Here is a 288,358-nt window from a genome sequence, read left to right on the forward strand (position 1 = left end):
GAATAATACTCGTCTCTGATAAAATGTGTTTCATTATAAGATCTCAGAACTTTTCTGTGGAAGTCAATGACACTGTTTTACAGGTAAGACATAAAGTGAATTAGACAGCGGTAAGGTGAATAAACTGAAAATAAAAACAAACCCTAAGTCATTAGATACTCAGCAGTTGGATGGACAATCTGCCCAGCTCAGCCTCATATATATTTGGAAAACAGCTAGTTTCAGTTCTGAATATTTTTTCATCCAGTGAAGTTTTGTTATTGAGGTATGAGCTTTACCATTCCAAAGCTTGAGACTTCCTCTCTGCTTCTTTACTTCTTGCTTTGTTCCTTCCATGAGTATACGACGAAGGTACCCAGGTGATCCACAGCATTACTAATGTGTTGTCCAAGTGGATATGGTACCACAATGTACATTTAGAGAGATGAACATGAACCACTTGGGTAGGCTTTTAAATAAAATTCATAAATAACCTCTCTAGAATACTCCATAGGTTTCATATAAAGAACTCAAAACATTCTTTAAGCCCAGTTCCTTGGTCGTACCATAGCAGTAAAGAAAAAGCTTGTGAGGTGAAGCACAAAGCAAGCCTATATGAAACCAGCATGTCATTAGGTAAAAATACAGAGTTATCTTGAAATAGAAAACATAATTCAGTATTCTTTACCTCTTCCCATATCTTTTCTGCTGCCTGCCTCGTTTTCTTCCCCCCAGCCTCTCCACAAACTCAGTCTTTTTTGCTGGGTATATTGGAAAATAAATTAGTTGGATTTGTGCTATCAGGGAGTCTGTCATTAGGGGGATATTTGTCTTTTTCTGCTTCCCTTGTGGTTTCTATCAAAGGTTCAAGCATGTGGGTTATATCTCTCTTTATCTCTATTGTGTTCTAACTTAGAAGGGAAAGAAAACAGGAAAGATATTTTATCTTCTTATGTACCATATAAGGATCAGTTGCATTGAGGTAGCACCCATATCTCTCTCCTGTTTCACTCGTCCACAAATTGTTTGAGCCAACTGACCAAACTGAAACAGAAAGCGAGAATGTGATTTAGATAAGATTTCTTCTGGGTTAGTAAATTATCGAAAGTCTCAGAAACATTGCTGGTTTGTTCAGTTTCTATTCTTCTTTGAGCTTATTTTAGGTATGATTTTCTGTAATTTTTAGAAAAGTAAAAAAAAAAACACACAAGAGGAAAAAAGAGTCATTTTAGCAATGCAACATTTAATGTAGTTGTTTCTTCTATTTGAAGTATAATTGTATTTCCTTGTTACTAGTATGAGTATAGAATTACCTTGAAACCTCAAATTAGTTCTATTAAACTTGAATGGTCAACCAAACATATACATTTCTTGCCATGAATATATCTTCCCCCTGTAAAATGCAGGGAATAGTTTCACAGTATAAAGTTTTTGCCTCAGATCTCAAAGACTTTCTGGGCTTAGTCAGATTGTGACTTTTCTGAATGGAGTACGTTAGTATTTCTTATTATCCCTTTCCAAATCCAGAGTGCTACAGAAAGAAAAAAAACACAGTAACAACAAATCATCCAGAAACAAATACATCAGTTCAAATTACTCAAGCCTTGTAAATTTGATCAGAGTGCAAAACATATTTTAGAGAGCAAGTCTAGTGTGGTTTGAGAGTCTTTTTTTTCTCCCCCCAGATGACCGGCACTGTGCTTTGCATTACATCTATGTCGTACTGAAGTACTTACCTAGCTGTGTACCCATGGAGAGCCCCATGTCCTCTGATTTCACCAAATACTTGAGCATTTTGTAAAATAAACATTATGGTGATTGAGCAATAAATGTGATATGGGTGAAGCCATTTACATTTACTAGTGCTTTTCACATTGCCAAATGGGAAATGTGTCTGATCTCTTTTTATATGAAACATACTTCCCATAAACTTGCATTTCCTATGCTATAATGGCTAATTTTTCCGCTTCGTCTTCTTTTTCTAATTTCGCATTTAAATGGACAAAGAAGCAATTACTTGCTTGGACAAAAAAATAAAAGAACACAGCCTACGTTTTAACATTTAATATTAGTGTTAATTTTCAATGCTCTATTCTTGGATGATTTGCTTTCTGGCTATAGAAAGAAACCAGTAAGAAAAGGCAAGATTCTGAATGAGACAGAGGCAAAAACACAGCCAAAGATGACTTAAGTGGTGATAAAAATACAGTGACTTGGACAGATGTCTGAATTATTCATTTATGTTGATATCATAAACACGGCACAGGGCAAGCTGTAATATATGTCTTGGAGGTCACATAGATAACAAAATCAGTTGTTTATTTCAATAAAAATCATAAGAAGGAGTTGTGATTAAATAATAAGGATGTGTTAACCATGATTTCTTTGAATGCTTTTGAAGTGAATGTAGGGAAGGGTGCAGGAAATCTCTTTTTCGCTGAGAAACAGCATTTTCTCTTTAAGAGTATTTTGCATTGTGATACAGTTATTTAATTCCTGTCTTTTGATGTAGAAATACTACCACTTTCAAAAACTGAGACATGTCAAACTGTGAGGCAGCTCCTGTGACTCTATGGTAACCAGCAGCATTTCTGCTTTCCCTTTGCACTAAATTTGCTGAGTACCATATGTCCCTTATATTATAAACTCTTTGGGGCAGAAACTACTGGCTTTTTATTGTCCATGTAGAAGTCAATCAAGGTTTGAGTGACTTTTAATTTGATTCAATAGACATGGTTATACCTTCTTATTATCAGCACATCTTACAGGCTTGGCTGGGTGGAGAATGGATTGAGAGCCACCCTGAGGAAAAGGACTTGGGAGTGCTGGTGGATGAGAAGATCAACATGAGCCGGCACCGTGCGCTGGCAGCTCAGAAAGCCAACCGTGTCCTGGGCTGTATCAAAAGGAGCGTGGCCAGCAGGTCGAGGGAAGTGATTCTGACCCTCTACTCTGCTCTTGTGAGACCCCACCTGGAATATTGCATTCAGCTCTGGAGTTCCCAACACAAGGAGCACATGGAGCTGCTGGAGCAGGTCCAGAGGAGGGCCACGAAGATGATCCGAGGGCTGGAGCACCTCTGCTATGAAGACAGGCTGAGAGAGTTGGGGCTGTTCAGCCTGGAGAAGAGAAGGCTCCAGGGTGATCTTATTGCAGCCTTCCAGTACTTAAAGGGTGTCTGCAGGAAACTTGGAGAGGGACTTTTTACAAGGGCATGTAGTGATAGGACAAAAGGCAATGGATTTAAACTGAAAGAGGGCAGATTTAGATTGGATATAAGGAAGAAATTTTTCACTCAGAGGGTGGTGAGACACTGGAACAGGTTGCCCAGAGAAGTTGTAGATGCCCCATCCCTGGAAGCGTTCAAGGCCAGGTTAGATGAGGCTTTGGGCAACCTGGTCTAGTGGAGGGTTTCCCTGCCCATGGCAGGGGGGTTGGAACTAGATAATCTTTGAGGTCCCTTCCAACCCTAACCATTCTATGATTCTATGATCTTGAAAGTGGTCTGTCTCAAAGAATGAGTTCTAGCACCTATAGGACCAGCTCAGAACAAGCTCAACAAGTGGTAAGAAGCTAATTACTGTATGGTTTCTCGATCCACAGTAGAAGAATGAACAAGTCCTGGAGGAGTCTCTCCTTGTCCACTGTGGCTTGCTTGAGCATTTTCCTGTTTCTTCAATCTGTGCACATCTCTGATAGCCTGTTCATGTAAAGTTGCACGCCATGAAAATGTTTTCTACTGGCAGCTGTGTTTAAACTGTTCAGTTGGGAAACCAGAGATATTCTATGTATACGAAGGGATTGTGTTAGTGTGTCACTGGTGCATGAGAAACTGTTCTACTGCAATATGATTGAGATCTTTCCTGCAAGATAAGAGATATCAGTGTCCATGAAGTACCTTAGTTTTCCAATAGTATTTGGGTACTTCAGAACCTTGGGTGTTCTTTGTTGATTGTTTGTGGGGTTTTGTTTGTTTGTTTGTTTGTTTTTTGTGGGGCAAGTGTGTTCTGAGAATGCAGCCTGTTTGAATTTACTCATGGGCATATTACTCTGTGGGCGTATTACTGAATAATATGCCCACAGGAAGAAAGAACTGGAAATTTATTCACTGTTTTTTTGTCATCGTCTTTTCATATCAAGCCTACACAGAAATACAATTGTGTTAAGTTACTTTGGCCCAGCAGGGTCCACCTGACAATAGCCAGAAGTGGAGGTGTAGAGGAAGAACAAGATGAGTATATAGAAATAGTCCTCAGGATATTCTCCTAGGCTGAATTCTTGTCCTTGTTTGTTGATTCATTTTTATTGCAGATTGTTCTACAAAAAGAAGTCCATTGCCTCCAGCTCTGCTGGGCTATCCAGGTCCGGGGGCCAACCACATAAAGTGCACTGAACAAGTTTCCCAAGGCACAGGATGGACAGTGAGAAATATGAAATCTTCTTCTAAAATGTAGAAGATACTGTTTTCCTCAGATGCTGATGAGACCTAGTAAAAGTTTTCTTGCAGTCTGAGTGCGTAGTCAGTCATCTGGGGAACAGCAGAGGCAGAAAACCTAAAGTTCACCAAGAATTCCTCTGAAGTCCTGACTGCCACAAAGTTATTTTTTACAGCCCATTCTCAGGGTTGTTTTCTCCACTTGGCTTTTGAATATCCCTGTGGTGTGGTGGCTACTTCTGCAGGTAATCTATTCTACTCTCTTTTGGTTTGCCTTGTAAGAGAACATTTACAAATGTGCAAAGATGTGGATAGAACAAAAGTGGTTCTGGTCATACATATTTAAAAGTGGAGTTGTATGAGGCTTCAACTTAGAAGATAACATTGTATATTTATTTATCTTTTTAAGGTATTATTGTAGTTCCTGGAGCTCTCCTCGACATCTTATCTATCACGGTGCTTCCACTGAATATTCTAACACTGTGCCGCTTTTAATCTTCAAATGTAAACAAAAGCTTATTTTTTTCATACCACCATCACAACCTGACAAAAGAAGAGGCTGCATATTGATTTATCTGCTGAAAGAAGCTGTCCAAAGATAATTTAAAATACCCCCCATTCTACTAAATATCCATTACATGGAGTGTTCTTTTTCTCTCTTCTTATTTGGATTCTCACAGACCATATTTGTAGGGAGCATACTCCAGGAACTGAAACTTGCAACTTTACTTCATGATTGTAACTTTGTGTTTTGCACTAGACAACATAAAGGGAAGAATGATAAATCAGTGGTATAGCACACTCTCACCTTGAATACTAGGTTCCGTTTTGGTCAATCTGACATGGCAGGAATAGAAAGAGCTTGAGAATAGCAATGAAAATGACTAAGGTTTCCAAATAAGGAGGGATTAAAAACATTGGAACTATTTATGTCTCAGCTCCCTTAGTCCTTACTCCTATCTGTAATTCACCTGGCATTACGTGAGACTAACCAAAGCAGGCTGAGGTTTGGACTATTGACATTGTTTATCTGCAGAAGCATTTCTGGGTCCTTTATAACTATGTATCTACATATCTAATCTTCCTTTGATGCAGAGAATTCAGTGGCACAACCACATATTTGAGGGCAGCTTAATTGTGTCCTTAATCTGGAGAATGTGAGGAGAAGCAAAGGAAAATGTTTTCTTTTAGGTTACAAATTACTTAGGAAAGATATTTTTATCATGATATATGTGTACAGTGCCTAGCAGAGTGTGTTTCGATGCTTCCAAAATATAAATGTGAAATGTGAAGAAAGATGGAGCTGGCAGTGATATATAAACAGTAAGTGACATAGAAAAAGCCCATTAGGAGTGCTATTAATTTAGTTCTGTCTTAATTATACTATTAGGGTAAATGTCACCAGATGATGCATTTATATACAATCTTCCAAATTCTTTTTCCTGAAATGCACAGAAAGGATTTATCCATAAAACTTATTTTATGACATTATTAACACTATATGCTGGAAGCTCTATAAGTGTCGGGAGAGTTTACTGTCTTCCTTTACTCAGCTTTTACGGCAAAATTGGTTCTGATAACTGGGTAATTGGTGGCTAGATACAAGAATTGTCAGCATACTTCTTGATCACCTCTGTTCCAGGATTGTTGTACCCATATCAATTAAATAACTTATTATTTAAAATAACACTCCATGTCACTGATTGGCAAGTCCATGATGTTAGGTAGCTCTCAACAGAGAGGCACGATGAAATGATTAATGGACAAAATAACTAAAGAACTAGAAACAAATAATTAAAAGAAAAATCAAATTACTTGATATTCAGCTCTGACCCACTGTACCTAGTAAGTGAGTGTCGAAGGTTATAATTACCCTTTTCGTAAAATGGATGGTTTATGCTTCCGCCAGAAATATGCAGATAAGAGAAGAACATAAAAATTCATAACTGCTCAGATTTTTCAGAAATACTCATAATTTTTTAAGGAAAGAAAATGTTACCATCTGGCCTCTGTGGGTAGAGATCAAACACAGAGCTGAAATGCTGCAGTTTGTTGCCATTCATCACAGAGCAGAGGTAACCTCACTAAGGGCTTCACTCTTAGCCTTTTATAAACAGCACACTAGGTATGTTAGGATTTTTAGAAAAACAAAACAAAACTAAACTAAAAAAACCTCAGAAACTTTCCTTGGTTAAATAAATGTAAGTTGAAATATATTTTTTAATAATATATTTTCCAGTGCTTGCACAGGGTTATGAGTACTCATTCAAGCATAAGCTCAGGTGAAAAATGTCAATGTCATCAGATGTTGTTATTTAATCCTGAAGCCGATCTTTTACATATCCAAACTGAAAATGAAGTGTCTTGAAGGCAAGCAATGGGTGCTGAGTACTTCAAAATTCTGGCTCTGAGCACTTGAGAAAATACCTCTTTGTTACAGGTCTTTCTGGTGTTTCAAGGCTGTGGTATGTAATGTTGTGTGTCCTTTGTCATTCTGCATTAATGGTACCTGTCAGGCACAGAGCACTAATATTTTACAGTCAGACTTGTGACCTGGCACATTTATCTTACAGATGGCACCTTTGCTTATACCTGAGTTTGCCTGTATACATTCTAAACAGAGTTTTATAAATCTATAATGAAAAGCTTTTTACAGGAGTTTGGCATGCAGCTCCTGTTGCTAATTCAATCCTTCAGACTCAAAAATCATCTTTCTTGCATGATAAAAGAGAAGAAAAAGAAAAAGAACTCACCTGGGAATCTAGGTAGCCACCCACTACATCATTCTTCTTCCTTCAGTAATCCAAAAATCCAGATTTTAATATCTGCTAATGGGCTAAGAACATCCAAACCTTCATCTTTGTCATGTCCTGAGCAGTCACTGTTTGACAAAACACTGGAAAAAGCCCTTAGGAGCTATTGGGACCGATGGATAAAAATGTGTATTTAAATGTATTTCCACTGTGTGTAGCTGGGATCAAGACTCGTTCATACCTCCTACAGGCCTCTGCTGCAGACTTGCTGGGTAAAGGCAAAGATCTCTACCCAGAACTTTCTACAGACAAGCTGAAAAGAGAAAAGAATGGCATCACTGCAACCCTAGTCTCTAGCAGTACAGTCTAATGCATGTGAAGAACTCTCAATAGCACATTATCAACTAACAGGAGATAAATATAGAATCATAGAATCATAGAATGGTTAGGGTTGGAAGGGACCTCAAAGATCATCTAGTTCCAAACCCCTGCTATGGGCAGGGAAACCCTCCACTAGACCAGGTTGCCCAAAGCCTCATCTAACCTGGCCTTGAATGCTTCCAGGGACGGAGCAGCCACAACTTCTCTGGGCAACCTGTTCCAGTACCTCACCACCCTCAATGTAAAGAATTTCTTTCTTATGTCTAACTTAAATCTGCCCTCTTTCAGTTTAAATCCATTGGCCCTTGTCCTATCACTTACACACCCTTGTAAAAAGTCCCTCTCCAGCTTTCCTGTAGGCCCCCTTTAGGTACTGGAAGGCTGCTATAAGATCACCGCGGAGCCTTCTCTTCTGCAGGCTGAACAGCCCCAACTCTTTCAGCCTGTCTTCATAGGACAGGTGCTCCAGCCCTCGGATCATCTTCGTGGCCCTCCTCTGGACCTGCTCCAGCAGCTCCATGTCCTTCTTGTGTTGGGAACTCCAGAGCTGAATGCAGTATTCCAGGTGGGGTCTCACGAGAGCTGAGTAGAGGGTCAGAATCACTTCCCTCGACCAGCTGGCCACACTTCTTTTGATGCAGCCCAGGATACGATTTGCTTTCTGGGCTGCCAGCGCACATTGCCGGCTCATGTTGATCTTCTAACCCACCAGCACTCCCAAGTCCTTTTCCTCACGGCTGCTCTCAATCCATTCTCCGCCCAGCCTGTACTTGTGCATGGGATTGCCCCGACCCACGTGCAGGACCTTGCACTTGGCCTTATAATCATATATGTGATTATATATTATTAGATCAGAGTATTTTGACCTAAGGACAATCCTGTCTCAGAATCTCTTGTGGAGTCCCATTCGCAGAGAGAACAAAGTCTACTCTAATGCCTATACATGTTTTTTTTTCAGAAAGCTCAAAGAGACACTATAAAAAGTTGTTTTACCAGTAATTTCTCTTTATCAAATTTTCAGACGGTAATGGAAAATACATTTATAAAGTGAACAGTACAAACTATGCAAATGGAGGAAGAAAGGCAAGCAAGCTCATGTAGAAAGCCATACAAAATGGATAAAAATGTAATTTCCTATTTTGGCAATCATCAAGCTACAGTATTTTGAAAGAAGAATCATTTTTTCCTATTAATTTTAGCAAAAATATTTATAATTTTTTCAACAATAGGAAAATTGAGTTGTCATTTGGTGATCTTAGATCTCACTTTCTGAATTTCTTCTGCCAAACCGGTTTACATTTTTTAGAACTTGCTTTCTTCCTCTCCATCTGAACTTCTCAGGACTATAATTGTCATTGGAGCTTACTCAGCTTCTTTATTATTAGAATCATAGAATGGTTAGGGTTGGAACAATTTCTATTAGTGTCTATAGTATTCTATAGTATTTCTATTTCTATTAATATTCTTCTATTAGTAATTCAACATCTTCCTTTAAACCAAGACAATTTGATGCAATTATTCCACAACCTTTGTGTTATATTCAGATGAGTAGATGAATATTACAGCAGATTAGTAAATTATCATAAACATTTAGAGTACAATTTCACCTAAAGATATCAGCTATTATATGCAGGAATCTCTTTAGTTTTCAAATTTAAATACAACTTCCAATTTCTTTTCAATTTATATTTAAAATAAAATGTTTATGCTGATCTTCAAACTGGGCTTATCACATAAATGAGAAATCTGAGTAAATTGTTCAGAAACTGTAAAACTCTTTGTCTAGAAATAGGCAACAGGGGTTTTTTTTGGTTGGTTGGTTGGTTTTGTGTTTCTTTTAGCTAACAAGTTTGTCCTTCTCTATGAAGGAAAAGAAATAAAAGAAAAACTCACACGAACATTTTCTTCTTTCCAGCTGAATCTTTTACTGAAATGTACTCTTTGGTACTAATGTTAATCCATATCATACATTCTTAACCAAAATAATGTCAGAGACACTACCATCTTTTTCCCTCACTGCTATAAGATCGTAATCTGTTTTAGTCAGTTAAAGATCCAAATCCTTCTGCAGTAGATTTTAAGTAATCAGTTTTAAATGTGTCACGTCAGATTGGCCTTTTACTACATTAATTTTAAACTAGAATGAATTACCCTACTTATACCTGTCCTGTCCTAATATGATTTTACCAGTCTCCTGATGTATTATTACCTTTGGACAGCAGTTGGTCTCTTCAGTGACTGTCCATTAGTATCTCTGAACACGAGATAACTCCACCTTCCTGATGAAGGGCAATGAAGAAATATGTGTCGGAGTCTAATTCAGTGTGCCTAAATTACGTGAAATGCAGCTGAAATTTGCCTTGTATCATTATTTAAAGTGAACAACTTTGTTGGTTTGGTAATACCATTGTTAAATACATGTTTATGGCCAACATGACACTCTGTGCAGTAAACCCAACTCTCATTCTCATCCCACACATTGTCTTCCAGTATCTCAGAGTCTCAGGTAAGCCCTTTCCAAAAACAAGTACCGTACTTTGTTTCATGTTCTATATTAGCAGTTGGAGAAAGAGACTTAATCAGAGTCTTAGTCCATTCTTATTGTCCTTCTTCAGTTTCTTGGTCATTAAAAAATAATGGAAAAAACATCATTTTCATTCTTTCTCTTGTGAAATGCTGTTCAACTGCATAATATCTCATTACTATGAATGGTTGTGGTGGTGTCTTTATTTTTTCTCTAAGATTCAGACTTTAAAGATTCTAACTTCATGCTATTATAGACTCAGAAAATCAGAGAAAAGTCTGGAAAGGAATCCTGCATTTCATCTGGAACAACCTCCTCCTCAAAGCAGGGGCAACTTGCAAGTCAGCTCAGTTTGCGCAGAGTTTTTTCCAGTCAAGTTCTGAAACTTCCATGTTATTCTTTATCCAAGATGTTCATATTTATGCTTTCCTCCATCTCTGGTTTGTTCTGCATTCTATGAAAGATTTAGGAGCCCCACTTCTGGATGTCAATAATTCATGTTAATCTAAGGTGAAACATGAAGACTACCCCATTCCTCCTCTTTTTTAAATCATTAAAGATAAAATACAGACAATAACTGGTATCTCAACCAGAACTGCACACAGAAACCATTCATTTTGTGGAGGACTTCAGGATTGTATCTCATATTTACATCTAGCTCTTAATTTTTCAGTATTGTTTTCATAACTTCTTGTCACAGAGTAACATGCACAGCATAATGAGTTTGCCACAGCCATAAAGTTCATTGATTTAGATTTTTATCACAAAATATTGATATTTATGTGATCGATGGATCACAGATGTTCACAGATGACCTAGCCAGTGGCATTATTCAATATAAAACAAAAATACTTTTCATCAGCCTGCAGCTTCTGCAAATTTGCATGTTTTCAACCCTTTCATTTTTGTCAGTGTCTAAAATATTAATGGGCACAGCAGAAACAACACTAAGAGATTAAATAGTACAGCAGAATTAAGTTTAAAATCTTCGAGGTCTAGCAAATCTACACTGGAATAGATTACCTAGGAAGTCTGTTGAGCCTTTATCCTTACCAGGACTGAGGCTGGTTTGTCTTAAAAAAAAATGGTAATAAATTAGATAGATAGCATGAACACTCAATCTGATTGCAGATTGATCCATGGAGAAGATGTCCTCTTGAGAATCTTACCAGTTCTAATTTCTATGCGAAAATGAAAAGTTAATATTTCTCAGGTTTTATCAATGGAAAATATTGTTTGGTGTTTTTTCAGTAAATGTGAATATTGGAGTCATGACGCTAACACCACTATTAGAATCACTGAATTATTTTATCTGTTCTGAACTTAGGCATGGAGATAATAAATAGTGAAAGATATTCATACAAGCTATTTTTATCCTCTAAAGACTTTGGTGACTTATTATAATCAGAGATAGAAAGTTATTTGCAGAGGTGATTCATGTAGACTACCTGGAATTCTTGCTGGAAATTACCTTCAAAGTTTCCATAAGATTCTTCGTTGCCTCTAACAAGAACATCTGATGTGTGTGATGTCTGGAAGGTTCTTTAGTGACTGTGAAAAGTCAAATATGAATACCTCAGACTTCACCAAACCATATCATTACGGAGATTGGGCTGAAATAATTTTCACATTTTTATTTTTAGCCTTAGATAAAACATAGAAGTCCAGATATACAGAAAAAGTAAAAGAAAAAAAAAAGGAAAAAAAAAAGTGTGTCTTAGATAGGCATGCTAGGCATATCTTGGTTGTCTAAAACAAGTTTGAATGGCAGTGAGATTCTTATTTGATCCATGATCATGAGCATTGAGAAACTAATTTCATCATTTAACTAGTCTTCAGGCAATTTTGGTTGAAAATCCAAGGAATTTACCTAGCAATGATAATAATAAATACTTTACCATATACATGCAATTTTTTTTTCTTCTACTGCACACGTGAGTTTACAAGACTGACCCATTCTTTTCAATAATTATACACTGATGTCATCAGAGAGAAAGACAAAGCAAAAAAAAAAACCCACAAAAATACCACTTCTTTTTAACTATATTTTCTTGTTTTAATGTTAATGTCTATAATTATAGAGGATGAAGGACTTCTCTATGGGAAAGCAGGAATACTATCTTCACTTTCTTAGTGACATTTTAGTTACACAGGCATCCAAGTCCTCACTATACTTCAGAGTGTTGGTGAAGAATTTTATTTTTAGGCTTTGAAGAATTCAAATTCATAGGAATTTAAAAGAGTGCAAATTATCAATTTCTCACTCTCACTCAAGGAGTCCTTTCCAATTGTCCTTTTCAGAGAAACAGACATTTTAGCATGGCAGTTAGCTAGTTTACTTAGCAAATATTCCTGTGATCACTCAAGCTAACAGTGAAAGCAAGCAAGAACAAATCCTTACTCTAATGACGGCAGATGGCAATACTATTCTACATCTCATCTCTCCTGCATTGTAAATTCTCTTACTAATACTATTGTACGTCCATTTTCGACTTGGGGATATTTTCATGTTACTCCACATTTCCCACTGGTGTTGGTAATTAAAAGTCTCCAGAGAAGACTAAAGCTAATCTGAGCACTTGTTCTGCCTCTGAGTTTCATAATTATAACTTCCTATATTCATGGCTTTTTATGCAAGACCCAATGTTTTATGCACTGTCATGGCAGTGTTGCTACTCTTCCTTTTGGGGAATCGAGGGCAGAAGGGTCTCTTTCAGACCCTGCGAGCTCAATACATACCAAGTCAGGCTTGAAAGCAGCAACCTGGAGCACAGAAGCTACAGATGCTTTTGTGGGACAGGTTTCTTGGCTTTCCAACACAGGGTCAATTACAGAAGCAACTACTTCACAGCTTTAGCCAAAATTCTCCTTTTGGCACTGAAACAAATCACCTGCTGGTGTCCACTTCAGGCAGCTAGATTTCAGCTCAAAAAAAGTCCAGTGTAATTTGGGTGAGGATAGGATGCAAATTCAAAACAGCATGAAAAATATTACACCTGAACTCTATGACAGGTCAAAGCACTATCTGCTCTGATCAGCTCAACAGGTCTCCTCATAATTTTTAGTGCATACCCTAGTGTGGTTGAAATGCTTTATTCTCACTTTCCAGGAGCAAACCCAATGCTCTAAAGGGAAAGAAGAGATTGTTAGAAGGAATGTGTCATGAGTAAAATACAACCAGCCAGATGGCACATGACTCTGTGTCAAGGGAAGGACAAATCTGCAGCTCTCCCAGGACGATAGCTGGAAGACACTGAGCTTCACGAGGTGTAATCCTTCTACCAGCTCTCTGGCCTGTAGGGCAAACAAAAAACAAAATCTTTTGTGACAATACAAAGGTTTCAGCCCAAATGCTCTCTGTACTTTGGGGTAGATTTGGAGATAGCAGAGAGTAAAAGAATGAAGACTGAATTTTTCACTACAACTCCTGAGAAGAAAAGAAAGGTTTTACATACTCCAGTCAGCAATTGTTTCAGGACTAAAAGCAATTAGGAGGATCAATTAACTCAGTGAAAGCTTAATGAAACACCTACCGAGGAAAGAGGTAATCACAGTGGTTTTAATATTTACCTTGTCTCTTTTCACGTAGGGATTGTCCAGGATTACTAATCCTTACACAAGATTGGTCAAGAACAAATTCAGACTAGATCTGGACAGAAATGCTAGACCTCTTAGCAATTTGAATGGCCACTTCGTGTCAGTTTGTGCTCATCTGAGCCTGCCAGGGCATTCTGGCTGTGCCCTTTCTCCTTTTCATGTGCTAACACAGGTGTTCAGGTGCACCAAGATGGCTCTGGGAAAAGAACTAAGTTTTTTTTTTTCTTTTTTTTCCCTTGCTAGTTTAATGGGGAAAAACATCGTTGTAATCAAGTTGACTGTGCCCACCTAAGTACCTTGCTGCTGCCAACAGGGATGTCTCTCATTCTCTGCTCTGCTACCACTGCCTCAGATATGCAACCTTGTACTATTCTCAGTTCCAGATCTGGTTCATGGGATATAATTCAGCTCACCAACTCAGCAGAAAATGAAAGGATCAAAATGATAATTAAAAGAAAAAAACAGCAAACAGTTAATTTTCTAATTGCTTAGGTAACTGAACTGTCTCATAAGGGTTGAGACAGATAAAGCACATGCCAGACAACTCAAGAGAAGGGAAAAGATCATGCCAGTAGGAGTAGAAAACACAAATAAATGTTTTTCCTTCAGTACTATAATTGATCTCTGTGCCTTTTCACTGGCATTATTCTTGGGATTTACGTTCTCTATGCTTTGATTTAACAATATAGAAAGATCGAGGAGGGGAGCATGGGAAGTGAAGAGAAAAGAAACAAACTCATCAGTTTGAGGTTAGACTTTGATTAACTGCTAGAATGAAGCCCGAATTATCCCACAGGCCATGGAACTACACTCAGTGGAGAAGGCTAGATTTTGAGTTAAGGCTACCCCAGACCTACTGGAGATCAAGGTCTTATTACAAGCCAAGGCATGACCTGTGTCCACCCTTGGAAGCACAGAGGCACCTGTGTGCTCAAGTACTTCTATTATAACTTAAACATCTATCATGCAAAGTTCCTCCAAAAAGGAATTCAAAATTGATACATAATGTAGTATTTTCACCTCTCTTTTTTTCTTTTTCTAGGAAGAGACCCTCTGTCCATCAGATATCCTCCAAGCTCCCTAAGTGATGTGCAATTGCCATTGAAGCAGAAACACACCACATTGCTTCCTGTCTTTGCTTATAAAATCTTTGAGAGCTTTATGTCATCTGGGCGGAGCTGCTCAAGGACTGAACAGCTCTGTGACCTCTCCTTGTCACCATCCAGCTATACCTACATAATGCCTCTCAAACAAGCACCTTCTTTACAGCAGGCAGAAATGGATCATCAAGCAAGATTAAAAGCCTGGTCAGAGAAAAGTGACTTTCTTTCATCTCAGCCAAGGTTTCAGCGGCTCTTAAAACCCTAATTGCTGGGCCTTCACACTCCACTTCCTAGACCAAGGCACGATGTGGGCTCTTTATTTATCTCCCCCTACCAGTCTTCCACAGAAAATACAGCAGCTCTTTTTTTTATGAAGTAGGAACATTTGGCAGCACTGCAGGTGCATTTTGTCCAGTATCTCTGTTACAGCAGGCAGAAGCTAAATGGGTGATTAGGGATGCACAAATCTCAAGAGATTCAGAAGTTTATTTCTGACAAGCACCCAGGAGTGCTCTTGTTTATATACTACCCAAATACACTAGTCAAATCTCTTTTGTATTCCACTGTTGTACTGCAGTGTCCTATTTGAAGACAATAGCCCAATTTCGTTTATAAGAAAGTTCCTCTGACTTCCTTCTGCTTGCATCAAAGTCCTTAGGCTCCAGGAGTGTTAAGTCAGAATGGATTTGTTTAGGTAAATACACATTTCTTAGGACTCAGCATTTAAATTGAGACATCCCAGGCTCACTGTACTGTGACATGAAACAAGCTAGACTACATTTGGGTTTATGTTTAGATCCAGTGATTTGAATGGTAACACACAGCAATATATAAGCAGGACAAGTAAGAAATAGAAAAGCTATCAGATACAGAAGCTACTCTTTGAAAAATTATTTGTGTCCAAAAAACTTATTATTTTTCCAACTAGAGTGGTCAGTCTAAAACTGATGTCTCTTCCCTTCTTCCCATCTTGATTTCTTATACGCAGAGATCAATATCGTTTTCACATGAATAGACAAGATGCTTCACCTGTCAGAAGGGTGACTGGGCTATGTAAGCTAAAAAAAGTGAAAATGTATCATCTTTCCTCCTTTCTTACATACTAGAAAAAAAATTGATTGTTATTAGCCAGTGCTCTAGGAATGCAAGCACACCATAGTGGTACAGAAACACAAGATCAATGTGTAATGATATTTACACGACGAAGTTCTAAATAAGCAAACCCTGCTAAGTGCCATGCAAACATTGCTACTTTGAGTCTGGAACTGAGCTGATACGTTCAAATGTTGGGGTAGCATGATTTAGCCGAATTCAACAGTTTGAGGCTCTATACCTTAGGCTCCTGTAAAATGGAGATATTCTGAGTATTTATCTCCTTTTCTTCCTAGAAATCAGCCCTGTAAATAAGGTATATTGTAGTCTGGTTGGGGGCTTCATTTAACTTTTTCTTCCTTTGCAAAACAGCAGCTTGTAAAACTGCTGCTTCTACTTCTTTCTATTAAAGCAGAAATAACATAAAACAACATTTACTTCTCATTTTAAGTCTCAGGTTAAATTAAAAAAAAAAGATCCAGCAGACAAAAACAAAAGATGATTTTAAAATTTACATAAGCAATATTTTCAGAGATTAAAAAAAAGTTCATTATGAACCTTGGGCAAAGATTTGAGCAGTTTCTTATTTGATCAGAACCTGTTTGTTTATCCCTAACTTTAACCATATGGGAACACTTTTATGGAGCAGGCTCATAAAATGAAAATGACAGAGCGCACAGCTCAATCTGAGTCTGCTTGGGCTGTAAATATCTTGTTATCACCCGCTATGATGCTCTAAACCTTAACTCCTGGATTAGCATAGTCAGTGCTGTGCTCTTCCAGACTGCATAAGGTAGTTCAACCTGAAGATCCAGAAATGGAGAATGCCAAAACTACACGTTGATACAGAAAATGTCAGCACTGTAAAACAAAAGGTAATATAAAAGTGGTCAGTACCTTTAATGACAGAGAGAAAAAGCTGACATGATAGAGAAAGGAAGAAAATTAAGAGAAGAGGAGAGGAGAGGAGAGGAGAGGAGAGGAGAGGAGAGGAGAGGAGAGGAGAGGAGAGGAGAGGAGAGGAGAGGAGAGGAGAGGAGAGGAGAGGAGAGGAGAGGAGAGGAGAGGAGAGGAGAGGAGAGGAGAGGAGAGGAGAGGAGAGGAGAAAATTAAATAATGAAAAAAAGAAGTAAGAAAGAGTGAAAGAAAAAAGGAAGGGAAAAAAATGAATGAAAGAAAGAAAGAGAGAGAAAGAAGATTTCCTATGAAATACATGCAGTTTACAATAAACTCAAGTCAGACTTAGGGTAAATGAGGAAATTCAGTCCCAAACAGACAATGTGACTTGCCCAGGCAGCAGAACAGATCACTATTAAAGTAAAGCAAACCTAGTTTCTGACATGAATTTGTAATTTGATTTTTCTGTTTTCTCTTACTGTCCATTTCCACAGTACACAGTTGCAGATCTGTTGTGGCATGGCGACTCTTACTTCTTTATTGTGTTAGCTTTAAGATAGAAAGAATAAAATTAAAAAAAAAAAAAAAGAAAACGAAAAAGATAAGAAAAAAAGTTAAAACCTCTCTCAGTTCTGCTACCGGGAGGGATGCAAACACACTTTTCCCAGTTCCAGAAGATGCCTATTGGCTCAGCTCAGTGGTGCCACATCAGCTTCAGTGGGTCATCTGACGAAAACTCTGCAAGGTTTATGAGCCTCAAAATATTTATGTATCTGATCCAGATATCTTTTAGTCACTTTGCACCACTGCGATGCTAAGAAGAGTTAAAATTTGGCCCTAACTGATGTTATACCTGCTACCATCAGTGCCTAGTTACACATCAGATTGATTGTAAAGCTTTATTGTTTTATAAGTCTCTGCTTGGTCTGTTACCAAGTCACATTAACAATCTGTTAATGGTTTTCATTATTCCCAAAGCATCCACAATAGGTGTCTACGACCTGGAAACAGTCCTTAGAGGAGAGAAGAATAATGGTGATAATTGTGTTGATCTGTTCCTCAAGTGACATTTCTGATGTACTGGTACTGTGGTTTCTGCTCCCTGAACAGCGACTGGCCCGTAAACAATGGCATGTTAAGAAAATGTAAAAGCACCCAGTGACAATACAGAGCAAAGAGATTCAATTCACTCTTGTCAGTGCTTAACTTCAAAGAAGGAAGGGAAAAAGTTAAGGAAAATACAAGCCTATCTGGAACTGCTTCCTAAAAGCAAACTCTCACCCATCTTTAATGGAAATAATGAAAGCAAACAGGTTGGCTTCAGTCATTTAAATGTAAATTTGGCAAGACTCTGTAGAACCTATGAGGAAAAAATCCTGTTTTCACAACTTGATGAAACTTTGTAAATCCAATCTGTAGTTTCTTGGTGAGGAAAGTGGTGCTAAATAACGATTAGGACATTAGCCAGCAACTGCGAAACACAACTCTTGTTCCCTGCTTCACCACTGGCCTGCAATGTGACATTGATCAAATAACCTCACTTCTCCGTTCATCTGTTTTCCACTCATCTTTTATTTCATTGAAAAATAAGATTTTGATACCTTTGACTGCTCTTCTCAATGTATTCAGACAGCAGGAATAAGCATTTGTAGACAGTATCAGCTGATGCTTTTAAACACATCTATGCTTGAAAATAAAATAAAACTATATTTCTGTGATTAGAAAGCTTTAGAGAATTCGTTCTCTGATTAATTGTTCTTGTGGAAAAGAGTTACTTTTCCTCAGCCTCCAGGAAGTTACATAAGCAGATGTAACTACTGTAAGCTGGACTTTATCACTGGTGGAGGGGAGTATATTAATAAATACATACATATATATTTGACATTACTGTATCAAATCTTTATGTACTAAAAGAGAAAATAATGTTAAACTATTTGTTTAATAGTGGAAATAATAGGTCTTGTTATGAACAAACAAGGAATGTTGTAGAGAATCCAAGCTTATGGTAAGGTGAACTAGAAGACAAAAAGCAATTTGAGTAATTCAGAAAAGCTTCAGTTTAGAAGTGCGAGAGTCTTTCCCAGTCAAAAAGTTCTCAGTTATGTCTGTACACAATCTGTTTACTGTACTGGAGTATATATGCCCCTCTTCCCTGAAAGCCACTAGTGGTGCCTAATGAAAACAAAAGGAGGATCATTGTTGACTTTAAAAGGTCAGGTCAGACTTTTACTCAGGTTTAAAAATGTTTCCCTCTAAGACGATTTTAACATACTTTGACTCATGCAGGGTATTCTTGACACAGACAATAGAAATCAGAACAGTTCAGCTTTCAGTGAGCTTCCAACCATCCTTCACAGACTGGTCAAATCAGCTCCAAATTACTATAAGAACTAGAGCCCAAAGACAAAAAAAAAAACCCAACACACTAGAAATTGTTTATTTGAGTTGGAAATATGGCATGTAGAAAGCTAAATTTCAATAAATGAAATTTAGGATGCTAAGTGCCTGTCTGCAATTCTGATACCTTAAGTCCTCCTGTAAACCTGCCTATTATTCTTCCCATACTGACAGAAGTTTTTAGACCTCATGTCTAAGTAATGTTAGCATCCAAAAATTATATGGCTATCTCTTGTGAAAATCTCTGTTCTGTAGTTTTCTTGAGTCTCATGCTAAAGGATCATTTTTTTTTTCTGTTAGTCATCAGACACCCCACTGCCTAATTGGAGATCATGGATCCCATGATAAGGGTAAAGGACTGAAAAATAATTGGATATTGCAACGCTCAGCTTTGAAGTCCATAAATCCAATTTTGCATTCACACTTAAGAACTGAGCTGGACTGGTTTATCCTCAGCAGGAGTTTTTCTTTTTAAAGACTTATTTATTCATTTTTTTAATGATTTTAAGCAAGTTTGAAGACACTTAGGTTTTGTTAGTAAATACTCACGTCAGACATTTGAATTAGTGTGAATTAGACCTAAAGCTGATGTATCTTCAGATGTAGAGTATATGTGGATGTATATTTATGGCCCTGATTACTCATCTTCTAGGAACTTACATTAAAGCACAAGAGCATAAAACACCATTAAATAACGATGACACGAGTATAAAAGGCAATACAAAGCAGTGATGAACAGAGAATCAAGCATATATTTGTTACAATTATGGTCAGTTTTATACATGATAATAATTTGTTCAACAGATTTGAAACTGTTAATATATTGAAACTGTTAATATATAGAAGAAATTTTTTAAAGAAAGTTTCTCAAAAGATTAACATGTTTAATTCTTGAAACTGTAGTGAAAGTATAAATTTACAGTGAGGTTCAGTATTGTTCTGGGTATCCCAGGGTACATTTCTCTAAATCCTTGAATTTTAGGGGGCTATATGGCAATAAGTAGGAAATAAAACACCTGCTGAACAAGAAAGTGGATTTCTTCTTTTAATGATGAGGTGATAGTTCTGAATCTTCCTCTTTTTCTTTTCATAAAGCATTTAAATGGTGCTGTATATATTTATTCCACTGCTGTTAAAGAAAAAAAAAAGCAAACAAAATCACCAGAAAATGAAGAAATCTTGCTACATAAAAGAAGGAAGCAAAATATAATCTTTTACTTTGAATTTGTTTGGCAGTAGCTTATAAAATCTCTAGGTTATGTGAAGCTTTTAATCCATCACCCAGAGCCGAAGCTTCTCATTGAAAACACATTTTATTGAATTGCATTTAAATTATTTAGCTATTTTTATAGGCATAAAGTGATCAAATACATAATGTATTTTGATGATCCCCAAAATGTCCCTGATGTGTGCTGGCTTTTGCTAATTAAATTCAGATCACTCTAGAGGGTGAGAAGAAAAAAGAAAAAGTAAAAAGAAAAGAGTCTGATATGCTTTTTTAATGTGTTCTTTTTTTGTGTTTCTCTTTATGGCTTCTTTTTCTTTCTTCCTTTCTTCTTGTCTTCCCTCTTTTCTTCCTTTCTTTCTCTCTTCCTCTTCCTCTTTTTTTTCTTTCTTTCTGTTCCTTCCTTCCTTCCTCTCCTTCTCTCTTTCTTTTTTTCTCTCTCTCCTCTCTCCCCTTTCCCCCCTCCCCTTCCCTCCTTTATTTTTTTCTTTTCTTCCTTCTTTCTCTTTACAGGAAAAATAAAGGTCAGCTGTTAATTAGTGGTTTTCTGAAAGTATCCATTAATATTACATAAATTACTGCCTCAAAATCCAATTAGAATCCTGGGCCATATTGAAACTAAATAGATCATTTAATTTTCAGGGCACAATATGAAATGAGGTCTAGGGAAGAAATCAATACTGGTTCAGTAAGGAAATATCAAGAGGGGTGAAGGGTGGGGGAGGGGGCTGTATACTTACATAACGTAGTAATCTCAGCTTTAGGAGAACCTGAATATACCAGGTAACGGTATCTTTAAACCTGCAGCAAAGTTGACTTTAAAACAATCGGAAAATACCCATCTTTTTAGCTGCTTGTGCTTTTTACTCTGTGAGGTTTTGCATTCCTTCTGGTGTCTTCCCCTCCTCCTTGTTTTTTTTCCTCTCTGAGCTGTGTTAATTTGGGAAAGGTGAATATTAGAAACTTTTGATTAAAGGAAGATATTATCCTAAAATCAGATTTTGGAAGTGGAAAACTATGGACAAGTAGAAAAAAATTATGAGCATTTTGTTTAACTTTTCGGTTGATTGTTTAATCCAAGTGGAGGTTATATAATTTGACCACAAACAGCTAAATGAAACTGTGGATAGTCCTGGTTTCTATTTAGCTAAAGACTGCAATTCAGTGGTCTTTGAATAGTGGCAATATTTATGTTTCCTGAGTATTTGTAAAGAGATAGAATTGAGTTGAGTGGCTTAACGGCTCTTAAGCTTTGTAGGACATTTGGAGAGTCAGTGCAAGGACTTTCTTTTAGCAAAAAAGTACCCTTATCTGTACCATGATGAACAATAATTGATCAGTAGGACATGGAAATGTGTTTTTGTTCTTATTAGCATCTCTTATGGGAGGATAAAAGGAGTGCAAGTACTTCTACAAAGACTACTCGGTAAATGGACCAAAAGTAGCAACTTTTAGACGGAATGGGTAACACCAGAGCTTGAAGAAGTCAAGCTCCTAAGCAACTAAATTTGGCAGAGAGCATCACACCCACTCACACAGCAAAAAGGACCTGGAAAACAAATGGTTCAGAAACAAGTTGCATTATCAGGTCAAGCAGCCAGTGACAGATAAGTAGGGAGATGGAAAAGGGGGTAGTAAGCAACAAGGGAGGAGGGGGGTGAGGAATTCTGTAAATCTAAATTTCTGCTATTTCTAGAGACTAAGGCTGGAATAAGTGAAAGATATCTCTGTATAATCATCTGGTCAAATGAAAAATTAGTTTTGAATGCACCTTTGGATGGCTGCTGGACCCCAATGTTAAGCAAACCTAATCTAAAAGTGTTAATCGTAATAATTATGGAATATAAACACTGGTAGAAGGGTAGAAGGCTTGTAAGGCTAAAATATTGGAATCCATGGGTGTGATTTTAAACTTCTAGTTTAGTAGGTCACGTATGATACAGCGATTGGGATGCTGCTCTTGTGAAAGCTTTGGTGACTTACCCTGGGGAGTAGGTGCAGGCAGGAAAGAGAAATGTAAAACTCTGTTAAGTCCTGTCAATTTAGAAGTTGGCAAATTGTCAGAGAGGTCAGCTAGAATACTCAGGAGTCAATGTACTAAAGGGGAGTGCAAATAACAAAGAACACAGAAATTCTTATCTATTAGGCACAAAATCTAAATAGAAGGAACATAATGTTATTAATCTGATTGCTGTCTTCTGCTATCTCAGTCTGCATAGAGTTGGGAAGAGAGGAAACATTTCAGTGGACACAGGTCTGAAAATTGGAAATTCTGTTTAGGGGTCAGGAAAAAAGTTTCATGGTGAAGATGAGCAAACATAGAATCATAGAATCATAGAATCATAGAATGGTTAGGGCTGGAAGGGACCTTCAAAGGTCATCTAGTCCAACCCCCCTGCAAGGAACAGGGATATCTCCAACTAGATCAGGTTGCTCGGGGCCTCGTCCAACCTGGCCTTGAATGTCTGCAGGGATGGAGCATCCACCACCTCTCTGGGCAACCTGTTCCAGTGTTCTACAACTCTCATGGTAAAAAATTTTTTCCTAATATCCAACCTGAATCTACCTCCCTCTATTTTAAAACCGTTACCCCTTGTCCTATCACAACAGGCCCTCCTGAACAGCCTCTCCCCATCTTTCTTGGAGGCCCCCTTGAGGTACTGGAAGACCTCTATAAGGTCACCCTGGAGCCTCCTCTTCTCCAGGCTGAACAGCCCCAACTCTTTCAGCCTGTCCTCATAGGAAAGGTGCTCCAGCCCTCTTATCATCTGCATGGGAAGATGAGAAGAAGAAGCTACTCATAGCTCTTCTACATAGGAAGAAGCTACTCAGAAAAGCTGTGGATTTGCGGGTTTTCCATCTTTGGAGTTATTCAGAACTCAACTGGACAAGGCACTCAGCAACCTGAGTGATGGACCTGCTTTAGTGAGGTGGGAAGGTTAGATCAAAAACACACAGACGTCCTTTCCAACCTAATTATTCTAAGATTTTTAATTATCTTTCTGCAAAAGTCACAGCAAGGGTAGAATCTTGGATAAGAAATGCAAGGACCTGGAATTTTTCATTCATTAAAATAATTTTGTCTTAGCTTTACTTGTAGAAACTGATGGCAAGATTGCAAAATTGGAATTTTAAACCAATGTTTATAAAAGTATTTAGGAAAGATACAGTTGACAAAAAGGGAGAAGGTGTGTACTTTTTTCTGAATCATCAACATTTTGGAAGGAAATTATTTTGAATCACTGTGTGCAATGTTAGAGTCATGTAGGTTGGAAAGGATCTCTAAAGTATATTTAGTCCAACTTCATGTTCTAGCAGAGAAAGCAAAAGAAGCGGTAGCTAATAGCTCTTTCTGCCCAAAAACATTTGTAACAATAACAAAAATTGTATCAATTATTTAGTAGATGGGAATGGTAGAACTGCCGATAATAATACAACAAAGGCAAACCTTTTCAGTACACATTTTCCTTCTACATTTGGGAAAAGTTGAAAAATATATCATATGATGGTATGTTTTCAGCTCCAAGAAGTGGCTAAGCAGCGTGTTAAACCACTGCTATTAAGTTCAATACATTTGAATTAAAGTGTCTGATAGTTTATACCAAAGAACTTCAAAATAACTGTCTGCAGCCATCTCTGAGCTCTCTATGTAGATTTTCACAAAATTTTGGAACACTGGAGATAATTTGGAGAACTGTATAAAAAATTGCTGATGATTTCAAGAAGGTAAATAGGAATCCTGAATAACTTTATATATTTAGGAGTCATTGTTACTTATTTTATGTAAAGTAGATCCCATTTAACTAATGTGACATCTTAATTTGAGAGAAGCATATGTTAAATTAATAAATACAACAGCGCTGGTACAGTGTTCTTAGGTGTCTGTGAGGCATTTGATTTGAGGCTATACAATATTTGATTAAGTAATTAAAACAGTTAGAATCAATACAATAAATAGATTTAAGAGAATGAACAGATGCATTTTACTGTAAATAGTTCTGTTTGCAGTCAGATCCTATGCCATTTATAATGTTTATCGTGAGTGGCAGAGCTGAAGCCTCAAGACTTCACTTTGAGAAAAGTTGAGTAGCCTTGAGAAGCGTTGAGAAGCTCAGGGGAGATCTTACCCATGTGTATGAATACCTGATGGGAGGGTGTAAAGAACACAAAGCCTAACTCCTGTCAGTGGTACCCAGCAACAGAATAGGAGCCATTGGGCACAAAGTGGAAAAAAAACCCAAGAAATTTCCTTTAAACATAAAAAAAAAAATATCTTGTTTGATCAAGCACTGGAACAGATTCCCCAGGTTTCCAGAGACTGTGCACGCTCTGCATTGGTGGAAATATTAAAAACCCAACTGGGCAATGTCTTGAGGATCCTGTTCTATTTGACCTGGCTTTGAGCAAGGAGGTTGGCCTATGTGACCTCTAGACATGTTTTCTAACTTCAGCTACTGTATGATTCTGAAGTCTTAATCAAGTTTGGTGATAAGACAAAGATCAGTCAGTGCTACAGATCTTGATCAGCTAAGCAAAAAAACCCCATAATTGCTTTAATATACAGTCAAAGATAAAAATTAGCATCAAAGAATGAGCAAAGTAGATCATACTTAGCTGTCTCAGAAAGAAACAACTCGGAAAATATTTGAAGGCTGTGGTGGTTAACCAGTGAAAATAAATATCAGTATCACCATAGGGACCAATAGTAAAGAGAAACAATATAAGACCTAGCCCAGATAAACAGAAAGATCTTGAGAAGGGGGACAAGGGTTAGATGATCTTCACATTTAGCAAAGCATGAAGATAAGACCTTGAGGAAGAATGAGTGAGACATATCACATTAATGGTTTCCCCTTACAGATGGGGTCTTTTGTCTAGTTATGTTGTGCCTCATTCCTTTGTTCTGCAGCCTTGCAGAGTGGCATATGGCCCTATGTGTTTTATACCAGACATAGTCTATTTAATCTTTTCAGTAACAATTAAGTTTCTATCTTAGCTGGTTCACAGATTATTATATCAGAACTATTAAACTGATGGGTTGTTTTTCTTCCACCTCAGTTTAGCTATTTTTTTGTTGTTGTTTAAAACAAACACTTGTCTCTGTGGTGCAGCACATACCAATATAGAACAGAATTACAATGTACTTCCAGCCAAAATCAGTTTATTGTCTATTTCAGTAGTTTTCTTATGGTAGCAATTATTCTCTGTAAGCCTGCAAGCAAGCAGCAGAAATCTGAAATCATCAAAGAGTTTTTATCTGCAGCAATTTCAAAAATGGCAGGTAGCTGATAGTTTAAACTTTAGTTCTCTGCAGTAGAGCAGTGTGAGAACTGGAGAATGCCATCTGCCTTCAACAGCTAGTTTTAAATGTTCAGGAACCAGGCTTGTGTTGCCATGTATGCTAGTTCAATAAAGCTGGCATGGCACAGCAACAAATGAGTTACCCATAGCAAAAACTGATGAGTGAACCCGATTTGTTTGAGGGTCACAGCTGAGTTGGAGGGTACGTTCTCAGCTCTACTAAGTGGGCCTTTTGTATTGTACTCAGAACAACTCTATTAAATCAGAGGAAGACTCACTGGAAGTCTATTTAATAGCGCCCTTATTTAACATAATATGTTTCTGATACATCCTCATAAGAATAACAGATTTTTGATATCTGTAGTAGGAGAATTGCCGTGAGTTTAATGCAGTCAAAAAACCCCAAACAAACAAAAACTCCAAACCCACCTTCTCCTAAATTTCCAGAGCTCGGGTTGAGACTTTGTAATCTGTAGCACCATGGTGATTTTGGAAGAGTAACATGAAACATTCCAGTTTACCACCATTATATTTCTATGAGTGATGACCCAGTCTCTTTCATGAACATGAGACAAAAATCAAGTCCCAGATCCCCCCAAAAAACGAACTGGAAGTCTAAAAGGAGAATATTTAGGGTATTTCCACCTCTGAAAAGAAAGAAAATCAGCACTGTTTTTCTGCCATATCTTTTTTTTAATGTTTTAAAGTATCAGAAATGGTCTATGATATGGAAGACAGGCATCTGTGCTGTGCAATATTAATCAGACGCTTTTATTACAGGACTTGCTCATGTGTTCCACTTCACACTACACCCCAGTCCCTGTCTCTGTCTAGGACAGATCAACAGAAACATTGGGATGTTTCTGACTTTTCTCCTTGCTATAGTGTCATGGTCTCATTCTGGTTTTGAGTAACCAAAATTTTTTTTTGGTTAAGGAAATGTTCTTCACAAATATATCCACTGTCTCCAAAAATTGTGCAGCTCATTCAGAACTGTAAGATAAGACAAAGAATCACAAAGTGATTTGACAAAATTAAGTGAAAAGACTAACGGTTATTTTTTGATAAAGAGGAAATAATGCAGGATGGGAGGAGCAAACCCAATTGCTGAGACCTAAAGATGGGAGAAAGGAAGAAATCTGACTATTTGGGTGAACGGCGCAAGAGAAAGAAGTGCTTAGAAAGATTTCAGCTATAGAAGGTAGGAAAGAAAATCCTACCCGGAATAATGTGTTCCACTTTGGTTATCTGGTGAGAGTAAAACATGATGTTGCAGAAAGAAAATATCTTTAGACTAAAGAAATATAAAGAAAGCTTTCCTCTGCAAAACAGATGCCCTATGTGTATCTTTACATGAATGATATATAGAAATCAATAAAGTGCTCATATTTTTATTTTTCGTAATAGAAACACATAGAAATATTCTGCAAAATTCAAAAGCAGCTAGTTTAAAATGGATTAAAAAAATATGGAACTCATTTCCACCAGATATGATTTAGTGCAAACATATTTATAGCAATAATATAAATATCTGCAGGTGTATTAAAGAGTTATAGGAGTTATAGGAGTTATCTTGATTTTGAGCAAAATCCAAACTCTACCTGATTGAAATAAGTAAAACCTGTCCCCACAGGGACAAAGATTCAGAACTTCCAGGAAAATGCGAAATTTATTTTTTCAAATCTAATTTTATTTCAAAAGCAGAAGAAACGCAACAACTAAGATCGTGTTCACCCTGACTTTTATATATAAATGAAGGTGGAGAGAGACTCAGCAGCAAAATAACCACAAAATTGTTGCTAGTAATATTTTCACAAACATTCTTTTAAACTTTCAGTTCTTATTTTGAAACAGGAAGAAAGAGAGATTGAACTTTTTCATATGTTTTCCATTATTTTCAGTTTCAGATGTGTTAGAAATATAGCTACAAACATTACCTCCTGTCAAGTTCTCTTTCAGGAGCAGATGACAGCAGAAAGTCAGGAAGAAGCAACCAGCAAATAAAGCACGCACACCAAAAACTTTCCTAAACTTTCTTACATAGCATAAAATCTTGAGTTCACTTCAGTATTTATAAAATGTTTTTAACCCAATAGTTGTTTTCTACTGTTATCCTCATAACCTGAAAAAAAAAAGAGATCCATGCTCCCCTCCAAAAATATCTGAAACCCATCTCACTTTATGATTCACCCAAAACTTCCCTCATTACAATTCTCTTTCCTTTCTTCATACAATACCTTTTATCATATGCTGGAGGGTGATGGCTTAAAAGTTGTGCCTACGGGTTGAATTACTTAGACTCCCTTGAGCCACAGGTTCAAATTCTGGCAGGGTTGACTCAATTCTGCCTCCTTTCAAGGGAAAGAAATTGAATTCCATGCAGGTCATTCTGTAAGAGTTTTTCAGGGAAGAGCAAAATTGCAACTAATATCCAGCCTGCTTTCTGGAAACATTAAAGCTTTTTATCAGAAGCAAGTTTTCCCCAGCATCTTTCACTAGTATTTCTTCTTCTGTCACTTCAGTGCTGCACCTTCACCAATGCTGTTCACTTAGCAATCACACTCTACCAAGGTCTGCATAGATCTGGTGTGGTTATACAGGGCCAGATAACACATTGCTTTTCATTCCAGACCTAATTTGTTTATCCAATTTGTTGAAGTTTTACTAACACTCACTATTTCCTAAAATTTTAATGTGATCTTTTCCAAAAGAGGAGACAAATGTCAATCAATGAAAATCTTACCTTTAATTATAAGAAAACTGAGAGGTTTTTTCTTGCAAAAAAAAATATCTTGAAACTGTGAAGCACGCACACCTCAAGGAGTCAGCAGCAGAATGATAAATAAGGACAGCCTCAAACCTACCATTTTAAAATTGTGTGGTTTTCAGAAGTCTTTCATGGTGTGTAAATGCTTTGAGCTGGCAGCGCTGTGAAGTGATGACAAGGATGCAATCGGCAGCAGAAGGTAGTCCAGGTTGTAAAAGGTGTTGGCATCTCGTAGGAAGAATGGCATCACAGAACCAGGTAGCTTAGGAAGCGAAGTCAGTGCTTAAACTTGACTGGCATTTTCCATATCTGGACTCTCTTTCCAACTGGTAACAGTATTGCCAGTTCTCAAAAGTTCAGGCAGGAATTTTCTGTGCTGGCAGCCTGTATCAGGCAGATATTATGTGGAAAACAGCACAATAACTGATTGTATCCTTTCTGAAATCAAGCTTGTGGAAAAAAACCACAAGATTTTGCTCACTTGTAAATCATATTCTCATGAAAGCATTTTCTGAGAAACATCCTGACCTTTGCTTGTTAGAAAGATTTGAAATTTTACAAATTATCTGCTCCCCATTTGTGTGAAAATCTGCCTAGTTTTACTTGATCTGCTAATTGATAATTGACTTGCAAAAAATATACTTTATCTTATTACAGAACTCCTATTTTCAGGAGTACATTTGCCTCATCTCCTGAAACCACTAAATATTCTATCTTGGGGTAAATTTGCTGAAGAGAATTTTCCTGCAGTTACAACCTCTGGTGACCAGTGACCAGAACTGACCTTTTCACTAGGGTGCTGGGAAAAAAGGATATAGTCCAAGGCAAATCCAGAGAGGTGAAGTTCAGGAACTGGTTTAAAAGAGTAAATGTAGGGGATAACTGAAAAACATACCGTAATACTACGGCGTATATAATTTGTGAGATAGACAATTTTTACCTCTCTATAGGAAGGGTGACAGCCACCTATGCTGTTTCACACATTTTGCAGCCTAATTGAGACATACACTTCCTGAGAATGCAAATAAATTGTTTTTGGAGGAAATTGCCCTTTTCGAGTGCCTGAGGTAGACTCCTCACCACCATCTTCCTGAAGTCCCTATGCCTTTCTCCTGTTACGTAAGGTTTGATATATATAAGTATAGAGAAATTCTTTCATGCTCACCAGGAAAGATGACTCGCCCACCAAGTGAGCAGTGTTTTGTAACACCTCCTGAAGCCAACTTCTGTCCTTCCCTTCTGTCTCAGGCTTGACTTATGTACAATGAATGGGAAGGAAGATGGTACCACATAAAGTCTTCCTCTGCCTTAAGGATCTACTATGCAGCCCACTAGGTTATGTGTACTTTTGGTTCATAGGACTTGGTCCTTCATTCAGCAAAACAGTGCCAGAGGCATAGAGGGCAAATATTGGACTATGACAGTAGATTACTTCCCTGGAAAAGACACATCATTTCTTTTGGTTAGAAAATCTGCAGTTATCAAGAGATTCTCTTTGTGCATGCCTAGATGCATATGTGTCTGTTGTAAAAACATTTTTGGTAAACACAATGACTTCAACCCATAGGTAAACCTTTTACAAAGTTGGTTTTGCTCTGCTGTGAGAACTGTGTCCATATATGACTGTTTTTGGTACTTGTTCAAATGTTTCAAACCCAACAGATGTCCTCTTTTTTGTGAGCATAGGAAATGGAGAAAATAAATAGACTGTTTAATATGATCTGATTCTATTTTAAAATACAATTAAATCAGGGGAAAAAATCCAGAATAAACATTTAAAAGGTTTGGTAATACTGTTCAGTACCTTTTTTTCTCTAGATCACTCAGTGTGGTTTTTTTCCCTAGCCTAAGCCAAGGAAAAGTTACAAACAACTGAAGGCAGATTCATGGTTCCCAATTCACAAGTGTGTGGCTGTGGTCCAGTCGTGAGGTGTGCACATCCCCGCACTGTGCTAGCTATCCAAAAGCACAGAGATCAAAAACTAAAGACCAAAGTGTTTTAGTTTTGAGACATGGTATCTTAAAGGCAAAATTCAGGCATATTTTCAGCGCACTCTGTTTCTGCTTGTGGGAAGAAAACTTCAGCTTGTATAACTGCTACAGTAGCATGTCTCATCAGTTTATAATTTACCTTGCCTCTCGGGAGGCCATAAGAAACAAGTTGTAACTTAAACAGTAAATCACCCTCCTTGGCTCCCAGAAAATGTGAGGATTGCAGAGTTGGCTTTAAAATAATGTTCAAAACTGATCATTGATTTTTCAGTTAGTTGTGTCATTAATATTATCTAGCTAAAAAATAACCTATCTTAATATTTTACTCTTAAATTTTGAAATATGGAGAATGTAGAAAGTATCCTGAGCATCCTTAGGAAGGGGAGAGAAAGAAGAGTGTGCAAGGTATTGGCTACATCAGAAGACTGAAATCTTCCTAAGCATAGAGCTTCAAGTGAGTAATTGACTTTCTGATCATTGTTTTCTCTTTCTACTTGACTCTAAATTACAAGCCGAAAATGACAACTATGCTACAATTAGCTTTCCTTTAGTTTCATGTGTACTAACTTACAGTAGAGGAATTACGAGATGGAAGATCAGGAAAGCATTTGAAGAATTTGTAGATTTAGGCTACCTGTGCTGATAAATTCTATTCCCAAGCACTTACTAGAGCTCTTTTTGTCAATCTAAATGTCACTTTACTTTATGTTATTTAAGATCAAGCATTTTGTCTATGCTTCCTCTGTGAACCCAAATAGCCATCACTGAAAGTGAAGGGTATCAGTGCTCCAGTGTTAGAAAGTTCATAAAGGCCTATTTACGTTGTTTTGTTGGTATTTTCCACAGTGCCATCCAAGTAGCAGAGAAAGGAATGTGACAAAACCTTTTTTTTAACTTACAGTTAACAGTTATAATGTCCCTCCAGCACTATAAGTAAAAAGACAAAGGATAATACTTTTTCCCAGTATCCTAATGAGAACTGAGAATGCCTGCATTCCCTTGGCTACTTCTTTTAGCCAGCAGCTATTGCAATATGCCTATAAGGAGAAACTCAAGCAGACAGAGAAGAAACTCAAAGAGGGAAAGATACATAGAAAATATCTCATCATCATCCAATTTCAAGGAAACAATTTAAAGATAACTAGCATGTAAGTGATTGGGGTTGTATTGCTTTTAACTGCAGCCATCTGTTTCCAAAGAGGAAGAATAGGTTCTTGGCTAAAGCCTGGCTAAAACAAAATCTAGTGAAGCTGGATATTTTGGCTCTCTTCCTAGGACTCCTGCAGGTGTCCTGCAGGACCTTATAGCATTTCTTATGCTTCCTGGGAATTATTCTCTTAATTTCTGTCCACTTACATGCCTGTCATTAGTTAATGAGAATCTCTCTAATATAGGGTAAGTAGAAAAATAATTTTTGAAAGGACAGCAAAGTGATGGCAAATGTGGTGCACCAATCAGAGCATCAGAATCCACAGAGACATTGGTGTTTTTTTTTAATGACAAAAACGCTACCTCTTACTTTCTAAAATGAAGATGATCCTGGATCATTAGGTAGTTTTGCAACAGTAAACTGAGGCATATACACGCTAGTATACATCTGTACTAGAGTATATTTTATAGTCATTTATACTCCTGAAATGCAATGCATCTAATAGAGACAAATCATCAAGCCATGACAGTTCCTATCTCTGTCACTTTTGGGGGACCTAGAGTAGATCACTTCATTTCTCTGAGCTTTTATTGTCCTCCCCTGCCTTTTCTCACTAGCAAAGTTCTCTGGGTTGTTGTTTCTCTTTTACAGTGATCTTTCGTATTTTCTTCAGTCTTGAACTCCTCTCTAGTTTGATCTGTCAATATGAAGATATTGTACCAAGTAACAGCTACAGAGATGTTAGATTCCTCTATCCTTGACAAATTAAAAAAAAACCCACTTTGTGGGTTCCATAGGGGAGGGATGATGGAAGGAATCATGATTTTATGCACTTATTTATTCATTCTTTCATTCACTCACAGATATTACTGACTAGTTTCAATGTATACCCTGGAGTTCCAACACATGTTTTTAACAGATGTTTTATTATCTGATCTTTTGTTATATTCATCCAAACTACCACAACAGTCACCCACCTTTTATCTCCTTCTACCCCAAACTCAATAAAAAGAAAATAAGCTCTTCATAATCATAGTGTTGTGTTACTCTGACTCAGAAATCACTCCCACCAAGGACAATTATAGCCAACTCTCCTATTTACAAAATCTACTGTATGTTTAGTGACTAGAGATGCAATGTGTTCTGACTTCTGAAGGCTCAGACTTGGATTTTCTGGAAAACAGGGATTACTCTTTCAGAACTGTTGTCTTTTGTCTTTCTTTCTGTCCCTATAAAGGAGAAAGACAGGCTTTTTTTAAAGTATTTTAAAATATTTTGAAGTAAAGAGTTACTTCGTCTGCTTCATCTATCTTGCTCTGATAGGCTCCATAGTTTCTCGCACATAACCCAGGCATCATACTTCAGGAGAGGAACCCTGTGACTGAGCATGGTGTGGACTACACAAGAAATTTGTCCCCTTGATCTTCTTGTTTCTGGTTCAACCCTCCCTCTACTGCCAGTTTCACATTGAGATTATCAGTTATCTGAGCATACACAGCACTGCAAAGTGACAGTATGAAAACAGAGTTATCTGTAGGTGATTCAAGTTCTCCTTGAATCTTATTGGTCTTAAACCAGCATCTACTCTTACACTGAAGTACCTTCATTTATTCACCTAACTTTGAAAATGTTTGTTTAAGTGATTTTTCTGTATTGACTTAGTAAGTTAATAGCAGAGGAGAAAGACAGCCCTTTGCTTTATCAATCAAAGTACCATTCCTACTTTGTTTCAGGCTGTCATTGGAAAAAGTGAAGCTATTAATAATAGCTATAATTATATTTCTCTAACATTATTTTCATACTTGTGCGCATTGGGTATTACTTACTATATTGCTGATAGAAATCTAGAAAAATCCTAAACCTAGACACTAGCAACCTCAAGATATTTGTACCAGTATCATCTTGTTAAATTTTGGAAACATCACTGAGATTTCTTTGAGCTATTCATATACCTTTTTACAATATTTATAAATTTATTATCTATAACAATATTTGCTATTGAAATTAATATTTACTTAAAAAAATACAGTAGCACACAAAACTTACTTTGAGCTAAGAGACAAAAACTTCTATCTAAATTGAAAAATACAAAATAGAATCATGAAGGTATCAAAACAACAAAGAAAACAAAGTTGAGAATACCATGAAACTTTAAAATTATATATGTTTGGAAAAGGGATAATTAAAAAAAAATAAATTATGCATTAAAATGTTCAATAAAAATACGTTAAAGTCTGTTAAAACATTTGTCAGTAAAGAATTCTTTTTTTAGTTCAGACATTTTTGGTGATACATTCTTTTTTCTGTAGAAATTGCACAAATTTTTTGTACTTAAAAAATTACAACGCTAAAAAACAATTTTTTTTTTCCTAAATGACTACGGGAGATATTTAGGAAATATGTACATATTTAGGAAATATATATGTATAAATATTGACAATAATCATTTTTCCAATAATTTAATTTCTTTAAATCAATTTTATTTACCATTTGGCCTACATTTTACTTGAAGATGGTCACAGTCTTTTATAAAAGGACATTTATTTCTCATGAAAGGCATGAACTACAGCAAATTATTTCTGTAACAGATATTTCACTAAATTTGAGAGCTTATATTTGCAGTGTCCATGGCTCCCAAAGGCACATAACGTACATTGTGCTTTCCAAACGAGAGATAAAATGACAACTTCTTTGACAAACCAAACAAGAAGCAAAGTTTCAAGCTGTGGTCACTAATTTGAGGCACTTCCATTTCTGAGTGTTCAGCTAGAGGCACTTAAAACAGGACAAATTAAGAAAAAGTTGTACAGCTTTTGCACAATTCTGTCAGATTCCTGACTGCTCTTGAAATACAAAATTTAGGTTAAACCGGGAAAAAGGATAAATTGATGCTATATGATGTGAAAAGATGTTACGTGTATGTATTCAAAAATTCTGTGCACTTATGATTTGTACTAAATGAGAAGTATGCAGAATCTTAGAAATAAGGTCCTCCCCCAGAATATAAAAAGAATCTAATTATTTTGTACGTGGTACTGCTAAGGTAAGTGTTGAGCTGATGTTGATAGCTCTAAGAAAGAAGTGATTTCTTGGCTTTTATACAAACGTCCTTCATTAGATAAGGTTCGTTTGAGAAATTTCGAAGTTTTTTTGTTTTTAGAGCTCCCTTGACAAGTCCATAATCTAATGCAAATGTGATTGCTATCATCTTGGCTAACACACCAGGTTGGAGCCAAGATTCTCCATTAAAAGAGAAAAATTGCTGACATCCAAAGCACTAACACCTCTTACTCTGCAAAGATGGGCTCATATAGGTTACACGAACATCTTGTATTATTGATAAATACTCAACAAACATTCTAGTTGGAGCACTATCAACATTTTGTTGATTTCCATAATCACCAGATAGTGAATTGCATTCAGATACCAGTCTTTTACTTTGGGACTTGTTGTGTCCTTTGCAAAAGTAATTTTTAAGACATGATCTATTTGAATTATTTTTTTCTCAAGGTGAATTATGAGCGTGATGGACTACTTTGTGAGGAAAAATGCAGTTTTGTTGTTGATACAAATGGTGGTAAGTATTAATTTCCCATGCTGTGATGAGCAGTGTGTCTCTCTTGTAAAATTGCCAGTAAGGTGAGAAAGAAGGGAGATCATTTCTTACCATTCATGAGCGTGCCTTGTTGTGTGAGAGTGATAACATTCTGTCATTCACTGTTACTGGACTGTCATCACTTGTAATCATTAATTCAAAAGAAGATTCTCCAGAAGTGGTTAGTGGTATATATTTTTTTCCACTGACAGAAGTCAAAACTCAAAGTGTGAATAGGCAGCTAAAAATCAATGAAGAACCGTTTTAAGAGAAGGTTTTCACCACGGAATTCCAGTTTTTCTTATTATAATGCTGTAGGAAAGAGAAGTTGCATTAACCATCATTTCACATTTAGCTTTACACTTCTTCCTACCCTTTGTAGTCACTACATTGTGATGTACGGTGATCTTCTCAGAACCACTGAGAGATTATTCTGTGTCATGTTATATTATAAATGAAAGTTCCTGAGGCATTAATTCCTACTTGGACTGAAGTGGTAAAACACAGATCATAGAATCATAGAATCATAGAATGGTTAGGGCTGGAAGGGACCTTCAAAGGTCATCTAGTCCAACCCCCCCTGCAAGGAACAGGGATATCTCCAACTAGATCAGGTTGCTCAGGGCCTCGTCCAACCTGGCCTTGAACGTCTCCAGGGATGGAGCATCCACCACCTCTCTGGGCAACCTGTTCCAGTGTTCTACAACTCTCATGATAAAAAATTTTTTCCTAATATCCAACCTGAATCTACCTCCCTCTATTTTAAAACCGTTACCCCTTGTCCTATCACAACAGGCCCTCCTGAACAGCCTCTCCCCATCTTTCTTGTAGGCCCCCTTGAAGTACTGGAATGACAACAGCTGACAACAGCTTCTGTCATTATACATTCAAAAAGGTCTCCAATACAAACATGAACATTTATACTACGGCAGAAATTGTTGTACAGTCCTTATTTTTTGAGAATGCTTACTATATGAGTCACCTGAGATAGCTCCTCTCCTCAGTCTATACTTCCAAGAACAATTCTTGTCACCTGAATAATTGAAATTTCCCCATGTCTTTGTATATTTCCTGGTAGGACTGAACCTCATCTCCCTACCTCAAACTGGACATTTGTGACCAAAAAAACCCACAAACCTACTTTAGAGATAAAGGTACAGCAAATTTCTCCACATACTACAAGGCTGATATGAGCTGGCTTCTAGCCTCACTTTTGATGGTTGAAGAGAGGAGTAAGTTTATTCAGGACAAAGGAATTTCCTGACTTATCTTCCATATAATAGAAACTGACACTATACGTCTTGACCTTCTCTGGGACCTCAGTTTCTGTTATTATGTAGAAGACTGCAGTACCTATACACAGTGTTCTCAAAGGAAAACAGCAAATAAAAACCTTTAAAAATATGAAAATAAATAAATACTGATCCTATCAGCTGTTTCTTTCTACAAAGAAAATATTGATACAGCATGACCTGATAAAAAACTCCTTTAGAGCTTTTAACTTGAACGGATTCTGGCTGTCTTGAATCAAGGCTGGCAGGGAATACAGTCTCCAGACTGTGGCAGATGGCATCTGTTTTGTTTGCTTGCTCGGGTTTGCTGTATGTTTCCGAGTGTTACACTATGTTCTGCTCTGTTCTGCTAAAAGGCTGAGTAACAGAGGGAGGAGGGCTGCTTTTTCACTTTCTGGTGGCTCCTGCTATCTGAGGCTGGTGAAATTCTCTCAATGGAGAAAGTATCAGACCATCTGTGACAGCAATGGATTATGATCTACTGCAATGTTGTTTTGAAGAGCTGTGTGGAAAAGGAGGGAGTGAAGCACACACCAATCAGGGATCTTGAAGCACAAACAGAGATAAAGAAGGTTCCCAGGAAGAGAAGAAATCAGAAAAAAAACATGTTTCATAGGAAGAGGAAAGAAATATGAACATGGGACATATGTTGTTAGTGTGCAGTGTGTTACAATCTAGGAAGTAGTAAAAGTAGCCAGGTGGAAAGTAAGATTGAAGAAAGGACCTCAAAAGCATATACACTTTCAAGCTGGATTCCTCAGAAGGACAACAGAGTTTTTTATTATGGAGACCCAAAAAGGTCCATTCAAAGAGGAACAAGATGAATTCAAGGAGGATGGGAATCAATGTGTTATACTTTGATCTCAAAGTGAATGATCTCTACTGAGATCATTTCTTACTCAAAATAAAAATTAATTACAGTCCAGGGAACAGAAAGCCCTCTTCACTAGGGAGTCTTGCAACTGTTTTTGGAGTGTGTATTGATTCAGTGCCAGGTTCCTCTAGTAAAATGCTCCTTTAGGAATGGATGCTGGACCACACATTTTGTACTCACCATGGTTTATTCATAAAAACAATATCCCACCACAGGTACTGATGGTTTAGATGGCAAGGAAGGAGCTCAAAGAATGAGGGAACAACAGAGGGCAAAAGAAGTATGGTTTTCCAAGACAGGCTGTATTATCAGTATTACCTTTGTAATATTTGACCCACTTACAATCTTAGAGTAAGTTCAAGAGCTTAGCTCTTCCCTAGTGTTTGACCACAGCAGGATGCACGCCCTGAGGGCCAAGCAGACTGGATAAAAGTTCTCCAGTGTGGCAAGGGCAAAGCTGGCAGGGTAGCAGACTGTTAGATCCGGTGCTAGTGTTCCTTACATGTTTCTTGGTAATGGTGTCCTTTTCTTGTGTGCACAAAGGAATAGCCCTTTGCACAGCTCCCTGAGTCAACACTGTACTGACAGAGGAGTGCCTGACCAAGAATAATGAAAGGATGTCTTGTTCTTCTGTGAGTATTTGAAGAGCAATCTGCTTACATAGGAAGCAGCATCCTTAAAATCTAAAAGAAATATTTGAAGGGAGAACAAGCTTTCAAAACATTGATTGGAGAGGTAACAGAGAAAAGAGGTACACAGAAGATCTTTTATCCAGCTAGATTTTCTAGGTCCTCTAAGTGGATGAAGACACTTTCCACGGAGATCTTCTTCATAGCCGCAATTGCTAGTTCAAGTCCTTAAATTCAGTTTGGATCCAGATTGCATCGGGGATGCAACTGCCACTGCCACAGCAAACACAGGTGAAGGTGATAGCCTTGGAATTAGCCCATGGCCTTTGCCAACAGTCCTGCTGTGTGGATCAGAAACAATTTAGCCATTTATCTGTCAACTCTGTAAGACTTTATAGCAAATCGGTCATATTATCTTACTTTACTTTCTGCCATCCACACTTGTTTTAGGATGTTCTTACACTTTTTCTCTGGTGGTAAACCCATGACAGAAGGATCATCCATGCCAGCCTATAGTTCTTTTCCAGTCATAGGCCAACGGCTCCTCTGTTATGATGATTCCTTTGAGAGAGAAACTGAGGAGAACATCTAATATTTTTGGGAAAAAAAAGTACACTTTGGGGGAAAAGTCTTTTTATAGGAGTCTGGTTTTCTCCCTAAGTACTGAGAATTCAGCTGGCTAGTATCTAGAGACAACAAACTGATAGAAAGAGATGTCATTTTCTAAGTAGTAGCTGAAGTATTGTGATAAGTTTTTCCATCTTACTTCACCATCCTTGATACTGTACAGTCATCTTCTAACAGTGAAAGCTTCACATGTAATTTCTGTGTCCTTATCTTCTCTCTGATAAGAGAATGGGTGGTCTTGTATTTGATTAATTGACCCAGAATTTTGTAGAAGACCCATATCGGCTGATTGTCTCTGCTGAGATTAACTGTTGATATTTCTTGAGACAGTTGGTATAATCATTGTTTTCCACAATTTTACATCAATAAGATGGTGACACACCTTTCTTATGTCACAGAGAATTGTGACTATAAAATCAACTAGCTTTTTCTGATGCTCATGTGTAATACTCTGCGCGTCATGAAGCTGAGGTTTCTTGCTGAGCTATCGGAGATCATGCCTGATCTGATCGGAATAAAATTTGGTTATTACAGCAGGAGTGTTCAGATCAAACCAGTGACCAAGAGATAAGAAGTTTCATACCCTGAGAAACGCATGTTTCTCTAATGTCCCTGTTTACTAACAAATGCTTAAAAAGTTGTAGAACACTGGAACAGGTTACCCAGAGAGGTGGTGGATGCTCCATCCCTGGAGACGTTCAAGGCCCGGTTGGATGAGGCCCTGAGCAACCTGATCTAGTTGGAGATATCCCTGTTCCTTGCAGGGGGGTTGGACTAGATGACCTTTGAAGGTCCCTTCCAGCCCTAACGATTCTATGATTCTATGATTCTATGATTATTTCTAGATTCCTCAGAACAGTCTCCTCACTTTGAATATAGAGACAGTTGATCTTTTAATTTATTAATTTATTTTATTTTTTATTCCCTCGTCCTTATTAAATGTTTCTTCTTTTGTTCTTCAGGCAAAAGCCTTGTTTTACTCCCCAACTCCTGCCTTTTAATTACTGCTGGCTTGAGTGACAGAAAAACAGGACAGAATAATCAGAATAATTTTTTTTTTTTTTCAAGTAAATGAAGCTGCTGCTTCTTCATCCTTAGTGACACAATGTAGCCAGCTATTAACAGGCTTTGTGTGTGTAAAAGCACAAGAGAAAGGGAGCGGGCGAGAGACAGGGAGCCAGAGAGGGAGAGCTTCAACATTTGATGATAAAATTCAGAGCTTGAGAGAACAATCACAAAAAAAAAAGAATAAAAGAAAAAAATAGGAATTATATGAAAAGAGAAAGTTAATTGGTGTAGAAAACTAAATTCAATATTTGCTTGTGGACTGCCTTAATGGTTTAATAACTGCCAATTTTGTACACAGGCTGTGTGCAATTGTAATAAGAATTTCATCCCCAGCTCTTACAGGGAAAATATAAGCAAGCAAATATACTGTGGCCACTGAATGCCCTAGTACTGTGTTTTATTATGTTTACTTTATAATCCCATCATCCCCATGCCACCAGCATGCTTGAGGGGTAGTGGAGGCAGCAGTCGGCACTCCCTGTTGGCTCCCTGTCTTTCACTGCTACCCTAAGGTACTTAAGAATGACAGTATAAAGAATTTCTGTGCAGATGAGCCTGTAGATTTGGGGAATTGGCTGCTTATAGACAAGGATTCTTTTGGTAGACTTAATTCCTTTAGCAAGGGTGAAGAACCATCTGTGGGGATTCTTGTCATGTATAAGGAAGTTAGTCATGCTCTCTGCGGAGTTGAGTTTCTTGAATTTTAATGAAACCCATGTCAATCTGTCTCTTCTATACCCCTGCGCTGAAAACAGTGGTCAGCTAGTCAACAATCACAACAGTAAATCACAGCAGATAAGCCATGCAGGACAGCAACAAAGAATTTAGTGTCTGTCTTTCCTTTTTTTAAAAAATTCTGTTTTCTTTCGTTTCTTTCTTTCTTTTTCTTTCTTTCTTTCTCTTTCTTTCTTTCTTTCTTCTTTCTTTCTTTCTTTCTTTCTTTCTTTCTTTCTTCTTTCTTTCTTCATTTCTTTCTTTCTTTCTTCTTTCTCTTTCTTTCTTTCTTTCTTCTTTCTTTCTTTCTTTCTTTCTTTCTTTCTTCTTTCTTTCTTTCTTTCTTTCTTTCTTCTTTCTTTTCTTCTCTTTCTTCTTTCTTTTTCTTTCTTTCCTTCTATCTTCTTTTCCTTCTTTCCTTCCTTCTTTCCTTCTTTCTTTGCTTTTTTTACTTCTTTCTTCTTTTTTTCTCTTTCTTTTTTCCTTTCTTTCTCTCTTTTTCATTCCTTTATACCTTCCTGTGGTGCTTTCGTCCCTCCCCCTCCTCTCCCTCCCTCTTTCCCTTCTCTTCCATTCTCTGTCTTCCTTGCCGCCTCACCTTCTGCCTACATTCTTTCTTCCAGAAAAGTACTCTAAAGTGTACATAATGAGTTATTGCCATTTTTTTGTCTTAAAGTGATACATATTTCAGAACGGGAGGAGGGGAAAGATGAAAACACTTTGCATTTTAGAAGTATTTTATCTTTCTTGATCCATTAATGTTTTTTATCATTTATTTAAATGAATTTCATGCCCTTAATTTCCCCCAGTAACTGAAGTTCAGAGACTGAGATTCACTCTCCTAATTTTTAAAACTCATATATTACAAATATACTATGTGCATGGAAATTAATAAATCTACTAAAAAAATCTGCAAGTTAAGAAAGAGATCACTGTAAATCACTGTAAATCACAGTGTAATGGAGAAATTTGTTAGGTTTCCAAATTTTAAGAGCTAACAAAACAGTTAAAATAAGAATTTGTTCTATTTAATTAAAATAATTATTTGTTCTATTGTTTTATTGATATTTGTTATTCTGCACTTATGAGACACAGTTTTCAGATTCCAGATGTAAATAAAATACAGTGAAGGATTCCTTTAGGGTTTTTTTGTTTTGTTTTATTTTGTTGTTGTTGGGGTTTTTTTCCCCCTTTTATTTCTAATTTGTATTATCTTGAAAGAATAAATGTCTCTTTTGCGTTTGCTTTGAAAACCTCTAATAATACCCTGGAAAAGGTTTTTGAAACTGATCAGAAAACATAGATATACACTTGACTTCCCATTTGAGGTAAAATGGAGGGAGTAGCTTGAAATACAGACATAAAGAAACTAAGGTTTCTACAACCTTGGGTTGTAGAAACCCATCCTTCCTGCTATCAACATCATGGCATATAACTTCTTTCTTATTAAGTTCCATTTAGAAGTCAATAAAAGACATTTTCAGAACCAAAAATATCAAAAAGTTGAGATCTCTGCTTTAATTCTGAGTTTAAATTTATTCTTTTTTTCCTTTATTGTAGTCCCTGATTTTTTTTTCTTTCAGATTTTATTCTACCATGCTTATAAAGAGCATATCTAGTCTCAGGCCTCATTTCTTTAGGCTAAAAAGTCCATACAATCAGTGGATGAGTCTGTGTAGCTACACACTGACTCTATCTACACCAGATTAGTCTTGGTTAGTCTAGCTACAGTATTGCCTTAGCATAGTGCTTCACTGCAGTGAACACACAACTAAAATAACTTGTCAGTCACCCTACCTCATCCCTTTCAATCAGGAACAACCATATAATAGACATCTAGGTTAGAGAGGGCCATAAAACATTCTGTACACAACAGGCTACAGAATATATACTACGTATGTCAAACTTAAGATTCATATCAGAAGAGTGAAAGATGCTGAAAGATGAGAGGATGAGAAGTCACATACATGGCTGCTGTCCTGGGTCCATCCACTAATCAATTGTTTGCTAAATAAAGTTCCCAGATTGCCATGTGAAATGGTCTCTCGAGAGAACTTAATCAATTTGGACACAACATGATATCAATAATATTACAAGTTCTTGAACCAGCTAGTGTGAATCTGGACTGTTCAGATCTCAAGAAGTGAAGCGTGTATTGATTGTTCAAATCTGTTAATTTTGAAATAATTTTTAATCTGCCTTTCAGATGCAGGTATCAAGCTACCATTCCCTTTGGGAAAGTTAATTTTGCTCCTTTATCCTGATGTTGAGCTCTGAAACGTCTAAAAAAATCTGACAGTTTGAAGTTGTGCTTGTTTTGATTGGGACAGAGTTAATCTTCATAGCAGCTACTATGGGGCTACAGTTTGGATTTGTGCTGAAAACGGTGTTGATAATACAGGAATGTTTGAGCAATTGCTGAGCAGTGCTTAGAGAGTCAAGGCCTTTTCTGCTTCTCACATCACCCAGCCAACGAGTGGGCTGAGAGTGTGCAAGAAGTTGAGAGAGGACACAGTTGGGACAGCTGATCTCAGCTGACCAAAGGAATGGATATCCTGTAGCACACGATGTCATGTTCAGTATATAAAGCTTTCAGTCTTTATCTGAATGCATGAGTTTTCTCACTTTACTCTTCCAATTCTCTTCCTCATCCCACTGGGGGAGAGAGTGAGAGAGAAAGTTGTGTGGTGCTCAGTTACCAGCTGGGGTTAAACCACGACAAAGTTCAGGTTTATTTTTTCTGTAACTTGAAAGAAGCATTCAGTTTATAGGAAGCTGTGATATTTTATTAAAAGTAACAAAAGTACCCTAAAAGATCTTAAGATGTTATCATTCTTTCATACATTTAATAAAATCTGAAAGTCTATCCTGTAGGAAAATTTAAAATTCTTTCAAAACCAGTGTTAAATGTCAAAATATTAGATCTTTCCTTACAACCAGGATGTCCTAGTTTTAGTGGGACAGAGCTTTAACAGCTAGAAGAGCTCCGTGTTTTGGTTTTACTCAGAGGCTCAACTCTGAGAAGAATGCTGATAGCAAGCTGATGTTTGAGACTCCAAGGACTTTTCAGTGTGCCGGAGTGCAGAAACACGGCAGGATAAGGGGGGAGCATAGCTGGGACAAGGGGGACACGATTCCCCTTGTGATTTGTGGTGGAACTTAAGATTGAGGGTCAAACTGGCAATTAGTATTCCATATCATGCAGCGTCATGCCCAGTATAAAGTGAGGGGACAGCCAGGAAGAAGGGGCTTTTGCGCTTTGGCTCCTTTCGCCGCTTTTGCTCTTTCGCCGATTTTGCTCTTTCGCGCTTGCTGCGTTTTTGCCTCTATTGCCTTTTTTTCCCCCTCTCTCTCCAGTACTCCCACTCTCGGAGTACTCTCTCTCTCTCTGCCCTCTCTACTTCGGGGCCTCGCGTTCGTCTGGGATTGCAGCTTGGGACGAGACGGGCTTCGCAATGAGGGGGTGGTGAGCATCTACACCGTGTATTAAATCATCTGTATTAAATTGTTTTATCTCAGCCCACGGGCTTCCCGTTTCTCCTTTAATTCTCTCCCTCATTCCGGGGTGTGGGGAGGGGGAGTGACCGGCTGTGTGGGAGGGTCAGCCTAACCACACGACACAGGATATTCATTTTCTTGATTAGGAAATGTTAAGTTTTGTTCCTCTTGTTTATGTCAATTGTAACATTTGCTTGCATTAAATGCTTTATCCATAACATTGTGAATGTTTTGCCTTCAAATTTTCTTAATTTATGTTTGAATTTTGCAGATATCTAAACAAAACTCTAAATGTTGCAAGTATTTGCAACATATATATACATATATATATGTATATATAACATATATATATCCTGGAGAGGGACTTTTTACAAGGGCATGTAGTGATAGGACAAAGGGAAATGACTTTAAACTGAAAGAGGGGAGATTTAGATTGGATATAAGAAAGAAATTCTTCACGCTGAGGGCGGTGAGGCACTGGAACAGGTTGTCCAGAAAAGCTGTAGATGTCCCGTCCCTGGAAGTGTTCAAGGCCAGGTTGCATGAGGCTTTGGGTAACCTGATGTAGTGGAGGTTTTCCCTGCCCATGGCAGGGGGGTTGGAACTAGATGATCTTTGAGGTTCCTTCCAACCCAAACCATTCTATGATTCTATGATTCTATATAAAATTGTATACTTCAACATTTTAAGTGATAATCCTAAATTTAGGGTTTACCTAAATTTAGATACCTTTACCTAATAAGGTAAAGGACAGAACTGCTTTAAATATATTTTCAAGCTCAGTCTTGAGATCAGTTCTTTTCACTGTTCTTATGGAACGCAATAACAAAACTTTAATTTCATGATAGTTATCTGTCTCTCTAATTTATTTTGAAAGTTCAAGAAGAAAGAACATTTAGATTAAGATCCTTATGTAATTTTTATGAGCCTTTTTATTTTTTAATTTACATTTCACTATGAAAAGTCAGACAGTAGACACTTTTTGTCAATATTCTGAGGCTATGGTATAGCAGAGTCACCATCCTTATTCTGGCAGTTATGAGAACACCTTGAATACGACTGTCTTATCTCACTTTGTCTACCCAAGACCCCAGGAACTGAGTTCTGATCTAAGCTATTTCTCTAGAACATAGCAAAAATGAATGAACTAAAGTAGCCAATTCAAAGGAAGACAAGCAATTTCTCCTGTTTCTAGCTAGTGTCTAAAATGGAACAGCGAAATGCCATACTTTTATATGACTTAAAAGTGCATGAGGTGATCCAATGGTACTGAGCTTGTGGTTTATTACTGATGAAAGTAGCTGCCAGGCTGAAATAACTTAATCACCAAAGTCTTCTATGGAATTTCTGTCTTTCTTTTACACAGAGTAAAGCTCAGACTATTTCAGACAGATAGGGTGTTCATCTGATCTTTGATCACTGATGGGCTGCTCAGACACTGTTGATAATGGGTGTCGCATTAGTATATAGAAAAGATAAGCTGAAGTCTCCTAATACAATATGCTGTCAAATGTAAAAATTCTGAGAATTGTTGAGGCAATGGTCAAAGACCGAGTGTATTTGCCATGGATATGTTCACATGCTGTAATGCATTAGCTGTTGAAATGCGTTACCCAGACAGGAATTACAGACACTCTTGTTCTGACCCACATATCTTTTTTTTCAATATCAAGTCTGTCAAACATTTTTCTTCATTCCCTGTTTGGTCAGTTATAAACTACACATTTTGCTTTAGTATTAATATTGCTCCCATTTTGAGAGCAGCCCTGAGGAAAAGGACTTGGGAGTACTGGTGGATGAGAAGCTCAACATGAGACGGCAATGTGCGCTGGCAGCCCAGAAAGCCAATCGTATCCTGGGCTGTATCAAAAGGAGCGTGGCCAGCAGGTCGAGGGAAGTGATTCTGCCCCTCTACTCTGCTCTCGTGAGACCCCACCTGGAATACTGTGTTCAGCTCTGGAGTCCCAACACAAGAAGGACATGGAGCTACTGGAACAAGTCCAGAGGAGGGCCACGAAGATGATCTGAGGGCTAGAGCACCTCTGCTATGAAGACAGGCTGAGAGAGTTGAGGCTGTTCAGCCTGGAGAAGAGAAGGCTCCGCGGTGATCTTATTGCAGCCTTCCAGTACCTAAAGGGGGCCTACAGGAAAGCTGGAGAGGGACTTTTTACAAGGGCATGTAGTGACAGGACAAGGGGCAATGGCTTTAAACTGAAAGAGGGCAGATTTAGGTTAGATATAAGAAAGATATTTTTCACTCAGAGGGTGGTGAGGCAGTGGAACAGGTTGCCCAGAGAAGTTGTGGATGCCCCATCCCTGAAGTGTTCAAGGCCAGGCTGGATGAGGCTTTGGGCAACCTGATGTAGTGGAGGGTTTCCCTGTATGTGGCAGGGGGGTTGGAACTAGGTGATCTTTAAGGTTCCTTCCAACTCTAACCATTCTATGATTCTATGATTCTATGATTTTTATATCCATGAACCTGTCTGCTTTATGTGGCTTTTATTGGTTGCATCCTGCCTTCACGTCTTTATTCTTACGCTTAGTATAGCATTTCTGGATCTCTAGTTAAGTATTGTCAAAACTGATCCAGAATTTCTGCCTTTCCTCAGGGTAATTAATAGGGAAACTTCTTTCTTATTTTATTTCGGAAATGTTTGTAAAAATTACTGAAGCATGTTTTGCTAAATTGAAGTTGTTTGAACTTTTACAACTGAAATATATGCTGCCTTACTGAGAAAGAATTAAGCATGGGGGGAAAAATAATACATAGATAGTCTTACTAAAGGAATCAGAGAAATGGCATGTATTTGTATAACTTATTTTTTAATTATATAGCTTGAAAATCTTAAGAAAGATTGTACTTATGTTATTGATCACTTAAGACTAGAGCACTCCATCTTGTATTTAAAGTACATGAAACTTCCAGCCTGAACATCTCCAGTTTCTACAATCTAACTTGCATGCAGGATACGATATTGAAATTATACCAGTACATTGGATTAGGAAAAGCAACAAAAAAAATCCATAATCTGAACTTTCATTTGTGATAGGAACTATTGTTAAACATGTAAACAAAAAAGAACACAGAAAATGAAGAATTTCCATCTGAAGCTGTCAGAAAGGGAAATCTTTAACTTATGTGCATCATAAGCCTTTGTTGCCCACCTCTTTGTTCATATTGTCATGATGATCTCTTTTTAATAATAGTTGCGCTACTGAATTCATCACTTTATTCAGAAACATAAGGCTTAATTCTCAGTGGTTTTTTTTTCCTCTTCTTTCCTCTTTTCTTTGTTCCTTCCAAATAGATTAGTGATAGCCTCATTCTTACTAATGAAATAGATTAGACCGAAAAGATAACTTGCAAATCACCATTTAAACACGGTGATACTGAAGGACTCTGCACTTAATTTTTAGATTCCTACATCCAGGAATGGTACTTTGAGTTTGATACTGAAGTTCTCAGTCCAATGACTAAGAAGATGTAAATATCTCAGGATTAAATTTTCAGTGCTGTGGATTTGAACAGGGTACAGTACATTCAAGAACATCTGAAACGTCACTTCTCTCTTGGACAGAAGGTTCTGTCTCAGAAACTGAGCTAGGTGACTCTGCAAGTTGGGATTCCAAATCTTAAATCAGATCCAGACTTACTTTACTTTTGTCTAAATGTATGAAGGTGAAGATATTTGACTTTTCTGCAATAACTAGCAGATGAGAGAGCCCATATGCCAAAAGAGGTACACCTTGACTTTCTAGACTCCTTTACCCAAAGGAATTTTAAATTAGTGATGGCTGTTTGTTTAATATATTATATACTTCAGATGGAAAATTCTTATTCTTCCTTGAGTGCTTGTTTCCTTTAACCACCACTGGGAATGCTATTTGATATGATGATGATGATGATAACAACAACCACTTATTCATGGAATAGTTCTTTCTCTGGTTGGCAATGCTTAGATAGCATTCAATCTATGCTGCTGAAATGGAAGAAAAGTTAGATTCAGCTCTTTTGACTTGCATCAGATAATGTTTATTGAACGATTCCACTCTTGAACTCCATAGCTCCACCGGTAAACAGTGAGTAGTCTTCTAGCATGGCTGAATTAGTTTAAAGATGGTAGCAGAAGATGGATAGGGTGAAAGGGTTTTATTACATAGCATTGGCTGAGAAAGTTGTGCTGCTAGGTGAGCTCTTTCTTCTTCTAAAATTTAAGTTTGCTTAGGTTACATGCTAGAGCAAGAAGGGAAGAGCTAGATGGAATCAAGACTTGAGACAGAACAAAACCACATCTGATTAAGAGCAATCCTGAATATATACTTCTGATTTCAAAATGAATATTCACATGAAAGTTAGTATTCAAAGTAGATGTGTGTAGGAAAGGTTACTTTAAATGTACATAAAATCAACAAGATAAATTCACAAAATAAAACTAGAGTTATGATTTGGCTAAACAGGTGTAAGAAGGAGGATGGTTTCAGAAGGAACACTGAACCATGGATTTCCCAACAGATCACACGTGTGTGTAGATTTCATAGATTTCTAGGTTGGAAAAGACCTTAGAGATCATCCAGTCCAACCATCCCTAATCACCCATTAAAACAAATCCCTAAGCAGTTCATCCACCCTTTTCTTAAACACATTCAGGGATGGGACTCAACCACCTCCCTGGGCAGCGTATTCCGGTGGCTGACAACCCTTTCAGAGAAGAAATACCTCCTAACATCCAACCTGAATCTGCCCTGACTAAGCTATACCCATTTCCTCTTGTTCTATCACCCATCACTAATGTAAAGAGCCCTTCCCCCACCTCCCCACCATGCCTTCTCAAGTATTTGTAGGCTGTAATCAGATCTTCCCTCAGCCTCCTCTTCTCCAGGATAAACAGCCCCAACTCCCTCAGCCGCTCCTCATAAGTTTTATTTTCCAGCCCCTTGACCAGTTAGTCGCCCTTCTTTGGACTCGCTCCAGGAGCTCAATATCTCTCTTAAAGCGAGGGGGCCCAAAACTGGACACAATATTCCAGGTGCGGCCTCACCAGTGCCGAGTACAGGGGCAGGAATCACTTCCCTGTTCCTGCTGGTTACACTATTCTTGATACACGCCAGTATCCCATTGGCCTTTTTGGCCACCTGGGCACACTGCTGGCTCATATCAAGCCGGTAGTCAACCAAGACCCCAGGTCCTTCTCCGCCAGGCAGCTCTCCAGCCACTCTTCCCCGAGCCTATAGCGATGCTTGGGGTTTTTATACCCCAAGTGAAGGACTCTGCACTTGGCCTTATTAAAGCTCATGCCATTGGCCTCAGCCTAACGATCCAGTCTGTTCAAATCCCTCTGAAGGGCATCCCTACTCTCGAGCAGATTGACACAGCCTCCCAGCTTGGTGTCATCCACAAATTTACTGAGGGTACATTCAATCCCCTTATCCAGGTCATTGATAAAGATGTTAACAGAACCGGATCCAGCACTGAGCCCTGGGGAACCCCACTGGTGACCGGCCTCCAGCCGGATTTAGCCCCATTTACCACCACTCTTTGGGCCTGGCCATCCAGCCAGTTTTTAACCCAAAGGAGGGTGTGCCTATCCAGGCCAGCAGTTCTCAGTTTTCTCAACCAGAACACTATGAGAAACTGTATCAAAGGCTTTACTGAGGTCAAGGAAAAATACATCCATAGCCCTAGATATCCACACCTAGGTATGTGCATGTATGTGTTCTTTCTGCTCCCATGAAGAACAAGCTATTTATTATAGGTATCTAAATATAAATTTTGCTATCACATCAAACAGCCCGATAAGAGAATATGCTTACACAATTTCGATTAAAGTGTTAAAAGAGAAACATGAGATGGAGAGAAGTTTGCAAATTACAGCAAGGTGTGACATTGGGCAACCTGAGACTGTCAACCTCCAGCTCAATTTTCTAATAGCATATGAAATGTATTTTGCAATATTAATTCATTTTGTTTTGAGGTCATTGACATTGTGCTGCCTTTTGCATAGGTGTGATGGGGTGTGATGGGCTGTACATCAGTTTCATTAGGACTGAAGAACTGACTTAATCCCTCTGCCAGACAAGAAAAAAAAAAAAAACAAAAACACGAACACTGTAAAGCTCCAAAGAGCAGTGTTTATAAGTTTTTCAAATAGAAGCTGAGAAACACCAATAAACTTTGGATTCAGCTTCAAGTGCACCATCAACCTCAGGCAGCTTCTTGGTATTTTTATTATTTATTTTTTTATGATCATTTGTCTAGTACCACTGAAAGATCTATAGAGAAAATTACTGAAGTAAAATGCAGATCCAATTGCACATTGTACAATACGAGCAAATAATTCCTGTTCTCATTATTTGGATCGATAATTTGCTAAACCAGTATTAACAAGAGCAACAACTTTACCAGGTTAAGGAGGTTTTGTACTGAGTAATGACTGCCTGGAGAAGGAAAGAACAGAAGGAGTAAATCCTAGCAACCTTTTACTATTGAAGTAGCACGTGCAAGTGAATCAATAGTGGCTGGTAAGGTGGTGCTGTAAAGATGGTTTTATTGGTTTGACTAAGTACGTTGGCAGGGAAGCTGCTGCAAGTATCAGTACAACAATCAAATCTAGTCCAAAACACAGAGCTGAAACCCAAGAGCCTTCACTTTCTTGGAAGCACTAAAATAACGTTTTGTTCATAAGAGCCTTCGTCATCCCACCTGGCCTTGTGTCAAGGTTGTGAACTGTCTAGCTGGTTCAAACATTTTCTTTTAGTCACAAAAGGTATCTTACCTCAGCCATTTGCAAAGGAGTTTCTCACAGGAGGCTGGTAACTAGCTACATGCGCCCTAGAGTCCATTTTAAAAGGCAAGTATATAGTAGCACTGAAGAGCTTAGTTTGATTTGCAACAGCTGAGATCTCTTCCTACCCACTTCTGCACACCTACCTGGGGCAGCTAAAAGAGTCTCAGTGCTAAGCATCCTTTGTAGCCAGAGATACTCCTCCAAGGGGTGCTTCAGTCTTGCTCAGATCTGCCTGGCTCTCTAAAGCAGCCTGCTCTCTCCATTTACTGCATAGGGAGCCTATGGAGACCAGGCTTTCAAGTTAAAGCCTTCACTTAAGTACCTAAATTTAGAAAGGCTGAATTTAAGCCCATCAGTGCACGGCCAGTGAGGTAGTAACGTACATTCATTACAGTTTCACCCAACAGAAATTTGTTGACATATACGAGTTTCAACTTTGCTTTCACTACCATTAGCTTTGCCCATGCCAAAACCAAGAAGTCTTAAAAGTGCTTTAATTAATACTTTCTTAAATACATTTTACTATTAGAATTCACAGAAAAAATGATAATAATAAAAAATATATAATAAAAAAGTGTTAATAAGTTTTAAATCTGTTTGTGCCCTTGGCATGGACAAAGCTAATGGTGTTAATTACTATTATTAATTATTACTATTACTAGTAATATTTGTACTTGTGTTTGTGTTTGTATTTCTCTTTGTATTTTTATTACAGTGTGCTTAAGAAAGAGCCGCACTGACAGATCAAGATTTCATTTAACTATGTATTGTGCAAACATAGGAGCTTCTTCAAATAATATATAAACCAGTATAAAGCAGAGTTAGTGAATCCACACAAATATATATAAATGTGAGATTTTTCGTTTCTCTGTGCGCATGTGAGAGTGTAAATGTATTCTCTATGTGTGAGACTGTAACAGAACACAGTGATGACCATAGTGCACTAAATACCTAAATGGAACAAATAATCCCAAAATCTTATATTTGCCTGAGTCTAAAACTTGCAGTCTAAAACTTGCAGTAAACAAGGATATAGAAAAAAATTCCCTGAAATTCACATGAACTGAACCAAATGAGATTTACATAAGTCTCTTCCAAACTGCATGAGGCTTGTTTCTACCCAAAAATCAAAACCAGGAAAGATCTGACCTTCTTTAGAGCCAAACGTGGGATGAAATCTCATTGCAAAAGCTTTCTCAAGAAAATAGGATCAGAGACTACCCATCACCAACTCTTCTGCTTAGCAACGCTGTTGATACTAAGACATACGCTGAATATTTTAAGGATTTCAGTCCTTAGTGTTTCATTTTTCTCTGTTGACAGTCAAATGACCTCTTCTAGTGACAAGATGTTGGGCTGATAGCTAGACAAATAACTAACTACAAATCACGGTTTTGATTGTGTAAAGTTAAAGATCTGAACAGATTTTAAATCAATTACTATTCTGAGAATCGAAGAACACACAAGAATGATTTTGGCAATTGTATGGGCTTCTATCATGATTTCTGAAAGAAAATGGAAAGGGAGGGAATGCAGAAAGGCTCTGCATTTTCTTCTGACAGCCATACATTGCCCAAATAAAAAACGGTCATTTTTGGGTCTGAATACACCACTGTAAATGAGACATGTAGTTACGAGCAAAACAAATTGACTTCTTCTAACATCAGGAAATAAAGAGACTTTCAGAGACTTCAGGCAGCCTGGAAGTACTTATTTCCTTTGCAGCGGCTACAGAAAGTGTTCGGCTGCCTATTGCAAAACATTTCGTCACACATGAAAACCAGAAACCCTTCCACCTCTGTGATCGTTGTGCCGGTGCAGGCTACTTGGATTTGAAGATTATCTAAAAACAGAGTCCCAGTTATATACATAAAATATAGCACTGACTAGGATTAGAGAGGGGCTGCCAAGTGCAGCATTCAAAAACCTGGCAATATTGATTTTACACTTTTCCTGTGATTCGACATCATGTTCCTTTAGTTTCTGGCAATCTCTATAACTTTTATACTCACATAAATTGTGATAAAAAAGGAATCAAATAATCCCCCTTCCCCTTCCAGAAATAGTTAGGAAAGCTCTATAGCACCATTAATATTTTGTTAATGTAGGTGAACCCAAGGAGGGCAAAAGTACAGGGAAAGTTAAATCTAACTTCACAGCATGTTGTTCCGTTTCTGTGTTGGCTTCAGATTTGCTCTCCTAGTAACAAACATAGGAATATAATATTTATTCATCTGGAAAATCCCCTTTATTATATGATCATTATCACTATCTTTTTTTTTTTTTTTTTAAATGCATTCAACACGAGGTCATCCAAAATCTCAGATTAACCTCTAGATTCAATTAGAAACCAGAGGTACTAAGACCATCCTCATGAAAAGACATAAGAATACCATCCTCAGGAAAAGACATAAGAAATATTCTTTTACTGATGGTGCCCTGCACTTAATGAACAGTCGATGCTTTGTATAGTGAAATAGCAATAAGTGAATACAGTCCTCTGAAATCCTCCATGTTTTACACTATAGTAAATGGAAGGACAGTTGCCCTTAAGGATCCCTCTATTTGAAAAACTCCTGAAGTCATGTTACTTGCAGGAGTATGGAGGGCTTGGGGTGTTTTTTGCTTTTAAGTCCTGCAAAGGGACCTCAATCCTCATAGTTCCCTTGCTGATGAGTCAGTGAAAGCCTTGTAGTGAAGCTAATAGTTCAAAATTCTAGCATGAAGCCAAAAGTATGGCAGAATATCCAGATTTCTGAAAAAAAAAAAAACAAACTGATTTGATCTTTGAAAAAAACTAGGTTCTGAATGTTGCTGGTTGATTAACTAGCTTAGAAAGAAAAAAGTCAGTATTTTGTCATGTCTCATCATCAATGGAGGATTTTGGAGCACTGCCCAGAGGGCAGTTATGATAATACTGTTATTCATTTTACACATATATCTGTGTATTCAAAGTACTATGGCAATAAATGCAATTGCTGCCCACAGTTCCTTAAATTTGATTTTCAACAGTTCCAGTAAATGGGTTGTACAACAGCTGTAAAGACTAGAGTCTGGTAACAAAGCTGGTATTAAAGAAACTTAGAAGGAGGAATTATGAAAAAAAAAAAAAAACAACACAAAACCACAAATAACACAGGACAGGAGTAACAAAGCGAAAGACTTCCACAGGACTGGAACAGGACGTAGTGGTTGTCTGTAAAGAAATGCTTATTAGAAAATTAACAGTATCACCAAGAGCTAGAAGTGCACAGTTAAGCTTTTTAGTAGTCTTTCAATACGCTTACATTGCTTGGTTCATAGACTTCTCAGGACAAATTAGCATTGTTTATTTAAGCAAATCATCTGGCTGCTCCCATGGGGACCTCTACCTCTTTGACTTCAGCACCCAAGAATCGCACAAGATCATCATATATCACCTCCAGGGGCTGAGAAGAATCTTAATAACAATAACGTTCTGTTTCAATTCTTGAATATGCACTGATGAGTTTCACAGTTGCAAACCATATGACATGAGAGACAGTAGTGGCAGCTTTGAATTTTGAAGGTCTTAAGTTCACAAGAAGGTGCTTTTTAAGCAACTTTTAATGAGTTGAGTAAAGTAGGCTTCTAGGATTGGCATTCTTGAGATTAATTATGGGAGATGTTCCAGTGAACAAGTAAAAGAAAGACTGCTGTTGTAAAGTACTTTCTTAGAATTGTGCTACCTCTACTGTAACCAATCGAAGTAAGAAAAGTACGCATTTAGGAAGAGTTATGATATATCATTCTTTCAGTGGAAATTGGTTATGGATGGGATAGATACATAAGCATTAATTTATTAGCATTAAAAAAAAGATGTTGGGGAAGATCTTTTTATTTTCTCCAAACATTTGGATAGTCAAGACTCAAAAGTGAATAGGAAAGAAGCCATGAAGGTCTTTAGACAGGGAAGAAATGTGCCATATGAAGTCAACAACCAGTTTAAGCCAAAGAGTTCAAAGATGCTAGCTAAGTAGTTAAAAGCTCTCTGCGAGACAACAGTTGGTTTTGTCTGAAAAATGCTAAAGAAACATCCGGAAAAGAGAAATCTTGGAGCAAGTCCTTGTGAAATCCACAAAACTCCCACTGATAACCCTCTTGTTGGTTTGAGCTTCATAAAGATGAACTAACGTGGAAAAAAAGAGTGTAAGGCAAATCCAAATGTCTTAGAATTCTTTGAATTTGTGACAATATATCTAGTTGGTTTGGAGAAAGTGTGATTTAAGCATGGGTAGCAATGGTTTTGATTGAAATTCGGGAAGAGACATTTATTGATGCTGCTTTGCCATGACAGTGCCATAGACATTGCAAAGAGTCTCGAATGATTAGCAAGACAGTGGTCATACTGGAAAAAAAAAGAATTGGCACAGACAAATCTAAAGTGTTATTGCCAAGGTATAAATAATATGTTACTCAAAGGGAATAACTCCTGGATAAAATTCTGCATGCACGTAGGGACCAACTTCATTATAAACAAGTGGGTAAAGAACCTGTTTAGAAATGCATGAATTTTGCCAATATTAAGATATATGCCTATCGCTTGACTCTGAATAACCTGAATTAATTTTGTTTCTGGGATTTCCTTGAGTGGGACATGGCCTTGAAAACAAAGGTGATACAAGCATTGACAAGGAAGTCATGATAAATAATAGATTCCGGGAAAAAGAATGAAAGGAAAGTTGGGATTTCACTGCTATGGAGAAGACAAGAAGAGCAGAATCTTTCAGCCAAATTATGCTCTTTTTAATGACAACATTGCTAGTTTTTAACTGAGCTTTAATTAAGGTACTTTGTATTCCTCATAGCTTGTGTTTGCTGGCAGACTTAAAGTAAAGCACATTTTTAATTTTGCAATTGCTGCACTTGCTTTTCACTCTCAGTTGACCTCGTCATTTTTTAGAAGTGTGTATAACATTAATAGTTGAAATGTGAAGTTATTTTTTCAGAATAAAGGAGTAATTACCACTGCTATTGGAAAAAAAAAACATGCAGGTTTTTCACGGGGGGGGGGAGGGGGGGGAGGGGGGCAGGGGGCGTGGTGAGCAAACACTAAGGTTTAGAATTCTGAGAGGAGCTGGTTACTCCTCCAATATCTTTAAATATTTGGATCACAACAACATAGAAAGTGATAGGACTTAAAAAGTCTCAAGAGTTCATCTATCCTTATATCCCTCCTTTAAGGTGTTATTAATTGCCCCGTTCCAGATAGAAGTTTATCTAGCACATTCTTAAAAGCTCTCATTCACAGAGATTCTGCAACTTCCCGTCTTTTCCAGTGTGATGAGAACACCAGATAAAAGCAAAGCAAATACATTAACTTCATTGAACATACACAGGTTATGTTTACACTACCCGGGATTTTTGTAGTTTAACAAGAGGTTGTGCTGGACGGATTGTAATTAGAACCATAGCCCCTCGTGAGGGTTCATTTTAAAATCCTGCTACTCAACTTCAGTTTCCCAATTAAGATCCAAATGAAAAGGGTGCCAGAATTCTGCCAAGTAGGGTGCCAAGCCACCAACAAGACCTTAAGCACTAAGACTATTGCATTGTGAAAGCTCACAAATAATGAGAAATGAGATAATGTGAGATATTTCCAGCAAGGTCACATTGTCACAATTTCATTTCCAGAAATGACTTCCTCATAGGAACTATCACTGCCAGGGTCGAAAGAGTGAAATTGTGCTGAAAAATAGTGGTGAATTCAAAGATGACTTAGTGTAGTTTGCTTTCTCCTCTTTGGCTATTTTATTTTATTTTATTTTATTTTATTTTATTTCATTTTATTTTATATATTATTTCTTTTCCTTTTCATTATTGTTTTGAATGTATACCCTTGGAGAATTGTTCTTCAATTTAGCCACAGATAAGTAAAGATTAAGGGAAGGAAAGTGCCTTTTTCGTCAGAAAATACCATGTAAGGAGACATACATACATCATCGAGATGATTCAAGCTTGTGAGATGAAAGTATGGTTATATCCTAAGAACACATTTATTTTCTTGTTATGTAATAAGAAGCGAAGAGGGAAGGGAAGGGAAGGGAAGGGAAGGGAAGGGAAGGGAAGGGAAGGGAAGGGAAGGGAAGGGAAGGGAAGGGAAGGGAAGGGAAGGGAAGGAAAGGGAAGGGAAGGGAAGGGAAGGGAAGGGAAGGGAAGGGAAGGGAAGGGAAGGGAAGGGAAGGGAAGGGAAGAATTTAAATCACTGATAATATTATCCTGTTCCTAAGTTAACATAGACATTAATTCTTTATCCCAAACTTGAAAAAAAAAAGATTGGACTAGCTTTAGGAATTCCCAAAATGCAGCTCAAGAGTCCCAAAGGAACTATTTAATTGCAGCCATATAATTAAACACAAAAGTATTTGACACATCTTAGATAAAGTTTTTGTACTCTCTAGCTTGCTATCTCCCTAGTTCAGTGACATTTCATGAACAAAAGTTTGACAATCTAATTAATGATGTCTCCAAGTGGTAACATCTTCAATTGATGAATAAAATGTTTCTATGTCCTTTTTTTTTTTTTTCTCTCCTGGAAGATTTTTTTTTTTGAGAAATTTACAGAATTATTTCATAATAAAAATTGTGTGGACCAAAAATCAAATTTTAACAGTGGAAGTCCTTGAAGTTTATCTGACATATATTTTAATAGTGACACTGAAACAGTTGTTATCAGTTATAAGGGTAAATGAAAAACTTCCTGAAACCTCACTGGAAGTCAACAATCAAATATCTCTATATGAAAATTACTTTATTCTATTTTTTCATCCTCTTTTTTCTGCAGCTATTTTTGTGACATTCAGTTTTGATTTAATTATTCATATTCATTGTTATACTTTTAAGGAAAGTCACATAAGTAGCACAAAGAAAATCACAAAACAGAGAACTTGAAAAAGGGAAACTATTAGGATTTCAAAAGGAGTGAAGGGTAACTCCAAATAAAAGTTCAAAATTGTAGCAGTGGGAAGACAAAGGGAAAAAGACTTAAACTGATAGGAAATGGACAAAATGCATAGAAATGTAACTGTGTATTGGAATGAAAAATAAACAAATCGAGCTAAAAACATGCAATTGTTAGTCATGAGGAACAAAAGAAAACTACAGATGTAGCTACAGATTTTTGTAACACATATAATTACATATTATAATATGTAATTGTAACACATAATAATAACATATTATAATAATTTATATATAAATATCTAGTGATTCCCAAGTTTACACTACATCAACTCAACTTTCAGGTATTTGTTCTACTTGGTCCCAATGACTCCACCTAATTTAAGGATAACTTATGCTTCACAGTTTGTACTCCCACACGTCCTTCACACCCACAGCTTGACTAGATCTCAATGAACCATCTCTGTGCTCCTCCTGATTTACTCTAGGAACGAAACTAGGCCATGGAAGACACTTGCTACCTCAGCTCCCTCTTTAACTTAGCATGGATAATTCAAAGACCAACATTTCAAGTAGAAGTTGCCTAATAATGTTGTTGTGGCCACATATACAACCAATTGTGCTCCCACTCTGGAACCACATCCTTCTTAACATTAGCTCTGATTCCTACTTTATTTCCCATACACAATTATTTGTATAGAATTGTGTATTATTTGTACAGAGTTGTATATATGAATATATAAATTAACACACTTTAGTTCTTCACTGAATTCTTTGACTTTGACTACTGTAATTTCACTGAATGATGACGTGAAAGCTGTATGATAATAGCTTGATCATGAAATATCACCAGACAAGTAAAGTAAACATGATATTTCTGTAAGACGCAATGAGTGAAAATGGTGACTCATCAACCTGGAATGTTCTGCCTCAGACACAACACAAATAATTTTCCCAGAAGTTTATAGAAACAAACAAAGAAACAAAGAGACAAATCTACTTCTTTTAAGAGTCAGACTCTATAAAATCTGCAGTTATAAAGACTAGTAATGCAACTAACATTTCTGTTAGTTGCATTACTCATATAGTAGGGAACAGAATAGTTCTGTTAGTTGCATTACTCACATAGTAGGGAACAGAGGAATCTAATAGTTTAGATTCCTCTGAAGTAGATTATGGAAGAATTATCTTGGCAGAAGATTATGTGTCCTCCTGAATCATCTCAAAAACATTCTCAATATTCACGTACCATCTTTTCCAACAAGTTCTTTGTTTATGAAGGAAATTACACAAATAATTTTTAGAAAGCTTCCATTTTTATCTTGGGAAAACAATGAAAATGAAATTCAGATGCAACTTCCATCTACCTTGTTGAGAAACTTCCTCAGATTAGAGTAACTAGTTCATTTAAAAGTCATCTGTGAGAGAAGAAAAAGATGTCAGAACTGATAAAATAGGATATGGTTAGACCTGAACTGTCTTCAGAATATTATCATTTTATAAGTGACACAGTACGAACATTGTGTAATCTGTATCACCAGAATGAGGGAAAATATTCCCAAGCACCATTGTTCTCTGCTTACAGAGTACCAAACAATGCTTACGTATCCAGGATCGTGCATTTGGAACAGATCTGTGTGCTTTCTGATTAAAATGGAGACTTCCTGCCAAAGAAGAGTTTGTGTCTGGAGACTGAGAAAATACCAGATTACATTTCCAACATCTGTAAACCACAGATTTACAGCCAGAAAGGAACTGGCTTGTCATGTTAACTGCCCATTAGCTTTAGAGAAATAATAACTTGCAAAATATTAAAAAAAAATATTTAAAAAAAAAAAGATTTGCAAAGATTAGAGAATCACATACTGACAGCTTTAAAACTGGCTTCACAAGACATGCCTTCTGGTAGAATGCTGGCAGACCTAATGTAATGACTTTACCACGACAAAGAATAGCCATTTATCAGAGCAATATTCACCCTATCTCCCCCCGTGCCTGCTGTTTTCAGTCATACTTTAGCAGAAAAGAGAGAGAAAAGCCTCCTGATTGCATGTGGTCTCCTTCAATTTCTTTCTTTATGTAGCAAACAGTTCATTGCCTTTTTAGGCAAGCCTTGTGCCCTGTTAGACTTTGTAGACCTTGATGTTCCCTTGACTAACAAGCCTGTAACCTGTAAAGCCAAATGAGACGGAAGAGCATACAAAGAAAGAGACCTGTGCAGGAGCAGTGGCTCCATCAGTCTCCTATTAGAAATTGGAGGACAGATCCTGTTCTTCTTCACGCTTTTGTAAGAAGAGTAGCTCCAGAGATTTCACTCAAACTGCAGTGGTGTAAATCTAGATAAGAATTTGTTCCTCCATGACAGCAGCTCTAAACTTAATAGAATTGTGAAGATTGAGGGGTTAAAGTAATGAGTTCCTCAACAGTTCACCTCTTACTGCCAAGTATTCATTAAGCTTGTACTGGACGTCTTCGCCAGTCACCTCTAAAGTCTCTGACTTTCTGGTGAGGATACAGTCAATCTTCACTGTAATGTCCTCAAAACTTGTATCTCTGAAATGTGCTTTCATTAGATTGCTCTACAAATCACCCCTTTAAGACCAATTCTAAATACGCTTTCTGAACTGTAGAGTGATTAGTGCTGAATGCAGTACTTTGGGTGAGGTCCTAACGAAATACACTGTATTTCCTTAACAATAATTGAGTTGAAGGCTTTAATATAAGGGGTTTTTTATTATTAAAATAACTCTCATATCTCTCTCCAGGTCAATATGCTGTAGTACCTTCCCATTAAGCAGACATTATGTCCTTTTATTACATTCTCCGAGACTCATTATTCTGCATTTATCTGCATTGAATTTGCTATCTATTAGCTCAAGCACTTAAATGATCTAAATCCTTCCCTACCTGACTGTATTGTTTCTCACGGATGACCTTTCCTCCCAATTTAGTATCATCTGCACACCAGAAATTTTTAGTTTAAATAATATGCTCTGAGTCATTTAAGGTACTGAAAAAGCTGTGGTTCCAACATCGATCCCCGTGGTGCCCCTGACAAAGTAACTTTGCTGCAGCTTAAGAGAGGAACTCGAAACATGCGATCTCACCAGCTGCCGTCCAACAACATGGCATTCTCACTTTGAACGAAAGGTAAAGCCTTTCTTAAGATGTGCCTAATTTTTATGAAGAGCCTGCTGGCTTCCTTGAAAACAGATGGTTAACATTTTTTAAAAGCTTCAGGGCATGTCTACACTACGGCTGCAAAAAATACAGTGCCTGCTAGTCAGGGAGTGACAGCTGGGGACCTGCACCCTGGTCCCGGGCAAGCAAGCTCCAGCCACTCCAGTCTCTACAGCTGCCTTTGTACAGCACTGTGTTTAAGCCGTACCAAAAACTTTGTCACAGCACTGCTCACACGTAGCCATGCTGCTCCTGGAGACAAATTTGTAATTTGTCTTTGAAAGCAAGCTGAATGAAGGAAAACCCCTGCCCAGCTCACTACTGCACATGGTTAGTGGTGGCCTGATAAGATCAAGATCTCACTCCTTTGAACAGGCTGATGCGCCAAGTTAGCTACAGAAGGAGCCTAATGCTCGGATGAAAGGTAGGATGCTGGCAGCACAGTGAGTAATCCATACAAATGACCCACGAGGAAGAACAAAGCTGAGGGCTTCACACCACTTTACTTTTACCACTTGATTGAGATGCTTAAAGACTTGCAGCCTCTGGCTTCCCTGATGGTCAGAGGGGGATACAGGCCCTTTCAGAAGGCATCTATAGCATTGGCATCCTTCACTCTGACTGTATATGTTCCTAAACTTCCCAAACTGAGCAACCAAAGTAAAATCTTGAAGTCAGGCAGACAGAATATTTCTCCTTTTCAATGTTATTTGGGAGAGTTATTGTGGATATTGGCGCAACACAAGTAAGCATTCCTGGTGTGCCTGTGAACTACAGCAACAGCAAGGTACTGTGATAGATGAAGGTGTCTGTCACAAGCTAGTTTAGCTAAGTTGAGCTCTGTGTTTCCGTAGTTGGAGCTCTCTAGAAAGAGAGCTTACCTGGGTGTCTCTGTGCTACAGTTTTCAGTAAACAAATATTAAAAGCTTCTGCCTTGCAATTTAGCACAAAGGAGTTCATCAGAATGAGTGAGCAGGTGTGTGTGATAGTTTGTTGGGGGGGGGGGGGTGTTCTGGTGGCAGGAGAGGGGATTTGCTCCCTGTGCCACCAGATCTGAGTCCCATCCCCCCCGGGGGGTTGCGCCAAATCGACGCCTCTGCGAATTGCCCTATTTAAGTTGGGACAAAGGGACGGGAAAAGGTCTTTTGCCCAGGAGCGAGGAGAGGGGTGGAGGGCGCCGCCCTCGCTCCCGGCTCCCGGCCGCTCGGGCCCGGGCCGGCGCCACCGCCACCGCCACGTGCTCAAGATAGTGCCGGGGGAGCCGCATGGGGGACTGGGGAAGCACCTCGCTCCCGGGGTGCCCGCCGGGCTGAGCTCCCCCAGAGAGGATTAATATCTAAGAGAAAACAACCACAACGACCAGGTCAGTCAAGATGGAGCAGGAGGAGGGGTACTGGAGCTGAGGTTTCCCTTGCAAATCAGTGTGAAGATGGCAGGCGGTCCCCCTGCAGCCAGGGTGTACTCGGCGGAGCAGAGACCCACTCGTGGCCCGTGGAGAAACCCACGTCGGGGAAGAGATGCCTGAGCCCAGGAGAGGTCGTGGAGCAGGGGATGCACGACCAGGTACTGTTAATAATGGGCATGGGATGCACGACGAGGTCGTGGAGGCATCTGGAGTCCGTGGGACGACCCACGCCGACGCGAGTGGCAGCAGCTCCCTAAGAGGCCGAGACTGGTAAAGCCTGAACTGGTGCAATCCATGGGGAAGGATTGCAATCCTGCGGGCAGGACTTACGCTGGAAAAGTTTGGAGATTTTTTTCCTCATGAGGAGGGGATCCACCGAAGCAAGGGAAAAATGGTGTAAAGACTCCTCGTCCTTTAAGAAAGGAGCAGCAGTTAACAACATGGATGAACTGACCTGCACTCCCCCATTCCCTGTCCCCCTGCACCTCCAGGGGGGAGGTAGAGCCAGGAATGAAAGGAAATAGGGGGTGGGGAGATGTTGTTTTAAGATCTGGTCTTGTTTTCTCTTTCTCCTATCAAGTAACCGGTTTTGTTCCCTGTGTCTCTTGTTAAGTAACTGTTAATAAATTGTTTTGTTTTAAGAAGAAAGCCTGAGTCGTGTTTTGCCAGGGACCATGGTTGGTGGGTGCTTCCTCTCGGTTCTTGTCTCGACCCTCAGTCCAAAAACCACAACAGTGTGCTAATATCCAGCTTTACAGATAGAAAACTGACACTTCAAAGGTCTGGTTGGATTTTTGGCAGATACGAGCTCAGTGTCTTGCTCGGAATCTCACCCTGCCTCCCCAGGGATATCCAATGGGCTCCTTTTTCTGTGTGCTGAGTCTTCCCTCTTCTGCTCTCTCAAAGCCCAATTCTTACAACTAGCTTTCTTTAGCTCTCATGTGCTAGGGTTTATCAAATCTAATTACTATGTTCTAAGGGACCAAGATGTGCCTAAGGATTTTCTTAACCTTGGCATGGGTTACAGCCGCAACAATGTGCAATGTGTGTTCACTGCAGCTGGGAGTTACAGCCCTCTCTGAGGACAGATAGCGGCATATACAGCCAAGATTTATATTTTCCTTGAAAAGCAAGCAGAAGGAGGTGTTGATGAGAAAATAAAAACAAATACCTCAAGAGCTGTATTTTACTTTAGTAATTGAAATGTGTCTCAGTTCCAAAACTTGTGCTGATATTTTCCACTTACTGTACTTTTTTCTTCTCACTGAAAAATAGGTTGCTATGACTGAGTGGGTTTTCTTTTTCCTAACAGCAAAAAAAAGAACAAATTTCGTATGCACAACTTTAAGTTATTTAATTCCATTGCCCTAAAAAGTGATTATTTTCTTTCCCTATGAGGAGTTCCAACAAATTTCATGCAGTCAAGGCTTTGCTACTGCTTTCCTTGGCTTTTTCACTTCTCTCTGTTCCCTCAGGATGTTCTGTGATGATTATTTCTTTCCATCTTTATTTTCTCTCTCTTTCGCTCTTTTCTTTTTTTTTTCTTTTCTTTTTTTTTTTTTTTTTTTTTTTTAAACTGGTTTCCCTGAGGGAGACTGCAGCAGTAATGCTGAAGCACTGCTAAATGCAGTAAGGAAAAATCACCAGTATCTGATGGCATGACAGTGCCAGCTTGTTGGGTAGTCTGTTAACACACAAAAGTGGTATGAGCCAGTAAGAAAACATACTCCAGAAATCTGTATGTTTGTGTGTGATTTTATTAATTTAAAAGCTGATTCCATTTCTTTTTGCACAAATACTACCAGACTGCTTTAGATGAAAGAGAAGACAGGAGCTAATAGGTCTCATGGGACAGGTATTTAGAGCCTTTTGACATCTCAGTATTTCAAACATGTAATGTTTTGAAAATTCTTAATCCTGGATTTATAAAGCTGTAGAGAATGAAGAGTGAAGCATTCATTCACAACATAGGTCATAGATACCAGCGGCAGCACAGTAGAATATTTCCAGATGAGGAGGGCCTGCCCATACAGATGATGGGTTATTTCATATTTCAGCTAACACTGTCACTCTCCTTTTGAGACTATACGAAAGAGGACATATTTAATTCACAGCTTTCTGACACAGGCTCTGTCCATTAGAAAGTTAGTGAAAGTAACTATTTAATTTAAAGAACTTTGAAGGTATCATATGGCAGCAGTTTTCAGGAGGTTAATTGCCACTGATACTTCTCACAGATAGTCAACAGCAGCTAAGCTTCTTACCTATTATAATCACTCTCAGTCACTCATATTCACAGCTCTGTAGCTCCTCTTTCTCTCTCTTCCTTCTTTCATACGGCAAAGTATAGAGGGAGTTCAGTCTGTTTGATTAAAAAAATTATTAAAAGACCTGAAAAAATCCAAAACTTTATATTATTTTTTATGAGGTTATGGTTGTTTTAGTCAGACTAGGTAAGGAAGCAGATAGATAAATAGATCAGTACTTTTTTTTTTTTTCTTATTCCTTAATTTTTCTCTCAAATGTCTCCTTCTTAAGATTTTTGATTTAGATTGGTTTTGTTTTTTATTTTAGGTTTGAGGTTCTTTTATCCTTTCATTTTAGTCAGGGTGTAGGTTCAGGACCCTTCTGTCCTATCACTAGATTAACTGAGGAGAGGGATAGCTTTTTATACGCCTGCAGTAACTGCTTGGTTTGTGCCATTGTGGGTGTACACACTCACACGGCTGCGCTATTCTCCAGTGAACTCAGAGAAGCAGCTACCTGCATCTCAGCTGAAAAAGGAAACAAAGCACTGCAAGCATACCTATCCCAATAGTTTCGCTCATCTAAATTGAAAGAGCAAATACCAAAAATATTTTAGGAAAAAGTAATTCAAACAATAATGGAAATATTATTAGGAAAAATATTTTAAAAAATTTAAATATGTTCTGATTTTCTTTTCAATCTCCACTGTTATTTAAAATTATTATTGAATAAAGTTTTTTAACATCATCAATCACAACTACTATTTTTTAATGAAAAGTGTTTGGTTTTTTAAGGAAATTGCTGTTAAGGAGACAACATTTTTATACTTGAGAGAGAAAAAGAAAAAAACCCCACCAACTTTTTTATTAGTTCAAGCTGAAGATTAAGGGTTTGAACTTTGTTATTAACTGAACTAGACTTTCATACACTTTATACTGAAGTTACCAATGAGACTTGAATCTTGTTTTGAGCTCTTAGTGACTAAATCTTGGTGCCAGAAGACAAAGGGAGTCAGCTTTTTGAGATTTACAAAGATGAAAAGTATGAAATCTATTAAAAAAATTAACAATATTTTCATCTAAATAAAAAAGAGATGATTGTTGCTGAAGAGTCAGTTGCCGAAGCAGCTGCGCTGGAACCGGACCGAGCTGCTGCGGAGCGGCAGACCTCAGCACACACGGGCTTTTCTCGAAAAGTGGGGAGATGCAGGGAGTGAAGAGACCTCCCCCCAGGAGCCAGCTGCTCTCGAGGGAGACGCTGACGTAGCCTGGGCATTGCCAGAGCAACGGCGGTCCCACCTGCCCCTATAACAGACCCGCCCAGGGAGAGCGGGTGACCAGGGTGTGGCGTGGCAGTTTGTGCAGCAGTTTGCGGGAGAAGGGCACAGTCAGTCAGTCAGGCTGCTGCTCGAGAGGAAGGTTTAGTTGCCAGCTGTCACCTTCTCAGAAAAAACTCAGCCATGGTGACCACCCGGTGGAAGGCGAAGACCTCCACACCTGGCAAGAGGGATGTGGAAGCGCAGACAGAGATCCCACGGAGGGACGTGGCTGTCCAGGTCTCAGGCTGTAGGGAGTGCCTGAGCCTCTCCATGGTAAGTGGTGAGAACAGCTGTTGAGGTGTGACCAGGTGGAAGATCTGCTTATCATGGTTGCAGAGCAGTGGGAGAAAGTAGAAAGGCTGAGAAGTATCAAGGAGTCTGAGAAAGAGAAAGATCGGAGGTGTTGGGCACTGCCCAACCTGAAGCAAAGACATAAACAGGAAGACCCAGAAATGGCAACCCAAAACAAAGGGCATTCTGATTCCTCACCCCACTCGGCAGAAGATGGTAAGTCAAAGGTGAGCCACGAATGGAAAGAAGTCTGTGATCGGGGCAACAGGTGACCCCCCTGCTCCTTGCCTACCTCAGCTCCCCAGGTGCCTCTGCAAAACAGGTATGAGGCTCTGGAGGTGGGAGGCCCATCGATGGATGGTGTAACTGAGGGACCATCTACACTGGAGGTGTAACCAGGGTCAGAGAGGGCTACCCGTTGTATCATGACCGCCTCCACAGGGAAGAAAAGAAGGGTAGTAGTTATAGGCGACTCCCATCTGAAGGAGACAGAAGGTCCAATATGTCGGGCTGACCCTGCTCTGAGGGAAGTCTGCTGCCTTCCTGGAGCCCGGGTTAAAGACATCGCTAGGAAACTTCCTAGCCTGGTACAGCCCACGGACTACTATCCTTTACTGCTCTTCCATGTGGGTGAAGATGAAACTGAAACATGGAGTCCACGGTTGATCAAGAGGGATTTCAGGACCCTGGGACAGCTGGTAAGAGGATCTGGGGCACAGGTAATCTTTTATTCTATCCTTCCAGTTGCGAGCAATGACACTGGAAGAAGCAAGTGCATTCAGTCGATTAATATGTGGCTCCATGGCTGGTGTCATCAACACGATTTTGGCTTTTTTGATAATGGAATGGGTTACATGGCACCAAGCCTACTGGCACCCAATAGGACTTGACTTTCTCAGAGGGGAATGAGGGTCTTAGCGCAGCAGCTAACAGGTCTCATTGACAGGGCTTTAAACTAGATTCGAAGGGGGAGGGGGGTAATATCGAGAATGATAAAAATATGCTGGAAGTACCTGTAGAACAGAAGAAGGAAATTCCAGCTGCTCCTGCCAGGAAGTCAGATTCATCTGGGGCTCAACTTAAATGCCTTTATGCCAATGCGTGCAGCATGGGGAATAAGCAAGAGGAGTTAGAAGTGTGTGCGTGCCTGTTGGAATATGATCTTATTGGCATCACGGAGACGTGGTGGGATGAATCCTATGACTGGAGTGTCAGAACAGAAGGGTACAGGCTCTTTAGGAAGAATGGGCAGGGGAGAAGAGGAGGAGAGGTTGCCCTCTATGTCAAAGACCAGTTGGAGTGCATGGAGCTACACCTGGGGATGGGTGAGGTCCCGACTGAGAGCTTATGAGTCAGGATTAAAGGGAGAGCAGGGACAGGGGATGTAGTAGTAGGGGTCTGCTGCAGATCACCTGACCAGGAGGACCAGGTGAATGAGGCCCTCTACAGACAGATAGGAGCTGCCTCACGTTCACAAGCCCTGGTCCTCATGGGGGACTTCAACCACCTCAATATCTGTTGGAAGGACAATACAGCAGGGCATAGGCAATCCAGGAGGTTCCTGGAATGCATGGGTGATAACTTCCTTCTCCAAGTGGTAGAGGAACCAACGAGGAGAGGTGCTTTGCTGGACCTTGTTCTCACCAACAAAGGAGGGCTGGTGGGGAATGAGACGCTCAAGGACAGCCTTGGCTGCAGTGATCATGAAATGGTAGAATTCAAGATACTTAGGGAAGCAAGGAGGATGCACAGCAGGCTCACTACCCTGGATTTCAGGAGAGCAGACGTCAGCGTCTTCAGGGATCTCTTCACTAGAGTACAATGGGATGAAGCCCTGGAGGGAAGAGGGACCCAAGAAAGCTGGTTAATATTCAAGCATCACCTCCTCCAAGCTCAGGAGCGGTGCATCCCAACAAAGAAAGTCTGGTAGGAACACCAGGAGGCCTGCACGGATGAACAAAGAGCTCCTGGACCAACTTGGGCATGAAAAGAAGGCCTATAGAGGGTGGAAGCAAGGACAGGTAGCCTGAAAAGAATACATAGCAATTGTCCAAGCAACCAGAGATCAGGTTAGGAAAGCTAAAGCCCTGTTAGAGTTAAATCTGGGCAGGGACATCAAGGGTAACAAGAAAATCTTCTATAGATATGTCCGTGATAAAAAGAGAACTAGGGAAAATGTAGGCCCTCTCTGGAAGGAAACGGGGGACCTGGCTCCCCAGGATATGGAGAAGGCTGAGGTTCTCAATGACTTCTTTGCCTCAGTCTTCACAGGCAAGAGCTCGAGCTGCACAGCCCAAGTAACAGAAGGCAAAGTCAGGGACTGTAAGAATGTAGAACCGCCCACTGTAGGAGAAGATCAGGTTTGAGACCATCTTAAGAACCTGAAGGTGGACAAGTCCATGGGACCTGATGGTTGCACTCAGAGTTGTGGTCAATGGTTCAATGTCCAGGTGGAGGCCAGTGACGAGTGGTGTTCCTCAGGGGTCAGTACTGGAGCCAGTGCTATTTAACATCTTTGTTGGAGACATGGAGAGTGGGATCGAGTGCACCATCAACAAGTTTGCAGATGACACCAAGTTTTGTGGTGTTGTGGACATGCTAGAGGGAAGGGATGCCATCCAGAGGGACCTCAACAGGCTGGAGAGGTGGGCCTGTGAGAACCTCATGAAGTTCAACAAGGCCAAGTGCAAGGTCGTGCACGTGGATCGGGGCAATCCCATGCACAAGTACAGGCTGGGCGGAGAATGGATTGAGAGCAGCCCTGAGGGAAAGGACTTGGGAGTGCTGGTGGATGAGAAGCTCAACATGAGCCGGCAATGTGCACTGGCAGCCCAGAAAGCCAACCGTATCCTGGGCTGTATCAAAAGAAGTGTGGCCAGCAGGTCGAGGGAGGTGATTCTGCCCCTCTACTCTGCTTTCATGAGACCCCACCTGGAATACTGCGTTCAGCTCTGGAGTCCCCAACACAAGAAGGACATGGAGCTGCTGGAACAAGTCCAGAGGAGGGCCACGAAGATGATCCGAGGGCTGGAGCACCTCTGCTATGAAGACAGGCTGAGAGAGTTGGGGCTGTTCAGCCTGGAGAAGAGAAGGCTCCGGGGTGATCTTATAGCAGCCTTCCAGTACTTAAAGGAGGCCTACAGGAAAGTTTCAGAGGGACGTTTTACAGGGCCATGTAGTGACAGGACAAGAGGAAATGGATTTAAACTGAAAGAGGGGAGATTTAGATTGGATATAAGGAAGAAATTTTTCACTCAGATTGTGGTGAACCACTGGAACAGGTTGCCCAGAGAAGTTGTAGATACCCCATCCCTGGAAGCATTCAAGGCCAGGTTGGATGAGGCTTTGGGCAACCTGGTGTAGTGGAGGGTTTCCCTGCCCATGGCAGGGGTGTTGGAACTAGATGATCTTTAAGGTCCCTTCCAACTCTAAGCATTCTATGATTCTATGATCTTGAAAGTGGTCTGTCCCAAAGAATGAGTTCTAGCACTTACAGGACCAGCTCAGAACAAGCTCAACAAGTGGTAAGAAGCTAATTACTGTGTGATTTCCCAATCCGCAGTAGAAGGATGAACAAGTCCTGGAGGATTCTCTCCATGTCCACTGTGGCTTGTTTGAGCATTTTCCTGTTTCTTTAATCTGTGCACATCTCTGATAGCCTGTTCATGTAAAGTTGCACGCCATGAAAATGTTTTCTACTGGCAGCTGTGTTTAAACTGTTCAGTTGGGAAACCAGAGATATTCTATGTATACAAAGGGATTTTGTTAGTGTGTCACTGATGCATGAGAAACTGTTCTATTGCAATATGATTGAGATCTTTCCTGCAAGATAAGAGATATCAGTGTCCATGAAGTACCTTAGTTTTCCAATAGTATTTGGGTGCTTCAGAACCTTGAGTGTTCTTTGTTGTTTGTTTGTGGTTGTTTTTTTTTTTTGTAGGGCAAGTGTGTTCTGAGAATGCAGCCTATGTTTGAATTTATCATTCATACCATGGGCGTATTACCATTCTATGATTCCATGATTTTATTTCTTTTTTTTTTCTCCAAAAATTGTTCTTTCTCTTCCACTGATATTTTGATGAAACACTTGACTGAATTGTCAAATATCAGAAAACTCCTTTCTTTCCTGGGAAAAATAGAACCGTATTTCTTATGCAAAAATATAATACAAATTGCTGCTATCTGAGGCTTAAACTAAAACCTGCTGAAGCCAGTGAATATGAAGCTATTCATATTCAGAAACTGTTTTTTCGATTAGTAGTATTTCTTTGTCCCGATGTTAATATAGATGTTATAGCACTAGGAGGTAGGAGACCTGGCTCCCTTAGCCTAAGGAAAGTTGTTCTTCCAGTAATTCCACCTCAGAAGCCCAAACTAGACTTAAAAGAAGTGTTTCCCTCTCCTCCAGGTAGTTGCTGTGTAGTTTTGAATGCGTTGCTTAAAGGTCCAAAACCAAGTCTGAATTTGCAGCCAAGGAGCTTAGTCAAGAAGGGGAACTCTGTTTCCTGAAGGACTCACAACTGTTCACTTAACTGAGTAATGACTGGATGAAAACACGGACAAATCTGTGTGAACTGGGGTCTAGACCCATCTCTTCTTTTGGCATTCCCACCCACTGGCAGACTTTTCTAGTTACACATCTGGAACCACAGCTCTACAGGATTGGTAGGTCTTTCCCATCCAGCTGCATACCAGCCTGAGGGCAGAGGAAAGATGAATTACAGCTTCTTTAGCATACCTCTGGCCCTGCTACTATGTCTGTGTTCTGTAGTGAAGTAACTGTCATTTCAAACACCTTTTCATCAACCCTATTTCACCTCTGAGACACAACTTGGATGATTATTTTATAGATGTCACATAATGTATAGTTATATACCACATAATAGACAGCACCACCATTGTAGCTAGAAAGAGTTAGCCAAAGCCTGAGCATACTTAGCATGCCAGGATGCTCTGAAGACTTAGCAATTTCAGTGATAAATTTCCATAAATAGGAAATAAGTATCTAAGTACTCGCTTCAGTAAAGGCAGAGATGCTGCTGAGAATCTTCCTAAAATAACCCTAATTACCTGGGAATCTTCCTCCTGAAACCTTCAATAGATGGTGTGTCTCAGGTGTCTAAGCAGTTTAAGTGTTTTCTTTCTAACTTAGTTTCCTGAATGTAGGCACTGAAAATCCACCAAAATGTCACTTTAAATGCCTGGGTGGTTAGTTGAATGTCTGCCTAAGTATCTCAAAAAGACATTTAGGTGCCTAGACACATATGTAGCTGTCTTTAGACACTAAAATTCAGAGAAATGCATCTTGCTGATAAGGGAGACTGAGGAGAGATATAAAAAGGTGAAGTATCTTCCTATATCTGTTTGACGTTGAGTCCCTTTAAATTTCACTTTGGGAGGGGGGATTCTCTCTCTCTATAAATGAAATTAACATCCTGCAATCTATAAACAAGTGCAATGAATATTATTTACTCACTGTCTTTTTTCACAAGTGTAGAAATATCTGATTCAGATCTGGTCTGATGACTCATTTTAATAGACCCAGTGTGATTTTAATTGGTTGAGGTGTTGATTTTATCCGGCTTGTGAAGTATCTTGCTGCAGACAACAGGAATCTTAACACGATCTGTGCTGAGATTAAGTAATATCTCTCTTTAAATTGTCTTTGTTTTGTCCTTTGATTGATCTATATCTGTATCTAATGGATACTAAGCTATTAACTCAGAAGGAAAAGTTCTGTGTGATTTTTCTTACTAACAGACAGTATTTATGGATTCTGTTGGGCTATATGGACAGCACTTCAGAGTCACCACAGTCTTCCATGTAGAGGGAATTTATAGTTTGTAACCTGTGTTTTTCCTTCCCCAGAAAATATGGAAAAGTACAAGACTGTCAACAGCTTACTGGACCATTTGTGGCATTATAAGCAAGAAATGTGATGTAAGGATTAAAAAAAACACAACAAACAAACCAAATAAACAAACAAATCTTCTTTTCAGTATCACTTTTTTCACTGCTGAAACTCTAGATGTAGGAGGAGGATGACTTTTGAAGAGTAAGTCTGTTATGAACATCAGGTCATACTGTTGCACAGAAAGACAGATGAATCACATGATGATGGAGAAAAGAAATAGTCGTTTGGGAAATAGGATCTGGTAGAAATCTGGTGCTGTTGATGGTGTGAAGAATTTCAGGTTGTATGGATACATATATGCATATAAAGGGTGAGAGAGAGGTTTCAAGCTAATCTGAAAGAAATTAACTCCTGATGCTGAGTCTGTTGGCAAAGGTAAGAAGGGTCTTCTCCTGATGAGATGATGGAGACATTATAGAATCGAAAATTTCAAGGAATAGATTGATTTGTTAAAACATAATGAGCACAACAGCAACAAAATTGTAAGCTACGTTGTAGAGGTTGATATTATCACAGAACAACTGATGAATGTCTCCTACCTTATGAAGCTTCCATAAAGATTTTTTCTGATTTGACCTGGCAACTTTGACATGATGTAAATCAGATGACTATCAAAATTTGTCTCCCATTTCCATCTTATATTTATTCACTGCTTTGCTTCTGTTTAGGACACGTATGTCTGTTTGCAAGAACACTAGTTTCAAGATCATCACCAGAAAAAATCTTGTAAGAATTGATAGGTTTGGATCACAATTTGAGATTTCCTAACAAGAAAAATATCCTGTGCTCGTCAGTGTTGCGATATCAGAGGATTCCTGAGAACTGGCAGGATTCTGGCACTTGAGCAGTTAAGTCAGTCCAACACAGGCTGAGTTACCCACCAAGGTAAAATGTAAAATAAAACCCATTGAAACACATCTCATCAGCACTCAGTATTATTTATGGAGAGCGCCTGGGCATTCCGGCGGGTAATACTTCTGTTGTTTGTTTAAGTAAAATAACTAATTTGTCTCTTTAATAAGAACATTATAGATATCCTGTGAATTTGTATGTCAGCAGCACTTCGAAAAGATGGTGTGTGCATAGACAAACTGACTGAGAATAAACTACTGAGAGCTTTACTCTGTAGCTAGAAAGATGAACCTGAGGGTAAAATATTTCAGAACTATTCTGACAACAATGCAAGTTTATGAAATGCTTGTGTTGGGAGAAAAAAAGATTATAATAATACTCTGCACATGAGTTGCACTTTTCACCTGGGAAACCTAAAGTATTTTTCAGACATCAGCACTCCCAAGAGGAAAGTCTTGTGTTATTCTACAGACGGATGAAGCAAAGTACAGGGGCATCTATCACCTTTCCGGCTCCCTCTGGAGTAAAGAAGACTTTTCCACTGGGCAGTAAATGATGCCCTATTTTCTAAACTGATTTTAAAAAAGAAAGAAAGAGAATGAAAGAAAGAGAATATCTTTTAAAGTTTCAATGAACTAGCAGAGTTGCTGTGGATTGGATGCAATTCAGTAATACTGATTTTAATAGAAATGGTTGGAAACTTTTTCAGATTTTAACTTATTTGTATAACTTGATCTTGATTTTTTTTCTGAGCACTTAAAATAATATGCAAGTTTTTCCTCCACTACTCTTCCTGTTGTTGTGAGGGTAATTTCTCTAATAAGTGATTTTTAAAGCATTGTATCCACATATGTGTTAGCAAACCCAGGTACAGAGGTCCTGATGTCTGGACAACTTTCTCCCACCTAATACTATAAACAGAAGTTGCTTTGTGGTTTATGTTATTATTAATGGAATTTTTATTAATTTCAAATCATACAAGATTTTTTACTAGGGAAAAAAGAAGACTACTAACCAGGTAACCACTATTCATTTTTTAGATTTAATCATTCTGCCAATGGATTAGTAATACACTACTTTATCAGAAGAAGGTGGGCATAGATTGTGAGATAAGATAAACCAGAAGATACACTCAGTAAAAATGACATATTTTGAACTCGTGTTTCATGAGGTAGTTCTGGGAGTTCCATTAGCACAGACATTCAGTCAGACTGATTAACAGATGTATAATCAAATACTATCAACTCTTTGCCTTATTCCCATCTGCTTTCAGGATTGGTTATAAAGCTTGATTTATGGACAAAATTGCAGCTGTGGAAGTTCAAAGATTTAAACTCTGTATTTTTTGCAATTTTTGGATTTTTGTCTGTCTCTTTGCTTGGTTTTGGGAATGAAATAGTACAATGATGCACAGGACAAGATGCACATCAAACAGCCTTGGATTGAAACTTCTCTAGGAGGAACTGATCCATAGCTTCTGACGTAAAGCAATACCAAAAAACTTTTGCTTCTGTAGGTTTGTAAACTCCCTAAATTAAGGAAACGCAGATCAGCTTAGTCAAACACGTCAGGTAATATGCCTGAGAAGAAATCATCCTCTGCAACAGAAGGTGCTCTTTAGCTTGACCTTATCAGTCCAGAAACTGCTTTTAAGGAGTTTCTGGCTTAAAACATGCTTGGTGGGGTCTTCCTGGTGTCACTCAGAAAGTCTCTCTATCACAGTTTCTGAAGTTTGCTTTCTAGGTTTGTACCTTGCTTTGAAGAGGGATCTCACCTGTCTCTGGTGTTTCTCAGCCTGAAGCCACATCACAGGTTCTCATCTGCCAGTTTCCCTGTCACCTCTTCACGTCCAAGCATGTACAAACACACCTGCATAGAGAATTGGAGCCATGACTGAAAAAATACTTAGCAGATTTTCTTATGTCCTATCAATGTGCTAGAATACCCAGCATACACTGAACAGAGCATGTTCAGTTAGACCAACAAATTGAGATGAATCATAGTGGAGGGGCCAATGCTGCACAGGTGGTCAGTGCATACAGACACATCACTAGGGTCGGTAAGAGGAGTTACCTATACTGCAGTTACTGTACTTACTGCACAGAGATGAAATATCTTAAAGAACAATAAAAGTGTTAAGAATAATTACAAAATAATTTATTCTAATGGATCCTTACAAAAATGCATTTAGAGGATGATACTCTATCACAAAGAACAAGGAAATTAAGGTCACATCTGTCATAATGATGTAAGGATTTAAGAAGGCAATGCATTCACATGAAAATTCCTTCCCCAGGTTTGTAGTACTACCAGCTTGGTTGCACAAAAAAAGTGGAAAGAGTCCTCCAAAGTTATAAACTTTATTTACAGCTATTTATGATATTACCTGCCATATTTAAATTTGTGATGGATGAAAGCTTGAGGTTTCAATATGACTATTCTGTGGTTTAAATTGCAAACAGAAGCTCAGCTGGATCATGTGCAACGCGACGCCACATGGGCAGGGCTATGGGGAGCTGGAGGCGGACGTCCCATGGTCTTACTGCGGCAGGGACTCAAACTGGGGTCCTGGACTGTAGGCACGGGCAGTAAGGCCCACGGGTGCCTCAGAGTCCTGACACTGTGGGTGATCCCTCTGTGGGTCAGAGTTTTTCTGAATTGGGATGAAACTTCTAAACCTTACTGGGAGATATGGTGATCATCTATTCCCACTGCACCTCTGTTTCACAGCTGAAATGCGACGGTGCTCGTAATCTGTTAAATCTTCGTCCGAAGCTGAAAGAGGGAAAATTATACAGAAAAGAAAGTGAAAATGTTTCAGAAACAGTATGTACCAATATATAACCATCGTTAAACTGCTTCATTTTCATGAGGTTTTACATTGATTCATTTATCCATTTCTGATGCCAGTGAGGGAGAGCAAGAGTAGTTCCTTACTCTTCTCTCTCTGAAATTAAAAGGCAGTAAATTTTAAACCAATAAAAGCAAATGTTGTTTTGTTTTCTTTGTTGGTTTTTTTTTTTTAATGTAGCTGATAGTCAACCTGAATAATTCACTGTCAGACGAGGTCAGTAAAGGCAACTGCAATATCAGGATTTCAGAAAAGGTCTGAGTAATTTTATGGCCAGTAATAACAGTTTTGCCATTACAGAAGCTAAAAAAATGTTGGAAAGGTCACCAGTCTTCATGCTTCAGGGTCTGGATGATCACCTGTGGGGTCAGGACAAAACACAATGTTGCTGTGGGCCCACCGACACATACATATACATGCACACAGAACTTTCAGCATTACTCGCTCACAGTTTTTAACAGGTGATGATATGTTACCGGAGAAATGCAGTGTCTTAATTTTGAGGTGATTAGTATTCATACTCATCTTCTTTAAGAAGGGCTTCTCATGGTTTCTAGTTTTCATAGGAAGATCCATTCAGATACTTCACATACAGATATTACATCATGCATGTTTTAAAATAGTGATTCAGGTCCTCTTTGATATCAGAGTCATAGAATCATAGAATGGCATAGGCTGGAAAGGACCTTAGAGATCATCTAATCCAACCTCCCTGTCATGGGCAGGGAAGCCTCTCAACTAGACCAGGCCACTCAAGGCACCTTCCAACCTGGCCTTGAACACCCTCCAGGGAGGGGGCATCCACAACTTCTCTGGGCAATTTATTCCAAAGTCTTACCACCCTCGTACTGAAGAATTTCTTCCTAAGATCTAATCTAAATCTGTTCTCCTTCAACTTAAACCCATTTCCCCTTGTCCTATCAGTGGACCCTCTTGTAAAAAGTCCCTCCTCAGCCTTCCTGTAAGTTCTCTTCAGGTATTGGACGGCAGCTATTAGGTCCCCCCGAACTCTTCTCTCTTCAAGGCTGAACAATCCCAGCTCCCACAACCTGTCCTCGTAGCAGAGGTGCTCCAGCCCCTGGATCATCTTTGTGGCCCTCCTCTGAACACGCTCCAACAAATCTATGTCTCTCTTATGGTGAGGACACCAGAACTGGACACAGTATTTGAGGTGGGATCTCACAAGAGCACAGTAGAGGGGGAGAATCACCTCTCTTGACCTGCTGACTACACTTCTCTTGATACATCCCAGGATGCCGTCGGCCGCCTGGTCCGCATGAGTGCACTGCCAGCTCATGTTGAGCTTCTCATCTATAAACACCCCCAAATCCTTCTCTTCAGGGCTACTCTCAACCCACTCTGGGATTGTCACGATCCAGGTGAAGGACCTTGCATTTTGACTTGTTGAAGCTCATGCAGTTTGCACTGGCCCATTTCTCAAGCCTATCAAGGTCCCTCTGTATGGCATCTCTTCCCTCAAGTGAGTCCACGGCACCACACAACTTGGTGTTATCAGTAAACTTACTGAGGGTGCACTCAATGCCATCATCCATGTTGCTGACAAAGATGTTGAACAGCACTGGACCCAGAACAGACCCCTGAGGGACACCGCTTGGCACTGGTCTCCATGTAGACATCGCACCATTGACCACAACTCTTTGAGTGCGACCATCCAGCCAGTTCTTTATCCGCTGAGTGGTCATCTGTCAAATCCGTGTCTCTCCATTGTAGAGACAAGGATGTCATGTGGGACAGTGTCAAACGCCTTACACAAGCCTGGGAAAATGACATCCATTGCTTTACCCACGTCAACCAGCGCTGTAGCTTTGTCATAGAAGGTCACTAAATTAATCAGGCACGACTTGCCCCTAGTGAAGCCATGTTGGCTGTCACCAACCACTTGGTTATTTTTTATGTGCCTTAGTACAGCTACCAGGAGAATCTGTTCCATGATTTTGCCTGGCACAGAGGTAAGGCTGACTGATCTGTAGTTTCCCGGGTTGTCCTTGGTCCCAACAGTTGACAGAGGACTTTGCTTTACCAGGTTTGATCCTTCTTCTCCATCCTGAGGCAGCTTCTGACCTCTTGTTTTCTTGCCTGCATAAAAGATGTCCTTAGTACCTTCTCAGTGTAAAGGATCATGGTGTAGGGGCCTCTATTCTGATCTGCATAGCAGAGTTTTTTCACTTTCAATGAGTCCCACCCTACCAGCTAGGAACGATTTATTTACTGTGCTATTGGCAGATTGTACTGTTAACAGTGCATTTTTTGCCTTAAAGATTGAAGAAATCTGAAGTTTGAGCTGAGAGGGAGGAATCAAAGCTCTGATCAAATGGGTGAGAAAAAACTGTTCAAGTGAGTCTGAAGTTTCAGTGGAATCTCTTAGAACTGGATATGTTCATCTCCAGCAAGCGATCAAGTCTCTTGACTAGTTTAAGAAGGAAAACCCAGAATACAATGTTCTCACGTAATCAAATTTACACAAAGTGCTTCGAACCATTTAAGGCTGATTAGATGACTCAGCTCATATCTGGTGGAAGATAGCTTAGACTTATTACTCATACCTAAATTCATTACTTTCTGCATGGGCTATAGCAGTATGAATATGAAACTGTCAGACTGCAGGAAACCAGTTATGACTTCTTAGTATTGTGAGGTTCTTGAATATCTCAGTCCTGTTTTATGCGATATTTTAACAGCTTCCTACAGAATATCAGGACAAGTTTGAGACTGAGATACTCAGTCTTAATGATCTCAGCCTCCTAGGCAGAGACTTCTCAGACTTCTCAGACTTTTCCAGCCTGAGAAGCTAGGTCATCAGCTTACACCAATTCACATACTGTAACTAGATGCACAGGGAGGGAAAAGTTTGTATATTTTTTTCAGGTATCAACCAAAATTAAAGCATGAAAATCACTGAAAAGCGAAAAGAGGTAAATTACAATTATAGGCAAGGTGCCTCTTTTACTTATTCATTTATTTACTTGATTATCAAAAGATGAGGATGTTTAAATTGAAAAACTCCAGTGAGTAGTCATCGTTTCTCAGTCTCCAGACACCTTGGACAGATGTGTTTCTGACAGATGCACAGTACTGTAATTAACATAAGGGCAACTCAGTCATATTTAATAGCCTGTGATAAAGAAGAACTTGATCTAGACGGCATAATCATCCCTCCTATCTGTATCCTATGGTTTGACTATGATCTTGCCTATTATTTCCATGTTCATAATAACGTTTTTAAAATCATCGTTCTTCACATACACACATGCATAGTGGGCTAGGTGTTCAGTAGAAAGTGTATATTTTGCAATAAAGGAAGAAGAAAATAGGAAAAAAAAAACACGAAACAGATGATAGATCCTCCTCACATCATTTCACACACTCAAAGAAGGTGCTCAGGAGAGAGCACAAGGAAAGAAATGTAGCATAACAATCTGTGTAGGAAGGAGTGGAATAACAATAAAATGTTTGTTAAAGAACTGGGGGAGCCTCAGAACTCACAAAGGACACTAAAACGACCGAGTAAGATACTATCCTTTCTTGGTTTATTTCATTTGAAAGTAAGGGGTATTTATTACATTGATGAGTCTGCAATATATTTCTTTGGACTGATTCATAAGTTGCATTTTCCTGTATGTAGAAAACAAACTTACCAAAAAAATGACCTTCTGCCTACTCTATTTTCCTGTGATATATTTGAGAATAAGATTAGCTGAAACATCATAGGCATAGTATCTTAGAAAGTAAAGGTGCTTTTTCTCAATACAAAGCAGAGGTACTGCTGGGTGGACTAGGTCAAGGAGAGTGAAAGGGTACTATCCATCTAACTAAAGACAGTGGAGAATCAACATCTGAATGAGACCACCTTGGCCCTCTTTAGAGTAAGTGGAGAGAAAATGGGACAAAGAGAACAAACGTTCCTCCTCTCCTAAAATCTGTGCCTTCTCTCCAAAACCTTTTTTTTTTATTTTTAAATTGATTCAGTCGTATACATCAGCTATGCCGATGCTTGCAGTTGGCTTAATCACATTTAGAATATAGTACACTTTATTTCCTTTGCTGAATAACCATATTTTGTGTGTGTTTGTGTCAAATATGTACTCTCCCTTATTCCCTTTCTGTCTATCAGCAACGCTTTTTTTATACAATTGATTGATTTGATCCAAATTCGACAGAAAAATAAAGGTTTTGAAGACATTCTGTCATATGCAGCTACAATGCTGTTTATGCTAGGAAAACATACAGCTTGAAAAGACACTGTTGTCATACTCCCCTTAGTGAAACTCTCAGATGCTCATACTTTATTAAACATCAGAGAATTCACATGGTGAAAGTAAGGGAGAGATAAAGAAGAAAAACTGGAAGCAGGTATTTATTAGCTCTGGTACTCTCTGAACTAATTGTTTAAACATTGTGATTATCTTTGACCGGGATTCAATGGCAGAGTATCTACACCCTTTTAAAAGAAGCTGCCAAGCTCGTAATTGGTACAGAGGTTTCAAAGATCTGATTTCTAAAGAGAATGAGCCGTCTTTTAAATTTGGAAGCGATGTCTTCTTGTCAAGATTGCAGCACTGATAACAAGGACTACTTTTTATTATATATCAATTCTATATACAGAAAACTTAATTCTCCAGGACCATCTGTCTGACATGCTTTCACTGTGAAGTGTGGTTTTTGAATGTAGAGGCACAGCAAAAATCTTTTCATTTAAGAAAGAAATAAAGAAAAAATCTCAGACATGACATACAATGTTTCCTGGGCTCTTTTACATGATCTTATTAATAGGAAATGCAACATGAAATAAAGCCCTTTGTTCTGTGTTCCTGTATAGAATACATGTGTGTCTGTCATATGTCATCAGGTGAACTGCTTCGCTGCATAACTTGGACCTGAGAGCTTAAAAAACACATCCTATATGCTATATATTAAAATTGATTACACTTAAATGAGGATCCAGCTCAAAAATATAACACTTTTTAAGCCTGTTCAAGGAAAATGCTATAGTCTAAGTTGCAATCAAATGTCTCAGAGGGATTAGGCAGACACCAGTTTAATTTATCCATTCCAGAATTCGGTGCCAAGAGCGCTACAAAGATGAAAATAAAGAAACCGCCGACTGTGCATTTTTGTTGTTGGAGCTGCTGCGGCAGCAGTCTCAGAAAAAGGAGGGAACTGCTGTGCTACCTCGATCCCACACATACTGAAAGCCCATAAGAAGCTGGATTCTCACATCCTTTTGCCAAATAACTGGATAGCAGCTGAAATCCACCAAGTGCGGCTTTGTATATAGAAAAGAAGAAAAAGAAAAAGACAAAAAATAGCAGATGTTTGGAATAGTGACTGTACTGCAGATTACGCTAGTGCGGGGGGTCTAAAGAATGGAGCTAGCTATTTCTGGAGTGCCTTGCAAGAAGTAAATAATGATGTAGCTATTGGTAAAGCCACTAAGTGGAATTCTATATTTGTAAACGCTTCCTTCTTTGTAGACATAGATTGATTTTTTGCAAATGCAATGTTAAAGTTCAAATGGCAAAATGCATTTGGAATCTACTTTTATTTATCCAGTTCTGCTGAGATGAGCAGACAAACATGTCCTTGTTAGATCCTGGAAGTTGTTAAAAGACTGAGACTTCCACCTGCCATCAGCTATGATCCAGTCCGGGACTTTGCAGTTTTTGTCATTCTTAGGTCCTCTGCAAAATAGATGCAGTCTGCTTCCATTTTGCTCAGATGATATATCACACTGACATGACATTCATTTTGCACTTGCATTATTGATGTAAATCTACAGTAAAGAGCTAGGGCCATGGCCATTAGAGTGGCCAAGAGCATGATAAAATTTATTTTGGGTGATGGCAAGGTATTTGGAAGCTACTGAGACAGCTGGCTTGTTATCTCTCTTTGGACTAGCCTTACTATGTTTAATGAATGGTAAGCCTGTTGTTAAGACGACACAAAATTGGTTATGCTGCTTGTGCAATGCACCACAGTAACATTTTTCCACATGGGGGAACATACAATTACAACAAAAATGACCATGATTAGCAACTTCAAGCAGGAAGCACAATTTGCATACAAATATTTTTTCGTATGTTTGTCTGGTTTTGAAGCTGTATTTAACAAAATACTTGAACATATCTATAACTGAATGTACAGAGGTAATCCCCTTGATTGTATCCATCAATATTTTTGTAGCTGTTTACTTGATTGCATGATGCTCTGGAGATCAGAATTTCCATCTGATCCCACTGAAGTCAGGAATCTGGTTTTCTGTAAGTCATTTCTTTCTTAAACTAATCAGCTGAACTTTTGCCAAGGAAACCATAAGGTTTACAGCTACAATTCCATGATCCTATAAATCTTTTCAGTAATTAGGCAGGAATTAAGTAACTATGATATATCAATATTTGCATGTGTTATCTATCATTTCCTTCCTACAATATTAGTTACTGTTCCAGAATATTAGATTTTGGTAGTCTTATTGAAATATATTTTTATCAAGATGGTGTTCTTTAAAAAAATACTCAGTCACTACTGTATGTTCAGTTCCTGCATCCCACATGAAAAGTGTGTACGTATGATATGTGTATGTATATCTATTTGCATACACAAAATATTTATGTTTATGTATATAAACATAAAAATGTTCTAAACCAAAGCAAAACTGAAAAAAAAAATCCCTCAATACCTTAAAAAATGCTGAGAGATGAAAATGACTTAAATAAAATGAAACTTGCAAAAGTGCAAGCAGCTGCCATGAGTGTTCTGCAATAATTCATATATTTTATTGTTCTGTTTTGTTTTTTAGATAATTAGTTGGTGGCAAAGGAATAATCATGTTGCATGAAACATTGTGAATTTAATTTCACAATGAAAGCTGTACACTGTATCTACTGTGAGTTAAAAGGACAAACAAAATCTGTTAAAGGGCCAGACTCAAAAGAAATTTCATGCCCATGATACACTGTTATATTTTTTCCTATCACAATGTTGGTCTAAATTTCTGTGGTTTCAAAAGTGGTAATTCAAAATCTTTAATTCTGTTTATTTAAATGTTAATTTTAAAGCTCTGTGTAACGATGCTTTGATGAGTGAAATGATCAGGGAATGAACTATCATTTTGAAGGAAATGTATTTCAGTAGAACTCATGATGAAGTAATAAATACCCTTATTGCTTTCAGTAGGATAATTCCCCTGAGTATTAAAGTTAAGTTCTCATGCATGTTTCCAGGTTCATTGTTCTGAGAGAGTGAATAGCATCCTGCTGATGGAAAAGAACTAGAAAAGAAAGAAAGAAATCTCTGTTATTTACAGGCAATAATGCAAAGACAAACAAAAAGCACATTCACACACAAGAGAACCACACTGAGTCCCAGACGATAACAGTTAAACTGAATTTTCACATTCCTTTCTTTTCCCATTTGTGACTTTAACAGTAACTATAGCCTTTCTATCTTGATGTCACCAGTGTTTTAAATAACACCTATCAGCAGGCAGTTCATAGCGAGCTCCACAAAGAAAGTAGTTTCAAAGTTGTGCTAAAATCCCACCAGCTTCTGAAGCACATTTGTTTTGTTAAGTGATGATGTATGCTCAGGCGATAAGGATCTCACACCCAGGGAGGCAGCTTCAACAGACAGTTGTCATGGTGTTATTTTCTGTGGACGGCTTGCTTGTTCGAGTTAAAATGTCATGTCTCTGCAGTTTTAAGGGAGGGCAGGGGGCACATGTCTGACCAGTATGCTGCAGAAGGGTGAAAGACTCATTTGCCTGAAGCCTGAGTTGCATGATCTTAACTCTTCAAATGTCATTGCAGCCTCCCAGAGGTGGGTAATTCCTGTGTGTTTACCCTGCAATGCTCTAGAGTAGAGGCATATCTCAGTCATCTTTCTGTTCACAGTTTGGGTGGTTTCCTTAGGTGTTTCTCACCTTGGCGGATGAAAACTTGCTTAGAAAATGGTCATTTCTTTTCTCAACCAAGGGACTATATGTTTATTTCATTCACAAATAAAAAACAAAGCTAAGAAAATGTTAAAAAAAGTAGTTTTTGTCATGTCTTATTCCAATTCTATTCATAGTCATACTTTGGCATAATTTAGTTTTATATGTAAATGTAAACTCTGTTGGAGCAGAGATGTCACCGTTTGCAGGTGCAAAAGTCATGATGTTAGGTCGCAAAACCAGTACCTCTCTTCAGAGGTCTTTTGATCAAACTGTTTGGCACATAAAACATAAATCCAAGATGGTTTTCCTATAGTTAACAGGTAGTTAGTGCAGTGAAATGATCCATCAACAACTCCTAGAGCCAACAGCTTGGAAGGAACAGATCATCAGATTGCGATCTTTGTTATGTAGACTTTCCTGCACAACCTGATTAGATCCATATCAGAAGGAAAGACCACATGGGGGGAAGGGGAGGGAGAGGAAAAAAAAAAGCGTGAACTAATTTCTTTTTTTCCCCCCCAAACCTTGCTGTTTTAAAAAGTTACCTTCCTGGTGACTTATAGAATCATAGAATGGTTTGGGTTGGAAGGGTCCTTAAAGATCATCTAGTTCCAACCTCTCTACCATAGACAGCGACACCTTCCATTAGATCACGTTACTTAAAGCTCATCCAATCTGGCCTTGAACAATTCCAGGGATGGGGCATCATCCACAACTTCTCCAGGTGAACTATGCGAGTGCCTCACCACCCTCAGAGTGAAGAATTCTTTCCTTACATCTAATCTAAATCTACCCTCTTTCAGTTTAAAGCCATCATCCTTTGTCCTATCACTACATGCCCTTGTAAAATGTCCCTCTCCAGCTTTCCTGTAGGCCCCTTTTATATGGCATCCAATTATTATTACCCAGCTGGCTTGAATTGAATTGAATGTAGCTAATTAACTAAGGTTTACACCCTGCCTACAAAAGGTGGGCCATTTCCTCCTGGCTGTGGAAGATGCAACGTCATCCTTGGAGCTGCGGCCCAGGCTGGTGAGCAACATCTGGTGACCCCGATGTGATACAAACACGAGAGACCCTGAAGACCTCGACCGTGACTCCAGCACACTTCCCACCCGTAAATACCACGTCAGGGCTTGCGGCTTTACTTTCTTTACCGAAGGACTCTCGCTCTGGCTCCGGCTCTGGCTCGGGCTACTCTAGCTCCGGCGAGGGAGTCGCGGTCCTCAGGGTCTCTCAGATGTATCACGTCGGGGTCAGCAGATGTTGCTCACCAGCCTGGACTGCAGCTCCAAGGATCCCATTGCATCTTCTGCATCCAGGAGGAAATGGCCCGCCTTTTGTAGTCAGGGTCTCAACCTTAGTTAATTAGTTCATTAGTTCATTAGTTTCAATTCATACCAGCTGGATAATAACAGGATACCATACTTTTATGCACTGAAAGGCTGTTAGAAAGTCTCCCTGGAGCTTTCTGTTGTCCAGGCTCAACAATCCCAACACTCTCATCCTGTCTTCATAGGAGAGATGCTCCCTCAGATCATCTTTGTGGCCCTCCTCTAGACCTGCTCCAATAGCTCCTTGTCTTTCTTGTCTAGAGGACCCCATAGCTGACCTACAACGAAAGTATCTGGATACTTAACAGTGCAAAGAGGTGTCTCCTTGGGTTTTCCAAAGCACTAGAGCTTTTAATAAATTCAAATCAACAGACAGACATCTAAGCATGTTGGAAAGACTCACTAAAACCTACTTATTTTAGATGCCTAGACAGTTAATATATCTGCCCTGAAAATCCAGAAATGCAACACTGGACGGAGTTCTGCTGAAGTCCACAGAATGAAACTGACCAATTCCTACCCAGAACAAGGTTACCCCTTTCTCTTACAGATTAGCATTTTAAATACAGTTCCCCTTATAGTAATTTTGTATATAAAAATATTTGCCTTACATCCTTTCTTTGAGTATTTTACAGCCCTTCTTATTAAAACAAATAATTGATACATCTAACTGGTTTCAGCAGGGAAGAAAGGAGTAGGTGGTCTCATTAAGAACCCTTGTTTCACAAGAAAAGCATTTCTCATTGTCTTTACCCAGTGATATAAATGACCTTTGCCATGGAATTGATGAATGCATAAATCTTTCATAATATATTTTAATGTCCTGCTGGTAGTAATCTTTATTACAAAGCAAAACAAAACAAAACAAAAAGATTTGCAAACAAGAAATCTATTATTAAAATCATATGATCCTTACACTTTTATGAACAAGGATTTAAAATGTTTTATTTTATTTTTATTTTTATTCTCTATATCTTATGCAGTAATAGAAGCTCACATTTTCTTTCTTTTTTAATTTAATTATCCAAACAGCAGTCTATCTCCTTGTACCACATAGTGTTATATCTCCAAATGAAGATATTATATTGACTTCTCACTTCAGATGTGTCTGCCAAGGAGCCCCTCACCCCTGAAATAAAATCAGAAGCTTCCACAGTCTTACAGTTCTGTCTTGAAAAGCTGTACGAGTTGCATGTGCTTGATCATTTTATCTTGTAATTTTTTTTCAACCTACATGTCTAATTTGCACCAGAAACAAAGTACTGTCCTGGCTAAGATTCCTGGAGGACTCTGATCTGCAACTCTGTACTCTGAACAAAGCCAGCAGGCTTAGGTCAACAGCGACGCCTCATCTCTTGTCTACTGCAGCATTCACGCAAGGAGTGAGAGGTCTGATTTAAGACATGATTTTTTTTTTCTCCATTTGACTTAATTTATGCTTATATCTAATCTCTTTTTTGGCTTGATTCTTCATTCATTTTTTTTTTCAGTTGCGCTGTGCCACAACGTCAAAAACAACACCAGATTTGCTGGGTTAGAGACAGAACATGTCTAGGCGATGTAAAATTTTGCATACTCGTGTAGAAAGTCCTGGATTCTGATTAGTGCATAAAAGTCTGTTTTTCTAAATATTAGTGGACTGCTGTTTGCTTGTTAGCTATGTGCTATACCTAATTCACTGTACAGAACACAAGAAGAGAATTAGTACCTCAAACTGTCATCAAGTGTCCTCAACACATATAACACTGAGAAACCTGATTCAGAGCTCTTGAGTACATAGAAGTTGCCAAAAGGGAAAGGTTGAAGAGAATGAGGAGCCTGTAGTCTCTTTCCTCAGTTTCCATGATGAATAGTTAAGGAGCACATTGCCTCTTACAGCCAGAACCCCTGCCCTGAAAAAAATTAGAAGCAGAAGGAAAAGATGCAATTTCTTCACCTTTTGTAGAATAACTTCACAGGTAGAATACAGGGACTCAAGTTTAAACCCAATGATATGATATAAAAATTGAGCTTAACTGAGCGCCTGTTAATTGGGCTATGATGAGCACAAAGATGTGGCGAAACCTGCCTCCCCTAAGTTAGTCAAAGGCGAACTCCATCTGCTCTCAGCAATACTGCTGTTCAAGTCTCTTTGTGCCAAGAGAAGTACAAATCCCATTATGTTACCTAATTCCCAAGGTAAACATGAGGTATTTCAGATGGGGAATGAGTAAGAAAGACGGTATCTTCTCATGCTTTGAGGTTTTGTCACTAAGGAGCAGATAATTTATACATTACAAAATGAGACAACTGTTACTCTTTAGTGAAGTTGGTCTGTAGTTAGAATTCTTACCTGGTAGGGGTTAATTTACAATTCAGAAAGCCTGTAATTTATTAATAGATTATTTTAGTTAGTTAGTTAGTTATATAAAGTATTACTTGCTTTTCTCTTGTATATAAATATTTTGTTTTCACTTCTATGCTTTCATTTTCACCATCCTTCCTGCCTGTTCAACGATCTTTTATTGGAAGCCAAAATACTTACAACCACACATATACTACCTTATCTCAACCTTGCTGCATATGATACTGTTCCTACTTTTTTGCTGCTCACTTTTTTATTTATGTGACTGAAGAGCTTTTTTTGTTATTTGTTTTAATATACTTTGAAAGGCCTAACTCAGCTTCGCTGTTGGCAATTCTTACATTATTTCTACACTTCATGACCTCTAAGGTGTACCTTTATTTGCTGATCAATGTTTTTTTCCCCTCGATTTCTCGTAGGCTTTATGCTTACTCTTAATGTCTTTTTGAGGTGGCTATACATCCAAATACATTTGGAAACCTTTCCTGAAAGTCTTGTTCTCACTTGCTTGATGTGCAAGTTTCAGATAACTTCACTGCTGACTTAAAGAGTTTGGAGGAATCTGTCACACTGCAAGCCCCTGAACTCTTTGCTTCCATTAACTTCGCTTGCTTGTTCGTGTAATTTGTCAAAGTTTTCCTTTTTGAAATTGAGTAACCCAGCTGAAGACTTGCTTTTGCTTATTTTTCATGTCATTCATATTCAATCAATTTATGACTGCTGACTTTAAAGATATTTCAATATTACTATTTTTATTATTTTCAGTAGGTGCGCAGGATTAGAAAAGTGTTTGGCAGGCTACTTGAAAAAGGAGCAGTAATTCCAGCTGGGAATCTGGAAATCTTTGTCATGTCTCTTATGCATGTGGAGATCAACACTACTTCATATGCTTACTATACAGTTGTATTTGTGGAAATCATTGAAATTATTGTGCAAATGCCACACTGTCTTGGCATGTAGATAGTATCAATGTGTTTATGATACTGATGGTTTATTATGAATAGATACAGAGAATGATGCTTTTAGAAGGATCTGGATTTTCCATTCATGATTTGCAATTACATTGTGCATGTATGTATTCAAAATAGGGAGGATAAATGGTGTTCAACGCAAAGTCACATACAGCAAATGTGCAAGAATTCAGAGGAGTTATGGTCCTTGATCCTGTACTACATATATGCATATGTCGCTGCCTTGTTGTTTTTGTTTAGGGTTTTCTATGGTTATGTTTACCTTACACAGTATAACATTACTGGTATATTGTGAAGAGGGAAGGACTGTAACTTGATGCGCTGTGGTCTATCATGGTCTTGAGACTACATGCCCACATTGTGTTTCTACTGCCAATAATGGCTGTAACAGCTGTCAGTCACACACACTGCATACATATAGAGAGCTCACTTTTGGAGGACCTTGCATCCATTCACCTTGGAAGTGGTGACCTTCAGATGGTGTCCTGCTGTGTGACTTCAGCTTCAGTTGCATTGAGAAGGAAGCAGTTTTGCCTACGCCAGCTGGGCACTAGAGTTGGGTTCCATAAGACTCTCAATACAGATGCAAGGCAAATTTGCATCAAAAAGAATCTATCCTTTGCACTAAATTATTAATGTAGTCATACTCAGCGAGATTACCTTCTCAGCCAAATTCTCCAGTGAGGTGGGATTCATCTGTCTGCTAGTGTTTTCATTGTACATATACAAAGCTGAGACAAACATCTGAAATTCTTGTTATAGTCTGTGGAAGGAATCAAGCATTTTTAAAGGGCATCATGTGTTCTGTCCTAAAAGAGATAACCGTGTCTCTAGATTGGAGAGACATGGATTTGATGGATGGACAACTCAGTGGATAAGGAATTGGCTGGATGGTTGCACTCAAAGAGTTGTGGTCAACGGTTCAATGTCTAAGTGGAGACCTGTGAGGAGTGGTGTTCCTCGGGAGTCAGTACTGGGGCCAGTGCTGTTTATCATCTTTGTTGGCGACATGGACAGTGGGATCAAGTGCACCGTCAGCAAGTTTGCTGACAATACCAACTGTGTGGTGTTGTGGACACACTGGAGGGAAGGGATGCCATCCAGAGGGACCTTGACAGGCTGGAGAGGTGGGCCTGTGAGAACCTCATGAAGTTCAGCAAGGCCAAGTGCAAGGTCGTGCACGTGGGTAGGGGCAATCCCAAGCATAAGTACTGGTTGGGCAGAGAATGGATTGAGAGCAGCCCTGAGGAGAAGGACTTTGGTGTGCTGGTTGATGAGAAGTTCAACATGAGCCGGCAATGTGTGCTTGCAGCCCAGAAACCAGCCATGTCCTGGGCTGCATCCAAAGCATCGTGGCCAGCAGGTCGAGGGAGGTGTTTCTGCCTCTCTATACTGCTCTCGTGAGACCCCACCTGGAATACTGCATTCAGCTCTGGAGTCCCCAACACAAGAAGGACATGGAGCTGCTGCAGTGATTCCAGAGGAGGGCCACGAAGATGATCCGAGGGCTGGAACACCTCTGCTATGAAGACAGGCTGAGAGTGGTGGGGCTGTTCAGCATGGAGAAGAGAAGGCTCCAGATTGATCTTGTTTCAGCCTTCCAGTACTTAAAGGGGCTTACAGGAAAGCTGGGCAGGGACTTTTTACAAGGGTGTGTAGTGATAAGACAAGGGATAATGGCTTTAAACCGAAAAAGGGCAAATTTACATTGGATATAAGGAAGAAATTTTTCACTCAGAGGGTGGTGAACCACTGGAAGAGGTTGCCCAGAGAAGTTGTGGATGCCCCATCCCTGGAAGTGTTCAAGGCCAGGTTGCATGAGGTTTTGGGCTACCTAGTGTAGTGGAGGGTGTCCCTGCCCATGGCAGGGGTGTTGGAACTAGATGATCTTTGAGGTCCCTTCCAACCTTAACCATTCTATGATTTAACAGAATTATGCTCAAAGTGCTTATATCTGCTTACTGTCTGTTGAAAGAACCAAGAATGACTGGTTCTGATAGTGATATCTACTTTGTAGAAATCTGAAATTAAATGCCGTGAGCCCTTCTCTTCACTTTTGACTTCTTTTTTCATCTTACTTGTATGTTCAGCTTCTTGCCATTCTTATCTCCACTTATATCTCTAGCTGTAAGAAATATTCTAACTTTATTTAAGTAACTATTTGAATATAACATATGCCCTCAAACTTCTGCAGCAAGCCATTTTCCGAGTCACCTTTGCTGTTGTCATATCCGTGGCTATTTCAGGCACTGTTACCAGTTCTTCTTTCTTGTCCATGCTTCCAAAAGTAGAAGAATGCCAACCAAGAGAATTCCCCCTAAGGAAATCTATAAAAAAACAAACAAACAAGACCTCTAAAACAACAACAATAAAAAAACCCCCAAACCTTTGTTTTATCAATCTTTGTTGCCTTCCTTAAGTCTTGCCAGCTTGATTTTCTAAGACTTCTATTCAGATTCAGCTTATTTTTAAGCTTATGGTTCAACTCTCCATAAACTAGTTGAGAAGTTGGGCTCACCTTAAAGTCACGAGGCTGCTATCTACAGACAGAGCTTTGCAAGCCAAAACCCCAAAGTAGCTAGACTGCCTAACCACAGACAAAAAGGAACATTCACTTACCTGCAGGGTAAAAACGATTTATTCTTTTCTCACCAAGGAATAGGTTGAAGGTTTAATGTTTGGTCCCTGTTGTCATTTAAACGCAGTTTTGCTCTTCAAGAAGCCTGTGCACCATCAGGTCTGTTACTATGCCGCCTTGCATACCTTTATCTTTTCTCATTTTTATGACAATAAGTCAGACCACAAGTGAACTTTCACCACTTTTAGGATGCTTGAAAAATGGGAAAACTCCTATGAAATTTGAATGATCGAGTCTTCTAAATTGCATTTTTTTTTCTCTCACTAGAGGTTGTTTCTCTCCAAATCTTGTTCAGCTGGAAAACATTCACTGGGAGTTGTTAATAAAATTAAATATCACAGAAAACAGCCTTTAGGTGTGGAACTTTGTTTGGATGCTGTCTCCAAGTTTTTAGTGCTTTATCTACCTAGGCAAAGGAAGCAAAAAAATTTTAATTGATCCCAAAACAATCCAGGGATCAGTCAAGCACTGACACAAGAGAGAAGGTGTTGTTAATACTGGTGGTTCAACAAGCCTCCCCTAATGTAATGTTATTTGTCAGAAAAGAGGCATTAGTTTAACAACCAGTAAATTTTCTTATCCCAATAAATAGAAGGGGGAGAGTTGGGAAAAAAATGTAGAAATTGAAAGACTAGAACAAACAAACAAAAGTAAAAAAAAATAAACAAAAATTAATATATCAGACAATATTTGTGACTTGGAGCTTGTCTGTTCAATGACACCTTTGCAAAAATCCATGTATTAAAGGAATATGGAAAATTTCTTAAAGTGGGCCAAAATAATGACCATTTTTTCAAGTCATTTTTAGCCTCATGCATCATCACATCTTCATAAACATTGTAACTTCAGTGGCAGAGTATGGTTATCTACCACTGAATCAATAAAGAACTGAACTTTCTTTTTTGATTCCTTCCTAACAATTTTGCTCCTTTTTTTTCTGTGTGTTTGTGTTTTTCTTTGCTTTTCACCTGACTCTGAGATCTACTGTACTGTACAGTTAGCAACATGATGAGAGGAGACAGCCTGTCTAGCTCTGCCCAGTATTAAAAATACTGGTAAAGAAAAGGGGTCTGACTAGAGAAGCCAGATGACATCTGAGACCTGGGAAGTGAGCCAGGGTCCAGAGCAACATCTGCTGTGGCCAGGCTGCCAGCCCAAAGCATCCATCTGTGACTGACCAGTCGCCCTGGATCCTGAGAACATCAACAAGCACTTTATTTCCCCTACCTTTACCATCTCCTCGTTTTTTCCCCACTGCTGTCTAGCGTTTTGACAAAGGCAAGGGAAATTACCATAGTTCACAACTCAAAATTAAATGTGAAAACCAAACCTCACCTCCTCATCAACAAAGAGTATTTGACAAAATCAGAGGCTGTAATACCATCCTTTATTCCTTTAAATAAAGGAATCTGGCACATTTTGAGTGCGTACATTTTTCATATCCACTCAATTTTGGTACAAGATTTGTTTTCATTCTTTGCGTGTTTGTGGTTAATTCATCCTATTCAGGGACAGATGTAGCATGGACTGAAATAAGGAGTTTGTCTCAATGTGGCTTTGAAAACAGTGTTGCATGATAGGGTTACCATCTGCTATACTAAGCAGAACCAGTATAGGAGATCTAAAGCCGCCTTTTACAACTGGTAAATAAACACTTGCTATTCAGACTGTATCTAAAAATCGAGATGAATTTTTTAACATATTTTCTATAAGCTGAAATCCATAAGTCATGCTTGACTGTTTCTGTGACAGAAGCATCTTAAGATATTTCTCTGTCTTGAGCTAATTTATTCTGTCTAAACTAGAAAAATATAAGAAGCCATTGCAAACGTCTCTCCTCTGTCATTTGTTCTCATGACAAAAATGCATAAACTAAGTTTTATCCCTGGGGGAATATATGCAGCAAATATGTGGGGGAAAAAGGAATATGGAATGTGAGTAGAGGTGGAATAACTTAGTTACAACTTTGATCCACTGAATATTTCCCTGTAGAACAACAGATTTGTTTTGGAATCCCGCTCCTCACATGTGAATTTTATTTAAGCTTGAACTTGTTCTGGAAGGACACCTGGTTGTGCACTCTTCCCCTTCCTACAGTTTTTTGCAAGGAGGAGGGCATGTCATGGATGAAGTCATACTGCTCTTCAGGTGAAAAAACAGAGGAACAGGCCTGTGGGATAGACCACAAAGAACGCTTGTATCATCTTGTGGATTCAGCCCTGCTGTTGGGTCAAGCTGCCTTGCCAAGACAAGAAGGACCAGGGAGGCAAAACTGTCACTTAAATGCAATCTCAGTCAAGAGTCACCTTGTGGACAGCCCAGGTAAGATGTGGATATATTCCTGATACCATCTGAAACCTTGATCCAGGATGCCCTGAAGCCAATATAAATACCGGAATTGTTTTCAGGGAGTGCTTGAAGCAGCAGGAACTCGCCACGCTGAAATAAATGGGATTGAATCGGTTACAGGAGCTTGAGGGGTGAGAGGAGGGACTCCTAAGGGCCTGAGAAGTATTAAGAATAATCAAAAAGGAAGGGACAAGAGGGCAGGAGCTGGGTGGCAGATGTTTGCTTGCTCCAAAGAATAAAAGTAGCAATCACAAAAATCAATAGTGAGCCTTATTAAAGGTGAGCTAGGTGCTTCCACTCTGAGGTTTTGTTTGGTTGTATTAGGCTTAGATACCTCACAGGTCAGGTATTTCAAACTCAGCATCTCTAGAGATGCCCTTCTTGTATTGCAAAATATTCCCTCCAGAAATCTGCCACTGTTTCCAATGTACTTTAGTGTTCTGAGTTGGGGGTGAGAAAGCAAGAAGAAAGGGAAAGAAGTAAAGAAAAAGGCAAGAAAATAGAAGAAAGAGAGAAGAGAAGAGAAAGATCAAAGATGAAAAAGAAGAAGAGAAGCAGGGAGGAAAGGAAGAGAGGAACGGGAGGAAGTCAAGGATCTCCTTGCTCCATGGAAGTGTATGTCTCTTTATTTTCGATTTCCAGGTTCATTCAATTTTTCTTTCGGACCGTGTGCTCTTGAACAACCTGTACAATTTCCCTAAGGTGAAAACCTCCTTTTAGAGAGTCACAGCGAATATTATCCCAGGGTCTCAAAGATGCCAATAAGAGAACAAATAATATTTGTTCATAATAGTGTTCAGTGCAAACCATGACTGATTAGTGTTATGTGTGACATCAACAGAGACAGTAATCAAGGTTACTTTAGCATTGATTTTTTCACAGAGGGGAAGCCTCTTTGATGTATTACTCCATCAACACCTTCAGAGACACACTTTGCACATGAAATTAATCCAAATTAATTAGAACATTTGTAGATAGTTCTGAACTCTTTTATGTTGCAAAATAAATATTAATTCAGTGGCATTTTTTTCACCTTGTGCAGCTTGTGTGGCTAGGAAAGGAGAAAGAACGCTATTGATCAGTGCACTGAAATACGTTAGAAAGTTTCGGCACCTGAGATGGTCTAAGAGGCTGCTTGCCTGGAATCAGCTCAAAGTCTAACGGAGAAATTCAGGAAACCGGACCCAAATTGCATTGACTTTACTGGTACACATAGTCATGGAAAAAGTATTGTTTCCAATATAAGAGAGAAGGTAAAGTTACCTTTGAGCTTTTCAAAAAATATACATAAAACCGTGCACTATGACACTGCCCTACAGGAAAGATGTGCCCTAAGGACACTGATTCAGAGATATCTTTGCAATTCAGAGACATATTTGTTCAGGAACTTCTTCTAGTATTAGTGGTTTTTTCACTAGTTGGTGTGATAAGTAAATTCTTGTGACTTATGTTGAGCTGTCTTCAACTGATCTCCTCTGACAAGGGAAGAAGCCATGCGTAACACAACTACTGCAGAAAATGACCCTGAATCCTATTTGCTCGTGCAGTACCATTTTCTTTGGATTCCCAACGTCTGGGACTCTAATTCTGATTCCCAGAAGAACATGGTACAGGACTGGGAGAAAAGATGGACAGGGTAGAGAGGATTCCCACTATTTGCTAGTTTAGATATTTAATACGTATTGTTGTAATCCTCTCCTGCTGGCATGCCTCTTCATACTGAATGTATAGGGAACTTTGACTGTGAACTTCTACGAGTCTCAACTTACTTAAACTCTTGAACCCACTACACTCAGTCAATATAAATCCCAGTCTTACCCCCAGATACAGTCTCCTGATTACTTAAGTGTGAAGAGGGTGCAAGAAAACTGCAAAATTTTTTCGGCATGTGTTGAACATCAGAATCGTGGCTACAGTAAATCTCATTTTTCATTGAGTCAAAAAATACAAAATAAAAACCAAACTAATACTTAAAAACATTTAGCTTTAAACAGCAAATAACTTGTCAAAATCCTGCCTAGAAAAAGTAACAATAAAGAGTCTCTAACTTGATTAGGCTCTTTGGAATCTCATCAAAGGATAAATAAATGAGTGCTTGCATTATTACAGTAATGCTTGGATGGTCATTTCCTCACCAAATTTAGTCATCACATAGCATTATCCCAGGAACAATAAGCTCTTTTCTACAGCCCATTATTCTCTGAAAGGAAGACTCTGAGACCATTCTATGCTCACATCCCAGCCTATGCTATCTGAGTGGCACCAGAGAGGTGAGTCAGTGGAACCTTGGTCCCATCCTGGGGAGGAAATGTAGAATCTCAAAGTGATAAGAATAGCTATCAGCAAAAGAAGGTGACTTCAATGAGTTTGTGCTTCCTTCTAAATAAAGAAGGAAGATCAGCTGGGGTGCCAGTTCCCTGTGACTTCAGTGAGCACAGGAGCCTGGCGGCTGGTGGCTGAGGCCCCTGCTGCTGTGCGGTGACAGCTGTGGCAGGGGCTCTGAAGGAGCTTCTGCTGCCGCAGGCACGTAGTGTTCAGCACTATTAGCATTAGCCTGAAGCAGCAGTAATTCCTGCTGGGATATCTCTCCTTGAATGCCGAGGATCATCATGATGGCAGGGATCCTGGCAGCTCCAAACTCCAATTCAATACCTCAGTCTTATCTTTAATGGGTTCCCAGATAAAGACAGCAGGAGAACTGCCTGGAAGGAACTCTAACATGCACTGATCTCCAGAAAATCAACTACATTTCTTATTGTCAGCCTACTTCCTGAATCAGTAGTTTCATCCACCAAGTTTAGCTGGAAAGGGGAAGAAAGGATCTTGTCCTACTTGCTTTAGATGGGCTACTCATTCCTGAACACACAAGGAATCCTTCATGGAGAATTTGGATTACAGTCCTTTGTCACTAAGTAGCACAACAGGAATGGAGCTTACTGTGTAAACTACTTGAAACTACAGTGGAGTTGCACTGATATAGAAATGAAAGTTAACCTGGATAGACAGAAATACCATGGAATCACAGAATCATAGGGGATTGGTTTGGAAGGGACCTTAAGGATCATCTAGTTCCAATCCCTCTGCCATGGGCAGAGACACCTTCCACTAGACCAGGTTGATCAAATCCTCATCCAGCCTGGCCCTGAACACCTCTACAGATGGGGCATCATCCACAGCTTCTCTGGGCAACCTGTGCCAGTGCTTCACCACCCTCAGCGTCAAGAATTTCTTCCTTAAACCTAATCTAAATCTACCCTCTTTCAGTTTAAAGCCATTGCCCCTTGTCTTATCACTACACACCCTTGTAAAAAGTCCCTCTCCATCTTTCTTGTAGGCCCCTTTAGGAACTGGAGGGCTGCTAGAAGATCTCCCTGGAGTTCTCTCTTCTCCAGGCAGAACAATCCCGACTGTCTCAACCTGTCTTAATAGGAGTGGATAGTCTGACTTTTACCTGTTTGTATGGGTGACTGAATTCTTCTGGTAAAGGATTCTGAGTCTGATTATGTGCTTTTGTAATTTCCAAAGCAATGAGGATCTGTACATAGCAAATAAGTTACTGTTGATAATCAGGATGAGGAAAGACAGATATAGAGGTCCTGAATTACCCTAGTATCAGAATAGTTTTATGTTGAAGACCTCTTGTTAATTTACCTCTGATTCATAGTGGTGTAAACAAGAGGAGAAACACATTCTATGCGTATATACAGCATTAGTATTTTGAGTGTATCTATGTCTTTGGATTTACATATGAATATGAAATAACTCTATGCAAGTATGGGATGGGATTTAATTGTTTTCTCAAACAATGTATCCTTATCTTTCTGGAAGCAGTTCAGACCATCAAAGAGTTGTTGCTGATGAACTCACTAATTAGTTTCCAATACGTAACCTCGTATTTCAGTTCATTACTAGTGCTCTGTCCCTCTAGTTTTACATTTGGTATCAGAGATTTCATTTAGAATCCAGTCAATCCTCCAATGCCAGCTCTGCACTTTAAAATTTTCATTCATTAAGGACACAATGGGAATAATATTTGTATCTGTCAAGGAGATGCATGAAAACTTTCGAGTTGTGTTGTCTAGAGAAAACAAAACAAAACAAAAACAAACAAACAAACAAAACCACCAAAAACCAAAACCATGAAGATAGGACTCAAAAAAAGAAAAGAATAGACTTAAATCAAAGACTGACTGGCTCTTATAGTAAAATAAGTTGTATGCAGCCAACAGGTTTATGAAAGAAAGTTGAAATCCTTAGATTAAGATTTTATTTAAAAATTATACCATAAAATAATTGCTTTAATTATATTTTATTTCATTTAATTCTTCATTATTTGAATTATCATCTTAGAAGCTAGGAGATAAATGTCTGCAGAAAGGAGAGAAGTGGAAATTCAGTGTTCAAATGTCAATATTGCATCTGGCCATCTGTCCATGTATGAGCTGCAGGACATCTGGGTCTTCTGAGTTGAGGAGGGCATGGGGGCTTCTATCCTACTCTGTAAAAGGGAACAGTGTTGAGGAAGTGAAAACATGTTTTATGCTGGTCAGTCCTCTGCTGTCGAGTTTGCGTGAAACTCTTTGAAACCAATACACATAAGAAATAGGGTATAAAAGAACAAAATGAGGCTAATTAATCAACAGAGCAGCTTAAGGTTCTGGTGGTTTCTCATTCAGTGGAGATCTTTAAATGAAGATTAGCTGTTTTCTGTTTTGTTTACAGAAAGACGTGTTCGTGTATTCAGACCAGGATCAAAGTCAGAAAGTCCCCTAGCCGGCATTATTTTAGCAATTACTCCACTGGTCTTATATTTTATGAATTCTTATTTTTGCAGTGTGCATCAGTAGACTGTATTTCTTCATGTACATGGTTTACAGGGACTACTGTTGTCAGTGGCATTAAGCTTTCTCATATGAACACGTTTGGTACAAGCAGGCTCTGTCTCTACAAGGTGGCCTGGGAACACTTCTAGGCACCAGGTGAGGTTGCGCATCTTGACTACAGTTTGCCTCTCGGTTGGAACGAGACCTTAATTTGTACCAATGTTTTCCCTCACTTCCTTTCCTTCTGCGCACTGATTTTCACAGAAGAAAAAGAGGCAATCCAGCAGGACTGAAATCATGGTGGGTCTGGCCAGCTTCCCAGTCTGGATGATTTGGGAAATCTGGACCTGGAGGCATAACACTGATTGTGCCACAGGTCATTTTAGTTCAATCTCCACCCAATTATAAAATATTTTGCCTACTTGAATATGTATTATCCCCCTGTTTAGTTTTCTTTGGGCTCATTCATTATTTTCTCTTCTAGAGGACAGAGAGACCCCAGACTTCTCAGATCTGACTGTGTAGAGTTTGATGCAAATATGTAAGGAATGTCACAAAAACATTATCGTCTTCAGCCTAGACAATTGTGCAGGTGAGTTGAAAATAATGGAAGTGGGATGGTGTGGTATGCGATGTAGCATTATGGTTCTGAGCAACAGCCTGAAGAAGTCATGAAGAGACTCCTACCAACTTTGATATTGAGTGAGACAGCATAGGTAGAGTCAACAGGTTTCCACTCAAAATTTTTTAATATAGAGATATCAATAAGAGATTGCTGTGACATGCAGAATCCCTGTTGGGTCCATTCTTATACACAAGTAAAATGTACCATCATCATGTTAACGACTCCCCAGGCAGTCCCTCTGGGGATTTTTCACAATTTACTAAAACCACTCACTGGACATGACTTCCTTTGGGATTTTATTAACTGTTGACGCTTTTCTGCATTCAGGAAATTTTGCAGTGGAATTTATTCCATCTTTTAAACCACACATAAAGTATTTCAGTTGCTTAGATTGTGTGTCTTAATATTTGTATGTTCTAAGAAAAGAGGCATCTTGTGACTGAATTCATAACATATCTACTGATGAATTTAATAGGCTGCATGCTGCATGTTTACTGCCTAGCAGGGATTCCACTACAGCCCAGGTATCCTAAAATCTTGCTGGATATAGTGGAGAGGAAAAGGCATGAACTTCTTTTAAGGAATAAGAATAATTTCCTGCTGAGAGAGAAATGATGGCTGATTTCATCAGTGGTGCCTAGGACATTCCATTCATCTGCTAGAATTGAAGACAAAATTCCTTTTGAGTTTCAGAGCAAGTATGAAATCATGTACATTCTGGGAGAAGAAAAATATATAGATGAAACACTAATTTTCATTTTGTTCATTATTGCCTGGAATTTTTACATTTCCAAAAGAGTCAAAACAGAAAATTCTTGATTCTGTCTTCCAGTTCTTAGAATTATAGAGCTTGCTTTAACCAAGCTGGGAGGTCTGGAATATTGCCTTTGCCTGTCTCAAACTCCTCAACAAGAGAAATCCTGTTAAAGCCATAAAACTTGGGGAAAGATCAGACACAGCTGTCACTGAAGATCAAAATTAAAGGCTCCAATCAGGTGGAAGAATTGAAGAAATATCCTTTTGTCTTCACTATTTTTGAGCATTTGGATTTGATCTTTATTGGCATGAATGCAAAAGCATATTATAAACTTGGATGCTTGAAATTGCACATAGTGAATTTCATATTGCATATTCATTTAGAATAATCTGAATTTGCAAATCATGCTGTATTAGTAACTCACATAGTTTACAAAAGGGAATGATATGGCAAGAGGGATGTAATTATCCAAAGCAAACAACTAAATGAACAAGCACACATTCAAAGTAAAAACAAATTACCATGGACTCTGCAAGATCCTCATATAGGAAAACAAGTTTCACAAAAAATAAAGAAATACAAATGCCAACAATTTGAAATAATAAAGAGAGAGAGGCCAGACTCAGTAAATTAGTTCTTTGGAATTAAATAAATATAATTCTATTGTTTTATAGTTTCCCACCACATGCTGACTATAGTCATCAGCTAGGACCGTTTATTGGTGCCTAATGAACCACTGCTGTCCATGAATCACAGATTTACTAATTCTGACATAACTTAGCCATTTCTTTTCCAGTCAAAAATATTATATCTTATATTTTTGGGAGATACTTGTCTAACTTTCGAACTGTATAGGGACAACAATTCAAGAGGTCTTATACCAGTGCTTAACTGTATTTGGAACAGATTGTCTAGGAAGGTTTTGTAATTGCCATTATAACAAAGAAATGCATACTCTGTTTACTTAGCTGTGCAATACACATCATCCAGTTAGCTCTAGTTCACTGTCTCAGTACTTACTGGAGAAAAGGAAGACGAACCCCTTTTGGTTTCGTTAGTGTGTACGTTTTTTAGCATATTGATAAACGGTTTGTAAGAAGAGCTTAACAGTGAAAGCGTTTCAGATGATACCGCATCTGAAAAATCCGCAGCTGGGAGTGTCAGACTTGAAGCTGCCTCTGAGGAACTGTAGGAAGATCTCATAGTGCCCACTGGATAGGCAACCAACTGGAAGATAAAATTCAGCGGTAATTAGTGCTCGTGGACAGGACCAGGCACTCGGGGTCAGCTATGCACAAGCACTTAGGCATCTCATTCCCACAGACTCCAAAGGTTGTTACATAGCCAAATCCTTTGAGAATTCAGGCCAAAGTAAATTGCCCAAGGTCACTCAGAAAGCCTGTGGCAAGTTAAGAGACTCAAGCCAGTTTTGCTGAGGCCTCTTGCAACAACTTTAAGCATAAGGCCATCATTTTTGGCCTTCAGTATGCTCAAGATCGGGGCCCTTTTGCAATTATTTGTAGACACCTATAGAATTCCATGACACATGGCATTAAAAAAAAATCTGCTTCTATTTATTCTCACTCCAAATAAAGTAAAACGTCTTCCAGAGCTTTATTCTTGCTGGCAGGGTTCTCCAAAAACCCTCTCAGCTGCACATTTCAGACTTAGTATTTAATACTAGTGATGCAGTTGCATTTCCATAATTCAACTGTTCAATCAAGGTCCTCCACCTTTTTAAATGTGTAAGTCATAAATACAAAAAAAAAAAAACCTGTATGCAATCTCTGCTGACGGAATTAAAAGTCTTAAAGAAACTTTCCATGCTATGAAGACTGTGAAGGATTTGGCAGAAACGGAGCTAACAATTAAAGCAGCCAGAGACAGATTAAATTTGCTGATGACAGCTCATTTCTGAGATGGTTACAGCAAAAGTCTGATAAAAGCTTATCTGAAATTCACAGTTTTGATGAGGCTTCTGCTTGTACCAGGAGAAAATGTAACATTTTAAATAGCATGTGATCCTAGGGAAAGGTCTGCTTGGTATTGCAGAGGGAAGCTAGGCGTTCTTGCTGCAGTTAAGATTGTGAAGTATTATAACCCTTTGTTTTCACAGCAGGAAAAATAAGTCTAAACTGTCTCTTGAAAGTGAAACCAAGGGCAATTTCAATCTCCATAAAAAGTTTTAAATGTTTCTAAAAAAAAAAAAAGAAAAAATAAAAGAAAGGAGGGGCGATATATTTGAATAAATAGGAAAATAAATGTTTCTTTTTCATACATTTGATAGGAGAAGAATCAGCCATCTCAATGTGTTGTGAATTGCTCCAAGTCAGACATAATAACGCATTGAGTGGAACAGCCCTGGCACTACTCTGGTGTGAAGGACATCTGCACACGTGAAGCATTATAGGAGAACCTGCAGAACCCTGAAGTGTGCACTCAGTTTGTCTTAAGTGATGTAAATCTATGCGATTCTTGCACCACAGCCCTGTACCACCAACTCAGTAGCTTTCTGTAAGACTTTGCACTGGAAAAGTAGTTTAGCAGAAAAAATGAAAACGTGACATCTGGCCCATTGGGCTGAGCATAAATATGAGGGTTTAATCAACTCTAGTTGTTTTTTATGCTGCTTTTCATAAGTGAAAGGCTAGTACAGTGTGCAGTAGAATCGTTTCACAGAAAAAGATAGAAATATGTAGACAGATTTTATTCCAGGCAGTAATCAAGACCATGGAGACATTAAACGAAAGAAAGCTAACTAAAAATGAATAAAGAAAAACACACAATGTACAAACAGACAGTGGGATTCATTGTCAGGGAACCAAGGATTTAGGCACAGTTCTTAAAGTTATTAGATAGTTAAATGTCTTATATATCCTCTGGAGTGTGTTTTTAAAGGGCTGTCAGAAAAATATTAAATGTCTGTGACAGAAATTAGTAGAAAGGCTATTAAAGAATATTTATTTCAAGTTAAAACAATGTTTAACTTAGAGACAATAGGTAGAGAACTTCTATGGAAAAAAAAACGAACCACCTCAGCTTTGTCCACAAAGTTTTTTATACCTTTGTCTGCATGGCTTGTTTTGACTCTTGTCGGAATAATCCTGTTTCTGATCCAGGAAGGCAAAGCTTGTGCTTATTAAGTTCTGCCCAACAGGATTTAAGAAAAACGGGGAAGGGCAAGAAGAAGAGGCAATAATCTTTTTGAAATGAAAACACAAAGTTGGTTAAAGCTGTAGCAGATAGGCTCACCACTTTCTTGTATTGCCTTTTATATATTAAATTACTCACACAGGGATTTAACTAGAAACATATCTTCTATTAAAATTGTATAAATAAAAACATGTCCTTCTGCCCTCCAGCATGTTTACAGATGCATTTATTTATTTTACAATATTCTATTTAATTAAAGATCTGCTGTTAAAGGAATAAAACTTTCTGAGATGCTTATGCTTCCAAGATAAAACTGGGCAGGTTTGCAGCAGCACAACTGACAACTAAACCCCACACTGTGCATGTCATTTGTGCAGAAGTTAACTGTTACGTGGTTTTGTTATCAACTAAACAGAGTCTTACAAAGTCAGCATTCAGAAAATGTGAATATCTCAGTGGCTGTATCTCGATAGCTCCTTCCCAGTGGAAGCAGAGGGATTTTTATTTGTTGGGAAGCACTTAATTTTACTCAGTACAAGTCAGCCAGAAACACAAGAGAAAAATTCAAACGTGGATGTGAACTTTGGCTTGTTTGGCTCTTCAGAGAATGCACAAGGAGGAAAATTTGAATGAGTCAAACTTTGATAGAGCTCCTGGCATTCGGCTTTTTTCACTTTGCTCTAGGACTGTCTTTCATTCATGAATTAACCTATCCATGGTAAAGAGCTTTGGCCCAGTGGCCATTCACTGTTCTGCAATTCTGATACCTCTGCTTCAGCATTTCATGCTAGATAGCTCCAGACAAGGAGTTCATATGCTTTTCAAATATACAAATTGTGTCACATTTCCCACTAAGTTATTTTGAAAGACTGACCAGTTCTGACTTTCCTGTGGATGAAAGATGATTTTTTTTCCTGTAATACTGTGGTTAGAATTTTTTGTAATAAAGAGATTTTTGTTATATATGCATTAAGGTTTCAGATTTCTATTTGGAGCTGGTACATTTCAGACGACTTTGAAAATAAATTTTTCTTTGTGATATTTTTTGGTTACAAAAGTATATGGAGAATACTTTTGTCGTGGTTTTAGGCTGATCCAGCAACTAAAACTCACACAGTCTCTCCTTCTCCAGTAAAGTAGAGAGGAGAGGAAAAAAAAAACAAAAAACAAAGGGACTGAGGTTTGAGACAAGAACAGAGGGAGCACCCACCAACCATGGTCCTGGGCAAAACAGGCAGAGCTTTTCTCAAAGCAAAACAGTTTATTAATGATAAACTGGCCAGGAGCCAGAGAGTGGGGGCAGTGCCCTCCTCCCTTCTCTGCTCGATCCTGGGCAAAGCACCTTTTCCGGTTCCTTTGTCCTGACTTAAATAGGGCAATTCGCAGAGGCGCTGATTGGCTCAACCCCAAGGGGGATGGCAGTCTGATCTGGTGGCCAGAACCAAACCTAACCCGGTTCCAAAACCGGGGAGGTCGCAGGGAGCAAAACCCCTCTCCTGCCACCAGAACCACCCCCCCCCACATCAAACCATGACAACTTTTGAAATTTAGTCTTCTATATAACAGTCTTCTGTAAAACAGAATAACCTCTTACTATGTATATAGGCACTATTTTTTAAAAAAAAATTCTTATTCATTCTTCTTTTATGACTTGTAATTCAGCTTTGAAATTCTCAATGATCTGTCTTTCTGTAAGGTGATATCAAGGTCACAATTCAAGCGCTAGAAAAATAGAAAATAAAATTAATGTTTCCTATGTAACTCTACTTAAATGCCTTATTGTAGAGTCAATATGAATAAAATGTTGAATTACATTTTATAATTTTTCTTTTTTTTTTTTTTTCAGAGTTCTGTGGGAAGCATGGGGTAAAGATGCAACTTTCTTTTTTTTATTTTTTTTTTCCCAAACCAAATAAAAGATTCATTTCTGAAAATTTAATGAAAAATATAAGAAACAGGAAATTAATTAGCTTAAAAAAACCTCAACCTAAACCAGATTTATAAATTTTTCAAATCAGAAAAAAGCTCCATAATTTAATTTGTAGTATACAGTTATCTAATTGTAATTATAAGATTACATTATAATGTTATAATATGCATTTTTGAAAAACATAGCAAGGCTTGTCCAGAAAAGTTTCAGAGAAACATAAATGACTAGTTTAGCTTTCCCCATATGTTTTCTATTGTACCTCAGAAAACCACAAATAATAAATTATATTTACGGATGGATTTGTTTTCAGAAAAGTTCAGATAGAGATCAATTTCCATTTTCACTCTATCTAACTTCTCTTTTCCTTTTTTACAAACTGAGATTTCTGACAAGTTCACTTGTGCTTCACAAAAAAAAAGTTACAAAAGACAGCACTATTATATCTCAGAATGTGAAATTATCTCTTCATTTTCCTACTCCCGTACGTGAATACATGTGAACAGAAGTGTATAAAGGCAGAAAGAATATGCTTACAGAAGGAAAATGCCATACTCATTACATGATGGGCATGCAGCTCTCATTGTAGTTTATGCACCAACAATAGTCTGTTTTTTATGAGCAGACTAGTCAAGCAAATCCATTGTGAAAAAAATGAAAGAACTTAATATTTTTTAAAAATCAATTGACTTTATTGCATCACAATGTTTTCAGAGTCTCTTTATTTGCTGATATTTATCAATGGACAGACAGCAGCTCAACAGGCAAGTGATCAGACAAATGCAGATGAATGAAATAACAGTAATCAGAGTCAGCTGTTGAAATAAATATTTGCATCAGGTTGCCAATAGGCAAGTGATATAAAAAACAAATTACAGCTAAAATTTTATTTTGCACTGGGGTTTTCAATTTAGGGATCGTTACCACAATACATTCAGTAGTGTTAATAACACCACAAAATTTTGGAGTTAAATTTTACCCTCAGTGTATGCTACTATGATTGGAATAGTCCTCTTGCTAATGATGACGAATTAGTATGATAGCAGTGGAAGTTTACTGACACCAAGGTAAGAAGAAAAATTAAAGTAAAATCTCCTGAAAAGGGTCCTGGTCCAGCTGTAGTCAGACTCATTAGAAATATTCTGTTTACCCAATTCCATGGAATTTAATGCAAGGAAAAATATTTTCTTCTCAAATTTTGAATGAAAATGTAATTTTCCTTTTTTTTTTTTTTCTCCTAAAAAGGTCATACAGACAGGACATCTGCACCCCATGTATTTTAACATCATTACTGTGATTTTGAAAATACATATATATTTCCTTTTTTTTTTATGTTTTCCAAAAAATATTGGTGGATATATTAAGTTCAACTTGGTTGACACTATTTTCTCATACTGAAAAACAGATCTGTTAAAAATAAATACTCCCAAACATTTTTCTATTGTGTTTTATTAAATCTTGTTTAAATCTTATTTATAAAAAAAAATAAAATATGCCTTTTAGCTAAAGCTATGATGTCTTTTTGTTATTATTATTTTATTTTTATTTTACTTATTTATTCCCGTTTCCCAAATTTTATATTTGATTTGAACCTTTATTTTCTCATGATTGTTTTCACTTTACTCTTTTTTTTAAATCTGCTTGTTTTTTACATTTTAATATTTCATCAGTTTTTCATTTCTGTCCAATTTTAAAAGGGCAAATATAAAGAAACATAAGGATTTCGACACTTCATTACTTTTTGAACACAGAAGAGATTTTGAACAATTAAAGTTATCAAGACTCTGTATTTTAGATTGATTTTGCTACTGTATAATTTTTTCTGAAACCGAAGAAATTTTAAAAAATCAAAAGTATTAAAGATGAGGAAAATAGAGAGAAAATGACAAAATATAAACAAGATGCTACTTTATCCAATTTTTACATACTCTGCATTAAAAAAAAAGGTTTAATAAGAAGCAAAACATTAAAATAATTGCTTGATTTTCTTTTCTTTTCTGTTAAACATAAAATGAAAATGAGTACTTGTTTTAAGTAGAAACATAAAAATGTCATTGAACATCTAATCTGTAGCTCCAAGTTAATACAGTGCAAACAGGTAAGTGTATTAACCTGACAAGTTCTTGGGGAGAACAAGTGGAATTCATTTGCTCTGTCCGCACAGGTAAAGCTGGGTACAGATCTTTATGTGTTTGGTGGGGTGGAAAGAGAATGAGTTACAGCATTTTTTAACCTATTATATGATACACCTGCTAATGAATAACAAAACTGCGCTGAACTTTCTTTTACATTGTAAATTGAGATCTCATTTGCTACTCCTATAATATCCCTTTCAAACCTTTCTGGTGTTCAAGGGTATGAATTACTGACATACTATTACATAAATTAATTGAATTGTTACTATTTTTCCCAGATAATTTAGCCTGTGGATCTTGATTCAGTTTTCTTTTTTTTTTTTTTTTTGCCCCCAATCTCAGCCTCATGTAATTTATATTCTTCTTACACATTCATACTCTCATTTTTTTAGTCTTGTCTGTGGAGTAATATTCTAAAACACCATTTAAGAGGAAAGAATATAGAGACTTCTACTAACAATGCTGACTGGACATTGAAAATAACTATACATGCAAATTTTTCACTTTATTTTCTTTATTTTTTATGTATTTTAATGAGCTAATTTCTTTCACCTTTCTAGCTAACTCTGTAGCTTTTCTGTACTACTACAAAATAGAGATTTGCAGTTGTTGTTTCATCTGCATTAGCAACATTTTCCTGGCATAGCAGTATATCTGTGCTAATAAACTAGTTTTCAAAACCATTGAGTTCATAGCTTTCTCTTTCTCAATTGCATATGGTTTTGTGTTTTTTTTTTTTTGTATAGCCAGTGCATATAAAAGCATGGAGAGTCAATACTATATCTACGATAATAAATAATGTCCAATGCTTGCAAGCTTTACAGGGCTTTGATCTGTTAGTGGGTTGTACCTCATTTGGGGGATTGACAGCAAATATTGCCCTTCTCTTGATTTTCACAGCTGATACAATAGAAGACCAGAGCTCATATAATACCTGATTTCCCAAGCTCCCAACCTTATGGATAATTGTTGCCCAGAGGGGAAATCTCTTCCCAGCCTGCATCAGCAAATGGTAGGTTTATATCACAAAACACAAGGATTTATGCTCCAATATATTCCATAGCACTATCAGACTTGAAAAACTCCATTTGAGGAGCAGAGTTAATGTGCAGTTAGCAGTTTTAGTGTAGCTCACCTATTTGTCCAGAATTTAGTGAGATCTCCTAAAAATATAAGTAGGACTGTAGCAAGCAGGCATTGAGCCTTACTGAACCCAAGCATGGGAGTTACAACAGCAGCTTAAGGTCTCATAGTGCTTCTCATATCCTCAGAAGATCTATCTGTCAGTTACTGGTCATCTTAACAGGGTGGATCAATATATATTAAAAATAAGCGAACAAATAACCCATGAACTTTATTTCCCTTTTTGCTGACATGAGGGCTGTGAAAAGAAGACTTATTCAGGGAAATACTAGTACCAAATTAAGTAAACCACTAAGACTGGCATGGGGCCACACATTTCTGGTGGTTCTGTAGGGTCAAAGGGGAGATACCACTCCATATTCAGGCTAAGAGCAGTACGAGTGTGTTTGTGAGCCTGCCACAATTCATAGAATCATAGAATCATAGAATGGTTAGGGCTGGAAGGGATCTTCAAAGACCATCTAGTCCAATCCCCCTGCAAGGAACAGGGATATCTCCAACTAGATCAGGTTGCTCAGGGCCTCGTCCAGCCTGGCCTTGAACGTCTCCAGGGATGGAGCATCCACCACCTCTCTGGGCAACCTGTTCCAGTGTTCTACAACTCTCATGGTAAAAAATTTTTTCCTAATATCCAATCTGAATCTACCTCCCTCTATTTTAAAACCATTACCCCTTGTCCTATCACAACAGGCCCTCCTGAACAGCCTCTCCCCATCTTTCTTGGAGGCCCCCTTGAGGTACTGGAAGACTGCTGTAAGGTCACCCTGGCGCCTCCTCTTCTCCAGGCTGAACAGCCCCAACTCTTTCAGCCTGTCCTCATAGGAAAGGTGCTCCAGCCTTCTTATCATCTTTGTGGCCCTCCTCTGGACCCTCTCCAACTGGTCCATGTCCTTCTTATGTTGGGGGCTCCAGAACTGGACGCAGTACTCCAGGTGAGGTCTCATGAGGGCAGAGTAGAGGGGGAGAATCACCTCTCTCGACCTGCTGGCCACGCTGCTCTTGATGCAGCCCAGGATGCAGTTGGCATTCTGGGCCGCAAGAGCACATTGCCGGCTCATATTGAGCTTCTCGTCCACCAGTACTCCCAAGTCCTTCTCCTCAGGGCTGCTCTCGATCCATTCACCACCCAGTCTGTATTTGTGCCTGGGATTGCCACGACCCAGATGTAGGACCTTGCATTTGGCTTGGTTGAACTTCATGAGGTTGACACGGGCCCACCTCTCCAGCCTGTCGAGGTCCCTCTGGATGGCATCCCTCCCTTCCAGCGTGTCGACGGCACCACACAGCTTGGTGTCATCGGCGAACTTGCTGAGGGTGCACTCCATGCCACTGTCCACGTCACCGACAAAGATGTTGAAGAGGGCCGGGCCCAACACGGACCCCTGAGGGACGCCACTCGTGACCGGTCTCCACATGGACATCGAGCCGTTGACCACTACTCTCTGAGTGCGGCCATTGAGCCAATTCCTTATCCACGGAGTGGTCCATCCATCAAACCCATGCCTCTCTAGTTTAGAGAGAAGAATGTCGTGCGGGACAGTGTCAAAAGCTTTGCACAAGTCCAGGTAGATGATATCCAAATTTCTGCTTTGCTTCTCTAGCAGCCTTTTGACTGCTACAGCATTAACTTCAGAGACTGGTCTGGTGCACTGGAACGCGGTCTGCAGTGACTATATAAACTGATAATTACATGGGAGTTATCTCCGTTGTGTTTAACAACCTAAAAGCAAAGGGTCTGTTCTGAACCAGCCATGTGTAGTCCTGTAGAATCAATGGAAAGACATAGGCAATTCATCCCATCCCTAAATAGTGAATGGAATGACTCATCCGTTTAGGGGGATGCCTATAACTTTCCATTCACTACAGGGTGACCACGTAAGAACACATGACTAATTTTCAGTTAGTGAAACTTAAATGAGATGAATCCTTATGTATCAAATATATTCTGTTGCATTAACTGGCTGAAAATACTTGTTTAGATATCAGATATTTCCAAAATCCTGCTGCAGTCAACAAGACATCTTGTGAAGTGCTACCTAACAGAATCAGAAATACAGGAATCTGACTTCTGATGAACAAAACAGCTTTAAGTTTAATGTTTCTTGGTTTCTTCCTTTAATAATAGCAAAGCAAATCTGATTTTGTTCACTTTCTTCATCTCACCCCTGCTGAGGATGGTGCCCAGCCATCTGCAACGCTATTGAGTTGGAAAGCAACCAATTTAAGGCTAACTGAACAAGATGGATCAAGTCCACCACAGAAGGATTTTTGTCACCTTTTGAGCTTTTCTGACCTCCCAGTCTCTGATTTTACCATATGACATATAACGGAAGAAATCTTGCTAAAATAAGATGAGAGGTAACATCAGGTTTGTGTGGACAGACTGTACTACTTGTAAGACATTGATTGATTTTTATGGGCCCACATGTCTCAAAATTAGAAGAATCCAGAAGGCAAACTAAAACCTTCTCTGCTAGAACAAAAACCAGTTGCCAGAAAAGTTCAATATTTTAAATCCTGGATATTATTTCTGACAGCTATTGTCAGAGTTAAGGTAACAAGATGCTCAAGCTTTCAATATGGAAAGCTCTCTTTCAAAAAAAAACCCAAAACCAAACCCTTCTAAAAGAGATTGAATCCCAGTCCATTGCACAGCTTTTCTCATTATAGGTGTTTCAGTGTGATCTCTTTTTACAGACTATGAATGAACTAATTTTTCATTTAAATTCCACTGCAAACCAGCATGCCAAGCCTGTACAGACCTTTTGGACAGTTGCAATGACACCGATTTCCTTGGAGCACCAGTTCATTTCCCCACCTCTGATCTAATAAAGAGGAGCTCGTGTTGAAATTTAAGACCCTGCATCCCAGAAAACTTTCCCCCTCTATTAATAAAATCCTATTACCCACTCTGTAAATCTGTATTCGAGCAGCAAGCATGCCAACTTACCTTACCTTTTTATCTTGGCAGCTCTACTTGCCACACAAATTACTGACGTATCCAAACAAACAAAATTGATTGGTGATTGCTACTTGATTGGCAACAGTGGTGCTATGCAGAAGAACCCCTATTGAATCCAGCATAGCATTCAAGACAGCAAGTTTATTTTCTGTAACTTATGAATCCTCCTTAAAAAAAAAAAAAAAAAAAAAAAAAAAGGTGGGAAGTCGATAACCTCTGTGTCTTCACACATAAATGCTGTTGAGTTTTTAAAACTACTGGCTACAACTGCATCTGGCGCAAAGACAAGATGTCATAGTCTATAGTTTTGTGGTTTTTTTTAACTGTAGTTTCCAACATATTATGGTCTTCAGATTACTAAGTGCAGTAGCTTCCACAGACATCATTGAAGTGCATTGTACTTGGCACTGCCCTGAAGAACTTGCAGTTTATGAAAAGGAAGATGGTTTATATCTTCATGTTACAAACAGAGAACTGATGAAGTGATGAATGGAGTGACCATCCCATGGACAACGTGTGGCAGAGAAAGCTTTTCTTCTTCCATTCGCCTCTGTTCTCATATGCGCTGATAAGTGTGAGTCAAGGAGGCTAACAAGCACCAGCTCATTTCTTGTCTGTTATTAACTATTGTTCATGAAAAACTGGAAGAGTTGTGGGAATCAGCCATTAGAAAGGGATAGTCAGAGGGTTTGTCTCCAAGAGTGAGGAGCAACTTTAGCTCCTGCTCAGTAATTTAGTTCCCAGGAAAGAAGTGAAATAAAAGGCAAAGTAATTGATACGAAACTTTCCACTCCAGGCTGTACACAGGTCCTGTTTGAAAGGAGTGCAGTGAGAATGAGCTTCTGGTCTCCCGACCTGTGGATGTTTGTCTTTCCTTAGCAAGAATAACAGGAGAATAGCAAGAATAGCAAGAACACGTTAGTACAGTGATCCAGGTTCATATCCTCCTTTTAATATATATTAATTACTTCAGAAGCATCCTAATATCCAGACCTAGCTTGAATCTAACTTTCTTTTTTCCAATCTTTATTAAATTATTCCTTTCCCTAAAGAAATTATGACATTTTCCCATGTATGGTGCTGTGCTTAAAGCTGTCAGGCATTCTGCTTTGGTTAACTGATTGTCTACTTGGCGTCAGAAGGAAGATAAATATTTAAAAAAAAAAAAAAAAAAGAAAGAAAATGGAAGTGGGCTCTTCAAGCAAGGATGCTCGTTTTGTACATAACCCTTTGCACCCACAGTCATTATTTGTATCCAAAGCTAATATTTTGAAGGCAAGTAAAGAAAGAGATATTCTTGAACCCTTTTCCAGTACACTGTGGCTGCTGAAGATGCTTTTGTGCTAGGACGAGGAGCAGTGTCTTTCAAGAAAATTTATTCCCTGGAGACTCATTTACACTGGATAATTATGCTTACAGTTATTTTAAGATAAAGTTCATCACAGAATACTATCTTCTTGCAAATCTACAGTGACACCTTCATTATCTCAAATCTTACAAAGACAGTTGGAAGCAGACTTTAACAGGCATTGATGGGGGTTTAGTGTTAGACTCTCAATAAAAATGCCTTATTTCCATCTAGACTTTTTGGAAGCTTTGTTCAGGTGGAATCCAGGTGGATTTTTTGTTAAAAAAAAAAAAAAAAGAGTAAAAAACCCAAAAAGTTTGCAGAGATATGAAAGAGAAAATAAGGGAAGCAAAGTCCTTGCTCTCGAATATGACATGGATTGTCCTTTCTATTGCTTTAAGTTAAAGATGTAACATGGTTAGCTGTTACTTTTATGATTAAGTCATCAGTAAATGTGTAGCTTGTTTATAATATCCCAGTTGTACTGTACTTGTTATTTGATAAGCACAAGAACAGGAACAGCAGCTTTAAGATTTTGTGTTTAACATACAGTTTGGAGATTTGGAGTACATGATTTTGTTGTTGTTGTTGTTGTTGGTTCTGCCAGACCTCTTAAATGACCTTGAACAAATCGCTTCATCTTTTGTGCCTCAATTTCCATCATACAAGATGAAGAAGATAATTGCAAAAGGAAGGAATTATGAGGACAAATTTGTGAAGACTTGTAAACTGTACAAACTGGGGCAATAAGGACTGTGGAGTTACTGGACGGAGAGAAATAAAAAGCATCCAATGGCAAAGGCATAGTTAACTGCTGTTTCTATGGTAGAGGGAATAATTTGATAACTCCCACATCTTTCAGAGTATGTATAGACTTTGTACGCAGTGGCAATGCACCTGTTTTTGTTTTGTTTTGTCTGGAGACAGTACAGCCACTTTGCTTAGGAGGAGTCTAGTATTGCTTGGATGAGGTTGAGTCTCTGTTATACACAGCTGAGGTCATGTAAATCACACCATGACAAAAAGACGTTTCCATTGTGTAGCATGTCCTTGTTATGATCTGTGACAGGAAAAACAAAGGAGAAGAACTAGCATGAAACAAGAACTTACCCTATCGTCTCAGTTTAAAAAAAAGACGTCTGAATTCAGCAAGGCCACAGTTAGCCCCCACTGGGACCTGTCGAGATTATTTACTTGTTCAGATAGAGCTAAGTAAAGAGATGGAGTTGGGGGTGGGTGTGTAGTAAGTGATATGCAAGAAATTAGATGAAATTATTAATAGAGTTTAAATGCTTCAGGTAAACACTTGGAAGTAATTTTGTGATTTTAGTAATCCAGTTCACTTCACTACACCTCACTGCATCTCAGCTCCTCAAGCCTGAGTCCTCGCCATGATCCTCCTCATATCTCAACAGTGTGGTGCATGATTCACAGCCTGCATGCTTACCAGGAACATATCGGACATGACTTCATGGACTCTATCTATAAAGCATGGCATTGTTATTATTATTTTGATTATTGCTGTTTGGTGTTGCCGCTGTTGCTTTTTAGCACCCAAAGTCTCTCATGTGGCTGAGGTCCAAAATGTGGTGTATGAACATGAATGACACGTATGAACACCTAAAAATATAGCAAACCCTCCCCGCCACTGAAAATACTGGTAAGAGCTAACTTTTTATTAGATTTCTGATCCTTCTGGTTGACATAAAAATACCACAATAAGTCTTTCTCAGAGTATCACAGCAATTTCTTTTCTGTCATGGCTAGAACCAAGGGGTGCAATGAAATAGAAAACAACTGAGAAAAATAAAAGCTAACTGAATATTTCACAACCCTTAAAGGTGTTCCTTCTAAAGTTAGGTACTTCAGAACATGCAAAGGCTCTAGGGGCAGAGGATGCTGTGTGTATACTTGCTTTCTATATATTAGTAAAAATTACCTTGGAAATGGCTGACTTTACTAATGCTTCTATTGCTTGTTTTACATGACTGTCACTTGCATTGCGAGGTCACTAATGCAGCTAACAGATGGTGCAGCAGGACTAGCAGCCATGAGGGATAGTTTACTAACAAAAGAGGAAATTATTTTCAGGATTTCCCTTGCATATTGCAGGCTTTTCTTTTTTTTTTTTTTCTTTCTTTTTTTTCCCCTTTTGGACAGACCTTATTTCCTTGGCCTCAGATTCCTGGCATTTTATTTGTGAATGAGGATAAGTCCAACACCACTAACAAATCTGTTTTACTTTCTCCCACTGGATTGTATTAGGGTTATAGCTTTGGAAAGCAAGTAACACCAGCTGGGTTATCTTTGTTGCCTGTACCTCGAGTGGCTCAGGGTGTTGTTATGGGAAGATATTTACGGATCTCTGAATTGTTGTCAGTCTTAGTTCCTGACAAGCACCATCTTGTTGTGTTATTTAGCAGGTGTGGCACTGAAAACAACAATATCTCTCTAAAAGGAGATATTGCTAATGACCTTAAGATTTAATGTGCTAAATGGAATACTGGGTCTTACAGCAAAGTATCACAGCCATCTTCCAAAAGCTGTGATGCTGCTAGCATAAGGACACAGTAAAGTAGGACACTGGAGCAGCCATTTTGCATCTAGCATCAGCTCACAGGCTGCTTTGACAGTAAGAGTCTGTCTGTCAAGAATGATGAGTCTACTCTTAAAAAAAAAGTCAGTTGAGACTTTTACACTTCCTCTTACATTGCAACCATAGAAACATCCAGGCACAATTCTGTGTCCCATATCAAATGCACAAGAACCTGTGCGTATGGCTGACTTTTCAGCTTATAAAATCAACAAACTGCAAAACAGTGAAGCTAATAATTGGTTAAATGAGAGGAGATTTACGCATATAAGAAAATTAGTTACTGAAGTGAGATGTCAGAGTCATTAACTGTTCTCTTTCCTAAGGTTTTTAAATTCAGTTCCCTCTTCATTTCTTAAAAAACTTTCCTGGAGGTGAAATTGAGCCTTGCCGGGCTATACTGATGTCAAGTATGAGATGTATTCCTCGTCACTGAACATGCCATACAGCTTTATATCACATCTACATTAGCATAGAAATAACTGCATGACTTCATTAGTTATGCAGATTAATCACTGACTCCCTCTAGTAGGCTTCTGTAGGGGACTTCATAACTCACCTGTTCATAAAGCAGCAAAAAAATTCCCGAATTATACTTCTGGATGTCCTTTGTCAGAAGAAATTCACTTTGGATGGAAGACTCCATCTGAATATCATTTGATGCATCCAGTGTGAACTCTCATTGTCATGTTATTTATTATACCATGTTCAGCCATTGTTGTAGGCGATGTCTAACCCCACCACAGGTCCTCAGAGATGACAGTGTACTGTTTCATATAGCTATAACTATAAAGAAATATAAAAAAAAGTTATAAAAAATGCTTCCTCAGAAGGAAATGCCTGTTTTGCCTGATGGCACTGTCAAAATAGCTAAGAGAATATTAACTAATCAGAAAATCAGGAGCAGATTCTCAGGATTTGGAACACTGGATTTTAACAATATGTTTCTGTGGGGCCTTGGGTATGTAAGTAGATTTGACTGCATCTCTGCCTATTAAAGAAAGATCTAAATACTGCATACAATGAATGACTGGAAAACCCAGCTCAGGAACTTCTCTCTCACCCTTTACCCAAACGGGATGATGACAGGGGAATAAAAAGAAATTTATCACATGTTCTTTCTGGATAAAAGAGTTTACTTTTTAGTTCAAAGTATCATTATGCTGAATACCCCCAGGCAAGGCTTTCATAAAATATGCGCATGTGTAGAACTTGCAAGGACACAAGTAGTGTCTGAACATGTTCCAAATTGCATTATAATTAAATTTGGTGCCAGGAGCCTAGTGCTTCAGAGCACCAGTACGCTCAGCGTCACCCACAAAAGCCAGCAAATATCTACTCACTTTTTGACTTACCTAGCTGCCATTTCGCTCTCAGGTGTATTTTACCTAGGAAACAATATGCCAGCAACTCAGCAGTTTTAGCGTGGAAGATGTCGTAAGTTGCCACTTAGAATGGAGACAAAGAATCCTCAGACTGCTATGAGTACAATAAGAGCAATACTACACCATGGAGCCAGGTATCATTCCGAAGAAGAGAAAAAGAAATACTTAAAAGAAGAAAGTATTTTGTCTTTTTTATCTTTTCTTATGCTCTAGCTAGCAGTAACATTCGTATTATCACAGATACCTGAAAACTTGGACACTCCGATACCCCTGATTAAGCAGTCCACATACACAGGGAAATACTATGGTTTTAGGAAATGCTCACTGTATTTATTTAATTTTAAATTATGATGATATTATGACTTGTTTTTTGCTTTTTTAGAAAATAAAACCAGAAAAGGAAAATATACTAGACAAAAAAAACCCCATATTTTAAGAAGCAGGTATGATAACTGCATATCTTTTTTCTTGTTTTGTTTTGTTTGTTTTCACTGACACATGAAAAAATGCAGACAAGTGTTTCCTACCAAAAAAATCTGAGTACTCAGATGTTTAAAAAATGTTTTGATGAAATATCTCTAACCAGATGAAAAGCCTACAATTTTAGTGATATATTTAGCACTTTCAAATCTCCTCCCTGAAAAGATATTTTCTGTTCCACTCTGTATGTGGAAGTATGCATTGGAGAATGAAACATTACCACATGGTACATATAAAATAATGAAATAACATGTCCATATTTAATACATATTTGAAGGAAGTACAATTCAGACAACAAAGACTACACCTACACAGATAAACAGAGTTAAAAGACAGGCTTAAGCACTGGCATGTAATCAACTATACTATTTAATTATTCTCTTGCTTATGACACAAGCTTGACTTGTGCTGAGTAGTCCACTCCCAGGGGCTCAAAGCCAGAAATGATAAGAGGTTTTTCCCAGGAGTCAACATGAGCAAGGCCACCCTTTTTTAGGGTGGAAACAGAGGAGCAAGAATGCTTAGTGGTGAGTTCTTAATATGAGACAACTGGTCTTGATCCTGATCCTTTCTAGTTTATAATTGCTACAGGGACAATAATTTTAAGTTCAGCCATGCTATGAATGGCCAAGAATTGTGCCACTTCTTAAGAGGGATGGGAAAACAGCTGTCAGGAGGCAATATATCAGTCCTGGTGTGATGCTGAGATCCTAAATATGTGCAGTGATGATAGCAAGACAGTCAGTCCCTAGTACTGTTATAGTTGTCCATATAAGCCCACCCTGCTCTGTCACCATGTGTGACCTGACCTGATCTCACACAGCCCCTCCACTCACTGTGCTGCTTCTTTCTTTTGCAATGCTGCCATCTTCCCCAGTGTCTGCACTCTTGTTTGCATTCAGTTAGTTAAACCACTGCATATCATCTCGTACGTACTCCTTTTTGCTGCTGAAGATTACTAATTTGTTCAATGAGTGTAAACCCAAATCTTTAGTGAAGTTTAACTTTGGATAATTTCAGAAGGAATTATTTCAGATTTCAGGAGAAAGTTTCATTAAAACAAATATATTTGACTTCTCAGCCTTTTGCATTAGTTCAAGTAATTTGTGTTCAAATGAAACCTGAAATTAAACCATAATACTTTTTAAAGTGCTTATCAACAGGAGTATGAATACCAGTGTTTTTTCCTGGATAGGACTATGAACATCCCTTTGAGCTGGGATCAATGTTCAGGACCGGACTGAGCTGTAGAATGTTCAATTGCAGAAAACATTTCAAACTTAATCATAAATGAACTTTGGAAAATTAGTAAAGACAGATCGTATTTTTACATCAGTAAATTGGCAAAGTTCAGTCTCTGTAGGATGTCTCTACTTAGGCTAAAGCCATCCTAAATCTCTGAAAATAAACCCACTAAAAGTCAAGAGCAGAATTTAAAATTAGACATTATATCCCAACTGTCAATTTTTCTGTGGACTTTTAGTCTCTGATCCTCACTATAACATTTTGGTACTTTTTAGTTGTGCATTAAGTGTCTAGACTCACAGTTTTCATGAGTTGTTCTCTTACCCTCTCTGATCTTACTTCTCACTCCCAGCTTCAAAACAAGATCACATTCCTTTCCCATTGTTTCTACTGTTGTTACTGTTAACATTTGTTTTCGTCAAACAATATCAAGGAATGTCTGGAAAATCAATGTTTAATAAGTTACAGTAATGTTTTCAATTTCCTGTCATCTGCTTTAATGTACATGTGTACCCTGTCATTTCTCATCACTTTCTAAATCCATCTTGTTATCAGCAAGGTATAACTTAATGTACAGCTAACTCTTTCCTAGGTGACCTTAAAGCATACACTACTGGGGATGCTTCATAGAAGAGTCATTCTTTCTTTGCAGTGAAGGTAACAGAAGGAACAGCTTGGAAGCAGCAGCACAAAACTTTGGCAAGGACTTTCACACTAAGGTAAATGTCCTAGGTGGGGAAAAAAAAAATACTATTTAGGCAAAAGAAATTAATTATGTCTGCAACCAGGCGATCACTGTGTATCCAAAGAGAATTTTTCCTTACTTCTCTGTGTCAAAAGCAGAGCCGTAAGTCTGAATCAGAACTAGGTCTCATGGCACTGTCTGAGGATCCGACCTTTAACGTTTATTATTGTTACTTTGCTTTACCTTTTTCTCTACAGTGACTTAACCGATTGACAGAAAACATGAAGAAATGAGGCTGTGACGATTTACTTCAATGCTTCCTCTCCCACAGACACTGTGCTCTAAGAAGTTGCTTGATGTAACAAAAGCTAGCAGAGGGATATAAGAGTAGCGGGTGCAAGGCCACCATGCGAAGAGAAAGAAGTAAGGAAAGTAGCAGGAGGCAAAACAAATTAAGAGGGATTTCACTGTCCTGAGGAGAAGAATCCAGTCGTCTGTCCACATCCAAACAGTTCAATTAGTCCTGTCTGGACATTGCAATGATGCCAATTCACTGAAACCAGTGCAAGTTTGCTGTAGAGAGTAACTCTAAAAATGGAACAGGTAATACAGGGTGGCAGACCTCTTGAACAAGAGTCCTTCGCTCAGGTCTCCACCATTTGATTGTTTCATAGGTCAGTCACTGCAAGTCATTAAATCTCACCAGACCCAGCAGGATGACCTATAAAAAAGGATGGGGACACCTAAACAGTGATGCTGGCACTCAGCCCATAGTCTTATTTTTCTAATGGTTCTGCCAGACACTTGTTACTCTTGGTTGTGCTTCTTTTTTTTTTTTTTTTTTTTTCCCTTCTTCTTTTTAATAGCTTTAAATATAATTGCTGGAGCATGCAAATGTCTCCCTATCCAGATGTGTTAGAGTCTTAGGTCAGCCTTTTTGCATGCATAAAACTCTCTAGACCCGGATTTAGTGAGGACTTGGGAGATGGAAGAGGCAGAGAAGTAGTGAATCTGGGAACAAGGGCCAACCCACTCATCCTGATCTTGAAGACGCTGAAAAGACTGTGAACTCCCACATAGATTTCTGCATTCAATTCATTACCAGTTGGTACTTAGAGATAACATTATGGAAGTTTTTGTTTCTCCACTTGGCTTTAATTGCCTTCCTTATTAGGATTTATCTTTCTGATATGGCAAAATATTATTTCAATAGATGCTGCAACATTATGCAAAAGGAGTAGAAAATTATTTCCCATAGAACATTATTAATGAATGTTTACGAGTTTCAATGCAAGCAATTTAAAGGGCTCAGAAGATACCTTTCTTGAGAGCTCAATTCAGCGCGACAGACGTTTAGTTTAAAATAAACTAAGCTTCATGTCTGGGGTTTCTTTTTTTTTTTTTTTTTTTTTTTTCCCTTTTTCTTTTTCCCTTCCTCTGGAATATATGAAACTGTTCTTCAAATGCTAACTAATCTAACCAATTTTGTATTGAATCATGAATGCATTTTAATTCACTATTCAAACTGTTGTAGCAATGAATATTTCTGCATCCTTAGCAATATGTTAAAAGAGGGCTTTTCGCTGTTTTTTTCAAAAAAAAACTTCTGCAATTTCTTTTTACAGTCTGATTAAAATCCAATTAATTACAAACACAACTAAACCTTTCTACCACAGTTTGCAGAAGAGGGCTGATGGAAGTAAAGTTGTCAGTCAAAGATCCAATAGGGAGTAGTAACTTGTTATCTTCATAACTTTTAGCCAGTAAAAATGTGATGTTAAAAACTGACATTAACAGTGCATTGCCATATGCAAGTTTATTAGGAAATATCTCACTTCTTTCATTGCTGTTCTGCTTATCATCAGATCGATACAATTTTGTTTATATGGTACCTTTCTTGACTAAGTCATCCCAAGGCATTTCACAATAGTAAATATACAAATAATAAAAAGGCAGTTAAAAATACAATAAAAGACAAATTAAAAATTAATGTACAATCCAATCTTATTGCAAAATCAGTGTTGCCAAAGCAATTTGATGACATCCAAACTTTTAAAAAATCCTGGTTTTACTGGCATTTTGGAATTTTATAAAACCAATAAAATGCGTAACCAAAATAAATAATAAATAGAGAATGAGCACAACATGCATCAGGATTTCCACCAGTCCAGATTGTCAATTGGCATAAATCAGCATTATCTTGCTGATTTCCAGGAAGCTACAGCAAATAACTGTTACTGGAGATTGTATCCATTGCACATTGACTTAAAAACCTAAAAAACCAGATTATCTTCCCTATCATATGGGAGTTTGGTGTAGATATTGATTGCATGGGGGTGATGCTTTTATTTCTTTACTAACGTCACTGGAAGTTACCTGGGTGAAACTTCTCCAAAGGGTAAAAAGTAGGAGTAAACTTCCTTTTTGGGGGATTAGCGAGTGTTTAGAACATTTCTGCATGTCCAGTTCTCTTTTTCAGCTAAGAGCAAACAAATCTGAGCAAACTCCTATCTTTGGCTCATAACATACTAGTCTGACTGCTCAGCTATAGGCTGTGAAGGAACTCTAACCGTTCTATGATTCTATGAAGCAGGAAAAAGAAAGCAAAGTGAGGCAACTCTCTACTCTTTCTATTGGAGGAGTTGTGCTGCAGGGATTAAAGTTAGTCTGAGGTACTGCAGAAAATACCATCATCAAAGTATTGCATGCACTCTCTAAAATGATGAAAGAACATCTGCATTACTGTCTTGACCAGCCTTGGACGCATGTAGCATGAACCCTTCTCTGAGTGCCCCAATTTAAGCACTAATATGCATAAAATAAGTGCTACCCTCATGTTGCACCAGTGGAGTGCTACAATCAAAAGATCAGGGGACCATGAAGCTTTAATGTCCAGAGGCTGATACGGCAGGGTTCTTCAGAGTAACTGTTCGGTTCTGCCTGGGACACAATGCAGTGCTCAAACTGTTTTGGTGCTCTATCTATAGGCCTGCCTCAAGCTTTGCAAAGTGTTGTGGGCATCTCAGATTCACAACAGGTGAAGCCCAAGTAATTCCACAGACTTAATCCTATTAGACTATTTGAAGTGTGACATCAGTAAAGTAGCTACGTTAGATAACAGTTATCTCCAAAGGCAAATATGTTTGGACAAGGATAGATTTAACAAACTACTCCTGTGATCTTCTGAATCTAAAATAACTTTGACCGGCAACGCACACACCAAGAACTTACAAGTGGCATTTTGGGGCATCACTACTATCCATCAGATGTATGTCTCTCCAATTTAGAGGCAAGGATTACACTGTCCTACACGACATCCTTGTCTCTAATTTGGAGAGACACAGATTTGATGGATGGACCACTCAGTGGATAAGGAATTGGCTGGATGGTCGCACTCAAAGTGTTGCAGTTAATGGCTCAATGTTCAAGTGGAGGCCAGTTACGAGTGGTGTTCCTCAGGGGTCAGTACTGGGGCCAGTGCTATTTAACATCTTTGTCAGCAACATGGACAGTGGGATCAAGTGCACCCTCAGTAAGTTTGCTGGTGACACCAAGCTGTGTGGTCTTGTGGACACGCTGGAGGGAAGGGATGCCATCCAGAGGGACGTTGACAGGCTGGAGACATGGGCCTGTGAGAACCTGATGAAGTTCAACAAGGCCAAGTGCAAGGTCCTGCATGTGGGTTGGGGCAATCCCAAGCACAAGAACAGGCTGGGCAGAGAATGGATTGAGAGAAGCACAAGGAGGAAAAGGATTTGGGAGTGCTGGTTGATGAGAAGCTCAACATGAGCTGGTAATGTGTGCTTGCAGCCCAGAAAGCCAACCGTGTCCTGGACTGCATCCAAAGCATCGTGGCCAGCAGGTCGAGGGAAATGATTCTGCCCCTCTACACTGCTCTCGTGAGACCCCACCTGCAATACTGCATTCAGCTCTGGAGTCCCCAACACAAGAAGGACATGGAGCTGCTGCAGTGATTCCAGAGGAGGGCCACAAAGATGATCCAAGGGCTGGAGCACCTCTGCTATGAAGACAGGCTGAGAGTGGTGGGGCTGTTCAACCTGGAGAATAGAAGGCTCCAGGGAGACCTTCTAACAGCCTTCCAGTGCATAAAAGGGGCCTACAGGAAAGCTGGAGAGGGACTTTTTACAAGAGCATGTAGTAATAGGACAAGGGCCAATAGCTTTAAACTGAAAGAGGGGAGATTTAAATTAGATTTAAGGAAGAGATTTTTACAATGAGGGTGGTGAGGCACTGAAACAGGTTGCCCAGAGAAGTTGTATATGCCCCATCTCTGGAAGTGTACAGGGTAAGGTTGGATGAGGCTTTGAGGATCCCGGTGTAGTGGAGGATTTCTCTGCCCATGGCAGGGGGGTTGGAACTAGATGATCTTTGAGGTCCCTTCCAACCCTAACCATTCTATGATTCTATGATTCTATGCTAAAAACTTTCAATGCATATCTCAGAGTGAGATGATCACAATTTGAGATGACCCAACTGCTTCTGTACAAAGTCTAAATCCCAGAATAAATGCATTTTGGGGAGTAATATAACTCTACGAGTCTGGATCACTTGTTATCAGGACGTTAAAGCAATAATGTTTTTCAGAAGCAGTGCATTAAAAGCGGCAGTTAATAACTGGGTTAATCCTGTGGGTTAGTCCCAGTAGGGGTCTAAGCCCCGCACAGCCACTCAGTCACTGCCTCTCATTGGGATGGGGAAGATAATTGGAAGGACCAAAGTGAAAAAAACTAGTGATTTCTGATAAAGACACTTTAACAGGTAGAAAAAAAGCTGTGCACACAAGGAAAGCGAAATAACTAATTGATTCACCACTTTCCACCAACAGGCAGATGTTTAGCCATTTCCAGGAAAGCTGGCCTCCATCACACTGAATGCTCACTTGGTAAGACAAACACGGTAAGTCCAAACATTCCCTCTTCCTCCTTCTCCCTTACTTTTTATTGCTGAGCATGATTTCATATGGTATGTGATATCCTTTTAGACAATTAGGGTCAACTGTTCCAGCTGTGTTCCCTCCCAACTTTTTGTGCACTCTCAGCCTACCTGCTGGTGGGGCAGCATGAGAAACAGAAGCTCTTGATGCTGTGTAAGCACTGTTTAGTATTGCTGAAACATGGGTGCGTTTTCATGGCTGTTTCTGTCACAAATTCAAAACATAGCACCATATGAGCTACTTTGAAGAAAATTAACTCTATCACAGCCAAAATTGGTACAGTAAGAAAACTACTAAAGCCAACAGAAGATTGCTGATAGGTTGAAGATGGCAGAGGAAGAGGGAATAGCCATACCAATATCATATCCCAGTTGGATGATCCATAGACTACAGGTGGTCTTCCTGGGCATCTCTGCTCTGCCCTTTTGGTGGCATAAATTCAGCTGGAGGATATATGTTTTCAAATCTCATGTACCTAAGGGTACCAATCATGTACCTATTTGGAGATGATTCAAGGAAAGAACGCCAGTCGCTATATCTACTTTAAACTGGACATGTAATATCTAGCTGGAATAAGCAGAGACTGACAGGCCTGATGCACAGCAGTGTACACTCTGAAGAGCACTTTAAAAGGAAAGACTCAGCTGGGGATTTTCCTGGGCATCCAAGCTAGGTTTCTCTAGATAGACCTCAAAATGTATCTGGTTGAAATTTTGTCCTCGAGCTTTGTCTCTGTCTTGCTTTTACACAAGAATTTAGCACATGCAAATCCATCAGGCCCCCAACTGCTCTTATTTCTCCTGCTGACCTCAAACTCACTACTGGAAGCAGTCCTCTGCCATCTCTGTTACTGCTCGATCTGTCTTTAGAGGATGGAACTACAGCAAGAGTAACATGACTATACTCAGTTCATCTCACAGAAGACTATAGTTTATGTCAACTGCTCTGGGGCCATCAGGAATGACAGTTCAGCCTAGAGAAGAAACTCATCGGAATGGTTAGAGAAATGACACTCTTGGGCAATCTCTGCTGCATGAGAACTCTAGCCTGCCATCACCTAGAAGACTTGATTACTTTAGTGTATACTGGAGGCTCTTTAAGCTAGTTACTGAGAAGAGGATGGGGCATAGCCATGCGTGCGCACCCAGGCAGTCTATGTTTGAAAAAGCAGGAAAATCGTAGCCTAAAAAACATTTTTTAAAAATTAAATAACAGTTTTGGATGTCTTTTTAGCACATTCATGTACTTATCTCTGATAGAAGTCAAGGGGTAAGTATGCCTCTGAATATTTATTTTTTAATACTGACAATTTTAAGCACATATTTACATCTTTTTTTTCTAAGTGGCTGGCCCTAGTCACTTGTGTTCATATCCAAAGCCAACAGAAGTCAACAGTGAGCTTCACTTTATCAAATTTTAGTCTTCAACATCTGATCTAGTCCTTGGGACACCCTGTGTAGTCAGTGGAGAGAACCAGACCATGATTTGTTTGATTTGTCTCAGAGAGCTGTTTTAGGGTGAGGTGAAGCTTATCTTTCTGAGTTCCCCTTCTTTTTTCCCCACTAGAGTGAACCTACAAGGACTATAAAGGGAATCTAGTGCAACTAACTTATATTTAGATGTTTACATTTAGTCAGTATCTTCAACTTGTCCTGGGTAAAGGTGAAGAGGGGTTAATATTATAGCCAAAGTTATCATGTTTTTTATCCAGAAACTCCTCTGCTCCAACCCTTAAGCCATTTCCATCCCCCATGCCTTTTAAACAAAAGGATGTCACTTTTCACTAGTAGCTAATTCAGTTGTGAGGCAAAGTGAATGACTGCAAGGGTGTAATAATTACAGCACAATGTGATGATCCTCTAGTGTATTCCCTGAAGAAGTATGATCTCAGAGAATTTCTGTTAGGCCTTCTTCAAGTAATTACTGTCAATTCATGCTTATCTGCCAGCTCTCTCACCAGGTTTTCGTTTCCTTGCCTTCCTTAGTGAAGATACTGATTCTGACAAAAGAAGCCATTTGTCAAGGAGCTGGCATGCCAACTTTTCTTTCCCTTTCTTTGCAGAAATTATGCAAGAAGCTCCAGTCTAGCCTGAACCAAAAAGTACCTTATAATCTAAAGAATAGAACACATAATAATCAATGTCAAATGGACATTAGTGGTAGCAGATACAGTTATATCATTCAGCAGAGGGCTGCTTGCCACAACCACTTCTGGATATCTTCATTTCAAACACCTGAAATCACAGAGGATTTTTAAATAGATAAACAAGGCTGATTAAGTAATTGCAAGGTCTGTAGTTGTAACAAACTTGTGAGAGGTTTTTGAACATAGACGCTTCTCCTTAGGGACCATACTGGAAGGAGTGCCTTCAAGGTCTCTCCCGAAAGATAAGCATCACTTACACATAAGACAGTAAGGGATAGGTTTCCTTGAGCTTCCACAACAATGACGCTGACTTCAACCTATCCTGGGATGAAGTGGTAATTCCAGCATATGTCTTTGGTTACTCTTCCTGGGTTTGGACAGAAAAGGGACCACAATTTAGAAAGTTTTACCATCTAGTACTGCAAACAGTAAATCTCCAAGAGTTAAGAAAAATTATCTGGTGTATCCAGGTGCTTGCAATACAATCACAAGAGTTGTGTAACTTTAATTTATTTGAATCAAAATTCCTATCTTTATTTCTTATTCTACAGAGCAAACATGAAACTGTCAAATTCTGTGGAAGTTTGCATGATCCTAGATCCTGAACACAAATTCTCTTCCTATTCAATCTCTGATTTCAGTGTGAGCACACTCTAAGAATCAAGTGAATTTCAGAGTCCATCTGTATCATTTTGGTAATCCTGCAGCTGTTATGATGCAGAACACAAGACCAGATGTAGGACTCACATGTCCCACTACAAAGACAGACATCTTTTCACATACATCTGTGCCACTAGACAGGGTTGCAATTTGACATTGGGCAATCTACCCTACATACAGCAAAGGTAGTCACTTGAAGAAGGATGTAGAGTGAAACTTCTACCTTTTTTTTTTTCATGTCTTCAGCATAAACTTTAGTTTCAAGGCTAGCCATATAACACATGAAGAGTAAAATAAGAATGAAATAGAAGAAAAATAGAGCTCTTTAACCTGACTATATGAAGAGGATGCTTTAGGTTTCTTGGATGCTCGCATTTGCCTCAGGATTGAGCTTTTATGACCTTGATTTGGTTCTCAATGAACTGATCCAAAACAACTGTCTTCCCCATACTGGTTTCTCCAAGACACATAGTGTCTCTGGAGGACAGGTCCTTTCTCGTTTGTATTTCCCCCCTCACTCTCTTCTCCTCCTGGCACTGTCAGTAGTTCACCCAATAACTTACTTGCTACCACATTTTTTAATTTCCTAGTCTTTTGCTCGCTGAAGAAATTCAGCAATGCCCTCTGAGGACTTACACAAACATGTCACTTCTTTGCAAAACATCCCCTGATTTTGTCAGTTGCATGAACTAATGCCAGTGAAACTCCAATGCTTTGGAAGAAAATCCAGGGGCACCTTCAGGGTTTTTGTTTTTTTTTTTTTTTGTAAAGTTCAAGATGATTAATTATATGGGACTCAAGATATGTAAAAGTTATCCAAGTTTTCACCATTAATCACATAAATGAACAGAAAATAATTAGTTCGTAGTGACTTTCTGGCTTGTTATAATCAGCCCAACTCAAATCGACTTAGCCCAGAGAGCCAAATATAGCAAGGAAAAAACCTTGAGGCATTTTTTCACTATGTGTTGCCTGTTATCACACAGTGAGGTTTCTGTTCAAATGATGTGCCTTAATAAGGCAGGCAAAACCCATTTAAACAATGTATCAGAAATGCAGACAAAATGCAGAAAAATACATGTATAAAGGGTATGTTTCTTGAAATTTGTTGATGGATAAGCCTGCTAAAACTTCATAAAATGTGTTTTCTAAAACACTGACATTATGTTTTTCTAGTAACACAATTGCTTTTTTTTTTTTTCCTTTTCAGCCACTCCTTTCTCCCCTCTTACTTCCCCTTGTAATGGACTTGAAGAACGGCAATTATTCCCTTTTATTTTACTGTCTTAAACCATGTGCTTATTAGAATAAATGTTATCATTACCCTTTTTATTTTATGATTATTAATTTTTTATTTGATTGCCAATACTTTTACTGTAGGCTTAAAGTCTTGAATATTACATGTGATGGAACAATAATAAAATGGAAAGGCTTGGATATGATTCTTTCTTTTTCTTAATAAATACAACTTTAATTCTTAGGGATCTATTCTAATGGTAAGTATCCCAAATCATGTTTAAATTGTTAATTATTCTGTCACCTATGGGAATTTGAGACTTCATTGTCTTTGGCATTTTGACTGTTTGCATGATATCAAATTATACTTTAGAAGTTTGTGTCTGAAAGTTTGGACATCACCGTGTCAGCAGCCTGCTGAGACAGACATTCTGCCAGGTGAGTTTCACCACTAGCACACTTAAGTAAGTAAAGTGATAAAGTTGGGAGTACATAGGAGAGTTGTCTGTGTCACATGTCACCCAAACTGTGATGTTGAGTCAGGAAAGGTGCATAATTGGATACAACTGAGACAAGGTCCCAAGACTTTCTCTGGCATCAATAGTGAAGAGGCAAGGCTGATGAGAGTATCAGACACTCCTCCTGATAGCTTTTTGCCCTGTTACTTCACTCTGGTGATGCAGCAAACAAAATTCTTCTATTTTGAAAGCTCCCTGGAACTACAGCATGCAGCTTGAAAAAATTAAATTGTAAACCTTCTCTAAATGTAACATAGCTCAAAGACAGAGATAAAATCTGGTCGTAGTCATCTGGTAAGCAAAAGGAGCAAAGTCAGTGCATATAGACTCCAGTCACAGAAGACTCCAGTCACACAGGATGATGACACAGTGGAGGAACAGAGGTGGTCAGAATCTTCAACTTTACCCTCTACACAGAATTTACAAATATGAATTTTGCAGCAACTGCTAACTTGTGCACAGAAACCTGTAGATGAAATCATTAGATGACTCAGCCTCTTTAAAGTTATCTACCTTTACTTTAAAAGCCTTTCTTTTTTTTTAATTCCTGTACTGTGTAGAAGAGGTGTCAGTTGTTTCAGCATGGAGTTTATAACAAGGAGCAAGAAGGTACCTAAAGACAGTAAAATGAACAGGTAGCACCATTGCAGCTACATAAGAAATGCTGAAGACAAAACATTCTGTCTTATATTTCCCTACCTTGATTTGGGTACTTTCATCCTAATATAGGCTTCAGAGTGCTTTCTTTCAAAAAATAAAATCAGTGCTCAATGCTTTTAAATTATCACTGGTAGAAAGATGTCATCACATACACAAAAGCCCAGTTTTACTTTGCTCATCCAGAAAGTAAAAATATGGTTTGGTTCTCTCTTAATTTGGATGAGATTTTCCCATTTCAGAAAGTTGGATTCAGATCTCTCTGCAAACCTTTCTGAGGAGATTAAATACACAAACACCCCAGGAATGGGAAATAGCATCCGTGGTGCAGAACGTTAAGAACTGACGGTATGTGTTTGAGGAAGTGAATGCTTAGAAGAAAAGAATATTTGGGATGAAGAATAGCAAAATTTTGGAGATGTTCAGTGCCATTCCAACAATTATGAGATTTAGGGAGCTCTAGAAATGAAAGTTGCATCTAGGCTTTGATAGACACTCATTAATGAAAGAGTTATGACTGAATGCAGAGCTCTCACTATGTATTCCCACCAATAAACATGTATAAGAGAACATGAAGACCTACTTTCTTCTTTTTAATTTTTTTTTCTTTCTTAATTCTCCAGTAAACCAGGTACCAATGATTACAGAATGACATCCAAACCAAGAATTATTTCTTAAAACAGGGAAGTGTAACCATTTCTGAGAGAGACATTCCAATTTGAAATCTGTATTTCAGTTTGTGCTCGTTCCTCAATCCATGCTGTGACATCTCAAAAAGCTTTGCAGCTCTCTAGGAATGGGAGCAGATTGAGAATTACAAAATACGAGTGAAGATTTTGAGCTCTGTTACTTACCTATGTAACCTTAATTTGGTCACTTTGCCTTTCTGCTTCTCTACTCATGTTTTGCCTGTTCAGGCTGAACTCTTCTTGGCAATGCCAGCCTGTTATTATATTTGCACAATCCCTAGTACAAAGTGACTAGAAAACAGCTCGAGCCTCTAGCCACCAATAATGTAAATAATAATAGATTTCCTTTTCTCTAAACAGCAATGCACATGCATCAAACAGGGTCATAACATAAAGATTTGTAATAAAATAATAATAAAAAAAAATGAAATACTGTTGCTGATAAAACATCTCTTCAAGTTTTGTCCTTTACAGTACATGTATATGTGTGTTGGTGAATGTGTGTGTGTCAAACATAACAAAGCCAAATTAAATTTTGCATGTTATATCAAAACAAGTGCAATCACAGTAACCATTTATTTCTCAGCATTTTAATTTCTTTTTTTTAATGAACTTTCCCTGAGGACATTCTTACAATTGAGCATTTATTTATTATAAGTAACAAAAAGAATTTTGATTGTTCCAGCTGTGGCAAAGAAATACACTTTGATAAGCATATAGTGCTGCAGATGAAAATAAAAACACAAGTAAGTAATTAAAAGCTTTGGAATTTAAGGATGAAGTCCTCTGCTCACATTTCTCTGTAGAATTTAATGTAGTTATGGTACAGAATTGGGGCCTCAGAAAAAGGGAGCTTGGGAATGTTTGACCTTATTTCCTCATTTCTCTGCAAGAATTTCATTTCTTCCATCTTAGGCAAAAAGAAGTCTTACGTATAAGAAATCTCAGGCTAGCTGTTTTGGAAGACTGAAAATATAGCAATATATATTATGGAGGAAAACAAAAAGTTTTCTTGTTTTCATATTTATACACATGGTGGGAAGTAAAGGAACAGCATTGTACAGCAGTGTCCCGCAGAGACAGTCTATATTAGGTACAAAATCACTCATTTTTTTCTAGATGAAGACACAAGAGAAAGTTGCCCTGGAGAAAGAAGTTCCTATGCACCAGTGTATTAAAGCTAATTATTTTATTTATGCTTTCACCTCATTGTAACTTTAAGTTTCTTGTACATCTTTAACCTGTACTAGAAGAGGATGATCTATTTCACATATAGAAGTGGAATATGAAGAAAGTATTGTAACACACTGTGTATTTAAGCAGCACTATGCATGGAAACACCCGTCTGTGAAGTGTTTGATTCTACTTTACACCATTGCAAAAATGTTCTTTTTCATAGTATTGACAAAAATGCTTACAGCTTAAAAAAAACATTTAAACCTTGTAGGTTTTAAAAAAAATAAAATATTGTGATTACTCTATATATCTAGATTCATATCTTGAGATTTCTTAGACCATTATTAGTTAACAGCTTACCTCTGATAAACGTCTATTCAACTGTTTTTTATTCTCCTTTGTAAGAATCACAGATAATTTTTTTTTTCCCCATGGGAGTCAAATGGTATGGAATGGAAGACAGCAGTGGAAAACTTGTTATTCATTCCAGTGTGGCAAGATCTAAAAGGTCTCATGAGAAATGATGCAAAATTCTCCCTGCCTTGATTACGCACTCTGGGTCACAGTAGTACAACTCTTACTTTTCTGATGTAAAATATGGTGTTTGGATGAAATATTTGGGGGTTTTTGGTGTTTTTTTTTTTTTTTTTACTTTCTTCAAAAACCTGCCAGCTTAAGCTGAAAATCTTTTCTTTTCTGGTAATAGAAACCAAACAAAACGAGCACCCTTTGCACACTGGGCAAATGCCTATGTGTCAGTATCAAATTTGGCAGGATATCACTGCAGTTTCAGGAGCATCATTGGAGGAGGATAATTCAGATGTCGATTGGGAAATATTTCATCTCCCTCAGCAAAGGATAAGAGAAAGCAAAAAAGTACTTTTGGGAAGAAGACTTAGGTGTGTCGAGGCTGTTATTTCTAGCAAATGAAGTGCAGGTAACATAACAGCTCCATCAGCATAATGGAGTAGGTGGCAAAAGACCTGGATGTTTGAGGGAATGACTGTGTTCAAAATGACAAAAGTGCTAGTAAGGTTTATTTGCAGTACTTTGTTGTGAAGGGAGCAGCAGTGGTTGATGTGAAATTATATGAAAATGTATGTGAGAATTTTTAGTAAATTCTTTGGGGCATTTGCCCAAGTTTAGTCACAGCTCAAAATCTTTACTCCTGCCTTATTAGTTTAAAGCTGTGATGGAAACTCAAAGTGACAGTGCTGTCAACACACTGAGACATAATGCCACAGAGCACTTTGCTTCCAGGCCAGAAAACAAAACATCAGCTTCCAAATGAAAAGGCATCGAAATCAGGAAAAAAAGCAACTGCATGTTATGTATCATCACCATATAATGTTATAAAGCAGAACAGCACATTTACTAATGAATACAGGGGCAGGAGTGCATGTGTAGGGAGAGTCTCTTCATAGCAGTACCATAATCAGGAGCCTAATTTATTAATCTCTAAATTCGCATGATGATGGGGTTGAGTAGTAGTTGAGTGGTAGTAGCCTGCTATTAGTCTGAAAGTTTGATTAAAAAGAAAAAATAACTTCCTTTCTTCTTTCATAAACACATACACAAAACAAAGTGAGAAAACCATAAAGGAAAGACCTAGAGTGTAGTTCTTACATGCAAAAGTAACCAAGGCAAGATGAAAAGGCTTTGAAACTATATTTAATGCCATAGCATCTCTGTTATCTCATAATAACTCCATTAAAGTCAACAACTGAGAGGATACAAAGAAGTTTGCTCTCTTCCTTTTCTGTTCAAATTCAGACCTCTCATATCTTCCCAGGGCTGCCATCAACTGTTAGTGTGTAGATTTACTTGCAGAGGAAGCAGCACCTTTGGCTCCACTGCTTCATGTGGAATCCAGCTGAGGAGGATACTGCATCAGAAACGAATAGGGCCATGGAAAATATTACATTTCCTCCTTCCATCTGCTGCAGTGAAGTATCCACTGCAGTTGTCACCCTTTAGGGTTAGAGGTGTTGATGGGAGTGAGGATGGGAACAAGCAAAGACATTATACAAATAAAGACTGCTCATCTGACGTCATGGATGTGGTCAAATGCTGTGACCTTTAGACCTTACTCAGGCATACTTCCCATGGACAGTGAGAGGAAAGCTGCAGGAGTCCAGTCAAAGCGGGATGAGGCCTTTATATATGGAACATATAAATTGGTTAGAGAATGACAGGGAGTCGAAAAAATCTTAGTGACACAAATATGTAGATAACAGTGTTCCTTCAAGATCTACATGGGTTCTACAAAATTTCCTCCAGTTGTCTTCATACAGGAGGGCTTGCTAGCTTGGGTGATGCAAGACATGAGCTCTAGGAGTCAATTCTCTGGGAACAGAAGCAAGTAAAGACTAAGTTGAAAGTTTTCCATGATTTTTACAAAAGAGAAAATCTACTTCCGTCAAAACCTCAAAACCAGTTTTATGCACACTCAAGCAGACATGGACACACAAAATCTTGATTGACAATTTGCAGTCATAAAATGTCCTTATTACTGCAATTAATATGTAACTATTGTTACCACTGTGAATAACTATTGTTCTTTAAATAATTGTGGAACAAGGGCCTTTAAAAAAGACCAAGATACTGAAGTGCCAATTGTATTAAAAACCCCTGCCAAACAAAAAACAAAACAAACAACACAGGAGACCTCAAGTAAAGAGATCTAAGCCTAAATGGAGGTGTTGATCTGCGTATATTGGGAGAATTACAGCTACAGAATAGGTCATCACACAAAGCACTAAACATGACAAGCCTCTGGTGTTACAGCAGCACTAGTATGCGATATCTGCAGAGTCTCCTGGCTAGATGCCAAAAGGAAAAGGGGAGAATTTTGTTTCCTACACCATCTCCCTCAATGGCATAAGCTAAGGCAGCAAAACCACTTTGTTGGCATCATTGTATTCACTACAAGCATCTCTCAGCATAGTAGTGTCAACCAGGTGATGTGATCTTTTCCTGCTCTGCTCTGACACAAATACATTAGTGAACAGTGGAGACTAAGTATTAGAGACTTGGTGATGAGCGCACCCTAAAAAACCTAACTTTTTCTTTCTAAGGAAGAAAAAAGAAGCCATAAATCCTGAAAGTGGATAGCACTGAGCTCCTACTGAGAATGCACTATGAAGGTATTCTCCTAACTCTCTTTGCTCCTTACTAGTAACTGAAGATGAAAAATTCTACAGAAATAGATACACAAACAAAATAGACTGAGTTTTTATTTTTAAAAAAATACTGTTCTATTATATGCTTTCTAAAAGAAAATATAACCAAATAGCATCATCTCAGATAGTTTTCCAAAACTGAGCAAATTGTTTTGGCTCTGAGGCAGTTGCAAAGACTTGATGAGTTTGCATACATTAATGATGAATGAGCCCTCGTAGACCATCAACAACTCACCTGATATGGTGTCCGGGACTATTTGCCATAGTTAATAATCAGAACCCTTAGCTATGTTATGTGACACAAGACTTCTGCTTGTAATAGCATGTTACACTTTTCCTACCTCCATGTTTAATGTGCTTTCTGCAATTTTCCACAGATGACTCGTTAAACATAGAAGAAACAGCTTTAAGACTGAACTGTCCTGTGAAACAAAAATCTTGGTCCTTCTTTGTTCATGGCTCCAGTTGAAACAGTTATTTGAGAAACAAACCTTTCTACAAGTTCCACCACTTCTCTTATTTCAGTGGCCAGCTTAAACCTGGCCTGTAGATCTTTATGCTAGACATTCAGGTTGCGTCAATTAACAGAGATAAGATATCCTCAGAGTTTCACTGGTTCTCACAAATTGAGCATATAGTTCTACAATTTTTGAAGCAAGATATCTTCAGATTAATGAGAATTATGACTAAATAATGTCATGGAGGCTTAAGTATTGTAATAGGAGTGCTTAATAACACTTCAAGACTTGATTTTCACTGGTTTACCTAGCATTTTTTTTTTAGGTTTAAACAGTGTACAGATTAATCGTTAAAACTAGAACAGCTATTCTTTATCTTGCACAGAAATGTTTATAATAATAGCTGAATAAACATGATTTATCATTAACAGAAATTTTCAAAACCACACAAAATGCAAAACACTTCAAAGATTTCAGGGTTTCTGCTGATTTCCTTCTTCATACTCTTCTAACATCTTTACCAAGGCTTTATCAATATTTTAGGATGAAATTCACCTCACTAAAGCACAGATGTTCAAACATATGATGTTGCAACTAGTAACTTAGGTTCTCTTCATGGAAACACTGCCACTTTCAAAGGAATTGAGACATTTTACAGTGATTTGACATTAGGAAGTAGACCTACCCCTCGCTATTGACTGAGGAGGAAGACTAGCCTACCAGCTTAGACTCAGCACTGGATTTTCAGGATGATATAGCTTGATTAATAAAACCCAATCATTCCATTTAGGAGGATTCACAGAAGCATAAATGTTTTCCTTTCTCTTCTTTCTCACATTCAGTCATGTTAACATCTTCAGTTCTTTAGAAGAAAACATATCTTTGACATAACAGACGTAAAGCCTTTGAACTTCTGTGCCATAGAAAGAGGAAAGTAGAGCTCAAAAGCCCTGCTGATGTCCTACGATGCTGCAATAGCACAGCATTTGTTAGCCGATATTAAGAACTGGACTTCATCCACATTAGAGAAGAGAGAAGAAATAACTCTACAGTGTGTGCTAAACTGACCTGAGGGAAAATTCCTATTAGCAGGGTATAAAACTGAGAAGTCTAGTTGTATTATAAAACCAGGGCAACGCAACTTGTTCCAGTGGCACTGTTTGTACGTACAGCTCACAGTGCAGTGAGGCCTTATTCTTCCTTGTGGCATCATTGCTGTAATGCAATAAAAAAATGCAATAAAAACACCACAAAAGGCAGAAGAATAATGCATGTCTTAAAACTCATCAGATTAATAATGCAAGGAGTGATTTCAGGAAAGGAAATTAAGCTGTTAAAGCAAAATCCAGCAAGATTTGAGGCAGAAAATACTCCCTATGATCCCCATGGTAGTTTTACTTGAGTAGGGAATGTTGGGCTCAGACTGTGAATGAATACTGACGGTTTGTGTTACATAGCTGTCAAGGTTTAAAATGCAAAACCAACCTTCCATGAGGAGAAAAGGCATGGGGAAAAAAGAATGAAACTCCGGTTCCCGTATCCCCAGCTCAAATCTGGAACTCTGGTAGTTAAAAAGCAGGAGATGAGAGATGAAAGACAAACAGATAGGAATAAAATGGGATCTGTGACAACATGAGAGAGGCTTGCAGACTACATGCATTATAGTGTGCTATAAAGGATATGTAGAGTAGTTGTCAATGTGTAAAAATGGTACCATCCATAGAATCATAGAACGGTTTGGGTTGGAAGGAACCTTAAAGATTATCTAGGAACAACTTCCACTAGATAAGGTTGCTCGAAGTGTTGTCGAACGTGGCCTTCAACACCTCCAGGGAAGGAACATTCACAACTTCTCTGGGCAACTTGTTACAGTGCCTGACCCCCCTTATTGTAAAAAATTTCTTCTTTATGTCTCATTGAAATCCACCCTCTTTCAGTTTAAATCCATTGGCCCTTGTCCTATTACCCTATGCCCTTGTAAAAAGTCCCTCTCCAGCTTTCCTGTAGGCCCCCTTTATGTACTGGACAACTGCTATAAGATCACCTTGGAGCCTGCTCTTCTCCAGACAGAACAACCCCAACTCTCTCAGCCTGTCTTCATAGGAGAGGTGCTCCAGCCCTTGGATCATCTTCATGGCCCTCCTCTGGACCCGCTCCAACAGCTCCATGTCCTTCTTGTGTTGGGGACTCCAGAGCTGAATGCAATATTACAAGTGGGGTCTCATGAGAGCAGAGCAGAGGGGCAGAATCACCTCCCTCGACCTGCTGGTCCCTTCAAAGCTTTTCAGTATTTAAGTATAGGATACCAATTTTGTGAGTCCTGGATAACTTCGCATGTTTCACTAGCTATGTCAGCTAGGACAGCAGCATGACTCTGTGGCATTACTAGCTCTACACTAGGAAAACTTTAGGAGGCTTAGCAAATTCTGTGGCTAAAAATGACTTGTTTCATATGGCCACCTAGACTCTGATGGTGAGTTTTGCACTGCAGAACTAAGAGCTCATATTCCTCGTGAAACCCCTTTCATCATGATTATTAAGTGATGCACATAGTTTATCTCACGTCTTTGTAAGGTTTACTGGCTTAGGCTCAGCATTTTATCAACATAGCTATGTGGCCTGCCTACTGGAGTGATATTGTGCCTGGACAGTTCAGCATGTGTCTTGCTCCATGAACAGGAATGTTCCTAAACGTCTAAGTCACATTAGTTGTATATTTGGTACAAATATGCTGGTTTGGATCTGGCTGTAAATAGATAGCTCAAGGTTACGTGCTAAGCCAAAGCTGAGAATTGTCTTCCCTCTATTCATGTCCAGCCCTAGGCTATACTCTGATCTGTTAGTGGGTTATGCATATTCATGTTTTCATAGCCTCAGGAACCAGGACCTTGCACAAGGCCTCAGACATAGCCACAAGTCTTCTCTTGGTGGAGAGCAACATAAAGCACTACAGCAGAAAGGCAGGCCATATGCTAAAAGGAGGATGAGGCCAAGGGAGGTACCCAGACATCTCTCAAGGACCTCCAGTTAGCTTGAAAGCTGTTTCTTCTGCAGATCTTCTTGCCTGCAGATATGCTGTTTTCCCTTTGAAGGATGAATTCTCCCTCCAGCAGAGAAAGCCTGGTGGTATAGGGAAGGTATGACTTTCCTTTCTCCTTGCAGCACCTTTCTTCAATTTGCAGTCTTGTGGGGCTAGATTTCCATCAGCCTATGAGACTGCCACAGTAGAGAACTGCAGATCCTAAAAGGGTCTTACTTCTGTTAAAAACATCTCCCTTGAGCATGTGTTGAAATACCATGTAAAAAAACTAAGCTCTACGCATGTGTAGCTTCACAGTCTTAATGAAATGTGCAACTCAGTTTTCCAACTGGATTTCCCTCCTTTCTCCTCTTCTTCACAGAGATTTATTCTTTCCTTTATATTTTTCATACTAATGTAACAGTGTAAAGAACAACATGGTGGATTCATTATCTGAGCCACCAATACAAATTTCATCCATCAAAACACGAACTGCAGACTAGAGGTCCTATCTTCATAAATTACATTGGAAACCTTAATGGAGGTGTCATTCATACCTACTATTATTACGATGATGCAACAGGAGACGTGTATGGTTTAAAAATTAAAGTATATATTCCTATCCATAGTAAAGCCTCCCTGTACATAGGATATAATATGCAAGCAGAAAATTATTAATCAAACTTTTCCAAAACAAGGTGAAAGGATTTCTCCTTTTCTTTCAGTACATCGATTTGACAAAAACAACTTTCAGAACACCCATTTCTCATTCTGAAAACTTTCCAAGCATATGTGTACAGATAAAAGCAGGGCACATGCACGTTTGATGGTGAAAACTCAGTTTCTCAGTTTAATTTCTGCACTAAGAAGGAGAGTAAAATTCGAAATGGATCGTTGGGCTGAGGCCAATGGCATGAGCTTTAATAAGGCCAAGTGCAGAGTCCTTCACTTGGGGTGTAAAAACCCCAAGCATCGCTATAGGCTCGGGGAAGAGTGGCTGGAGAGCTGCCTGGCGGAGAAGGACCTGGGGGTCTTGGTTGACTACCGGCTTGATATGAGCCAGCAGTGTGCCCAGGTGGCCAAAAAGGCCAATGGGATACTGGCGTGTATCAAGAATAGTGTAACCAGCAGGAGCAGGGAAGTGATCCTGCCCCTGTACTTGGCACTGGTGAGGCCGCACCTGGAATATTGTGTCCAGTTTTGGGCTCCTTGCTTTAAGTGAGATATTGAGCTCCTGGAGCGGGTCCAAAGAAGGGCGACTAAACTGGTCAAGGGGCTGGAAAATAAAACTTATGGGGAGTGGCTAAGGGAGTTAGGGCTGTTTAGCCTGGAGAAGAGGAGGCTGAGGGAAGACCTGATTACAGCCTACAAATACTTGAGAAGGCATGGTGGGGAGGTAGGGGAAGGGCTCTTTACATTAGTGACGGGTGATAGAACAAGAGGAAATGGGTATAAGCTTAGTCAGGGGAGATTCAGGTTGGATATTAGAAAGTATTTCTTCTCTGAAAGGGTTGTCAGCCACTGGAATAGGCTGCCCAGGGAGGTGGTTGAGTCCCCATCTCTGAATGTGTTTAAGAAAAGGGTGGATGAACTACTTAGGGATATGGTTTAATGGGGGATTAGGGACGGTTGGACTGGATGATCTTTAAGGTCTTTTCCAACCTAGAAATCTATGAATCTATGAAATGTCTTCTGCAGAGCCTGACTGGATCTTCATGAAGCTTGTGAGGTCTCGATACATAGCCTTTCAGCCAGAGCTGCCTAATTTGGAGTTAGGTACATCTTTTAAAGTAGGACTGATGCTCTGCTGGGAAAAGTTATGGATGTGATGATGAAGTATGATAGAAACAATATCTTCAGTGACTTTGTAACATTCTCAATAGAGAGCAGCCAAAATCTATGGATAACAGAGCCAACTTGTAAACTAGCACCAGCTTTGTTGTTCTGATACCACATAGAGACTCTGGCAGCTCTCGTGCAATGCTAGGATCTGGTAGAATAAATACTGATGGAAGTTGCTTTAAAAAAGAAAAAATATCCTGCTTTTCATCTTAAGCCTGTGGGATTTTTTTAGCAGATTATTCACACAATTGTTCAGTGTTGTCACATTGAGCATAATTCACTCACCCTGATGACTATAAAAAAAGTGCAACTAAGGAAAATTGACTGATACTTATTCATGTAAGGAAACTGATGTCTATGACATAAATGTACTTGACGAGTATCCATTTGGTTATCTTTGTTGACTTCACTTTCCTTTTTTGATTGAACAGTCCTCCAGACAGATGGTTTTTTCTACTCCTTTTTTCATATAAAACCTCAGCAAATCCATTCAAAATCTTGGGTGAATATTTTGCAAATGAAAGCAACATCAGCAACAGTTGCATACTGCAATTCCACATAGGCGAATCCATGCAAAATAAAACAGTCACACTCCTGAAATAATCAGAATTTTAGTCCTAGAGAGTCAGAGGAGAAGCAATTTAGGATCAGGAGAGACTGTACCTAGCCAGAAACTGAAAAAAAAGTTGACCAGCACAATCACTTTTTGTTACAGAGAATTGGTGTTGTCTATAAAAACAAACACCATCCACAGTAGGATAAGCAAGTCTATTAATTGTTTTTATTCATTTTAAGGATTTGGGGACTTGAGAAATAAGGAATTCTGTTTTCTGTCTTGAATACTGCTGTCTCCCTAGGCCCCAGGGATGTTACTGATAGAACAAAAGTCTGTATTAAGTGCCTTGGATGATGCATCACATTTATATGCTCCAAATTGCAAAGACTCAGCACTGTAATTTCCTCCCTCCAAGCATCATGATATTATGGCTGCAGAATGGTACTACCTGGTGGATGTGGAAAGAGTTAATACTTATTCCTGAAGGAAATAGGTAGCTTTGTTACTAACGCCAGAAAAGTGAAACAGTCTCTATTCTCCCTGTGATTCCACACCGCCAGCTGCAAGCCTTTTGCAGGCATGGGTTATTACATGGCACTTGAGGAATGCTGTAGCTCCCCTCCATTATTCTGATGAGTTTTTTTGTATTTTCTTTTTTCCCAGAGCACTGTATCTTTTCCTGGGAACAAGTCACCAGGAACAAGCTTTTTAATCCGTCACTCAGGGACTCATATAAGCAAGTACCTGTATAACAGGGTTTGTGGGATCTGGGGAAGATTGAGTTCTTCAGTCAAGACTTGAAGGTGTGACCTCCTGATTTAGAAGACAGAGTGCTACTTCTGGAGTTTACCACTTCCACCATCCTCCCCATCTGTTTTTGTCAAGCTCAAGAATTGTGCTGCCAGTGGAAAAGGCTGCAGTTCTTAATGAAATCAGAAGTGCTGGGAATTAAATCTGTGGTTTCTGAAAGATCATCAGCACTCTGTTTTAATCCCTTTTTCTTTCATTTTCCAGATTCAATTTTTGACTGTTAAAAAATTCCAGACACTTGTTTTTTTTTTTTCTTTTTGCAGTTAATTTGTAGTATTTGTCTACAAGGATGATCATTAGCATTCAAAGATATTTTTTTTATTACTATTCTTTGTTATAATGTCAGACAGAAGAGTAAAACAGACAAGCAGACAGACGTATAGCTTAGGAAAACACTCAGTAAACCACAGGAGAAAATATGCAGCACAGATACAAATACTGATTTTGTTGGAGTAAATCTGAAAACAAACTATGGCAGTGAATGGATCAGATTTTCAGCTGATGAAGACTGGTTTCATTCCACAGCAAAGGATTTTCCACTCAGTTTACCTCCATCTGAAATAAGAATCTGAAATCTGGAGGCTCCAGACTTTGGACCTGAGAACAGGAAGAGCCATATCCTTGACAGACAGCACCTGGTATGGAAGTACACCTGTCTACAGAACCGGAGGCATTTGTTGCTATTCTTCACTGAGGCAGTTAAAAATACTTTCTAAAGATATTTGGCCTTCTGCTCCTCCTCTTGTTTTGTTTCTTTGTTTGTTTGTATTGTTTGATTGGGTGATTTTTCTTTGGTTTGGTTTGGTTTGGTCTTAAATCAAGAAAATGCAGATAATAACAGAAGTGCACTCAACATTGAGGAGACAGAATTTTTGTCCTGTGGACAGAGCAGGACAAAGTTTGTCTTACCATCTTTCATAATCATTCCCTGGGTGGCTTCAGGCAACTAAGTTCCCTGTCATTACATTTCTCCATCTCCAAAACAATAAGTGATCCTGAGCATCTTTGTAAAATTTATTGCTATTAAGATTTATTGTGAATCAGCTGATTGAGTGTTAGTATTGTCCTTATTATTTTTAATACTTATTGCTATAATTATTGTTATTATTATGCTTCTGCACTGGTGAGAACAGCTTAAAGCATATACCACTGTGCTGGGATCTACAACTTGCAACGGAAAAAACTAACCTGAAAGATAACCTTGCCACTAACAAGGTAAAAATGAGAGCACCAAGCAACTCAATAGCCTGCTTCACTGATAACAAGGCGTTCAAATACCCTGAGCCAGATTCTGTTCTCAGCGAGATGAGTGTAAATCTGAGGGGTCCTGCTGAGGTCTGCAGAACTATAGGGAAATTACTGAAAATCAGAATTTAGCCTGGTGGTACTTAAAGTAAACGTACTCACTCTAAAAGTCCTGATAGGCATTAGTGCTCAGTGTGCTACATAGAGAAGGAAAAACAACAGACACACACACATGCTAATTAAAACTGCAGATGTGGCTTGGTGGCTATATTAAATAACACCTCTGGAAAGAGGGGATGCTGCCAGATATAAAAGCAGAAAGCTTCTCAATTAAATGGCTTGGAGGGCTGTTGCTGATCTAATTTCTCCTAATTTCTAGAAGCAGAACTGATAGCCTTCTCTTTCTGGGGATGTCTGTCAGTTAATGCTGACCCACACGTACTCCGAAGTGCAATTTTACTTTTTCTTCATACAGTTTACTCAGGAACTCAGGTGGATATTTAAAGACATCTCTTAAGAACTCCTATTTTATCCTGTTAGGGTGAAAATAGAGCAGACAGAGCACATGTGGGACTGAGGCTACCAGAAAAACTCGTTTTCAGCCCTTTTTAGTAACAGAGTGAGTGTGGAAAGCTTAAGTTACAGACAAGATCACAGTCAGCAATGCAGATGGAGAATGCATGGGCCAAGGCTATGCATGCTAAAGCCAGCTCTTGACAGTTCTTTTAATCTTACAGGCAAAATTAGTCCTATTTCCACCGAACCCACGTAGTTGGCATGCAAGAGAATTGCACTGCCACGAAACACACATGAAACTTTTTTGGGGGGGGTATTAAAAAAAATCGCATCATTAAGGAAGAAAAAAAACAACACAGAAAAAAACCCCACAAACTAAAAACTGAAAATAAAATAAAGCTAAGCCTCTCAGCCTGGCTTATCATTGCTGAAGACAATGTCTCCCGTGGTTGCTATTCCTACAACAGCTGCTGTGTGGCATTGCTCTCCTTCAGATGAAAAGCAGCGTGCAATGCAAGTGAGTGAGCAGCGTTCACTGTAGCACATCTCTTGAAGACAGTCCTATTCCCTGTCTTCATAACAAACTGTTCTAATTGTTATGTTGACTATTATGGCTAAAATTGCTATGCTCTGCTGTTCAAGAATTTTTGTCTATATTTCTGTAAAGCTACAGGGAGCAAAAAAGTGCCTTTTACGAATTATTATTATTTAAGAAAAAAAGAAATGCCTTGAAAAATAATCTTCTGGCTATGAAATCTATTACGAAATATATTTCAATTAAAAGGCTACATAATTTATATGCATAAGCTTTTCTTCTGTCAAGTTTATATTTTTGTTGTCTTGTCATAATGCCCTGAAGTAAGCACTTCTGAATTTTAAACTTTAGCATTTATCTTAGCAATCATGCTGTGAAGATAAATATCCCTTGAGGAAGATACACAATTGGATCTTATACACCAGTAAGTTAGTCTTTGTACAGGTTATTACTGCAGTAGGAAGCATGGGGGTTCAATAACAACAATTAGCATTTAGAGATACACTGTTTATGTGCAGTGTATTGTACATGCACCAGTTAATTAAAGCCATGCAATGGTTGTGATTCTGAAGCTCAGTTCTGGGATTCGTGGAAACATTTGAGTGGCATAAAAGGGTCATAAACCAGTTGCAAAATCTTCATTAAAAAATTCTCCTGGTGTTAAACTTTCTGTAGGGGTCTTTTTCTCATGTTTCTTCTAGGACAGGGGACACGGAAGCAGTATGGCTGAGAACTGCTATGGTAAAGCAACACTTTACAGTCACAGCAGCAACTCCTGAAGTGAAGAGTACAGTTCAGCTTTTCACCAGGTTAAACAGTTCCTGCACAGCTTTGCGTGGTCAATGTGAATCAGAAGGGTGAACTGGAAAATTCTCATTTTTTTAATTCGGTTTATTGAGTGGCCAGGTAAAAATGCTTGGGGCCAGCACAACCTAGGGAAGAGCTTAAGAAGAAAATATCTTGTTGGACAGCAGAATGATGAGGACAGTCACATGAGGGAGTATTAAGCTGTCACACGTACCTTAGTTTCAGGATGCTAATTAGATTAGGTGTTTAACTTAAATCAGGTTGTGGTCACCTTTAAACCAATCTAAGACTAGACTGTGAAAGGTGACAGCTATCCTCTATGCCACATCACTAGCATTCAGACAGCCTTGTGGTCAGTCAGACCTTACTGAAAAAAAATCCAGAAAAAATGATTAGGAAAAGTGCTAGTATTGGCATGAGGAGGGAGGTATTAATGCATGGTTGGGAACAGAGCAAAATACATGTTCATGCCTTCTTGACACCTGCATAGACTTAGATTAGCTGAAACTAAAGGTAAACTGCACCTATAGACTTGTTCAGCAATGGCCTTTGAAGGAACCTCTTTCACTTTGTTGACAACAGAAAAAAAAAGATACGGTCATTAGACCACCAAAATTAGCATTAAATTAGCTTCTGAATGAAAATTAGAAGCAATAGGGGTCTCTGAGCCAATGCACAGAGTTCTAGAACCAAAACTGGTTTCCCAGCACATACTTCCTGTCATTCTCTGCAAGATAGTCTCTGTTCAGAATGGTCCTGATACTTTGACTTACGTGAGAACGATCTGTCCCCCTAATGTGAACAGTAAACCTATGACAAATGAGAAGGTGACCACTCAACCAGGGAGCAGGAGAGCCAAGAGTGGGGACCTAGTCTCTCCTTGCTGGCTGCTCTTCCTCTCAAGCTGCCTGACAGCCTGCAAGAAGTCACTGCAGTGGTTATTTATCTTTACAGTGAGGACATGCTCTCAGGCATGGTCTCATCGATTTCAGTGCTGGCTATAGTGCTTGTTTTGTAACCTGAACAACTTACACTCTGTCTGCCAAGTAGCATGAAAGCTGAGCAGATATTAGGATCCCCATAACATTTCAGAGAGTATTACAGCCTTTGTCCTGTGCTGTTATTGCCTTTAGACTTCATAAGCGGTGAGGATCCAGATCTATGATTCTTATGTTTGCCAATATAAGTTCAAGAGCCTTTTTTTTTTTGGTCCTGGTTCCTGACTTCCTACAGAAACAAAACCTGTCTGACTCTAATTACTCTCTCCCTACCAAACTTTTGAAGCCCTTAGCCAGTTATAGCTAACTGTGGGAGATCAAAATGTATATTTAATGTCTTAAGCGTTTTTAGGAAAAGTGGCAATTTTTTAGGGGATCGATTCCCAAAACCGCATGTCCATGAAAGGATGTTCTGCCTGGAAGGATGTGTGATCCGTTGTCATCAGATGTTAGAGCCCAGCAGTCACTGAGCACATAGCTCAGGACCCACTTCTACATACAGTGATCTTGCAATATCTTGTAGAAACACTTAGGGTCATAGAGGGCAGTAAGAATTCTCTGGGACAGTATGGGTACTTGTAGGGTGATGGGATAGTTGTTGAAATACAGGCTTCTGTAGCTTTGTTTCTAATGGATGGTGAATTTATTTCCTTTCTTATCCCTATTGACTGCTGTCCCGGTGGTGACAATCTTGTTTTTATATAACAAATCTAGAGATAGGGCCCCAGTCAGCTGTTTGATGCACTGGGAGTAACTGTCTGTCCTCAGCATTTGATACATTCTTCTCCTTTCTCCATGTAAGTCTGAGAAAACAGAAAAAGGCCTTAAGACTGGCCAGAACTGTGGTTCATCTCCCTCCAGTAAGCTCGCAGGTAGGAGTATTGTGTTCTAAGACTCTGTTTTGCAACTGACCGATTGCTTAACTCATACTATTCAGAGGAAATTTCCTGAAATCATGCAGGCAACTAGAAAATAACCTGTCAGTGAAGTGTATACATAAACACATAATCAGGTACTGAAGGTTTGAGATTCCCTTTCTGAAGGCAAGAAAATGCTACCCCAATCAAGTTAGACTGAGAGTTCAGGGCAGTCTTACTTGTTGGTGTTAACTTGCCATGTATTTTTAATTACAAATATTACTGGGAATTCTTAAAGATTACTCAAGTAAAGTACTTTTAGAGCTTTTCTGTGTCAGTCCAGTTTTTCTTCTATGTTTCTCTTTGTGACGTACCCCAAACAGACTAGGCTGACATTTGTGATCACTGTTACCATCTCTTTAGCTTTATAGTATTGTCTTTAACAATCCTGGGGCTGAATTTCAGGCCAGTATGCTTTCTATAGTGTCTCACCACCAGATAATCCTTCTGGGTATGATGTGAGGAGCAGATTCTCCCTCCTTCCAGGACAGTAAGGTACATATTTTACCACCACCCCACTGTTCCCTATCAGGAGATTCATCTTACCCTGAACTCATTCATGCACTGGAACAGAAAATAGGAGCTAAAAACTCCTATAAATACCTAATAATAATAATAATAATAATAATAATAATAATAATAATAATAATAATAATAATAATTAGACTGATATATAGTGTAAATCAAAGTAATTCTACTTGAGTCAATACAGCTGTGCTGATATTCACTAGATGAGGGTCCAGCTTAAAATTTCTAGCAGTAGAAGCAGCTGTGCTTCAGCATTACCTGCTGCAGCTTTCTCAGAAAGCTAGTGTTTTAAGCATGCAACAAAACAGCAAACCACAGTATAACCATTACTTCCTTGTAGCTGGTTGCTTATTTTAGACAGGAAAAAATCTGTTACTTTCAAACGATAATGAAAAACATTACTAACCACCAAAAATATAGCAGCTGGAGATGCCAGTTTGGATGCAACACACACATCAAAACACAAACATTTTTAACAGGTTTAGTGCACAACCAAAAAAACATAAGAAACTGTAAATAGATAGTAATGCACTTGTTCTATCCATGTTCTCTGCTTCCATGTATTTTGATCATTTAAGGATATTAAAAAAGAAAGAAAAATTCTGATGAATGTCTGAAAAGAAAAAGGATTCTTTTTATGATTGTAACCTAATCGGCTCCAAATCTCTGCAGGTTGTAGGGCACACCACTGAGCTGAAGTCACGTTGAAGAAACAGCTTAAAATGACTCACTGTCCCCTGTTTCTAGGAAGATTAGATATTTGGAGTGAGAGGGAGAAAGGGGGGATGTTTGGGACTTTTTGCTATTCTTTCCCCAAAATAGACGGGAGCAGCTTCAAATGCTACAAACATCCTGTTTGAAAAGGTGACTACAGAGTGCAGGACTACCTGGATTTACTTTCCCAGACATGAAAAGCGGCACTAGGTGGGCTGCGTGATCTCCAGAGTTGTGCTCTTTCTTCATGAAATGCTTTGAGATTTATGATTTCAAACCAGTGGTGCAAACAAAAAGTCTTAGGAAAATTAAGATAGACGAATAAGTTTTCTATAGGATTTTTAAACCAATCTGAACAATTCTATTTGCAAGAATACTATTCTCCCTTCAGATTTATCATATGATGTGAAAATTCTACAGAAGGGGTAGCATCTTTTATTTAATTAAGTGGCTATTTAGAGTAATTTCTATAGAATGCAATTTGATTTCTATAAACCCCTATAGGTCTCAAGTCTTTTCCGTTCTGTAGGATTTCTCCATAGGGAGAGTTATTAGTGGCTGCAGGATTTGATTCACAGCAAAGTTGTTTTGTAGGAAGGAAAAATGGCTACACTATGTAAGGTTTCAGTGTAAAGCAGGGTCTGTTGCGGCAGGCAACAAACCTAGGCTGATGCAACTCCTTCAGCCGAATTTGGGCTGGATATAGCCACAGTAGTGATATAAAGCTGCATAGAGGTTCAGTGACACTTTACCCAGGAGACATTTGGAGGGTTCAGCCCCCTGGCAGTTCACTTTTGGTTTTTCTTCCTTTTTTTTTTTTTTCTTTATTTTGGAGGTAGCCTCATACAGCCACTAGCTGAATGGGAAATCAGACCGTTTGTAGTGAGGTAATAAAACCAAGTTCTTTTAAGGGAGAAATGGCTCCTTAATCTGCCATTTGGTAGAAGCTGCTAGTTTCTCAGCACCAAGTTACATCTTATTGATATACCTGTGATCATGCAGCTCTTATTACCCTCCCTATTACTTGACTCCTTGAGAACTATTTGAAGCTGCATTTTATAAGGTAGCAATACACAGTCTCTGCTACAGCTGGTTCAGGACAACTTGAAGAGGAGAAGGAACTCAGCCAGAAGCAATAGTTCTTCTATCCCAGCTCAAATGACTAGCTAGATAAAAAAAATCAGATTCACAATCTCTCTTAAACACTGAATCGCACTCTTGCGCCTAAAGTACTTTGCAAACACATGTTCCCAGTTGCCTTCCCAGCACACCGTGGCCCTTTGAATCAACAGCAACGAGAAGCAGCGCAGACCGAGGGTTTCATTTTGCCAGCAGCCTGCAGCATTAAGAGCATGCAAGTTGTACACACCTTAAGTTTTAACGGTTGCCATGGCAATGAAAGGAGGCATTACAAAATGCACAAGCTGTTGAACATGTTGCCGGAGCTGAGAAGAAGAGCTAAGAATAAACTTTCGACTAATTCTCCGTAACGGCACAGTCCAAGCAGCTGCTACTCGGCCAGCATCACATCCCAGTCAAGCAGCTCATTAATATGATGCATATTGGAGCGGGAGGTTGTCGCCTCGCTGAGCGCTCCCAGGGTCTGGTACTCCATGGCCACACTGCCGCTTCAAACGCAAGAACTGCAAACTGGGGTTTCTAAAGAAAGAAGGGGCTACTTTTATTATGATGATTATTATTACTATTTAATTCCTCACTCCCATGGGGCTGACAGATAAGATTGTGCCAATTGCCTGTGTATGAATAACCCTTCTTTATTTTAATACTAGCTGTAAAAGTCCCCTCGCGATGAAGGCTTTAGTAATCAGCTGGAACAATAGAAAAGGTGTCTGCCTGGCCCTGCTACTGAGAAAGAAGCAGGAGTTTTGAAGGGAGGTGAGGATGAAGGCCACCCTTCATCATTTTTGTAGCCGTGTGTGTGCACTCCTGCCCGGGCATATCAAAGGGGAACATGTCAGGGGTCCTGCCCCTAACACAGGAGCAAAGAAGGGGTTAGGGTTTTTCTGCAGACAGAGTAACTGTGCCTTCCAAAGCATCCTGCCACACAGACATAGGAACTGAATGAGGCTGAGCGAGCAGGTCAATGCTCCATTTGCTCCCCCAGAAAGCCAGCCTGAGAGGCAGTTCTTCTTTTTCCATTTCCCTCAAATGTGTCTCCACACCTGCTGATTTGAGGGAGAATTTTCTTAGCGGCCGTGGGTAGGAAGCGTGTTTTTCTGCCTGACAAATACCCACTAGATGGCAACATCCCTCGTTCCCTCACCCAGAGCCGCAAAAGTCATATCCCTCTTGGCGCAGGGTGAGGGGTGTGTGTGAGTGGTCACAGATAAGACTGGGGGTTCTTGGATGCTGTAGTGCACTGAGATTTCCTAAGCACAACGAAAAAGATCAGCAGAATATTCATTAGCAAATTTATCCTAGCTTCAGAAAGAAATTTAACCATCAACAACAAAATGTGCATTACCTTTATCTATTGAGGACATAGAGGGGTATTTCTGAGCATCAATACAAAAGCAATTTCAGGCCTTGTAACTCAAATAAACCTCTCCACCAAAGAGAAAAAGAACTATAGTCCCTAATATAATTTGATCTCCATAGTCCTTGCACTCCATTCTCCCAGACTTTTTCTGCTGCCTTGTCTTTCTCTCAAGGATTGTGTTAAACTAGTTTTAATTAGAAGCTTTTTGCGTATCTATCTGTTTGTGTATCTGTAAAGTGCTTATCACAATTTGAGTATAACATACAAAAATAATAGTAAACTATCCAGGTTGTCTTGTGCACAGAACATATTCAGGGCACACCCCCTCATTCTCAAATCTACATACATATATTCTCACAGACACATACGTATACTTGGAGGTACCTCAAAACATGCAAGGAAATAAAACTTGTTGCAGAAGAAGCAGACAAAAGAAAGGATGAGATGAAACTAAAAAGAACAAGAATAAAACCAAAAAAGAAGTGGACATGCGTTTCCACAGAGTGCTATAGTGACCCAGCAATACAGGGCATAGTGGGGTAATATCATCATCTGATGTGACAGCTTACCATGAAGTAGGAAAGGTCAAGTTTTGAGCCCCCATGTAAATCAACATATGGCAAGTTTCTCAGAGGTATCACCCCAGCCCTGCCACAGGCATCTGATAATGACGTCCTGGGTGATGAGGCACCTGTGATTTGATGCAGATAACCAAGCGTTCGACCCTATGGCACCCCCAGAGTGGGTCCCGCTTGAAAAACTGCTAACCTTCAATCTTCAGGTTTTATGCACCTTCTTAGTTTCAAAGGCAGGGTAGATATGTCTCCCATGAGAAAATTAGTCTATCAGTATGTCTTAAATTTTATCTGCTTGTTTCAACTCAATTTGCTTGTTTTTAAACTCAGCTGTTTAAAAGGGGAGAAAGGAAGGAAGCTTGGGGAAGAAGTGATACAACCATCACTACAGAAACTGAGACTGGGAATGAAAAAGATGTAAAAAAAGATGAGCTTTGACCTTTTGCCTTCAAGTAAGGTCCTACTATAAAGTATGACACTTCCCCCTCCCCCCTCAAAAAAAAAAAAAAAATCCCACAAAGGGTGGAGAATGTGAGGAGATTCCTTAAATACGGTGAACTAGATTGTGACTGGTACAGAAAGGTTTGTAGCTAGGTTGGCTGGAGTACTGTAGTGTGAGGAACACCATCTACATGACAAATAAAACCCAGAGCAATATCCACAGTTTACCAAATACTGGAACTGTGCTTTTGTAGTTGTTAAAGCTTATGTTACAGGAGGGCCCTCAGCTTCAGTAATTCATCCATATCCCTCTGGTGTCGCTTACTGTAGGTGTCACAAGAAGCAAGAGACTGGTGATGTCTTATCTCGTGCTGACCACTCCCATCTTTAATCAGCAGATGAAATCCGTGCCATGGCAAATCATAGACTTACAGGAGCACAGGACACTTTGGCAATGGATTCAGATCTTTTTCCTCAAGCTATTTAAGAATGGTCACTTAGGACATATGTACACCGAATGGCGAGGGAAATTAACACTGCCGCATATTGGTTATCCACACCTATGCCTGAAACGAACATGTTTCCAATTAAAAGTGAAAGAGACAATTGCTGAAGTCACTTTGGCAGTGAGAACTCTCCAGCTGCCTCTAGATTCCTGAATAAGTGAAATGTTTGACATGGAAACATATGTTTTTGGCAACGTTGTTTAATCCGTGTTTTAAAGGGAAAATTGAAATTCTACAAGGTGTGAAAAAAAAGATCACTGGAACATTTTCTGTTTGGAGTGACAGAGACCATGTCACCCTCCTATTCCTTTTCTCTGTAGACTTTCATTTTGCAAGAACTGCCTCATAAATGAACAGATAGGGAACACGCAGGGTAGGCACACAGCAAGAGAAAGCAAAAGTATCTGCAGCCTCACACAACAGAGTCCCACTCCACAAAGTGCTGGAAAAGGCCTTGGAAGAAACAATGCAATCTGAATTAAAAAATAAATGCAATCTCTTACAAGATTAATCCGCATCTTCAAAAATTTGATCTTCATATCAGTTGTTAAAACTGAAGAAGTGGGCTGTTGTGGTTTAGCCCAGCCAGTAACTAAATGCCACACAGCCATTCACTCACCCTCTCCCACTTTTGGGGAATGGGGAAGAGAAATAAAGGGAAAAAGGAAGGAGACTTGTGGTTGAGATAAGAACAATTTAATAATAAGAATATAATAATAATAATAATAATAATAATAATAATAATAATAATAATAATAATAATAATAATAATAATAACAACAACATCAAAAACCAATAATATTATTATATGAATATACATTAAAAATAATATATACAAACAAGGGATGTGCGGTATAATTGCTCACCACCTGGTGTCTAACTCTTATCCTATCACAACAAATGATTTTGAAACAGATGAGTCCTGACACCTCAGCGCCGGAAGAATGAGACCCAAAAAGAAAGTGAGAGAGAGAGAGCAAACTTCGTGAGACGGAGAGTCCAAGAGAGAGCCCTCGGAAGAACTAGAGTTCCTGGAAGAGCAAGAGCTCCTTCCTGGTCCAGCCTCATCTATATACTGGGCATGAAGTTACATGATATGGAATATTCCATTGGCTCATTTAGCCCTCAATCCTAAATCTAAGTTCAAATCATAAGGGGAGTTGTGGGCCCTTTGTCCCAGCTATGCTCCACCCAGTCTGTCATACTCCTGCACGCTGGCAAAACTACAGCAAGCTGAAAAGGTCCTTGATGTCTCTGTGCTAACTATACACACCAGTGTGCTATCAACATTCTTCTCATAACAAATCCCATACTAAATCCAAAACACAGAGCTCTTCTAGTTGCTAAAAAGAAAAACTATCTCCGTCCCAGTCAAAACCAGGACAGCTGTGGAGGGGGGAACATACTCTGTAAATATAAGTGGATAAGAAGTTACAGTTTAAAGGCATCCCGCAGCTCTGCCAAGAGTCTTACGTCTCCCAGCCTAGCACCCAAATCTAGACTGCCTCTCACTTTAGCAAACCAGAAGCTTGGATAGGACCATCTGAGTTACCTAACACTGTCTGCTGCTAACAATAGGTAGCCTCCACCTAAAAGAGGATCTAGAACGCTGTGGCTATTGCACATGTGCCCATAGTACATTATCATAAGATTTGGTTGTGAAAACCAACACTTGACTAACTTTCTTTCTAAAATCTACCTTTCCTTTGTTGAAACGTAAGTGGTTTTCCATCTGCCAAACATAACATTAAGGGGTAATTTCAATTTCATGCCACAAAAAGTTTCAACAAAGTATTTGCTCAATTAGAAATCAATAATTACAAGACAAAAGAAAAAAAAAAACAAACACAACAAAGCAAAACTCAAAAAACAAAAGCACATCAAAACTGTAAAAACTGAGCACATATCAAGCGTCCCTGCCAAGTCCTGCTTAAAATTAAGCCTTTATTCACTTCTTTACATTCTGTTTCTTAGCCAGTCTTTGTCCCATTATAATGTGTTTTCCTTCGTATTCCATGACGGCTTAGTTTCCTTAACAGCCTTCTGTGAGAGAATTTCTCAAAAGCTTCTTGAAAGTCCTAATAGATTATGTCAGCCAGTTCTCCTTTATCCAATATTTATTTGACACTTTCAAAGAATTCTAGTAAATTAAAGCAGCTTGATTTTCCATTACACAACACACATTTCTTTGTGTGCAACATATCATGTTTATCTAGGATTTTTTATAATCCTACTTTTAATTATCATTGCAGTCCATTTGCTGAAGTAAGGCTCACTGGTGTGTAATTCCCAGGATCATTCCTAATGTCTTTTTAAAAGACAGATGAAACATCTCCAGTGGATGATGTTAATGAGAGATTGTACATTTCTGTTAGCAGCCCAACCACTTTGTCCTTAAGTTCCCTCAGCATCTGGTCCAGGTGGCTTGTTACCTAAGTTGGAATCTAGCCAGGACAGAGGGGTTAACACCTCTACCCATGAGAAAAGTGCTTTGAAATCTTTAATGGCCAGATGCATCGAGAACATCAACCTCTATGTATCTGCTGATGTTCAGCTTTTCCAGGAGCACGGACCCCCATGCTGGGCAAATATCATGGCTTTCATTTGTGGACTCAAAGGGCAGGATTTTCTTGCAGTTTTATAGACTACAAAACTGATAGAAGCATTTCAGCCATTTGTATACAAATATGCAGCAATTAGAGTGAATGAATGAAGCTCATTCCATAACTCCACTGAGCACGATAGTATCATGTAATCAGTTTATTCTACCTGCAACATAAAATTCTACTTAGTTACACAAGAGTACATTTTATCAATTATTGATTTATGAACATCTAAGGCTTTCTTCAGTCACCATTTATGCTCTTGGTTTTATCATCTCTGCTGTGCTGAGAGTAGTGTCATACAGTGGTGTAGTCTATACTATTTAAAATTCCACATACTTCAGTAGATTACCCCATTAACCATTATGTTTTCCAGGCTGTATAGATTAAAGTAATTAAACTTGTCCTCAAAGACCTAGCTCTTTGATTATGGGATCATTCTACCGCCTGCAGCACATTTGAGGTGATTTGCAGTAATATTGTCTCTGGGAATTTAGTGACCATATTACACTGACAGCAGTGAGAGCTGGTGGCCTTCGCAAAAACCAAATTTCAGCTGTGCCCCTTAGAAAATATCTCACAGTGGCATGTTGGGGCAAGGTGGCAGTGTTATGGATGGCTGGATGGCTTTGGGAGACTGGCACTCGTCTCTGTAGCCCCCTAAATCAGGATTTACTGTTTCAGTCTGTAATGAACTTGCAACTGTGTTCTGGTTGGAAGTGACTGAAAGAGGTTTTCAGAGGACTGTACGTTGGCCCATGTGAAATGAGTTGGATAGCGTCAGCAGAGAAACAGGTGCCCATATCATACTTAAACCAAAGTATGCCACTCAACTCTGAGGATAATAATTTCAGCATCAAGGCCAAGGATAAAATGAGAATGGTGACTAAATTGCTTTTCCCTCCCGTAGAGGTGTCCCTTCAGGTAAAATGAAGGCATGTTGGCCTGAAAATCTGAGGAAACCTGCATATTTTCTGACTATGCTTTATCTTTTCTATGGATAAAAGGGAGATTTAAGAATGTCAATCCTGCATCTTTCACTGGCATGAAATTTGCTAAAAAATGTGTAAAGGAGGCAAAAAAAAATGATGCTCACAGACAGGCTGCTGATGCATTGTGGAGAAATTTTCAAAACCATTCCCTTTAGAAATGATTCATCTTATGTGTCATATATTTTCTCTTTTTCTCTGTACTTTTCCTTCTTACAAAGAACTGGAAAACAGGATCCTCGCTGCTTAAGAGTTAATCTGCTTTGGCTACCTATTCCTCACCTGCAGTCAATATTCTCCCTCTGTGACAACCATAGCTATGAATTTATTTATACAGCAGCAGTGCCCAGGGGCCCCAGTAGGGATCAGCATTTCATTTGTAAGATGCATCAAAACATAGCACTATCCTGTGTCATTTTTTTTCTTAATAAACAAAGGATGAAATAATATAAGTAGTTGTTCCCATTTTACAGATAGAGAACTGAAAACCAAAGAGATTAAACGGCAGTTGCAGAAAAGGATTTCGACAATATACCGACTGCCACTGAGCCTGGATCCCATATACTTATTACTCTGACTCGTGGCCATCGCCTCTTGGAATGATCTATATATTTCATGGATTCTTAAATTTTTGACTACGTTTCCCTTGACACATGTATTTCTGCCATAATATAACCTAAATCTGGATCTGCCCAGCATCTATTTCAAGACAAAATTCCCAACAGGATTCAAAACCTAGGTTTTCTTTGCCTGCCTTGTCAGTGTGCCTACCAGTATAAGCTTCTCATAAAATAATGATGATAGACCTCTTTTACACAAGTACCTAACAGAAACCATGAACCTGGATGACTGCTTCAGTGATGAGCCTGGTTTTCTTTTTTTTTTTTTTTCCCATGATTTTGTAGTAAATCCAGAATCTGGATGAAGGCTTATATCCAGTTTCACCACTTTTTACATGCGAGGTGTAAAGGATTGATGTTAGGTAAATTGTTGTCCAGATAAACCATGAGGAATTGAAATGAAGGGTGTTTGCTTACATCCTTGACTATAGCAGTTGGATACAATTCCCATAGTCCAAAGGCCTATTTTTATTCAAATACTACCTTGAGAAATACACCTCAGAAATGGGGCTGGAAGCAAACAGATAAGGCATTGCTTTAAACAGTCTGTCTCATTCAGCACTGCTGATCCAGCATCATGGTCTAAGCTTACCTGAAACGACAGGTGTTTTGAACTGGTAGAAACATTACTTCAGCAAGACCATTAGAAATGAATTCTATCGGCTTCAGGCTGAAGTCCCTGGAAAGGACAGTGCAAGGAGATAAGTCTCGCTGAGGTATCTCCTTTTGCTTTTCTAGCTTTTCTTCTATGTAGCTGGGTTTACAAACTCTGCCAGTGTCAGAAATTTCCTGAATTTCATTCTGACCCTGGCTGCAGCTCTGAACCTCTTGTCTTACCATACACCATGAGGACATTGTCCCTGTGATTCACAAAAGGGATGATGAGAAAAACAACAGTTCTTAGCAATTCCACAGTTCATGCCAGTAAAGATTATTCCAGTCTAGTCTGAGATATAAATTTAATTTCTGAGTTTCTCTTCTCAGCATTTATCTGACCGTTATCTTCTCCAGTGTGAAGAAGAGTCAAAGGTGTTACCTTTGATAATAAATTAATCTGTGTTCAGGAATGTTCCCAGGTATCAGAGCTCAAATACTAGGAAAAATTACTCTTTCCCAGAATTCCTGGGGGTATTCAGGACTATTGAAGTACTAAAGACATTCCTAGTTTGTAGCTTAGTTGTTATCAACCCTTCTTGGAGGCTAGAATAATTTAACGTTATGGAGACAAACCATTTTGTGTGACTTGGCCTCAGTGCCAGAAAATAGTTCCAATACTAATATTACTATATTAGTATTGACTAATGACGTGGCTCTGTCAATCAGATTGAAAAGTGAGACTTTTCCTCTATTTATAAGAAGATCTTGGTTTTTGTAATGAAGAACACGATTTGCATTGTTTTCTTGTATAAAGAATACCAATCTCTGAGCTGCAGTAAATTTACATACTTTCACTGAAATCCACAGGACCATGATCAAATTTGAAATACTGATTAAATCTTTCGCTCAGTTATCACCCAGGTACTTAGTGCTTTGCAAGATCGAGCTGTAAGGGTCTAATCCAATTCTCTTTGCCAAAGGCAGGTTGACTTGGACTATGTATTGTAGGATGAGCAACTGTGTATCGTGATTTCAGACACATTGTAATGAAACTCACCCTGTATTGCAATAGTGCTGAGAACTTTCAAAAAGATATTTGATAAACGTGGAAGTCTTGAGAGGTGCCAGAGTGGTGGTCCTGAAAGGTGGTTTCATCTCACCCACAAAGTTGAAGTGTTTCATCTCACCCATCTCTCAACGAAAAAGAGCAAGCAGCTGCAACACACATTCTCTTTAAGCTACACCAAATTGGCAGCCTCTCTTTCTGAGACTTGGAGATCGGTTATGACATCCTTATGTTTTCCTTGAGAGAAATCCTGTCCAAACTGGGTCAGGAAAAAAAGTTCAGAGAGTGGTCCATCAACAGTCTCAATTGAGCCTCGAATGTATGCAATATACAAGTTGATTTTCTGCTTTCACCCTTTAATTTCTTTGTCCTACTCCTTCCTTCCCTTACATTTCCTCTCTCCTATGAGAGAGAGTTTTAGTCTTCCATTTAATAACAGTCTGGGTTAGCCAGACAAAGTAATTTATTTCACAAAATTGCTGTGATCTGGTGACCAAAAACGCAGCTAAAGCAACATCTTAAAAAGCCTAACATGAGTACAAGGTCTTGGCGATCTAATAGGAATGTGTGCTATGATTGTCTTTCTCCAGGTTGGAAAGTAGAGTCAGCATCAGAAAGAGAAGTAGAATTTTGTATGTTTGCTGTGTTTTTTTGCTTATGTCCTTTTTTTGTCAATGTTTTCCTCACTTTCTCTGAAAGGAAGAAAATTAGCAACTACAGCAATCCTGGCCCTTCTCAGCTAACTTCTGTAAGAATGATTTTGACTTTTCTGTTCCGAAGAACATTTATTACTATCATTAACACAGTGTTTCAGTGTGTTAAAGTAAAGTATTCTCTCTAGAGTTTTTTTTCTATCAAGCATTAGATACTGTCGTGTGTGACATTGCAGTATCAAACATTTGATACTGTCCCACACGACATCCTTGTCTCTAAACTGGAAAGATATGGTTTTGATGGATGGACCACTTGGTGGATAAGGAATTGGCTGGATGGTCGCACTCAAAAAGTTGTGGTCAACAGTTCAATGTCCACGTGGAGGCCAGTGACGAGTGGTGTTCCTCAGGGGTCGGTACTGGGACCAGTGCTATTTAACATCTTTGTTGTTGACATGGACAGTGGGATCAAGTGCACTCTCAGCAAGTTTGCTGGTGACACCAAGCTGTGTGGTGTTGTGGACACACTGGAGGGAAGGGATGCCATCCAGAGGGACCTTGACAGGCTGGAGAGGTGGGCCTGTGAGAACCTCATGAATTTCAGCAAGGCTAAGTGCAAGGTCCTGCACGTTGGTCGGGGCAATCCCAAGCACAAGTACAGGCTGAGTGGAGAATGGATTGAGAGCAGCCCTGAGGAAAAGGACTTGGGAGTGCTGGTGGATGAGAAGCTCAACATGAGCCGGCAACGTGCACTGGCAGCCCAGAAAGCAAATCGTATCCTGGGCTGTATCAAAAGAAGTGTGGCCAGCAGGTCAAGGGAAGTGATTCTGTCCCTCTACTCAGCTCTCGTGAGACCCCACCTGGAATATTGTGTTCAGCACTGAAGTCCCCAACACAAGAAGGACATGAAGCTATGGAGCGAGTCCAGAGGAGGGCCACAAAGATGATCCAAAGGCTGGAGCACCTCTGCTATGAAGACAGGCTGAGAGAGTAGGGGCTATTCAACCTGGAGAAGAGAAGGCTCCGGGGTGATCTTATAGCAGCTTTCCGGTACCTAAAGGAGGCTTACAGGAAAGCCGGGCAGGAACTTTTTACAAGGGCATGTAGTGATAGGACAAGGGGCAATGGCTTTAAACTGAAAGAGGGCAGATTTCGATTAGATACAAGGAAGGAATTTTTTACATTGAGGGTGGTGAGGCACTGGAACAGGTAGCCCAGAGAAGTTGTGGTTGCCTCATCCCTGCAAGTGCTCAAGGCCAGATTGGATGAGGCTTTGGGTAACCTGGTGTAGTGGAGGATTTCTCTGCCCATGGCAGGGGGGTTGGAACTAGATGATCTTTAAGGTCCATTCCAAGCCTAACCATTCTATGATTCTATGATTCTATAGCTAAAGGGGGAATAAAGGATATAGTTAAAGCCTCACTTAACAGTTTACATTTTCCTGCTTCCACCTTTTTTTTTTTCCGACCCCAAATGACTAAGCAGATTAACTCAGTGGTGCTAGACTGGGAGAAGAAGAGACGTTAAACATTGTTCAGATAAAAATCAGAAAGTGCCACAGGAGCAGGAACCAGACTGCAAGTCTCTTCTCTGCCTGACAAGTCCTGAGTCACTAAGGTGCATTAACTAAATTTCGTCAGTGCTACTGCCCACATATTTCATCACAATAAGAAGATTGTATGCTGTTGTAGACATTCCTGGGAGTGATGTGACATTGAAACGTCACTGTCAAAGACTGGATCCACTACATGCTGGTCTGAAGATGGTCATTCCAGAGACTGGATTAACCTGTGGGCTACTGAATGTATGAAACAAAAAAGAAGAAAGTTGCAGCTTTTAAAATGTGTTTTAAAGCTTGCCTGATTCCATTATTATTTTTTTCCCTGAAATCTTCTACTATCTTCTTCCAGAACAAAATCATCAAATATTTGAGCTGAGGATAGCTTAAACTCTGATGTCCCACAGACATAAAAGCCAACTGGAATGCGTTACAGAATTATGCATAGTACAGCACATCTAACAGGTCCTATGTATGGGACAGTTATTGCCCTACTCAAAGTTATGACTTCAAATTCTTGTGGAACTGTAAAAAAAATGTTAGGGACCTATCGGACTAGGCAGATTCCAAGCACAGGTGCGGAGAACTGTACTTATATGTACCAAAGTTTACATTTTGCATGAAGAAAACAAGGCTTCCTGTTTTCAGAAAAGGTATTACTGATGTTCTTCTGAGGGACGTTTTGCTCTCACTAATCAAACAAACACACACACCATTAGTAATACAAGAATGTACATGTCTAACAATGGAAATCTTTTGTGCACTTCAATTACATGCTTTCAATTTGAGGCCAATGAACTGAACACATATCTTCTATGATCCTTGGATTCCTTTTTAAGTCTATGAGCTGGAATCCATCACTTTCCACCATTTTCAAGTGTGAGATTTGAAAGGTTTATTCTGATCATTAATCAGTCCCTCCAATTAAGCACAATTACACCCTATAATGATAGTTATAATTATTGATTGATTAATCTTTCAACTATTAATTAAGAATCTTAATTAAAGGAGTTTTTTCATGTTATTTAAACTGAAACATGACTAATTATTTTATAATTTACCCAGTATGTACAAAAACTGCATTAGTTCTGTTGTGTTTTCTGTTTCACTGCAGTATTGAAAAAGCTGGATTTAGATTTTCAAAAATAGCTAATTCCTCCATCTTTGCACAACTAAGTCAAGACATCTTTGTACATTCAAACTTTCAGAAAGGACTGAATCTGATACAGCTTTTACAATAGCAGCTCCAAACTGATCTCATGAGATTAAATAGTTAATTTTAAAATCTTGGACTGTACTTGCAAATTATCATGGATACGTGAATTATCCTTTAGCCTACAAAGTGTCTCACAATATGTAAGCTGACGAAGTCTTTTATACTCTGGCATGAATGTAAGCTCAAATGAAGTTGTGTAACTTCATAACATGAAGTATGATGCAAAGTTCTAGTCTTCAAAAATTTCAAGTCTCTGCTTTGGCTATCACAAAACTGACGTACAGCTGCAGACAATGGATTCATAAAGAGAACAGAGGAAGTTTCGTCTTCAACAAGATAATGAGGCACTTAGATATACCCATGGGTGCAACTCTTCCTATTTGAAAGAAAATACGTGTCAACTACATGGCAAACTTATATAGAGAATCATTTTGAGGATCGCTTATCAGTGTTTAACTCAGCCTTTCACTAGTATATCAGTAGGCTGAACTCTATATATCACAATGCTTCAAAAATCATCATTCCAGGGAGTCTTTTAATTCAAAATAATGTTTTCTTTCCAACACAGGTAGCCTATCTGTTTTATATTGTAGACATGGTAATGCTAAATTCCATTGGAAGTGATAGATAAAAGGACACGTTTTTAAAAACCTATCATCAAAATTTTAGGTGTCTACAGCTAAATTAGCCACTCCTTGTATAGATACTGGATAGAAAAAAAAAAAAATGTGGGCTGTGATTCATTTCACACTTAAATAGATCCTTAAAATGTCAGGCAAATGGTTCTCTCATACAGCTTATTTTTCTCTGTTGACTATAATGGGAGGCAAAGATGACTTGTTCGGCTATATAACTCTAAAATTAAGAAAGATCGATCTCTCCCTGTGTGTCCAATTCTTGCACATGATATTTAAAATCTTAACTTCAATCTGTGCCAAAAATTTTCTATGCTGAAATACACATTCTGAGAATATTCATTTTAACTGTTGCGATGTTGAGCATATAACGGGATTATTTGCGTGAACATAAATAAGGGTGGAAGAATCACATTTAGTCCAATAATACATCTGAACTCAGTAGAACAGAGGGTAAAGACTTATGCACTTTTTATTAGAGAATTAATCAACAGAGGATATTAATTTACAAACTAATAAATTATGTTAGAATAGATTGTTCTAACTATAAAAGTTTCAGTCTGGAGAATGTTACTTTGCTTTAAAAGCATCAAAATGAATTGTCCTCTAGTTATCTTTTTAAAAGCTTTACCAGTACAGAGTAAAAGAAAAGTATGTCATTTCAAGTTAATCCCCTGCCGTTTCAAAAAAAGAAGCAGAAAAGAAGCTCAAAAGAATCAGTCAATTGCATGTATGGGTGATGCAGTGGATGTACCTCAGTCTATGAGTAATGGGTTTTGTTGATAGTATACACAAGTAAGTTGGAAAGTCTCTAAAGCTCATGACATATTTTGGACAATATATGAACTTAACTGCCAGACAAGGCTAAAAAATTATGGAACTGTCTGCTTCATAAATTCACTTGTATCAGACATGGATGCACCTGTCCCAAAATTGGCAGGGATCAATACAGGCAGAAACCTTTGCGCCAGAAGGATGCTAATCCCTGAGGACTGGCCTGTTTTTCAAATTGTGAGAAATCCTGCTTTTGTTTGTGGGATTTTTTTTTTTTTTTTTTTTTTTTTTTAACCTAGCCTCATACCTGCAGATGACTAAAGCATCGCCTTGTCTAGGGAAGCTGTCTGGCTTAAATCACCCTTTGCTTTGTATCAGCGGTGGGATGAAAAAAACACTTCGAATGGAACTTAAAGGCCTGAGATTTTCACTAAAGTCATGATGATGTCTGTACAAGAGAGATACTCAGGAACAAGTACAATTTGTATTGCATGAAGTGCTGGAAATGACTTTGGGCAGCTTTTCACTGTAAGTTCTTACGAGTCCTCATCAGAAGTCCATTGTAGCCAACTGAAAAACTCCCCTTTTCTGTGAATTTTAACTGGGTTTATACTTGTCCAAAATGTCTGGTATGAGATTTATGTTCTGAATCTGCTGTAAATTCAGTCTGCAATAAACTGGGGATTAAATCTTGATATATTTTCTGTATTATTTGACCAACTTCCATTGACTTTCATTGAGTTTAGATCAAGCAAAAACTCAGCAGTAACCTGTACAGTTTCCTTCACATTTTGAATATTGGTGACCTCCTTCCATCAATAACTGTATGTATATCAGTGCCTGCTAGTTCAGAAACCATTTAGGAACATAAATTTGGCTAAACTACAGATAATCTGCTTCCAAAAAATCTGTGTAAATATGAAAATATTGAAAAGATCTCTCTTACATTGTACTTTCTTGTTTACCTTCTCTGATTTTAAGCATATCAAAATATACTGTCCACGTTAATCTGTCAACTGATGAATATTAATAGACAGCTTTAAACACTCAAAAAATATATAACTAAAATAAGATTTCATTTTTAAATCATTACTGGTTGCACTAATAGCCTTGTTAGTCTAAGGCTTAAATTATCTATTAATTTTCTATCTCTGGGCACAATAAATATTGGCAATCAGTAGTTTGGGTGCTTTTTCTCTCTCATTCAAATCGTACCACAAGGTGAGTTCTCAGCAATGAACTGAATTTCCCTGAAGTTCACAGAGCTTTCGTTATCAGCATCTCTCCCTAGCACACAGGGCCTCGCGTTGCTCACACAGACAGCACCAAAATGCACTGCAGAGCTTTTAATGCATTCTGAATAGCTCTTGTCATTCAGGATCCTTCATTTCATGTTTCAGATTTTCCCAGGGGGCTTTGATGTTAATCCATTTCACACTTCTAACACATCTGTTCTTCTTCTGGCTTTCTTATCTCTTCTGAGCATTCAAATAAAAAAAAAAAAAAAAGTTTTAGCTGTCATTGTGCAGTTTCTGAAGCAAGACTTTAATGATGAAGCATATTCTAGCTAACTTCATTGATACTTGGTTTTAGTCACATAAGGAGTTATGTATGAACAATATTTCCAAGGCTAACTGTTTCCCCATTGTTTTGAATTTCTTTTGACTCCTTATGCAATTAAGAAACAGCTGCCTGTCACAGTTCCTAGGAATAAGACAGAGTGGTCCAGTGGTTAATTTTTAAACATCAGCAGTTCAGTTTTATAAGAAAAAGTTAACCCTCTCTAGCAACATTAAGTAGTGACCAAATATCTTGCATGTGTAGGTGTCAATATGTAGAAAAATGCTGAGCAAACACCTTGCAGTGGTCATTTCTGGTTATAACAAGAGTCACCAAAATTCAGTGTTCTGATCCTTAAGATCTCAGACAAGTTACCTTTTCTTCTATCAGAAGGCCAAGGTTTAAACTGGAAATCAGTAATATTAATAAGCAACACAGATAATTCATTATTGTTTTCCATCACACTAGAAGTGGGATATTTATCTTATGCACCTGTAACAGCCTTATATATATAGTTAAAACTAGATGCTCAGTCTCACCACAGTCAGTGGTGAAATACTAGAAGCTCTGGGTGTGATTCATCCCATCCTAAGATTGCTGTCTAGATAGGTGGGATGAATCACTGTCTCTAGGTGTCACTTTCCATTGACAGACAAAGTTTCTGGATGACAGCTTAAACTAAAAGGTTAACATTCAGGTAGCTAGAGTCAAGTAAAAATAATCCTAACTTGCGATTTTACTTTGGAGAATAAAAGAACTATTATAAATGTCCTTAAAGTTTCCTTCTTTATCATTTTTTTTCCCCTCCTATGCCTAGGGAAAGCGTTAAGGCTATTAATGATCATTCTTATTTTAAATATGAAAATGCACTATTTCACAGTTAAACTTTACAGGAAATGTTCTATTGTACGGTCGCACCTTATTTGAGGCATGTTTTGTGGGACTGACCAAAACTGGCTGCTTAACAAAGGCAGTAACTTAATAATGCTGGAAAAGAATTGTATTCAAAGCACCTCTATAGACAGGAGGTTACCTAATAACATTCCATTGTAGGCCTGTCACTGTCTATCATAAAGACATGTATTATCATATAAATGAAAAGACTGTTTTTTTCCCATCATCTGTACCTTCACTCCCCTTAAAAAAAAAAAAATAAAAAAAAAGATGGAAAGGAAAAAAATCTGTTCAGACCAAATTCTAGCAACATAAAGTTCTTTGGAAATTCTTATGAAGTCTTGATAGTTCTCAAGTGTTTTTAAGCCACTTCAGAACGTAACTAAAAGCAAGGCAATTGTGACATCTTATTACTTAATTGTCAATTAATACTAAAAAGCAGAGCGATCCATGTAGCAGCCTATAGACCACAGCTTTCCCATGGGACGATTGCTTCTGGCTTACTTCCCTGTCTGCTGCTGCCCCAGCATTGTTGCTTAGCACGGGGAGCCACTTAGTCCCAGAATTACTTGCCTTGACTGTATGAAAAAAGCAGGATGTTCTCATTTGGCCATTGCAGATGGTGGTCTGCAAAGATGCTTGAGGCATTAAAGATGATTCAAACATAAAAGATGATTTAGGCATGGAAAAGTTTGTCATAAACAGTGCAACCTCTTGCGAACAGAGAAGTCAAAGTATGTGTAGAAACAAGGAGGTAATGGATCTGCCTATAAAATCTGATTAATATAATGAAATATTATTCACATAATCAATCCCATTTCATTCAAAAGAAATCAACTTCTGAGCAGTAATTACATTAAAGTAAAGAGAACTTTTTTATGATAGAACAATTTTCTGTCAGAAATCCTGGTTTTCCAAATGAAACACTACACCACCAGCAGTTTCGCTGCTATTTTCACCAGAAACATGGTTGAGATCATTTCTATGAAGTTTCATACCATTTGAATTAAAGCATATGGTCAAAATGAAGCACCGTGCTTTAACAAAATTAAATATTTCATGAGGTCATGTTGATCTCTTTTTGTCAGAACTTTAATTTTGTGGATAATGTAGAATTTTAGACAGTTAATTCTGATTTAGGAAAAAGAGACATTTCAAAACAAGTGAATTTCCTGGAGAAGAGAAATTTCAAATTTCAGTGGTGATTGGATTTCTTTCTTGAAACAGGGTCACAGGCTTAGATCTAGAATTCTTAACTTCCAAATGCTTAGGAAATTTTGGACAACTGCCCCAAAATATTTTAAGTCCATCTCTAAATGTACTGAATAGGTAGAAAAACTGTGTTTCCTTCTTAGAGGGAGATTTTTGACACTGAATATCTTACTTCACTCCAAACTGACACAAAAAAGATTAAAAGGTATTTTATAGATATGTGTGTGTCTGTGTGTGTGTATGTAAAATAAAAAAAATAGCAAAACAGTGTGTGGCAAAATACAGTAGACTCAAACAGGAAGATGTTTTTTAATTGGTCATTTGCAGTCCAAATCCTCCATATTCTTTTTAACCAGGTACTGAACTAGTTTGGGAGTTAAGATTTAAATGTTTTTTGTCCTGTCCTTCATGATGCCAAGTGTAATTTTGCAACAGATGTAACTTTTTATCTCCATTCGTAATTGAACTCCTATTTATAACATAGGTCCCATCATACATTCCAGTGGTAAACTCAGACAATGAGGAAATCATGAGATGGAGGCCATCGGAAAAGCCTGATAAGAAAGGAGAAGAGGGTAGCAGGTAGTCAGCCATACCTCCCATCAGCTAAGGTGGTGACAAATGAGTGTTTCTGACTTCAGTTTGATCATGCAAACTGATTTGATATGAATGTTTCTGTACTAAAATGAAATAGTCTGTGGTGGTTTTTTCAACAATGAGGAATTTTTGACATTTTTTCCTGATGTCTTTAAGGTGATAATTGGTTGCTACTGCTGTTAGATAACAGAGTTGCTAGTCAAGTGTCAGAAATGTCTTGTTTGAAGCTATGTTCTTCACTCTGTAGATGGTGTGTGTGGAGGGATCTTTATCGTTAAGTGTCTGAAGTAGTCATTTTTCTTTAACACATCGCAAAGGACACTGGAATTTATCGTGAACAAAAAATGCCACAAAGAATAAGACTGTTTTCTCCAGTATGGCTTCATTTTGTATGATCTGCTATCAACGTTCTTCCATGCCCTCTGCTTTCCTCTTTCCCTTCACAAATAGTCATGTGGCTCACGCTCCTCACTTCTGTATTTGGTGCCTATGGTCTTTGGGTCTGCAGACTCACTGCCACTGCTTTTGAGTAACCTCTATAAGTTGGGTATTGTCTTGCTTTAGCTGACTAATTTATATTCTAGGAAACAGCTAGGTTTTTCAGTCATAACAGACAACCACTCCCACTCTCCCTCATTATGCAGTTCTGGAAGACTTACCATTCCTACTTCCACACATTACCTCTTATTTTAGCTACCTGTGACTGGAGAATATGACTGAAGTTACTTAACGGCTTATGAGAGACCTGTGATTTTTGCTACTTCCCAGTGAATTGAGTGACTACTAAAAACAAAAACAAAAATTACTTTTCTGACTCATATTGATATTTTGTCCCAGAATGGGGAAAAAAAAAAAATGGCTAGGATGTCTGTATTGTTATCAGAATTACAATTTTGAAGCTTCCAAAACAGCCTGCTCATTTGAAGAGTAATGATGCCTAATGTACCTCAGCAGTGCTGTCAGCCTCTTTGACTCTATCTGAAGCTGAAGGAACATACCATTTCTCAAAAATCATCAAGTTTCAAAGTAAGATCTTAAATCGGTTACCTAAGTTAACCAAGTTATTGGTTACTCATATATTGGACACAGGATGGTGACTTAATTTTCTGAGGATGCTAAGTGACTTTCCAGCCTGGCAAGCGATATTCTGGCTTAGGAGGTAAATTGTGCAGACTTTATAGCCTAAATTGAATTTTATTCTCTCCAGACCAGACAGACAGAACAAGAAGTTCTTTCAGGCAATTTTGATTTTAGATCCCTCCATACTAACTAAATACTGCTCACTACCCTCAGATGTGGGACTTGACCACGATCTATGTGTTGGAAATCACCTGGCAACACATTCAACACATGTGCACACTTACAAGGAAAACGAAATGAAAAGCCTTCCCAAAGCAAAACGGTCCTTCCAGATCACAGAATCACAGAATCACAGAATGTCAGGGATTGGAAGGGACCTCAAAGGATCATCTAGTCCAATCCCCCTGCCAGAGCAGGACCACCTAGATCAGATCACACAAGAACGCATCCAGGCGGGTTTTGAACATCTCCAGAGAAGGGGACTCCACAACCTCTCTGGGCAGCCTGTTCCAGTGTTCTGTTACCCTTACTGGGAAGAAGTTCTTCCTCATGTTTATGTAGAACCTCCTATGTTCCAGCTTATATCAATTTCTCCTTGTCCTATCTTTGGATGCCACTGAGAAGAGCCTGGCTCCATCCTCATGACAGTCACCTTTTCCATATTTATAAACATTAATGCGGTCCCCCCTCAGTCTCCTCTTTTCCAAGCTAAAGAGACCCAGCTCCTTTAGCCTTTCCTCATAAGGGAGATGCTCCACTCCCTTCATCATCTTTGTGGCCCTGTGCTGGACTCTCTCCAGAAGTTCCCTGTCCTTCTTGAACTGAAGGGCCCAGAACTGGACACAATATTCCAGATGCGGCCTCACCAGGGCAGAGTAGAGGGGGAGGAGAACTTCTCTCGACCTACTAACCACACCCCTTCTAATATATCCCAGGATGCCATTGACCTTCTTGGCCACAAGGGCACATTGCTGGTTCATGGTCATCCTGCTGTCCACCAGGACCCCCTGATGAGGAGGTTGTTCCTCAGATCAGGGACCCTGCAAACAAGGGAAGCATGTAATTGAACTGAATTAAAAGCAACATGCTCTGGAGTTTAAGCAAGCCATAAGAGCAGAAAAGTGGGCACAGAGGGGACAATTTCCACTGGATGACGGAAAGAGAGAAGGTTTCAAAAATATTGTGAAGGCAAAGGTTGTGGAGAGGAGAAGGACAGAGTCACATATTTTATTATATTATTTATCCTTTGAAAACCTGTTTGCTTTGGTCTGCTACTTAAAAATTAGGACAAGGATTATTGTCCTATTCATTTCACCCTGTTTCATGGAATATTGTCCTATAAAAATAAGTTACTGTTATTATCATGATAAATAAAGGACAGATATGAACAGCACTATAAATTCTGGTAGTTTTAGATCTATTGCGTGAATTTAAATGGATGTTTTTGTCATGGTTATCTATTCCCTTGACCACTCTTTTCAAAGAATTAAGGGTACAGAATATTAATATTCAAATGAACTGCATTTTGCAGCATCATTTCTTCAGTATTTGGAAATGCAGCAGAGCTAATAATAATGATCATGCCAAAATATAAACACTCACTATAAATAATTGTTACTAGACACAAGTGAAACATAGAACCTAGATCTATTCCTAATCAAGCTCTTTTATTCAGTGAGCTGTTGGATCAGGGTGGGGATGAAGACCTTGAAAATTCTGACTTTCCAAAAGATACAAAATTGCAAACCAGGAATCAGAGAAATACATGTGCAAAAACTGCTTAGATATTGGGAAGAAATAAAAAAACACAGTCTAGACAAAACATTTTGAGAAATAATTCAGAAAATGTACTGACCACACCAAAGAAATGAAGTAACATATAGCATTGTTATTTAGAAAGAGGGAGTATCTCTGGACAGAGTTACTGAGATGTCTGAGGATAGTGGAAAGCAAATTAGACATACTCGGCAATGGAATAGGGACTGAATATAATAGAAAAATCATAATCATGAGTCAGAGGATCAGTACTACATTTCACAGGTCTCTGACATTTCTGTGTCATACAGAGACGTTTAAATGGCTTCCTGGTTACCAGAACCTAAGGTAAAAAGGAAGAATATTTTTGAACAATGCCCTGTAAGTTCCATGTCAAGATGTGCAAGATAGCATACCAAACTAAAGCAGTTCCTTATATGACTAACAGCTATGACAGCACTACTGTAATCATGGCATGTTCTACAAGTTACTGCCTTTCACTGACAAGACATTCTTAAGGAGAGTCTTTAGCCACTCTGGCATGCACTTCCAAAATTAGTTTGAAAGAAGTAAAACAAAAACCAGAATAAAATTCAGACAAATAGTTGAAAATTTTTGTAGAGGAAACAGAGAATAAAGAAGATCATCAAAACTAAACTTTAAAATATGTGGCTTGTGTACTATGTGATCTGTCTAGATTTGACTCTTATCCAAGATAATATTGTGGAGGAGAAATCAGAAAGTTTGCTGGGAATATTTTGAAACAACATGGTTATGTTTTATTTATTTTAGAGGAAACAGGGAAGACTGGAAATAGTTGGATTTGGCAAGAAAATGTACAGTCATCCAAAGCGATAGCTTCAAAGGTGAAATTTGTGGTTTTTTGCTGCAACTTACACTATCAAAGACTTTGAGAATCTTAAATCTACATTCTTGTCAAAAATCAAAAGAAAAAAGCAACCACACAGTCCAAGACGGACAAGGCTTCTCACTGGGTCATTCATCTAAATCCAAACTATTGCTCTGTCCTCAGAGAGTGTCAAAACCACTCGCATGTTGTTAATCTTCAGGTATATCTTTTTCAGTCTTACATTTAGAGCTATTCACTCCTTTTCAAAAAGAATTCACTAGAAGACTGTCTCATACTTGGACTGTCTGCAACAGAAATCAGCTAGCCTACTTTCATGTACTATTCCAGTGAAGGATGGAAAGAGCTGCAGGAGAAAAATAAGTTTTGAAATAACAAAGTATTTTGTGGATAGGAACACCCTTTCTCACCCAGCTCCTGCTAAAAAAGATACATGATGTTTTAGGATCATTTCCCCTTTTCATCCTCAGGACGCAGTTCCAATTCTATGCAAAACGCAATATTGTGAGGAGAATTAAGAACCTGATCTAAATTAGCTCTGTTTTAAGATGGAAGTTGAACCAAATCACCTTCAAAGGTCCTTTCCAATCAAAGTTATTGTGTTCCTAAGGCAACTATTCAGTATCACTTTTCACAAGTTGTCAAAAAGGAAAAAAAATGAGATGTCTCGACTCAAACAGTCATATCTGGTGACATGCGGTCAGATTCTGATCAAAATATACTTAATGATCAATGCTAGAAAGTCATAATGACATATGGAGGTAACCCAGAAAAGAAGAAATACATACAATTAAGATTATAGGAATACAAGTAACATACTCACCTTTGAAAATTAGACAAGCAGAGCAAGAGATAGCTTTAAATAGAAACAAGAGTTGCAAGTGGAGTATATTCTATTTGAAGATATAGCTGAAGATATATATAGGAATAGAAGAATATATAAGCTATTTTGTTATATATCTGAAGATATATAACACCTTCATTGAATGATCCTAAGCTGTAGCTAGAAGTGCATGGAATGTTGGAAGACTTGCTTAAAGTATACCAGGATAATCCAGAAATTACATAAGCACCTCTACTTTAGATATCTTTATTTAGGGATACTTTTAGGAGTAAGTGGGTTTTTTTTTTTCCCTTTTCATTTTGAAGACCTGTTCTTTCATTACTGTAGCTTATTTTTTTCATGAAATCAGCGGAAGTTATGCTGACATTTTAATTACTGATCAAAAATAAGGACAGGAACAAGCCAATGAAAATAAGCAAAAAACTTTCTCAACAAAACATAAAACGATCCATCTGAACCAGCTTTAAACTCTTTGCCCTGTATTTTTTTTTGAAACAGAAGCTCAATTCTTCACATAATATAATGAATAGCACACGCCAAGCATTGAACAAATAGGTCTGTAATTATACTACGGGGTCTTGGTGACACTGATAAAACATTCACCATCACCCTCTCATTGGAATTAGGCTAATTATGTACATAGTTGGGTGTCCATTAATCCTATTATTATTATTATTATTATTTAACAGTACTATTCATAATTTAAGTTTTCCTTCCTTTAATTTCAGTCCTGTAACAAACGAGAATGTTCCATGCTTAATTAACAGCCAAAAGCTTGAAAGTACAGTATAATGGGACATTATGGGGGCTCTATAGTGAGTTAATGACATAGCAACCAGCTAATGAGAATGAGGAATTTTTACAATGGCATTCTAAAATGAACGGCACGAAAGCACAAGTTGTGCCAAGTAACATCGTTGCCAGTATCCTTACTTAGTTGTCAGAAGTGAGATAGACTTTAGGACCATATCCTGCGCTCCTCAGAGAAACAAGATTCAGCCATAACCTAGCAGTGGCTTTCTTTAGTAGGAGGAAAGTTAGCTTAGTAAATCTTGTGCTACTGCACTAGCAGTGTCGTTCTCAGTCTCTCTAGGAGTCATTCTCTTAGGCCAAAATCTATCTCATACCAGGGAATAAAAGCAGGAACAGGAGAGGAGAAAAAGCTAAGGCTGAAAGAGTCCTAAAACAAACAACACTTTATAAAATTGCCTTTCATCCTGGGTCATATTAGGCTGGCTTGCAGGATGGCACTGCTCTCTAGGCGTCATGGAAAAGGTGACCTCTAAAGCAGGATATTTTACTGCATTCAGCATAACATTGGTATTTGAGAGGCCTGGGTTTTATTCTTATTCAAGTTCAAGTTCACTGAGTTATCTTCAGGAAATAGAACTATAGAATCATAGCATGGTTAGTGTTGGAAGAGACCTCAAAGATCATGTAGTTCCAACCCTCCTGCCATTGGTAGAGACACCCTACACTACACTAGGTTGCCCAAAGCGTCGTTCAACCTGGCCTTGAACACTTCCAGGGATAGGGCAGCCACAACTTCTCTGGGCAACCTGTTCCAGTGCCTCACCAGCCTCAGAGGGAAAAATTTCTTCCTTATATCTAATCGAAATCTCCCCTCTTTCAGTTTAAATCCATTGCCCCTTGTCCTATCACTACACGTTCTTGGAAAAAGTCCCTCCCCAGCCTTCCTGTAGGCTCCCTTTAGGTACTGGAAGGCTGCAATAAGATCACCCTGGAGCCTTCTCCTCTGCAGGCTGAACAGCCCTATCTCTCTCAGCCTGTCTTCATAGGAGAGATGCTCCAGCCCTCGGGTCATCTTCGTGACCCTCCTCTGGACCCGCTCCAGCAGCTCCATGTCCTTCTTGATCCGTGTACGCTATCTTTATATATGCAAAAGGGTAACAATATCTCCATATCTCCCACAATGATTGTATGGAAGGCGATGTAGAAGGATTTTCACAGTATTAGTAGGTTTTGCAGTATTAGTGCTACTGCAATTCAGCTTAAATGAAACTTACCAAAGTAAATATATTTTTACCTTAAGTGCTTGCAGTAGCATGCATGCACAGGGTACTCTCTCATCTATTGAGTTTAGTAGAGGTTGAACTATTAATTACATCTTTCATCTAGGAATTCTTCTCTGTGCTTGTTTAAGAATAGCCAGAGTTGCAATCAGCCTAAGATACTTCTTTATAACAGATGAAATTACTTACTTTCCAGGAAGGCTTCTCTCTCCTTTGACTCGAATCCCTTATAATCTGATGTTTTGCATAATTTCAAAAGGTCTACGTTTAAATTACATTAATTTTATCCCCCACATTTACCTGATCTGCAAACTATTTTAAAAGTGCCAATTCAGACTCTTACTGTCACTAGATACAAGTAGGTGTGAGCGCAGATCTCAGTTGATAATCTTTCATGTCTGTAATGTAAAACTCTGTAGGATGGAGTAATCATAAAGTAGTAACCAGACCACCAGACCCTGCTCCATCATTTCTAGCTCTATTGCCAGAAGTCTGTGGCCCCCAAACCTGCTCCTGAATCCATAGGTTCAACTGTGAAGTCAGCTCTGATTTAAGACATGTCAAAATGGTTTTCTCTTCAGTGAAACAAAACTACCTATTTGACTTTGAGGAGCAGAAAGAAAATATGGATACCTTTGACCCATCTATCCCAATAATATGTGGAAAAAAATAGAGAAGTGATTAATCCCACCTAGAATACTGTGTTCCGCTCTGGAGTCCCCAACACAAGAAGGACGTGGAGCTGCTGGAGTGGGTCCAGAGGAGGGCCACAAAGATGATCAAAGGGCTGGAGCACCTCTCCTATGAAGACAGGCTGAGAGAGTTGGGGCTCTTCAGCCTGAAGAAGACAAGGCTCCAGGGCGATCTTATTGCAGCCTTCCAGTACCTAAAGGGGGCCTACAGGAAAGCTGGGCAGGGACTTTTTACAAGGGCATGCAGTGATAGGACAAGGGGAAATAGCTTTAAATTGAAAGAGGGCAGATTTCGATTAGATATAAGGAAGAAATTTTTCACTCTGAGGGTGGTGAGGCAGTGGAACAGGTTGCCCAGAGAAGTTGCAGATGCCCGATCCCTGGAAGTGTTCAAGGCCAGGTTGGATGAGACTTTGGGCAACCTGGTGTAGTGGAGGATTTCCCTGCCCATGGCAGGGGGGTTGGAACTAGATTATCTTTGAGGTCCCTTCCAACACTAACCATGCTATGATTCGTTTTCCTGGACTTGTGCAAGGCGTTTGACACTGTCTCGCATGACATCCTTGTCTCTAAAATGGTGAGACATGGATTTGACAGATGGACCACTCAGTGGATAAAGAACTGGCTGGATGGTCGCACTCAAAGAGTTGTGGTCAATGATGTGATGTCTACATGGAGACCAGTGTCAAGCGGTGTCCCTCAGGGGTCTCTTCTGGGTCCAGTGCTGTTGAACATCTTTGTCAGAGACATGGATGATGGCATTGAGTGCACCCTCAGTAAGTTTGCTGATGACACCAAGTTGTGTGGTGCCGTGGACTCACTTGAGGGAAGAGATAACATACAGATGGACCTTGATAGGCTTGAGAATTGGGCCAGTGCAAACTGCATGAGCTTCAACAAGTCAAAATGCAAGGTCCTTCACCTGGGTCAGGCCAATCCTAGGCACAAATACAAACCGGGCACAGTGTGGGTTGAGAGTAGCCCTGAAGAGAAGAATTTGGGGGTGTTTATAGATGAGAAGCTCAACATGAGCCGGCAGTGCACTCATGCGGCTCAGGTGGCCAACGGCATTCTGGGATGTATCAAGAGAAGCGTGGTCAGCAGGTCAAGAGAGGTGATTCTCCCCCTCTACTCTGCTCTTGTGAGATCCCACCTTGAATACTGTGTCCAGTTCTGGTGTCCCCACCATAAGAGAGACATAGATTTGTTGGAGCGTGTTCAAAGGAGGGCCACAAAGATCATCCAGGGGCTGGAGCACCTCTGCTACGAGGACAAGTTGTGGGAGCTGGGATTGTTCAGCCTTGAAAAGAGAAGACTTTGGGGGGACCTAATAGCTGCCTTCCAATACCTGAAGAGAACTTACAGGAAGGCTGGGGAGGGACTTTTTACAAGAGGGTCCACTGATAGGACAAGGGGAAATGGGTTTAAGTTGAAGGAGAACAGATTTAGATTAGATTTTAGGAAGAAATTCTTCAGTACGAGGGTGGTAAGACTTTGGAATAAATTATCCAGAGAAGTTATGGATGCCTCCTCCCTGGAGGTGTTCAAGGCCAGGTTGGACGGTGCCTTGAGTAGCCTGGTCTAGTTGAGAGGCGTCCCTGCCCATGACAGTGAGGTTGGATTAGATAATCTCTGAGGTCCCTTCCAGCCTATGCCATTCTACGATTCTATGAATATGGAATTGTACAAACATGTAAGTGCAAAGAATTATTGCCTCATTTCCCTGTGAGCAAAGGTGAGCTATGGGCTTTAACATACAAATAAGGCTACATGAGAGAAAGCAAAAGGCCCATCAAACAGCAAGTCATGGTGTCTCTACTGAAGAATACATGCCTTTTCTTTACAGTGAGGATGAAGACGCAACAGCAGAAAAACTGGTTTTCTTCCAGTTTGTGCTGTTTTCCTATCTTCCTGGTGCTTGTTTCAGTAATTACATTTTTCCCTTCAAGTTTCTACATTGATTTTCATCTGAGCTGAACATGGGAAAGACTAATTTTGATTCTCTACAAAGGCCTGACAAGACATGTAATTGTTTACATTTGAGAACTTAACCCTGAAATGAAAATTAAAAATAAAACCAAAATAATTTCTTATTCAAGTGTTATTGGTCCTGCACATATTCTGCATCAAAAGAAAAATAATTACTGCTTCTTTCATTCTCTTTGTGTAAATCAGAAATGAAAACTAAATAACTGGGCATACCATGCCAAACACTCATAAATCAAATCTGCCCCAACATAAGCAGTATTCATAATAAGGCTATGCAAATAGCATTGACAGAATTCATGCAAATCATTTCACAAGTAAATCAGGGTAAGTGGGCAGTAATAAATTCCAGTTTGAGTGGAGCAGCAGAAATTTAGACAAATTAGTGAAAGGTGGGAATGTCTTAGAAGTAGATGGAAAGATGGTAATGATTTGACCAAGTGCAACTGGACACTGTAAGTTATTCCATCTTTCGCTTCAGGATAAGACACACACGTGATATTCACTTCTTCCAGATTTATTTTTTTTAATCTTTTGAGTGGGAATAAGAAATGTACAGAAATATCAAAGACATCATGTAATTGAATACAAACCTAACCCAACAGCTACTAGAACTAGAGAAAAAAACTTCTGTTCATTGTCGTGGAGTTTATATGAAGCTCCCTCCATAACGTCTGTAGAAGAGACTTTAAGATAAGGTGCAAATTCATATCTTCTCCTCTAAATATTTTTTTTTTCCTGGCTCCATTATATAAGAGAAAAAGAAGCAGCAAAGACAATCCTGAGGAACAGAGACATGTCTGTGATCCACAAAAGTGCAGACCACTTGCTGTTTCTTTGGACAAATCATATGCTATGCTACTTCTTGTATCTAATCTCCAGGAACTAGGGTAACAGGTATATTAGAAACTGGAAAGAAAGATAAATTAGACAGTTTGATGAGGCAAAACCATTAGTTTTAACCTCAGCAAGGCTCACGTGCCCCAGGAACATAGGCTGAACTCTTGGCTTTTCACACACAGGTGTCGTGGTTTTTGGACTGAGGGTCGAGACAAGAACCGAAAAGGGAGCACCCACCAACCATGGTCTCGGGCAAAACATGACTCAGGCTTTCTTAATAAAACAAAACAATTTATTAACAGTTACTAAACAAAAGACAAAAGGGAACGAAACCGGTTACTTGAGAGGAGAAAGAGAAAACAAGGCCCGATCTTAAAACAACACCTCCCCACCCCCTATTTTCCTTTCGTTCCTGGCTCTGCCTTCCCCCCAGCGGCGCAGGGAGACAGGGAATGGGGGAGTACAGGTCAGTTCATCCATGTTGTTCACTGCCGCTCCTTTCTTAAAGGAGGAGGAGTCTTTACACCATTTTTCCCTTGCTTCAGTGGATACCCTACTCACAAAGAAAAAGTCCCCAAACTTTTCCAAAGTAAGTCCTGCCCGCAGGATTGCAATCCTTCCCCATGGATCGCACCAGTTCAGGCTTTACCAGTCTCGGCCTCTTAGGGAGCTGCTGCCACTCGCGTTGGCGTGGGTCGTCCCACGGTCTCCAGATGCCTCCACGACCTCGTCGTGCGTTACATGCCCCATTATCAACAGTACCTGGTCGCGCATCCCCTGCTCCACGACCTCTCCTGGGCTCAGGCATCTCCTTCCCGTCGTGGGTTTCTCCACGGGCCACGAGTGGGTCGCTGCTCCGCCGAGTACACCCTGGCTGCAGGGGGGCCGCCTGCCATCTCACACCGATTTGCAAGGGAAGCCTCAGCTCCAGTACACCTCCTCCTGCTCCATCTTGGCTGACCCGGTCGTTGTGGTTGTTTTCTCCTAGATATTAATCCTCTCTGGGGGAGCTCGGCCCGGCGGGCACCCCGGGAGCGGGGCGCTTACCGAGTCCCCCATGCGGCTCCCCGGCGCCATCTTGAGCACATGGCGCCGGCCCGGGCCCGAGCGGCCGCTCGGCCGGGAGCCGGGAGCGAGGGCCGCGCCCTCCTGCTCTCTCCTCGCTCCTGAGCAAAAAGCCCTTTCCCGCCCCTTTGTCTCAACTTAAATAGGGCAATTCGCAGAGGCGCCAATTTGGCTCAACCTCCCCCGGGGGGGATGGGACTCAGATCTGGTGGCACAGGGAGCAAATCCCCTCCCCTGCCACCAGAACATCCCCCCACACATCAAACTATCACAACAGGCCTTTAACATGACATAACACCATGTTTTCTGTACACAGCTCTCTCTGTGGTTGTTATCTATAGATGTCCTGGTTTTAGCTGGGACAGAGTTAGCTCTTTCTTTTTAGCAGCTAGAAGAGCTCTGTGTTTCAGTGTCATGGTTTGATGTGGGGGAGTGGGGGTTCTGGTGGCAGAAGAGGGGCTTTGCTCCCTGTGACCTCCCTGGTTTTGGAACCGGGTTAGACTTGGTTCTGGCCACCAGATAGGACTGCCATCCTCCTCGGGGTTGAGCCAATCAGCACCTCTGCGATTTGCCCTATTTAAGTTGGCACAAAGGAACTGGAAAAGGTGCTTTTCCCAGGAGCAAGGAGAGAAGAGAGGAGGGCACTGCCCCCGCTTCCTGGCTCCTGGCCGGGCGGCTGCCTGCGTCGAGCCGGCGCCGCCCACTGAGGATGGCGGCGGCGGAGCCAGCTGGGAAACTTGGGGAGCACCCTACTCCCAGGGTGCCCACTGGGCTGAGTTCACCCGGAGAGGACTGAGATCTGAAAGAAGCAGCCACATCGACACCAGGTCAGTGAGGATGGAGCGGGAGGAAGTGTGCCATAGCTGAGTTTCCCCTGCAGCTGGTGGTGAGATGGCAGGCGGCCCCCTGCAACCAGGATGGCCTCGGTGGAGTAGAGACCCACTCTCAGCCCGTGGAGGAAGATGCCTGAGCCTGAGGACAATCGTGTTGGGACACACGACAAGGTAGAGAGGAACGTGATGCTCAAGGAGAGCCTTGGCTGCAGCAATCATGAAATGGTAGAATTCAAGATACTTAGAGAAGCAAGAAGGGTGCATAGCAGGCTCACTACCCTGAATTTCAGAAGAGCAGACTTTGGCCTCTTCAGAGATCTCCTCAGTAGAGTACAATGGGATGAGGCCCTGGAGGGAAGAGGGGCACAAGAAAGCTGGTTAATATTCAAGGATCACCACCTCCAAGCTCAGGACGGGGCATCCCAACAAAGAGAAAGTCAGGTAAGAACACCAGGAGGCCTGCATGGATGAACAAGGAGCTCCTGGGCCAACTCGGGCACAAAAAGAAAGCCTATAGGGGGTGGAAGCAAGGACGGGTAGCCTGGGAAGAATACAGAAAAATTGTCCGAGCAACCAGAGATCAGGTTAGGAAATCTAAAGCCCTGATAGAGTTAAATCTGGCCAGGGACATCAAGGGCAACAAGAAAAACTTCTATAGATATGTCCGTGATAAAAAGAGATCTAGGGAAACTGTAGGCCCTCTCCGGAAGATAACAGGGGACCTGGCTACCTGGGATATGGAGAAGGCTGAGGTTCTCAATGACTTCTTTGCCTTAGTCTTCACAGGCAAGAGCTCGAGCTGCACAGCCCAAGTCACAGAAGGCAAAGTCAGGGACTGGGAGAATGTAGAACCGCCCACTGTAGGAGAAGATCAGGTCCGAGACCATCTTAAGAACCTGAAGGTGAACAAGTCCATGGGACCAGACGAGGTGTATTCGCGGGTCCTGAAGGAACTGGCAGATGAGGTTGCTAAGCCACTATCCATCATATTTCAGAAGTCATGGCAATCTGGTGAAGTTCCCAATGACTGGAAAAGGGGAAACATAGCCCTCGTTTTTAAAAACGGAAAAAAGAAAGACCCAGGGAACTACAGGCCAGTCAGTCTCACTTCTGTGTCCGGCAAGATCATGGAGCAGATCCTCATGGCGACTATGCTAAGGCACATAGAAAATAAGGAGGTGATTGGTGACAGCCAACATGGCTTCACTAAGGGCAAATCCTGCCTGACTAATTTGGTGGCCTTCTATGATGAGGTTACAGCATTGATGGATAGGTGAAGAGCAACTGACGTCATCTACCTGGACTTATCCAAAGCATTTGATACTGTCCCACATGACATCCTTGTCTCTAGACTGGAAAGACATGGTTTTGATGGATGGACCACTCGGTGGATAAGGAACTGGCTGGATGGTCGCACTCAAAAAGTTGTGGTCAACAGTTCAATGTCCACGTGGAGGCCTGTGACAAGTGGTGTTCCTCAGGAGTCAGTACTGGGGCCAGTGCTATTTAACATCTTTGTCAGCAACATGGACAGTGGGATTGAGCGCACCCTCAGCAAGTTTGCTGGTGACATCAAGCTGTGTGGTGTTGTGGACACACTGGAGGGAAGGGATGCTATTCAGAGGGACCTTGACAGGCTGGAGAGGTGGGCCTGTGAGAACCTCATGAAGTTCAGCAAGGCCAAGTGCAAGGTCCTGCACGTGGGTCGGGGCAATCCCAAGCACAAGCGCAGGCTGAGTGGAGAATGGATTGAGAGCAGCCCTGAGGAAAAGGACTTGGGAGTGCTGGTGGATGAGAAGCTCAACATGAGCCGGCAATGTGCGCTGGCAGCCCAGCAAGCAAATCGTATCCTGGGCTGTATCAAAAGAAGCACGGCCAGTAGGTCGAGGGAAGTGATTCTGCCCCTCTACTCTGCTCTCGTGAGACCCTACCTGGAATACTGTGTTAAGCTCTGGAGTCCCCAACACAAGAAAGACATGAAGCTACAGGAGCGAGTCCGGTGGAGGGCCACAAAGATGATCCGAGGGCTGGAGCACCTCTGCTATGAAGACAGGCTGAGAGCGATGGGGCTGTTCCACCTGGAGAGGAGAAGGCTCCCGGGTGATCTTATAGCAGCTTTCCAGTACCTAAAGGGGGCCTACAGGAAAGCTGGGGAGGGAGTTTTTCCAAGAACAGTTAGTGATAGGACAAGGGGCAATGGATTTAAATTGAAAGAGGGGAGATTTTGATTAGATATAAGGAAGAAATTTTTCACTCTGAGGGTGGTGAGGCAGTGGAACAGGTTGCCCAGAGAAGTTGTAGATGACCCATCCCTGGAAGTGTTCAAGGCCAGGTTGGATGAGGCTTTGGGCAACCTGGTGTAGTGGAGGATTTCCCTGCCCATGGCAGGGGGGTTGGAACGGTCCCTTCCAACCCTAACCATTCTATGATTCTGTGATTCTGTGATCTGGAGTCTGCGTGATGACCCATGCCGGAGCAAGTGGCTACAACTCCCTAAGAATCCAAGACTGTGGTAAAGCCCACACTAGGGCAACCCGTGGGGAAGGATTGCACCCTGTGGGCTGGACTCACGCTGGAGAAGTTTGTGGATTTTTCCTCATGAGTAGGGGATCCACTGGAGCAGGGGAAAAGGGTGTAAGGACTTTTGTCCTTTTAAGTAATCATTAATAAACTGTTTTGCTTTAAGAAAGCCAAGTCTGTTTTTCCTGGGACCATGGTTGGTGGGTGCTCCCTCTGTTCTTGTCTCAACCCTCAGTCCCTTCATTATATTTTTCTCCTCTCCGCTTTACTGGAGAAGGAGCGACTGTGTGAGTTTTAGTTGCTGGATCGGCCTAAAACCACGACTTTTGGTTTTACTCAGAGGCTCACTCTGAGAAGAATGTTGATAGCAAGTTGATGTTTGTAGTTGGCCAAGGACTTTTCAGTGTGCCGGAGCGCAGAAGCATGGTGGGATAAGGGGGGAGCATAGCTGGGACAAGGGGGACACGATTCCCCTTGTGATTTGTGGTGGGACTTAAGATTGAGGGCCAAACTGGCCAATTAGTCATGCAGCGTCATGCCCAGTATAAAAGTGAGGGTCAGCCAGGAAGAAGGGCTTTTGCGCTTTGGCTCTTTCACTGCTTCTGCTCTTTTGCGCTTGCTGCGCTTTCGCTCTATTGCCTTTTTTCCCCCCTCTCCCTCCCAGTACTCCCACTCTCGGAGTACTATCTCTTTCTCTCTCTCCCTCTCTATTTCGGGGCCTCGCGTTCTTCCGGGATTGCAGCTTCGGGACGAGACAGGCTTCACATACGAGGGGGTGGTGAGCATCTGCCCTGTGTATTAAATCATCTGTATTAAATTGTTCTTATCTCAACCCGCGGGTTTCCCGTTTCTCCTTTAATTCTCTCCCTCATCCCTGGGGCTGGGGGAGGGTGAGTGACCGGCTGTGTGGGGTTCAGTTGCTGGAGCAGCCTAACCCATGACAATAGATTACCCTTGTGTTATAAAGTGAAAGATAGAGCATAACCAGCAACTTAAAGCTTGAGGTTCTATTATTATGCAACTGAATCCATAGTCACACACCTACAGTGGAGCCAAAGACTCTGTTTCTAGTTATTTAGCTAGAGTTTATGACATAACTTTTGAAGTTACTTATTAAAAACAACAGATGACCAGTTTTTCAAATAGGAGTATTAATTATCTATCCCATTAACATTTCTGCAGGGAAATATTTAAATAAAGTAAATTTCTCAAACAAGGAGCCAGTCCTTCCTTCAGAAGAGATGCAATTTAAGGCAGCAAAACTTTGTCAGAGCTTGATTTCTGCCATACGCTCAACTCATTCTCTATTGGAAAGAAAATTTTGCAGTAGCTTCTTTTTGTTTTTTCCTCTCTCCCTTTATTTTTTTTTTCCAAGGCACAAACTTTAGTCTAATTTCTTAGGTGACTGAGATGCTAATCAAGCAACTCAAGACAGAGAGGCTAGTGAAAATAATCAAACGTGAAACTGTCCAGGGGAAACACTCTACTTTGAAGTAAAAGAGAGGAAATTGTCATTTTGAAGCCACTAGAGACAGACTTCTTGTTACAAAGAAGACCCTGGGGAGTCACTACCTGATTTGCTCTTAGTCAGGCTGGCATTTCAGTGACAGGGCAATTGTAATTAGGATGAATAAAATGAGAGATGTGCCAGCTCACCAATTTGTAATTCAGTGAGCGACATTAAAGACACAGCATTTTGTTTAATTTTTTGAAGAATCAGGCACTGTGCTAACAGGTAGCAGGACTTCCCCCTATGGGGATGACTTACATAAAATCTGAATCTTCATGCAGGGAACAAATATGATACAGGCAACAGAGCACAGATGGTTTTGTTATTCTTTTGGAATTTTAGGTAATCTTTAGGAAAAGTTAAAATAGAAAATCAGATGTTGGAATTATTTTCCTTCTGTGTTCGGTTATGCAAGAGGAAAACAACGGAGTTTCACTGAGGTAGCTAACATCAGAATCTGATCTTTCATCTTTTCATCCAGCTAATGAAAATTACAGGGTACAGATGCATCAAAGACAGTCCTTATCTTTGCCATTAGAATCAGTAACTCCAAAAGAGGACATTTTCTGTGTCATTTTCTGGGTATTTACAACTGATTGCCAGGTAAAAATAACAGTTGTTCCAGAAAATGTGTAAAGTTATATACGTAAAAACTAAAATTCATGTTTAAGAGTCGAATTCCATTCAAAAACTCTTTTAATATGAGATGTCATAACTGATTCCAATAAAAAAACAAGCACAATGGGAAATGTTTATGTCAATCTTCACCTCCAAACACGAACTAAAAAACTCAAGATAAAAACATCATTGCCTTTAAAACAAACAAACAAAAACCAATCAAACAAACACAAAACCTCACCCAGATGTAGGCATGGGATTGCAAAGAGGACAGTTATGAAATAATCTGTTGGTAGCTTTACATATAAAGAAACACGGTTCTCCAGAGGCTGAGCTCTGGCTTTGACTCTTGTTCAATAGCCACCAATAGGTATCACGTGCCCTGTGAAAGAGACACGAGAGGACTGGTAAGTACACTGCATATCATGTTAGCCTATAGTTTCTCTGAGTTGACACGCCACTGAGTTGAAACTGTGAGTTGCCGCCAGTGTTGGCGACATGGATAGTGGGATCGAGTGCACCCTCAGTAAGTTTGCTGACAACATCCAGCTGAGTGGTGTTGTGGACACACTGGAGGGAAGGGATGTCATCCACAGGGACCTTGACAGGCTGGACAGGTGGGCCTGTGAGAACCTCATGAAGTTCAACAAGGCCAAGTGCAAAGTCCTGCACATGGGTCAGGGCAATCCCAAGCACAAGTACAGGCTGAGTGGAGAATGGATTCAGAGCAGGCCAGAGGAGAAGTACTTGTAAGTGGTGGTTGAGGAGAAGCTCAACATGAGCCAGCAATGTGTGCTTGCAGTTGAGAAAGCCAACCATACCCTGGGCTGCATCCAGAGAAGGCTGGTCAACAGATCAAGGAGGTGATTCTACCCCTCTGCTCTTGTGAGACCCCACCTGCAGTACTGTGTTCAGCTCTGGAGTCCCCAACACAAGGACATGGAGCTACTGCAGCAAGTCCAGAGGAGGACCACGAAGATGATCTGAGGGCTAGAGCACCTCTGCTATGAAGACAGGCTGAGAGAGTAGGGGCTGTTCGACCTGGAGCAGAGAAGGCTCCAGGGTGATCTTATTGCAGCCTTCTAGTACTTAAAGGGGGCCTACAGGAAAGCTGGAGAGGGACTTTTTACAAGGGCGTGTAGTGATAGGACAAGGGGCAATGGATTTAAACTGAAAGAAGGCAGATTTCGATTAGATATAAGGAAGAAATTTTTTACAATGAGGGTGGTGAGGCACTGGAACAGGTTCTCCAGATAACTTGTGGATGCCCCATCCCTGGAGATGTTCAAGGCCAGGTTGGATGAGGCTTTAAGCGACCTGGTCTAGTGGAAGGTGTCCCTGCCCATGGCAAGGGGGTTGGAACTAGATTATCTTTAAGGTACCTTCCAACTCTAACCGTTCTATGATTCTAAGATTCTGTGATTTGATGAAAGAGGGCCCTCAATATGAATGCAATTCAAAGTTGGGAAAGTTGCCTTTTGTACAAATTTGAATGCCACACTTGGGCACTGAAGCATGCCAGCCTATGGTGTATATATGAATATATTTTTTTTTCCTTCCTAAGAGTTGTATTTTAAAAGTGTCATCAAAAGTTCCTGAAGCTTGGAGAAAATTTGTATTTGAAAGATTCTTTGGTATGGTTGGCTGACCCTTGGAAATCTATGTATACTCAGAAAAGCCTTTTTCAAAACAAATACAAGCTTTAATATAGGATTTTTGTGATCATTGGTGGGTCCATCGATATTGCAGGGGTCACAAGTCCAGAACAATCAAGTCCTCCTCTGCCATAACAGGTCAAGATGGTAATTATAACATTAATCATGCTTTGTCACTGAGCTTAAAACTTGCCTGTGTCTGATTTGTAGTATTGCCTGCATCTGGTCCTAGTGAAGTTCCTGTCTATACTACAGATTGAAACAGGTTTGGTAAGCAGTTGGGTCAGGAGACAACCTTACTGTAATTGGTCCCTCTGGCAGTTCTGCATCTGTAATGTAGTTGGACTGTCAGGGTTACCTGAAGATTTCTCTTTTCTTAGGCTGTCAGTCCACTCTCTGTCACAACCATTAAATTCTGTTGATAATATCATTTTTCAAAGGAAAGGTACCTTCCTGACTTGCTCCAGCTGCCTCCATCACCTTGTTCTGTCACAAAAGTCACCTACTGAAGAAGCCTCTTGCTATGTATTTCTATTACTTCTAGTTCTACGTTTACCAAATTAAATTCTGTATGCACCTATGTAGGGGCTGGCTGGCTATCTGTCTGTCTGTCTATCTATCTGTCTCTCCATTTATCTAGTTTTTCCCTGACACTGGAAATTAGCAATTTCAAACCCTGACATTAAGTCTCAAAAGTGTTGTCACCAGACTCCAACCTCATCATTACTGTATCAGGGAGTGTAAAACATGACAACAACAACAACAACGACAACAACAACAAAAGGTGGGAACCTGCACAGGTCATCCCCATAGTCTTAAAGGAAATTAAGAACAGTAGAAGATCTATGCCTTTTGAGGGGAAAGAAAATGACATTTTACGTTTATGCAAGAAAGATATCTGGAAGCTAAATCAGATGATTTCTATTAAAACCAGAATAAAGTAAAGCTCCTTGGTTATCATATCTCAGCTCCAAATGAGTAATCCTGTTTGTAATACAAACTTTTGAAACTTTTCAGTTTGAAAAGCAGAATTTGAGATATTAGAGCAAAAAATTTTTGCTTCTTCTCTGGTGTACCACTACTACCTCATGCTTCAGAAAACTGTCAAGCTGGCTAAAATCTCCTGGCAACATCCCAAGCTCCCTGTTCTTAAATCCCCTCAGTCTTGACACCCTATTTCACTCAGCTGGTTTTGTTTCGAGTTTTCATGAACATCATAGAATCACAGAATGGTTTGGGTTGGAAGGAACCTCAAAGATTATATAGTTACAAGCCTCCTGCCATGGGCAGGGACACCTTCCACTAGACCAGGTTACTTAAAGCCTCGTCTAACCTGGCTTTCAACAACTCCAGGGCTGGGACAGCCACAGCTTCTCTGGGCAACCTGTTTCAAAGTCTCATCACTATCAGAGTGAAAAATTTCTTCCTTGTATCTAATTAAAATCTACCTTCTTTCAGTTTAAAGCAATTGCCCCTTGTTGTATCATTCTATGTCCTTGTAAAAAGTCCTACTCCAGCTTTCTTGTAGGCCTCCTTTAAGTACTGGAAGGCTAACTTTTCTACTGGAACAAGGTCTCGTGGCTCTCCTTTAACAGCCCAACAAACAGACAAGTGTAAAATCTGTTAAGGTTTGATGTCAAATAATAATAATAGCAAGTAAATAAATAAATAAAGCATTGCAAATTAGTGATAGCCAAAGAAACCAGGGAGAATAAGAGGACTTGCACGAATACATCCACGGAAACTGGCTAGAAAGCACTTAGGCCTGTTTAATGAGCAAAAGGACAAGCTAACGAAGACAGAGAAGTAACAGGAACATAGAATTCAACACAATTCATTGTGTTAAAATGAAACCCATCTTCAACAAAACATTTTAAAAAATCAGTAAATAGAAGTAAAATATTGTTAATATCCTAGACAACGAGAAAACTCCAGTAAAATCCTGACAAACTTTAAATAATAATATTACCTCAGATGTGAGGAATTCTGGATGTTACAAGGATTAACCAGCTAGCCTAGGGAGGAGATATTAAAAATATTTAAAAGGGGGGTGAACGATTGACTTTCTAAGTGACATGATATGGGCAGATGGATGCTAAAATCTAACTGGCACCCTTGACAGTTGGAGGTAACATGTATATGCAGTCCTTAGTCATTAACGATTTATGAAAGATACAAGGCCCTTACTCCCATTATGTTTTGGATATGTAGACAGGAGCCAGCACTTCACACGAGCCACAGGGTGCCAAAAGTGATCTTGAGTCTATAAAAGTACATGTACATCTGCCCACTTTTGTAACTGCCCAAGAGTCTGAAGACACATTTGGACTGCATCCAGAGGTCCCTGTGGAAGGAGTTACCTTCCCCACTACATTTGAAATGCTAATTGAAGTTGTGTCCAAAAATCACTTTGCATCCATGATATGCTAGCCTGCTCACAGCTGTAGCTTCGAGTCCACATCTAGGATATGATGATGGAGAAATTTCAGGTTCAAACCCCCACTGAAAACCAGAACTTACTTGCAATGCATATTGAGCCTGGTTTATCCACTTGCACTTATGCTATTGTGGACAGCTGCAGAATGGCATGAGTTCAGGATACCCCTTTAAGGACAAAAATATCCTGTGACGGATGAAGAGATGGAATTTGTAATGAGCTTGATCTTGGGGAGCCAACAGATAAGTTAAAGGTGGATAAAGCAATGTGGATCTGGGATCACACCAAGCCTAAGTATGATTCTTGGCCCAGAATGGCAAAGTCAACGTAGATAGATAGCCATAAATGCTACTCGATGCCTCATTTAGAGAATCCAGCTCGTAAAAGCAGTCCATTCTGTAGGGGATTACACCTGTCTACTAAGCCATGAGTATGAAAAGCTTTGCACTATTCAAATATAAATCTAGTTATTGTGTGCACAGACTAGACCCAGAACTGAATTACTAATGTGCTTAAAATTCAGGCTTCTGGTTCCAGTCAGATAAATTAGTTCTCTTTCAAAGCATAAGACAATAGACTTCTTTTCACCCCTGGCATAAGAACATGCAGGAGTGTAACGAATCTGGTTCCCAGTAGAGCTGGAAAATTCTGTGAAATATCTGATAAATATTTGTTCAAATGCTTTGGGCCCTGACCCAGGAAAGCATGTGTACAGATGAAAAGCAGATGAGTAGTCCAAGCAAAATGAAAGGAATATCTGTAGAACTATTCACAGGTTGAAATCAAGCATACACTGAGATATTTTCCTAAGTGACTCTGGTTTACAGCTGGTATGAGCATGGACTCTATGCACAGAACTATTGGCACAATTTATTTCAGACAGAGAGGAATCATTACTATTATTATTACTGATACTTTGCAGCCCTTATAGTGGATGCACTTTGACTTTTATAATGTTTTTCTTTGATCCTGGTGTGGCTTGCTCCCATTCCCATGTATCACAAGGCAGTCTATGCTGGCAGAACTGCACCTACAATAGGCACTTATGTTGATATTTCTGTAACAACACATCAGAAACCAATGCAAAATAAATAAATAACAACAATAAAATCCTTACTCTCCTATATGGAACATCCACACCAAACATGGAGTGCATTCTGTCATGTCCTTCTTGTGCTTCTCAGAAAGAATAAAATAGCTGTCAGAAAGATGCAGGCAAGACTGAATATACAAAACTGCTTCCATACAAGAAGAAATTAAATAGACTAAAGACCTTTAGCTCAGACAAAAAAGGTGTGAAAGGATTGAAAGAGGTCTCCAAATTGTGAAAAATAGCAAATGATTATTTATTGTTTCTCATGGTACAAAGATTATATACAGCCAAACAGAATTATCAGATGGGAAGTCCTAAAAGCAAACAAAAGAAAGTACTTTTACATAAAAGAGAATTAATTATGTAACTTGTTGCCACAGTAACTGGTGAATGCTGACCGAACCAAGCAGATTCAAAAAAAAAAGATTAGACAAATTAATGAAAGGAATGTCCTTTCTAAAGGATGGACAAAGACGTAAACACTCTAGGCGTCAAGGCTGTGTGCTAACAGAAGATGGGAAATATCAGGGAAGTATTAATCTGTGCATGTTCTGCTTCTGGACTCTTCCAGGTCATTGTTTATAGTATACTGGGCTAGATTACAGAAGGGTTTAGTTCTCGGGATAGACATGGAAACATAATTTGGCATGACAGGCAAACATGGATGGACCTTGTCAGCCTCACACACTGCTCTCTGTTTGCAGCTAGACCTACGGCACCTTCATTCACTGTGGTTTTCCGTCTGCTCTGTGAGTCCACAGGTCCAGTGCAAACAGGTCAGACCAAAGCACAATCCTCTGATTATTTTCATTTAACACAAATGGAGTTGGAGTGGGAAAGAGATTCTGGCACTAGATGATATCTGAGCATGGTTAACTAAAAGAGTCCTAAAGGGAACTCTATTTGAGCACTCCGTCTACAGCCACAGCTTAGCTCTGCTCTCCTGCGTCATGGCTCTTGCTTTATGGACACCTACACCTTGGTGAACGGATTCAAGTGCAAAGGTTTGCTTTATTGTCAAAAATAGGTGCAGTGAATATCTAGTTGCCAAATTGCCTAGACAGCACCTCTACATAGACTTAGAGGACTGCCATTTTCATTTCAAGCATCTGAGTTTTCCATAGGTGCCAAATTAGGAGCTACCTTACAAGATTTACGTCTACATTTGTAAAAACATATAGGTGTCATTTCACGTCCAGAATAATTATTTTCACATTCATCACCTTTTATGTGTTTCGGTTAACGTCACAGAGGAAAACACCACTCAGAAAACCTGTGTGAAGCTGACTTCTACAGACAAACAGCCTTCTCTTGCAAACATCTGAGAGCCATCCAGTCTCCTTAGTTGTGATTAATGGGTTCATTCATGTGTGCAAAGTTATTAACAGAAATATTCATAGAACCAGATACTAAACCAATAAGGAATGAATTAACAAGTTAAGATGGGTGTACAGAGCTGATCAGGTTATGCTCCAGCTTAACTTCTTTATAGTGACCTAAATTATTTCTTTATAGCTTATAAAGAGAAAACAAGCCTGTGCAGAAAACCTTACAGCTAAGAATCCTATCTGGCTGACTGATTTATTTTTTCCTTGTTGTGGGTTCACCTTGGCTAACAGGCAAACTCCCACCCAGCTGATCACAAGCCCCTGCCTATCAGAAGGACGGGGACAGAAAATAGGAAAAAACAGGAACAAGAAAGCTTGTAGGTTGAGTTAAAGACAGGGAGATGACTTACCGACTACTGTCATGGCCGAAACAGACAGGAAAATGAACTTAATTTATTGCCAATTAACTAGATTTGCGTAGTGAGATACAAAAAACAAAAAGGAAAAAGAAAAAAGACAAACCTTAAAGTAGAATATTTCCTCTCATTTTCCCAGAGTCTTCAGACTCTTCTACCCACCCAAGCTGCACAGGGAGGTGGCGGGTTCAGTCAGTACCTAGCAGTTTGCTGCTCTTTCCCTATCACACTTTCCCCCTGCTCTGACATGGGCTCTCTACAGCCTTCAGCTCCTTCAGGAATATCCACCTGCTCTGGCACGTGGTCCTCCATGGACTGAAGTGTGAATATCTGCTCCAGAGAGATCCTCTCCACAGGCTGCAGGAGCTGTTTCTCACTCTCGTTGCTCTCTCCTCCTCTCCGTCAAGTGGTTTTTGCCGTTTCTTAAAGGTGTTTTCCCAGAGGCACCACCAGCCTTGCTGATGTCGTTGCAGCGTGCTGTATTCACGCTGCAGGACACGCACCTTTGTGGGCAGAGAAAAGTGCACATCTCTTACCATAAAAGAAAAGATAACTGAAGAGTACTGTCACATACACAGACAAAAAATAGACTTTTTTTCAGAGTAGATGCGTAAGGTGGAGGGGAGCCATCAGTACACAATAACTGAGGGGTTAACAACATGGCCTACTGGGTAGTTTAAAATTAGACATCACAGTTTGGCTCTGGCTGAAGTACTAAACCGGGTCCAGGAGAAGCTGCCTCTCTAGAGATACAGTTGTCCACTGCTTGTTCCGAAGGAAGTGGCAATCTCTTACAGGAATTGCCACTAGAGGGACCACTGGCCTGATCTCTCTGAAGAATTACAGATTTTCTGCACTCCCAAATGTCAGCTGAAGTATGAAATACATGAATCACAGAATCACAAAATCACGGAATCACAGAATGTTAGCGATTGGAAGGGACCTCAAAGGATCATCTAGTCCAATCCCCCTGCCAGCGCAGGACCACCTAGATCAGATCACACAAGAACACGTCCAGGTGGGTTTTGAACATCTCCAGAGAAGGAGACTCCACAACCTCTCTGGGAAGCCTGTTCCAGTGTTCTGTTACCCTTACTGGGAAGAAGTTCTTCCTTATGTTTAAGTGGAACCTCCTATGTTCCAGCTTATATCCATTTCCCCTTGTCCTATCTTTGGATGCCACTGAGAAGAGCCTGGCTCCATCCTCACGACAGTCACCCTTTCCATATTTATAAACATTAATGAGGTCTCCCTTCAGTTTTCTCTTCTCCAAGCTAAAGAGACCCAACTCCCTCAGCCTTTCCTCATAAGGGAGATGCTCCACACCCTTCATCATCTTTGTGGCCCTGCGCTGGACTCTCTCAAGCAGTTCCTTGTCCTTCTTGAACTGAAGGGCCAAGAACTGGACACAATATACCAGATGCAGTCTCACCAGGGCAGAGCAGAGGGGGAGGAGAGCCTCTCTCAACCTACTAACCACACCCCTTCTAATACACCCCAGGATGCCATTGGCCTTCTTGGCCACAAGGGCACATTGCTGGCTCATGGTCATCCTGCTGTCCACCAGGACCCCCAGGTCCCTTTCCCCTGTGCTGTTCCCCAACAGTTCAGTCCCCAACTTGTACTGGTACATGGGGTTGTTCTTACCCAAATGCAAGACTCTACACTTGCCCTTGTTGCATTTCATTAAATTTCTCCCTGCCCAACTCTCCAGCCTGTCCAGGTCTCTCTGAACGGCAGCACAGCCTTCAGGTGTGTCAGCCACTCCTCCCAGTTTAGTGTCATCAGCAAACTTGCTGACCATGCACTCTATTCGCTCATCCAAGTCATCAATGAATATGTTGAACAATACTGGTGCCAGTACCAACCCTTGAGGGACTCCACTGGATACAGGCCTCCAACTAGACTCTGTCCCATTGACCACTACTCTCTGGCTTCTATCCTTCAGCCAGTTCACAATCCACCTCACTATCCGGTCATCCAGAGCACACTTCCTCAGTTTAACTGTGAGGATGCTGTGGGAGACTGTGTCAAATGCTTTACTGAAGTCAAGATAGACCACAACCACTGCTCTACCATCATCCACCCACTGGGTGATGTCCTCATAAAAGGCTATCAGGTTTGTCAAGCATGACTTCCCCTTAGTGAAACTATGTTGACTGCCCCTAATGACCCTCTTATCCTTGATATGCCTAGAGACAGCATCAAGGATAAGTTGTTCCATTATCTTTCCCGGGATGGAGGCAAGGCTGACCGGTCTATAGTTACCTAGGTCTTCCTTCTTGCCCTTTTTGAATACCAGAGTGACATTTGCTTTCCTCCAGTCCTCAGGCACCTCTCCCGTTCCCCACGATTTAGCAAAGATGATGGCGAGTGGCCTGGCAATGACATCTGTCAGCTCCCTCAGCACCCGCGGGTGCATCCCATCAGGACCCATGGACTTATGGATGTCAATGGTGACTTTCTTGATGGAAAGTCACCCATGGACTTATGGATGAGATCATGGTGACTTTCTTGATGTTGGTGTCACTAGCGAAGCTGTCTCCTGTGCTATTAAGCGGGCCCATCTTGTCTTCATCTACCAGTCCCTGTTTCACAGCTGGGTGATGGGGAGCATAGAGCAAGCTACAACTTTCTTCAGAGATACATGAAAAGACAGAGGAACTTTTCCTCTGTGTCTCAACAGGGACAGAAGCGGATATTGTTCATTACACTTCAGCAGAAAACCTACAGGTTAAATATGAAGAAAAGCTTTAACCAGCCTCAGAGGAACAGTTCAGGCAATGGAATAAAAGGCCAGAAAAGCTCATGTAAACGAAGAAATGATATTCAAGGCAGGATATGATACCCAATTATTAGGGATGGAAAAAGTCTATAAAATCAATCCTGCCACTATGCAGGGGGATGGGGTAGCTGGCCAGAGGCCTCCATTCCAGCCTTAATAAATGTGTATAGGAGAAGACTGCATTAGCAGTTAAAGGAGACACCAAGCATGAAAGCACAGAGCCATGATATTAAAGGGCACAGACAACACTCTATTTACAATAAAATAAGCATCATTTACACATGTGTTACCCATTTAAGTGAGAAGATGGGAAATGGAAGCAGGCACTGTCAGGCTACATTTAGAAGAGATGTGTTTGATGGAACATTTCAATGTGCTTCAATTGAGACCCCTGCTACTTTCCTTTTGAAAATTGTAGAGTAAAATGTGCTGGTGAATTGTAAAGGTTTCATCCCCCTTGATGTATTTTTATTGAACACGACTTGCAGGCTTCAAATTTTAATATTCTGTCCCTAGACTGCTGTCACTCACCATCTCACACTTCTCAATTCACAGGGTTTAGGTTTTGGAGGAAAATGGCCCAGACATAATCATCAGGACACTTTGTTTATTGTAGGACTATATTGTCAAAATGTAAATTTATATTTTATAATTCCCTTGGGAAAAAAAAAAAGATGACATTTAAAAGCAAAAATGTTACAAAAAATAGAAGAATGTTTTTTCTCACTAACTGCCATGCTCTGTGAAAAAAAAAACAACAAAACACCAAGCATTTTCTGATTATATTCCATCTATTTCCCAAGTGCTTGTTTCTACTTCTTAGGAACTTTTTCATCAGGCTTTCAGAATAATTTCGTGCCTTTCTTTCCCCCCTAAGCCATCCAGTGTGTAAACTTACAGATGGCAGCGTCCTTCTCAAACGTCATTTTCATTGCTACTAACTTCTGTGCCTCTGGAGGAGGCCAGCTTATGGTTCTGTTATGCCACTAATGAGTCTCCCATCTCTTCAGCAGTAAACAGTCTTTTTACTAGTCAATATTTGTGCTGCATTGTGCACACAAAGTCCTGTGAATCTTGCCCCTGCTAGTGAGCACATTTTATGAATCTAAATTGTTTTTTTGTCGTCTTCCAGAGACTTAGGATTACTGGTCTTTTTTTGTATATCCACATGTCTTGTGTACTTAAATCATAAATTTTCCATGAAAAATGCATATTTGTGACAGTGGATAATCTAACTATCTATATCATTTATTCAATCTCTTTGGAGCAAAAGCTAAATATATTGGCTTTTGACTGGTTAAGCGTGCTTAGTCCTTGTGATTCTACCTAGAATAAAACACAGCGCTAGGTCCTTTGGAAAGCATGAGCTTTTCCAGGAAAAGCTCAAATTCAATACCACTTGGTACAACCACAGGGCTTCTCTGTACAAAATGAACGAAATGGCTTAGGAAAGAACTACTTAGCCATATTAGTACTCTGTGAATGTGGAAGCATGATACAGACACAATAAAATACAAACAGCTTTTAATTTATATTTGTTGCTAAGTAGAATAACCAGGTAAAACTAAATAGAATAATGACTTGTCAATGTCCTAAGCAAATAAACAATTTTCCCCAAACATATAACCTGGAATAAAAGTTATAATTAATATCAGGAAGGTCTCATGAGATAGAGAAAATTGCCATAAGAGCCACCACTTCTGTCTATGACCATTCCTGAGGTGGAGTTTCAGAGAGGTGACAGAACAGGTCTGTTGAGCTGCACTGAGACGTCTCGTTGCACTGGAGCTATCTAGTTTGTTATGATGTACCTTAAATGAGGATTGGACTTTGATCACCTGAGTCAAAACCCCTTAAAAAAAACATGAGTTCAGAATATCTCAGACTGGAAGATTTGAAACTATATTTCAATCACAGCTGAAATGGAAGGAATATGTTGTATCCACTATCAGAATTATTCTTGCAAAAAATCAAAAATCCTCTAGCAGTATCACTAACTGCTGGATGAATTGCAGTTTCCTGGGAAGGCCCTAATGATTGTGCCAGCCAGGAATGTTGACTAAGTGGCTTCAGTCATTCCTCACAACTTCACTTCCCAATGTACGATACATCCACTGGTCTGCCAAATTTTGAGATATTTGAACCTAGCACTGATCTGCTGCTCTGTCACTGACTATTCAGGACTGGGACATGCTGAAGTCACTTTAACACAGAAAACTTTCAAAATCCTAGGGAAACAGGGTCTCCCCAGTTTCCCTTTCCTGCTTGCTGCATTCTTCATCCTAGATACCTTGATAGGCATCAAATACTGCAACGACCATCAGACTAGTAAAAAGTACTATAGAGCTGGAGGTCACTTAATCAACCTCTCCCTTGCATCTGCCATCGAGTCTGCATCATGTGTAAGGAAACTTTAAAATAGGAATTTAAACTCAACAAACTCACATTCAATTAATATTACTCATATTATTAATACTTGTCATTGTGGGACTTATCACGATATAATTGACCTTGTCAGTGTTATGCGCCCTCTGCATTACTGTTAGATCCTTCCACTACCCTCATGCTTAATTATAACTTGACAAAGCCAAAGGAAGATTATTTTCCCCTTCCCTGCCTTAACCATAGAATGTCAAAGAAAAGAGGGAGGGGGGGAGAGGAGGAGAGATGGATCTCCTAAAACGCGTAATCTGCTCAATTAATAAAGTGAATCTAACAGAGTTGCTCCCTGGGGCCTGACAAATGCACCTGTCGCTATCACCAGACAACTGATATAAAGTACGTGTCCAGACACATTGCCCCTCCACCGCTATATACGTATTTTAAGAAAAGAAATGTCTAATTCAGGCCAATTGGAGAGTGGGCTGACCTGTTTTTTATGTAAAACCCTGATTCACTGCAACACTTATGCTGCTCAGTGCAAAAGTTAGCACAGCAAACACAGGACTTTCAACAAATGTATGAAATGGAAGAAGGGAGATATATATATATATACACACACAAAGAACAGACATTCTCTCTCCCATCTGCTGACTTTTAAACTACAACTTTGTACATCAGCCTTGAGCTGTCATTTCAGCAGATTTAAGACTCACATGATTGGAACATTGATAAGGAAGTGATGCAGGTACTCCAGTGTGTGCAAACTGGTGGCTGTGCCCTGGTGATTAGAGAGGAGATGAAAACATGCAGTCCGCCTGCTGTCATTGACGCATTGACGCATTCATCCCTAGACGCAATGGCTAACTTCATCTCCCTGAAGATCCCTTTAAACAGTCAACACAGGGATTGAGTGGTACATACAGGATGAAGAAAGCTTTCTGCCCTTTGGATTTCACCTTGTGTCCCCTTCAGTGGAGCCATTTAACCCTTTGGGTGGCTCTGTTTTCCAGATTGTAAAAGGGGTAGAGCAGTCCTATAGAGAACTGACTTACCTTTGTCTTTGTATGACTGTGTCCCTGAACAGGAATCAGAGCTGTAAGGAGAGGATTTTGCAAATGAGATGTTAGTATCTAGCTACCTGTTCAATAAACAAGGTATCCATGGAGATGAAAAATGTTTACTGTAAGTCTTAAGTTTTGTCTTCTTGGGCCCTATAAAATAGCTTCTTCTTTAAAATTGTTACCATGGGTTTGGATTTACCTCACACAGCTGGCAAGGAATGTTTCATTGCTGATGTGATATTTGACTTGCTCTGCCAGTGTTCAGTACTGGCTGGGTTTTCAGTGAAGCCAACTATTCCTTTTCTTTCTTATTTTTCCTTTGATGTTTGCAGTGCGGTAGGAGTTGGGGATCAATGACAAGTACATCCAATTTTTATCTTTTTTTTAATTCTCTCTAGGGGTCTGGCTATTTTGCCCTTTGAAACAGCTGAGTATTTTTGCCTTTAGACTGAGAGAATGAGGAAGCTCCTCTTCTGTTTCTATATTGGGTGAGCTTCATGGCTGTAGCTTGCACTCCAGAGATGCGTACAAAATGTCATATTTGGTGTTTGCCTTCTTGCCACACAGAATGACAGTTTGAGAAGGAATTTCCTGGGTAGTCCTATGGGGTTTATCCTTATTTTTTTTCTGAAAGATGTGTTAGGTGGAGTACTTTATGGATTCATCATATTGCTCAGAAAGCAGGGCCTGAGATTTAACAGCAAATTTTAGAAGTGGGCTCAGTTCTCTTTAAAATGAGTTAGCTTCTGTCAATGAAGGTTTTACATATCCTTGTTTATATGATCAAGTGGGTTAGTCAGTAGAAGAAAGTTTGGAGAAGTGTTTCTCAAAACATTTGAGCTGTCTGCAAAGAGGACTATTCCATAATGGAATTCTTTTATACAAGAAAATTAGAAACTGGAAAAGAAAATATTATAGAACTTCTTAACTCTCCCAAACACTTGATACAGAATTCATTATTTCTGTAGAATTCTTTAAGAAAGATGAAAACAAGACTGGAGGTATGAGGCCATTATTCTAGTCAACCATCCTCCACTGATTTTATTACAACTATTCTCACACTTCAATTAGACATACTGTCACAGATTTTACTGAATCAAATTCTTATATTAGATAGACGCTTTTTGCTTTTTTTTCCAGTTATTATATTTCTATTAAAATTAGGCAACTATGTAACATGTACAATGCCTATTTAATGCAAGTAAACCCGGAAGTCCTCGTACTTCTGCTTTCAGGTAGCAAGATGAAACTGAAGATACATTTGCCTACATTAACACGGCAGCGTAGGTGAGACACGATGAACAGACCCCAACAACTTTTTTTTTCTACCTGAAGCCAATGAAAGCACAGTAAGTCGCAGATATAATGAGCTTAACTTCAAGTAAAGGAAAATCCAGTACAAGGCTCCTGCTGCTCTTCTACTGCAAGGGTGTCATTACATATTTCTTCCACTCTTTCCACACAAGATCATACCATTTTCCATATTCTAATTTCAGACTTCATTTCTTTACAGCGATGAGCCAGTCTGAGCACTCAGACTGACAAGACTGGATAAATAAAGAGCACAAATGCTTTCATCTTGTTAAGCTTCAAGCTGATTATGCAGTCTCACAGTACCATAAATGTATCCATTCAGTATCTGACTTAAATACCTCTACTGTGTCCTGAGGTGACCACTGGGACAAGGAAGAATGGAATAACATTCAAAGCAGGAGTCCTTGGGTCACATTCTTAGTATAAGCTCTCCTGAACATCATCATATTGGACCTTGTTCCTGAGCTGAGACTGCTGAAGATCCTGTCCTAAACCAGGTCTATCTGATCTGAAAACCAAAGGAACCTACATGGTTTTGGAGGCAGAACTCGATTTTGTGCCACTGTCATGCCCCAAAATGATGGCTGGTTCAGGCTCTACCACAGATTGTAGTAAAGCCCATACGTTTAAGACTTTTTGATGAAAAAGGCCCAAATCTGGATTTAAGTTATAGATAGAATATATATACACTTACTTCACTGGCAAGCAAGTTATGGGAATCATCAATCAGAAAGTTAACATTTATTCTGAGTTCAACACAAACTTTTGTATGGCTGTCCTGGTTTTGGCTATGATAGAGTTAGTTTTCATAGTAGCTAGAATAGCCCTATGTTTTGGATTTAGCGTCGGTTTGGTGTGAGAAGAAAGTTGATAACATACTGATTTTTACAGTTGTTGCCAAGACATCAAGGACTTTTCAGCTTCCCATATTTTGTCTGTGTTCAGGTGCACAAGAAGCTGGGAGGGAGCATGGCCGGAGCAAAACGTTCACAACTCCTAGCTTAGAATTTAAGTTTAGGTTTAGGACTGAGGTCCACATTGTCCAATTCCATATCAAGTAATGTCATGCTCAGTATATAGATGAGGGGTGACCAAGAAGTTCTCTCTCTCTATTTGGATGTCCTTTCGGGGCTCTTGGTCTTCTGCGATTGCAGTTTCGTGACTTCTCTGTTTCAAGATCCCTGGCTGAGAGAGGATGGATGTTAGTCAGAGGGTGGTGAGAAATTACATTCTGCATCACTTGTTTGTATATATTATTATGGTTTTTATGTGTTAGCATATACTAGAATAGAATCATAGAATGGTTAGGGTTGGAAGGGACCTCAAAGATCATCTAGTTCCAACCCCTCTGCCATGGACAGGGACACCCTCCACTACACCAGGTTGTCCAAAGCCTCATCCAACTTGGCCTTGAACACTTGCAGGGATGGGGCATCTACAACTTCTCTGGCAAACCTGTTCCACTGCGTCACCACCCTCAGAGTGAAAAATTGCTTCCTTCTATCTAATCAAAATCTCCCCTCTTTCAATTTAAAGCCATTTACCCTTGTCTTATCATTACATGCCCTTGCAAAAAGTCCCTCTCCAGCTTTCCTGTAGGCCCCCTTTAAGTACTGGAAGGCTGCAATAAGATCACCCTGGAGTCTTCTCTTCTCCAGGCTGAACAGTCCCAACTCTCTCAGCCTGTCTTCATAGCAGAGGTGCTCCAGCCCTTGGATCATCTTCCTGGCCCTCCTCTGGACTTGTTCCAGTAGCTCCATGTCCTTCTTGTGTTGGGGACTCCAGAGCTGAACACAGTATTCCACGTGGGGTCTCATGAGACAGAGTAGAGGGACAGAATGACCTGCTGGCCACACTTCTTTTGATGCAGCCCAGGATACGGTTGGCTTTCTGGGCTGCCAGCGCACATTGCCGGCTCATGTTGAGCTTCTCATCCACCAGCACTCCTAAGTCCTTTTCCTCAGGGCTGCTCTCAATCCATTCTCTGCCTATCCTGTACTTGTGCTTGGGATTGCCCTGACCCACATGCAGGACGTGCACTTGGCCTGTTAAATTTCATAAAGTTCTCACAGGCCCACCTCTCCAGCCTGTCAAGGTCCCTCTGCATGGCATCCCTTCCCTCCAGCGTGTCCACAACACCACACAACTTGGTGTCACCAGCAAACTTGCTGAGGGTGCACTCAATCCCACTGTCCATGTCACCAACAAAGATATTAAATAGCATTGGTCCCAGTACTGATCCCTGAGGAACACCACTCATCACAGGCCTCCACTTGGACATTGAACTGTTGACCACAACTCTTTGAGTGCGACCATCCAGCCAATTCCTTATCCACCGAGTGGGGCATCCATCAAAACCATGTCTTTCCAGTTTAGAGACAAGGATGTCGTGTGGGACAGTATCAAATGCTTTGGATAAGTCCAGGTAGATGATGTCAGTTGCTCTTCCCCTATCCATCAGTGCTGTAACCTCTTCATAGAAGGCCACCAAATTAGTCAGGCAGGATTTGCCCTTAGTGAAGCCATGTTGGCTGTTACCAATCGCCTCCTTATTTTCTATGTGCCTTAGCATAGTCGCCAGGAGGATCTGCTCCACGATCTTGCCGGTCACAGAAGTGAGACTGACTGGCCTGTAGTTCCCTGGGTCTTCCTTTTCTCCGTTTTTAAAAACGGGGGCTATGTTTCCCCTTTTCCAGTCATTGAGAACTTCACCAGATTGCCATGACTTCTGAAATATGATGGATAGTGGCTTAGCAACTTCATCTGGCAGTTCCCTCAGGACCCGTGGATGCACCTCATCAGGTCCCATGAACTTGTTTACCTTCTGATTCTTTAGACGGTCTTGAACCTGATCTTCTCCTACAGTGGGCGGTTCTTCATTCTCCCAGTCCCTGACTTTGCCTTCTGTGACTTGGGCTGTGCAGCTGGATACTACAATTATTAATTTTATTTTTACTTTATTTCATTTATTAAATTGTTCTTATCTCAGCCCATGAGGTTCCTTCCTTTTTGCCCTTTGATTGTCTTCCCCATTTGCCAAGGGGTGGGGGAGAGTGGGCAAGTGGTTCCATGGTGTTTAGTGGCCAGCTGGATTAAACCAAGACAATGGCTCCACCTTCCTCCTCAGTGGCAGTAATCTTTAACAAGTAAATTTATGCCTTACAAGCATGAAGCAGCTTGAGATACTATGAAATCTAGAGTACTGCAGTAGGGTAATGTGGATACAAAAAGGCTAGAAGCAGAAATTTTCCAGCTACTGCAGCGTCCTGTGAAAGTTCTTTTTCACATGCAGGCTAGCTGAGAAACAGTTTGAGGTTTTTGTAAACTAAGACTTTATCTTGCACCTGTAGCTTGTTATGCAGTCTTGTTTATGGCACACTGGGAAAGTTGTTTTGAAAGGGGTGTTGTAGCATTTAGCCAATCACTCTGGGAGGTGGATGGTCAAGCAACCAATTGCCTTGACCATCCTTGTGAACCATATTATATATATATATAGATTTGTAATTAATAAACGGCTGATGCTGCTGATACTGCTGCTGCTGCTCCTGCTGTTGGCATTGGCTCTTTCTCCTGCACCTGAATTCTGTGTCGTTCTTCTCTCCGTCCCCGAGACAGCAGCGACAGGGTAACCTCTTCCATGCTTTGTGAAGACAAGGGATCTCATATCTTAAAGCACAGACATAGAATGTAGAGGTACTTTGTTTTTTTCCCCTTTCTTTGTTACTAGATTTCTTTCCCCCCAATTTTGGCCAAGTCACTTGAATTTGTGGGTTAAATTTAAAATGGAAAGAGCTATACTGCCCCACCTCACAGTGATAGAGAGGATTATATTTAGGTTCTTTAGCATAAGAGTGTCAAAGGCACCCTAGATAGCGGAATGGTAAATTGAAGAAGTATCATTAATAAGCCCCAACAAATTAACAACTAGCTCATAAGCCTGTACCTTTGTGTCCTCTATATCAAATTCACCGTGTATAACCCTTTCTTGTGCTGAGCTCTTCTGATAAAGGGAGGATTTGTTAAAAATTATTTAGCACTATTCATTATGGAAGCCATACAGAGTTCCTGCTTGTCAGCAAAGAACCAGTCTGAAGACTTTGGAAAAACTAAAAAAAAATCCTTCAGTTTAAAAAGGAGAGGGGGGAAGAACATGTTTCTGCCCTTCAGTAGGAGCTTTAAGAAACCAGTTTGGTTTTCAATAGTGTCCCTGTGAATAGAAGGCAGATGGTCTTTAAACCAGCATTTCCCCCACCATTTTAGGTATGAAAGCTACTACTGTGATGGAGCTGCAAGGAGGAGAGATAGGGATGGTAGGATACAGGCAGCACACAAAGGAGAAATAAGAAATCCTTTAAACGGGAATGAAACACACTGTTTGACAGATAGAAAAGGGGGGAGTGTCGGGAAGGTAAAAGGGCAGGCTCCATAGGGGTAAGCAGAAATAATGGAGTGTAGAGTAAGGGAATGTGAAGGGGTTATAATGATCATGGTAGCCAAGTGTGTAATTTGCAGTGAATAATTGATCCAATGCTTTTATCTTCTTTATTTTTTTTTTACTGTTTCTCATCAAAAAGATCACAATTTTCTTGCATCTGTTCCATCCTGATGATTCAGTGAGTGATTTCTGCAATTGAAACTTGGTATGTACACTGAACACAGGCAAAATTCATTGTGAATATACAATATCAGAAATCCTCGTTCAGTTTTGATGGAAAACATAAATCACATGGTATTTTGTATTTTCTCTAATTAGTGAGTGCCATTCTAACAATTGCTGTGACATTTCTCCCAATTATGTATTCAGAATATGTTTTTCATGAACATTCTTTTAAAATGGACTTTCTCTCCAAATGCTTATGACAGTAAACTCATTGGCAAGAATATTACTGCAGTTTTTGACAATCTAGGGACTTAAAATTCCATAGTACTTTTTTGTTAAAAAGGAAGAGATGACATGAGAGACTAGCAAATTCCAGCATACATAATTACTCTCCCCAAACAAAAATATCTGATACGGTCTTCATTAAATGAAATAGGTCTCCAAGCCTCTGCTTGCCTCTCACTGCAGAGACACTTGTGTATGTGTGACTGAAGGTAAACATGCAGATTTCTCAGCTATGAGATGGACTGAAAATACCTCCAAATCAGAAAGTCCTAACTGCCTATCATGAAAGCTAGAGGGAGAATTACATGCTCAATAAGTAAGTAAATGTTAGCTTAGAATTCTAGGAAGACAAACCAAATGCACTATGCTGGAACAATAAAATAAAATAAAATAAAATAAAATAAAATAAAATAAAATAAAATAAAATAAAATAAAATAAAATAAAATAAGATAAAAAAAAAAAAAAGAGTGTGGACTCATTTAATGACAAAATCATAAAATTCCAGAGGCTAGAGTTCAGTCTAGTGAGACCCACAGAAAGGACAGGAATGTAATTAACATAGAAACAACATCATTCAGAGAGAAGCAACAGACAGCACAGGAGCAATGATGGCAATGGAAGTCCAGAGCAAAAAGAACTTACCTTTAGTAGGAGGGAATCAGCTTAGACAATACTTAAGCAAACTAGAAAAACATAAAACCTTAGGCCATAAAACCATAGGCCCTGATACAATGTATCCACAAGCACTGAGGGATTCAGATTATATAATTGTAAGGCTTTTTGATAATCATTGGCAATTGGGAGAGATGTCTGAGGGTTGGAGAAAAGCAAAGGTGACGCCTATCTTCAAAAAGGGCAAGAAAGAGAGTCTGCAGAGTTACAGGCTAATCAGCCTGTCCTCCTTAGGAAGGTGATGGATTAGTTAATCCTGGAAACCATTTCCAGGCACATGAAGCACAAGAAAGGCAAATGTGGTATTCAGCATGGATTCACCAAGGTGGACATATGTTTGATCAATGTGATAACCTTCCATGGCCAAATGACCGGTTTGGTAGATGAGGGAAGAACAGTGGACATTGTCTATCTTGACTTCCATAAGACTTTGAAAATTGTCTCCCATAGAATCCTCACAGAGAAGCTGATGAAGTATAGGCTAGATGAACAGTCAATGAGGTGGATTGAAAAGAGCCTAGAGGGTGGTAATCAGTGGCACAAAGTCTGATTAGAAGCCTGTCACTAGCAGTGTACGCCAGGGGTAGATCTTCATTATTTATCTAGATGACTGGGCAGAAACCATACAAAACTGGGAGGAGCAACTGATACACCAAAGGGATCTGCTACCATCCAAAGGGACCTCAACAGGCTGGAGAAATGGGTTGAAAGGAAACTCATGATGTTTCAATAAAGGAAATTTCAAGACTCCTGCACCTATGGAGGAATAACTCCATGGACAAATATGTGCTGGGGCTCAACTGACTGTACAGAACCTTTGTAGAAATGTGTCTGAGGGCACTGTTGGAAACCAAGTTGAGTGTGAGCCAGCAATGTGTCCTTGTGCCAAAGAAGGCTGATGATGTAATGAGCTGCATCAGGAAGGCTGTCGGACTGCAGGTCAAGGGATGTAATCGTTCACTCTACTCAGCACTGATGAGGTCATTCTGAGATCTCTGGGGCTCTCCCACAGCACTGCAAGGGGCTAAGTTAGGGCACTGTTTTGCATCCAGGAGGTCAACAGGGTCTCCCACCTGCATTTTACTGCGCTGCCCATTGCTGGCCCCTTTGTGATGCCTGGACACCATGTGCAATGCAGCCTGTGTACCCATGTGCTTCCACCACTTCTGCTTTGGCTGTCTGGTGGTAGGTTAGCAGGAGAGCTATGTGTCTGCTCTGCAGGCAGTCTTTTTGACTGTGTCCTGCACACAGTGAGAGAGAATGATGACTACTGGGAGTATGCCTTTGGTTTATCTGCCCGCCAGCAGAGAAATGTGGCCAGGAGCAGGGTGCAGAGCAGATCTCTGCAGCAGCGCTACTACTTGCTCCAGGGGTCCACCGACAGCAACCCTGCAGTGGGGAGAAGGAGCCTGAGAGGAGGGACTGAGCAGTGCTCCCTCCAGTGCTCTAGCCCAGCAAGCTGCAGGGGAGTGCCCAGCCAGCCCTGGCGGTGGACCCTAACTACCTCCACATTGGGCTCATGCTGGTGGTGCAACCTTTGTCTATTTAGGTCCCCGAAAGGAGACACTAATAAGCATCAGGAGCATTCTCAGCTCCAGGGCAGGCTGGTCCAAGTCCCTTGACCAGCATTTGGGCTGTTGGTGCTGAAGATCTGCCCGTTCAAGGGCCACAAGAGCCGTGTCCCTGCTGGGTCCTCCTTCTGGTGCCTTCACACCCCACCTGAGTCTGGTCCATCAGTAGACCAGTCTCTTTCCCTACCAAGGCCAGGCACATGCCAAAGTAGCTCTGCAGAAGTGTCCCCAGGGCCCTTGGGAACAGCAAGCCACTTGGTTTTTTGTTGTGACTATCTTCCAGGACAACAATTTCCCAGCCTTTCTGATTAACTTGTTCTGACTACCATATCTGTGAAAAAACAGTTATTCTTTAATTCTGATTTTTTCTTAGCTGCAATTTTCTTCCGTTGACTCTAATCTTTTCTCTGTGTATCTCCAAGAAGACTCAGATCCATCTTTTCTCTAACCTCCATTAGGTAGTTAAACACAATAGCATGATGCCTGCTCTTCTATTGGTTGAAAAAACTCTGTTCTCTTGTCCTTTCCTCATATGTCACACACACTCTCTCTGCTACAATTTTGCTGCTCTCCCCTCCTCTACTAAGCCAGTATCTTATACAGGCAATGAGTTGCCTTATGTCCTTCCTGTGCCTGGACAAGGCTTCCAGGTTTATTTACTCCACAGTCTTCCAGAACACTGGGATTGGCTGGGTTGTAGTTGCCTAGACCATAGAATCATAGAAAGGTTTGGGTTGCAAATGACCTTAAAGATCACCTCATTTCAGCCCCCCTGACACAGGCAGGGACAGCTTCCACTAGATTAGGTTGATCAAAGCCTCATCCAACCTGGCCTTGAACATCTCCAGGGATGGGGCAGTCACAACTTCTCTGGGCAATCAGTTCCAGTGTTTCACCACCCTCACCGTAAGAAATTTCTTCCTTATATCTAATCAAAATCTCCCCTCTTTCAGTTTAAAGCCATCACTCCTTGTCCTATCACTACACACCTTTGTAAAAAGTCCGTCTCCAGCTTTCTGGGAGGCCCCCTTTAGGCACTGAAAGATTGCTATTAGAACTCCCTGGAGCATTCTCTTCTCCAGGCTGAACAATCCCAATAATCTCAGCCTGCCTTCAGAGAAGAGGTACTCCAGCCTTCGGATCATCTTCATGGCCCTTCTCTGGATCCCCTCCAACAGCTCCATGTCATTCTTATGTTGGGGGCCCCAGAGTTGAACGCAGTACTGCAGCTGGGGTCTCACAAGAGCAGAGTAGAGGGGCAAAATCCCCTCCCCCAACCTGCTGGCCACAATTCTTTGGATGCAGCTCAGGATACGGTTGGCTTTCTGGGCTGCAAACACATGTTGCCGGCTTGTGTTGAACTTTGTTTCAACCACCACCTGCAGGTACTTCTCCTCCAGGCTGCTCTCAATCCATTCTCCACCCAGCCTGTACTTGTGTTTGGGATTGCCCTGACCCATGTGCAGGACTTTGCACTTGGCCTTGTTGGATTTCATAAGGTTCACACAGGCCCATCTGTCAAGCTGATGAAGGTCCCTCTGGATGGCATCCCTTCCTTCCAGTGTGTCAACCACACCACACCACACAGCTTGATGTCGTCAGCAAACTTGCTGAGCGTGCACTCGATCCCACTGTCTATGTTGCCGAAAAAGATGTTAAATGGCATTGGCCTCAGGCTAAATTTTTGGCTGTCTTCAAAATGGCTTTGATGTTTTTCCTTTTCCAGTCCTTGGAAATCTGCCCTGAACACCATAAACTTTTGAAAATGCTGTAAAATGACTTTTTCCAGTTTTCTCAGGACCTCTGGGTGTGTCCCATCTGCTTCCATGGATCTATATATGTCAAATTTGCCTAAAGTGATTACCAGCTTGATCCTTCTGTATAGTGTATAGCATTACAATCTTTTAAACTCTGCTACTAGCCATGGGATTGGAAAGCTGGAGAACAGACTGTACCACTAAAGACTGAGCAAAGAAAAGCACTAACTTTTTTCTATGTTTTTGTGGTTTAGCCCAGTTGGCAGCTAAGCTACCATGCAAATCACTCACTCCTCCCCCTCAGTGGAGTGGAGAGGAGAAAAATGTAACAGAAGCCTTAAGGTTCAAGATAAAAACAGGGAAGGATCACCAACAACCATGACCTTGGGCAAAAAAGACTCTGCTGAGGGAAAAATCAATTTAATACTGTATCAGTTCATTTAAAAAGGATAACAAAAGAAACAAAGAGAAACAAAGCCAGATCTTAAAAACACCTTCCCCTTACCCCTTCCTTCCTTTCAGTTGTACCTCCTCCCCACAGTGGCACAGGGAATGGGGGTTGCAGGAAAGTCACATGCTATTTCTGCCACTACTTCCTCCTCGGGGAGGACTCACACTCTTCCCCTGCTCCAATGTCAGGTGCCTCCTCAACAAAGAGCACTACTCCACAATCTTCTCTGACATGAGTCCTTCCTGCAGGATACATTTCTTACCCATCAGATTGCTCCAGCATGGGCTTTTCCCACAGAGTCACGGCTTCTTACGGTGCAGCCACCCGCTGGGGTTTGCAGTCCCTTCCCACAGACTGCAGATGCATCTCTCTTCCATCGTCACTCTCCAGCAGTGTGGGGCGCTTCCAACAGAGACGGTCCTATAAGAACTCGTTTGAGTGCCAGCGTCTCTGCTCCAGTGTGGGGTCCTCTCCCACAGGCTGCGGTGGATGTCTGCTCCACCATTTGTCTCCATGGGTTGCAGAGGGTCCGCCTGCCGTCTCACCATGGGCTGCAGGGGAATATCATCTCCAGCACACATCCTCCTGCTCCATCTTCACTAACTTTGGTGTCTGCATAGCCATTTTTCTCAGACCTCAGTCCTCTCTCCGCTGCAACTGTGCCAGGCCCAACAAACCTCGGCATCCCAGAAGGATGAACTCCACTCAGTTCGCCCCTGGAACAAGGTGTCTCACAGCACTCAAAGCGACACTGCCATGGCCATGTCCAGTCCAGTGGCAGCAGCCCAGCTTGGCCAGCCACCTGCCTGGGAGGCCAGGAGAGACCCAATCCTCCACCTCCCTGAGATGGTTTGATGTGGAGGGGTTCTGGTGGCAGGAGAGGGCATTTGCTCCCTGTGACTTCCCTGGTTTTGGAACTGGGTCAGACCCAGTTCTGGCCACCAATTTGGACTCCCATCCCCCTTGGGGTTGATCCAGTCGGTGCCTCTGTGAATTGCCATATTTAAGTAGAGACAAAGGAACCGGAAAAGCTGCTTTTGCCCAGGGGTGAGGAGAGAAGGGAGGATGGCACTGACTCCCACTCCCCGGCTCCCAGCTGGGGTGGCTGCCCGCGCTGGGTTGGCACCACCCACTGAGGATGGCGACAGTGGAGCTGCTTGGGGAACTCGGGGAGCGCCCCGCTCCCGGGGTGCCCACCAGGCCAAGTTCACCCAGAGAGGACTGAGATCTGAGAGAAACGGCCACACAGACACTGGGTCAGTGCAGATGGAATGCGACGAGGTGTGCCGGAGCTGAGTTTCCCCTGCAACCGTTGGCAGGACAGCAGCGGCCCCCTGCAGCCAGGACAGACTCGGTGGAGAAGAGACCCACTCGCAGCCCGTGGAGAAGCCCACTCTGGAGCAGAGATGCCTGAGCCTGAGACAGGTTGTGGAGAATGGGATGCATGACACATCTAGAGTCTGTGTGACGGCCCACACCGGAGCGAATAGCAACAACTCCCTAAGAATTTGTGACTGTGGTAAAAGCCCGCACTGGAGCAATCTAATGGGGAAGGATTGCATCCTGCGGGTAGGACTCACGCTGGAGAAGTTTGTGAATTTTTCTCGTGAGTAGGGGATCCACTGGAGCAAGGGAAAAGGGTGTAAAGACTCCTCTTCCTTTAAGACAGGAGCAGCAGTAAGAACACAGGATGAACTGACCTGCACTCTCCCATTCCCTGTCCCCCTGCGCCGATGGTTGGAGGAGGTAGAGCCGGGAAGAAAAGGAAAAGTGTGTGGGGGTGCTGTTTTTAAGATCTGGCCTTGTTTTCTCTTTATCCTCTCAAGTAATTGGTTTTGTTTCCCTTTGTCCTTTTAAGTAACTCTTAATAAATTGCTTTGCTTTAAGAAAACCGAGTCTGTTTTGCCCGGGACCATGGTTGGTGGGTGCACCTTCTCTGTTCTTGTCTCAACCCTCAGTCCTTTTATTATATTTTTCTCGTCTCCATTTCACTGGGGAAGGAGTGAGAGAGTGGCTGTGTGGAGTTTAGTTGCTGGGTCGGCCTAAACCATGACACTCCCCTCTCTCTTCACTGCGGTCTCTCCTAGTTCCATTTCCTTTGACCCCTTCTTAAATATGTCATTCACAGCGGTGCTGATTGGCTCGGCTCTCGTCAGAGGTGGGTTCGACCAGTACTGGAGCCAGAGAAGCTTCTCGCATGTCCTTACAAAAGCTATCTCTGTACCCTCTCCTTTGCTACCAAAATCTCACCACAAAAACCCAGCACACATGTGCTTTGCCACTAGGTCACTGATCTCTTTCAGCAGTGGACACAAATTTTATTTAGTCTTTCTTTTGCTACTAATGTGCTTTGTTACTTTTCATATGCATTATGAATTCCAACTCCAGATGAACTTTTAATTCCCTAATTTTGTCAGTGCATGCTCAGGCAAAATTTCTATATTCCTTCTGGTGGCCCGTAGTGGTTTTTAGCTTCTACAGACTAGTTTTTTCTTTGAACTCAAGTCAACCAAATCATCCTCTTGCCATAGCTGCTCAACATCCTTCACATTGGAACAGATCTTTCTTTTGCTCTAATTTTGTCCTTGATGAGCTAGGGCCCCTTCAGGGCAGCATCCCATGAGATTTCACGACCAGTTCCCTGAACAAGCCAAAGTCTGCTCTCCTGAAGGCAAGAGTCATTCATTATTCTGCTAGTTGCTTTCCTCATTTCCCTCAGGATCTTTACCTCCATTATTTCATTTCAATGAAGTTATGCACAAACATGGAAATGAGGTTTGAGGCTAGGTACAGTGCTGGCCATATGACCTTGTCTGGAAGGAGAAAAATTTGGAAATTAAGTACACTCTTAACACTGATAAAAACTATACAACATTTAGTGACAGAGTTTGATGAATATTATTTTCCCCAACCAAATAAGGCCATAGCACTAGCTTATTGCTTTTACTACTTTTAACTTGAAGTAACAAATATGAAGATGAAATAAATGTTTATCATACAAAGCTTAGAATTCAGGTATCCACGAGTAACTCAAGAAGTGTTTAAGATCATAACATTAGAAACTGTATTATTTCTTTATTATTTCTTCAATATAATATAGCCATTTCAAAGATGATGCGTGGAAAGAAATATATTTAATCTCATTGAGAGATCTGGAGATAAGAAAAGGCAGATATGTACACCATACAGCAGATACGGCAAGTTTCACCTGCAGAGAAGCGAGATTCATCTAATTGCCTCCTGTCTCACTCTCATTCCCTCCTAGAGAGGCATGTATTTCACTCATTTTCAACACAGCATCAGAACCTTCCTTTTGGTCCATGACCATCACATGCCAGACATGGCTGGATAGCAGCAGCCTTACCTGGGATCAGGTGATAGCTGTGTCTTGTTGCTGAGGTCGCAAAGTAGGGGAGAGGACAGAGATTGCAGTGCCATCCAGTACTGCAGTGCATCCCATATAGCCAATCTCATTTATTAAGAGGCAATTTGCCAGAGAGACAACTTTCCCAGAACTGTAGGATTTACAGAGCCTTCTTCTCTACAGGTTCTCTACTGTGTACAAAAACACGAGGTCATATTCAGTGGTCTTCTATAGGGCTTTTGTGTTTTCTGTCCAGACATTTATCTTCTGTGAAATTCTTGGAATTAATTTTCAGGCCTAGCTTACCTCACCAAAATTAATCAAATGTGGTGAGCATATCAAAGCTTTATGAGGGATATGGGAAAATCATACAATTACAGGGATTGTAATTGAAAATCCCTTCTTTCTTAAGAAAACCATTTTATGTATTTTTGTTTTGTTTTGGTTTGTTTTTTTTTTTTTAAAAAAAAAGAATAAAAAGAAAAACAGAGCACGGAATGACTAAAACACCATACAAGAGGAAGGTACCCGGAGCTGTAACATTATCACATCCAAAGCCTTTCAGAATTTACAAAGAGAAAACCTGCCAGACGTATTTGCAATAATTCGAATTTGATTCTTCACAGACTATGTAGCCACCTGCTATGTAATCCCAGTAACATAGATAAGTAGGCATATTAGACTAGAACAATGTGGCCAAATGTTCCAAGTACTAACATCATTCTGAGGCAATATTAAAATGCAGATAGCTAGTAAAAATGATATCTAAGGTATAGCTTGCAGTCATTGATAAACCAGTACTGATTCTCCCAAGATACAGGGGAACCCAAGCCGGAGAACTGAAGCACATCATACTATGTTTTGTATGAGACATGCAGTCACTGGGAATGTGTGAGGAATGCAGTATTTTCAGAAAATATAAGGACAACTTTTCAAAGACAGAGAAAGACATTTATAAGGGAAGCCAAATTTTGAAATAGATTTGCTTGTGCTGCCTATAAGATTATTGAAACACAATGCTCTGTATTCCTGCAGGACCACTATGGTATAAACTGATGACCTGACATCAACTGATAGCCCAAGACCAAATGGGTCAACACTTTATCCAGGTGAAACTTGCAGCAGTATTTTAAATGGGGGGGTTGGGGAAGTAAATGAAAATATGTAATTATCCCAAACCCATTAAGACCATGAAATACATAATTGGTCATTAATGTTTGTAATATGGCACCTGTTTTTTTCCAAGATAAAAGAATGCAACACTTGAGATATTTTTATGCGAAAGAGCCACATATAATTTATAAAACCACATGGTAAATTTTGCCACAATTTAAAAATTCTTGTTAAGAAGTTTTTCAAGAGTTACTGATATGTGCACAAGAGCAGTGCCTCCTAAAGTTGAGGACTAGTGAGTGATACTTCCTATATTGAATGTATGTCTACAAAGTTGATTGTTCTAGTCGTGAAGTTAGGACTCCAGACTGACCCTGAAAAATGGAGACTGTTAAAGTAATACAAAGATTCTGGGATATGAACTTAGCCTAATGACTATTTACAGAGTTTATCAGCTGTCTTTTTAGAATTTGTGTACAGCTAGTAGAAGGATGCTATTTGATTGAAGAAAGGGTAAGTTCAGATGAAGTCAAGAAGTTTGTCTTTTAGCTATTATGTAGCCTCTTTCATAATTTGTATAATTTTCTTCAAATAATCCTTACAACAAAGATTCGCTCTACTTTAATAAATAGGGAATTACATCATTTTATTACTCAGCATGTTGTAAAAGATAATAATGCTTTTTCCCTTTAGTCTAAGCTTGCCTAATTAAAAAAAAAAAACACCACCCTAACTTCAAAGCTGGAACCAATCAATAAAAATTACTGGATTTGAAGTGCTACAGGATATATTCTGCCTTTGCAAGCACATCTTTTTTACCTTTATATCTGTGTTTGATTTGTTCCTGTAGTAGGCCAGGAGTCCATGCCACCCACAGGAGTACTAAACCTTTTGAAGAAATGTTGTGTGACTCAACTATATATTCAATTTACTTACTACAGCAAATATAATTTTCAAAACGCAGATGAATAAACAGACTGGTGAATTTTCCCCTCCTTTTCAAGTAGTAATAGAAATGGGTGGGGATATGTGAGGTCCTAAAGTGCTCTACTATGGCAAATAGCATGTTGTCTGAACTCTTTCACTTTCCATATTAAAATAGGTCAGGATTTTTTGCTCCCAGGTCTCTGGTTGGTAGGGTTATACAGAATATATTTTCTCTAATGAGCGAGAATATTCTTCTGCTTTTTAGTTTATATTTATTTTTGGTACTTTAGATCCATTTTCTCTTGTGCAAACATTGCCCGTTAGTCTAAATAGGCCCTTTCTTTCTCTCATGTTCCCATTAAAATTTCCCCGATGTTATTTTAGACAGTAATCAAATCCTCTCTCATATCCCTTTCATTTTGAAAGGCTCAACTAACCAAGCTTTCTAGACCACTAAGAAAGCTTCTCCATTCCCTTGACGTTCTAAGTAGCCCTTTTCTGCATTTGCTCCACTTTGCATTTTATATCTGGGATTTCAGAGTTCATTTATATTAAAACTTTACATGGAATTGTCAAATAAACATATGAATTTCTTCTTCCTGCACTTAAAGGGAAGAACAATGTTGAAGGTTAGAAAATAGTCCATTGATGGTATTCTTCATCTTTCTAATCTCTGCTTGTGGCAAGCTGTAATTTTGGGGACAGGAGGTGTTGGGGTTTTTTTGTTTGTTTTGTTATGGAAGTGTTTTAATTTACTTTAAAATGTAGGGAAATTATATGCTGGTTATGAAGCACAGAGGAATGACCTCTACAGACTGAACTTCAAGTGTATATTCACCTGTAAAATCAGAATGGAAATTTGATGACTAAGCAATCCCATTGCTCTCCCCTCCTCCCAAATTACCTCTAGTATCAGTGAATTTTATCTTCTTATTTGAAAGTACTGTTTAGTGTACTGTTGTTCTTCTAAATAAGCATAAGACCTGTTACCAGATCCAGAAAACGTGGCATGGACAATGCTATGACTTCTCAACCTCCCACATGTGTGAATAGCATAGGACTTGCAGCGAGACAGCACCAAGCAGGAGCTTCTGCCAGGTTACAAAGAGTGTTACATCAAGTGAGGAACATTACTGTCAAGAAATTACAACCTCAGCATTGACATAAATGTTGACAGCACCATTTCCACTGATAGCGATATCAGAGCAGATTATGATTCACACAGGACTGCCCAAAGAGTGATGATTTAGATGAAATGTTCCCAAATAAGAAAAAATTCTGAAAGGAAGACTGCAGATGACAAGGATTTTATCAGGCCACTGCTGAGATGAAGAACACTTTCTCTTCTGTTCTCAGAAGCATCTTGCCTGTAGAGATAAACTAACCATAATGAAATTTCTTTTTCCACCCATTTCCTTCTTGATGACAGCAAGAGGCATGATAGTAGGGCATGATAAATCCTGAGTGATGACTGAGGGTGTGTAACTGCAAAAAATGTCATCTTTCAAACACATTTCTACAAAGCTTTGAAAACTCAGGGCCAAATTTGTTAATAGTGTGACCTGAATGAAGCTAGTAAAGAGGTCTGAGGAATTAGCATGGCCCATAATTTCCAAATGCAACATTTGGAGTTTTTCAATCCAATAAAAAGTAAATAGATGTTTTGAACAGAATTTATTCCAGTGAAGAATTTCCAAGGTGGATATTTTTGTTTGGGTTTTTTCCCCCTTTTCAATCCTATTCCATATATATTCATAACTGTCACTGTGTCATTTTCTCTTATCCCTAGATTTAAAACAAAAAAGAAAGGGAAAATGCCCATATCTAGCATATATGAGATATAAAATAAACAGGGATCACTTCAGCCTTTAAACCATGAGAAGAAATGAAGTAAATGCAAGAATGCTGCAAATGGGGTGAGAAGAATAATACTGAGCTAAAATAGTGTAGGAGGATGTGGCAGTGTGCTGGGTTTATGTGATGGGATTTTGGTAGCAGGGGGCTGCAGAGATAGTCTCTGTAAGGAGATAATATAAGCTTCCCTGGCTCCAAAACGGATCAGTCTGGGCTCTGGCCAGGTCGGACCCATCTCTCCACCTGGCCAGCACCAAGTCAATTAGTATCTCTGCAAATGATATATTTAAGAAGGAGACAAACTGTGGAAAAATAAAAGAAACTGAGGGGGAATGGGAGAATATTGTCCCTCAAAGTTCAGCTTACATCTTAAGCTGTAATGTCAGAGCAGCCTTGAGATAAGATACAGTTGCTGCTCCCTGGAACAGAATGCACTTGGAACGGACAAGGCCTGTATCTAGTTGAACAGAATGTGCAATATCCGTGACATGGGGAACAGAGCAATACGGAGGTGCTGCGGCTCCTCCCTGTTAACGTGGATAAAGAATGTCCAGTGAAGACAATCACAGAGTTACCATCAGGGAAGACAGATTAAAACCGCTGCCCCAGCAATGACGGTGAAATCGTGTCCTGAAGCTGAACTTTGCTCATTATAATATCATTATAATACCAAAACACACCTCCACCTCAAAAGCTACCTGCCTCCGGACTGCAACAACCCCTCACTGAGCAGGCATCCTGAATTTCTTCTAGCCTATACCTTTAAATCGAAGTGAGGAAAATTTACACCCATCCGAAAATTTACACCCATCCTAACAAAGGTATATGTGACTGAAGTTACTCAAGCTCCACCTAAAAGTAAAGAAAGAGTATAAAATGATGAAACAGAAGGAAGTGTTGGGTGAAGACCTCCATCGAAACATCTGGGATCAGCCAATGGGCTGGACCTCTCTTCTCCCCCCCATAGGGATGCCTATTTGGTAAGAGCTCTGTGTTATGCACATTTACTTACTAACACCTTGCTAGCTATTTACTGAGCTATTTATAAATATATATAAATATTAAACAGCTATTTTTATACATATATATATATATTTAAAAGTTTCCAGAAACTTCATATTTGATACAGAGAATATAACATATTTGGCCCATTGTACTGCTCGCAGGGTCCCTGAATAGGTCAGGCGAACACCCTCTGACTTAGCGGGCTGCCCAGGGGGGCAGGAGGGTTGGACACAAGGGTCTTGTCTTTCTTGGGAACCTGGTAGGCTGGTCAGATTGCTCCCTGATCCCTACTGTCCTGACCTTGTGCCATAACGTGACACAAACGAACATCAGCCGGGCAGGACCTGCAGTGAAGAGGGAGGGCTGACAAGAGGCTGGCTCTCCTGGTCAACTAGACGGGCAGTGGCTTGTGCTGGGCTGCTGCCACTCAACTGGAGATGTCTGCAGTGACACAGGTCAGTGAGCTCTGACACGGCCGCTCCCGGGATGCCCCCTGAGTGGAGTTCATTCTGCAAGGACTTCCAAGGTTCATCAGGCCCAGCGTGGCTGCAGCAGAGAGAGGACTGAGGTCTGAGAAAAATGGCTATGCAGACACCAAAGTCAGTGAAGACAGAGTGTGAGGAGGTGCTGGAGCTGAGATTCCCCTCAGCCAGTGGGGAGACAGCAGGCGGACACCCTACAGCCCATGGAGATAAATGGTGGAGCAGAGACCCACTCACAGCCCGTGGGAGAGGACCCCTCACTGGAGCACAGTTGCCGGCGCCCAAAGGAGTTCTTAGAGGACTGTCTCTGTGGGAAGTGCCCCACACTGCTGGAGAGTGATGATAGAAGAGAGATGCATCTTCAGTCTGTGGGAAGGGGCTCCACACCTCATTGAGTGGCTGCACCATAAGAAGCCGTGACTGTGGGAAAAGCCGTGCTAGAGCAATCTGATGGTAAGGATTGTATCCTGTGACAAGGGCTCATGTCAGAGAAGTTCATGGAGTAGTGCTCTTCGTTGGAGAGGCACTTGTCACTGGAGCAGGGGAAGAGTGTAAGTCCTCCTCCTGACGAGGAAGGACCAGCAGAAGCAGTGTGTGATGGACTGTCCTGCAACCCCCATTCCCTGTCCCCTTCTGCCACTGGGGGGAGGAGGTAGAGATGGGAAGAAGGGAGGGGTGGGAGAAAGGGATTTTTAAGATCTGGCTTTGTTTCTTGTTATCTTTTCTGAATGAACTGATAATGAATTAGCCTGATTTTTCCCCCAGTGGAGTCTTTTTTGCCCGGGGCCATGGTTGATGGTGGTCTTTCCCTGTTCTTATCTGGACCCGCAGGCCTTTTGTTACATTTTTTCTCCTCTCTCCATCCCACTGAGGGGAGCAAGAGGAGGAGTGAGTGATCTTCTGCATGGTAGCTTAGCTGCCAACTGAGTTAAACCACAACAGGCAGTCATAGTTATAGTGCTGTATCAGTGATATTCCAGCAATGTAAATTAGTGAATTTCTGTAGGGAGAAGCAATATCACTTAACAAACTTTTTAATGTATTTGGAAGAAAACGACACTTTTTTGATGATAGAATGTTTTTTTCTTTTTTTTATTGTGAAATTAGGCATAGAAATGGTAATCTGAAAATCTAAACAGAATTTGACAGAAAAGAACATTGATTCATAGATTCATAGATTTCTAGGTTGGAAAAGACCTTAGAGATCATCGAGTCCAACCATCCCTAATCCCCATTAAACCATATCCTCAAGTAGCCCATCCACCCTATTCTTAAACACATCCAGGGATGGGGACTCAACCACCTCCCTGGGCAGCTTATTCCAGTGGCTGACAACCCTTTCAGAGAAGAAATATTTCCTAACATCCAACCTGAATCTCCCCTGACTAAGCTTATGCCCATTTCCTCTTGTTCTATCACCCATCACTAATGTAAAGAGCCCTTCCCCTAACTCCCCACCATCTTTTCTCAAGTATTTATAGGCCGTAATCAGGTCTCCCCTCAGCCTCCTCTTCTCCAGGCTAAACAGCCCCAACTCCCTCAGCCGCTCCTCATAAGTTTTATTTTCCAGCCCCTTGACCAGTTTAGTTGCCCTTCTTTGGACTCGCTCCAGGAGCTCAATATCTCTCTTAAAGCGAGGGGCCCAAAACTGGACACAATATTCCAGGTGCGGCCTCACCAGTGCCGAGTACAGGGGCAGGATCACTTCCCTGCTCCTGCTGGTCACACTATTCTTGATACACACCAGTATCCCATTGGCCTTTTTGGCCACCTGGGCACACTGCTGGCTCATATCAAGCCGGTAGTCAACCAAGACCCCCAGGTCCTTCTCCGCCAGGCAGCTCTCCAGCCACTCTTCCCCGAGCCTATAGCGATGCTTGGGGTTTTTACACCCCAAGTGAAGGACTCAGCACTTGGCCTTATTAAAGCTCATGCCATTGGCCTCAGCCCAACGATCCATTTCGAATTTAAAATAAAAAAAAAAGGTGAGATAATAATATTCAAACAATCCAACCAGAGACATGCACAGTGATTTTACTGCTCTGAAAAATTTATGAACAGTTTCTTTAAAACTACAAGCGGTGAAAAACTCTCTGAGTCACAGCCTAGCAAATAGCTCTGTTGAAAATAAGCCTTTTGTGAGACATAGTGTCTACACAGGTGTGTAAAAGTCCAATTTTGAGGGTGGATTGACATGACTGTCACTGCTTGATATTTGCTCTGGGGTCACAATAGAAGATAACATGCTTGTATAATTGGTAACAATATGTAGAATATACAGTTGAAGAATAATGTTATAATGTGCATTTTCTGACACTAAGATCTATGTTGTGTTCCATAAGAAGACTTTCTACTAAGCAGGGATGTTATTATAACCAAGCGATAGTTCTTAATCTGCTGGAACTAGGAAGGCGAAGATTGACTACTGCCCTTATTGCTTATTGTATTGATGAATTTGCAAGTATATTTAACAGAAATGAAAAATTTACTGGAAAGATCAATGGAAGACTTCACTAAAATTTATGGAAGTGGAACTAAATCTCATCTTGTTTAAAATGAAATATTTGGTAGCATTTCTCACTTCGGTTTTTAAGAAAGGTAGAATTGGTTTTTCATTTGATTTGAATAGAGGAACTCTAAAATTTACATTGAGAATGTATAACTTGCAAGACACAGTGATGCACAAATACGGAATTTTTCCCATCATAAATTAGTTTCAGCTGGCCATATTCCATAGTTTGATCACCTTGAAGGCAATCTCTAATGTTAGTGTAGCTGGGATTAAAATAAGAAAAAAACTTAGATACAGAAATAGCTCCTTTAGATTAAGGCTAACAATTTGTCTGTAAGTTCATGTGGTACAGTTTGGTATTACTCTCTACTTTTCAGTTCCTTTTCAAATTCTTCCTCATCAGTTGCAAATTCCTATTATTTTTATGTCGAATGTGCTTTCATTCTGTTAATTTGCAAACACCTAGTGTTTTCCTTGTAGGTAAAAATCAGAAGTTTAGTGCTGATATTGTCAATATCTTGCAAAACAGTACCTGTATATCTATATTTTTTAATTTATGGACACAAAACTCTCAATCTGCTAAACATAGCCTGATCAAATATTTAATATTCACAGTGCTCAAAGATTTAAATTTTTAAGTAGTCATAAAGCTTTCCTGAAATAATCAACAAATACACTCAATGGGAAATTTTCCTCTGATGTAAAAAGTGGAAGAACAGCTCTGAGTCCCGAAGAGAAGTTTGCATTTAACTTAGAACTGGACAAGAATTATGATTAAGTCACTACTTTTATTCTCAAACTTCAGAGGTCCCTGGAATAGTATTAAAAATTGTCTGACATTTTCATTATGAAGATCTTTCTGTGTATGTAACAGTGAGTGTACAACCAAATTTGATCTTTTCTATTTTGCAATATTTTATGAAATGTAACTTCATTTTATTCAGCATCCTTCATTTCTACTTACACAGATTTTAACAGGTTTATGATCTCATCTTCTAACCTGTCTAGGCTGTGTTTAGTGTTCAGAGGGCCTTAAGTAATTCTCTTCATGCTCTCTAGTCACGGAAGGGACTAAGTCCGCTCTTTATACCACAATTTTAGGCTACTCAAAGTAATGTTGCTAAAAAAAGCCATGAGAGACTAATCAGCTTTCCTGCCCATGTTCTTAATCACCCATATAATCCATTCTCTATTGACCAGAGATGAGGTATTTGAGAAACTAGCCTGTATCCCAGGATTTGGCCTTCAATTTTTCTTAGAGAAACAGCAGTTTTCACTGCAGGCCTTTAAAAAAGTAGAGAACTATTTAACAAATCTACTCACCTTTGTTTCTTCTTTGAGATAAAAAAGAAAGGAAATGCCAATATAATACATGTCGATTCCTTGCGAATGTGTGTCTCATTTTAAAACCATTGTCTTTTTAGCAGGCTGCTTTTGGGAAGCTAGAGAGCTATGTGGAGGTTTAAGAAGAGCAGCATAGGAGATATGGGGAGAGCTTGCTGGAATGTAAATGTTGCAGTACAGTAATTATTTTTAAGATCCAGGTTTAGAAGGAAAGAGGAAAGGCGAAATAAATTCAAAAAGGGGAAACAAAGAAGAAAGGGGAAAGAGAAAGAAAAGGTAAAGAAAACAAATTGGAAGGTGAAGAGGAAAAGAGGGGAATATGAAGAGGAATATGGATAAGAAGGAATTAGAACGAGGGGTGTTACTCTTTAACACTGTAACACCCTATTGTCATTGCTAATATACAAACACGGTGTAACCAGAAACAGCAGCTAGTTGCTGAGGGCTGCTGCTCCAGATCCAACCTGATCCCCAGCGGAGCCGCAGATCTTGGCGTGAAGGGGCTTTTCCTGAGACGGGGAAAGACCAGGGGAGTGGAGAGACCCACCAGGGTCTCTTGTGGAGACTGTGACGAGGCCCGGGCATTGCCAGAGCAATGGTGGCCACGCCACCACCTACGAAAAGTGCCTGAGGAGCAGGCACGAGAGACCACGAGTGCTGAGCACAAGACATGGACCATTGGCCAGGGTGTGGCACAGTGGTTTGGCAGAAAAGCACACAGGAAGGGCGCAGTCGCCCTGCCAGCTCGAGGGGTGAGTTTAGTTGGTGGCCATCACCCTGTCAGAGGGAACTTCACTGTGGCATCCACCCGGCAGAAAGCAAAGTCCTCTACACTCAGCAGAAGGGACATGGCAGCGCAGACAGAGCTCCCATAAGAACATGCAGCCATCCAGGTCTTGAGCTGCAGGGAGTTTCGGAGCCTTTCCCTGGTGAGAGATGGCAGTGGTAAGACCAACTCTCTGAGCTGTGACCAGGTGGTCAATCTGCTCAGCGTGGTGGCAGAGCTGTCAGAGGAAGCAGGAAGGTTAAGGAGCATCAAGGGGTCTGAGAAAGAGAGAGAGACTGGTGGTGTCATGCTCTGCCCTCCTTGAGACAGAAACAGGAACAGGCACCATAAAAAATGGAAGATGAAGGGGATTTTGTATCCTACCCCCACCAGGCTGAAGGCAGTAGCTTAAAGGAAAGGAGTGCATGGAGGCAAATCTATGCTTGGGGCGGCAGGTGAACCCCCCTCCTTGCCCACCTCGCCTTCACAAGCCTCTTTTCAACAGGTATGAGGCTGTGGATGTGGAAGGCCAGTCAATGGATGATGTGGATGATGGTCCATCTACACTAGAGGTGTTGCCAGGGTCAGAAAGGCTCATATCATATCATGACCACCTCCACGAGGAAGAAAAGCTGGGTCATAGTTGTGGGTGACTCTCTTCTGAGAGGAACAGAGGGTCTGATATGACAGGCAGAACCTCCTCTATGATTCTATGAAGTCTGCTGCCACCAAGGGGCCCAGGTTAAGGACATCGCTAGGAAACTTCCTACCTGGTACGGCCCTCAGACTATTACCCATTACTGATCTTCCATGTGGGTGATGATGAGGCTACAACACATTTTGAGTTTTTTGGTAATGGGATGGCCCACATGGCACCCGGCTTGCTGGCACTAGATGGGATTCACCTTTCTCAAATTGGGGAAGAGGATCGTTGTTCATGAGCTGGCAGGACTTATTGACAGGGCTTTAAACTAGATTGAAGAGGGAGAGGGGTAATATCAATCTTGATCAGGACAAGCTGAGAGCACCTGAGTAGCAGCAGAAAGGATTCCAGCCACTCCAATGAGGAAGTCAGATTCATTGGGATCAATTTAAACGCCTCTATGAAAACGCACACAGAATGGGGAACAAGCAAGAAGAGTAAGAAGCCTGTTGTGCACGCCTGTTGGAATATGATCTTATTGGCAGCACGGAGACGTGGTGGGATGAATCCTATGACTGGAGTGTCAGAATGAAAGGATACAAACTCTTCAGGAAGGACAGCCAGGGGAGATGAGGAGGGGGTGTCTCTCTCTGTATGGATCAGCCGGCTCACAGATCCAAATCAAGCTTCTCGGCAATGCCCAGCACACAGGCGACTCAATGTCTAGCACACAGGTGACACAGGGGGGGTTGTAGAAGCAACCCAGCTTTGTACTGCATTGAGGCAGAGACGATCCACCGGGAGCTGTGTAGGTCACTCAGCCCTGAGTTGTCTGATGAGTCAGTGCTGCATTATACAAAGAACCAAACTTGATTTGGGCCTTGAAATCCCTCAACAAAGAATATGCCCTGAGTCTCAATCCAACCATTATCCAGTTGCCTGAGATAAGGTAAAGGTAAGCTGGAAGGTTTCTGCTTCAGCCGACAACTTTATGTACTCAGACAACTTTGTGTATTCAGATGATCGATAAGGGGAAACTCCCTGTTACACCCCCAAAGACTCCCTCAGGCATGGTACCTACACAGTCACATAAATAGGGGGATAAAAGCCCTATGATTTGGGTTGGGAATCGGGAACTGCTTCTCCAACTACACAGCTCGTCTGTGAGGAGGTTCTTCCCCCCTTGATCGGGATGCTGGCCAAGGTAACTTCCCTGGGATTGAGAGCCCTTACCTGGAGGGGTCAGTGATTATTTAGCAGCTTTAAGTCTGTGCACTTGTGCGTTGTAAGTCTAGTGCGTTTGTGTGTTGTCTCTTTTGTGTGCTGCAATACTGCATTCCCTGACTCTCTTGTGTGCTGTGATAGTGTATTGTAATAGTGTGTATCTTGCTTTTAGATTGCAATAGTGCATTCCTCCATTGTATCCATAAGGATCTGTAATAGTGGCATACTGAATCTGCAAGTGCAGTTAAAGTGAATTGTTATCTTGGACCTTGCAGTTAAAACTGTAAGTGCAGTGCAAATAAACCGTTTGCTTGGACCTTGTAGTTGAGTCTCTTTTCGTCACACTCTCTATGTCAAAGACCAGCTGGAGTGCATGGAGCTCTGCCTGGGGACGGATGAAGAGCAGACTGAGAGCATATGGGTCAGGATTAAAGGGAGGGAGGGGACAGGGACATTGTAGTGAGGGTCTGCTACAGGCCACCTGCCCAGGAAGACTGAGTGGATGAGGCCCTCTCTTAGACAGATAGGAGCAGCTTCACATTCACGAGCCCATGTCCTCATGGGGAACTTCAACCACCTCGATATCTGTTGGAGGGACAACACAGCAGAGCATAAGCAATCCGGCAGTTTCCTGGAACGCATTGATAACTTCCTTCTGCAAGTGATAGAGCAACCAATAAGGAGAAGCTGGTGTGAAATGTGAAACACAAGGGCAGCCTTGGCTGCAGTGACCATGAAATGATGTTCAAGATTCTTAGGGCAGCAACAAGAGTGCACAGCAACCTCACTACCCTGAATTTCAGGAGAGCAGATTTTAGCCCCTTCAGGGAACTAAAGAGTAGAGTATCATGGGATAAAGCCCTGGAGGGAAGAGGGGCTCAAGAAAGCTGTGTAATAGTCAAGGATCACCTCCTCCAAGCTCAGGAGCAGTGCATCCCAACAAAGAGAAAGTCAGGCAAAAACCCTAGGAAGCCTGCGTGGATGAAAAAGGAGCTCTTGGACAAAATCAAACACAAAAAAGAAGTCTACAGAGGGTAGGAGCAAGGATAGGAAGCCTAGGAGAAATACAGAGAAATTGTCCAAGGAGCCAGGGATCAGGTTAAGAAAGCTAAAGCCGTCATAGAATTGAATCTGGTCAGGGTCATCAAGGGCAACAAGAAAAGCTTCTATAGGTACATCAGTGATAAAAGGAGGACTAGGGAAAATGTAGGCCCTCTCTGGAAGGAAATGAGAGACCTGCTTCTCCAGGAATATGGAGAAGCATACTCAACAACTTTTTTGCCTCAGTCTTGGCACTCCTCAGCCAAGTGCTCTGGCTGCACTGCTCAAGTCTCGGAAAGCAAAGCAGAGACCTGGAAAATGAAGAGCTGCCCACTGTAGAAGATCCAGTCTGAGACTATCTAAGGAACCTGAAGGTGCGCAAGTCCTGAGGCCTCATGAGATGCATCTGCAAGTCCTGGGGAAACTCGCAGATGAAGTTGCTAAGCTACTATCCATGATACTTGAGAAGTTGTGGCAGTCCAGGGTAGTTCCCAGAAACCGGAGAAGAGGAAATATAGACCCTATTTTTAAAAAAGGAAAAAAAAAAGACTCAAGGAACTGCAGACCAGTCAGTCTCACCTCTGTGCCTAGGAAGATCATGGAGCAGATCCTCCTGGCTAGTAAATAAAGAGGTGATTGGTGACAGCCAACATGGCTTCACTAAGGGCAAATCCTGCCTGACTAATTTGATGGCCTTCTGGGATGGAGATTACAGCATTGAAGGATAAGGGTAGAGCAACTGACATTATCTACCTGGACTTGACCAAAGCATTTCACACTGTCCTGCACAACATCCTTGTCTCTAAATTGGAGAGATGGATTTGATGGATGGACCACTCAGTAGATAAGGAATTGGCTGATTGGTCACACTCAAAGGATTGTGGTCAACAGCATGATGTCCTAGTGGAGACCAGTGACAGGTGGTGTTCCTCCTCACGGGCCAATACTGGGACTAGTGCTGTTTAACATCTTTGTTGACGACATGGACAGTGGAATTGAGTGCACTCTCAGCAAGTTTGCTGATGACACCAAGCTGTGTAGTATGATCAACATGCTGGAGGGAAGGGATGCCATCCAGAAGGACCTTGATCAGCTTGACAGGTGGGCCTGTGTGAACCTCATGAATTTCAACAAGGCCAAGTGCAAGGTCCTGCACATGGGTCAAGGCAAGCCCAAGCCCAAGTACAGGCTGGGCAGAGAATGGATTGAGAGCAGCCCAGCGGAGAAGGACTTGGGGGTGTTGGTTGAGGAGAAGCTCAACATGAACTAGCAATGTGTGTTTTGCAGCCCAGAAAGCCAACCATATCCTGGGCTGCATTCAAAGAAGTGTGGCCAGCAATGCGAGGGAGGGGATTCTGCCCCTCTCTGCTCTCATGAGACCTCACCTGCAGTACTGCGTTCATCTCTGGTGCCACCAAAATAATAACAACATGGAGTTGTTGGAGCACATCCAGGGGAGGGCCATGAAGATGATCTTAGGGCTGGAGCACCTCTCCTCTGAAGACAGACTGAGAGAGTTGAGGTTGTTTGGCCTGGAGAAGAGAAGGCTCAAGGGAGGTCTTATAGCAGTCTTCCAGTACCTAAAAGGGGCCTACAAGAAAGCTGGAGAGGAACTTTTGACAAGATTGTGTAGTGATAGGACAAAGGGCAATGGGTTTAAACTGAAAGAAGGAAGATTTTCATTAGAGATAAGGAATAAATTTTTTACAATGAATGTGGTGAGGCACTGGAATAGGTTGCCGAGAGAAGTTGTGGATGCCTGGAAGTATCTTCTGGAAGCACTTCTCTGGAAGTGTTCAAAGCCAGGTTGAGTGGAGCTTTGAGAAACCTGATCCAGTGGAAGTTGTTCCTGGCTATGGCAGGAGAGTTGGAACTAGATGATCTTTAAGGTTGGCTTCCAACCCAAACCATTCTATGATTCTATGATTCTATGCTAATAACAGACCACAGGCTCTGCTAGGAGTTTACAAACCCTCAGGTCTCTGACTTGCCAGGCTTGCACTGGCTGAATTTTTCTAGACATGACTGCAGCTTTGTTTCATCTGGTTTAGCTGTAAGCAATTTTTCTAATTACAAGATGACTATGATTGATTTGTTTTACTTTTGTTTATCTTTGTGTAGTACAACCACAGCTATGTATAGACATGAACAATAAGCAGGTTTTGTGCATAGAAAGAGATATTTATGACTCTAATACAATGACATATTGTAGGGAAATACAGACCTGGCATTGTAGCAGAAGTCTTGAGAAGTGGGAACATGGGATGCTGTGCAGAGGAGTGCAGGTGCAGGGCGATGACAGGTGGGTCACAGGCTGGGACTGGAGACTCCACAGCTATAGACTACTCATCCGTGGTCAGTTAAAGAAACACAAAGCTGGATCTGGATGAAGCTAGTTTTAGGTGTAAAAAGAGAACAAAGATACAGTAACAAACATTCATGAAGGGAAACATCTTCAGTGCATCTGGGTGTAACATGGAGATGCAGTCCAAGGAAGAAAATGCAAGGTGCAAAAGCATGTTGGAAAACATGTAAAGATGACCCCAAATGGATCCTAGAGAGAGAGCAAGAAACCATCAACATCAGCATGATACTCTTCCTGGCCAAGGACTCCAGATGCTGACAACTCACCATCATCCTCTGCCACCACCACTACCACCATCAGAAAGAATCCATCAACCTTGCAACACAGAGAAGTACGACAAGGGTGAATATAATATCAGGTAAGTGGTAGAAACTAAGAAGTGCGTGTATTGCAGTTTTAATCCTATTATTGTTTCTTTTCTGTAATAATATAATGTTGCCTAATGATGATTCTTGGATTAAACTGTTAAAATTTCAACTATACCAACAGTAAATTTATACCTTTACATATAAGGTGTGTTTCTTCTTTGCCCATAAAACAAGATTTTGATTTTAACAGATGAAGCAGAAAAAAGAGAAAGGAGAAAGGGAAAGGGAAAGCAGAACTCGAAAGAAAAATCAGAAGGAGAAAGTGAAAGGGAAGGAGAAGGGGAAACAATTTATTATTTTACTTATTTTACCAAGCAAAACAGACTTATTTTTTTTGTCAGAGATGAGGGAGAAAGCAAAGAAAAAATATTAGCTGCAAATTGCTTTAAATGTGCAACTACTGATGTTGGAAAGAGCTTCAAAGTAGTGTTCAGCTTTATCAGCTTGCATTATGTCCTAGCACAAGAGTCAGATTTGGAAAGACTTGAAAGACCTTTCCTTTCTTTTTCCAACCAACTCTAGCGGCCTGGTCTGAGGAATATTGCCTACACAGCAGAGAAATGAAAATTGCTCTCTCCCTTTTTTATTATTATTTGTTTGCACAGCAGAGAATGTGTTGGAATTTATTGCTGATACAGAAAGAAGTACAAATGACCTGTAGTAGTGGGCTGTTCTTTCAGACCTCCAAAGGCACTTGGCATTGAGCTGCAAATATACAAAAGCCTCTATAAGGTCACTCCTGCTGCTTTTCACCACTGGGCTCTGTAGGCAGCAACACTGCAATGCAAAGATAGATAAAGCAAAATAAAGAAGAAAGAAGATTTCATTTGGTGTAAATTGACTTTGATGGAGCTGTGTCAGTTTACACTGACAGGACATCTGTTCCAAGAAGTCTATAGAGTTGACTTTACCTTCTCCTCAAGGCAGACATTGCATTGACTTTGCTGAGAATCTGTTTTCAGCAGTCTAAATTTTATTTCAAGTTTACAATATTTGATGGGTGGTCATTTTTTTTTTTTTTTTTTTTACTCCTGTTTATTTGTATTTCTAAACTTCTGCTCTTGGAGTAAAGTGATTACAGAAAAAAACCCACCAGTTTTATTTGTTGACTGAGCATCATAATACAGAGAATTATTCTGTGATTATAATGTGTAACTCATTACTTTAATCCGTCAAACTACATGGAAAAAAAACTAAAAAAAAAAAAATCCACATCCTTAAATATCTATTCAAGTGATAAAGAAAGAAAAATGAAGGGAGGAAAGATTAGAGATTTTTAAGCCAACAACATTTTTTAGGGAAGAGCTGTATTTTATAGAGATTTATCAAGTGATTGCCAAAATTTAATAGTAGGAATGTCAGATACTCCACAGTGTTACAGTGACATTCATTTCAGCAGATTCATAGAAATAAGGTGGAAGACACAAAAAGTAAAGGTAGGTCAAGGGTTTTTATTCTGAAAAGACGAACTGCAACAGAATCGTGCATCCTCTTTAGCAGTGACTGTTATTATGTGTGTATATTCACATGCATGCATCCATACGGATGCTGGATGCATGATTCCTGTGTGCGACTGTCATTCATCAGACTAGTTTTTCATTTATATTACAGTACCTAAAATTCCTGAGGGGTTAGTCTTGCTAGCTTCAAATCACATCTTCTCTCAAACCTGCACTTGTTTGAATTTTAAATAAAAAAACAGAAGAAAGGGGTAGCTGATACATATGTGTGGAGGAAACTGCAGCACACCTCTCTCTTTCATGCTTTAGCAGGAGCAAAGACAGTACCATGCTTACCCACCTTGTTAAATTTTTAACTCCGAAAGAACATGCGCTGTCTCATCATGAGAATGGAGCAGCAACTATTTTGTTTGCATTTCAGTAACCAGCTTGCTAGAATGATTCAATGGAAGGTAAATAAAAGAAAAAATAAAGATTAAAAGGAAAATAATCCAATTCTCATCTACCTGAACTTAAAAAAAAAAGGGCTAATGTGACTTTTATCGATTTAATATCAGAATTTAACAGTGAATTAAATAAAAGCTGAATTAGAGTCGAGGCTAGAATTAATGTATATTGGAAGAGCTGAATTAAGAGCATCCATTTGCTGATTTCCATCACCCAGGAATCTTATTGTGCGTGAGCTTTTTTTTTTCCTCTGAAGATTTTCAAATTCAGGCATTTTCCAGTACTCATTCCTGTGGGCTGTAACTCTCACAAGATGGAGTTCTCTCCATCTCGCAATCAATATGCAGTCGTTTCAGGACTTCTAGGGCCTGCTACCAGGCCTCTCACTCTGGTTTAAATTTTGGATCTAAACTTAATTGTATCTCTATTTAACTGTGTATAAAATAGTTGTAAATGTGTTTATTTCTCACAGGATTTGGAGAAATTATTTCTTATATTTTCTCTCTCACTCACTTCTATTGTTCTTTCATTCTTACTTTATGTTTCCCTATCTGGCTTACAACCAGTCATTAGAGCAAAATCCATCCTCTTTTGAAGTCAACAGTAAACATCCTAACTTTGTTATTTTATATATATAATTGTAAAGTCTTTGGAAAAGACAATGTGCTTTCAGTAAGATTCTGATCTATGCCACCCACTTCATCTAAAAGTTGGAAGGCCCTCAGCCCGTCAGCTTTCCTTCTTCTGCAGCTAGAAACACTTCTGGAGGAAGGCTCATCCTCTCAAAAGAAAGATGTCCAAGTAATGCGGAAAGAATTTCCCTCAGGAGGTACTTATTTTTCTCCATTGACTGCGGAGGGAGTCTAGGCAACTATCTCGGACAAGGTGCCTATTTTTCAGAGTGATAAACTTAGTTGAAAAGAATGGGAAGAATTCATCTCACTTAGGTTAAGACATCTAAGTTAGACATTTCAGCATGAACTAGTCATTCTAAACTCCTTTTATAAGTAAAGGAGAGATATAAGCACTTTTGCTTATTCCTCAGGGCTGTTCATTTCATCCTAAAATGGCTTGTTAAAATAGGTCAGATGACTTCAGACTTCCAAAACTGAAAGAGATTAATCTGACCTATATGCTCAAAAGTACTCAGCACAAAAAAGACTTTGATTTTAGTCATATCCTATATCATCAATATAATGAAAATGATAAATAATCCCTCTAATATTTGGTGGGAGTTTTTAGAGAGGCAGAAGAAATAATAACCTTGAATTGTTCTCCTTACCTGATTCATATGACAATCTTTGATTTTCTTCTGCTTCTTCATTTTACTTTCATCCTTAGAGATTGCTTGTTTAGAGATTCTTCTTTTCTTTTCTTTTCTTTTTTTTTTTTTCCCCTGCCGTATCTTCATGCAATAGAGTAAGCCTTGAAGTGACTGTGGATATGATGGAGAAGGAAAACTTGCTTACATACCTGTTCTTTTATGTCTTTTTCCCAATACTTAAACAGATAAGTTGTTGTAATTTTGCACAAATATCTAGTTAGGCTGAGAGATGAGTGACCAGACAGAAAACAGAGGTCCATTATTTGTGTTGGTAGAACACACTGTGGAACCTGTGCTAACACTCTCACCTGCTGAGTGTTTCAGATGCTTGTAAGGGAGCTCTTTTCTACTCTCTCTCCAAATATTCATGTTGATCAGCATGGTTTTATTCTGTTTGATCGTATGGTTTTAATTTACTTTTGTTTCAGTAGTGAAGGCTAAAATGCTCAACTCAGAAAGAGCTGTCTTTTTGTGTTCTAAAGGGATGAAATTTCATGCCCTTTTCAGATCCCTTTGGCAATTGTCAAGGCATTTTGGTCTTAAACTTTTGTCTAATCTCCTCTGATTTTATCATTTATGTTTACAGAGCTCCAGAGGATATCTGTATTAGTCCAGACCAATTCTATGGAATGTTAACGAAAATTAGGACCAGACTCTTGATCTTAACCTTGGATTCATTGATTTGGATGCAGGAATGATGGACTGTTAACTGTAACTCATTGCTACTTCAGAAGATGTTTTATTTCACACCCAGTGGAGTTCATTTAATGCATTTTCATTCATTCAATGTTATTACTAATTGCAGGCATGAAATGTTATTAAGAACTAGCATCTGTCAAGGAACTCACACCTGGACAAACACGGATTCAAACTCTACGTTTGTATGGCAAGTGCTTCCTAATCTTCCGTAGTCTAATTATTTGCCATTTTCATCTAGAGAATGGTTTTTGTCATGCCCTGGAATAGCCAAGAGATGTTTAGTTCTGCAATATAAGTGTATTTTTCATTGTTATTAATCTTGATAACTATTACTGAAAGTATCTTTGGCTTACCATCCACCACAGGAGCTTGTCACAGTTGTTGTTGGATAAACAGGAGACTAGATTTAGCCCTGATGGGCACTTTACATAAAAAGACACTAAAGAAAACTTTTGGGTTGAGTATAAAGGAATTTATTACCATCCAGCATACACATATACACCTGCATCTCCTTTAAGATAAAAATCAGTCTTTGTGAACAGCAGCATAAAATTCCATGAAGAAACCCAGCATGTGAATTCAGCCATTGCATATCCAGCACATATTGTAGATCGATAGAAGGGCTATCAGCTGATTTTTCCTGCTTTTTTAAAACAGCTCCAAAACAAGTTAAGGCAATGCATGCAGTATACTTGAGAACTATTTTTATAAGCTTCATGTCATGGATAGCTTACCACTTAGCCTTAAGATACATTTCCCTTTTAGTATTATTTCTGTACGTTGCAATACCCAAGTGTTATTTCAGCATTGTTACTTCTACTTCTGAAAGATTGTCACTGTCATTCCCAATCAGATGGAGTTATGACTGTTCATACTACACAATCTCTTTCATAAAGTCATTGTTACAGCACTATAATGTTCTCTAATTTTAGTGGCTATTCAGATTTATTGGGAAGGTGAGGTTATGAACTTATCCCAGGCTATCTGTCTAAAGTCTGTATGATATTGTCCAAGTGTGATACAGTAACATAGTTAATGGGAAATTTTTGATTCAATGTTTATCTACTCCTGATTTTTCAATTGTAGGAATTTGTATTGTTCTTTTTATGCCCTTAAAGAAGGTGTAAAAAGAAACAATGTACTAATTAGGAGAAAAAAAAAAAAGATTAAGAATCTACCTTGTTGTTTGTTCATCAACCATACTACCTATATTTTCTGTTGAATTATTTTTACTTCGTCAGTGTAATGAATATATCCTTCTCTTCTGTCTTTTGGGAAAAAAAAACTCTTCTGTCTCCAAATGAAAAATGTCAGGAAGTTAACTTATTGTTTCCTCATAGATTCATAGATTCATAGATTTCTAGGTTGGAAAAGACCTTAGAGATCATCCAGTCCAACCGTCCCTAATCCCCATTAAACCATATCGCTAAGTAGATCATCCACCCTATTCTTAAACACATCCAGGGATGGGGACTCAAACACCTCCCTAGGCAGCCTATTCCAGTGGCTGACAACCCTTTCAGAGAAGAAATACTTCCTAACATGCAACCTGAATCTCCCCTGACTAAGCTTATACCCATTTCCTCTTGTTCTATCACCCAACACTAATGTAAAGAGCCCTTCCCCTACCTCCCCACCATCTTTTCTCAAGTATTTGTAGGCCGTAATCAGGTCTCCCCTTAGCCTCCTCTTCTCCAGGCTAAACAGCCCCAACTCCCTCAGCTGCTCCTCATAAGTTTTATTTTCCAGCCCCTTGACCAGTTTAGTCACCCTTCTTTGGACTCGCTCCAGGAGCTCAATATCTCTCTTAAAGCGAGGGGCCCAAAACTGGACACAATATTCCAGGTGCGGCCTCACTAGTGCCGAGTACAGGGGCAGGATCACTTCCCTATTCCTGCTGGTCACACTATTCTTAATAGGTCATTAATGACCTTGGCATTAAGACATATAGGATTTATTCTTTTTTTTTTTTCCTTTTATTTTTTCCTTTTTTTCCCTTTTTTTTCCTTTTTTTTTTTCTTGAATGTGTGCCTTCTAGATCAGTGAATTGCTTCATTTGTGCTGTGTGTAGTCTATTTAACAAATCTATGCCATATTTAATATTCTATATGATTTAACATCTATGGGTCACTATTGAGAAAAGCAACAAACAGCACTTGAATTTTCTGTTACTTCTGTTAATTTGGAAATCTGTCAGCAAAACTCTGACCTCGGTTACATGAGATGTGGATCAAAAGAAATTCTGTTGACTTTATTGAAGCAACACCCTGCTTATACTAGTATAACAGAACTGAAAATAAGGATGTATCTTTAAAAAAAAAACAAATCCACAACTCCTTAATTTTTTTTCCTTATGCTTGCTTTTTATTTTATTTTATGTTCATTCACGAGGTAACCTGGTTTAATTCCAATGTGAAAAACTTTTATTGAAAGTAAGGCTCACTCGAGTGACAGCTTGCAGAAACAGTCACCCTGAGGTCACTTGTTGAAATCCAGCACAGATCAATAACAATGAAGCCTCTTTGGCAGATATAAAAACTCTTCAGTGGACTTCAATCTATGCCAAAAGAGGTGAGTTCCTCTGGAGAAGTGTCGATGAGTCTGAACTTGCCCTTCACTGTAGTAAATTGCTGAAGCAGGGTCGATAGCTATGGCTACGTTTTATAGGCAATGATAAGAAAGAAACACTGTATATCATGGATAAATCAAATCATTCACTACTCTGAACAGTCAGTGCAGCACTTTTTGCCATCACTAATCATAATTAAAATAGTATCTTATATTCAGTGAGGCATTTTCCGTACATCCTCATTTGTATCAAGCAGCTGATTGTGTCCATTATCTTATAGACATCCTTCTGATAAACACTTTTTGGATTATATGAGTGGTTTATAAAAAAAAGATATTCCAGAAGGATTTAAAAATGACCTGCTCTGAACATTAAATACTTGCACATAGCTCTTTGCCTATGTCTTTATCTTTATGCCTTTGTCTTTAAAAGCATTAGGTACATGTACTACCACATAGCTGTGGTTTACAATTTACAGTGGGGACAAAAAAAAAGAAACATCAAAGTTTCAAGGTGGGGTTTTTTTGAGGAAAAAAATCAAAAACAAAAACAAAAACAATGCTAGAAAGACTAGCACTCCAGATACCTTACCTGTAATAATTCTTAGGAATGTAAATCTTTTTATACATTTACTCTGGATGTATACAGGTCTCCAGTATCATGGCTATACCCGTTCTAATAAATTAAACAGTTACAAGGAATATTTCCAGATACTAGAAGTCAATTGGCTGTAAAGCTAAATTGTAAGTGGTCCCCAACACACTTTTGAACCATCTGACTTGAAATATCTCAATTTACAGATGTTTAGGGCTTAGCAAAAGTCAGAGACTACTTTTCACATCTTCTTTTAGAAAGTGAAAAGCATTTAATAATATGGACATAGCCTTTTCTGTGCCAGTTGGCCTCAGTGCCAGAAAATAGTGCTGGGCACATTTAAACTGGCGATTTCTGTGCTTATTTTCAGCTCTATCTACTTAAAGATTCATAAACATTTATTTTCTGGCATTGCTAACAAATCAAAGAATCATGGAGTAGTTAGGGCTGAAAGACATCACTGGAGATCATCATGTCCAATGTCTCACTCAGAGAAGGGCCAGCTTAAGCTGCTTAGGACATTGTTTGATCAAACTTTGGATATCTCTGGGGATGGAGATCACACAAGTTCCTTGGGAACCTGTTCCAGTGTCGGACCACCCTCATAGCAGAAGGATTTTAGAAGGCTGAGTTACTCAATGACTTTTTTGCCTCAGTCTTCACTGATAAAGCCTCTTGTTTTACCACCCAAGCTGTGGAAAGAACTAGCAGGGACTGTGAGGATGAACCACCGCCCACTGTACTTGAAGAGCAGGTTCGGGAACATCTGAGGAACTTGAAGGTGCACAAGTCCATGGGACCTGATGAGATCCATCCGCGGGTCCTGAAGGAACTGGCGGATGAAGTTGCCAAGCCACTGGCCATTGTATTTGAGAAGTCGTGGTGGTGTGGCGAGGTCCCCGATGACTGGAAGAGAGGGAACATAACCCCCATTTTTAAAAAGGGGAACAAGGAGGACCCGGGCAACTACAGGCCGGTCAGCCTCACCTCTGTGCCTGGCAAGGTCATGGAGCAGATTCTCCTGGGAACCATGCTAAGGCACATGGAGAGCAAGGAGGTGGTTGATCTAGTTGGAGATATCCCTGTTCCTTGTAGGGGGGTTGGACTAGATGACCTTTGAAGGTCCCTTCCAGCCCTAACCATTCTATGATTCTATGATTTTGCCCGTATCTATTCAGAATTTCTATTCCATTATGGCTCTGAGATCGTATGTCCATACCGTGACTTTACCAGCAATGAAATTTGTGCCAGGTGCCATTCCTGGTTAAGTACTACACAAACCAAAGAAGACTAACTGCTGGGGACCTAAGCAACTGCATTGCAAGAGGTGAACCCTAGGCGGTGCTCTGGCTAGCACCTTCTGCCTTGGTTCCCTTGAAGGGGATCAGCTCTTAGCACACTAGCAGTGCTCTCAGTTTTCTACAGCAAGAATCCAAGTATTGACACAAAGCACATTCATATCACTAGCTTATCAAATCCTTGAGATAGATGCACCTTATATTTTCCCTTGGTATTCACAGGAGGACATTGGGCATTTCCAGGGGATTATTCACAACTCAGGCAGGCAACAGTGAGCAAACGACTAACCGTGGCACTCCACCGCTCTTCAAATGCTTTCTTTGTTGACAGCTGTAGGTATGGAGATCATGGTGACTTCTGGCATTAGCAAAATAGTGGGACTGTAGTCAGTTTAGTATCCTTGGAAATCTTTTGCCCTAAGCAACTATTTTGCTTATACTTTGAGTCAGTCTTATGCTTCTTTCTTTAACAAATAGGTTTGCTTTTCTTAAATGTCTTTGAAAGTAAGTTATTCACTGATATTTCTGAATGTATATGTACTGAAAACCACTGAATAACGTAATGAGATAAAAGAAAGCAAATAGGGCATTTGTAAGTCTTTGCCAATACAGCAAAAGGAAAACAGAGCGTAAAGAGCATAATCTGCTAAACATGACAAGGAAAAAAGCAGGCAATTAGAGTGAAGAGTTATATATTCTGTAATGTATGTACATCCATATGGAGACAAAGAATGTGTGTAAGTATGTGCACGTACAGCAATAAACGTATATAGAAATGCAAACATACATATGAATGCACGCAAGATGAATTTCTAATTAAGATGAGAACAACATTCAAGCCTAGGCTCAAAAGTTATCAGAGGCCTTGCAGAGATTCCCCCTGGAGTTTCTGAGAGCTGGGTTTAGTAGCCAGTAATTTCCAATTTCTTAGATAATGTGTAGGACCATGTTGCTGATTAGCCCTGAAATCATGCTCTCCCCAGAAAAGTAAAGTCTTTAATTTCTTTAATGGTTAAAAACATGTCCCTGCTTTTCTCTTTGTCACCTTCAGAAGCTCTTGGTTAATTGCAGTCTGGCCTCAGTATTTATTTTTGTGTGCTGAGGATAAGCAAGGGTAGTCTTTTTGAAGGAAAATGCAAAGGGGTCTCATATTTGGGGAATTGGTTTCTCTAGTGGAGAAATGATACATCATTTTAATTCCTGCATTTTTAAAGTGATGCCTGGGGTTTTTAATCTTGAGTCTCCCTTTGACATTAATGGGAGTCATGTTGCTGAAATGAGCACGTGATGCTTTGATAATTGAAAGGGACCATGTGTGATAGAATCACAGGCATAGGTGAGGTAAAATACCTGTTCCACTAGCAGATCCTGCCAATTTTCCTTCCAACTCAGGAAATGAAGAGGTTTACAGCTCATTTATTAATGTATTGTTCATCCCGTCTCTAAATGAGTCAGTAGAGCTGCCTTCATTTCATTTACTGGAAGATCGTTGCGCAGGATAAATAGACTTTATCAAGTGGAAGTATCCCGTTCCCTAATCTCATCCCACCCCTTGTTATTCTTTCTGTGACCTGTGAGTAATCCCTCTCACTCCACATATTTTACACTATTTTGGATATTTTCAGAACATTACCCTGCTCTCCCCTAGGCCCTGTTTAGTTGATTTATACAGATTTGGTTATTTTAATTTACTGACTTCATAAGTCAAGCCTTAAAGTCCCCACAGGGATTTTGTCTATTTATTTTTCCCTGAATTCTCTAGGCAGTAGAAATCTTTTACAGAGGCAGTAAGAAAAACTTTTAGCTCTGCAACTGAGGAATCCATTAAATATGCCTGGTGGAGTAAGACAGTGTGAAGGTGTCTTGGAGATGATCTGAAGAAAATATTGGGACACAGAGGTATTTGTTCTCCTTTTATGAAGACCATATAATCTGTGGAAGGTGCGTGCACACCTTTCTTTTAAAAAAGGATTATTTTTTGTTCCAATGATCAGTTCAGAAAGTTATGTCAAAGGTTTTTGGAGATAATAAGGCCCTTGACCCCTTCAGAGTCCATTACTACATATATTGCAAGAAAGAAGGAACTGAGAATCAAGATTTTGTCATTTAAATATTGCCTATGTTGTCTGCTGTTTTATCAGTGTACTCTCTTCTCACCCTGCCTAATGTAAGGGCATGACAATTTCTCATCAGTAACACAAAACATCGTTATATATATTTACTCTCTCTATTCATCCTCAGAAAAATCTTGTACATATTTAAGTGGGAGAAGGAAGACAAATGAAGATAATACACTCTTTTACGATTTTTACAAGGCAAAACAAAAAGAATTTACTGCAGCAACATTTGTGTAGTTCACAGTGTAGAAAACACAACAGCGACTTCAGAAAAGAAAATGAGAAACTAATCAAAATTTGAGCATGTATTTTTAAAGCATAGCAAAAATATCTAAGGAAATTAATTGGGTAAAACAGTCATTAAACCACAGTTGAGGTTGCCACCACAAATCATTTAAACATCAAAAGCAAAACTTTCAGTCTTTTAATGTTCATTTTCTCATGCACCCTGTGAAGACCGTTTTCTGGTTGCTCCTTTATCATATTTGCATCAAAAGGCCATGGAAGTATTTAAAACATCCTGGCAGTGGAAGCTGAAATGGAGACATTTTGCACAAAAAAAAAAAAGTGAGAATTTTAATGTGCTTATTCCAGTTAATTATTATGCAGTCCAACAGTCCTGTGAGTCTAGTGGGAACATACGTCTTTACAGTTAGGAGCATTCACGTATTAAAAGAACTGGCTATCGACAGGGCAAAAGCAGGAATGGGTACAATTATAGAATCATAGAATAGTTAGAGTTGGAAGGGACCTCAAAGATCATCTAGTTCCAACCCCCCTGCCATGGGCAGGGACACCCTCCACAACACTGGAACAGATTGCCCAAAGCCTCATCCAACCCGACCATGAACACTTCCAGGGACGGGGCATCTACAACTTCTCTGGGCAACCTGTTCCACTGCCTCACCACCCTCTGAGTGAAGAATGTCTTTCTTACATCTAATCTAAATGTGCCCTCTTTCAGGTTAAAGACATTACCCCTTGTCCTATCACTACATGTCCTTGTAAAAAGTCCCTCTCCAGCTTTCCTGTAGGCCCTCTTTAAGTACTGGAAGGCTGTAATAAGATTACTCCAGAGGCTTCTCTTCTCCAAGCTCAACAGCCCCAACTCTCTCAGCCTGTCTTCATATGAGAGATGCTCCAGCCCTTGGATCATCTTTGTGGCCCTCCTCTGGATCCACTCCAGCAGCTCCATGTCCTTCTTGTGTTGAGGACTCCAGAGCCGAACACAGTATTCCAGGTGGGGTTTCACGAGAGCAGAGTAGAGGGGCAGAATCACCTCCCTCGACCTGCTGGCCACGCTTCTTTTGATGCAGCCCAGGACATGATTTGCTTTCTAGGCTGCCAGCGCACATTGCCGGCTCATGTTGAGCTTCTCATTCACCAGCACTCCCAAGTCCTTTTCCCCAGGGCTGCTCTCAAATTAGCTTGTCTAAGACGAATCTCAGAAACACTGATTCAGAATAACAACATTTGTCTTAACCACCATTATGATCCTGAAATTTTCCTGGATTTCACCCTGGAAATATGCTTTTAGCACCTGCCTAAACTTGGTGCGTGAGCATACCCACCTCTGTTGATTTCTGCATGTTAAGATGTCTCGTTTTACAACAGAAGACAGATGTCTTCTTTTACAACAAAAATGCAGTTATTGATATTGGAATCATCCAGCTTTCAGTAAGAGCACAAAGCAAGGTGTACATGCCAAAGAAACAGGAAGTCTGGCTTTAGATCCCTTTTTGTTTCCAAGGATTCGAATCGTCATCAACCATTTCCATTGCCAGTATCCTATCCAGCAAACTACGTGGTATAGAGACCAGGGAGATAGGAGGGTGATAGAACACCTTCTAGACTGAGCTGCTTTTCAGATGAAAAAACAAGTCATGAATCCAGGATGAGGCGATTGAGTTTTCCACTGCCTAATGTTTGATCACACAGTTAAGAAAGGGAGCTATGTTCCAAGAACTGCTCTTCAGATATTTCTCTCTGGATGTGTAAGTATAAATAAGCAGAAAAATGTACTCATGTGGGCTAGAAGTGCAGGGCATTTCTAATGTCTGTCTAGCATAAAATTCCTTAGCCTTAGAAGAATTTGGGGCACAAGCACCCTTCCCAGCATAATGTCTTAGCCATAAGTCTCCACCCCCAAGCTTCATTTTGCTGTTCTTCCATGTCGCAGTTCCTACTTTCCTGTCTGAACAGTAGCCCGTGTTCAGCAAGACAGACAGAGAGCTTTATGGGAAGTATTATCAATAGGATAAGATAGGAACTTTAAGTAGGTCTTTCAATGACCAACTGAACTTGACTTTTTTGTACTGGTTGAACTAGAGAACTCACCTCAGTGTAGTGCTTGTTCCTACATGAGCAGAAGTTCTTAAATTCACATACATAACCTTGTGTTTCCTAGTGTCTATTCTAAGCAACACTTCAATCAGCATGCAAGTGCTTGGCAATACCCAGGTGACTCACATCACTTTCTTCTGTTGCATTAATCAAAGAAGCACCCAGTCTCTTATTCACTTTAAGATGACTTAGTTGTTTGGAACCACCTCCTTGCAGACAGAAAAACATACAAAATTTTTTTATGCTTGGAATATCCATAGGAAAACACTGGAAGTTTTAGCCTAAATAATTGAGTACAGTGTGATGGTAACACAGAAGCAGAGCTATGGTGAGACCTTAGCCATTATGATTCCCAGTTCACTCTAACACAAACGTTAGTGAGAGCAAAAACAGTTCTGGTACCACAGTGACAGAACATGTAATCCTTAGACTATATAATGCTTTTCTTTTATAGCTGTGTCAATGCAATTTTCTTTTGGTGATGTTTCAAAGCTCGCACAGTAAATATGAGGCTCTGAACACCTCCAATATTGAAGCTTTAACTCAGTAAAAATAATAGCATGAAAACATCAAACCCGTTCTCTTGAGTTTTCATGGTCTATTTCTTTGCTTGCAGCAAAGTTGGATAAAAGTATTTACCTCTTAAATGTTTACCTAATACAGTATGAAGTGTTGACCTAAAATGGTCTTTACAGCTCATAGACCATAAAATAAAATTATGAATGAGCAATTTTTATTCCTACAGAGCCAATGACTGTGGTAAACTCTGTTTTTTCCCACTCTTATCCTAAGAATACAAGTAATATCATCTTGTTCAATTAATTTGCGGATGTCGGTGGTCACTTTTTGACTTAACTTTAAAGCCAAAGGCATCAATAATGATAGGAAGGAGGAAAAACTGAAGTTACTAGACAGTGTCTTCTTGTATTCACTGCTAGAGCCAGTGAGCAAGAACTACATCTGACAGTTCTCCTGATCAGGAAACACAGAACTTGCCTCAGTTAGTTAGACCAGGCCATCTAGGCGGTGACCAAAAAAAGACTACAGATAAAGAAGCCCTGAAGTTTACAATTCAGATCAAACTGTTAAGTGCAAAGCAGAAAACTCTGAGTTGTGCAATAACTCATTTCTCAGCATAAACTTAGCTCTGTGTTTAACACCATTCATGTCAAATAAGGGAATCCATCTGTGGGCTCAAAGTTAGTGCCTCGTTACTACTGCAAGCAGGTTTTCTTCCTTTCCTTACCCTCACAAGAAGTTAACCTATTTGCAGAGCCAAACTGCCCTACGCAGCATTTAAAATCCAACAGCATTTTCTTTGCCTTCTTGACTGTTCCCACTCTTCACCTAAGCCTTCTTCCAAATTCCTGTGCTGCATCTTCCTTACAAGCCATGCGTTGCTGAATTCTTCAATAACCATGTGTCTGCAACGCATTTTACACCAAATGGATGGAAGTCTCTTCACCTTTCAAGTAACAGACTACATATGCAAGGTTTGTCTTTTTTCTCTCCTTCCATGTTAAGCTCCAGACTAGAATACTCTCCACCCCACAACTCATGGAGACATGCTGGGACAGGGATCGCAGCCCATGGGAAACCCGTACCAGGGCAAGGACATCCCTGAGGGACTGCAACCATGAGTCACACTTCTATTCTTTCAAGAAATGTATGTTTTCTAAGATATCTGACTTTACAACTTTCCTCTGTCTCTTTTTTTATGACTTTCAAGTGCCTTTTCAGAAAAGTCAGTCATTTCTAATGAGCAACAAAACCATATATATATACACATATATATTTGTTAAGCAAAAAACCCCTTATACTAGATTCACATAATGTGATGGCTGCTTTGCTTAGGGTTTGTGATGAGAATCCATTACCAAGAGAAAAACTACAGTGCACTTGAAAAGCATTTTTTTTCCCTCTTTCACGGCTGATACTTTGATCTCTTCTTCTCATGTTTCTGTTTTTTTTTGTTGGGTTTTTTTATTGTTGTTGTTTTGTTTTTCCTTCTCCTTTCAACCTGAGGCATGAGTGATGAATACTGATATGACAAAGTTTGGTCCTATTCAAAAATCCAGAACACTGGTATACAAACCTGTCCAAGTCCACAAATATTGACAAATACAGCTGAATTTAAAAGGGTTTGAGACCTTTTTGAGATCCATAGCTCAGCTGAACTGATACTAATTCAGGTTAGTTTCTGCTGAGATAGCTAACTTTGTCTGTCTGCCTACAGATACGTATAATGAAGTAACTGAAGAATCCTTTCATTTTTAGAGACGACCCTCTTAAAATTACAATATTGAACAAGCTTGCAGAACAACCTGTTTATGAAAACATACTAAATCTTGGGGGTCATCTTAAATCATATTCAGACTAAAATTCTGTGTTCTTGCTGAAGGAACTCTAAGATTCACCTAAGGTTTTAATAAGACATTGAGACTATAGAGCTTAAACTGTCAGGATATGGCTGCAGCACACTGCTCTATTGTGTGTTATTTAAACGGGGAGATTGCTTGCCTGTAAAAAAGCTGCTGATTACAAAGGAAACAATATTAAAAATCACGTAAAAAAAGGTATCATACTGAGCTCCTTACTTCCAGATTGTAATAAAATCGGGTAAACTATTCACCGTGACTAATTTATTCAAAAGATGCCCCTTCTTGGGCTCATGAATTTATATTCAAACAGATTTAGATTTCTACAGATTGTTGCTCAATGTCACAATTACAGGAATAGCTGTACTTTTAGTCCTTTCTTTGGACTTTCTCTTTTCACACTCTTTGAGTCTTATATTGTGCATGTGGCTTTCAGAGGATGTAAGTTACATGAAGATATTGCCATGTGGTAGTGATGATGGGTCTTTATAGGATTAATCTTTCATAGTGGTCCTTGTGCATACTAATACTCTGCAGTAAATGCAAAATATAAGTAACATTATCAGACTGTATACTAAGTCACATTATAGTAGTTTGTTCAGGAAGGTACAGTTTGAGAAAAGAATCACCAAGTCCTCACTTTCAGATTAGATTTTGGCTACAAGATGTTACTCATCTGACTTATTTTAGCATATGAAGGCCCATGAAACTCTCTTCATTAAGAACTAGTCAGAGAATGAACTCAAGCATCCTGAGATAAGTAGTATTTACCTTTAAGTAAAACAAAAGCCTAATATGGAAACCATTGAAGTATTTCACACCCTGCGCACACATGTGCTGTATTCATGTTATGTCTCAAAGAGCAGACTGATGGGACATTCTCAGCAGCCAAGGCAGCTGGACCCAAAGCAATTCCCGTTCAGAGGATGGATGGCCTGGTTTATGCAAGGCTCAACAACAAATAGTATAAGGTGTTTCTCAAAAAGTTTCAATACCTCAGGTTGCAGATGACAGCAAAGTGGCAGTATCATCACTAGACCAGAATTTACTTGAATCTGATGTAATCTAAGCACAGAGAAACTTCTTTCAGTTTGTCCTACTATCCATATGCCCTTAAAAAAAAAGTCAAGATGGCCTCCCTGATTCTACATACTTATAGCTTAGTGTTGAGAACTGAGTCTCATAAAGCATTTCCAATTGTTTCTTTAACACTGGCTTGACTTTGCATCCCCTCACCCTCCTCCCCCCACATTATTTTCAGCTCCTTGGTAACCTAACTATAGCCTAGAAAAATACCTGGGCAAACTTAGAGAAGGGCTGATGCAGGACATCTCTGCAAAAGATCTCTATAAGGTATGGAGAGTGTACCAAAATGTGTATATCAGAAATTCCTTCTCCACTTTCCTGCATGGCTTTCTCGGCAGTCTAGACATTAAATTAATTCACTGCATACATATAAACAAACAAAACATCAAAATAAGCAGTTCATAACAATACTAAACATAATAATTTATAATATTTATAAATTATTAGAAGAAATTTTAAATTCATCACACTCAGAGTTACTGGATGAGTAGTTTAGGTAAATACTCTGCAGCCCATGGAGAGCTCATACATTATTACCAACCGTTATCATGTAAATGTTCTCTTTATTAGTAATTTAATATCAACACTAATTGTCCACTTACACTGTTTATTATTGGTTTTGCTTCTTGGATGGAAAACATGGGGGGAAAATAAAGTATTCTGTAAAATTACAATCAGTTTTCTATTAATATTGACTATATAATTGCTGGGATATCCCTTACAATGAAAACCTCTCGCTAAAGGAAAACTAAAGAACATAGTAAAAAAAGGGTCATGGGGTAATGAAAATGAGTCAGTCATGACTGACATCAAGTTTGATCTATCTTACATCATTCCCAAACTTGAGTCTCTGCCTCAAGAGTACAGTTACTTCACAGCTAGGACAAAGTACATGTCTATGATTAAGAATTAATTGTAGACATCTACAGAGTACAGATGCACTTTCATATGAGTATTTATTTTATCTCTTTCCTAGAATAAACCTGTACAACTTATTTTGTGAACAGATGAAAGGACTTATATATACTATCCAAACAAGTGTGTAGTGTGTACCCGAATGAAATCTTACAGAGAATCTTTTTATTTCTGTTTCTCACAACTGCTTCATAGTCAGTCCGTTCTGGTAGTGAAAAAAGGACATAAGTATATGACAAGTGGTTGGCAGGTCTGTAAAAAGGTCTGCTCACTGCAAATAAAAAAATCATACTTTTGACAGCAGCCGTACAAGAAGCACTATAGATGTCCTGCTCTAGATCACTGATGGTAGAGAGAAAAAGAGAAAGAAGAAATAAAGACAGCAGGATTTAACTATTCTTTTTCTCATAGAAGTTCTGTGTAAAAACTGAGGGATGCACTATTACTGAGCGTAACTGAAGGAAAGCATACTTGTTGCTCTTGATGTTGTCCGTTCTCAATTGATAAGTGAGGAACTAGATTTCAAGTGTTTTTATACTTTAGCTCTTGCCTTTTACTGGCCCTAAAAAAATACTTTAAAAAAGGAAGGAGATGTTCTTTGTCTAAAGAACTGATGAACTTCTTTATTGAGAAATGTATATTGCCTATACTTTTGTTTTTAAAGATAGATGATAAGAACTGACACAGAAAATTATATCATAGATTCATAGATTTCTAGGTTGGAAAAGACCTTAGAGATCATCGAGTCCAACCATCCCTAATCCCCATTAAACCATATCCTCAAGTAGATCATCCACCCTATTCTTAAACACATCCAGGGATGGGGACTCAAACACCTCCCTGGGCAGCCTATTCCAGTGGCTGACAACCCTTTCAGAGAAGAAATACTTCCTAACATCCAACCTGAATCTCCCCTGACTAAGCTTATGCCCATTTCCTCTTGTTCTATCACCCGTCACTAATGTAAAGAGTCCTTCCCCTACCTCCCCACCATCTTTTCTCAAGTATTTATAGGCCGTAATCAGGTCTCCCCTCAGCCTCCTCTTCTCCAGGCTAAACAGCCCCAACTCCCTCAGCCTCTCTTCATAAGTTTTATTTTCCAGCCCCTTGACCAGTTTAGTCGCCCTTCTTTGGACTCGCTCCAGGAGCTCAATATCTCTCTTAAAGCGAGGGGCCCAAAACTGGACACAATATTCCAGGTGCGGCCTCACCAGTGCCGAGTACAGGGGCAGGATCACTTCCCTGCTCCTGCTGGTCACACTATTCTTGATACACGCCAGTATCCCATTGGCCTTTTTGGCCACCTGGGCACACTGCTGGCTCATATCAAGCCGGTAGTCAACCAAGACCCCCAGGTCCTTCTCCGCCAGGCAGCTCTCCAGCCACTCTTCCCCGAGCCTATAGCGATGCTTGGGGTTTTTACACCCCAAGTGAAGGACTCAGCACTTGGCCTTATTAAAGCTCATGCCATTGGCCTCAGCCCAACGATCCAGTCTGTTCAAATCCCTCTGAAGGGCCTCCCTACCCTCAAGCAGATCGACACAGCCTCCCAGCTTGGTGTCGTCCGCAAATTTACTGAGGGTACATTGAATTCCCTCATCCAGGTCATTGATAAAGATGTTAAACAGAACTGGACCCAGCACTGAGCCCTGGGGAACCCCACTGGTGACCGGCCTCCAGCCGGATTTAGCCCCATTTACCACCACTCTTTGGGCCCGGCCGTCCAGCCAGTTTTTAACCCAAAGGAGGGTGTGCCTATCCAGGCCAGCAGTTATCAGTTTCTCAACCAGAACACTATGAGAAACTGTATCAAAGGCTTTACTGAGTCTAGGAAAACTACATCCACAGCCCTTCCCTCGTCAACTAGGCGGGTCACCCTGTCATAGAAGGTGATCAGGTTTGATTGGCAAGACCTGCCTTTCATAAACCCATGTTGACTGGGCCTGATCACCCGTTTAACCTGTATATGCTCATTAACAGCACTCAAGATAACCTGTTCCATGACTTTGCCCGTCACCGAGGTCAAACTGACAGGCCTGTAGTTCCCCGGATCCTCCTTCCGCCCTTTTTTGTAAATGGGGGTAACATCTGCCAGTCTCCAGTCCAGCGGAACTTCCCCAGTGAGCCAAGACTGTCCAAAGATAATGGACAGGGGTTTGGTAATGACATCTGCCAGCTCTCTCAGGACTCTCGGGTGGATACCATCAGGCCCCATAGACTTGTGGGCATCCAGCCGGAGGAGCAGTTCCTTGACCCGTTCCTCTGGGATCACAGGAGCTTCGATTTGCTCTCCCTCCCCACACTCAGACACCGAAGGCCAGCTCACCTGGAAACTGCTGACCTCATTATTAAAGACTGAGGCAAAGAAGGCATTAAGGACCTCAGCCTTGTCCTCATCCCTAGTGACTAACGCACCCCCTGAGTCCAGTAGGGGCTGGAGGTGATCTTTAGCCCTCCTTTTGTTATTAATATATTTATAGAAAGACTTTTTGTTGTCCCTTACGGAGCTGGCTAGTCTAAGTTCCAATTGGGCTTTTGCCCCCCTGATTATCTCCCTACATGTCCTAACTTCCTCCCTGTATTGATTCCTGGATGCCTGCCCATTCTTCCAAGACTTACAGACATCCCTTTTTCTTTTGAGATGTTCCCAAAGTTGAATATGTTGCAAAGTGTTGAGATTTTAAGTTCTTCACTAAATATATATTTTATACTCTATTGCTAAAAGGATTACTAGAAAGTATTACTTATTTATAAGTTATTTAAAGTGTCTTATATGGTATTTTATAAAAATTTTCTGTGTGTGGGGGTTAATACAAAGGCATCTTTCCCCCAAAGACATAACTCATGATTTTACTTCTTAATCCTCAGCTTTATAGTGTAGTTATATGATAACAAAACCCATAAAACTCACAGAATAAGTAATGTAAATAAACTCACAAACTATGTCATGTGTCACTCCAGTTTCTACGCCCTTCAAAATCTTTACTTGTTTTCATTGTTTTGAGATATCAGAGCCTATTACGAGATCTTCAGAAAAAGACAAAACTGACTTATGTCATCAAAACTGTTTAGTCAGCCAATATTATGTGGTTTGTCCTGAAAGACTCTCAAGAGAATTATGATGTCTAAGAAAGAATATCCTTTCTTGTGTGCTTAACTGCATTTTGTACCTATGAAAATTAATCATTGGTTTTGAGTTTGTAGTATTAAGCTGTATATTTTTTTTTTTTTTAAATATTTTTAATTTTTGGCTTGGGGGGGCTACTGGTGGTTTGGAGGATGGGGGGGACAGCACCTGAGATTCCTGACAGGATCATGTGTGCAAACATAACCACCTGCAACCAAGATATTCAGGTAAGGCAGGTTGGTATGAATAAACATCACATGAAGAACCAGAAAAAGCCAACGATTTAAGAATATCTTTGTGCATGTCTAATTCTAGCCTACAGTAAATCCCAAACTAGCTAATTCACAGTCTATTGAGTTTTCTGCTAAAAAACACATAATGGGAACTAGTGCTCGGCAAATGCAGGAGGCAGAACTTCAGCCAGAAGAAAAAACCTGTTTGACACTGTCCTTATCAAGCTCAGGATGAGCTCCCTCAAAGAAAACAATCAGAATTCGAAGGCAAAAGAGACGCAAAACTATTTGTGATTTCCATAACTTACAACTGTGCAAGCAGGCTGGAGAGGAAGATAGGACATATGATTCATGATGGAAACAAAACTAAGTGACTGAAAAATTGATTACAGCACATTTTTTACGGACAGGTGTTCTTGAACTTGGAATATCCAGCTTCGGGACACCTTACTGACATTTATGCAATTTCACAATTAGTTCACTTAGAGCAGCAGATTCTCATGCTGAGAGTTGGGAACTTGTGAATGGGGAAAGAGCTGGTTTTAGAAGAAATCAAAAGGACGGTAGGAAGTATAAGCTTCAGGGCAGCATTTGAGAGCTGGTACATATCTCATACCTGGAGTTGAAATAGATGCAATGCAATTAGGGATAGAAGAATTTTTTTTAATTTGACACTTCGAAGAAGACAGAGAAAATGCATAGTGGAATAGTATTTGGATCATCCTTGAGGCAGAATAAGGTGACCTGAAATCATTTAGGTCCTCAGCATAATGTGATTAAGAGAAGTCTATCCACCTCCTCACAGTACTGTAGGAGTTAACACTCCTGAGACATACATGTATCCATTTGAAAGAAAAGAACTAATTTGAACCACGTAGTTTTCGTATTTGTTTTCATTTGTAATTGTAAGTTTGAACTTATAATACTTTAATTAGGTAAATTGACTTTTCAATTTATTTTTCCAAAATTCAATAACGTTTTGCTATATTTTATCTGAAATAATGAAGTCATACTGTGATAATAATCATGATAGAATGAAAAGAAAAAAACATTTGAGAGATTCTTGTTATCTGGCAACAAGTTCCATCCAGTGGATGTAAACTTAATTGCAATATGTTTCCTTAATGATCTGGCCTAATTGGGACTCAAAGATATGGTATCTTTAAAATGTCGCCTCCCTTTTACAAAGTGTTTGTAGTCTGCTCTATTTGAAGCACCTTTAAATGATTAGGTTTATGTATAAGTAATGATTTTTCTGAATGTTTAATCAAGACTTAGAGAAAAGGACTGGCAGGAAATAATAATAATTAACAATGGGAATGACCTATTGGGTTATCAGGCTTTTTTTCTTTCATTTCTAATCATAGAAAAGTGTAGGTGGTTTCCCCACAGTACATTCTGTAGCACTTTGTCCATTGTTTAGAATTTGAGCATTTTCTATTGAAAGAATTCCTGAAATACAGAAGGCATGCTGAAACCAAGTTTTCTTCTCACTTTCACTGCAGCCAATTAAAAATCTCATCACCACTGAAATCAATGCAATTGTTCCCTGTTTCTATTAAGGTGAAAATTAGGGTACAAATTTCAGGTAAAATCACTAGTGGTCTGAATGATCCTTTTGTGGTGTCTGTTTTCTTTGATGAAGAAGGGAGCCTCCAGTAACTACTTTCCTGACTTAGATTTACTGTTCTTATGTCAATTCACAAATACTTCTGATGATCATTCATACACATGCACTTGTTAATACTTCACTCACACACACACATTTGTAACGAGCACGTTTCATCCAGACTTTACCAAGAACAGCATGAGAACAATAGTTGTGACTAATAAGTTGCAAGTACTTAAGAAGGAACGAACAAAAGGTGATGAAGGTCACATGGTGACACCAGCTACCTCTGCTGTTGCTCAGGATGTTCTGAAATTTTGAAGGACCGTCGAAAGGGAGGAAAAGACAGGGAGAGACAGAAGGGAGTACTGCAGCTATCCAGTTGTCTCACATTGGACAGAGTAGTATGTTTCCAAACAATAATGTCTTTTCATTATCTTTTAATGTTCTTTTTTTTTGAAGCATACTTTGCTTTTGTACTTCTTCTCATCTCCTTTCTCTTTTTTCTTTTTTTTTTCTATTCTTTTTTTTTTCTTTTTTTCTCTTTTTTTTTTTAAAAAAAACAAACCAGGAAGGATGTTAAAAAGGTACTTGACCCTAAAACATAATTGCACTGATATTTCAAACCATTACGCTAGTTTCTGCTGCATTCACGCTAGCTGCCAGCCATGAATAAAACACTGACACACAGAGGCAACTTTAAAACCAAGTATATATCACCCAAACTCAAACTGTCATGCACCTTTTATTGTAGTTTATTTTTTCCCCTGTTATTGCTCATTACCAAAACATGTGTTCATGTAAGCAGAATCTTTCTTCCCCTTTATCAGCCTGTACCTCTCTCCTGATTCATGAGTTATACCAGAGACTTAACTTTAGAAACATCACCATTTTTTTTTATCACAGGAGCTGCAAGAGGCGTGAACCAATCAAGACCAATTTCCCAGCAGATCAGGAAGTACAGACCTTGTACAAATAACATAAGGGACCCAAAGACATCATTTTATAGGGAGAATTCAAAGGCTGACAGATATGGAGATCGGTATACTAAAAGACATAGAGTGAGCCAAATACCAAAACAAGCATGTTGTGTCAAAGCCCATGATATCCCTGGTATCCGGGATGTCCACAGAGTCTGGCAAGGGAGCTAATAAATATGACACAATGTGTCTGGTTTGCCCATGATCTTCTGGATTTACAACTGAACACTAGCAACTGCCACTGGGTCTCTAAAATGTCAGTAGGTGCCTGCATATGAGCACATGTATTTCTTCTTTTTTAGATTTTTAAATAGACTTTTGACTATTTCAAAGCTTCTTAAACCTTGTCTGTTTCTTCCCAGAAACATGCCCTAAGTAACACAAAATAAGCACACTATCTGCTTTCCAATTTCAAGCTTTTTTGTATTTAGTTTCCATCTGACTCCATGAATCTTTTATTCAAAGCTACACCACGATCCAGATTCAAGGTATGAAAGGAGCCTTGCATCCCTCTTTTCTTTCTTTGGAGATGTTTAATCCTTTGTTGAATCTACAGAGAGCCTACGTAGTCACCCCTGGGGTGTACACCTCTTGGTGTAATGAGCTTGGAAATGTCTTTGCCAACTAGTTGAGTCTGAGCTTCACTGTATGTAACGTATTTGCCCAAAGACACAGTGAAACTCTGGGAGGGTGTAACAAGTTGAAATTGATTTCCACAGTCATCAAAATCACTCTCACAGTAAAGAACTTGGGATGGTCCCACATGTTAATTTACTATAATGTCAAATGAGGCAGAGAAGAAAAGGAAGAATTGTTAGACCATGTGTTACATAGTCTTTATATCATTCAAAATAAAAAAAAAAGAACAAAACAAGAAACAGACTAAAAACCCACCCAAAACCCACCATCAAAACACAAAGTGAGCAATTGCTGACAAGAAAATAGAGTGCAAAATGTTACCAGAATGCTGTTCCTACAATCGTATGGGAGTCATTAAGACTCTGGATTCAGTCTTCACATTTTCTTCCCCTTGCAAACACCAAACAGATGAAGCATGAATCTCCCAAATCATAGAATCATAGAATCATAGAATCGTTAGGGCTGGAAGGGACCTTCAAAGGTCATCTAGTCCAACCCCCCTGCAAGGAACAGGGATATCTCCAACTAGATCAGGTTGCTCAGGGTCTCATCCAACCGGGCCTTGAACGTCTCCAGGGATGGAGCATCCACCATCCAAATGTTTGTAAGAAACAGAAAAATTTATAAAAGGTCACAAAAGGAGCGACTCCTCCCTCCGCTGCCAAGCCGCTTTCCTGGGCCCCTCATCTCTCCAGGGCCGCCTCCCACGGCACTTTGCCCATCAAGTCCTTGAAGAGGCCGAAGTCCGCCTTACATACATTAAATACATTAAATACATTAAAATGATTTATTTTAATTTGAAAGTAGATAAAAGACTGATACGAATCACTTCTACGTGGTGTGTCTGGGACCAACTTGCCTAAGGAACCTTTACTTTCAGGTCTTTTACTTTTCACCTTAATCCCGCATGACATTTTGAAGAGGCAGTTTGATAGGTGACTTTGTGGGTCAAGTGCCTTACTTCAAGTCTGAACCTAACCCATTGCTTTACTCAGGGGAAAAAAAAAAAAAAAAGGAAAAAAAGAAAATTTGTTTTAATGTGTAAGTATTTAGTGTTATTCTTTGTCCTCATCTGCCACTGCAAATATGCCTCACTGCCTGCAACCACAAGATAGTCGAGGATCCTTGCGTTGGTGTCAGGGCTGTTTCATAAATCAACCAGTAAGAGGTGGTCTGAAAGCCAAATTCTGACTGCTCTCCTGGGGTCTTAATGGGCTACCTTTGAATTGGAGCAAGCTCTCATGGGTCCCAGGCTCTGTGAACCCCATAACTGGGTCTTCCACATAAGTAGCTATCAAGACAATGGGTCTTCTGGGTTCTCACTTAATATGCTCAGAGGTTTTGCTATTAGAATAAATGCAAGTCCTTTTTGTTACTAGATTCCCCAGGCTTTCAGCGTACAGTTTTAAGCGCTCTGTATGCCACCAGTACTCATTATCCCACCTCCCACTCCCCAGTGGAATTCTTAAGTGACAAAAGCAGGAAAAATACAGATGGCATAATTATATATTTTGCAGTTGATTAATCACCACAAAACATTAATCACATTTGGTATAACAATACATAACCAAATTCTTTATAGTCGAAATTAAGTTTCTTTCTGATAGGGAATAGATTCCTTTAGGATATTGACATGGCTTTTCAGCATCTGTTTTGCAGCAATTCCACATCTGCATTTGATTTAATCAGCTTTAGGGCTCTGCAAAAATATGGCTTCAAGGTTTGTTTCCTGTTTCTAAGTGCACATGTTAATAATAGCAGAAGTGCAAATAGAGATATATCTGCTGTAACAAACTACTCTTTGTATGTTACACTTACATGTTTTCTGTCTTCAATGAATATTTTACTTTTCCCCTTTTAAGTTAGTTTGTTAAACGGAATAGAAAATTTCTTCTGAAACAATTCAAGTTGGTAATATATTGACAGAAGAAAGAGGGTCTAAATAATACACCAAAGAATGAACTCCAGATAGTTTATTATAACTGTCAACATCAAAGGAATGAGGAATTGTTGTTGGCTCAGTGGTCAAGGCATGATGTTATAGCTAGTCACATCAGATATACTTACCACTGCATTGTGCTGTCTTTGACTCCCCAGTCTCAATGGCCTGTCATATACAGCTGTCCTGCCAAGGAATAATCTTTGGTGTCGGTTCAAAGCTATGATTCTACATCACTGGCCCATAGTTTATATGCTATCCTAGGATATGATAAAAATGGTTTCAGCTTTGTCTTCAGATGTGGGGTAAGGAGGCCACAGTTTTCACTTCCAAAAGTGTACTTTACCAACCATATTACAGAACAGCCAGAGGCTAGTACATATTCCATCACCACTGCTAAATCTGGGTCACTGTGCAGTAAAGCAACATAAAATGTGTAAGCCAGAGGCAGAATAATCAAGCAGAATCTGGATTTAATTTCCCACTACTAAGGGATACTTCTCCCTTGATAAAAAATGTAAACATAACTAAAAAGAGAATCTAAAATCCAGGTAGCTATTGCCATGAGATTAACTCACTCTTGCTCATTTGTGTTTTAGTCAACATGATATATATGCCTTTCTGGTAGATTAAATAGTCCAGCTACAGCACACAAGGTAGAGAAATGTTTCTGTTCAGGAAAGGATAATGAAGCTTCCTCAAAATGTAGAAGCTCAAACTCAACTCAAATCCAGTCTGATGGAGACTTTTGAGGACATTTTTCCTCATTTGTCAAGGAAGTGTTTTGACCCCCAAAATATACTGGAAAGAAGACTTCATCCTCTCTCAAACAGTCTACTCTGAGAAGACTGTTGGCCTCAAGTGCAGAGAGGTATTCTTAGTTCAGTTTGGATTTGTAAGTCTTTCTGTTTCTCCCATATTACACCTTTAAGCATCCTTCTGTCTCATCTGTTAATCTCATGGCGGTACAGAAGTTTTCTATATAGTCACTGGTACTTAGTTCCTCTGAATCACATCTGGAAGACATGCAGTTTCTCTTTTAACTATATGGGAAATGTCTGTACCACTATGACAGACTTGAGACTACTGGTTAGAAAATTATGCTGAGATGAATGCTCTGATTCAAATATGAAACCACTGACTTCCACTGGAGTTTTCTCAAGGGAGATACAGAGTATCTCTGGAAAAAATGGCAGCAAGATTATTTTTTAGAGTTAAAAGACAATTTATACTGAATAATACCTCAAACTATGAATTATACCACTTATTTAAAGAAGAGCATTGTGCAAGCAGATCACTAAGGAAAACAGTGTAATAGAAAGTCAATAAGAAGCCATATCTCACATTCAGTGTATTCCTGATTTTAGTATATAAACGTAGGATTCAGAATATGCATGTGCTGTAAAAATATTTGTATTTATCATATGTTTGTATGAAAGACAGCAAGAGAGCAAAGCGTTTCTGTGTGTAACACTATTTGCTGCTGCATGAACATTATTTATAAATTAACCATGCAACCTGCAAGGAGTTATTAAAAAACAAATAAACAAACCAAAAAACCCCTACTTTAAACTAAACTAGATCAACTAGGTTTTGAAACAAAGAAGTGAGACATGTTTTCTGAACACATAATTTGTCAGCTGGTGCTCAAAATTGGGATGTTACTGGCTTCTACGAAACACTTTTAGAGCTATGAAGAGTGGTGTTGTGGAAATAAAGTGACTGATGTTCTGCCAATAGAAGCCTCAAAAGGAGGTTGAAAAACACAGCAAGAGCTGCTTCTCAAGCTGGAGATAGGGAAGCATTATGTTTTATTTTGCCCTCTAATATAAGCCCCAAAGCATTGTTTCACTAAAATGGGTCTGCTACCTGAACTGAGTCCAACTCAGTCTCTTAGCACAAATGTAGTGATGAAAAACCCATTCAGTGTGTCACTGTAAAATTTCTTTGTTTATTGCTGGAGTGAACAGAGCACAGGGTCTTGACAACCTCAGGTTTTGACTTCTATTTTATTGCATACTGAGTAGACATAGAACCAGCTGTGCACTGCATATTCATACCAGGGAACTGCTACTTGCCCAACATCCCTACTGATAACAAGAGGACTGTTTCAACTGCAACTGCTCACAGTTATGAGAAACCATGAGTCCTTAAGGACTTAAAGACTTAAGGACTCCTTTTGAGTCCTTAAGGACACACAAAGCCACTACTGTGATCAATGGTAGATGGGAAAATTGCTTACTTACTTTGGAAAAGCTTTTGTTTCGATTGTCCATGCAAAATTCCCTCATCACTCCAGTGTGATTTTCAGTCTTTGAATGCAAGAACTTTATTCCCTCATCACGTTTGCCAATAAGTAAGGAGAATTTCAGGATCATGATTCTAATCCTGGACATATCCCTTTTTTCTCAGGAAGCCTCTGTCAACCAGAAGCCAAAGATCTGGGCAGGGTTAGTATAGGCAAGGAATCATGATGTTTCTGACATAATGTCATTTGAAGAATACTTACAGAATCTCACTGTACCCCAAAAAAAGATATGAACATGTGCGTATTTTCTCAGTATCTTTGAAATTAATCAATGTAGTTTAGTGTAAGTCCTTTAGTGTGTAAGGTAGTAGGTCTGAGAGAAGGGTGTATGTAATTGGATAAATATACATCTGATTAAAAATCAGCAAGATGCTACATGACCACAGCACACTGTTCAATCTAAGGAATGACAATAACGTAGTTACAGGGCAGCATATGATTATATTTCAGCTGTTGCTACAGTTGGATTTGTATAGTAGATGTATTCAAACCAGTACCACTCCGGTTCAGGTAACAATGAATCTTCAGTCTTCATTGGATTCTGCTGAACTACATGCCACTACAGATGGAATTGCTGTGGGTACAAAAACTACGTAGATTAGATTGATGAGGGATGATAGCTTGTTCTAATGTCAGATCTGTGATAAAAATATGTCGTGTCTATTCCGTAAAAGAGGTAAGTTAAAGCAAGCAACAAAAACCTTTAACTAGGTAACAAGACGAGGAGAATATTCATTCTCTCAGGAGTGGAATTGTTGATGGTTCTAACATCTTCACTGAGCAGGCAAAATATTTTGAATCTACAGTAAAGGCCTGTTTACTTCAACTATTTAAATAATTTAAGCTATTTACAAAAATCTCAATATTGCAACAAATAAAGATTGAAACATTCCTAAAGTCAGAGGAGAATATTTCAAAGCTGAAAAACTCCAGGCCTATTTCTTTACTATGCCAGCTTTATAAATAATATAAATACCTCATTCTAAAGGAGTGGCATCATTTTTTGAAGACCAGCTTATTCCAGAGGAAAACAGATTGCACTTGAGAAAGTCATATACTGGTCAACATTATACAAGACATCAAAGACGATCTTGAAAAAGTAATTGTAGATCTGCCAAGACCATATGACATTCTAAAACATCAAAGGTACCTTACTAAAAATATGTCATAATGAAAGATCTTGCCTTAATATGACTAATTCAATCCCTATTTTATGTTTATGTTACCTAACCTAGGATTGTGTAAGACATAGATCTTACTCTGATGAAACATAATGACTCACTGAAAAAGAGTATAGTGGCACCTACACAATTCAGTGTTTCTATGAAAGAGCAATCTATCCAAAAGCTTCAGTGACCTGCCAATATTCAATAGAAGATAATTTTTGTATCACTATTATGTGAAGAATTTTACTCTAAATTAAAGCCATATTAAATGGACACTGAGATTTATGTCTATATAAAGCATATGACTACACACCTCAGACTCAGTGATCTATGATCATATTTATTCCACTCAGCTTTAGCCACATAGAATCTGATCACTCAGTCTATTCAATTATCTTAGGACAAAAGGAATTACTCTCTGAATTTGCCCATTTCTTTCACCATCAACTATAGAAGGATCATGGACAGCTAATGTAAACTGAACAACTAATTTTTAAAAGACTGAAGGTAGGTGAAATGATTTGTGCCACAGGAAAACATTCACAAAGAATTTTGGATTCACAGGACAGGATGAGGATACTAATCATTCAATAAATGCATTTTCAAGGGTCATTGGGTGATCAAAATCATAAGAAAGCCTTTTGTCATAACAGGACTGTCTAAAAGCTGTTGCAGAATATACAGCTGGAAATGAGGTTTTAAATCTCAACATTTAATAAGTGATTGGAAATGAATGTTTGTGTTTCTGAGCACATATCTGCAGATCTGAGAAATAATTAGCTAACTTAGAGAGATCAGAATCCCCTCTAAATAAATACCAGTAGGGCAAAAGGTAATGTATTTAAATGGAAACATTTTAATTCAGCCAATTTAAATGGGAGGAGGGAAAAGAGATCTGAGATGCTCATCAATTTGTGTACTCCTGGATTATCTGTATAACGTCTTGGGTCTGTTGAGATTTATAGACCAAGTTGTAACATCCACCTGTTTTGAAGGAAATATACAATGGCAATGGATGGATGTCAGTATGAAGACTGCAGTGTATTCATACCCTCAAGAGTCCACTTCAGTGATATCTCTGATATAATAATAGACTAATATAGAATCATATGCTAATACTCTTACTCACATGCCCCTCAGTTGTTTCAGAAACTAAACTTCCCTAGACATTCATAAGAGTTGTACCAGAGCAAGGACCAAGCAAAGCCAGAATCAGCGACTCAGGAATAAGTAATTTTAGGAAAGTACATTGATTAGCTATCTCTATTCTTGTTTAAACATATTCCTGCTACATTGTTGACTGAGAGGATTTGCATATGAAAGCAGAATGTGCTCCAGTGTTGAGAAAAGGGTGAGGTGCTCACTGTATATTTATGGAAAATAAACTGTTAAGGAGTGACAACCAGCTCTGAAACTTAAGGGACAGGAAGAAAGGAGAGAGAGGGAGAAAGAAACAGATAGAAATCTAGCAGCTTTTGACAGGTATGCATAAATCTTCCTGAAGGGTAAGTCACCTGAGGAAAGAGAGTGTGAGAGACCATTAAACCTTAAGAGTTTTGCAAGATTCCTGAGGAAAACATAGAAGTTTGCAGAGCATAGACTGGCACCTCCAAATACAGATTGAAGATCATCAGGAAAGCTCTGTCTGTGAGGTATTTGCCTCAAAGGATCCATGAGAGGGATGCCTCATAGGGTCAGTAAAGGAGAAAGCCATGCTTTCTCGGGTGCTGAGCAGGTGCTGCTCATGATAGGCTGCTGTTGCAAACCTGTCCTGATTTTAGCTGGGACCAGGATTAGCTCTTCTTTTTAGCAGCTAGAAGAGCTCCGTGTTTTGGTTTTACTCAGAGGCTCACTCTGAGAAGAACGCTGATAGTGCACTGATGTTTATAGTTGGCACTGAGGTGTCAAGGACTTTTCAGTCTGCTGTGTTCTTGCCAGTGTGCAGGAGCACAACAGGATAAGGGGGGAGCATAGCTGGGACAAGGGGTCCATGACTCTCCTTAGGATTTGTACCTGAACTTAAGATTGAGGGCCAAACTGGCCAATTAGTATTCCATATCATGCAGGGTCATGCCCAGTATAAAAGCAAGGGTCAGCCGGAAAGAAGGGCTTTTGCCCTTCCGGGACTCTCACTTTTGGGTGCTCGGAGTGTTTTCTCTCTCTCTCGCTCTCCGTCTCGGGGCCTCCCGTTCGTCCGGGATTGCGGTATCGAGTTTTATCTGTTTCGGGATTGCAGTTTCAGGACGAGACGGGCCTCGGTCAAGGGGTGGTGAGCAATTACACCGTACATCACTCGTTTGCATATGTTTATCCTTGTACATATCTGTATATATATATTGGTAGCGGTAGTAGTAAATTGTTCTTATCTCAACCCTCGGGTCTCTTTTCTTTTTCCTCTTTGAGTCTCTCCCTCATCCCTGAGGTGTGGGAGGGTGAGAGGGGACTGTGTAGGGTATAGTTGCTGGAGCAGCCTAACCCACCACAAAACCTTACCAAACCCAGCATTACTAAGTGGTAGCATTTAAATGTCCTGCCTTATAAGAGACTAGACTGGACAATTCTTACTGTCATTATCCAGCCCCAGCTTTCTAGGCCACTCTTTTCACGTGTGCAGCACTCCTGAGCTGAGTGATGAATGAGAGTGGCTGTAGTTCATCTGTGTTGTAAGAAGATAAACAGCTTGGCATCAGCTAACTCCCTTCCCACAAAAGGAACAACACAGTAACGTATTGAAAGCAGAAAAGGGTTGTATTTACCCTTCATCCCTTTATCGATTGGCTGCAATTCTCAACTTTGAGCCCAGTATTTGTCCCTACGTGGCTCTTGATAGAAGGTGATGAACTGTTTGCTTCTGGTTTGAGTTTGTTTTTGTTTGTTGTCATGAAAAGGGGCAAGGAAGAAACAAGGAGGGCTGGGACTAGGTAAGATGATGATTGCTCACTTTGCCCACTTTCTCACTTTTTCGTATGCGTATGGGGACAGCCAGAAGGGCATTATTGCAATCCCTTCTCCAGGATGCAAAGCTCGACTGAGAATAGATACAGCTTCTTTGTTCCTACCTTTCTTAGATGACCTGAATGACCACTCTTGACCTGAATGATGCTACTTTGCCTTTCTTCACAAAGATCACTGCCTGTGGAAACCCAAAACAAAAGAATTCACTCCTATTCTCCATTCTGGACTGTATTTCATGACTAGTGATCAGATACAGTGATCTTCAGTTCATGAAGCTGGAAAGACAAAGACAAAGCCAATGTAGAATGAACTGTTAAGAAGCTACTTAGCTCTAGGATTTGGCTTATGTTTGTGACATTTCTTCTTTCCTAAGAAATGAGATCTATGGCTAAACCAAAGATCAGATAATTCCCATTGTCTCTTGTTGTTTTTATATCAGACAAGATCATACTAGAAAATCAATAGACAAGGAAACTATACAGCAAGCTCTGTGCCCTAGACTTCAAGAAGGCGGACTTCGGCCTCTTCAAGGACCTGAAGGGCGAAGTGCCGTGGGAGGCGGCCCTGGAGGGACGAGGGGCCCAGGAAAGTTGGTCCACTGTGGGAAAATGACTGAAATTGGAGGGGAATGGGAGAATATTGCTCCCCAGAATTCAGCTAATATTAGAGCAGCTCTGACATGAGGCACAGCTGCTGCTCTCAGGAACAAACAAGGCCTCAATATCCTTGAAATGGGGAGTAGAGTGATACGAAGGTATCATGGCTCAGCCCTGTTATCGGGGACAAGAAACAACGAACAAGGCCCACGCAATACCCTTGAAATGGGGAGTAGAGTGGTACGGAGGTATCACGGCTCATCCCTGTTCTCAGGGATGAGAGGCGCCTGGTAAAGATAACCATAAAAATGCCATTGAGGAAAGCGAATCACAACCGCTGCCTCAGCAGTGATGGCGAAATTGTGTCCTTCAGCTACTAAGTCACACCTCCGCCCGTCTCCGAGCTGCGACCACCCCTCAAACGAGCAATTTACACCAATCCTAATTAGTGAACACCCCTCACGAGAGAAATTTTCACCAATCTTAATAAAAGTTATGTATGACTAGAGTCACTCGAGCTCCACCTAAAAGATATGAAAAAAGTATAAAATAGTGGCAAACAAAGGGGATGTTAGGGAGAAGCCCCCCCGATCGGAACGTCTGGGATCAGTCAACGGGCTGAACCTCTCTTCTCCCCCCCATAGGGACGCCTATTGGGTAAGAACTCTGTGTTATGTGCACTTACTTAATTACTTACTAACATCTTGCTAGCTATTTAATATTATCACTGATCAGTAATCGTTTCATATTATCACTGCAGTATTTCAATTAAAGTTGGTTTTGTAGTCAGTCACTATCGCCGGCTGCCCTCGAACCTGTATTCTGTCACAAATAAAATATATATGCATGTTTCCGGAAACTTTTGAATTATTATAAGGAGTTGGCCCATAGTACTAGTGACGATCCCTAATAAGTGGGCGAATCACCCTCTGACTCACTGAGCTGCCAAGAGAAGGCAGGGGGAGTTGAACCCAAGGGTCTCGCCTAACTTGGGAGCTGGTATACTGGCCAAATTACCTCCTGTTTGTCTATTAGTGACGGATCCCACGATAAGTCAGATGAATCACCCTCCGACTCACTGAGCTGCCAAGAGAGGGCAGGGGGAGTCGGACCCAAGGGTCTCGCCTGACTTGGGAGCTGATAGACTGGTCTTTTGACCTCAAAACGTGACATCCACATTCAAGGAGCACCTCCTCCAAGCTCAGCAGAGGTGCATCCTGATGAAGAACAAGTCGGGCAAAAAGACCAGGAAGCCCGCATGGATGAGTAAGGAGCTCCTGGACCAACTGAAAATGAAGAGGATAGCCTATAGAGGGTGGAAGCGGAGACAGATAGCCTGGGAAGAATACAGAGCAGCTGTACGAGTGACCAGGGATCAAGTGAGGAAGGCTAAAGCCCTGAAGGAATTGAATTTGGCAAGGGATATAAAAAGCAATAAGAAAAGCTTCTATAGGTATGTAGGGGACAAAAGGAAGTCCAAGGAGAATGTAGGCCCCCTCCGGAAGGATACTGGTGCTCTGGTCACCCGGGACATAGAGAAGGCTGAGGTACTCAATGACTTTTTTGCCTCAGTCTTCACTGATAAAGCCTCTTGTTTTACCACCCAAGCTGTGGAAAGAACTAGCAGGGACTGTGAGGATGAACCACCGCCCACTGTACTTGAAGAGCAGGTTCGGGAACATCTGAGGAACTTGAAGGTGCACAAGTCCATGGGATCTGATGAGATCCATCGCGGGTCCTGAAGGAACTGGCGGATGAAGTTGCCAAGCCACTGGCCATTGTATTTGAGAAGTCGTGGTGGTGTGGCGAGGTCCCCGATGACTGGAAGAGAGGGAACATAACCCCCATTTTTAAAAAGGGGAACAAGGAGGATCCGGGCAACTACAGGCTGGTTAGCCTCACCTCTTTGCCTGGCAAGGTCATGGAGCAGATTCTCCTGGGAACCATGCTAAGGCACATGGAGGGCAAGGAGGTGGTGGGTGACAGCCAACATGACTTCACCAGAGGCAGATCGTGCCTGACCAACTTGGTGGCCTTTTATGATGGGGTGACAGCATCGGTGGACAAGGGTCGACCAACGGATATCATCTACCAGGACTTGTGCAAAGCTTTTGACACTGTCCCGCACGACATTCTTCTCTCTAAACTAGAGAGGCATGGGTTTGATGGATGGACCACTCGAGGGATAAGGAGTTGGCTCAATGGCCGCACTCAGAGAGTAGTGGTCAACGGCTCGATGTCCAAGTGGAGATCGGTCATGAGTGGCATCCCTCAGGGGTCCATGTTGGGCCCGGCCCTCTTCAACATCTTTGTCGGTGACGTGGACAGTGGCATGGAGTGCACCCTCAGCAAGTTCGCCGATGACACCAAGCTGTGTGGTGCCGTCGACATGCTGGAAGGGAGGGATGCCATCCAGAGGGACCTCGACAGGCTGGAGAGGTGGGCCTGTGCCAACCTTATGAAGTTTAACCAGGCCAAGTGCAAGGTCCTACATCTGGGTTGTGGCAATCCCAGGCACAAATACAGACTGGGCGGAGAATGGATCGAGAGCAGCCCTGAGGAGAAGGACTTGGGAGTACTGGTGGACGAGAAGCTCAATATGAGCCGGCAATGTGCTCTTGCGGCCCAGAAGGCCAACCGCATCCTGGGCTGCATCAAGAGGAGCGTGGCCAGCAGGTCGAGGGAGGTGATTCTCCCCGTCTACTCTGCCCTCGTGAGACCTCACCTGGAGTATTGCGTCCAGTTCTGGAGCCCCCAACATAAGAAGGACATGGACCAGTTGGAGAGGGTCCAGAGGAGGGCCACAAAGATGATAAGAGGGCTGGAGCACCTTTCCTATGAGGACAGGCTGAAAGAGTTGGGGCTGTTCAGCCTGGAGAAGAGGAGGCTCCGGGGTGACCTTATACCGGTCTTCCAGTACCTCAAGGGGGCCTACAAGAAAGATGGGGAGAGGCTGTTCAGGAGGGCCTGTTGTGATAGGACAAGGGGTAATGGTTTTAAAATAGAGGGAGGTAGATTCAGATTGGATATTAGGAAAAAATTTTTTACCATGAGAGTTGTAGAACACTGGAACAGGTTGCCCAGAGAGGTGGTGGATGCTCCATCCCTGGAGACGTTCAAGGCCAGGTTGGACGAGGCCCTGAGCAACCTGATCTAGTTGGAGATATCCCTGTTCCTTGCAGGGGGGTTGGACTAGATGGCCTTTGAAGGTCCCTTCCAGCCCTAACCATTCTATGATTCTATGATTCTATGATCAATACAGAATTTCAGAAGAGGTAATGCTTAGTAAATTATTTCCTCTCTAATTCACAATGTCTTTAGATATTCCTTACTATGGCTAACAGAAAAGTGATGATTTCAGCTCATACTCGTACATACTTGATCACTTGGTCTGCTCAAAACTCTTTATTTCAATATGTACCAGTTACGTTTATTTCATAAAACCAAAAAATATATTTATGTTATTTTTGCATATGAGAGGAGTTTGCACGTATCGTTGCAGAACTGAATCATCAAACATCTCCATAATTCCAGTCTTTCCTTGTCTCTACCAGCATGGCAGCTGACAGGACAGTAAAACCTATCAGCAATAGTCTCTGTCTCAAAAAAACCCAAAGCTGAAAATAGAGGAATAGAATTTGATGAACTAAGAAGGAAGAAGTGCTACGTATCAGTTCCTGCTGGATGAAATACATAATTAATATTAAATATTAGTTATTAGTATTACTTTTATTATTAACTGATAATATTAATTGATTACATTATTACCTGACTAATGAAGTTAATATTAAGTATTACTTTTGCTATTCTACAATATGCTGATTATCTCCTTCTGATCAGCTCCAGTGGGAAAGATAACTATCAACCCAGAACTGCCAAAAAAATGTTGGACAATTTACAAGCTCCTGGATTTACAGACTTTTTCCATGTCCGTAGGATAACAAGATCATAGGATAATTTAGGTCTGAAGGGACATAAGTAGGTTCCAAACTCCTGCCCTAAGTAACGTCAGCTCTGAAGACAAACATAGTTTCTAAGAGCTTTGTCTAATCAAGTCTTTTCCACAGATTTGCTCCTCGTCCAGTTTGTTCCTAGGCTGTACTGCTGAAAGGTGATCTGCTTTCACAAGTGCAAGACTTCACAATGTCGAATTTCATAAGATTACTATCAACCCGTTCAGACCCATTCAAATCTGGGGCTCCAACATCTCAGATGACTGCACTGGGCACAGGTGTCTTGAGTGAATGAGGAATGTACAGGCGGATCATTCCTATACCACCTGCTGGGGCTCACAGGTTATGCAGTAGATAAATTCTGGTGCAAAAGCTGAGGCAGAACTGAACTGTCGCCTTATGGAATGACCAGAGAGACAAGGTGGTCGCTTGCCAAGTCCAAATAGCTTGCCTCCAGCCTGTAATACAACCATGTAGGTAGGTATAGGAAAAATGCTAGTGATAGCCAAAGGAAATAAATCTTATTGTTACTCTAGAGATCGGCTTTTAGAGCAACCTCAATGCAGATATGAGCAATCATCCAGCCTACGAAATGTGACTCTGTTGTCCTCAGGAATCTTCCATGTAAGACTGATCCAACAAGCACCATCTGAAAATGCTAAGTAGAATGGCCTGTATAAAGATAGACAGAACATATTTAGCCAAATTTCAAAAATAAAATTGCCTGAACAGCTACCTTAAGGCATCTAAGATCTGCCTGAGGCTGGCAGAACTGATGCAGGAGCTATAGGAGGTCTGTTTCTGTCTGGATTGGCAGCTGGAGGCACCTCAGTCAGTCTGGTTTCAGAATCCTTCTGGGATCTAGACACAGGCTAGGATAGTAAATAACTATAGCAGCTCCTTATTTTGCATGTATCTGCAGGTAGAAACCAAAGTATCAGTTATTTTGAACGTCATAGTACTAAAACAAAAGCTAAATAGTGATTTTGAGAATCAAAAAGCACTTTGTGAAGTCATTGATGAGTCATTTGCCCATTCCGATGAAAGAAGCCTATCAAGGAACTGAAAACAAATTTTCCAGACTTCATTCCAGGACTTCAAAAGCCACACACTTCTTTTAAATATAATATTATCAAATGGATAAACAAAAAGCAAAGCATTGCTCGTTACACGAACTGGAAGTTTTTAAAGATTTCCTTTTATTCTATCTGGGTCACTGCAAACAGCCCTAGCTGTATCTCCCTGTTTGTGGGAGACAAGTCTGAACTCACAGGCCATTGTTTCAAAGCTAAAAGTTTTAAATTTAAAGGAAAAGAAAGGGGAAAAAAAAATCAAGTTCGGCAAACTTTTATAGCGCAGAAGAGCCACTAAGCGTACAACTGTGTGTTCTCAGAATAAATGACATGCGCTTTTTGCTCTGGTGAGCGATCCATATTTTAAATGTCCCCATATACCATTATCATGCATAACAACCTGTCACTATTATTCATGTCTTTTTCCCAATATCCATATTTTGACATTACCACTGCAAAGATCCAGTGTGCTCAGTGGCTTCTTAAAAATAAATAATTGAAAGCTATTGTAAATTATATTAAGCCTCGACATGGCTGACCCTCTCTCACCTCAGTCCATTGCTATCTCTTTAAATGTATTCCCTCTTAAATTATATTGTAATTTGGAGGTGCTGAAGTCTTAAGTTTTTTGACTCAAATGTAACTTCCTTCCCAATGCATAATTCATTTTCACTTTGTTCTTGGTGCTGCGTGTGCAATTGCGTTTTTGGCAGCCAAATGCAGGCTGAAATCAACAACTCTGTAAAGGGTGAGAATGAAATCAGAATGGACGGCTTGGCGGAAGAAATATTAAGCATGTCACAATGTTTTGTACTCTATCTTGTGAAATGGAGACAAAAATCTCAAACAACTGTGAGTTTAAAAGGAGAGAATGACATTTAAAGTCTGAAAATTATCCACTGCTGATGTCATGCTGTTGTTGCATTTAATTACTTTTCACATCACATAAACTGATGGCTTCTGAATGTTTTTATGCCATGAGATTTTTTGATGAGGAACATACTCTCCCACTTTTCATTTTTTAAGGTGGAATAAGTCAGTCAATCTCTGTAGAGTCAGATGAGAGCCATCAGGCATATCTGAGAAAAAATGAGTGTCGCTAACTTTAGAATACTGACCTTATTTTCTGAAACAAGATCCCTGCAGAAGTCTTGAAGCTCTCATGATACTAATATGTTATTGGTTCCAAATTTCAACTGCTTTAAGGGAAAGTAGTTTTGCCAGCTTATGCTGACTGACAGTCATACCTTTGTTTTTATCTTTTCATCACGAATAAGTAGTACAGAAAACAGACTCATTCAAATGGCAACATCTTTCAGTATTATGGTTTTCTTAACACGTAATTATAGCTGCATGTCAGACAATGGAAGAGACAGCAAATTAGGCAGAAGTGCGGTTGTAACGTGATGGATCAATGACAAAAACATGTCATACTGATATGCGTTCATGACGATTTCACATGATCAAGCTTAAAGATGGCAAGTTTTCTCTTTATGAGATCACACAGAGCCTCAAGGATAGAAAGGTGAAGAGAAAGTTGTGAAAATTCAAAACAATCCAGGAAAATGAGGAGTATAGAAGGACAAATTTACAAGAATTTGGTAAATGATATAGAGATGGCATGTAATGACTCAGGAAGACTTACATAAAACCCGTGAAAGAGAGAGATGGGGGATAGGGATAAGCTGTTATAAGGAAACGATTAAAGATGGAAAAGAAAATAGGGTCTAAAAGGCAATTAAGCCATAGAAACCACTCTCCCCAGCAAAGAGTACTTAGGGACTTGTCATTTACCTGAATAAAGTCATATGTCAATACATTATAAACCAGCACTCCTTTATTGTTGGAATTGCCTAAATCTGATTGGCAATTTATAATAACTACCATAACCTGTGTGTCAGTAATGACAGCCCACCTAGCTAATAAAATAGTTCCTTTTCTCACACCTTCCTTCCTCGCCCCCCTGTAAGACTTTTCTTCTATTCACTGCTCTGTGTTCAACCTTTTGTCTGTGCTTCTGAAGCATGGTACAACTGGGTCCCTCGACAGTTGATTCATTCCTTAAGTGACCAAAGTCTTCCTGCCACCTCCCTCTATCCCTGACCAGTCTTACTTCATCACATTAGTCAAGAGGATAAATAGACCCTATGCAGAACTCAAGATCAGGATGTTCAGTGTCATGAGTGACCTCTATCTTTGCTTTTTGCCTAGGTTTTCCTCAATTCCAGTTTATGATCTTTGCTTTTCCCTCCTGATTTCTCACTATCCATCTGTCCCAGCATTGCACCTTGTGCTCGTTGTAACAGTGAGCCAAGCGTTGTTTGTATAACACCTCCCATCTCGATCTGCTTCTGTGTTTTTTTCATGTTGTTCTGAAGGACTAGAACAGCTGTCCTGAGGTAATATGCCAAGCCCCTTAACCTTGCATTATTCAAATCTCTCTCTAGGGAACCAGAAAAGTCTGTGAGCATCTTCCACTTATGGGAATCTTCTTTTGTCAGTTTATATGGTATTATCTCAGCCCTATTCCTCTTGCTAGAGAGAAAAAGCCTATTGCGTTAAGCAGGTCCTCGTTTCATTGAGTCTGTTCTTCTGAAAAGACTGAGATGCTCACCCTGAGTCATTATGACGAAGAATGTGAAGACAAAGAAAATAGTTCAAATGGGACATTTAACTAATTTCCTTTTAAAACTCTGACACAAAAAAACTCAAAGTGAATTACAAGGAAGAAAAGGAAAACGTGTGAAATAATAGAATCTACACCAGTAGATTTTGACAGCTGCAATATTATAGGCTGAATTAATGTTCCATAAATATACATTGGGCATTTCCATTATAGTAATGTCAGCTCTCATTGTCAGTTGAACAGGTGCCTATATAGTAAACCACATATGACTTCTGAGCGGTACCTTGAGTTGCATTTTCTGATTTAAAATGATACTGTTATATGATAGGATACAGCCAGTCTTTAATTTTTCTACTAAAAATGTATAATCTAAAAATTATCACTGCAAAAAAAAAAAAAAAAGAAAAAACACAAAGGACAAATCTGTTATATTCATCATACCATAGCATATCTTAAAGTGAGGTGATGTGATGTGGAATGAACAACAGTACCATTCAGATCAATAAATACATAGCAGAGAAGCCCATCAGCTCTTTTCAGAGCTATCTGTAAGGCAAAACTGAGATGAGAAGCCAGCAGTTAAAACACCAGTGTTTTTGTCAGATATTGAATTGGTGCTGGCTAGGAGTGATGGCTATGGAACTAATTAGAAAAGTAACAACACAAAAAAGGAGAAGATGTAAAAATGAGGGAACTTCTGAATTAAAGAGGCACGGAATCACAGACTGCTTGTGCCGGAATGAAAGCTGGAATAGGCTTCTTGTGGAAATGATATGACTTTTTTTTACCTAACAAATAAAAATAGATAAAATCGAGGTTTTGATTTATGTTGTGTTTTTTTTTTCTCCTTTCCCTCTCTGACTTTTTTTTTAAAAAATATTAGGGACACGCGATTTGTATGGACGCGTGGTACAGGAGAACTTTAGTGTTAATCTACCCTTCGAGTAAGTATTAACTACAGTGTTTGAAAATCTCTGCACAACCAGCAAGCAACAACATGACAGATGGGTGAGTTGGTCACAGTAGCAAAGACTCTTCCTTGCATTACCACATCACAGGAAGCTTCTGAGAGTCTCAACTTCACACAGCCTTAACTTCAAGCAAAAGAGGAATAGAATTTTTCACATGCTTACATTGCCTAAGAAGCTACTCAGAACGAAATGCCATAGTTCTCCTTAGCATAAAAGTAAATGTGGGGTATAATTGTCATCTTTTATTTAAGTTGTGGTTCTATCCAAATTTCAGGCATGCTTAATTTGACCACAGCCAACTGTCTAAACAAGCAAGCTTCAGTACTTCTACTGCATCAACAACCGACTTAATAACATCAGTTTACATTTTAACACAAATTTTCTCTAGCTTACTAGAAATAGCAATACTATTTGCTCTGCTCACTGCCATAGGCTAGTTACCTGTAGTAGAGCTTAGTTTCAGATACACTGAATATAATGAGAAAAACTAGCATCAGATACAAGAATAGTGGCAGCTCCAATCTGTGGGAGAGGTTGTCTTATCATAATTCCTGCCTCGGCTTTCCATTTTGCAGTAAACCTGAACAGAAAAAAAAAAAAAGAAAAAAGACAAGAATAAAAAAAAATCAGTGATGGAACAGACCTATTAGAAATTCTGTTTTCATTACAACAATCCTCCAGTGAAAATCGCATGACATTGTATAAGTTCCTAGCTTTAAGGCTGGTTCCAGCCTACATTGTTTGGACAAGTTAGTCCTGCTGACTTGCTTATGACCATAAAACAAACTTAGTACTGAAGCAAGGAACAGACACAAGGATATCTGCTGGCTGCAGTCATCCACTTTATCCATAAAAGCAGCTGTATAACTGTAACAGTCCAAGGAGTGTGCTATTACTAGCAATTTAAATTAGCAAACTACAAAGTTATGTAAATAACTTCCCAGCCTGGCCTACCCTTCCTTCTTTCTCCTTTTAGCCCTGCATCTTTGTGAGTCTTGACTGCCTCAAAAATTCTTCTGCTTCCAAATTATTTAAACCATTGGTGCTTTTTAGACAGCTTTCACTTCCTCGTGTGGTCATCAGAGCTAAGTAGAATGCGTCACTCATTTGATTTCTTTCTAATTAATTGAGACTACAGTGATGTGTATAGGCACTACTACCAGTTCTCCTGATTCTGTTTCATTCAAAATCTTGCCAGTAAAACAGCGAACCCTGAACTGAACTGTTGTCAAATAATCACAGAATCATAGAATGGTTTGGGTTGGAAGGGACCTCAAAGATCATCTAGTTCCAACCCCCCTGCCATCGGCAGGGACACCCTCCACTACACCAGGTTGTTCAAAGCCTCATCCAACCTGGCCATGAACACTGCCAGGGATGGGGCATCCACAACTTCTCTGGGCAACCTGTTTCAGTCGTACCTCAGTTTCTCTTATCCCTGCCTGAAAATAAGGAAATTCACAACTCTGTACACTGCAGAAATAAGAAGACTCAGGGACTTTTTCAAGGTCTGTACAAAGTATGGTGTGGCATTCACTAAGTGACCTCAGAAAAGCAGACGTGGCCAAGATTTGAGCCTAAGAGTGTTAAATCCAGAGCTTTGATCATTAAACAACAGCATTCTTGACAGATCACTAAAGCCTATGTTTCTCAGAAGGGTCTCTCAAAAGGCTCAAGTGGAAAGTTATGGAGTAGCATTCTTCATCCAAATGCTGTAAAGTTTTTGTGTCTGTATGTTAAGATATAAACACTATGAGAATGTCCTGCTTTGTGAGGGTTTGAGTACTCTCTCTTTCCCTAAAGGCCAGTATACTTTGTAAATGCTCTTTTCCACTATATTTTTTAGTATTATCTTTTGCTAGTAAGTGTGAAAATAATGTATATCTAAGAGTTACACCAACTCTCTGCATATTAAAAAGTTACTGTTTTCTTAGTTTACGCTCATTAGTTCAGCCCTTCCTAGTATATGCATTATTTGTACTCTCTGTTCTTAAATTCTTCTGTGGCAGATGCACAGAAATTTTAAGATGTGTTATATTCCCCCTGTCTCCCCCAGTCAAGTATGGGACTTTACTGCATCAAACACTGAATTTACTGAGATGAAAAGTTAGTGTAATATTGGTCCCCAAATGTAGGTGGTAATGTTATCTTTTCATAGCTACATATACACCTCTCTTGAGGAGATTTCTTTTAGCTTAAGACTTGGAGACAGTGCTTTTGAGTCAATATTATGCTGTGATAATTCTTTGAAACTTTATTTCTTTGTATTAGCACCACTGGACAATATCCTTCTTTGAGTGAAACACCATCATTTACCAGTAGCTTATATTCAGACTAGTCCCTGTAGCACAATTCAGAAACACATTTTCTATTTACATTTGTCTCTCCCTGCTCTCATTTCACTTCCCAGAGCTTTTCTCCCCATGCTGTAGTAGGCCTGCATTTTGATGAGGCCAAAACACAAAGCAGTCATCATGAATGACTTATTTAGATGCACAACTTTTAGCATACTGCTGATTCGGTTACTACATCAGTCAAGTTGCCTGACTACTCTTCCTGAGATGTAGCAGCTCCAGAAGGATTTGGAGAAACACTACAATAGCCTGAGAATTGCATTTGTTCTTGCTTTTGCTGTTGCCCAGCCCTGATTAGAAGAAATGTTCCTGTTAGCTAATTACTTTCACAGCAGTGACAGATGGCTGAAGGGTGCATGTGCTGGAAAAACAGAGAGGAAAAGGGTTAATGTTGCAGATCACCTCGTTCCCCTTTTATTTAGGCTCCTCTAAAGCTGTTGATTTAATGGAGTGATTTCTGATTGGGGCTGGAGCAGTGACTGGAGAATCAGGCCCATGAGGTTTAGTGACCTCCGGGTGAAGGCACTGCAGGTGTGTGGCTAACAAGGTACTAATTGGGTACCAGAGTGAGGATGAAAGCAGTTACAAGCAGTTGGTCAAGAGGCAGCATTGTACCCTAAAGAGCTGCAAGTGCTGAGCTTGGTGGCTGGGAGGAGAGGCAAGCTGTACTCCTAGCTGGTTCGCTGCTGAATCCCATGCTGCCAGTGCCTTCTGCGGGAGGAGCAGCCTTTTGCTGGCAGCCCTCCTCTGTGCTTTTCATGCAAACTGCTTCATCTGAGAGAAAATTTAGACATTTAATTAACGGGTGTGGATGCAGTTCAGTGAGTTATGGTTTCTTAAGAGCACAGATACAGAGACAAAATCCTTCAGAGAGAGGATACAGATTCTGCATCTTCCTTCTGAAATCTTGAGCAAGTCCTCATACCTTAATTTCTCTTTCCTCTTCCCCCCTTCCCGTTTTATTTTGCATTGTCAACTCCATGAAATCTGCTCCCCCTTACTCCTTGCTGTCAGTATACAAAATTCCCACCAGCTAGCACAACTTCACCATGCTCAGGAGTCTCCTACATTTGAAAACAGCAGAGAAAAGAGAAAATAAAGGTTACAGGCAGGAGCCTGAAGGTGTGTTTTCAAACAGCACATGCTCGGGGGTGAAAGCAATGCTGCAATCAGCAAGGCAGCAGCAAGAAGAACTGTGACCATGTTTTTGGTACACCACATGCTACAGACTCATGCTTTTGTTTCCCTGGTAGATCTCTTGATTTTAAAACAGTACTTTTTTTAAGGAAAGAAAGAAGCTACCTCCTTTGAGACTGTATTGGTCAGTACCTCCATGATAAACCTCGCTCATACTGCATTTTCATTTAAAGCTTAATGCAAGGTTTACATGCCTCCTTCATAATGCAAATTCCTCATCCTTTCCAAGCAGCTGCACATCTCTTTGTTTACTTTTGCTTTGAAAAAAAGATGCAATATTGGCAGCCTTGTCATCTACAAATGTTTATATTTCGAGTAACGGAAAAAGAGGGAAAAAAAAAGTAAAAATAAATAGCTAATATATTAGTGGTAGTTCTTGTAAGATGTTCCACTGTGAGGTTTAGTTGTTGTGGGTTTTTGTGTTTTTTTGGTGTGTGTGTGCTTTTTTATGTTGTGGTTTGTTTTTTTTTTTTATGAGGCATCAGCTGCACTTTAAATTGCTGCTGAGATGAATGGAAGCTAATAGGAGATGTTCCTGAAGTTTGTTTTCTAATCAGATCAGACTGGATCTTATTAATAAAAGTGACTACTCTGTGCAGAACTGTCTGTGGCTAAATAATCAGTTTTGTTATTGAGAAGTGATTAAATTGCCTAAGGAAAAACTTATAAATTACACCTGGTTTACTAAGACTTAAATTAAGGGTTTTTTTTTCCTCTAATCAATCTATCCTGAATTGCTTTTCTGTTTTATTTATTTATTTATTTATCTTTATTCTTATGTGTTTATTTCGTTTCAGGCATATTCTTTATTCCATAAGATGCAACTCTGTTGAACTCTTTATTTCAGACTACATTGCAAGGAACACTAACATCCGTCTCCTCCATTTAAATGCTGGGAAAACTGAGGCACAAGAAGGAAAGATGTGACTAGGAACAATTATAAAGTATGAGTTGGCATAAAAGTGAAATTTAAATTATGCTGAAGAAAAAAGAATGATGTGATGGGGTTTCGGTACTATGGGAGAGGCTGCATAAACAGGCCCTGCAAGGAGCTGTGAGAAGCCTCCTCAGTTCCAAAACTGGTCGGAACAACCTCTGGCCACATGAGACCCCCCCATCCCCTCAGACCAGGGCTGAGCCAGTCAGTGCCTCTGCGAATGCCGTATTTAAGACGGGGACAAAGGATCCCAACCTGGGGCTCTGACCTGCAATGAAAGGACAGTGGGGAGGCGGGGGGCTGCCCCTTACCCCACCGGCCTCCCAGACTGCAGAGAGCTGCAGCAGCACCCTGGAGAGCTTCGAAGTGTCCCGGTCCAGGGGCGCCCGTTGGGTGGAGTTCGTCCTGCTGGGACTGGTGAGGTTCGTTGGTCTGATTGGGTCTGGAGTGGCTGCAGCAGGGCAAGGGCTGAGATCTGAGAGAAACGGCCATACAGACACCAGGGACAGCGAATATGGAGCGAGGGGAGGTGCCGGAGCTGAGATTCCCCTCAGCCCGTGGGGAAACGGCAGTGGCCCCTCTACCATCTGTGGGGATTAATGGTGGAGCAGAGACCCACTCGCAGCCCGTGGAGAACCTCATGATGGAGCAGACATGTCTGAGCCTGAAGACAGTTGTAGAGAATGGTCTCCGTGAGCTGCTGGAGACTGACAATGAGGCGAAGATGCATCTGAAGCCTGTGGAGAACCCCACACCAGAGCAGGTGGCAGCTCCCTGAGAAGTCATGACTCTGTGAGGAAGAAACCCACAGTGGAGTATCTGATGGGTAAGGATTGCATTCGGTGGAAAAGACTCATGTTGGAGAAGTTTGAGGACGGTCCTGTGAGGAGGGCATCCGTTGGAACAGGGGAAAAGAATGTAAGGAGTCCTCCTCCTTTAAGAAAGGAGCGGCAGAAGCAACGTGTGACGAACTGACCTGAAAAACCCCTCTCCCACCAATTCCCCTTCCCCCTGTGCCACTGGGGAGAGGAGACCAGAAGAAGGGAGGGGTAGGGGAAGATATTCTTGGAGATCTGGCTTTGTTTCTTGTTATCTTCTCTGAATGAACTGTTAATGAATTAAATTGATTTGTCCCCAAGCCGATTCTGTTTTGGCCAGGACCATGATCAGTGGGTGATCCCTCCCTGTTCCTATCTCCACCCTCAGCCCTTTTGTTACATTTTTCTCCTCTCCAGCTCACTGAGGGGGAGGAGTGAGCGTGTGACCGGATGGTGGCTGAGCTGCTGCTGGGCTGAACCAAGTTAGAATACCACTTTTGCGCAATGGGTTGCAATGGGCGTATTTTTAAATAACGAGAAAATTATCTTCTTTAAAAAAAAAAAAAAGCGTTTTGACAGGAAAAAGAAAACACGTGATGATTTTCACAGAGTTTTGGTAGATTAACTAATCACCTCAGTTATCTTTATTGTTAGATTTGCTGGAAGGTAGGATTTGGGATTTGGGATAATATGCTTAGCACAATCAACTTTAGAGAAAGCCTGAACTCTCCCTTTCCTCCAATTCAGAAAAGAAAATATGCCAACGAAATAGACCATGAAGTATATTCTTCCTGATTTAGACCCTGACTCTGCATTTAACTTCAACTGAGTTATTAATTCTTTTTGACTCTATCACATGCTTAAGTGCTTTGGTGACTTGAGATCTTAATAAGACCCCCTGCAACGGTTCCTTGTTGGTGTCTGATGGAAGCTCTGCCTGAAGCTTTAGTACGGGAGAATAGGTGTCTTCAAATTCCCATTCTGTTTTTCAGCTAATTTTTCCAACTTGAGAACATCCTTCCCCAATTCAGGCTTGATTGCTTGATTACAACACTGAGCACACTGATGGCACTCCACAAAGAATGCTTCATAATTAGCAGTACTGACAAACGAGAGAAACAACATTAAAATAATAGTTAATGGGAACAGTGCAACAAAGTTAATGGGTCAAATTCTCTTCTTGCCTTCACAGTGCAGCTGAGAAAAGATTATTTTATTTCTCCTACTTCAAACTTGAAATTGCCTATGTAAAACTCAGGGCATCTGCTAGTACAAGGAAAAAAATAATGTTAATTAAGCATAAAATACTTCCCTTAACTTACAAACTTTACAGTCCAAGTCACCACCTCCCACAGCAACGAGTGTCACTTGTAACAGCCTCCATCATTATTCTTGTTTTTACCGTGAGGGGACAGATGAGCATTGTGGTGCACCATGAAGGAAGTGAAATTCAGGTCCTACAGGAATGACTTGAGGATCTCTCTGAGAAACTTTGGTAGTCCTATTCCTGATTAACGAAGATGTTTATGTGTAAGAGGAACTCATTTGACCCCCAAGTGTTTATGTATAGAGGAAAGGGCTCTGAAATAATAGGGTCATAATGTCTTCAGGATTTGATTGAGTGAAACCAGAAATTTTTGTTTGATCTGGACAGAGACTGCAAATGTGCAAGACTCCAAGATGAGAAGGAGTTGACTGGAAATAAAATTCTGTACATTTGGGCTTTCAAAATAGTCTGGGTTCTCTAAATCAGGTGTAAGCTACTTATGGGTGTTGGTTTGGGACTCTACAGCATGGTGCATCCCCTGCCATTGCTGACTGGACTCGACACCAATGTTCACTCCCCCTCAGATCAAAAGTTACAGCACATAGCTACAGTCCAACTTTGAGGCAATAAAAATAGGAAAAGGCAAGAGAAAAGGAGAGAACTATTTTCCTGACATGAACAGGTGGTCAGAGGCATTCTTATGACCCTAATGTAACTCATTCTTCCAGAAGCAGTTGCAGACAGTTTCTAAACCTTCAAGCTCAGAGTCCTTTTTACTATTATTATTTTTTCCCCAACTTTTTATTTCATGTACTTCACCTGCTGGTTTTATTTTTAGTTTCTTCTACTTATAAAAGCCCCCTCAGGAAGCCCAGGAAAAAAAGTCTATAAGTGAGATTCCAAAGAAAAAAATGTGAGAAAAAAACCCTTGAACCAGGGGAAAAAAAAAAAAGGAAAGAAAAGAAAAGAATGAAAGAAAAAAAAGTCCCTGTACTTTTTAATTTTTTTTTTTTTTATTTTTGCATTTAGGTGGTGTTTGATGGCTTAGAAAACTTGAGCTCAACAAGTTTTATTTTTGAATTTTCCATGTGTTTTTAATCCCACATGACATATATGGAGGGCACACTAACTTTGATGAACAGTAGGATGCAAGACTAAGAGACTTTATTAATACAGTTGTGCTTTTGCCAGTGTACAGTTATATGTATATGTGCATAGTTATACGCAATATATATGTGTATCAATATATGTAATATACACACTGTACCCTCAGACATATTTTATATATGTACATATGTGCATATATATAACCTCTAAACTTTTCAGGTGAGGATAAGATGGGGAAGAGATATGCTTTCCTGTGTCAGCGTTTAGTTTCAAAATGAAATATTTCAGCGTTTAGAAATTATATGCAATCACTGGTATTACAGTCCTTCATCTCCATGTAGTATTCAGGATTATAGATTTTTATTAAACTGAGGCACTGAGATGGAATAAAGGGAGGGTGGATTTGTCTTTCATGTTTCCAGAAATTGCCTTCTGTTCTTCTCCAAATGGAGGACCAGCAAGTGCAACAGTTCATAGGCAGCTGTTCTGAAGAGGATCAAGGGTATTACTACTTCCTTTCAGGCTAGTGGGCACCAAGCAAGCATTTGCAGAGCTCAGTAGGAAAACTGGAGTAGTGGGAAACCACATTTAAATATTCTTTCTTTTTCCTCCTAAGTTTGTGGATAATATGTATTGGGTACTCTATGGCATACGTCATTGAGATCAGGAAGTGTGTATACCCGTAAATGCTACCACTGCGGTCCTCAAATTTATTTTGAGTGAATTAGTTTTTATGTCTGTGAGCCTCAAGATGTCAGGGACAAGTAATGGACTGTGAACCTTTAGCAGATCTGAACTGCTACTAGTAGATATGAGCTCTGATCTCTGAAGATATTTGGTTCTGAATTTTTATTTCAGATCCTTCTGTACACCTATCAGTCCCACCATTGCAGTGGCACTAAAATGGGATAATGACTCTATTCCAAGGCATTAATGGGCAGAACATGTTTGCAATGTGTTTAGCTGCCATCAATATTAATGCACTCATTTGAGGGGCAATAAATTGATAGAGTGTGGCCTTATAATGCATAAAAATTGCATCAGCTTCAGAACTGTAATGGAAAATTCCTCCATGAGTAGAAGTAATTGAGGAAGGGTCTTTTCCTAAAGTAATTTTATTTGGCACTTTGAATATTCAGCCCCCAGCAAGATCAGTCTTGCTGTCTTCCCTTCTCAGTGGGACAAAAACTTTAAGTTGTTATGATGTAATAAAAACCTTAAAAATAACAAGTGAATAAACTGTCTTTGCTGTTTCAGAAAAGATAATGAGAAGTCGTTTCCTTTTGTGATGACCAAGTTAGAAATAAATAAACTATATTTATCCCCAGCTTTATTAGTCTGAGAGAATGATTGAATAATGTCCCAAAAAAGAGCAAATAGTGCATTAAGACAATCATGTATCTATTTATCCACCTATCCCTTGCTCTCACCTCCAGTCAAAAGTAGATGTCGGAACATCTTAGTGAGTAGTCACTTGTATCTATATCAGTAAATTAAATGTAACATTTCTATGCACTGAATATGATTGTCTATACTGTTGTTGGAAGTGTTCCTGGCCTGGTTTTGGTCTGAACCAACTGGTACACTCCCAAATAATTCTTGTTCATTACTGATCATTAGCATGGGTTAAAGACACGACAGGTAGTTGGAAGCTGGCCATCCTTTTCTTAGGATGGATTAACAGCTTGAATACAAGTAATTTTGTGCTTTTTTGTCTCTGCCACTGAACAGTCCCAGGGATTTATTTAATTTATAGGTATAAACATAGCCATCAAAAACTTCTGTGACTAAGTCATTTAAGAGCCAGTAAAACTCTGTCATATTTATTTACTGAAGCTGGAAACCATATATATGCTGTAGCAGGTTGACAACCCTATTTAAAAGAAAAAGAGATATACGGAGATTAATGCACCAAATCATGGTTAAAAGTGTGTGCAACCTAGGCAGAAAGAAGATTCAGTTTTGTGTACGCTAGCACATGTCACTTATGACTGGTAACACCTATTCCAGACTGGAACAGGAGACCAGTTGTGACAAACAACACTTTTGTCAGATGAGAAGGGCTTGATGTGTGCCACAGAGGGCTCACCAAAACAACGTGGTGCCAGCAGATTCAGTCTCTGAATTAAAGCATCACCAGTGTGAAACACAGACTGATTATAAGACATCAAGTTAGGTAAACCTACCAAAGAACAAATAAAAAAATATCAAGTCATCTAGTGGGTTCTCCTGCAGGCTAATTTAGTAATAACTGGCAGACACAGTCATAATCCAGACTGCAAACTATAAATAAATAGCAGACACTCTCTGCCCCTGCTTCCCCCCCCCCAAAAAAAAAAAAAGACTCCTCATATCTTTTCACTGATTCCCCCTTCCACTCCTGCTGTGTCAGGGCTGAGGCCCGATCCAGCCAACCACCCTGACAGAGACGTGGCACCCGACAGCCTGCTGAAATAGAGATGTAGAGAGCTGGATGACAATAGCGTGCTGAAAAACACCGTAGCCCATGGCTCCTCATTATCCTCATGTCTGTAACTCTGCATCCTGACCTGGGGGGGATGCCTTAGGGTACCTCTGTACATATCCTGAGGTAAGAAATATCCAGCTAAGACTGAGAGGGAAACGCTGCACAATGCCAACGTTGAGAACTGCTCCGCAAATCTAGGAGGTGAGCAGCTTTACAGTTCATTTTTCCCGGTGGGTCTTTTTTGAAGGGCATGACCATAAGAATATAGAGTTTTTTCTCAATTCGGGACAGGTCACAACTAAGCCTTAAAAAGCTGTAGGCATGATGAAGATGAGGAGGAGGAGGAGGATGGACCAGAGGGTTAGGCAGTGCGGAGAGGGAATGATGAAAATGTAAAATACATCTTAGCCGTGAAACAGAAAGCCTGAGAAAAGAGGTAGTAAACATTATGAAGATTTTCAAAGGGGTCCGTAAGAACTAGGTCCCCCATCCTCCATCACTGCTTTAGGGGCTGCTATCATTATCACTTAATTTCCCACTCCGTGAACCCATTACACACATAGGTGGCTTTAGGTCATTCTCTTTGCTAGTCGTCTCTCACTAACACCAAAATTCTTATAACAGTAACATCTGTGCACAATTCTGATTCAGGGTCCTGACGTATTTGGTGTTTTTTAGAGAAAGAAGCAGAACCTGCCCCAGGCAGCTGGTGGGATCTGGGTTCGTGTCTCCCTCGTCATTCTTTTTAATTCCCAGGCACAGGCGGCAGTGATCAGCAGATGTCTCAACACAACTGTCAACTTCATGGGACCTGCTGCCTCCTTGTTTTCAGTTCACCAGGGCACCCCATCATGCTCACAGTGGCTCTGTGCGCTCTCAGTGGGGAAAGGGCACTTTCTACAGTCTGGGAAGTAATCGTGCTGAGGAAGGAGGATAAAAAAGCAATGCAGTCAGCAGCAGGGGGGCTTTTGAAACCCAGAAAGACTGTGGATTCTTTTTCTCTTTCTTTCTTTAACTGCCTTCTCATTTACATTTAGAAAAATTACATATAGTAATTAGATTCCCTACTCTGCCAAAACTTTAAATAGGATCCTTTAAAAATAGCCTTTAAAATTTCAGGCCTTTTTTTTTTTTTTTTTCATCAGAGATGAACAATAGAACCAGTCTGCTTTTTTAACACTTCTTTTAACAATAGTCATTCGGAAATGCAGGCTGAATGCTGACAGGTTTTGACTAATGCAGAAAGTTTTGGAGCCTATTGTGCCACTTTCTGTCTCTTTTACTTTCTCCCCCTCCACCTCTCCCATTTGCCTCTTCTTTTCACTCACCATTGACAATGTATGCATTCATAATTGAAGAAATTCTATTCTTAACAGCTTACAGTTGTATGAGTTGTTGCTCTTGTCAGTGGTTCGGCTGCTGTTTCCCCAAACCAAACACGTGACTGCTAATTTCCCATTGAAAGACACTGGAAAGTTCCTAGAATTAATGGTGTAAGACAAGTTTGCAGACTGGTAGGCTCTGATGTGAAAATTAGCATGTTTCCTTTGCAAAGGCTATGTGCAGGAGGGTGGAACAATAGTGAGCAGCCTGCATACGCATAAAGCTCCTCAGTAAGGGAAAAAAAAAAATTATAATTCCCATTTTTCAGAGACTTGGAAACTGCAAGAGAGAGAAAAATATCAGAGTATATCTGAGAGAAGGGGAAAGCAGGCTTGTTGGCACTAAAAGGAAATTGCAAGACTTTTCAAGCAGAAAACTCTATTTTACTCTAAGAAATCAACAGCTGTGTTAAGGACCTGCTGTTGGTATCTTGCTCCAGTATAGTACGTGTTGAGCTCTGAGTAATGTTTGTGGGAAATTGCAGGGATTTTTAAGCCAGTAAGTCACAGCACACAACTTTAGTTACTTAAGAAGCAAAACTACCAGAGGAAGAAATTCATAAAACCATGGAAGTTGAATTTCTTCTTCTATCCATGTAAATCAGGAGAAATTCAGATAAAGCCAGTGGAATATTCTGCCAGAGTAAAACAAGGCAATGTAAGAAGGATTTTCCCTATTTCTTTCAAGTAAAAAAGAATAGTCCTGGTCAGTCATTTGCTTAGGAACATACACTTCGGATATACAGGCAGCCATTATGGTTTTCATCTAAAAAGTTCCTGAAGTAATGACTGTCCGTAACACAGTGTGTCACATGCAGTAAAGAAAGTCCTCAGCCAGAATTGTTCTAATTTTCTCTAGAAATATCTGCTAATATTTCCTTAAGGTAAATGGTAAGAAAAAAAACGCTTCTTTCTTTAGTATTTTTCTACTGTCAAGATCCTTGATGAAAGGATTCGACACAATCTATTCCATTTTATTTGATCCCATTCCATTCCATTCCTTACACAAGAATCAACCCATATTATCTGAGAGGATTATTTTAGGGACCCTGCCAGTGCAGGGTGAATGGTTGGACTCGATGATCTTCAAGGTCTCTTCCAATCAGATGATTCTATGACTATGATTCTATTTTGCATTTTTGTTTTGCAATTATTGCATTTCAGCCACAGATAATATCTCTTGGTGTATACTGTGTTATTTCACTAATAGTAGATGTAAATGCATTTTAAAAATTATGCTTTTTTTTTCATTGAGATAAAACCATGTTAAAATACAAATAACGTGTTTAACTTGTCAAGTTTTTTGATATAAATTGCATTAAACGTACTTTGCCCACTTGAAGGAAATAACAGTGCATTCTTACTGTTGTGAGATGGCTGAAAGACTTCTAGACTATAAAAATATCAGGAAATTATGGCAATTAATATGCGTTACCCAAATGTTTTTATGTGTTGGTGGGAAAAGTAATTACCATTTCACTGTCCTGTCCTTCCTGATGACCTGCCCATCACCAGTGTTTTCAACAAGTTATAGGCTGCATTGACATCTCAAACACAGATGACCGCAATTTTACGTCTTACATTTATATTTTGCACCTGTGTAAAATCAACAAATAAATAAGCAAACAAACAAACAAACAAAAAAACCCACCAAGATCTGTCCAGCTGCCCCTCCAATGTATCCTCTTCAAAAATATAATTTGTGAAGCCATTTTTCTACTACTCGGGGCAACTTTTAAGTAAGTGATCTTGGGACAGAAGAATTTTATATCCTGTTAAAAATTCAAATTAAACATAAGCAGGAATAGAGTGTTAATGTCTATGTTGAAATTTCATCTGGAAGCGAGGGATGAACTCGGGCTGTTTGGAAAGTACCATGAGAGCTTTTATAACAATGAATGATCAGTACTATTCTATGTGGACTTATCTTAAAGGGCCTTTTAATCGTAACTTCTACTGTTTTTTCAGAAGACATGTTTTTTGTGTATATGTAAGTACTTTCACCCATCACTCATCCTCTTCATCAACATCAATGATCATAAAGGGAAATATATAGATTAAAGTATTTGAAGTGAGAGTATTTTTTTTCCTACTTTCTTTCTAGTGAACTGAGTCATGGATGAAACAAAAAAAAAATTGTAAGAGAGATCAACTGAGAAATACATGTCCTGTACACCAAGAATTAATTTAATAAGCAGCCTCTCCCTGCTAGCGGGTGATTAAACTAAATTGCCAGTCTAAACTTTTCTATGCTGCATTTCAAATGTCAACACATTACATTGCTATTCCTCTTAATTTCTCACAAAGAAAATGCAAAATGAATTTATTATGCTGGAGTAAGTGGAAAAAATGATGAGTTTCTCCAGAAGAGTAGGCAATGGGGAGAGATTGGGCAAGGCGATTATATTGAGATATTTGAATAGCTGGCCATTAGCAAGAGGATCCCCATTACTTTGCTGATAATTATATCCTCTTCGCTATGACTTCCCAGTGGAATAATACAATGTTCCCAGTGCACGAGATAATGAAAAATACCATTCAGGTGGTACATGTATGCCAAGAATAGTGTGTTGTATTTCTTCCCTTCCCCCATCACGTAGATTGCAGTAGCACACACCTACGTGATACGTTAATGCGTGTTTGGTTGTTTGGGGCTGTGTACAGGGCAAATAAATGTATCTTGAAAACGGAGCTGGCAGTGGAATATCATTCTCCCAGTGTAATTACCTCCTATGTTTAGTGGGCCCGGTGTATTGCTGAGTTCCTTTTTGTTAGCTATTATGTAAATGACTTTCAAAGCCCACCACACTGTAATAATGAGGACTTCGGAAGGGATCTCATAGAGATGAAGTTATTTCCTTTTTTAAAGAGAGAGTGGTGGTGAGAACTAGAGCTGTATGTTTCTTCTAATTAATCCGTCATTTTGCAGACACGTTTCTGTTCAGCAATCAAGGAAAATGAAACAAACAAACAAAAAAGGAAAGAAGGAGGGAAAACACAGCACGAGAACAACACCCACTCATTTATACTGACTATTTTTTTCCAAGTGATACATAAAATCTCTTATGTGTTATTGCTGCCTTATCACTTCTTGGCATTTTTATTGCGGTTCTATTTTCAGTTTGGGGAAATCTTGCTGTGTATTGTATATCTGTCTCAGATTCATTAATTTTCACAGAAAACTCAATTTACATCTAAATACTTTGCTGTTTGGCTGTTGCTTTACATATCTTGAGGCCTCATGGCTTGCATGAGAACTTTGTCTTCAAATCATTTACAAGAGGGGAGAAAAGCAATGCCATTGAAATTGCTTGAGTTTGAATATCCCAAAAGAAAGTAAAATTATGCTGTTAGTTCCTCCTATGAAGGCGTTATATTGGTCAATCCATGTAACTGGTTTAGTTTGACTCAGTTTTGCCATGTTTTAGTGCTTAGTAAGAAAGATAAATGAAAGTAGATGAAGTTAAATAATGACCTGTGGTAACCAATTTTTTTATCGTACATGTTCCCATAAAAAAAAAAGAAGTTTTAAACAGATAGAAGTCACAGAAGAATAATTTTTAAAAATACTGTTATATACATAAAAATATCTACTTGGATACTATTAATGAATATTATGAAGGAAGTTGCTAAATTTTTTTTGGATTGGATTACTTTCTTACTTATTGTACACTCACTCTAGCATAAATCAGAATGGCTTTAGTGAAGGGACAATAAATAAGTGTTTCATTTTTGCTTGTTTTGATGTTATAGACAGCTGGGGGTGTGTGTTGAGATACCAGAGAGGAACTGGATCAGTTTCTGTGGTCCTAAATTCCACCTGCTATACAATGAAATTCACTCTCTTTTAAAGGGAACTTTACCTTGTAAAAAAACAGTGTATCCGTGGATGGAAAAATAATCTCTAACTTACCCAATATTTTTTTCCGCAAAGGATGTGAAGGTGAGGCAGAAGCTGCTGAATATCCTTTTGCACATGAGAATCAATGTTAGTAAAACTTTCAGAGAATATGAACATCTGCAGTTTCAGTTGGCACTGTCTGATGCCTTGAGTATCCAGAATATATGAAAATCATGCCCTTTGGAATAGAAGCTGAAATGAGGATGCGGAAGCTTATCATTTACACAATAAATCTGGAGAAATGTAGCTGCCAAGTGCAGCAACATTATAGCACAGTTGCAAATAAATAGTTGTGTGAACACCTGCGATGAGCTGGTCCTGTTTCCTATGGTTTGGTGTACTGACTTTCCCTCCTCTTGTTCTCTCTGTTGTGTTACTTCACACGTTCTTTTTCCTTCTGTAATCCATTTTCCCTCTTTTTTTAATTTTAGTTTCCATTTTCTGAACTGCTTTCGTTTCGACTACGTCTCTTTCCTTGGCTTTTTATTTTTTATTTTTTAAATATTACTTTTCCTTACATGAATTTGTAGTTCTTTTGTGCAAAGAAAAGCTTTGAGAACATTGCACTCGCTGCTCCTTTATAATACTTGTTTCTTAAGGAATACTAATTGTATGAGCAGTGTGTGTTGACACTCTGTATGAATTGAGAACTTTGAATCTTGAGTTAAAATGATTGCTTACTTACACTTTTCTTCCTCTAGTATCTTGACAGATGAGATGAAAAATTCCCACAAAGTTTTTATATTTGCCTAAGCTTGTGATCCCTAATCTACCCCTTTACAGAAAGGACAAACAGGGCACTTTTGAATAAAAATTCGTGAATAATAAGACAAAATATGTTTTGCTGTGTTTCCTCCTACTTATGTGGAACATGTGATCTGAAAATGTAAGCATTATGCAAAGAACCTTTCAACTATTTGATAACCTTGGTAGTAACTAAACAGATGCAAACACTTATGACTTTTTGGAAAGAGCTGTCTTTTTTCTGTCTATAACATAGATTACAATTAATGTGCATACATGTCTTCGAAATAGTATCAGAATTTGGTGAGAAAACACTGAAAGAAAATCTTCTTCTATGTGTCATGTATAAATCACATGGATGTATCAGAAGGGTAGAAAGATTAGATAGAATGTGGTTTCATAATGGGATTATTTTTTTTTATTTTAGTAATATTTTCTTAAATTCATGCCTAATGTTTCATTTCATTAGTGTTACGCCTAATGTTATTTCAATTAGTTTGGAGAGGCATTTTTTTGTGTTTTATGTAACACAGCTTGAAAAGCTTGGACGGAATCATGGAAATGGAATAAATCTGTTAACGTCAATCTAATTATGCAATCTACTCAGTGGTCTTGAAAATCAATCAATACAAAACATGTTTTACATATTTCAATATGAATTTCCTCCTGTCACTCGACACTGGTTATTCACCATAAAAATGTATATTTAAAAAAAAAAAATGAACTTTGAAGATTGGGATCTTATTCTGCAATCTGTGTTCAAGAAAATAATTTTAGTTTGCCTTACAAATGACCTAGAGAGGCCTCCTACTGAAAAGTGATGGTTTTCATTCTCTATCTTCAGTCACATTTTAGCATCCTTCCTGAGGGAGCCAGCTGTCACTTGGTTAAGGGTTTGGAAATCTAGGCACTAGCCTACTTTTATTTCATCAAGACAATTCAGATAATGTGGACGCTTCTAAACAGCTATCAGAGAGGGTGTTAGCTTCTACTTGGTCATAAAGGCTGGGATTCATCTGACTAAATGTAGACGTCAGTGAGGCAGGCACATATTTTTTATCTTGTCACCCCAGCCAATGAGGGAAACAAGCTTATCTTGTCCTTAAGAAGATGTTTGGAATATATCAGATGAATTCCTCTCCCTAGGCTATAATGGAGGCTATCTGAATGGTCCAGTGTAGATATCTAAAAGTAAAGATGATTGTAATGGGTTTATGGGAGGGGCTGCGGAAACGGCCCCTGTAAGTAGATATGAAAAGCTTAGTGTGCTGGGTTTATGTAATGAGGTTTGGTAGCACAGGAGGGGCTGCAGAAATGGCCTCTGTAAGGAGCTGTGAAAAGCTTCCCCAGCTCCAAATCTGGTCTGACTGGCCTCTGCCAGGTCAGACCCTCCCCATGCCCTCAGGCCAGGGCTGAGCCAGTCACCTCTGTGAATGCCATATTTAAGACAGGCACGAAGGAGCCCAAACTGAGACTGCACCTACGCTGAAGAGAGGGGGAGGTGGGGGCTGCCCCCTAGCTTCCGGATGGGTGGCTGCCTGCGCTGGGCTGCTGCTACTCAGCTGGGGATGGCTGCAGTAGAGAGAGGGCTGGGACCTGAGAGAAACGACCACACAGACAGCAGGTCAGTGCAGATGGAGTGGGAGGAGGTGCCAGAGCTAAGATTCCTCTCAGTCCGTGCAGAGACGGCAGCGGCTCCTCTGCCACCCATGAGAGACACGGTGGAGCAGAGACCCACCTGCAGCCCGTGGAGAAGGAGCAGAGATGTCTGTGCCTGAAAGAAGTCAGGGAATGGTCTCTGTGAGCTGCTGAAGGCTGATGATGAGGCGGAGAGGCACCGGAATCCTGTGGAGAACCCCACATCAGAGCGGGTGGCAGCTGCCTAAGAAGCTGTGACTCTGTGGGGAAGAAGCCTGTGCTGGAGCAATCTGATGGGTAAGGATTGCATCCTGCAGGAAGAATGTTGGAGAAGTCTGTGGACTGTGTCGTGAGGAGGGGATCCATTGGAACAGAGGAAAAGAGTGCAAGGAGTCCTCCTTTAAGAAAGGAGCAGCAGAAAAAACTGTGTGATGAACTGACCTGACAACTGCCCCATTCCCTTTCCGACAGTGCGGCTGGGAGAGGCAGTAGAGTTGGGAAGAAGGGAGGGGTGGGGAGAAGGTGTTTTTCTAAGATCTGGCTTTGTTTCTTGTTATCCTCTCTGAATGAACTGTTAACGAATCCAATTGCTTTGTCTCCAAACTGAGTCCATTTTGCCCGGGGCCATGATCCTGGTGGATGATCCCTCCCTGTTCTTATCTTGACCCACAGTCCTTTTGTTACATATTTCTCCTCTCCAGCTCACTGAGGGGGAGGAGTGAATGTGTGATCTCGTGGTAGCTTAGCTGCTGGCTGGGCTAAACCACAACAATGGTAAATCATACATAAATATTTGGGCTTTTTTTCTATAAGGTCTGAGCCATTTATATTTGGTTTCTCGAGACTATTTCAGACTGTTTAAACGCCCTGTAAGCCTGTCCTAGTTTGACTTTTAAGTCAAAGAGAATGCAGGTTACTCCAAAGGGTAATTCATCTGACCCTTTGTTAGGCATTTGAGCTTTTCTGTTGTTTATTTCTGTTTAATTTTGTATCTTGGAGTATGATTCTGCCCATACAGGCTTTTGGTCCAAAAGACATGTATAAACTTAACGTCTGTCCCTGTCCTTGTTGTCTCACAAAATGTAGCCACCACTGTAATGCCCAAACCTTGTTTCATGTCTTTTGAAGATTTAGATCTCAAAGATTCTTGGAGAGCTACTTAGACATACACCTCAAAATCTTATGAAATTGCTCTATCCTTATGTAATACCTGTCCAGACCACATTGCTAATTAATATATGAGAAGCTTTGGAACTCTTAAAACCTGATCTTCACTTTCTTGGAAGCCCATTCTTTGCATTCCATATCTGTGCCTTCTTATCAATTAGGTCCATTTGCACTAGGCACTTGTCATATACCGTAATGCTCTCACTGTGTCATTTGAACGTGAGTCACTTTTTACTTCAAAGGGTCAGATAATCATGTCACTACTACCAAGTTCCCCAATAGCTGCAAGATAACACATGTTGTTCCTATGCAACACAGTGTATCACCAACATTGTTTCTTCAAAGGAACAGAAAAAATACCCCAAGTGCCCTCAACCTGTGAAACCATCCAAGAAAATCATATATATCTTTCATTTAAAGTGATAGAAAGAGTTAAGGTGAACCTTTTCAGAACAAACTATCTGCCTGCATGCTTTGGTTTTCATTATTTAACAATAACAAAAGTGCTAGAGAAAAAAGTTTTACACAAATGAGCGAAGAAAGAACCAGGGAAAGATCTGTCAGCCTCTCTCAGAAAAAAAGTGAGCAAACAAACAAACAAAAAAAAAAGGAAAATGTCCCACTACATGCATACCAACATTTAAAGGCCATGAAAGTAATTTTGAAAAGTAAGTCCTGAAAATTCATCCTGTAAAATCAATTCTTTATTTTTCCAGAGACAAGTGAAAGAGGAAAGTCTATGAAATGAGAGTTAGTAGGGGTCTCATCAAACCTGTAAATGAGAGGAGGGTCTTTTGATTATCACTGCTCCTATCACTGTGCATCTTACTGCCCTCTCAGTAACAAATTTTGCATTGCTACTGTCTCTTTCTCTTATATATGTACCTTTATCCATTTTATATACATATTGTTTCTTCAACTCTCTCCAGCCAAGATGTCTGTGCTACTCCAGGAACACGTCTTTATGACTGATATCTACAGTAAATATGCTCAGGTCAGGGAACTTGTGAGAAAAGGTCTACCCCAACTGTCTTCATGTCCTCCCTAATGTCCCATCATTGTGAAAAATGGCTACCTTAAAACCAGGAGAGCAACAAATTTCACCGTGGTGGTCTTGTGGTTCATTTTAGCATTTACAGCAGCCTTGGGAACTGACTAGAGAACCCAAGTTGTAGAAGGTCAGGATATGTGCTAGCACCACACTGGGCAGATGAGATCATAGACCCTCTGCTGAATTTGGCCTATGCTCTTTGATAAAATATATAAATTAACACAGACATCAAACAGTTTAAGAAAATGTCTCTACATCTACTCATCACAGCATCAGCCACTCTAAAATACAAACATAGGTTTGAGGGCTATTTTAAGGGCTTTTTTAAGTGTTCTAAGTGTGTAATCTAATAGCTAGGATTATTTTAATTCTGAGTTGTCCCTTCTGCTAAACTACTATGATTCTGACTATTTTCCAAATCATGATAAACTTTACTGAAGATAAGACTTTCACCATTTATCTCAAGTTTGAGTGTGCCTTTTATTTGTATGTACTATGAAAAAATAGACAATTGCAGCCCAAAGGGGTATTGTATATTTCATACTAGGCTTTATGCTGCCTTTCTTACCCCATGTCTTACCCACATCCAGTGGTGAGAAAAGAGCTGCTACTAAGTTTTCTTACTGCGGGTTGCTACTCTTCGTCATGAGCAGATACTCTGGGTTTTGTTTGTTTGTTTATTTTTCTCTAATCTCCTGAAAGAGAAACCTGTGAGTGCATTAAAAATTTAGATCTAATAGTGTATGACACTGAATTGGGGAATGAAGAAAATAAACCAAATTGTTCAACATTTTAATTACAGATTTTCATTCTGGAATCTTAGATATCCTTGGGTATAGGATATTCAAGATAAGGGCTGTGATTTTGTATATGATACGATATTCTCTTTATGTGCTAGAAAGCAGGTTACATGAGACTGTGGCAGCCTTAAGATCCGTAATACTAGCTAGGAGCTAGGAGCTATCCGGACTTTCTGAGTTCTTCAAGCTTAGTGACTAAGAACAAAAATATTTTGTAGTTTACATCAGTACTTTTGGTACCGATTCCATTGTCTAATCATTCACAAATGCAATTGTGTTAGAAAGTATTTATCCAAGGACTTGGATTTGTTTCTTCTGTTACTACTTGAAGTGGAATCAATAGGACATTTCCACAATTTCATATAACCGTGGTATGTTATTTTTCACACAGGGAGAGCTTTCCTCATGGCCGTGTCTACACAGCCTGTCATGGTTTCATAGACAAGATCCAGAGACTTCAAACACAACCAAAGTCAAATTTATACCTTGTAAATGATCTCATATCTGCAACTAGAAGTTCTAGTCAAAGTCTTGATTTTATTACTGATCTTATCTTCTTTCAGAATTTCCTCTGAATAATTTCAGTCTTCACAAGGAAATGTGCTCCTTGGAGACATCAAGCACACATCAAATGAAGACTGAAGAATGCATTCTTCAGTTTGTCAACCACCTTGTCTGGCTCACAGTTTCTTCATGAGCTTTTCAAATATACCTCTGCAAAATACGTAAGGAAAACACTCTAAATCTGTTTCTTGCCTCTTTGGGTGGCATTGGTGAAGAAAGAAGGATGGAATATGGTATGGCTTTTAAATTTCTTTGCAGTTCCCTTGCCATTGCAATACGTTTGTTATGCCAATGATTAACAAACTGATTTCACAGCACTAAGGTGCACTGTAAAATATAAAAAGCCTGTCTCAGGGTGCAGACATCATAAATTTTCAAATTTTTATATGAATGATTTCTGGACAGAATATACTTGAAATCAATGAGATTCAATCAAGGTTC

The sequence above is a fragment of the Tauraco erythrolophus genome, chromosome Z (assembly GCF_009769465.1).
Source record: "Tauraco erythrolophus isolate bTauEry1 chromosome Z, bTauEry1.pri, whole genome shotgun sequence".
Classification (NCBI taxonomy): domain Eukaryota; kingdom Metazoa; phylum Chordata; class Aves; order Musophagiformes; family Musophagidae; genus Tauraco; species Tauraco erythrolophus.